This window comes from Balaenoptera ricei, chromosome 9 (assembly GCF_028023285.1).
Source record: "Balaenoptera ricei isolate mBalRic1 chromosome 9, mBalRic1.hap2, whole genome shotgun sequence".
In the NCBI taxonomy this organism is placed as follows: Eukaryota; Metazoa; Chordata; class Mammalia; order Artiodactyla; family Balaenopteridae; genus Balaenoptera; species Balaenoptera ricei.
The window spans coordinates 79,569,000-79,857,357 of NC_082647.1; the positions used below are offsets into that span (position 1 = coordinate 79,569,000).

Consider the following 288,358-nt stretch of genomic DNA (forward strand, 5'->3'; position numbering starts at 1 on the left):
GCTGTGGAGAAACTAAGCCCGTGCGCCACAACTACTGAGCTGGCGAGCCACAACTACTGAAGCCCTCACGCCGAGAGCCCGTGCTCCACAACAAGAGAAGCCAACGCAATGAGAAGCCCGCGCACCGAAACGAAGAGTAGCCCCCGCTTGTTGCAACTAGAGAAAGCCCGTGCACAGCAATGAAGACCCAATGCAGCCAATAAATTAATAAATTAATTAATAAAACAGATATACACTACCATATATAAAATAGAGAAACAACAAGGTCCTACTGTATAGCACAGGTAACCATATTCAATACCTTGTAATAACCTATAATAGAAAAGAATCTGAAAAAGAATATATATATTCTTTATATATGTATATATATAACTTTATATATGTATATAACTGAATTGCTCTGTTGTACATCAGAAACTAACACAATATTGTAAATCAACTAAACTTCAATGAAAATAAGAAGAGAATTTCCACAAGCTCACAACAAATCTTCTGCCCATTAACCTGCTTCTCAGTATACATAACTCTTCCCTGTCTCATTTCACCACAAACTCCCCTTGCTCTTATTAACAGTAACTTCTTACCGTGGGTACTAGACTTCATTCTCTGCCAGGATCTCATGCCAGGATATCATTCCAAAGGTCTCTCCTAATTCTTGCTATCTATACTATATAATTTCAATTGGTATAAAACCATAATATAATTGTTTTTATGAAAAAAAGGAAAACCTTCTGGGTTTCTGTAGAATAATGACAACCACCTACACTGGAATCTTTCCTCACAGTCTCTAAAAAACCCATATAGAACAAGACGGAACGCACATGAAACCACCCTAAACGCATTCCTAGATGTTAACTAGGAGACAGAAAATACCACAATCCTTAATTTACATAGAAGTAAGGAAACAAACATCCAAAAATGAGTAGGGCCAGATCTGGAAGCCAAGAGTGAGGAGGAGACTGAACAGAAACAAGGAGAAAGTGGTGGGGGCCAAGCAATGGCAGAAAACGTAAAAGGACCCTTAAGAGAGAGAGTTCTACACTTAGATACTGAGAAGAGGTCACAGCATGGACATAACAGGAGCCCTGAGAGAGAGAGTTCTACACTTAGATACTGAGAAGAGGTCACAGCATGGACATAACAGGACCCCTGAGAGAGAGAGTTCTACACTTAAATACTGAGAAGAGGTCACAGCATGGACTGCTGGGGAATTATAAAGAAAGGACTTAAAAATGCAGGATCAAAAGTAGCAATTTTAGAAAGGCAAGGCATAGCTTCTGGGAGAAAGGGAGGCATTCCTTGGGGCATTGGTGCTGGTGGGAAAGAACAAACAAGTGGTGGAAACTAAGCATTCTATGGAAAGAGAATTAAAAATCAGAAGACTTACCAACCCTTCTCTTCCCCTGAATTGAAAGGAGCCATCTATGAATAAAACTGCCTTTAATTGTACCAAAAGAATTTAGAAACTAAGAAACTTAAGAATCCACACCCAAACTCCTCATAGAGAATTACCTGTTTTTTGTTGGTCTAGGAAAATTTGTTCTTTCAGAAGGAACAGACATTAGCAAAAAACATCCATATATAACTTAGTGAAAAAAAAGCAGAAAATGAGAATCAAAAACATTTCAGCTGATGAAAATTACTCTCATTTAAAATAAAAATATCAAAAAGAAAAAAAAAATGAAGGGCAAAACAAAGCTAGACAATATAAAGAAAAAAACTACAAATATGTAACATTATATATATATATATAGCACATGACACACAAAGTAGAGTTTTGTCAAAATAAATTAATCATATTAAATATAATGAACTTAATCCACCTATTAAAAGATAAACATTTTCAAACTGACTTACAAAGTAAAAGTCAACTATATGCTGAATTAAGGAAATAAACCTAAAATGATGTTATTCAGAAAGCTAAAAGTGAAAGGATGCACTAAGATGTATCAGGAAATATAAATAATAAGAAAGCATGGGTTGTAATCCTGGTAAACAAGGTAGAATAGGTAAAAAAGCATTAAAGGAGACAGTTTATAATTCTAAAGACCACAATACACGATGGAGATGTTATGGTTATCTGTGGACCAAATATCAGAGTAACTAACTTTATAAAGTAGAAACTACAGGTGAGGCAGAAGAAATAGACAGAAAACCACTAAAAGTAAGCGATTACCACCCTCAGTGCAACAGAAATCAACTGGATGAAAAAAAAATTAAGGCTAAAGAAGAATTAAGCAACATCATGTAGAGGATAGACCATATGAAAATATATAGAATAACAGAGAAAGTGCCTTCAACTCAAGTGCACAAAAAACAGTCACGAAAACTGACCATATATTTGGTCCCTCAAATGCCCCAAATTTCTGTAAAGTATAAATATTATAAACAACGTTATCTTACATGGATATGATAGTTTTAGAAAATAACACAATTTAAAACTAAGCAAGGGGTTTCCCTGGTGGCGCAGTGGTTGAGAATCCGCCTGCCAATGCAGGGGACACGGGTTCGAGCCCTGGTCTGGGAAGATCCCACATGCCGCGGAGCAGCTGGGCCCGTGAGCCACAACTACTGAGCCTGCGCGTCTGGAGCCTGTGCTCCGCAACAAGAGAGGCCGCGACAGTGAGAGGCCCGCGCACCGCGATGAAGAGGGGCCCCCGCTCGCCGCAACTAGAGAAAGCCCTCGCACAGAAACGAAGACCCAACACAGCCAAAAATAAATAAATAAATTAATTAATTAATTTAAAAAAAAACTAAGCAAGAACAACAATAACAATATCTCTTTATCCTAGAATTAAAAAAAAAACTCTATTAATTCATTGGAGAAAGAGGAAATAGGAAATTAAATTGAAGAATTTCTGAAAAATAATAATTCAACACTGCATATCAGACACTCTTGGCTCTAATTAAAGTGATAATCAAAGGAAAATGTATAGCTTTATGTATTTATATTAATAAAAATCAAAGAATGAGAACCACCATAGAAGATGGCGGAGTAGAAGGACGTGCTCTCACTCCCTCTTGCGAGAGCACCAGAATCACAACTGGCTGCTGGACAATCATTGACAGGAAGACCCTGGACTTCACCAAGGAGGATACCCCACGTCCAAGGACAGAGGAGAAGCCACAGTGAGACGGTAGGAGGGGCGCAATCAGAGTAAAATCAAACCCCATAACTGCTGGGTGGGTGACTCACAGACTGGCGAACACTTATACCACAGAAGTCCACCCACTGGAGTAAAGGTTCTGAGCCCCACGTCAGGCTTCCCAACCTGGGGGTCAGGCAACGGGAGGAGGAATTCCTAGAGAATCAGACTTTGAAGCCTAGTGGGAATTGGATTGCAGGACTTTGACGGGACTGGGGGAAACAGAGACCCCACTCTTGGAGGGCACACACAAAGTAATGTGTGCATCGGGACCCAGGGGAAGGAGCAGTGAGCCTGGGGGAGACTGAACCAGACATACCTGCTGGTGTTGGGGGTCTCCTGCAGAGGCGAGTGGTGGCTCTGTTTCACCGTGGGGATAAGGACACTGGCAGCAGAGGTTCTGGGAAGTTCTCCTTGGCGTGAGCCCTCCCAGAGTCTGCCATTAACCCCACCAAAGAGCACGGGTAGGCTCCAGTGTTGGGTTGCCTCAGGCAAAACAGCCAACAGGGAGGGAACCCAGCCCCACCCATCAACAGTCAAGTGGATTAAGGTTTTACTGAGCTCTGACCGCCACAGCAACAGGGAGGGAACCCAGCCCCACCCATCAACAGTCAAGTGGATTAAGGTTTTACTGAGCTCTGACCGCCACAGCAACAGTCAGCTCTACCCACCACCAGAGCCTCCCATCAAGCCTCTTAGATAGCCTCAACCACCAGAGGGCAGACAACAGAAGCAAGAAAAACTATAATCCTGCAGCCTGTGGACCAAAAACCACAGTTACAGAAAGATAGAGAAGATGAAAAGGCAGAGGGCTATGTACCAGATGAAGGAACAAGAAAAAACCCCAGAAAAACAACTAAATGAAGTGGAGATAGGCAACCTTCCAGAAAAAGAATTCAGAATGATGATAGTGAAGATGATCCAGGACCTTGGAATAAGAATGGAGGCAAAGATTGAGAAGATGCAAGAAATGATTAACAAAGACCTAGAAGAATTAAAGAACAAACAAACAGAGATGACCAATACAATAACTGAAATGAAAACTACACTAGAAGGAATCAATAGCAGAATAACTGAGGCAGAAGAACGGATAAGTGACCTGGAAGACAGAATGGTGGAATTCACTGCTGCGGAACAGACTACAGAAAAAAGAATGAAAAGAAATGAAGACAGCCTAAGAGACCTCTGGGACAACATTAAACGCAACAACATTCGCATTATAGGGGTCCCAGAAGGAGAAGAGAGAGAGAAAGGACCAGAGAAAATATTTGAAGAGATTATAGTCGAAAACTTCCCTAACATGGGAAAGGAAATAGCCACCCAAGTCCAGGAAGCGCAGAGAGTCCCATACAGGATAAACCCAAGGAGAAACACGCCGAGACACATAGTAATCAAAGTGGCAAAAATTAAAGACAAAGAAAAATTATTGAAAGCAGCAAGGGAAAAACGACAAATAACATACAAGGGAACTCCCATAAGGTTAACAGCTGATTTCTCAGCAGAAACTCTGCAAGCCAGAAGGGAGTGGCATGATATACTTAAAGTGATGAAAGGGAAGAACCTACAACCAAGATTACTCTACCCGGCAAGGATCTCATTTAGATTTGATGGAGAAATCAAAAGCTTTACAGACAAGCAAAAGCTAAGAGAATTCAGCACCACCAAACCAGCTCTACAACAAATGCTAAAGGAACTTCTCTAAGTGGGAAACACAAGAGAAGAAAAGGACCTACAAAAACAAACCCAAAACAATTAAGAAAATGGTCATAGGAACATACATATCGATTATTACCTTAAACGTGAATGGATTAAATGCCCCAACCAAAAGACATAGACTGGCTGAATGGATACAAAAACAAGACCCATATATATGCTGTCTACAAGAGACCCACTTTAGACCTAGGGACACATACAGACTGAAAGTGAGGGGATGGAAAAAGATATTCCATGCAAATGGAAATCAAAAGAAAGCTGGAGTAGCTATACTCATATCAGATAAAATAGACTTTAAAATAAAGAATGTTACAAGAGACAAGGAAGGACACTACATAATGATCCAGGGATCAATCCAAGAAGAAGATATAACAATTATAAATATATATGCACCCAACATAGGAGCACCTCAATACATAAGGCAACTGCTAACAGCTATAAAAGAGGAAATCGACAGTAACACAATAATAGTGGGGGACTTTAACACCTCACTTACACCAAGGGACAGATCATCCACACAGAAAATTAATAAGGAAACACAGCTTTAAATGACACAACACACCAGTTAGATTTCATGGATATTTAAAGGACATTCCATCCAAAAACAGCAGATTACACTTTCTTCTCAAGTGCACGTGGAACATTCTCCAGGATAGATCACAACTTGGGTCACAAATCAAGCCTCAGTTAATTTAAGAAAACTGAAATCATATCAAGCATCTTTTCTGACCACAACGCTATGAGATTAGAAATGAATTACAGGGAAAAAAACGTAAAAAGGACAAACACATGGAGGCTAAACAATACGTTACTAAATAACCAAGAGATCACTGAAGAAATCAAAGAGGAAATCAAAAAATACCTAGAGACAAATGACAATGAAAACACGACGACCCAAAACCTATGGGCTGCAGCAAAAGCAGTTCTAAGAGGGAAGTTTATAGCTATACAAGCCTACCTAAAGAAACAAGAAAAAGCTCAAGTAAACAATCTAACCTTACACCTAAAGAAACTAGAGAAAGAAGAACAAACAAAACCCAAAGTTAGCAGAAGGAAAGAAATCATAAAGATCAGAGCAGAAATAAATGAAATAGAAACAAAGAAAACAATAGCAAAGATCAATAAAACTAAAAGTTGGTTCTTTGAGAAGATAAACAAAATTGATAAGCCATTAGCCAGACTCATCAAGAAAAAGAGGGAGAGGACTCAAATCAATAAAATCAGAAATGAAAAAGGAGAAGTTACAACAGACACTGCAGAAATATAAAGCATCCTAAGAGACTACTACAAGCAACTCTATGCCAATAAAATGGACAACCTGGAAGAAATGGACAAATTCTTAGAAAGGTATAACCTTCCAAGACTGAACCAGGAAGAAATAGAAAATATGAACAGACCAATCACAAGTAATGAAATTGAAACTGTGATTAAAAATCTTCCAACAAACAAAAGTCCAGGACCAGATGGCTTCACAGGTGAATTCTATCAAACATTTAGAGAAGAGCTAACACCCATCCTTCTCAAACTCTTCCAAAAAATTGCAGAGGAAGGAACACTCCCAAACTCATTCTATGAGGCCACCATCACCCTGATACCAAAACCAGACAAAGACACTACAAAAAAAGAAAATTACAGACCAATATCACTGATGAATATAGATGCAAAAATCCTCAACAAAATACTAGCAAACAGAATCCAACAACACATTAAAAGGATCATACACCACGATCAAGTGGGATTTATCCCAGGGATGCAAGGATTCTTCAATATACGCAAATCAATCAATGTGATACACCATATTAACAAATTGAAGAAGAAAAACCATATGATCATCTCAATAGATGCAGAAAAAGCTTTTGACAAAATTCAACACCCATTTCTGATAAAAACTCTCCAGAAAGTGGGCATAGAGGGAACCTACCTCAACATAATAAAGGCCATATATGACAAACCCACAGCAAACATCATACTCAATGGTGAAAAACTGAAAGCATTTCCTCTAAGATCAGGAACGAGACAAGGATGTCCACTCTCACCACTATTATTCAACATAGTTCTGGAAGTCCTAGCCACGGCAATCAGAGAAGAAAAAGAAATAAAAGGAATACAAATTGGAAAAGAAGAAGTAAAACTGTCACTGTTTGCGGATGACATGATACTATACATAGAGAATCCTAAAACTGCCACCAGAAAACTGCTAGAGCTAATCAATGAATATGGTAAAGTTGCAGGATACAAAATTAATGCACAGAAATCTCTTGCATTCCTATACACTAATGATGAAAAATCTGAAAGAGAAATTAAGGAAACACTCCCATTTACCATTGCAACAAAATGAATAAAATACCTAGGAATAAACCTACCTAGGGAGACAAAAGACCTGTATGCAGAAAACTATAAGACACTGATGAAAGAAATCAAAGATGATACCAACAGATGGAGAGATATACCATGTTCTTGGATTGGAAGAATCAACATTGTGAAAATGACTATACTACCCAAAGCAATCTACAGATTCAATGCAATCCCTATCAAATTACCAATGGCATTTTTTACGGAGCTAGAACAAATCATCTTAAAATTTGTATGGAGACACAAAAGACCCCGAATAGCCAAAGCAGTCTTGAGGCAAAAAAATGGAGCTGGAGGAATCAGACTCCCTGACTTCAGACTATACTACAAAGCTACAGTAATCAAGACAATATGGTACTGGCACAAAAACAGAAACATAGATCAATGGAACAAGATAGAAAGCCCAGAGATTAACCCACGCACCTATGGTCAACTAATCTATGACAAAGGAGGCAAAGATATACAATGGAGAAAAGACAGTCTCTTCAATAAGTGGTGCTGGGAAAACTGGACAGCTACATGTAAAAGAATGAAATTAGAATACTCCCTAACACCATACACAAAAATAAACTCAAAATGGATTAGAGACCTAAATATAAGACTGGACACTATAAAACTCTTAGAGGAAAACATAGGAAGAACACTCTTTGACATAAATCACAGCAAGATCTTTTTTGATCCACCTCCTAGAGTAATGGAAATAAAAACAAAAATAAACAAGTGGGACCTAATGAAACTTCAAAGCTTTTGCACAGCAAAGGAAACCATAAACAAGACGAAAAGACAACCCTCAGAATGGGAGAAAATATTTGCAAACAAATCAACGGACAAAGGATTAATCTCCAAAATATATAAACAACTCATGCAGCTCAATATCAAAGAAACAAACACCCCAATCCAAAAATGGGCAGAAGACCTAAATAGACATTTCTCCAAAGAAGACATACAGACGGCCACGAAGCACATGAAAAGATGCTCAACATCACTAATTATTAGAGAAATGCAAATCAAAACTACAATGAGGTATCACCTCACTCCTGTTAGAATGGGCATCATCAGAAAATCTACAAACAACAAATGCTGGAGAGGGTGTGGTGAAAAGGGAACCCTCTTGCACTGTTGGTGGGAATGTAAATTGATACAGCCACTATGGAGAACAATATGGAGGTTCCTTAAAAAACTAAAAATAGAATTACCATATGACCCAGCAATCCCACTACTGGGCATATACCCAGAGAAAACCGTAATTCAAAAAGACACATGCACCCGAATGTTCATTGCAGCACTATTTACAATAGCCAGGTCATGGAAGCAACCTAAATGCCCATCAACAGACGAATGGATAAAGAAGATGTGGTACATATATACAATGGAATATTACTCAGCCATAAAAAGGAACGAAATTGAGTCATTTGTTGAGACGTGGATGGATCTAGAGACTGTCATATAGAGTGAAGTAAGTCAGAAAGAGAAAAACAAATATCGTATATTAATGCATGTATGCGGAACCTAGAAAAATGGTACAGATGAGCCAGTTTGCAGGGCAGAAGTTGAGACACAGATGTAGAGAATGGACATATGGACACCAAGGGGGGAAAACTGCGGTGGGGTGGGGATGGTGGTGTGCTGAATTGGGCGATTGGGATTGACATGTATACACTGATGTGTATAAAACTGATGCCTAATAAGAACCTGCAGTATAAAAAAACAAACAAAACAACTAATACTAAACTTTCATTGGGTTATTTGTATGGAAATATGTTAATATAAATGTTTCAGACATTACATGAAATTTCTAAAAATCATATTTGTATTTGTATGGAAATATGTATGGAAATATGTTAATATAAATGTTTCAGACATTACATGAAATTTCTAAAAATCTTATATTTGTACTTGTATGGAAATATGTATGGAAATATGTTAATATAAATGTTTCAGACATTACATGAAATTTCTAAAAATCTTATATGTTCTGGTATAATGTTATAAGTAATAATCCTAGTTATTACTTTAAAATGTATATCTCAGAAATAACTAATTTTCTTGTCAACTGCATTATTATGAACTGTCATCAAATCTTTAACCGTGGTCATTTTTAAGTCTTTTGTCATTTACAGACAGTTCTGGGTGTACTCTGATGATTTTGCAAATATGTTCCTATAAAAGGGTTTCATCTTCAAGAAATACATGGAAAAGACTCTGACAAGTACAGGTTTCTGGTAACTGACTGTACTGCTGAACTGAATGAATAAGCATTTTCAGAACTCTAATGAAAAACTGATGAACTCATAAAAGTGCTAACAAAAGATCAAGATGAAAAAAAAAATTAATTACATGGGACTGAGTGAACTGATGAGGATGAGTATAATTTTTGTGACTTTCTGTCTGAATTAAAAAAAAAAAAAAAAAATTCCACAAGGACTCAGAGGCAAAGAATATACAAATCAATTTTCACTGCAAAGTAAAGGAGCTGTTACAGTGGAGGATTACTGGACTGAATGTCAATATTATGACATAGTATGAGTGTGTTTCATGTTTCGTAATTGCAATCATTGTTGCTTTTGTTGTGGTCATCCATGTACAATGCTTGGTGTCAGTCTACTTATCTCTTGTAAAAATAAAATACAGTGTGTGTGTGTGAAAAAAAAAAAAAAAATCAAAGAATGAAAATAATTTAATTAAATTCTCAAAGCAAAAGTTAAAAAAAAGGAAACCCTAAAAAAACAACAGGAAGCAAATAATTAATGCATGGCAAAAATTAATGAATTTAAAAATAGAAAACAGTACAACCAATTAATAAAGGAAAAAAGTTGTTTTTTTGACAAAAATGAAGATAATTACTAGCCCACTTAATCAAAACATAAAAGAAAGAAAGCATAAACACAACAATAAATTATAACTGGTAAAAATCATTGAAACAAAAAAAAATTAAAAACTAAGTGACTATTTGCCTAACTCTATGCAGATAAATTTGTAAACTTAAATGAAATAGATAACATTCTAGGAAAATACAATTTACCTATATTTAACCCAGTAGAGATAGAAAGGTTAAATTTCTATAGAAGAAAAATGTCATTACAGATATCCACCAAACCTTCATAGATCAGATATTAAGAATTATATGATAGTATTCATGAATAATCTGAGATAACCCATGAAGAAAATTAAGGAAACAATAAAAAATTCAGAAAATTAGCAAAATATAAAATTAACACAGAGAGCAAAAGTTTCTACATATATTAACAATACCCAGTTAAAAGATATAATGAAAGGGAAACCTAATTTACAATATCAGCAATAATATAAAATATTTAAGAGTAACATTAAGGAATGTACTTGGCAGTTCCCTGGCAGCCCATTGGTTAGGACTTGGCACTTTCACTGCCCTGGGTTCAATCCCTGGTTGGAGAAATAAGATCCTGCAAGCCGCGCGTGAGGCCAAAAACAAAAAAAAAAAAAAAGAAAAAGAAAGAAATGTACAAAAACATTATGAGAAAAACTGTAAAACATTATGGAAAGACAGAGAAGTAAACCTGAACCGATAAAATGATGTTGTTTGTTATTGGTTTGCAAGAGTAAAGATCATAGTCAATTCTCCTCATCTTGCATGATTATTTTCTATATGAATCTTAAAATCAACTTGTTTAACTCCATGAAAAAAAGATTAACTATGAATCATACTATGTGTGTCTGTCTTCTTTCACTAATTATTGATTTTCTGAAGTTAATGTACATTGCTGCTATAGTTGTAGTTTATTTTTATTGCTGTATAGCCTTCCTTTGTGTGAATTGTCCACAGTATATTATCCATCCTATTGTTGAGGATAGTTTGCATGCTTTCCAATGTAAGACATTAATTCAAATAGTTTTGCCATGAACATTATTGTACATTTACTTTGATTAACATATTTATACATTTTTCTTGGGCTCAGTCTATGCATAGAATTGCTGGTCATAGAGTATGCATACATTTAGTGTTTGGTAGATAATGCTAAAGAGTTTTCCAATGTGGTTGTAAAAATTTACACTTCCACCCACAGTGTATGAGAGTTCTGTTCCTTCCATCCTTAGCAACTATTGGCATTTTGTCCTTTCATTTTGGTCATTCTGGTAGGTACGCAGTGGAATCACATTGTGGTTTTAATTTGCATTTCCCTCATAGCTACAGAAGTTATTGGTCCTCTTTTATGAAAAGTCTGCTCAAGTCGTTAGACCATTTTATACTACTTTGCCATCTGGCCCTTGGTTAGATTTAGTCAAGACAAAAATTTGCAGAAGATCAATAGCCGAGAAACAGAAATGCTTTATGTTTCTGCATCTCAAAAGGAAGCAGGTCCTGGTAGTTTCTGGTAGTTGCAGGTGAAAAATAACAGGATCAAAGTGTTTCTAACTCCACCTTTGCAGAGATAACACCTTTCAGCAGCCGGGTCCTGGTCAAGGCAGCACATCTTAGCAAATCTAATATGTACCAGAAGATCACGCCCAAAAGAGATTGCAACTTTGGAGCATTAGTATCTAATCTCTGATTATCATTCTTCTTTTCCTTTTATTCTTCCAGACCCTCTCCTTCTCTCTTTTGTTGCTCCTTCCAACATTTTTCATCCATTTCCCTATATTCCAGTTCCCTATCTTAAATGCCTTTGGCTTGACAATTAAATGCTTGGATTGGTTTCTGTGTTCATAACTGGCTCATAAAGGGCCTGAGAAACAGAAAAATAAAGTGACATATTCAAGCATGTTCATGAAGCATTGTTTGTAGTAGTAAAATACTAGAAAAAACTCAACTGGCTATCAATATGAGAATGGATAACTCATGATGTATTCACACAATATAATTCAAAGCAACGAAAATGAACAAAGCAACAGCATACATAATAGGGAAGATGAATCTTAGATACTGCTAAGTAAAGAAAGTCACAGAAAATTACTATTTTTAGGAAGCTGTTACTATTTATATAAAGTTAGTAAGAACAATACATCATATTATATGTTGTTTAGAGCTACATACATAAGTGCAGCAAAAAGACAGAAAATAAGCTCTAAATTTAGAATATTGTTCATTTCTTCATGGTAGGCAAGGGGATGGAATCAGGGAGGAACACAAAGAAAACTTCAAAGATAGCTGTAATTTTCTAATTCTTAGGTTGGGTGGCATATTCTTCAATGTGAGTTCCATTTTATTGTGTCTACGTGTGTATGCTATTTGTTTTGTATTTCAAGTGCCACAAAACAAAAGTAATTTTTAGAAAAGAAGGCATTTATTGTCCACTCAAGTTTGGAGCCAGACAACAAAATTCTCATTATATACATAATTATATAACTAAGTGTATTTTCTGGACTTCTAATTTGTTTTATTTATTTGTTTATCTGTTCTCTAATACCTCACTATTTTAATATCATAAGTTTACAATGTTTTAATAGCTAATATTTGCAGGTCACCATTTTTAATGTTAGATATGCTATCAATCATATCATACTTACAATAATGACTTTCATTATTGTGGACCACTTGTCTTTTATTCTTAACTAGTGAAATACTAATTTCTTGATACATTTTTAAATGGTCATGTTTTTGTCTTTTAAAATTAGCTCCATTCTTAGAACTGGAAATTTTAAATATAGTAAAACTAGAGATAATTTTTAAAATACACATATTATCATAGACTTTCAATGTATTGATAGACTCTTGGCAAACACATGAATAAACTTTGGAAAGTAAAACTTTGCTTGACATAGGGAAAGATAATTTTACTGAAATGTCAAGTATAAGAGAATGCGATTTGTTAATAATATTATAGTGGTTCATTATTATTCACTAAATAGACAAAATTTAAAACCTTCAACTATTTTATGAATGGTCCTTGCAACTGACAGTTCCAGTAAAGTATATCTGTGCTTCAAGGGTCAGAATGATCATTGAACTAGATAAACTTAAAGCTACAGGATTCTGTTTTAAGCTTGTAATTTAGAAAAACAATAGCTCCATGTTAAACTGGGCATTGTGGAAAGCTGTATTTATTCCTTCTGGTAAGTGAGATACAGTTCAGTCTATTTCAGCAGCAACTTGCTAAAGTAAGGGTGCAGATTAGGAAACGGCCCACCGGCCCACTTAATACACAAGCAGATCCAGTCAAATGGAAAATGTGTGATTTAAGTCATTTTTTTGTATATAAAATAATAACAGTGTTAATCATAATTATTAATATTATTATTATAAGGTTGGACTAAGGATTTAGCATTCTGGCCTGTTTTAAACCTTTGACATTCACTTAGTTACTAAGTTATTTAAATGACAGTTACATGAAAGTCACTGTCTTGATCAGCAGAGGTCATTTCCCACTAAGCCCATCTCCACTCTGTTGTTTTAGGACAATGTGGTGGGCATTTTTTTTTTTTTGTAGTGAAATTAATTATATCTGTAAATCATAGGATGTAACACATTTGTTATATTTTTATTTCTGAAGAAACAAAAGCAGAGAAAAAATATGCAGAGAATGAAAATCAGGATTCTCTTAACTGCTTTATTATACATTTTACTTTTTTAATGGAAAAATAAGCATCATCCTACAGCTAAAGAAATCTTAGAGGCATAAATACAGTAGGAAAGGAAATCATGAATTTTCTCCTATTTGTGGAAACTGATGGTTTAAGTTTGTCCAACGTAAACCTCACTATTTAGGAAAGAAATTCTATCTAATGCATTTATTTGGAAGATATTTTTATAATATCTGTAAGAACCTGTGGGTTATTTTGGAAAATCTTCCCCCGTTTTTAGGGATACTGATTTCGTTGTGGCTAAGCTGTTGCTTATGACCTTGAACAAAGCAGAAGTCTTGGAATGCCTTCCTACTGTCTGCACAGACCTGTTCTCTCTAGTTACTGCACAAAGGAATAGTTTAATTCCACTTGGAATATAGGTATGTTTGAGTTTCAGGAAATAATGGAGCACTGTTGATTAGTTGTGAACTAGAACAAATAAGCCACAAGAGGGCATATTTTTCTTGGTTTCATCACCCTTAAATAAATAAAGCTTGCCTCAGTTAGGGACCATAGGAATCCCTCCCCCTCTCCCATTTTCTTAGAAGAATACACTGTGTCTAAAGCATGTTCTAAGGGTGGCCTGGTGGTGCGAGGTATTAAGAAAAGCAAATTTAAAGATTTTTTCTCTTATATGATGTATAGAAAAGTTGTTTATTTTTCCTTAAAATCTTTCCTTGGGGATGGTTTGTTGCTATAAGAACATTGTTAAAAATAAAAAACAAAGAGTCATCTATTTGATTTTAAACTCCCCCATTCTGCAATAACTCTGTGGAGTCCTGTATCAGACACAGAAAGCCTTTCCAGCCTCTAGTGAATGTTCATAGTCAAGGAGGTGTTCTCTTCTGAGGTCTCAGGACTTGGGCCAAAGGGGTTGGGCTATGTTTTTATTTTTATTTTGAAGTGCATTCCTGTTGAATTTAATTATTCACCACACCCCAACCCAGCTAAGTAAATATAACCTTAAGATTCTGGCTTGGAAAGGTTTTGAAAAATAGGTGATTTTTTTTTTTTTTTCAAAAAAAGGCTCTATAGCAGGGTGGTATTTTGCAGAGGGCATTGAGGCAGGAGTCAGAAGGAGCTAGGTGATCACTCCACCTTCGTGGCCTTCTTTTCCTCATGTATAACATGAGGGCTAGAAGGGCTTTGAGGTCTCTCCTAACTCTGAAAGTTTACGATTATTTATGATGTTATAAGAGTTTAAAACACAAAGGCATTACAATTTCACATTCCGATTAACTAACCATAAACTATCTTCTGTCTTTATTTGATGATGAGAAACAGGGATCCATTTACTTCTGAGAGTTCTATGCATGTATAATTAATACTGCATTAAAGATAAAAGTCAGGCATGTTCTTTTCCACTACTAAACATGATATAATGATCTTAATATGTAACTAGCTAGTGATCAAGTGACGAGTGAATTGTCATGATCAAATGAATCAGATGGGAGAAAAAATCTGCAGTTTATAAGGGGAAAGTATCTGATAGAAGAGTAGGAGGTGGGTGACCTGCTTTCAACTCATGCCATCACTTGTTTCAATCAGACATAAACTAACATATATCCCAGTTTTCTCATATGAGTATAACAACATTTTTGTTGGTACTGATATGTGGGAAAACATTCATAAGGTAGTATTTATTATAAGGCAGAGAGGTTTTATGTCTGACCAAGGTATGATTAGTTTTATAGAAGTGAACACTGAACAGCTTGGGTTTCATCTCCATTTTCTTGTCTCTGCACAGAACTTTGCGATCTCTTTTATGTCTTTTTTTCTTTTTTTCCTTTTAAATTCACCAAATTTCCATATGCTTTGTGAATGGAAGACTGCACAGAAAAGCACCTTTTGCTGAAAGTGTAGTCAAATCCTCTGAGATCCTGCTAGATTTAAATTCTGGACCCAGTAATTATCTTTCTCCTGTCTTCTGGGCAGAGGTAGCTATATGTGGAGTTGGAAAAGCCTAGAATATAACTATTCTACTCTTTCCCATCCGTGCTACCTTCCTTTATGGCTCCCAACATAGATTGATGATTCTTGAAATTCTACAGTTAGAACTTTATTCCTTGGCTTCACTCAGTATAACAATGTAATCCTTTGAGAAACAGTGTATTTCATATTATCTAACATAAATCTACTACCGTACAGTAAGAATGACTTACATTCAACCTGTGAGCCCTAATGAAGATGAGTGAGGGGTGGTATGCCACAGAGGAAGAACCTGGACCCTCAAGACAAGTTTACTTATTCAACAATGTTTCCAAGCACCTGGAAAGTATTTTGTGTTTCCTTTTTTTTCTTTCTTTTTTACCCCTCAGACTAGAACAGGCATAGCAGCAACAATTAGGTAGTTCTAACTGATGATACACACATCTCTTTCAGTGTAATTAAGGATCGTTTACTGAATCTTGAATAGTCACCCCTGAAGATAAGCTAAACTTGTATAATACACATTACACTTTAACAAAACTTAAAGTAAAATAGACTTTTCCTACTGGGTGTTATTTCAAGGATTCAGATAGGGTATTAAGCAACACTATAGGACACATTACCAAATTGCTTTTGGTAACAGTAAATTTCAAACTCTTAAAAAGGGTTCTAAAACCAGCCTGGTGGGATCCTGTAGAGTTAGTAGAAATTTCAGAAATAAATTCAGTGACTAATTATTGTCATCACATCCACTGTTCTCATTAACTCATTTAACCCCCAAATATTTGTTAAACACCCACCATATGCAAGACACTCAGAGAAGGATTGTGAGGATTGCAAAGCCCTGGACACAGCTGAGGCCATTCATCACCGCTGAGCTGTGTGGCTGACTCTGCCTGCTGCGTGCTCAGAGTAATTAAAAGGAAAGAAAGCACAGAACCCAGTTTCCAGATGTTCTTCTCATGGTATGGTCAGGATGCCCTAGTAAATCCAGTCTAAATTTGAAGTCAGGGTACTTCAAACCAAATCAGTTCAATACAAATTCATAGGCACTGTTTTAGGAGCTGGGGAAACAAGAACACAAAACAGGCAATACGCCTGTATGGGATGCAGACAAACGTGTAATTTATTATGATATAACATGAAAGGGACTTATTTAGTAGTGAAATCAAAGTACTTTGGAAAAACAGGAGGGAGTGATTAATCCTGCAGGGGCTTTGTGGAAAAGGCTGAGACAGTAGCAAAAGGGAGATGTCATTTGCCTTGAGTATATTAAGCTAGGATTTTAGACAGGAGGGAAAAAGAGGAAATCCAGAGTTAACCACAACTCTAATTAAATACAATATTCTGGCCAATAAACTGACAAAATTATTAGAAAATTAATAAATAGAGTAAAAATCTAAAAGTACTTATCATGAACCCACCATGTGCAAAACCCTAAGCTATGCTCTGGGAGACAAAAGAGGTATTTTGTCCTCACAATGAGCTTGCAATTTGGACTGGGGGCAATGGCATAAACAAATAAAAGTAATATAAAAATATTTTAAAATGCAACAAACACATCAAGTGTGTGGTTAATTATAAAATGAGTGGTATAACACTGAATATAAAGCATTCAGAAAAAATGTGGCTATAGGTTGGAAGAGTCTGTAGGGCTTTAAATTGTCCTGTACCAAAGAGGAAAATTACGGGGTTGGTTGGTTGACAGTCAAAACCAAGGTTACAGTGATGGGGCAGTATGAGACACAGGAAAGAAACTTGGTCAGAGTTAGGAAACTTGAGTCCCTCCTGAGCTGGCTCTGCCACCAACCATCTGTAACTTAAAATGACTCATGTAGCTTTGGTGGCCCTCAGCTCTCTGCTGCAGAGGGAAGGCTCAATGAAGAGTCTCCTCCCCCAGACCAGTTCTTCCATTGTTGCCATTGTCTGCTCACTGCCCCCAAACCAAAACCCCCCTTGTCATTTGCCAAGGGAACTCTGGGACCTTACGAGCTGTGTTCTTAAGTCAACCTGACAAATGCAGGACCCCGTGGCTGCTTTTTTCTATGGCTCCACCCCAAGTTAGTTTTATGTTTGGGACTAATAGGTGCAAGGTGTGTGACCACAGACCTAGAGTTCCAATCATAGAAGGATTTACCATGTAGCCAATAAGGCCCCAGTTCAGGACTCATCCCTTGCAGAGGCCCTTTCCATGTCCCTGTGGTCAGCCAGACCATGAGTTCATATGTCATATGTTTTTCTAAAATCTGTAGAATTAAGCTATTTCTGTATTAGTTTTCTTCAAGAGGATCCCACCTCCAAATAGTGTGAGTTCCAGGCTCCACAAAATGTGGACCCACCCTGGTCCCCATACACTTCCAAGTTTTCTATTGCGTGACCAAGGTGTGTACAAATCTACAAGGAAATCTAACACAGGAGTAAGTGACATAACCCTGCTGGCCTGGTATGAGGTAGAGAGGAAAAAAGACTTACATCTTTGTGTGTGTGTGTGTGTTTGTTTTTTGTCTGCCTCCTGCTTGGTCCTTCCTCGGTGCCAGCCCCATAGTGGAGGGCTGATCTGGGTCGCTCATCCTCCACACCTGCTCTTTCGAGGCCAGTAACAGTGGATCGGGCGGGGTTTTACATACTGGAACACAGCTCCTCTTTTTGAGGCTTAGAGTTTTTGAGACAGTGTTTGTCCTGTTTCTTCGGCAGGGAGTCCTTGGAGACGTTATGGTATAGAATAAACACGCCCAAAAGCCACCCGGGCGCGGGCTCAAACGTCAGAAATTCCTTTACATACAGAGTGCCCTGTCCGGAAAAACATCCCCCAGCGCGGCCGGAGCTACACTTAATCCACGCCGCTGACAGCCTGCGCGCCGACTGGGATGGACTTTTGCACGCTGGGGAGGGCTGGCGTGCGCACAGGGAAGGGGGGCCGAGGGCTGGGGGAGGAGATCGGAAGGGGAGAGGTAATCCCCGGCGTTCTGAGCATCCCCTTTTTAGAAAGACTGAGTCTCTCCCGGGACAGCTGCTGCGGTCACACCACAAACTTAAAAGCCGCCCTCCCGCTCCGAGCGTGCCTTTCCTCGCCACCCTCGCCTCCCCACAGCTCCAGCTGGTGCCTGGCTCCGCGCCGCTCCCGGCAGGGCGCTAGGGGGGCAGCAGCGCCCCCTGCCTCCAGGCCTGGCCTCTGCGGCCGCAGCCTCCACGCTCCGCCAGGGCCGCCGGCGGCTCCGCGGCTCAGCCAGGGCTGCCGCTCAGAGGAGGTCGCGCCGGTGTCCCGGGTCGCCGCCTCGCACGCCCACCGCCTGCACCCCCTTCCTCTCTCCCGGAAAAGACAGCGGGCACAAGAGAGAGGGCGAGAAGAGTTCGCGGCAGGTAAGGCTGGTTTCGGGTCACCTGCTGCTCCGGTGGGAGGACCGCGGTGGCCAGTAGGGGTGACTGGATTTGGGGGTGGTCGTGGGTCCGAAGTGAGGATGCCGAGCGGCCGCGAGATAAGACAACGTTCTGGGGGCGGAAAGAGCGCTCCGGAGCTGACGGGAGTGGGCGCGCGGTTGCGGGAGGGGGCGCAGACGGGGAACGGGGCGCCGAGGCGCTGACGGTCCGGGCGCGCGGCGCGGGGACAGCGTGGCGGCGGGCGCAGTCTCCGCTCGCCGCCGCCGCTTCCTCAGCCCGAGCTTTCCGCACCGCGCAAAGTTTTCCTCCCGAGACGCGCCCGGGAACTTCGCTCTCTCTCTCGCCCCCTCCAGGGCCCCGGCGGCCGCGAGCGCGTCTGAACGTGCCCCGTGGCTCCTCTGGCTGCAGGTTCATTCGCAGACGCGGCGGTGGGGACAGTCTGACGAGGATTTGACCAAAGGCGTCTGCGCCCTCACTCGCTGCTTTTCCCGACGGGCTGGGGGGAGGGGACGGGGAGACCGTGGCGGCTGTTTGTGTTGTGGTGCTTTTGGGGAGGGATGGGCAACGCCTTTTTCCCTGTGAGGGAACCGCGACGCTCCGTCTGACGGGAGCGTGCATCCTCCCCGACTCTGAGGGCAAAGTTGGAAGCTGACACCAGCCTCAGAGCTGGCTGACTGGGAAAGGCGGCTCCTGCAAAACGTACTCTTGTGGGAGCCGGGCATCCCTCGGTAGCCTCGGCTTGGCTCGCTCCGAAAAGGGCCGGATTTGACTCCTGCTGGGAATTTAACCGGGTGGGTTTAACCCGGCCGGTCTTTTCCCCCCCTGCTCCCTCATCACGCGCCTGGAGTTGACGCGTTAATGGGCCGCCCTGGCAGCGCCCGGGCCGTTTTCGGCACCGGCTCATTTTCCTTCCCTCACGACTTGAGTTCAACCTCGTGGACTGAGTTGCTTTGCTTCCGTCCCAGCGCGCGGTGGGTACTTGACAGGAGGAGGAGGCGCCGCGCTCCCGCCACCAGACTGGACTCGAGGGGACTGGACGGGAGCTGTGCAGCCAGCAGCCGGGGCTGCTGAGGTCCCCAGTTCCGAGTTACGGAGATGGGAATTAAATAGGCGAACTTTTTGCCGTTTAGCCCCGAGCGAAGCCGTAATGAAAGGCAAATGTCTCTACCGACAGCTCTTCTTTCCCCACCAAAGCCCCTCCCATCCTCCCTTAGCTTGTCAGTGCCGTCTGCAAGAGAAGAAGAGGGGGCGGGAACTGAAAGTCTCAGATTTAGCCGAAAAGGTTCTCTTCCCCTGCGGGGGCGGGCGGGGGGGCGTGCTCACTAAAGGATGGAAAGGGTTGAGGGGAGGTAGAGGAGACGGGATGAGACCCATCCTGGGTCTGGTGCTGCTGTTGTGTAACCATGGCAACCGCCAGGGCAAGAGCGGTCAGAGCCTTCCGGGTTCTGCACGTGGAAAGAAAAATGTGAAGGGTGGGGAAGGGAGAGACTCACATGTCATCACTCCAGTGTTGCCGTCGCTTCTCCCCCTGTTCTGAGGCCAGAGAGCCAAGAGGATGAGCAGGAAGGGTCTGGGTTGGATGTGAGCAGCCCCAGACAGGAGTTGCTTTAACTCTGTCCCGCCTCAGAGTCACTGAGGCTCAACCGAGTAGCTAAAGCTGGCCAGAGGGACATCGTTGATAGGCTACAAAGTGATGGTTCAGGTCAGGAAGATGGGAAAAGGCCTTGGCCTTTGAAAGAGAAAAGGCCAGGAAATACAGGAAGGTGATGTGGGAAGAGATATGAATAGCGTCAAGAGGTAGCTGAGAGACAGTAAAATGGTACTGATATGGACTGCCAACATTTCAAATGGAATTTGCCCATTATGAAATGAAAAATTGGTGAAGGGAAGGGACATTTATCAAATACTTATTGCATCCTAGGTACTTTGTACATTATCACGATTAATATTCTCAACAACACTATATGAAGTTTCATTATTTTTTTTTGTTTTTTAGATTGAAAACAATAAGCAGAGACACACAGAGAGTTAGAAATGTGTGTTGTCCCATTTTGGCTTTTGCAATTTTAAGAAAAATCATAGTTCTTAAAAGTGGTATAGGTGGTTACGGGAGTAGACAAAGCAATTATTCTCATTTTAGAGGTGAGAATAATGAGATGTAAAGGTGTTAGCTGATGTGTTCAAATATAAGCTAGTAAGGGGCAGAGCTGAGACTGGAACTGTTTTACCTGGATTCAGGTCACCTTTTAAGGACTTCAGGCAGCTTTCCATGACCCCACTTAAAGGGAGGACCTTTCTAAGGTCAGTTGATGCATTATCTGTATATTATAATTTATAGGGTAAGAACCCCGAGAATTTCAGTGGGATCCAGGGTTGAAGATGGGTATGGGTCACATCAAGTCTGTAGGTCAAGGATCTTATGTACGTGATATTAGTAATCTATATTTATAAAGGTCTTATTGTACCTATAGGAATTATTAGTGGCTTTAATAATGTTTATAAAGGAAAAATGAAAACAAAAGGAACATTTTTCAAATAGTAACTCCATGGCTGCATTGAGAAAATTTCCTGAGATTAATGAAGTTTTCCTTAGTCTACTTATTGCCTTCATGACCTGAATATCTACAAAGTTACTTCATATTTTGGCACCACTATTTCATCTTTGTAAGAGTCTGTGGCCCATTCACTTGGGAGGAGTAATAATTTGACTCCTGTTACCCTCCTGCCGACTCTCTGAGAGGGGAGGTCAAGGAAAAAATGTCTGGCAGTGCAAAGTGTTTTGGAATTATCAGGAAACTATAACCAACACTAACAGAAACTAAGGGAAAAGGTAAAGAAATAATTATGTATCTTTTCTTTTGCCTTTTTGCAGAATTTGCCTTTATAGTTACATCTTAGTTAATGAATTTGCTTTATAATTTTGCATGGGAAAAATGCACAAAGATAAACTGTATTTTTAATCTCTTTTGTGTGTGTGTGGGGAAGGGCTGGTAAGGGTGGGAGTGTGAATTATTTTTGGTGTCAGGGAAGGTCAGGAATATAAACAATTACAAAGGCAGAGGAAGCACATGTACTGTTTCCAGTGACAGGGTAACAGATCAAATATAGGTTTGAACTTGAGTCACCAAGCTGAATTACTCTCACATCTTTTCTTTTCCAAAGCTAGGAAATATATTGTTTGGGGTTGGAGTTAAATTAAGACAGGATGTTTCGTGGTGCTTAGTTCTTATTCCTCATACTGTGTTCTCGTTCCATTGGATGGGTATTTGTTAACTATCAAAAGGTTTATCACAGACCTGAAAGTGTCTCTGAAGGTGTCCTGTGGAATTGGTAGGTGTCTCTGTGGCCCAGTGTTTGTTTTCTGCTTAGACAGAGTACTGGGTGAAGTCATCCCCATTTTTATTAGGTATTTGGAATATCAACTTCTCAGTCTCAAGGGGAAAACATTCCAGTTGGTGCTGATTTAATGAATATTAGTATGTCTTCAGATTGTTTGTTATAGCTTCATTATTTTAGAAAAAAAAAAACGTGACTGAACTTTACTGTTCTGTCTGGGAGATGTAATGCTTTGATGACATATGTTCTTTGGGGAACATTCTTATCAATTAATAAATGATTTATTTAATAAACATGAGTAACCATAGCTCTGTTTGAAAAGTTATTCTTTCTGTATATGCCTGGAGCTATATAGATAACCTAGGTAAAGTAGTAAATATTTCGACTCAATAACCTAGTCCTTAAAGGAAAAAGAAACATTCGCGTTTGTGAAATAAGTAGTAATAACAACAATAACAGTGACTGACCATGGGCAACATTTGTTAATCACATAACTTGCTACCTCAAAACTTAGTTAAAAAATACTTTCTTACTCTAGGAAATCTTGACCAAAATTCCTTTCTATTTTTATATCTTCATCCTGCCTTTCAAGCTAATATTCTAAGTTTTCAGTCATTTGCTTTCTTATGTTGTTGTTTATGATTCCTAACTAGATCGTAAGAACCTTGAAGGAAGGACTTGTCTTCTCTAACTTTTGACACCTTCAGGTTAGTACAGTGCTAAACATATTTAGATGCCTAACAAATATTGAGGTCTAATTACTTACCAAGCAGTTAAGAGAGTGATTTTGAATCTCTTTGTTGCCTCTCAAAGATCAGCTTAAAGACCTTTGGTTTTATACTTTACTTTCTCTGAGATTTTAGAAAGGAGAGTTTTTTCTTTTATATGAGTTTTACCCTTTCATAGAAAAAAATGTTGAGAAACTGACTGGTTTATCATGATGCATAACATAGAGCAATGTAATGATCATGCAAAATAGGGTTTATAAGAATACATAGTAAAAAGAGGCATATTATAAAAAGTTACATTTTATTTTTGAATTTCTTGTATTTTTTAGAAGGATCTAAATTAAGAAATGAGAATCTGCAGCATCTGTGTCTGCATTATTTCACCTTAACTTTAAGTACCTAAATAATAATTAGAAAGAAGCGTAAAGCTAAATTAAATTCACTGCAAACAAGAAATACACTGAGAAGAAACTGTAACACCTTGAAATTATTTTGAAATTTAAGTAATAATAATGAGGTGTACTTAAATTATTAGACATTTACAAATATAAATTATTAAAGACAAATAGTTAAGTGCTTGAAAAAGTTGCAATATGTAATAAGATATACTGTTTAGATTTTAAATGATTTTGGTGACTTTTAATCTATCATCATTAATATTTGATCATTTATTTCCATGTTAATGATGATATTTAATAATTTCTAATAGTCATGAACCAGGATATCTTTAACTAGCCTGCTAACCTTTTGCTGGTAAATTTCGACAGTTTGCTCATTCTTTTGCCATACTCAGTAAGCCACAAATATTACCCTCCCATAAAAATGTATAAAATAAATAGAATTAAGTTGCCAAGTGTTCACAGAAGAGTTTGTGTCTCTCTGAATCTGTTATCCTTTTAAATATATTGTGTCTTCTGCTTCAGAAATTAGAAATGACATACTTTATGCCCCTTGTTTCTTCTATAGGGCATTTAACAATATAACTTAAACATTTCATGTTTTTAAGTATGTTCTACTAGAAAATCACAGGAAAAATGGGAACATTTGCTGTATTTTTCTAATTAAATAGAATCAAGCATTATTAAATGGGACTATAACTACAAAGAACAAAGTCAAATAAAAAAAGCAAAAAAGTCTAGATTATTGAGCATCTTAAAAGAAATACAGTATTATTACTTTCATGGAAAATAAATAAAATTGGATAGATATATAGATGTGACATTATTAATCTACCATTAGGTAAATGTCCAATTTATTTTTCCTATACTAATTATGCATTTTACTTGGCCTTTTGTATATCTTAAACTGCTTTTAAGTATTTATTGTTATATTTGGTCCTGAAATGAGCCTATATAGCTGGTATCTAATAGCTGAGTTAAATATACAGAGTTTTAACCACACTATATTAGCAGAAATTAGACTAATAAAATTGCTCAGTAAAGATATTGTCTGGATTTACGTTAGTGAAGAGACAGAGAAGTAGTATAGTCTATGCATTTAATATCAGCATGTATGAACTGCTTAAAAACAATGTCCACAAAGTACCCTCTTAAGTTGCTTACATAGTCCCATAGAAGCCTTTTTAAAAACATGTTATATTGACTGCTGAAGCCATGCCTAATGATGTCATAATCTCAAGTTATGTCTAAATAATCTGTTGGCTTTTTTTTTTTTTTTGATAGAATGTATAAAATCAGTGTTAGGCTTTTACTCCTCCTTTTTTTGTTTTTTATCCTTCTCATAAAGAGCAGTCCATACATATGCCATTCAGGCGTTTCTTGTGTTTTGGTATTTGCTGTTGTTGCTTTCAGATAAATCTTTGGTTTTTACATCTGAAATGGTTGTTCTATGAAAGAAAGAAGTGTTTTCTAAGGTAAAAAATGAATACCATTTTTACTTGGAGGAACACTTTCAATTTTGAAACATAACACTTCATTTCAAAGATAACTATTTGGAACTCTCAGAATTCTCAGTTTACTTGTAATACTAAATACGAGGTCAGTAGAAGTTGATACCATTGGGTGGGCCAAAAGGTTTGTTCGTCCTTTTTCCATAAGGTGGCTCTAGTAGCACTTAGTTGTCTTTAACTTCATTCAAAACAATTTTGTTAGATTGTATGTGACAGCTGTCATATCAGCTTGCATTTAGAAAAAGACTTATCAAAATTGGCGAATTTTGTGTAGGCCATTTTAATATTGAAGACGGAAGAAGAAAAGCAACATTTTTGGCATATTATTCTTTACCATTTCAAGAAAGGTAAAAATGCAACTGAAACACACAAAAAGATTTGTGCAGTGTATGGAGAAGGTGCTGTGACTGATCGTGTCAAAAGTGGCTTGCGAAGTTGTGTGCTGGAGATTTCTTGCTGGACAATGCTCCATGGTCGGGTAGCCCAGTTGAAGTTAATAGTGATCAAATCGAAACAATAATTGAGAACAATCAACGTTATACCACGCTGGAGATAGCCGACATGCTCAAAACATCCAAATCAAGCACTGAAAATCATTTGCACCAGATTGGTTATGTGAATCTCTTTGATGTCTGGGTTCCACATAAGTTGAGCGAAAAAAACCTTCTTGACCATATTTTTGCATGCGATTCTCTACTGAAACGTAATGAAAACATTCCGTTTTTAAAACAAATTGTGACGGGTGATGGAAGGTAGATACTGTACAACAATGTGGAATGGAAGAGATCATGGGGCAAGAGAAATGAACCACCACCAACTACACCAAAGGCTGGTCTTCATCCAAAGAAGGCAATGTTGTGTATATGGTGGGATTGGAAGGGAGTCCTCTATTGTGAGCTCCTTCCGGAAAACCAAATGATTAATTCCAACAAGTACTGCTCCCAATTAGACCAACTGAAAGCGGCACTCGGCGAAAAGCATCCAGAATTAGCCAAGAGAAAACGCATAATCTTGCATCAGGAGAATGCAAGATCGCATGTTTTTTTTATGACCAGACAAAAACCGTTACAGCTTGTCTGGGAAGTTCTGATTCATCTGCCATATTCACCAGACATTGCACCTTCAGATTTCCATTTATTTAGGTCTTTACAAAATTTTCTTAATGGAAAAAATTTCAATTCCATGGAAGACTGTAAAAGGAACCTGAAACAGTTCTTTGCTCAAAAAGATAAAAAGTTTTGGGAAGATGGAATTATGAAGTTGCCTGAAAAATGTCAGAAGGTAGTGGAACAAAAGGGTGAATACGTTGTTCAATAAAGTTCTTGGTGAAAATGAAAAATGTGTCTTTTATTTTTACTTAAAAAACCGAAAGCACTTTTTGGCCTACCCAATAATGTGCATTTTCTTGTTGAAATGGGGTGTACATTCTTTTAGAGCTTTTATTTTTATAGTAATGATTTTCATTACAGATGTAATTCGTGATCATTGCTGAAAAACTAGTAAACACAGATAAGCATAGAGTAAGGCTTAATAAGAATTTATCCATAAATGTACTACACACAAATATATATATTTTTTATATATTTATATAAATATATTTTTATATATAATAATATATATATTAATATATTTTATATATAATATAATATATATAATTATATATAATTTTTATATAATTATATATATAAATTTATATATATTTATATTAAACATGAAATTTATTTTAAAAATAAATTTTGTATGTGACAGCTAGTGCCTAGATCTCATTTTCTAACATGATTCTCCAGTGAAAGGAACCAGGATCCTCAGAGAAATGGCTGATTCTAGGACTGGGGCAGGAAATGTATGTGAGCCTGGATCATCTTGTGCCAAAAAATAAACAAGTGTTCCAAACACCCACATACAGTCACCACACCACATACGCACAATGACAGAGGTATGTCAAAGGGACATAGGAGCCAATTGAAAAAGCTCCCAATGGCCAAAACTGGAATAATTTGAGCAAAAAAAATAAAGTATATTGATTATAACCCAAGGTATAAAATAAATATCCACGAGACCATGCTGATATAAATAAATGATGAATAAATTAATAAACGAAGGAGAAGAGACAAGTCTCCCATCCAGTAGAATTTCAAACAATTTATGTAGATACTCTGCCCTGAAGAAAGGGGAACATAAAACTCCTTACTTCTGAAATGAGTTGAGCATGGTCACTTCCTCCAAAGACTACTCAGTATGGTAAGGAGGGAGAGACTTCTTTACAGTGAATAAACCTAGCAGAGACTGTCTCAGCCAGGTGATCAGGGTCAACCTCAGTAGTCCTAAAGCATGTTGATAATATGTGCCCTTGATATGAGGGATGAAAAGAACACTCTCCCTCTCAATCCCTCTCCCAAAAACTTATAACCCCAATAAAACCATGTGAAAAACATCAGACAAATTCCAGTAGAGGGACAGTCTACAATATGCTTGACCAGTACTCCTCAAACCTATCAAGATCATCAAAACCAAAGTGAGTCTGAGAAACTGTTGGAAGCAAGAAGAAGCCAGAGAGACACGAACTAAATGTAATGTGGTGTCCTGGATGGGATCCGTGAAAAGAAAAAGAACATTAGATAAACACTAAGGAAATCAGAATAAATTATGGAGTTTAGTTAATAATAAGATGTCAATATTGGTTTATTCATTGTAACAAATGCCCATACTAATGTAAGATGTAAAAATAATAGGGGAAACTGGTGTGGGTTCTCGGGGAACTCTTTGTACTATCTTCTCAATGTTTTTGAAAATCTAAAACTGTTCTGAAAAATAAAGTCTATTTTTAAAAATTATATTTGAAAGCATATAGATTAACCATGGTGAGAAACTATATAAAAGGTGAACCATTCTCTGGTCAGAAAGGTTAATGTCATTCAATTTATTCTCCTAGTTCAAGGTGCAACTATTTTACTTTTTTTTTTTTTCTGTTGATACTAAATATAATAGTTCTCATTATAATAAACACATATTTTGAATTAGTTCTCATAATTACTTATTTTTCAAAATAAAATGTATTACTTGGATTAATAAAAAAATTTTAGATCACCATTGTGGTAGGTTCTCATGCAAAGAAAGCTATGTATCAGTCATGTCTTATAAATCAATCTTAAATATTAAAAGAGAAGGCACACTTTTTTTCTACTTCAGTCTTTGCTATTTTATTGATATTGACAAGATCCATCCTCTGTGCCAGATGTCTTCAGTTCTACATGATGACTGTGCTTTCAAAATTCTTGCCAAAATGGCTCAATGACTATGTATTCTTGTTTCTCCTCTTTGAATCCCAAGGACATCTACTACATTAAGTATGTTAAAGATTATTCGCTATCAAATGTTATATGTATAATACACTTATCATTGCTATTTTGAAAATTAAAAATATACCTAGGAAGCTTCTACATCCCCTCAAATTCCTAGAAGTTGAGACTTAGATGTGTTCTAGAAATGTAGATATGGGCTGCCATTTCCCTTTCTACGTGTGTGTGTGTGTGTGTGCGTGTGTGTGTGTGTGTGTTTTCAACGCTTTCCCTCACTTTATGTATATACTTTCTCTCTATATATAAAAATCACATATTATTCCTTCTATTCCCTGTGTTACAAATCGTTGCATATTTTTTTTAAATCTGAGTTTTATTCTCTTTTAGTAATAAGCTCTCTTGCTTAAAGTTGGACCAAAAGTCCTGTCATTTCACCTTTCTTATTGAAGCTTTTATACATGCTGATGTCATTTTTTTACTGTTATCTCATACTGTTATCTCATATTTATAATTATTTAACAATTACCTGACTCTGTGCTTTACACTTAACTGCTTTTTGTTGAATTTGTGCTCTACTGTGGCAGTTGTTGAAAAGTTTAAACTTGCTTTTTTTTTCCCCCCTGTTTTTAGTTTGTGAATCATAGCACACAAAAAACACATTTCAACAACTTGTTCGGGAAAAGTCATGGAATTCAATCCCAGAATATGTGACTAAAGGGCCTCTTTTTTGGTGATACCCCATTGAACTTCCTGAAATAATAAGTATAATAATAATAATAATAATAAGTATCTGAAAAAGACTCAGATCAATACAACTAATATGCTCTGGGCTGTCATTGGAATCTTAGATACAAGGTTTTCATTTTCATTACACAGGAGAATTGAGTACAATTTTGAAAAGAGAGATCCTGCCTGTGATAATTTAACTCATTCAAAAAAAGAAATGAAGAAATATAAAATTCTGACCAAAACCTTTAGAAATGCACATACCTAATTTGTATAGTAGAGCTATGTGTGATTTACATTTTTGCATAGAGTACCATTGTCTCCTTTTTCACTTCATATCAACATATTTTCAAGTAATTGATGACTTATGAATACATAATTATAACTAGAGTATTATTTTTAAAAAATCGTTTCAAATGAAAATAATCATCTCAAATCTCATCAATTTTGATGTTTGACTCTCCTTATCAGAAGACAAGTTTTTTAAATAGTAGTGAAATTGTATACCTATTAACTTTACCCTTGACATATGTTCTGATTCAAAATTCATTCTTTTGGCCACACTAGCTTCTGTCTTGTAGCTTCAGATATTTCCATATCAAAATCAAATTAGGGTGTTACAAGTTGCTTTCCGAGCAGGTTGGTAGAAGGTTAAAGTAGCCAGATTATTCTGTCTGCAAAAGTATTTGCATGATGAAATAGTGTAAGATGAGTTATGTATAATTTTAAAATGGAAAATTGATATAAATCAAGAAATTATTGTATCAACTTATGAAGACTTTTATCACCTGTAAAGTAGCTGTTCAAAAGCATTTGTACTGGATACACAGATGAGAGAATAACATTTCCCTTTCTTTGGCTTGATTCACATTTCACAGAGCCCTGGGGATTGTTGTCTGAGACTACACTGTAATGAGGTTTGGCAGAGAGTGTTCATTGTTCAGGTTTTAAAAAGGGCAAGTTTTTGGCAGAAGTAACTTACATAGAAGAGGAATGCTATGCTTACACATGTGCACTCAATAAACCCTTCAAAGAGCTTGGGCTGAGATACTAGGATTCCTCACTTGACCTTACCCCAGTCTCTGGGTGTTGATTGTTTGGAGCCCTTCTTTTGTTGTGCCATTATCACATAGACCTTTTCATATTCCGGAAAATGGTACTTTTGATCCATATATCAAAAGTTATTAGAGTACAGTGAATAGTCATTCATATCCTGTGCACTTTCACTTGAGACTTATTAAGAACAAGAATTGCATTCAGATCTGCTTTCCCCTAGTATTTACCGAACACATAACCATCATCTTCATGATAGCCATCAATCATTTTTTTATATATTTGTAACCCTTGGCTATTTCTGTTCATCAGAAATGACAATTTAGACTTTCCCTTTTTTCCTTTATTGTGTACAAGTGGTGTTAAAAGGTGTGCTTTAAGTGGATAATGTATTAGGATGAGCCGAAGCTAAGTCTCGTAAATTCCCTAAATTAATAACAGGACAAACTGGCATCAACCACATGGGCCTACCATTTCTGTACTCGTTCCTCATGGGGCTTTGCAGTGATCTCTCCTTTCACTTGGATAATTTTGTCTTTTACTGCCATCACTTCTCCTGGCCCCCAACCAATGTCCACTCCCCTAGCCACCCTCACATATGTCCACTAAATCTTGCTTGCAAAAGTGTTTTTCACTCAAATTCTGCCCTCCTCTTTGTAAGATCTTTTTCAGTTTCAATAACTATTACTCTCTCTCTCTTAGTTGGACTAAGTTTCTCAAGAATAAGGATCAAATGGTTGCTACCTTGACAGCTTTCTTCATACTTCCATGCATACCACCTTATCTTGTATATAATAAGTACACCGTCTCTAATACATGAATATAAATTAATCTATTCAGTATCCCTTACCTGTTTTTTCCTCTTGTAACTACTTAAGATGTGTAATTCATCATAAAGTTTATTTCGCATGTGCATTCCTTTTTTGTAAAGGTTATTTCACACATATTCATCTCATTCTTGATGCCTTCCTATCTTGAGTTCCCTTTTCATCTTTTCTTTAATTCACGAAGTATTTGTTGAGTGCCTTTCATGTACTGGGCACTCTAAGAGTCACTGACGAAATACAGATGAGAAACCTTGGCTGCAATCATGAAGTAGATGATTGTAAAGGAACTCATTATCATCCTGGGTCAAATCAAATCTCTTTATGATATTAAAAACCAAAAACAAAGGGTCCTATTCAGAGACTTGGCCTTTTCTCTCTGCAGCCTTTTCGTTATGTCATCTTCTTCCCTAACCTCTACTTTTATCTATGTGGAGATTATGCTTAGAGTATTGTCTCCATCTCTGACTTCTCTCTTGGGTCCCAGGTGTGTCACCACACCACTACAACACCTGTGGGCTAGTGTTCATTGCTCAACACTGTATACTTATAAAGGAGGTCACTCTGGTAACTGAAAGAATCTTTGATTACTGTAACTTTAAACTGAGGCTTTCAAGTGTGGGGGGAAATGTGGTGCAACGGTTAAGACTATGACATACACACACTACTATATATAAAATAGATAACTAATAAGGACCTACTATATAGCACAGGAACTCTACTCAATACTCTGTAATGACCTATATAGGAAAAGAATCTAAAAAAGAGTGGATATATGTATATGTGTAACTGATTCACTTTGCTGTACACCTGAAACTAACAACATTGTAAATCAAGTATACTCAAATCAAAATTAATGAAAAAAAAAAAGACTATGCCCTATGAAAGCAGACAGCTTGGATTCAGATCCTAGCTCTGTCACCTCTGAGCTGTGTGGTTTAGACAAGTTACTTGACCTTTCTATATCTGTCTTCCATCTCTTAACTGGGGGTTCATGAAGGCACTAACCTCATAGGGTTATTGTGAGAAATAAATAGGTTATTATAGGTTAACAATCAAAATCTGTGTGGCGCATTACACTATCTATGTGTTATCTTTCTGTTATCCTTACACAGATGATGCAAATTACACATAGGTCAGATTCTCACACCACCTACCCACTATTCTACTGCCTTCTTGTTCTTTATCTGCTGAGTTACATTCACCTCATTCAAAAAAAGTCCTTTGGTGACCTCCTTCAGGTATATTCCTGGATAAGAGAATGACATTTTAGGATTGGCTCTTACCACCTTTTAAAGGGACATCATTTGGGGGCGCAGTGCAACAGACCATGCTATAGGGATGTGAGGGAGAATCCAGGGCAAAGGAACCCTTCAGTACCAGCTGTCTCAGAAGCAGCAGCTACTTGTAGAGGCTAAACAGCAAGTAATAAAATCCTTTGAGGCCCCATCTAAATTTCCAGGTTTATTTTGTAGCATCCCACCGTTCCTTAGCTATCTACTACTGGATTTATAACATTGCATATTTCCTTAATGAAGTGCTCCATCCCCAAATAAACAATACAGATATGTTCAACAGCTTGCACATCCCCCTGCCCCTGACTTTTTTCACCCAATGCACAGATACTTCTCTAGCCCTCCAGTGTGGGCCCACTGTCATTCTAATCCCCTTGCCAGCAGATTACTTCCACTCTTTGATCACCACCTTGTCCCTGTACCTCTGCTAACCAGTTATTGCTCTTGAAACCTCTTATTAAATGCTCTCACTATTGTGTGGTTTCAGAATATTCTATGTTGGTCCCATTTATAAGGAGTGAAGGGAAACACAGTGACCTGATTTGCTATCCATCCACTAGAGGATGTGGAAATTGGCCCCGTGACAGTCTCTTGTAGTGCAGTCTCATGCCCAGGGACTAGACTTTTTCTAGACTCTATACCAGTGCTGAACTTGGTGCCCTCATCCAGCTACTAAGAGGTCCCTGGATTTTTGCTCCCTAAATGTTGGACTTCAGGGGACCTTGCAGGATACCTGCAGTACAGCACTTATGGAATCAAGTTCCCTAAGTGAGGCATCTCTCAAGGAGGAAGTTTCGGAAGACCCCAGAGATAAATGGGTAGCTCCTGCATCTAGATATAAGCAATCTAATACACAAAGAACACCTTTGTCCCATGCTGCCTCACCTTCTCGGCAGTTCTCTGCAATATAACTAGTGGCAGCAGAAAGTATGTTAATCAGTGATATTTTCCAGAAATTGAACTTAAAGGTCACTTCAGCTTCTGAGCAAGTGGAAGTGAAACTGAATAATGTTCTAGTTATTTTATGGGAAAATACTTTTCTAATGCGCTTCTTGGTATTGTTTCAGATTAGTCTGTTCCCGTAATCGCCACTTTTGCTTATGAATGTTCATCAATATACTTTATATGAATAATAATTTATAAATTGTTTTATATATCTTAAATTAATTATGTATGTTATATATATCATATTAATAACAATATGTAAGACCCTATGTCTATTTCACAGAAAGTGAAATGTTTCAGAGACAGGATAAATAAGATTTACTTGAAATAATTTCTAAATATTTTCTAAATAATTATAAAGCCTCTCACAGTGCTCATCCCAGGAATATTAAATATTTTCCTATGGTTGCAAATAGATTGATGTAAATGGATGTAAAATGTTTCATCTCTACCTATCTGTCTATATAGATAGATAGATAGATCTTTAGTATGTGGCATTTTCAATTCCATGAGTTCTTAAGGATTATTTTATTAGAGCAAATTAAGAGAAGGAAACAATTTCAAAAACAAGAACCCAGAGTCAATTTAGTTTGTTTGTTTTGCTTTTGTCAATTCACTCTTACTCTTGTCGGTTTTTTATTTCTTTCCTGAGTATTTATAAATCTCCTGGCTTGTCTCTTGATGAGATTTTAAGTAAGGGAGATTATTTATATTACTTTTCTAAATAAGTATTTTGCTGGGGCAGGGGAGTTTTTTTTTTACAAATGATTACTTTTAAGTGTCATTTATGGGGACCAGCCAGGCTAATAGTGGTTTTCTGGGTAGATCCAAGGTCATTAAAAAAGTGTGACCTGGGCCAAGGTAGCACCTCCTGTTCCAGGTCCGTAGCTCAGGACTGAAGACAGGGAAGGTGGAACAGTCCTGAGGTTCTCATGCATGTTCTTCTTTGGGGGCCCCTATAATTCCTGGGTTGTATCTGATGGCTTGCTTCTTCTCTAGCTCTGTCACTGGTTCCCCTTTCTCTTCCTCCCACTAATTGCAGTTTGCCCACAGTTCTGTTCTTTTCTGTCTACAGACTTTCCTCCCTGATCCATTCCCTGTCCTCATTTTCATTATTATTTAGATGAGAAAGACACATAAATTATTAATCCTGACCTCTCTCATGGTCTTGGTCCCTCTGCCAGTGCTTTTTCCAGTAAACCCCAGTCTAAGGCAATTGATCATCCACTTCACAAGCAGTTTAAATTCTTATTATGATCTCATCATGTACTTTCTTCTATTATGGTTGTGATATTGTACACACAAGTGTTTACACTATCTCGTGGTGGGAAGGGAGCACACTTTGGAGTCACAATTTATTATTTGGGAAAATTCACTGTTATTTAACTCTATCAGCTTTGGTATACTCATATATTGAAGTGGGGTAAATGACAGCTGTGTATTCAAAACACATGTGAGTACTAAATGAGAAAATGTAAATAAAGAATCTCTCCCAGTGCCTGACACCATTGTTATTTAATAAATCAACACTAATAGTTTTATTTCTTCTCACCAATATTCATTGAGCGTGTTTTACTGTTTACAAAAGCCTTGAAATGCCAAGATACAGACTTTGGATTTTACTCTGCAGGCAATTGGGAGCCACTAAAAGTTTTTGAACCATGAAATAACCCAAGAATTAGTATTTTAGGAAGATGAACCTAGGAATAATTTTCAGGGAGACCAGCTAAGAGACTCTTTATAGATAAAATAAGGTCTGGACTAACACGCTGGTGATGAGAATAGAAAATAAGGGTACTAGAGAAATACAAGGCTATCATATCAGACTTTTACTGTCTGTTATTTATGTATTTCACGATTTTGCCCTGTATAGTCAAAGCATTATTATTATGATGGGAACTTTGCTCTCAGCCTGACTCAGAACTGTTTTATATTCCTCTCAGAGCATTGATGTATTAGCATTAAAACTTTCTCATTGATGTTATGCTTTTTGAAACCAATGTATATTGTTTCCAGAATTCACAATATCTTCCCACGTATAAGGTCTGAGGTCACGCTTGATCTCAGCAGGATATAAAATATCTCATGAATTTTTTCCTGCTAAAGGAAGTTTTAAATATTTCAGGTTGCAGACAGCAACTTTCAGGCAGATATCACAGCACTGGAAATATAAGCCAATGACTATCTTAACTAAATATTTAGCTTGTGAAATAAAATAGTGAATCCTTATTTTGTTGTCATGTATATTTAACATTTAGCATCCGGTATTTCTCATGCTGTTCATCCTTTTGTCTTTCTTTTTTAAATCTTTTGGTATCCTGTCTATTTTTCAAAAGCTAATGCAAATCTCACGTTCTTCATCAGAATAACAATTCATGAAACATAAATCAGTTCGGTAACTTATTTTCCCTGTCACACATATTCACATTTTATAATAAATTATTTTAATTTAAAATACATTTTATACCTCTAGCAAACCATCTACTCCTAGGGTGGAGATGTATGTCCACATCTGGTTCATTCTCCTTGACACCTAGCATAGCAATCAGTCTTTGTTTATTTGTAATTATAAGTGAAAAAAAAATAAAATCAAAGTAGACCTGTGAGAGTCAAAAGTAAGATCCTAAGTCAGATGTAGCATCAGCAAACTATTATTTTGTATAAATAAATAATGAAATAGATACTTCAGCTATTCTTTTTATTTTTAGAAAGAATCTGAAAATCATAGAATGATTATTCTTCTCTTAATCAAAGGCATCTAAAATAAGTCTCATAGATAGCAGTAGTTATTTAATTAAAAAAAATATGTTAGGTAGTAGTTGAACTTTGTGTACCATTTAGTTAATAAGCTATGGAAATGGTTTAAGTACTCTATTTTGCCTCCTTACTATCAGTTTATTTTGGCTTTAGATTACCTGCATTTGAAAGACTGTTAAGAACAAAAATTACTATGTGAAAGTAGCAGACAACCTGTTAGTTTAGGAAATAGTGCTCCTAAAGTTCAGTTTTACACTCTAAGTATATTGAATTTGTGCATATCCAATACGGAATTTTGGAATTTCTGCAACATGGGTGTATTTTGTTAAAATTTATTTAAGAGAACTAGTACCTGAGGGCTTTTGTTTGTTTGTGTGTTTGTTTGTTTTAATTCCAGCCTGGGAAATAGAGGGTAAGCCTGATAAATTGTCAGTCTCAGGATACCTATTTTGAAATGCCTGTAATTAAAAAAATGATAAATAGTAAAATGATTTTTTGTCTCATAGACTTGTGATATTTCAGAATTAAAAAAACAACTGGAGAGAATGTCTAGTCCAACTGTTTAATTTTACAGAGAGGACTGAGGATGAAGTAATGTGAGTTCTTCCTTCCCTCCCTCTCTCCCTTACTTCCTTCCTTACATGAAAGAACAACTTCTATATTCAAAATTGGTGCTGAATGTTTGGAGAGGAATGGCCCCAGGCTTGAGTAATTCATGATCCACATCTATAAGACACTGGTTGTAGTGTGTTCAGAGGCACACAACTGAGTCATCACAAAGCTGAGTTTATAGCTGACGTCTCTTCACTCCTAGAGGGGCAGACATCCTACTTTTTACGGATGTCGACAGATAATTTAGAAAATAAATTTAATGCGTTCTGCGAGAATTGTCGACACTTAGATCCAGGCAAGGTGATGACTGCTGGTCACATAATGATGACCATTTCTGAAAGAATATATTAATTTTCTTATCTGATAATCAAAAGCTCTGTTCTGGTTATGATCACCAATGCTATAGAGCTGCTCTTGACCTGATCTCTATCTACTTTCATTATTTAAAAAAGGGTACATTTATCAATGTATGCCTTATATTAGCACTATAGAATTTTTAATCTATATATTCATGTATACACACTCTTATATATACATATATATGCATATATCTGAAGGGGAGCAAATATGTCGCCCTCTGAAACTGCCTCTTTGGCATAAGGCTTATCTTGCCCTGGTTCTTTTTAAGAGACAACAGGTGTAGGAGAAGCTCTGAAAATCTAGTAGAAGTTACCCTTTTGTAAGAGGAATTTACATTTATAAAGGAAATATCCATTTGTAAGGGTGTCTTCCACTCCCTATCAGGAAGAGAAGGATAACCGAATCTTAAACTCTTTTTGCTGGAGAAGGCCACAGACTTACATCTGCATAACAACCACGCCCTTGTTTGTTAAGGACTGGTGTCTAACTGCACATATCCCCCCCACCAAAATGCTAAGTAATAGGTAGATTATGCTGGCAGAGATGGGTCTTTTCCACATTTTTAAAATATGAAACTCTGGTACAAAATTCTGTCAAGCCATTCAACTGTAGTGTAGACTTTAATCCAAAATAAATGTCCTTATCAAAAGTATTCATGTTAATAGTATCCTCTGCAGTTACTGGTTTGTTGTTTATAGTTCTTTGTCTGTAGGAGGTAGCCTTATGTAAAATGTTGCCACTTTCCAATCATCATTTGGGTGTGAAGGAAGAAAAAGAGATAACATTTTTACACAATATCATGCTTTCTGGATGTGGTCACCTTTAATAATAGAAACCAAAAGAAACATTTCCCAATGTATTCATCAAAGTTCTACCAGGAAGCAGATGTGCAGTCTTATTTTTCTCTTAATCATGTATTTATTTATTGCATTACATCTTTCAGTTGTGGATATTTTCCTGTAGAGGGAAATTCCATCCTTCCTGGAATAATAATTCCCCAAGTTTTATATGTATTTTTTTCAACTGATGAGTCGATGTGAAAATACAGTCTCCCTTCTTAAATGTATTTGTCTTTTGATCATATCTCTATATAGGGAGAGCTTGAGTGCTTATATCTCTTCCTGAGGATATTTCTGTTGTATCAAAAAAAAAAAAATTCAGGGAATTTTAGGGGAAAGTAATCATATTTCTACAAAAATTCAAACAAATGGATCTCCAACAATAGAAGCAGTTTCATGGAAAATTTTAGTAACATCTAAAGGTCAAAATTTATAGTAACTCAACCTCCTGTCATTCTAGCTTTTTCATTTCTTTTCTTCACTCCTGCTGAAATGATTTGTCTCCATCAGAACATCCCAGCCTTGGCTGTCCTCCATCTTTCCAGAATCTCTTGGTTTCACTTATCTATGTATCCAGCCTAGATCTCCAGATCAGGCATTTCAAACAAAAATTTTCAGCCTACTGTAACGTCTCATATGCTGATGTAGTTGATGTAGTTTCCTACATAATGATGCATATACTTGTCTGAGCTCTTTGATCTTCACATAGGTTTCTATTCGTCTGGGTCTAATGAATTACCTGCTGGTTCACCAGCCCATCCTTACTGGTGGATATTACTCTGGACCAAATAATTTGTGTTGATCTCAGAACAATGTTCAGACAACTTTTGACAAATTTGATAATTTATACTCACCTTCGCAACACCTATACACCATCATTCAGACTATGGTATGATCACTTGTTTTGGCCACAGTCTTTTACATGTTACACCCTCGTGTACAAAACCTCCAACTCATGTTTCTTTATATCTTCCTGGCCTTCAAACATAAAATGTGTAAAATAAAACAGGATTTTATTTTCTTAACCTCTTTATTTCTTTTGTCATGATTCAACTAGTAATCTGAATTTAATTAACAATCATCCCTAATGCAGTGTAGAGCATGTGTTTTGGGCTTAGTCTACCTGGGTTCCCATCCTGACTCTGTCACTTATTGAATTGTAGGTTTGGACATCTAATTTTATCTTTCTGTTTTAGTTTCCAGAACTGTAAAATGGAGTAATAAGAATATTTAACAGGTTAATGTGGGGATTAAATAAATCAATGAGTTCTCAACTTAGAATAGTGTCTGTTCTTTAGTTATCCCTGCATAAATGTTAGCTGCTGTTATTATCACTTTCCTTTGCTCTTTATTTCCAGTTAGTTCAGCAAGTTTTGTTAAAATTTCCCTTCTTTTTATTCTCACTGCCTACACCATGATTCAAACTTTCATGGTCTTTTGCCTGTATTATTTTAATAGTCTCCTAATTCATATTCCTGTTCTCATTTAATCATAAGCTCTAACTTAGAATGTTGCATTCCGAAACCTTTATCTTGGTTAGGAACATTGTATTTGGCAAGATAAAGGTTTTATAGAAAAACACATAATCTAAGCAAAACTAAAAATGGCATTAAGTATCATGAGTGTGTATATACATGTATGTGTATGTGTAAGAAACCTGGTACTAAATAAAAGTGAAAGCAACCTCATTCTAACCAAATTAGATACTCATGGTTATTAAACCTCCTTGTGTTGCTAATCATCTTGTTGGTACCTTCCTTGTTGATTAAAAAACTACTAAAGCATGTGATATGCTTGGGTATATATTTATATAATTTTCTGTTAGGGAGACCATATACCTTTTAAAATTTGTGAAGCAGTTTGCATTTTCCCTTGATTTATATATCTATTTTCTCTACCACATCTTCTCTCCATAAAATGGGACTCCTTATAATACACTTATTCCTGTTTTATATGAGAGAGATCAGGAATAGTTGATGCTCTTTTGTTTAAAGGGAATGACCAGAAGTGGACTTAAATGTGAATTTTAAAAAATTGTTGTACATATGCATCAAGTTACTGAAAAATCACAAGTAATGAAACCATTGTGGGTAAGGCACAATTTTCTCCTGGTAATCGTAATCTTCATCATCAACTGTACTCTAATGCCACTGTTGTCATCCATTCCCTGTCCAGAGTGATGGCAGAATCCAGTTTAACTGCTTTAAATTGGTATGACCTGGGTTTAATCTAACTTTGCAGCTTAGATCACACTTATTTTACCCACACGAAATTATAACATCACTTTTCTCATACCATATCTTATGTGTCTCTTGAAATATTACCCACTCTCAAATTCCAGCTTAAATGCTATCCTGACTATGAAATTTCCACTCCATTCCCCTCCCATCTCAGTCAAGAAATAATTTTTAACAATTTAGTTCATATTTTATACCTCTTTTATAGCACTTACATTCTGTCTAAATTATAGCTGTTTGTATACATTTTTTTTTAAGTACACTGTTATCTCCTTTAGTAAAGGACCACATTTTGTTGACCAACTACAAACAGAGTACAGTGGAGTTGAATCTTATACAGGTTCTAAGTTCAATATTTAAAGTTAAAATTTTGTCTTTTCAATATTATCCTGAAAAGTCACTAAAGTAATACATAAAATGTATTATACAGCATTTGTGTGCCAGGTTAGGAGCTGGCATTCAGTCTCTCAAAAATACATAACACTGAAAATTTTCCTTCTACATTGAATCAAGTCACTGTCTTTTTACTTCAGCACAGATGAAGTAATTGGCTTGTATTTAGAGGCTGTGTTGTATGAAAAAAAATCCATGCCTCTTTAAACATGAAAATCAAATACAGCTTGAGGAGATGTTTAGACTATGAGAACTGAGAATGACTAAAGGGATTTCTTTTTTTTTCCCCCTCAAAATTATTTTTAAATAGCTAAGTGGTCTAAAAATTCTTTCTATCTTCTTGGTTTTCATGAAATTTGGTTGCCTACTTTCACAAGGGTTTGGATAGGTAAGTAGGTAGATATACCGACAGATAGACGGATAGAGAGGTAGAGGTTTGGATAAATATATACTAGTTTGGAGGACTATATCAAATTTTAAAACTTCTGTGCATCAGAACAAACAACAGAGTGAAAAGGCAACCTATGACATAGAAGAAATAATTGCAAATCATATATCTGAAAAGGGTTAATATCCAGAATATATAAAGGACTCCTACAACTCAATAACGGCAACAACAACAAAAAACTGATTGAAAAATGAGCAAAGGATTAAATAGATATTTATTCAAAGAACATTTAGAAATAGCCAATAAGCATATGAAAAGATGCTCAATATCACTAATCATTAGAGAAATGCAAATCAAAACCACCATGAGTTATCACTTCACATCTATTAAGATGGCTACTGTCCAAACAACAGAAAATAACAAGGGTTGGTGAGGATATAGAGAAATTGGAATCCTTGTGCACTGTTAGTGGGAATGTAGAACGATCCACCTGCTTAGGAAAACAGTCCAGAGTTTCCATTAAAAAATTGAAAATATAATTACCACATGATCCAGCAATGCCACTTCTGGGTATATATCCCAAAGACTTGAAAGCAGGGTATCAAAGAAATATTTGCACACCCAAATTTATTGTGGCATTATTCATACTAGCCACGAGGTGGAAACAACCAAAATGTCCATCAGTGGATGGACAAACAAAATATGGTGGAAAATGGACAAACAAAATATGGTGTGTATATACAGTGGAAAGTGATTCAGCCTTAAAAAAGAAAGAAATCCTGTCACATGCCACAACATGGATAAACCTTGAAGACATTATGTTAAGTGAAATAATACAGTCACAAAAAAACACATGGTGTATGATTCCACTTCTATGAAGTGTTTAAGTAGCCAAACTCATAGAAATAAGAAATTAGAATGGTGGTTTCAGGGACTGAGGGGAGGGAGAAATGGGGGATTATTCAATGAGTGTAGAGTTTCAGTTTTGTAAGATGAAACAGTTCTGGAGATCTGTTGCACAACAATCTGAATATACACAACAATACAAAGTTGCACACTTAAAAATGGTTAAGATGATAAATTTCATGTTACATGGGTTTTTGTTTACCAAAATTAAAAATGATTTAAGAACACTGGTTGAGAGCTTCCCTGGTGGTGCAGTGGTTAAGAATCCGCCTGCCAATGCAGGGGACATGGGTTTGAGCCCTGGTCTGGGAAGATCCCACATGCCGCGGAGCAACTAAGCCCGTGCGCCACAACTACTGAGGTCATGTGCCACAACTGCTGAAGCCCGTGTACCTACAGCCCATGCTCCGCAGCAAGAGAAGCCACAGCAGTGAGAAGCACGAGCACCTCAAGGAAGAGTAGCCCCTGCTTGCCGCAACTAGAGAAAGCCCGCGTGCAGCAATGAAGACCCAACACAGCCAAAATTAAATAAATTAAATAAATTAAAAAGAAAAAAAAAGAATACTAGTTTAAATAACTAGTTTAAATCTAGGATGCATGGCATTATACGATGTAGTTGCTCAGTTCAAATTATTATTCAAGAACGGCTTTGCAATAGAAACATTGTTAAAAGAGCAAACTTTTACTCAGACCTTCGTTCAAATCCATGCTCTGCTACTGACTGACTATATGACCTGCAACACTAGTTTAACTTCTCTGAGCATCAGTTTCATCACAAGCTAATTTGGATTAAAAATATCTACCTGCAGCAGCTTGAAATGAAAATCATTGAGTTTAGCACATAGTAAGCATTCAAAAAAGGTTGTTTATTATCATTATTATTGATGGTTCCATTTAAAAAACGTTTATAACTTACGGTGTAAGTTCAAGCCTTCTTTGCTAGAACAGGCATCTGTGACTTTACTCATTTCAATTTATATTTGGAAGATAGGCAGGACTTACTTTTTTTTCCCTACTGTTTTGAAAGGGCATTCAGACATGAAATGCTTGATTATTTACTTGAATCAGGATTGAAACACTTGGCCAGTTGAAGGCAATTCTGGGAATTAGAAAAAGGGCCCCTCTCTGAATGACTGAAGCTGGATTTCTGAATTGGGTCTTTCAAAAATAATAGGGTCCTTTGCCCATTTTCCATGAATTTACATTTTTCATAGAACATTGCTTTGGATCAGATAAAATTTAAGTAACATCTCTCATTTTTTTCATTACTTTAAAAAATGCAGCCTTAATCTTAATCGTTCTCACTCTCCTTACATCCTTTCTGTTGGACACTGGACTCTTTCTTTCCTTATTTATTTTCCTATCATGTGTACTCTCTTTATATAGCCTTTGTTTTTTTCAGATTCCAGTTCTTATTTTTCAAGTGTGATAAATATACTCTCATGAATTTTTAGAAATTTAGCTTTATTTTACTGTTCACTTTCTCACAAGCACTATGTTCTTTGCTTTGCAAGAATTTTCTTACTAAATTATGATTCTGTTGTGTGGTGAGTGATATTATTTTCTACTTTACACAGATGAGGAAACTGAGGCACAGAGAGATTACATAACTTGCCCAAGTTCCCGCCTACTAAGTGTGAAGAATGGGATGTGGACCCAGGAGGTTTGATTCCAAGGCTAAGGCTCTCCAGTGCTACACAAATATTACCTCATTTTCTTGGAGAGGCACTTTCTAAGACTGCCTTTTTTTTTTCCTTTCCTTTACTCTCTCTATGTTTTACATTCCTACTAATTTCTTTTAGGAATTTCCCCCTTCCCTTCAAAATGTAGATTAACATTTTAGAATATACTGCTTTCCCTCTCCTGTTCCTGCCTTTCTTACCGCATCTTTGTCCTTCCGGGTCACTAGCTCACTGCTGGAGATGTCCTTGGCCTCTGAACCTTTGCCCTGTGACATTCATTTGCTGACTCAGTTCCTTTACTTCTGTCTTCCAAGGAGTCTGAGCATTTTAAATGTTACTTTCCTCTCAGTCAGTTCCAAGATGATGTTTGCCTCTGCTAAGTGTATTTCCTCTAAGCTACTGGGAACTTCCGTTCTGCAGATTGCTTTTTGGTGCATTTGGAATGAAGTTGCCAAGTTTCTTTTTGTGCATATGCTCGCTTTTCAGTTCCTGGAACCTTGACAGAGTTTCCACTCTTTTTCTACATTGTTCTCTCTTCACTCTGCTAGTATACCTCTGCCATATTGTTTTCTCTCCACCCCAGTTCCCTTCAGAATCCCTTGTCCTGAATGCTTCAATCTACCAGAACCTTCCACTGTCTTTTTTATTGTGGCAGGAGTTGTATTTTAATTAACTACAATATGTCATTTTGTAAAAACAAATGGCTATACATTCTGGAAACTTCAGCAACTAAGTTTTGTTATTATTTTTTTACCTGATCTACTCCATCTGCTTCTTTCATTTCTCTTATAAGAACTGTGCTTTAATGATTTCCAAGAAACTCATAATGAGGATGTGGCTTTACACAGTAATCACTGTATGTGAACTATGAGTGCTTATTGGTGCTGTGATTGAGGACACAAATCATGCAAGAAATCCAGGGCAGTGGAAAGATCACCAGGCATGCAGTCAGAAGATTCCAGCCCTTGCTGTTGGTGGTTCTTAATATCAACTTTATTTTAGCTTCTACAGTATTTCCTCTTATTCTCAGCTTTGTTATTTGTAAAATGGAGGATTAATAATACCTAACTCCAAAGGTGAGGGTCAAATGAGACAAAAAGCACATGTGTTTTACAGTTTGGAAATAGCTATACAACAGGTACAGATTATTATTAGATTGCCTCTCAAAGCACAGAGATGAAAGTTTGTCAAGCACATAAAAATGTAAATGAAAACGAGTGGAAAATATGACCAGAACTGTATAAGAATTTCATTTATTTAGTTTTCTATCGAGTATCAGGAGTTTTCTTAAAATACTGACATCTGCTCTTTGGGCTTTATTTAATGGAAGAAAACTTCAACATAGCCCTATAAATATTTGAGTGTGTGAGGGTGATGGTGACATGTTTTGCTGACCCAAATATCGTAATCCAAAAATAATACTATGTGGGTAGTTCACAGTTTCTTCACATGATAGGGTGGCTATTCCAGTGTGATTCATAGGGAGAACACAGATGGCCTACAAAGACATGGAGTAGCATGTGTTATTATGGATGAAGTTCCACCTGGGAATCCTTTGCTTCCTTCTGTGACGAGTCATGTCCCTCCCACAAGAATGGTGATTTCAAGGTTTTCTATCTCCCCGCATGTCTAATTATATAAGTAATTCATTTACATTTTAATCTTTAAAAATACCATATTGCAAGTGAACACATAGAATCACTGGAAGCCACATGAAAAGGATTTACTATCCCATTTTATTCCCTTCTGAAAACTGCTGAATTACTATACCATTTCAAGCCATTAATTAATGAAGACCTTTGTATGAACAGAATATGGAGGATAAAGCTAAATTTTTCAGTTCTTTTGAAAATTGAGCTTGAACTGTTAACATGATTCCAATTTTTTTTATTCTGTTGATTGCTTTGTCCTCTAGAATCGTGGTAACCATCTGAGTGGTCAAGTTGCTTGTATCTTATGCATACAGACTGATATAAGCTGTTTCCCAGGACGTGCCTCGCTCCATACCAGGTGAACAGATTTTTCACTTGTATGTTTATACTTCCCTTCCTAATTCTAGGGCTGCCTTCTTTTCTGCCTTATTGCAATTATTCTCTATAAACCTCTCCCCTTGGTACCGGGTTAAATAATGTTTTTCCTCTAGATTACTTATGTCCTTTGCCTGTTTGTAGATAGCTACTTTGCCCATCCACTTGTTGCTCTGCCAAGATGTGCTCGTTTAGTGCTTTAATCTTTTATCATCAGTCATTTTTCTCTGCATCTTAATCATTGTTCCGTCGTGTCCCTGAACTCCTTACGGCTTCTCTGCACCTTTTGGATAATGAGGTGCCTGGATCTGAGCACCAGGTATGGTCTCATCAGTCCTGTCTAGGAGGGTCCCATTGCCTCCAGGCTGCTGTGATGCCTTCTTGTTCCCTGAGGTGCTCATTAGAGAGATGATGCCTGTCTCTACAGGCAGAGTCAAGCATGGCTTCACCGCCCCCGTTCTCCTGTAGCTCCCTTCTGGCTAATCCTTTTTCCAGAGTGGCAATTCCAATTTCTCTCCTCTCCCCTCATTTTCTTGCTCTCTAGCTCTCACTGTAAGTTTGTCCCTGTTGCCCTTTACTGCTTTTATTTTACTTATCCTGCCTGACTCATGATCTAATTCATCTGTTTATCTCCCCATTTCTCTCTTTTTCTTGTTCTAACGCAACATCTTCCCAGTTCCACCGTTTTCTACTTGGTGCTGATAACAATCTCTGCCACTCTGATTGTACACGCATCTATCTCTTAACCAAATCGACTTCTTTCACTCCTCCATGGGAAAAGATACTCTTATTCCCTTACGTTTATCTAATATCTTACCTTGTCATTTTTTAACGAAACAATAAGTAGTTTGGCATTATTCTGTTAGGCTTGAAAATTTAGTTTTATCGCAGTTCCTCAGAGAATTGAGCTATACATTATGTTTAATACTACTGTTTGCAACTTAATAAAATGACATTTAGTTCAGTTTTTAATCCATAAATTATATATTTTGGGGAAAGATATGATAGGTATAATGTCTCTGAAATAGTTACAATGTAAATCATGGTTTGTGCTTCTTAAATACTTGTTAATCCTTTCTTCTTTCACTCCATTCTTCCCTGTCTTTCCTGCTTCCTTCCTCCCATCACATAATGGTCCTGAAATCCTGGCATCTGCAGGATAGTGTGAGGGAGAGAATGCAGCATCTGTGATTCTAGACCCTGCTCTAAAAGTGATGAACTGTGCAGCCACATGAATCACTTATTTCATCACTTGTGTTCTCATAAATAACAAGAGCTGGCTTCAAAAAAGTGATGATTAAGTGAGAATAAGACAGCATTTTATTCACAATTTATAGGAATATGAGCGATAACTCCTAAATAAGTTTTGGGTCAAATTAAGGAGGACCTTGACAACTGGAAAAGTTTTATGTGAAACAACAGAAGGCTTCCCATTGCTTGTCAAATGAATTTTATCAAAACCTTCAAGAGTATGAATGTGGTTTGTGTAAAAATGGAGAATTGAAGTGAGGGAGACTGGAAAAGTTGCTAGGAAAATGTTATAACAGTTCAGGAATTAGGTAGTAAAGACAGATAAAGATTAGAGCTTGGAGGAAAAGTTCAATCTAGTATTATGGATTTGGGAACCAACTTTAAAATCAGTGGCTGGTCAAAAGTGGTTGGATTGAGTCTTACCACCTGGAGTGTTATTTATTTATTTATTTATTTCTTCTTCTTATTATTATTTTTAACATCTTTATTGGAGTATAATTGATTAACAATGGTGTGTTAGTTTCTGCTTTATAACAAAGTGAATCCGCTATACATATATCCCCATATCTCCTCCCTCTTGCTTCTCCCTCCTACCCTCCCTATGCCACCCCTCTAGGTGGTCACAAAGCACCGAGCTGATCTCCCTGTGCTATGCGGCTGCTTCCCACTAGCTATCTATTTTACATTTGGTAGTGTATACATGTCCATGCCACTCTCTCACTTCGTCCCAGCTTCCCCTTCCCCCTCCCCGTGTCCTCAAGTCCATTCTCTAAGTCTGCCTCTTTATTCCTGTCCTGCCCCTAGGTTCTTAAGAACCATTTTTTTTTTTTTTTTTTTTTAGATTCCATATATATGTGTTAGCATATGGTATTTGTTTTTTTCTTTCTGACTTTCTTCACTCTGTATGACAGACTCTAGGTCCATCCACCTCACTACAAATAACTCAGTTTTGTTTCTTTTTATGGCTGAGTAATATTCCATTGTATATATGTGCCACATCTTCTTTATCCATTCATCTGTCGATGGACACTTAGGTTGCTTCCATGTCCTGGCTATTGTAAATAGAGCTGCAGTGAACACTGTGGTACATGACTCTTTTTGACTTATGGTTTTCTCAGGGTATATGCCCAGTAGTGGGATTGCTGGGTCATATGGTAGTTCTATTTTTAGTTTTTTAAGGAACCTCCATACTGTTCTCCATAGTGGCTGTATCAATTTACATTCCCACCAACAGTGCAAGAGGGTTCCCTTTTCTCCACACCCTCTCCAGCACTTATTGTTTGTAGGTTTTTTGATGATGGCCATTCTGACTGGTGTGAGGTGATACCTCACTGTAGTTTTTTTTGTTTTTTGTTTTTTAACATCTTTATTGGAGTATAATTGCTTTACAATGGTATGTTAGTTTCTGCTTTATAACAAAGTGTATCAGCTATACATATACATATATCACCATATCTCTTCCCTCTGGGTCTCCCTCCCTCCCAGCCTCCCTATCCCACCCCTCTAGGTGGTCACAAAGCACCGAGCTGATCTCCCTGTGCTATGCGGCTGCTTCCCACCAGCTATCTATTTTACATTTGGTAGTGTATATATGTCCATGCCACTCTCTCACTTTGTCCCAGCTTACACTTCCCCTTCCCGGTGTCCTCAAGTCCATTCTCTAGTAGGTCTGCATCTTTATTCCCATCTTGCCCCTAGGTTCTTCGTGACCATTTTTTTTTTTTTTTCCGATACCATATATATGTGTTAGCATACGGTATTTGTTTTTCTCTTTCTGATTTACTTCACTCTGCAGGACAGACTCTAGGTCGATCCACCTCACTACAAATAACTCAATTTCATTTCTTTTTGTGGCTGAGTAATATTCCATTGTATATGTGTGCCACATCTTCTTTATCCATTCATCTGTTGATGGACACTTAGGTTGCTTCCATGTCCTGGCTATTGTAAATAGAGCTGCAATGAACATTGTGGTACATGTCTCTTTTTTTTTTTTTTAAACATCTTTATTGAAGTATAATTGCTTTACAATGGTGTGTTAGTTTCTGCTTTATAACAAAGTGAATCAGTTATACATATACATATGTTCCCATATCTCTTCCCTCTTGCATCTCCCTCCCTCCCACCCTCCCCATCCCACCCCTCTAGGTGGTCACAAAGCACTGAGCTGATCTCCCTGTGCTATGCGGCTGCTTCCCACTAGCTATCTATTTTACATTTGGTAGTGTATATAAGTCCATGACACTCTCTCACCCTGTCACATCTCACCCCTCCCCCTCCCCATATCCTCAAGTCCATCCTCTAGTAGGTCTGTGTCTTTATTCCCGTCTTGCCACTAGGTTCTTCATGGCCTTCTTTTTTTTTTTTTCCCTTAGATTCCGTATATATGTGTTAGCATACTGTATTTGTTTTTCTCTTTCTGACTTACTTCACTCTGTATGACAGACTCTAACTCCATCCACCTCATTACAAATACCTCCATTTCATTTCTTTTTATGGCTGAGTAATATTCCATTGTATATATGTGCCACATCTTCTTTATCCATTCATCCGATGTTGGACACTTAGGTTGCTTCCATGTTCTGGCTATTGTAAATAGAGCTGCAATGAACATTTTGGTACATGACTCTTTTTGAACTATGGTTTTCTCAGGGTATATGCCCAGTAGTGTGATTGCTGGGTCATATGGTAACTCTATCTTTAGTTTTTTAAGGAACCCCCATACTGTTCTCCATAGTGGCTGTATCAATTTACATTCCCACTAACAGTGCAAGAGGGATCCCTTTTCTCCACACCCTCTCCAGCATTTATTGTTTGTAGATTTTTTGATAATGGCCTTCTGACTGGTGTGAATGATATATCATTGTAGTTTTGATTTGCATTTCTCTAATGATTAATGATGTTGAGCATTCTTTCATGTGTTTGTTGGCAATCTGTATATCTTCTTTGGAGAAATGTCTATTTAGGTCTTCTGCCCATTTTTGGATTGGGTTGTTTGTTTTTTTGATATTGAGCTGCATGAGCTGCTTGTAAATTTTGGAGATTAATCCTTTGTCAGTTGCTTCACTGGCAAATATTTTCTCCCATTCTTAGGGTTGTCTTTTCATCTTGTTTATGGTTCCCTTTGCTGTGCAAAAGATTTTAAGTTTCATTAGGTCCCATTTTTTTATTTTTGTTTTTATTTCCATTTCTCTAGGAGGTGGGTCAAAAAGGATCTTGCTGTGATTTATGTCATAGACTGTTCTGCTTATGTTTTCCTCTAAGAGTTTTATAGTGGCTGGTCTTACATTTAGGTCTTTAATCCATTTTGAGTTTATTTTTGTGTATGGTGTTAGGGAGTGTTCTAATTTCATTCTTTTACATGTAGCTGTCCAGTTTTCCCAGCACCGCTTATTGAAGAGGCTGTCTTTTCTCCATTGTATATTCTTGCCTCCTTTATCAAAGATAAGGTGACCATATGTGTGTGGGTTTATCTCTGAGCTTTCTATCCTGTTCCATCACCTGGAGTGTATTCATGGCTAATCCAGACTCTGGAATACACCTCTGTGACTTGCTGAAATGGAGTATTTGGAGATGGTGGCATGGAAACTGTAATTGTTACAAGCCCCTCAGTTACTTCATATGCTCATAACTGGTTACAGAATTTTCAGGGGAAAGAGTTGTCATTGTCACAATAAGTTAATTTTAGGGTCTAGTGTGATGAGGAAAAGAAGGAGTAACTAAAGGGGGTTAATGGACCAAGAGACTAGAATCATGGAGGGAAAAACCTGGGCCTGCGATGAGGGAATGGTGTGGTTAACCAAGCAGGTAGACACAATAGGCACGGTTGGTGGGAATGGGTGAAGAAGTTCAAGTGAGGAATTTGTGAGACACCTAGGAATTCTGAGCTTTTGTTCTTGGTAGAATAGAAAAACTTCCAAATGGTATTGCAAATCAGTGTGCTTTAGGTAACTAAAGTGAAAAGTTGAGAACAGAATATTGTTGGGGAACAGAACTACACCTCTGGCCAGTAGAGATTTGGTTGTTTTGTGCTCTTTTGTTTTCCCCAAATAGAGGTGATGCATGTGAAGCTATAAATTAATGCTTTTCATTTACTTATATGTATTGGGAAAGCAAAATAAAAAAGTAAATGGCTGATCAACTTCGGGAGCAGTGCATAGGACCCAGACATCAGAGTGTTAGTGTGAGCACTTAAGATAAAACGTATAGGGTTTAGGAAAGGGTCAAATAGTGGAGAAAAGATGCATAAATTGTACAGTGAGGGCCTGTTTAGGGATACCAAATTGTTAACTTCTTTGTAGAAGCATTTTTTAGGAACTTAGTCTCACTTGGGAAAATGAATAAAAAAAATCTTTCTGTTAATATTTTGAAAATAACCAGTCTTTTATTCAAGTTATTTTCATTTAGTATACTACACCAGTATTTCAACATTAACATCAAAATTATTACCTTGTTTGAGATTAGTGTTCTTTATTTACTGCCACGTTTTTAGTACTGACTTTCTTTAGCCATCGAAGCAAATAAGAATGAATCTTTATTTCATAAAATGAAGAAAGAGAATCAAAACACAGATCTTTAAAAAAAAAAAAATCTGACTTAAAAAAGTAGGCTTGTGTTGGGGATAGTAAGACTTTCTGTATCTCAAAGTGGCATTTATTTCTGAAGCATGTCAGCCTCCCTGCACAGTGACTTACTGTGTTTATCTATAAAGAGAAAAATGAACTATTATGCAAACTCACTTCCATTTGGAAACTGTAGTGCCAAGTGTTAATGGCATCATTATTTCAAACAAAATCTGTTAGAACCATTACTTTTTGTCATAGGTTTCATGTGGGAATTTTCATGAAGAGTTTGTAGTCTATAAGACATTCACATGGCATAACTATTTTCTTCTTACTATCTATTATGCTAATGATTTTCTGGGTAGACAGATTGGTCCTTTTATTTAAAAAAAAAGTCAATTTCTTAACCTTTGCTAGCTGTCTTTCTGAATGTATCCCTTATACCAATTGAATATGGGTGATATGTTGGTGATATCTTTGGAGGGAAATGTAAACAACACATGAGGGGATGGAGTTTGCCCATAAGTTGGTAAGCATCTTAAAAATTTTCAGTATTGAGTTAAAATGTCATCAAGACCATAAGAATTAAAGAGAGACTTGTTTTTCTCAAGAGAGAATTTTGGAACTTTGTTAACTCTTGAAAGTACACTTGTTCTTTCAGGTTGGTAGAATCAAGCTCTAGCATTCTATGAAATACATAAAAGTTGAAGACTGCTTTGTTATATTAAGAATTACTTATCTTATGGCATAATATAAGATATAAATATAGTAACACCTTATTTTGTCTACATGTAGCACTTCTAAGCTAATATATATAAAATATACATGTCAGAAGTTGGTGATTAAAAACTACCAATCTTCAGAAGAAAAATCAACATAATTGAATAAATCCAGATAAATTTGGACTTAAAAGCATATCAGGTAAAATAAAGGAAATTGTATACATGTGATGAGTCATATTGTTTATTCATGATTTCAACAGCTCAGTGTTAAATTGTTGTTGATTAAGATACCTCAGTTTTTTAATGAGAAATCAAAGACTGTTTACTTGTTGTTCTATGATAGGTGCAAAGTCCACTATGGTAATATAAGATGCTTTAATAATTTGCATTCTATTAAAGAGCTAACCTTCATTAGAAATAAATATCTAAAATAAAATAAGGCATTCATATCTGTAAATGTGATACACCTAGAAGGTAAAAAAAGCTATAATTATATGATTATGCTTTTTCAAATAATAAATGTTTCACAGTCACTAAATATATAAATGAATCATTTACAAAGTGTCTTTAATAAACACCATCACTAGGGGCTGCTCACTGATTTGTCTATAATTAAGGATTCATGTACTCTTGCATATTACCTCCTTGTTGAAAACACATTAAGTTTCGGTATGACCAGGTGTTACCAGAGATTTAATATGTACCCATGGAAAAGAAATAACTAGTTGACCCATCAGGGAGATTAAAACTAACGCCATTGCCTCATGAGTACTAAGCTCTAATGGACAAGTTAACTAGCCTCCTAGTGATTTAGTGCACAGTAAGAAATGTATTGTATTAATGTATTGTATTGTATTGTATTGTAATGTAATGTATTGTATTGTATTAAGTATTACTCTTAGCAACATTTTTTAAATTACAAGAGAAAATAAAAATATTTATATCATGCTTAAGTGTTTAGAGGTGAAGTGTATTGATAGCTTCATCTCACATTTAAAAATATTTAAAAAAAATATTTTTTAAAGAAATCAGATAGATTGGCAGGATGTATAGATAAAGCGAATTTAGAAAACTGTTAATCATTGAATCGGGTGTGAGTATATGGATGTTTGCTGTATACTTTATGTTTTATAAATATTAAAAATATTAAAATATTTAAAAAAATTTATAATAAAAGTTTGGAAAAACATTTGCAACATAGACTATTACATCATTTTTGAAAGCAATCAATGTGATAAAATATGAAGGGAGCTGCCAATAATAACATGATATAATTCCTTATAAGTAGAAAGACAAGCTATGCTATATTTTAAAATATGAAGTATATTTTTAAAGTAAATTTGAACTTTAGCTAAATTCTTTTCAGATGTATGTATTTTTTGAAAACAGATTTTACTCTTTTCTCTTTAGATTATGTGTTTAAACCTAATTATTTTTTATGGTTGTTTATTATTCAGGGATAACCTAAAGTTTTCACCTTGTGTTGTATTTTCATCAATGGGCTTATTCAGTTTTATGGTTCTCTCTGGTACATTTACAAAGTGCACTTTATACTGCACTTCTACTTTCCTATAAACAAGGAAACAATCTGTACTACTGTATTTCAAATCATTGCCATCCCAGCCATTACTTCATTTGCAGTGAAAAGCACAAATAAACTGGGCAAGTACATTTCATACATGTTCATTTCTAAAGTGTTAATAAGTAAATGCCTGTCAGCCTTTGCACAGAGGAAGTGGCACACCCCCCGCCCCACATGGTGGGATTTGTGTACTTCTCTGTCCATTCCCCTCACATCTATTAGTCCTTCTGGGTTTTGTTCCATCTTTTTTTAAAATAAAATATTTAAGCAGTCTATTAAAAGGTACGTGTTATCAGCCCCTATGAGTTACTGATATCTGAGCTTTAATTGCTGTGTGTCCTAGACAGTCCTAAGAAAATGGGGCATAGGGAGAGTTTGGAACTTAGACGTTCTCTGATGTCAGTAACATCTGAACGTTTCTCAGTTTAGCAGGCACGGGAGTAGGAGGCCAGGCAGGCAGGAGCAAGCTAAGGCACTGTGTGCTGGAGAAGAGGGGCAAGATAGGGCCTCTTTGGGCTGAGCTGAAGGAGGGAGAGGAGACAGTCTGCGTGATGGTTTGCCAGGGCTAGCAGTCTTTGGATAATCTATGTCCATACCACATGCAATGTTCTTTATAGATATGATCAGTACAAAAAGACCATGGATTACTAATGATGATTGAATCTCTGGCATATAATTTTACTGATATTTTTCATTGAAACAAATACAGTGTAAAGTCATTATGATGCCTCCGGTCCTACTAGTCATTTACTTTTGAATGTCGTCAAGATTAGAAATTACCTGTCAATAGTTATTTATCTCTCTCAGAATCAGGGTCACAGGTTTCTGTTAATTGCCAGTACGAACAAGTGCAAGTGTCCCAGTTTCTAGGCTACTTGCATTTGATATTCATGGGTGCCAAGAGCAAAAGACTGACAACTATGCTAGGGCTTTCAACTATCTTATTAGATTTACAGAATAACAAAATTTACCATATGGGTGACAAGCAGTTGTTCAATTTCTCATCTGGATCAATATTTGTATTTGTTTTCTAAAATATACTTTTTATAGAAATTATTTTGATAATGAGGTTATCAATATGTATTTGAAGGCATATCACTAGTACGTAATCTTAGCAATGCTCTTTTGTTATTAAATTATTACTAACTCTGTTAATGCTCTTATTGTTCCACTGTTTTTCAAGCATTATCAATACCTCTGTTTTCTTTTACTATAAGATGTTACTAACCTTTTACACCCTTGTTCAGTCTGAGGTCGTTTTCATCCTTACCAACTTCTCTTCTCCACAACCCACCGTAGGTTTATGTTGTCCTCTTATTGCGATACTACTCCTTTTTAGGTAAGAATACAGATGTCTTTGGGCTACCAAATCATTTAATTTGTTCATCTGAGATCAAATTTAGTTGTAAATGTTGATAGCTCTTTCACTTGCTTATGATTAACAATGATCCTTCCATATGCAGCTTTGGCTTAGCTTAATAATCAGCAAGAGGTCGATCCAGTCATTACTTACTTGCACATTTCAGTGAAGTTTGTCCAGCAGGTGTTTGAAATAATCAAAACCTATGATCAAAAAGCATCCTCTCTGTGTAAACAAATACTTTTCTGCAAGTAAGTGTAGGTGTAAAATAAAACATTAAATTGTAACAAGGAAGAGTTCAAGGTGAGAGAAGCAGGAAATTTTACAGTGATGATATTTTCCTATATTTTATTATCAGGCCATAGCAAACATACAATAATGAACATTTGATATAAGTAGAAAGTAAATAAAACCATTCTGGACATATAACACATCTGTAACAGATTTTCTTTGCAAATTAGTTTTCTGGACGTTTTCGTTGTTTTAATCCAAGTGGGTTTAGAAAACTTGATTCTTTTTAGAGAGGATCTATAATTTGTGAATTTATAATATGAATTACAAGTTATTTAATATCTTTTAGGAAAAGGCTAACATAAAACCTCAAGATGGCCTAGAACCTTCAGTTCAATATAAGCGAATATGAAATACTAATGCAAAAAGCATGTGAGATGCTTTGAGGATGTAGAAAGAATGGTATTCCAATAAACTATAATAATTAAAAACTGCATGTTTGAATGATCATCACACATACACACAAATCCATAGTAAAGCTCAATTTTAACCAATATTGAAATATATTCTAGTCTGATTATTAAATCTTCTGATGAACTACATACTTTCTGGAGTTGATTTTGAAAATAATCTATTACTGTTTGTTAAGAACATCACACTGTTTTGTTTGCTTGTATGTTTGCTTTGTTCAGTTTTGCTTTTGTTTGGGATTGGAAAATTTCCAGAAATTGTTTATATGTGTGTAAACGTAGAGAAGTTTACCTAGTTTTATTGAAGATTTCTGAAGTGAAGAATGAAGGAAGGAAAGAAGACAGACTGTTCAGAACTAAGAGAAGGAAGGAGAAAATGAACAAACTTCATAAATAATAATTTATTTTCTGTATTCAGTTTTTGCATAGGTTTTCTGTGGCAAATCCCTTATGTTGCTTTACTTGCCTTTTAGTCTCAGTAATATCAGATAACTTCTAATTTCCTGGGGGGGGTGTGTGTGTATATTTCTTTGTGTGCAGGTAACAGTGCTATTTATTTATTTTTTTAATTTTTATTTTATATTGGAGTGTAGTTGGTTAATAATGTATTAGTTTCAGGTGTAGAGCAAAGTGATTCAGTTTTATACATATATAAAGAATATATATATTCCTTTTCAAATTCTTTTCCTGTTTAGGTTATTACAGAATATTAAGCAGAGTTCCCTGTGCTATACAGTAGGTCCTATATCTATTTTAAATATAGCAGTGTGTACATGTCAATTCCAAACTCCCAGTCTATTCCCCTGGTAACCATAAATTTGTTCTCTAAGTCTGTGAATCTGTTTCTGTTTTGTAAATCAGTTCATTTGTATCATTTCTTTTTAGATTCCACATGTAAGCGATATCATATGGTATTTGTCTTTCTCTGTCTGACTTCACTTGTATGATAATCTCCAGGTCCATCCATGTTGCTGCAAGTGGCGTCATTTCATTCTTTTTAATGGCTAGTAATATTGCATTGTATACATGTACCACATCTTCTTTATCCATTCATCTGTCGATGGACATTTAGGTTGCTTCCACGTCTTGGCTATTGTAAACAGTGCTGCAATGGAGGTTTCTTAAAAAACTAAAAATAGAGATACCATATGATCCAGCAATCCCACTCCTTGGCATGTATCTGGAGAAAAACATGGTTCGAAAGGACACGTGCACCCCAATGTTCATTGCTGCAGTGCTATTTATTTTTTAAAATATTTATTTATTTATTTGGCTGCACCTGGTCTTAGTTGTGGCATGAGGGATCTTTGTTGCCGCGTGCGGGATCTTCGTTGTGGCATGTGGGCTCCTTTAGTTGCAGCATGCGGGATCTAGTTCCCAGACCAGGGATCGAACCCAGGCCCCCTGCATTGGGAGCATGGAGTCTTAACCACTGGACCACCAGCCAAGTCCCAACAGTGCTATTTAAACATTTATATTGCTTAGCATTTGAAGAAAGTTCAAGGTGATATTAAGCATTTAAATATTATAACTGGGTTAAATTATTTTTAAAACTCTAGAAACTTGTAAAGCAATTATACTCCTATAAAGATGTTTAAGAAAAAAACACAAAACTCTAGAAACACTGTTTTGAAATATTATTTTGTTTTCCCCACATTTACAATGAAAGAAACTCACAGGAAACAAAAAAATAACACCATCACCACATAGGGAAGTCAGTGTGAAGAAAGTCAGCTTTGGACTGTCTCTAGCGGGGCTTGATTTTGGTATCACAGTGAAGATGTTGTTATACCAGGCTTCTACCTACTTGGTGAACTTAGACATGAACTCGGAAAACAGAAACATAGAAAAGCTTCAGTGACTGTAATCTTCTGGCTATAAATCCGGAAGAGCTGGAAAAGACAGAAGAGTGAAGGAGATATTAAAATGAAGCTTGAAGAGTCAAGCAGTAAATTGATTAGTATGTTGCATTAGCAAATTCTCCTGCAGATGTGATTTGGTGGGTGATACTACTTGCAGTGATACATTTTTAAATTTCCTAGAAAAGCACTTAGAATGGAAATTTCCAAAGCTTTTCAGTACCTTAGCTCAGTAACATTTCCATGCTACCACTAGGCCAACAAATAAACGAAAACCAAGAATTCTGTTTAATAAATAGTTGTAGCCAAACAGCTTATTAGTTCCAGCCAAACAACTTAATAAGTATTTATGTCCTGACATCCTAAATTGAAAGAAAAAATAAAATTAATATTTTTGTTTTATTCTTAAATAACCGCAATTACTTCTTGATGGGTGTGTGAGTGTACGTTGGGCACTGCACAACTTCTCAAACCTTCGCAACAGATTGAACAGTCATCTTTATTACCTGTTCCACATGGATTTTCAGGAGGTACTTGCTTTTTATCTCATGACCTGCTGAAAACCCAGCTTTGCATAGCTATGATGCCATTGAAAGGAATGTTGCACTCTCTAATGTTGAAACTGTGAAAAACCTTGACTAGTAATTTGTAACGATACAACATCTGTGTCTGACAGATGTTGAATACAGTTGTGTTTACCTTGACATTTTAAAATATCCCACAGCATGCCCTGTGAGTTCACTTAGCACTCCAGGGTGCCTTGGCACATGGTCTTGGAATCATGTAAACTATTAGATGCTAAAGTGAATCATAGGCCCTGAATCTTAAAACTGAGAAGTCAAAAAGCCTCTGCCAGAGTGAAAGTAAATGGAAAGCACTGTAAAGCAAGTATTCTTTATTCTTTAACATGTCTTATTCTTTAATCTCAGTGTTTTCTAGTTTTCTCAGTCTAGTTATTGCAAATATTTATCAGGATTCATAGTATAATTTTCTGTGGCTTTGGAAATTTGATGTTAGCATACACAATGGTTGTTTGATGCAAATGTTACTTGTATATTTTAAGAAAATAATATTATCGGTGTCTATTAGGACATTTTCAATTTTGACATGGCATTTTAAGAGTTGGACTGTTTTTCAAAGTTTCCAACTATACGTTTTTCCAACTACCTTTTTTCAACAGTTCATGAGATGTACGAGAGGAGACTTTCTATCTCTCATGTGTATATCCTAACTGCAAATAAACCCTGGGGTGCTGTAAGTCAGGGGATTTGAACTAATTTTCCATTTTATCTAATTTTTGCATTTCAGTAACCCAGTTAACTCTATAAACATTGTTTCCTTTTAAAAACAAATATATTATAGAAATGTGTATTTACTCTCAGCTAAGGAACTCAGTGGATCTTATCTGGATTATTAGAAGAAACCAAATATGAGAATTTTTAAACTAGATGATGTTATTCATTTTCTGAACAATAAACTATGAGAACCATCAGTGTCCCCAACTGAAGGCTCAGAACCAAAAACTAAAGCAAGTTATGTTAAAGTGAATCATTAAGAATATAAATCAATTTTTAAGTGAAAAGTAAAACAGAAAATATAATAATGTAGAGCTCTTCTTACATATTTCAGGCAGGGCTAAGTAATATTGATCATTCGTGGGGATACCTCATTTCTGTCACTGACATTCTTATGATTTTGAATTAAAATTTTGAGTCATGTATTTTTTTCCCATCTGTTCATTTTTAATCCTAATTTCCCTACCACCTACTTTGCTAATAAAGTTTCCGTACCTTTAAATAGATAAAGTCATCATAATCTCTGGCTGTGGTAACAAATTAGCTGACTTTCATAACAGGGATAACTGGTTTAAATTTTACTCACTGATTGAAATCATTTCTCATCTACTAGACAACCGGTTTTTGAAGGAATGAAACCCAGAACTGGTGCTGGGCAGGCTGGTTGGTCTGGGATCTTGTGAATTCTCTCAGCTAAAAAACTCTTAAAAATCTAAAGGGAGAAGTAGCAGGGAGTTGGTCATATGAATGAAGGCTGTATGGAGGTAACGGGAAGGGCTTTTCACCTATGTTGTATGTGCAAGATTGACTCTGGTTGTTTCATATCCAACTACAAGAGCAGAAAGCAATAACTTAGCCTATGTTGTGATGTGCAATATGTAGTAAGTGAAATATTAGGAGAAAATAATAATATGTAAATAATATGGTACTACAAGAAAAATAATTTGATATTTTTAACTTCATAAAATCCTATCACCTAAATGTTAGAAATATAAGTGTGTATATGTATACGTACATACACATACGTGTGTGTGTGTGTGTGTGTGTGTGCGCATGTGTGTTTCTGGATGTTGCCTGTAAATGGATTGTGGTGTTATATTTTTCATGATTGGTATTGAATTGCTTTCTAGCTAGGTAGCTAGTCGCAGGTCTGTAGATAGAGGCATATTTACAGGTAGTTAGAAATAAGGATGATTAGAAAGATGGACAGAAACTCTACCCCTGTGCCTACTACTGTGAGTGAATAATGTTAAAATTGTGGCACGCAACATAATAAACCCCTTCCCTGAAGGAATGAAAATGTTTGCCTGGTTCACTCACTTCCTCCTAATTGCTATACCAGAGTGCCTTCTTCTGGACTTTCCATTCCTGAGGCTCTTTCCTTGCAGCGTGCATGTTAAATTTGCTACTCCTCTGAGCACCCACACTGATTTGCAGCATACTTTTTTAGCCTGCTTCAAAAGCCTGCTTCAAAAGTATCTGGAGATTTTGCTCTGCATATATATATGTATATACACACATATATATTATATATATTTATATGTACACGTACACAAACATACAACATGTGAAGAGATTGGTTCTTGCCACTCCTCCATTTCTTTTATCTATGAAATCTGCCACTATGCTATTTTTTCTTTTGAAAATATGACTAATTTCTTTTTATAAATACAATGACATGCTATCTTAAATGCAAAATTAAGTAAAGAATTTAAAAATAGTATGTGTGAAATGGGATGTCTTGTGTGTGTACATATATATATTGCAAAATGATAAATACTATACAAATATAAGGTGTATTGAATTATCCTTTTATACCAACTAGTTTTTCTTTATGTGTATATGTTTTGAGTCTCTCTTTAAGTTTTGTATTTGAGTCATCGAAAGTAAGTTTTTTTTAATTGGAGTATAGTTGCTTCACAATGTTGTGTTAGTTTCTGCTGTACAACGAAGTGAATCAGCTATATGTATACATATATCCCCTCCCTCTTGGACCTCCCTCCCACCCCTCCCCATCCCACCCATCTAGGTCATCACAGAGCACCGAGCTGAGCTCCCTGTGCTATATGGCAGGTTCCCACTATCTATTTTACTCATGGCAGTGTATATATGTCAATCCTAATCTCCCAATTCGTCCCACCCTCCCCATCCCCCCCCATCCCCCCACCGTGTCCACATGTCCATTCTCTATGTCTACGTTTTTATTCCTGCCCAGAGACAGATTCATCTGTACCATTTTTCTACATTCCACATATATGCGTTAATATATGATATTTGTTTTTCTCTTCCTGACTTACTTCACTCTGTATGACAGACTCTAGGTCCATCCACATCTCTACAAATGACCCAATTTCATTCCTTTTTATGGCTCAGTAATATTCCATTGTACATATGTACCACATCTTCTTTATCCATTCATCTGTCGTTGAATATTTAGGTTGTTTCCATGTCCTGGCTATTGTAAATACTGCTGCAATGAACATTGGGGTACATATGTTATTTTGAATTATGGTTTTCTCAGTGTATATGCCCAGTAGTGGGATTGCTGGGTCATATGGTAGTTCTATTTTTAGTTTTTTAAGGAACCTCCATACTGATCTCCACAGTGGCTGTATCAATTTTCATTCTCACCAACAGTGCAAGAGGGTTCCCTTTTCTCCACACCCTCTCCAGCATTTACTGTAGATTTTTTAATGGTGGCCATTCTGACTGGTGTGAGGTGATACCTCATTGTAGTTATGATTTGCATTTCTCTAATAATTAGTGATGTTGAGCATCTTTTCTTGTGCCTCTTGGCCATCTGTATGTCTCCTTTGGAGAAATGTCTATTAAAGTCTTCCACCTATTTTTTTATTGGGTTGTTTGTTTTTTTGATATTTAGCTCCATGAGCTGTCTGTATATTTTGGAGATTAATCCTTTGTCTGTTGCTTCATTTGCAAATATTTTCTCCCATTCTGAGGGTTGTCTTTTCCTCTTATTTATGGTGTTCCTTTGCTGTGCAAAAGCTTTTAAGTTTCATTAGGTCCCATTTGTTTATTTTTGTTTTTATTTTCATTACTCTAGGAGGTGGGTCAAAAAAAGATCTTGCTGTGGTTTATGTCAAAGAGTGTTTTTCCTCTAAGAGTTTGATAGTGTCTGCCCTTACATTTTGGTCTTTAAACCATTTTGAGTTTATTTTTGTGTATGGTGTTAGGGAGTGTTCTAATTTCACTCTTTTACATGTAGCTGTCCACTTTTCCCAGTACCTCTTATTGAAGAGACTATCTTTTCTCCACTGTATAGTCTTACCTCCTTTGTCATATATTAGGTGACCATAGGTACATGGGTTTATCTCTGGGCTTTCTATCCTGTACCATTGATCTATATTCTGTTTTTGTGCCAGTACCATACTGTCTTGATTAATGTAGCTTTGTAGTATAGTCTCCCCAGTATAGGTCCTTCTCTCTACCAGATATTTTATGATTTTTTGTTATTAAACACACTGTATTATCTTGCTTAGTGAGAAGGTTGAGTCATGATAATTTCCTGTTCCTTTTATTCAAGTTCTTTCCTATGAGTTGTATTTTCAGTACTCCAAGTGTCCAGCAAGGTAGCCAAGGTAGTTTTTGCAATGCCAAGTTTCTCTGATATTTTGGATAGATTGAGTTTAAAAGTGTCTGTAAAATGGTGGGGGAGAAATGCAGTTTCTTAATTTGTCATTCAGTTCTTAAATACCTTTAGAACTAAAAATTAAATAACAACAATAGCATAAAATATATCAATATCTTCTGATTATATTATTGTTTGATTTAAGAAATGTACTTTTGTCTATCCCCTCCAAAAGCAATAATATGTTGTTCAGATCATCACATCTATGTCAATACTTCACAATTTATATTTGGTTTCATCATTCACTTACTCATGGTTTCTTTCATTCTCCATAATAAGTTGAACATGTGTTATATACCAAGCATTATGCCAGAATAAAATAAAGGATAAAAAGTAGAAGTCTCTATCCTCATAATTCCTATACTTGAATGGAACCATTCCAGGAAGAGGTTAAAAATTCAGAAGATAGATTAGAGCGATGCTGTCATTTATATTCAACAATTCAGAGTCTTGAAGACTCCTAATGAGGTTTCAAGGATTATATTTTTCCTCCTTGCCTTATAAACAAATAAACCAAACTAAACACTAATAAAAGCCAAGCTAGAAATGTGTATATTATCCAGCTGCTCCAGGATTTCCCTCCAAAACTGATTTGTTCTCCTTAGTTAAGTACAGTGGCCACCAAAGCCAGATTGATTTGTAATGACAATTTTGCCGTCTTTGGGATGTTAATCAACGGATTGGCATTAAAGTAAGAATCCATGGTAAATCCTAAGCAAATTCTGTGAGGTATTAATATCTGCTTTATATTAATCAGATGTTTCAAAGTAGTGGTGAAGGGCATAAGGAAGATAAGAACAAGCTTATTTTGGGCTTTAGACTCACTTTAAAGTGTTGGATATTGCAGACTAGCTCTTAAAAAAAAAGTCTCTGTATAAATGCTTGGAAATCTTGCTAAAGATCCTCACAGAAATTCTGGTGTTTCTGTAAATTGTGTTCATTTTTCTGTCACGTCAAGTCTGAGGCGAAAAATATTATCTCCACGCCGGGAATCCCTTCCCCTCTGTCTCACAGCAAAGTATGATGTTTTCTACCTCTGGGGACAAGAATAAAATTTTCGGATTTCTGCATCTTACAGAAGTTTCAAAGCTAGTTTTAATTTCACCTTTTATTTTGTTTAATTTTAATTAATCTAAATTTTAAAAGTGGTACTCGATACAGTTATTGGAAAACTTTTAAGTTTGTCTGAAACATCTATGGTACATTCAATCTCCTTTTGCAATTGTAAATTTTATGAAATCTGAATACAGACCAAGCATTTTGAATGAAAATCTAACATTCAAATAGAGAAATGCTGAAAGTGTAAATTGCGCAGCTGATTTAGAAGACTTAGAATGAAAAACATAAAGCGTCTGATTAGTACTTTATCTATTGATTAAATGTTAAAATGATGATATTTTAATATATTGGATTAAATAGATTATAAAAATTGGTTTCACCTGTTACTTTCTACTTACATGGCTACAAAAATTTTTTAAAGTGTGTGTCTTGTATTATATTTCTATTGGACAGAACTAGTATATATTTTAGAAGTGATATTAAATATAATATTACATATAATAACATACTTTTATGTTATTTTTATCTCTGATCATCATCTCTGATCATTAAAATTATGAACATTTACCTTAGACCTTATATGTCAGGTACTCTGGTAATCATTTTACTTCTCTAGCTAACTGTATATGAGTGTGCCATGTCATCTCATTTCCATATCTAATTACATGTAGCATCATGATTGGTATGTAGTGCGTATCCATTATCATTCTTGTGAGTAAGATTTAAGATGCTCTTCTTGGAAGTAATTTTTGCCTCATGGCTAAAGGTATGAGAGGCAGGGTTATTGAAGAGAGAAGAAAAGTTTTAGCAAACTGTTTGAGGTAGACTTCCTCTTAATGTTACTTTTCCTAATTAAGGTGGCAATGTCTTAGCATCTGGAATTCCCAGAGAAGATCTTTTCACTTCATGGCTCAAGAGAGAGATATTCAGGAAAAAAATGTATAAGATGGGTTTTATTTATTTTGAGAAACTATCACTCAGCCAAAAAGAGAAAAGGTTATTACATTCACATCATATTGCTTGTCTGGGAATCCTTCTAGTGAGAAAATGAACGGAGCCATAAAATTAAAGAAAATATTGACAGGGTTTTCAGACACTAGGAAATGGCAGCCCCTCTTTCCTTTCTTATGAAAAATCTCTTTCTGGGATCTCTGAAACCAAACAAATATCAAAGGGCTTTATTCTTCTTTCTAAAAGTTGTCTACATCCTGTTCTCTGAGGTCCATGACGAATGCAAATTGGGAAAATGCTGTATTACCATGGAGAACGATTAAATAAAAATAGGACCACCATGAGACAGTTAGATTCCTTATTTCCCTGATGTAGTCTGTGTCTTTTATAAATAAATTACGACATCTTCAGAAAGTTTTTATTGTGGAGTTTTAAATAAGGTTGTAATTTCATGTCTTGAAATAAATTTTGACTTTTAAAGTAATAAAATTCATATGGAAGTAACTCTAGCTGATACTGAAGTTGTAGATGAAACTAACCACTTTCTCAACATTTTACTAGGCATTTTTGGCTCAGAAATCTGTTATGTTGGTAAAGAAATGACTCCTTAAGCTTTAAGTAAACCATTGAATAATTTAAAAATTGGGGGAGAAACACCCAGCAAATTGTGTTTTTTAGTGATGTTGATATCTCATTGCTTAGAAATTCTTATACACCCAAACCAACTAAAATTCATTGCCAGCTTCCATATAATTCACAGAAACACATTGTTTTTCTTTTCTTTCTTTTGGGGGAGTGGGTGTTAAATTTAAATAGTACATTAATGTATTAAAGCTCTGTTTAAATGCATTTTTAAACTCTTTTCCTATTCTCTGTTTTTGAGTGCAAAGTGCATTGCACACATCATAAATTAATACTGAGAAACCCAGATTTACCCCAATAGGGTCTCTCAGTGACGACTTTATAAACTAGGCCCTTGTTTATTCTGTGTGTGGCCACTTTGGTTATTAGTAGGAGTTACACTGACTGCCTTTTTGCAGATTTATGAGACTTGGCAAAAACCTTGAGAAAACAGAGCCCTGCTTCTCTCAATAGAAAACATTATTAGATACTAAATAAACATTAATTTAGGTAAACTGGTACTACTCAGTCCAACAGGAATACAGTCTTAGTTGGATTTCATTGTGATGGGTGAAAGTATACAGGAGGGGAAATTGCTCTATAGAGATGGCAAAGAAGGGACATTTATTTAAGTGATAGCTAAGACTTTGTTCTTAGAACACCTTCATGCTCATTCATGAGGGCCAGTGCTCCTCTGTCCAGGAGGCATGCATCATGCCCTGCTCCCACTGGAGAAGGGTCAGGAGAACACTCAGTCTTTTTAAAATTAGCTCAGAATCCCTGATAGTACAATGATTAATTTTCTCTGAATTCCAACAAAAGCTTTGGGAAGTAGGCATCCTGTGCAGTTAGTTAACACATGGTTTTCAAATAATAACTCTTGAAAACACTGAAGTTTTTGAAGAGGGTAAAGCATTTTTAAAAGGATAACTTGAACCTATCTCTTATCTCTTGTCAATAAGTTAATGTCATGAAAAAAAGGGATGATTTGTATGCTAGATTAAAAATGAGAGCAACACAGCTAGGTACAGTGTGTCACACTGAATTGGATCCTGAGTTGGACAAACCAATTGTAAAGAACAACTTGGGGACAATCGTGAAAAATTTAATATGGACTGGATATTAAATAAAATGAAAATTTATTGACATGCAAAATAGAGGTAATTAACTTATACAAAATAGAGTATTTGATATGATCTTGTGATAAGAAAATATATATGGAAGAATATGGAAAGATAAGCAAGATTTTAACAGTGGTAATCTCTGAGTGGAGTGTGAATAGAAATATGATGTCTTTATTTTCTTCTTTTTGCTTGTCTGTGGTTTAACTGTGTAGAGTGCAAATATACTACTTCTGTGATAATTACAATCTATTATTAATAAAATAATTAACCAGTGGTAAAATTTACCTTGACGTTTACACTAAAATATTGTGTATTGTGAAAGAATGTAAAGAACCCCTAGACTTTAGTCAGTGCATTGGGTTATGTCTTTGTTTTGTGGTGTAGAATCCCATAGGTTGTTTTAATGATATTAAATTTGTTTTTCTTGATAATAAACTAGTTGGTACAAAAACAGCACTGGAACTTTGCTAAGAAATATCAAGTCTCTCTACAATAAGAAGATTAAAGCAGATTTTTCTTCTTTTGAGAATTCTAAATGCATTTTGAAGTTTTAGGGTAACAAAACAGAGAATATTGCTCTAATAAAAGAGTTTTTCCAACTCCTTTCACTCCCATCACTTGTCATGTTATGCATTCATTCATTCAGCATGAGGCCATTCCCTCACAAAAACTTCTGGAAACTTGGATTAAGTAGATCTGGCTCTTAATAAGGACTCTGTGGTAATCAGAAACTGTTAATAATGTGTTCATGTCTTGCAAGTTGCAGACTATAGATTATACCGAGTAAATGACATATGACAGAGTCAGGAAATAATAAATAAGAAGAACTCTGTTGTAACAGGTAGGACCGAATTGTGTGTGCTGATGTTTGGAATAACATCATGATGAAGAATGTCTCAACTTTTTTCTTATAATGTAAGTGATCTTGTACACATTAGAACAGTAAGACGCCTTAAAGACCATCTTCACTAATCCCTTCATTTAAAGATGAGGAAACCGCAATTCACAAAGCTAGAATAAGTTGCCAACAGTCACACTGAGATTTATTGGCAGAGCTGAAACCAGAACTTAACTTATGTGATTTCTAATATTGTGCATTTTTACTCTGTTATATGAAAAAGTTTTCCCTATTTGAGGAAGGGGAGAAAATGCAGAAGTCGTATTTAATAAATTAATATGCATTATAGAAAATCATATTGAACTTAAAAATGAAAGCTTGATGTTAAGCTGATTTCTCTTAGATGACCAAATATCTCCCTCTAAAATTTAAGAACAGTAATCTTAAACACATTGGTTCATTTCCATTGATTCTATGTGTTTATTTCAGCCCAATATATAATATATAGTATCATATAATATCATTCAATTTAATTAGTTCTTATGTTCAGAGAACATGTAACTATGGTAAGAATTACAAGTCCAAGAAGTCACGTATTACTCATCTCAAGATTGATTGAATATGAGTAGGCTGATTATATTTTTACTCTGATTTGGATTTCAAAAAGAAGCAATTCTGTTATGTTCTTCAAAAACTTGTTTTGAGCATCTCTTTTCAGTTTTCATGTCAACTGAGATGTTAACAGTTTGTAACCACATCATGAAAATACATTTGGACATTTTTACCTTCGTACCTGGTATATCTAGAGAGGAAGAATACCAGGTAAAAAAGAGGGGTCAGAGGCTATTTCTTTACACTTCAAAAAGAAAATCATTCTCCTTCTAGTTAAGGTGGAGGAAACAAGACATTTTTCTAACCCTCTGCCCAGTAAGTACAAAGCTCCAAATGAGAATTGTCATTGCTTTGAATGCAGTAACTGTTTAAAGAGTAGAAATGTTTTAAATGTTCACAGTAAGCATACTTAATGTCACTTACGTAAGTTGTCCTATTTAGATGGCAGCTTCCCCATTCCACCTTTTAATCTTGTCCGTTTTATTCCATAGCAGTTTCCACATTCTGACACATTATATTTCCTTTGTGTTTGGTTTCTGTTCCTTTTTCTAAAATACAAGCTGCTTGAAAAGATTCTTTTTTCTGTGTTCACTCAGTATGTGCAGTGCCTGGAAAGGTGCTTGACACTTTGACACTTAGAAGGTGCTCAGTAAATATTCTCTTGAATGAATAAATTAATAGTTATCCACAGTTGTGGTTCAGTTATTATCTTAAATCAGATAAAATAGAATATTTGTCTCCTTATGTTAACAAATATTATATTTTAGAAATGTCATCTCATAAATCATCTTACAAATTTAATTTTACTAATATATCAGTAAATATTTTTCATATATATACATTAAAAATTATAGGACACATTAATAGTAGCATGTAGTAATATTTTAACTGCTCAATAATTTCAGCATGCACAGAGAGTTTAACTCTGTGGCTTTGACCTTTACCCTGGGAGGAAAAAAAGGTAGTGATTAAGTGTGTTTGTTGTTATTATTCCGTTGTGGGAATAATTGCTTATTCTGCAAAAGTACTATAAGTTACAGTGTTTACTGCCTTATTTTTTGATAAAGAAATAGAATGTGTGTCTTAGTCTAGCCACAAAAAGGGGATGATTCTGTAGCATTTCATGAATTCAAAGATGAGTATTTTTTCCTGTTTTAACATCTGTGAAAATAGGATGGATCTTACAAACAATGGTATATCATAGTTTGGCAACATTTTTTTCGTGGTGAGACCTAACATGAGGATGTACAGGATAATATATTAGCATCTTAGGTTAGATTAAATAAGGTATAATAAATAATATTAACTCACTTTCTTAGAAATGTTTTCACAATATACTTAAAAGCTTTATTCTTAAAAAACAGCATTCATCTATAGACTCTGTGAGAAATTTCGGCAGAGATATTGTCTTGTTACATTGATTTCAGGTTGCTTTAAGCCTTAGATGTAAAGCATTTGCTGAGGTAAAAATGATATTTTCATTGTTAAAAGCATATAAATAGATATCTGTTTGGATTACAGTTGATATTTTTATGTGTTGCCTAACTCTTAGTACCATTTACATCTAATAGTTAATTCTCAGATCTCACTTGTTGACATATTTAACACAGTGGCTCTCTTGATCACTTCATCTTCCTCTAAGGATCACACGCGGATCCAGAGCCCCACACACTTTGCTTTTCCTCCCCTCTCACTAGGAGCTTTTTCCTAGTCTTAGTTGCTGATTCTGCCTCATCTCCCTGACTTTGGAACATGGAACATGCCTGGGATCAGTGCGTGCACATGTTCTTTCCTCTACCTGCACTCCCTCCCTTGGCAATCTCACCTCTCATAAATGCCATCTACATGCTGGAGACTATCAAAGGTGTACTTGTACCCCTGACTGCTCCCTTCTACTTCTGACTTTAATTCGCTCTTGTCTTCTCAGTGTTGCCAGGTGGATGTCCAGTAGGCAAATTTAACGTGTTCAACACCCAAATCTGGGTCTCCCAGCAAGCCTCCTCTTGAGCACCCTCACATTCCGTATCTAGCCTCTCAGTTAATGGTGTTAGCTCCGTTTTCAGGTCGCATGCAGAATCCGACCATCACTTTTTGCCACCTCCACAGCTAAAATTCTGCGTGTTTCATTCACCGAATTTTGACCTTTTCCAGATCTTTGCTTCAGTTTAACTTTTCTTTGAGGGCTTCTGTAAGCATCCTCTTTAAAACTGCAAACCTCAACCAGGGGCATTCTCCATTCTTCTCTTTTTCATATTTTTTTTTCTGTAGCCCTTGTCATGGCCTGTGTGATATGTGTATTGACTACTCTCTGTCTCTCTGTACCCATCCTCAATAGAATGTAAGCTCCATTGGGAGCAGGAACATATCTATTTGTTTCTATGTTTTATCCCCAACACCTAGAAGAGCGTCTGTCACATTGCAGATGCTCTATAAGTAGTAACTGAATGAATTTAAAACTATCAGCATTACCACCATAGGAAATACTCCTTCATTCTGGCTCTCCTTCCCTCCCTCCCTCCCTTCCTCCCTCTCTCCCTTTCAGGAAAACATATCACTTGACCTATGTTTCATACCTATGACTCATAGAGCATATACTTTAGTTAGCTGTGCATCCAAACTTAGGACAACTCTTTATAAAAAACAATTTTTGAATTCTCTTTGCTCATATTATAGTTCAGCAGTTTTTCCACAAGTATGAATTATTATATAGAAAATTATTGTATATTATGTTGAATACTTTTTAAAGTAATTTAATATGTTATTTATACAAATCAATTAAATGACAATGGCTACAAAGTAGTTCTTTAATAATGTAAAAATATCCCCTTAAGAAAAAATATTTAAACCTAAATTTCCTTTAATTCTTGAAATTCTAAAGCTTCCAAAGAAATTCTGCACTTTCAGAGAAAGTGGAGATTTGCAATAACTATTAATTATATAACAAAAAGCTTGTAAAATAGTTGCTCATCTGAACTTAAGTAAATTTAATTAATGCTGAAATTTTTATACATATTTTGCATTGTCTAAGCCCTTCTTGATTTTCCTCTTCCTTATGTTTCGCCGAATAAGCTATGGTGAAAACATTAATGTGTATAATGTTATTACTATATTGCTATTTATGATAATATCAGAATATTATTTACTTATAACAGTATAATTGATAAATACTGTGAACAAATATAATCCATTTTTAAAATATAGTCTTGATCATTTTGCTAGTGGTTTCTCAGATAGACAAAAATGATAAATCTAGTGTTAGATATTATGTCTAACTTTTTAAGGAATGAAACTCCAATTACTTAGATTAATAATTTTCTTTCTCTTATTCATTTCACAATTGCTTAATGTCCTCTAACAGAAATATACCACGTTTGAGCATATCATTTTCTGGTAACTAGATTTTCTAATAACTGACACTGCTGTATTACTAAATTCTATTGTTCATTTCACTTACAAGTTTATGTTGTGACATTTAATAATATCAAACAAATAAATATATTCCCTTGCCATAAATAAATTTATTACAAATTTCTCTAACATTCTTGTTTATATTTATGGTACGTTTCAACCAAAGCAGCCTAGCTATTTCAAGATGCCCCTTCATCTTCTTTTCTACAAATGTCCAACCATTTCATATGATTAGAGATTATGCTGACAATAGTAATTATAAAAATGAATCACTATATTTTGACTTTGCATCCTATAGTCTTTTTTTGTGAGAAAAACAAAAATATTTTCAAAATGCATGTAGTATAGATATCTTGTTATATCAGTGTCATGTTGCTGTAGCTTTAAGTTTAAAGCATTTGGTGAAGTAAAATGTTTTCATTTTTTAAAATTTTAAAGAAAAGCAGTTAACTTGAATAGCAGTTTTTCAAATTTTATACATCTGTATTGAAACTTTTCATGGGGCTTTGTTTCTACCTGTCTTGGAATTCTGGAATGATTATGTCTGTGATACTCTTGGTTTGTCTTGAGTAAACCTGATTGTTTAAATCACTCTGAATCATTTTTGCAAAATCAAACTCAATACTATACTTAGTATATGTTATGGATATGGGGATAAAATCTAAAAATAAAGGTTAGCACTCTTATTGCTAATATTATACTTAGAAAAGACCTTAAAGTTGCAGTAGTTCCAGCTTTCGTGTTTTAAAGGAAAGAACAGTAAAACCTAGAGAGGTCTTGAACTGCTATAACAAAATGCTACCAACTGGGTAACGATAAATAACAGAAATTTATTGCTCGCCATTTTGGAGGCTTGAAGTCCAGGATCAAGGCGTCAGCATGGTTGTCTTCTGGTGAGAGCCTTCTTCCTGGTTCGTAGCTAGTGCCTTCTTCTTGTGTCCCTACATGGCGGAAAGAGCTAGGGGGTGTCTCTGGAGCCTCTTTTTATAAGGCGCTAATCCCATTCATGATGGTTCACGCTCATGACTTAACCATCTATCAAAGGCTCCATCTACGAATGCCATCATCTTTGGACGTTAAGATTTCAACATATGAATTTTAGGTGGGGGGGGGGGCGGAAACATTCAGACCATAGCAAAGCCACATAAATTATCTGAGGCAAAAAAGCTTGTTGGTGGCAGAAGCTGGCCTCAAATTATTATCGGGAATCCATGATGATACTGCTTTCTTCCAAATGGTAGTCAAATATTTGTTTATATCATGATGTTTTCCATTAAAGACCAATCCATTATTACAAGAAGATGTTGCTCAGTTATGGTTGCTGTTAAAAAGAATGAAAAATTCTAGGAGGGTGAAAATGAAGTATCTTGGTTTTGCCCTTTGTATGAGGACTGTGTTGATTACACTAAGTATAATTTAAAGTAATGGAGTCATTCAAAGAATGTTACCATATAGTTTGATATTAGCTTCCCATATATTTCAGTGTTAAATGCTTTATACATCAGTTTATGTATTTACTCCATATGCTTTACATATTACATAGGTCTTCTAACCTGATATCATCTGTATAAATAAGTGAACACAAAATGAAAATACTATAACTGCTGTGATATCCTGTATTTTTAAGAACATGAGTATTGTTATCTCAGGTTAACTCATAAAATAACTCCATGATGTACTTTTCTTGTGCCTGAGTAGAGTTACACTGCATTTGTCGTGTTTACAGATACGTTGTCTGTCAGCCATGAAATGCAATCATGTTTTATGTTGGCCCATTCTTTCTTTTTTAACTTCTAATCAATTCCATGTTGATTATCATTATAAGACTTTTGATCCACCTTTGTTAACAGCTTATTAACTAGTACTTAAGGAGTAACGTTATGTTTCTTCATCTACACCTCAATATTTTCTTTTATTCATAAAGCATAACCTATCTACCTTTTTTTTTTAATTATTTATTTATTTATTTATTTATTTATTTATTTTTGGCTGTGTTGGGTCTTCATTGCTGTGCGAGGGCTTTCTCTAGTTGCGGCGAGCAGGGGCCACTCTTCATCGCGGTGCGCGGGCCTCTCACTGCCGCGGCCTCTCCTGCTGCGGAGCACAAGCTCCAGATGCGCAGGCTCAGTAGTTGTGGCGCACGGGCTCAGTTGTTCCGCGGCATGTGGGATCTTCCCAGACCAGGGCTCGAACCCTTGTCCCCTGCATTGGCAGGCAGATTCTCAACGACTGCGCCACCAGGGAAGCCCCTATCTACCTTTCTAATTCCTTATAGTACTGGGCTGGCCAAAAGTTCGTTCGGGTTTTTGGTAAGATGGTATGGGAAAACCCGAACGAACTTTTTGGCCAACCCAATACTTAGGTTCTCTATCACAAATTTACATGTGATTTTCAGGTTATTAAAGAATCTCGTTTATTTCTCTTAGAAAATTTATAGAACGTTGTATTGCCCAAATTCATTTAGTGTTTAATAAGTCAGAAGAACAGATTTTTTTTTTTTTATGTTTTCCCTTTCATTTGTTCATTTCTTACCTATCTAAAAAACATTTATTAGACTTCTACTTTGAGCCTAGTCAGCTTCTATGGGCTATTTAAGGGAGATTTAAAAGAATATACGTTTTCTGTGTTTAATCACCTTCCAGTATTTTTGGAGAGACAGGAGGCGTGTACAGTTCAGGCAGTATACAAGATAATTTGACTGTAAGTTAGTGTGGTAGAAAAAAAATGTGATCGTGATAGAGAGTGAGTATTTTGACTTGGAATTTATCCATAAATGCTTTTTGGATGCGATTGGATCTGGGAGAGCAGGATATCATGCACAGGGAGAAGGAAATGAACATGATTTGGATGGCATGTGTTAGTTGACCATCTTGACTGGAACAGGGAGTACACATTGAGGAATAGAGAGAGAAAGTAATTTGTGTGAGGAAGGAACTGGCATACCAAGCAAGGGAGTTTATATTGTAAATTAGAGATGGCATTATGAAAGCAAACACTTTATGAAAACAAACACATCTGGAAACATCAGGCATTCCCAAGATTGTAGTCTACAGCTGGAGTCCAGAATACCAATTGTACTAACCCAGGCGTATAGTAACAGCCAACCAAGGCTCCCTTAGTGACCTTGAAAATGGAGTAAAAAAATTAATCCTAGACATAAAGTAACATGTATGTTACTAAATGACATGACTGACACAGATGACAGCCTTGTTTAGTAGTTAAAGAATAGATACCGCCTTTTCTTCCCATACATATGTTACTTCTCTATTTGATAAAGAGAAGTAAGAATAGATCTGAAAGCAGGCTTTCTGATAACTGACTCTACACTAGATACGATCCAATAACACTGATCCTTTAGAAAGCAAGATTGAAGTAAGTTGAAAAAATTAACCTCTTTAAATAAATAGGTTTATGTATGTTGCCTATTAATTATTTTCAGAATATTTATGTGCACTTTACTAGAACTACATAATATCCCTGTTAGGTTGATGACATATTAACATACTAAATTTACATAAAAGAACTCTAACACTCTGAGTGGTTAATTAAATTCCTGAAGATAAGATGTCCTGTAGGAGGCAAAGCCAGGACTTCCATCAGGCCTTAGGGCTTTATTGCTCTTTCCGCTACAACATGATTCTTCCCTGTTCATATTTCTCTGTGTCCTTTATAAAATAATCGCTGGAGAAGTTGACATATATTAAAAAGTCAGATTTTAATAGTAGAAGTTATATGACAGAAATCTACAAATAGCAAAATATCAAAAATGTTTCCCCCAGTTGAAAATCTTCTCCCAGTTGATGCACATTCATTTTTAGCAACAAGGCATAATTTATCTTCCAATGGTAATTATTTTAATCCTTTTTACAGATTGAAGTTAAAAACATGATTATAGACAGTTGTATAATTTAATTGCTTTAAACCTTATCATAAAATACCATTTATAGAATATAATAATTTTTCTTAAAATAGATGAACTTACAAATTTTCCCTAGGTGGGTGGATGATACACGTGCCTGTTTCAAATGGTTCAAATGCAGTATTTGAGAAATCACAGTTGTGTGCCTACTTCACACTGATGCTTATCACAGTTCCTGGCAGTCATCCCTTTTTGAGTGAGTAAGTAAAATAGTACTTACTCACTTAAACTTAAAATAGTAAGTTACATAGTAACGTTCAAAAAGAGAACTCTTTATTAGAGTAATGCAATACAAGAATTTTATTGAAGAGTGCCTGAAAAACTGATATTTTTGAAGTGCCAAGGATAGGAAGATATCTTTTTCTCTCATCATTTTATAATCAAGAATTTTTTCCTGTTCTTTGACATTCCAAAAGATGCATGCATGTACTATTACAATTGAACTTCACATTCTTTCTTGGCCAAGACAGCAATAACCTCTACATTTCTACTTTTCTCTAAGTGGCTTGCCTATTTTACCACGTAGACACTGCTCTCCTACCCCGTTTGAATCTGGGTATGTATTTACTTAGGAAAACATTTGTGCTGTGAATGTTTTAGGACTATGGTGGTTGTAAAGACAGGATGAGTATTTAAATATGTGCTTAACACAAAAATGATAAGAAAAAAGAAATAGATAAACTGGACTTCATCAAAATTAAAAATCTCTGTGTTTCAAATAACCCAGTAAAAAAATGGGCAAGGGATTTGAATAGTCATTTATCCAAATAAGATATACAAATGGCCAACAAGCTCATGAAAGGATGCTCAATATCATTAGTCATTAGGGAAATGCAAATCAAAACCACAATGAAATAACACTTCACACACACTAGGATGGCTCTAATAAGAAAAGCAGACAATAAAGATGGTGGGCATTGTTCGTACGAATGTAAAAAATAAATAAATAAATAAATAAATAAATAAATAAATAAATAAATATGTGCTTAATTTCTGCTAAGTGCAATTTTGTGCTTTGTCTTCTAGATAAAAGTCAACAATTAACAGAAGGAGACAAAGGGGAAGTATAAAGGTGATGGTAAAGAAAGAATCACATTAAAATATTTTCTTATTATAAAACTTTCTCCACTGAGACCAATGGGGATATAGGGAGAGTGAAACTTAACAAAATTTCCCAAATTACTGATGGGCATTCGCTCAGTTCCCAATAGGTACCAACAGGATTCGTTGGCAGACGGCACCCAGTTGGGGGAACGGAACTATCTTAATCTGTATTAAGGAATAATCATCGTAATGGCTAATGTTTATTTTACACATACTATGTGGAGAGGGAATTTAATGTGTACTATTTCAAATCAAATAACATATCAAAGTTGCCATTTTTCCTAAATTTTGAAGAAATTCTTGTCTAGAAAGTGGTAAAACTAGAACTCATGCCCAAGCCCACCTGACTCCAGATTTCAAACTTTTTACGATTTCATGGCCCGTCTACATACAGGGGTTTTCTGCAACATTCTCAAGTGAGGTGAGAAAAATGTGATTCTGAAAACTCTTGGAAGAAGATACCCAGAAATACCAAGAAAGTTCCTGACCCACTCAGTCATTCCTCCTATTTTCCGTGGATATGAATCTTTGTAGCAGACATGGGTCATTCTATTTTGATCCAAAGTTTCCCTATGTTTCTGGTACTCTTTTTTTTTTTTAAAGGGACCGCTATTTATTTATTTATTTATTTATTTATTTATTTATTTATTTATTTATTTTGGCTGTGTTGTCTGGTACTCTTAAGGCTACACAGGCTTTTAAAGTCTTCATGATAGCACACAGAGGTGACATATGGAGATTTTTGGCTGCTTCATCACCATACATCATATAAGTGGGCTGGTGAAGGAAAAAGGAAGAGATCAACTGCTTCTTTCATTTATTTAACACATATATGCTCATCTCCTACTCCATGCCAGACACTGTGCTAGACTTTGGGGATACAGTGGTGAATGTGATTCATGTCTTTGCTTTCATGTGGTTTAAAAGAAGTACATGTGTCTGCAGATGGAGATTACACTTGTTCTGGAAGGTACAAATGCAAATCTTATGAGATGTAGGGAATGGCCTAAATATTATTTGGAAACATTTTTTAAACTGTGATTTTACCATACTATAACAATTTACTCTTTTGAATACTTCGAAAAAGTACAGCAGTTATAATTTAAAGCTACAGTTCTTTATGTGTATAAACTCTTTTGGGTCTTACAATATCCAAATAAGCTTTCAGAAGTAACTTTAGGTTGGCTTACCCTCAGAACTGTTTCTAAATATTAATCTCAGTTCCAAGACTTTTGTCAAACAAATTTAGTAACCCCAAATTGAATATTCTAATATAAAAAGCATTTATTTTTCACTTGGCCTTTATTATTATTTTCTAACAATTTCCATGTCCAGTAAAGCAAGTGTGTTCTTTTGGTTAGGATTTCATTTTGGCAGCTCATGTCGCCAGTGCTCAACAAACTGGAAATTCAGAGAAAATAACGTATTATTATTCCTGCAGCATGAGATCTTATCTTATCTGCTTGTGCATGGAAAAAACTTACATTGTGGGATGAAAGTTGGGAACTTTAATGCCAAATTACACAAACACATTTGCAAGCATGATAGGAGAACATGGGAGTTTCCAGGTTTCCTTTTAAGTTTCATACCCACTTAATATCTTTGGAAAAATAGTTGCTATCATAGTTCATGGAAAAATGGCGGAACTTTAAGTTAACATTTTTTGAGAGCTACCTATATGCCACACAAGGTCGTAAGTGCTTTCCATGAATTATCTCATTTTATTCTTGTAACAACCATATTTAATAAGAACTGAGAATCCTGTTTTACAGATGAGGAAACTGGACTTAGAGAAATTAAGTGAATTCTTTCAGGTTGTAAAGCTGATAAGTAGCAAAACGGGGATTACAGCCCAAACCATCGCAGAGCCAGGGCCTAAGCCCTTAAGGCTGTGTTACCCCTGGGAGATTCAAGAGTTTTATAATAGTTGCTATAACACATGGTAAAAATAAATGAGGTTAATTATTGAGGATTTTGAGAGATTACCTAAAGTGAATTCTGTATTTTAAAATCCAGACCACAGTGCTAGTTTCACTTATGAGTTAACTTCAGAGGTTATATCGTAGGAGGTGATATGATATTTTCTCTAAGAGAGAAATATGTAAAAAATAAAAATGAGCACATATCTGTAGCTGTGTGCTCAACTCAGGAATCTCCTGCTTATTCTAATTTGAGGCAGAAGATTTGGGATGGTCATTTATTTTTTATCTCTTTACTTATTTATTTATTTACAGTCAGCAGTCTTTTATTTGTGTACAAGGTGCTCTGCCACTAATTTCTGTGAGATCTCAGGGAATCGCCACGCTTGGTTGCTTAAGCTTAAAAATGAATGGGTTGCAAATGAGGAACATTCTACAAAATAAGGAATCAGTACAATTAAAAAATATCAGCATCGTGAAGGACAAAGAAACTGAGGAACTGCCCCCAATTAAAGAAGGTTTAAGAAACAAGGAGACAAAAGATGTGATCCTGGATTGGATCCTAAACCAGGAAAAAGACATGAGTGGATCAATTGGCAAAATTTAAATAAGGTCTATAAATCAGTTGACAGTATGATATCGCATTTAATTTTCTGGGATGGTCATTTAAATCCACTTTTTCAGGTACAGCTGGTAAGGATGGGATTAAACACAGCCCAGAAACTGATATTAAATTTACACAATGTTATATGTCAATTATATCTCAGTAAAAAAGAAAAAGAAAAATGAAACTGATACTGGTAGATAGGGAACTAGATAAGCATGGCAAGGAGGGTGGAAGGGAAAATTGGATAGCCAAATATTCAGCACACGACTTTAACAGAACAATTATCCAAAAAAAAAAAAAAAAAAGCAAAATATATTTATATAAGAAAGACAAGAAAGGTGTTTAGAAATAACAGGCTACCTGATATAGAAGTTGAAATTTCTGGTACCTTATCAGTCTCACTTCATAAGACAGCAGCCAAATCCATTCTTCACACAGCCATATGGCTCATGCCCTGGGCAATTGCAAGTTACTTTTAAAATACAAATGTGTTAGTCTAGGACCTACTCTCTTATATGTATTAAGAGAATGTAGGTAAAAGGGATGAATTCACCTTTACCCATGAGCTTGTTAACAAGGTCCACACTATGCTTCCATATTGCATATCTGGTATAACTAATAGTGTTTCTGAAAGAAAGTGTTATAGAGTCATACTCGAAAATATGATATCTTTATATGAAGGTATATATAAAGTTTAAAACTTGTGTTAATTATAAAACAATATTCTATCATTTTACAATAATGCTATTTGGTCTATACATTATATTTATTTTTAGTTTTATTAGTGTCTGATCCACATGAATTGAAATATGCATTTTGAAGACAGTAAAGCTTATGTTATACAAACATTAAATGCTTATGCAAATATGTATTTGAATAATAATTGAATATGGAAGGAATTTTTTAATATATGCTTTTAATATTCCATCTTAGGGCTAGTAGATATATGAAGATGTTCTAACATGCACGATAGCTCTTTGAATATGTGGGAGAGACAACCTCAAATCTGGTATGCTGTAAATACAGCAATTTTGTAAGCTGTTATAAATAATACTTGGCATGTTTGCAGATCTGGAATGGTTTAAATGTAATTGATTTTTTAACTTTTTAACTTACCTAAACCTAATTCAGTATTAACATAAGGTCTAATTTTGTTCTGCTTTCAGTCAGGAGATATTGCTTTCCTATTTTCTGGGTTATTATAGTCAATAAACTAAAAATTATTTTTGAGCTCCTGCTATATATCAATGTTTTACTGTGTTATGATAATCATAGGATGTTAATAATGAAGTTAGATCAACCACATTTTGTAAGCTGTTATGAATTTCAAAATATACTTTATAATAAATAACAATTTTAAGGTTAGTAAAAAACTGTAAAAAATTGATCTTGGATAAAATATAACTTTTTAAACATTATTTTTTCATGCAAGAAAATTCTTTTAATTAACTCTTTAATACTTTACATATGTCAAAGGATGTCAGCAACTTATAAAATATAAAGTATGTAAACTTCTTAAGTAGCATCATAACTGGAAAGGGTAATTTTTTAAAGAAAGTGAAACGTAAAGAACACTGATAAGAGTTTGTGAAAGGTCTTTTTACCCATTTTAAAAATAAAGGTGAGGGGTAGGAATGGAAAACAGTACACTGAATTAAATAGGATAGATGCAAAAAAATTAAAATGTGTATGTAATGTACTACGATCCAATATAAAGGATATATTGAATTGTAGCATATGTCATTACTATATTTTGAATACACCATTGAGTATAGTATATCCTTCAATTCTACATAGCCCGCAAGGTTATTTAAAATTCCCTATTTTCCCCTTTGAAGCTAGTATCCTTTCTGGAAAAGACACCAAAAGAAGCCTAATCCTTTTAATCTTTTAATACAAGTGAAAATCTTAAAGTCAAGCATTATACATATTCACCAGTGTTTATTCTATTTTGATTCTATTTGTTATATGTAGTTATTATTTGATTGGATATTTAGTTATTTTCTCTTTCTTAAAGAACTACATCATTTAATTTATTTTTTCATTGAAGTATAGTTGATTTACAATGTTGTGTTAATTACTGCTGTACAGCAAAGTGATTCACTTATACATATATATATATATACATTTAAAAACATATTCTTATCCATTATGATTTATCATAGGATATTGAATATAATTATCTGTGCTATACAGTAGGATCTTGTTGTTTATCCACTCTATATATAATAGCTTACATCTGCTGACCCCAACCTCCCACTTCATCCCTCCCAAATCCCCTCCCCGTTGGCAACCACCAGTCTATTCTCTATGTCTGTGATTCTGTTTCTGTTTCATAGGTTCATTTGTGTCATATTTTAGATTCCACATATAAATGATATAATATGGTATTTATCTTTCTATTTCAGACTTACTTCACTTAGTATGATAATCTCTAGTTGCATCCATGTTGCTGCAAATGACATTATTTCAGTCTTTTTCTTATGGCTGAGTAGTATTCCATTGTATATGTATACCACATCTTCTTCATCCGTTCATCTGTTGATGGACATTTAGGTTGTTTCCATGTCTTGGCTATTGTGAATAGTGCTGCTATGAACATAGGGGCACATGTATCTTTTTGAATTACAGTTTTGTCCAGTTATATGCCCAGGAGTGGGATTGTTGGATCATATGGTAATTCTATTTTTAGTTTTGTGCGGAACCTCCATACTGTTTTCCATAGTGGCTGCACCAACTTACATTCCTACCAACAGTGTAGGAGGGTTCCCTTTTCTCCACACCCTCTCCAGCATTTGTTATTTGTAGACTTTTTAATGATGGCCATTCTGACTGGTGTGAGGTGGTACCTCACTGTAGTTTTGTACATCATTTAATTTAAATGAGTGGCACTGGAAGCACTCCAGATACAATTGTATCTTATCCTTCATGACAAAATTCAGACCATCACTGATTGTCCCCGCTTAAGCCATAGAAATGGAGTTTGTTTATTTACTTTCATGGTCATTTTTTGTCTTGGTGGTAACCTGTGATTATTTTCTTCATTTATCTTCATACTTTTGGAAATTATATAATTGTTCCCTGAGAACTCTTTATTTTACGGCCCTTATAAACTCTAGGCATATGTTCAGGTCATTATTAAATGTCTTTAAAACCATAATTTGCTTTTGTACTTAAAGAGAATCTGAATAGAAAATTAAATCAAATGCAATAATTTAAAAATGGCTAATACACATTGATCACTTACTATGTACTGGGCATGGTGTAGTGCTTTGCATCATGGTTTATAATCCTTACAACAAATGAGTTAAATACTGGTATAATCTACTATTTCAGATGTGATAAGTCAGACACAGTTAAGTTAAGTAACTTTCCCATGAATAAACAGGAGGCCAGCGGCAGACCTGGGCTTTGCGCCTGCGTGCTCAAGCACCATGCCACTCTACTTCTGACATGTCCTGGAGGAGTTATGGAAGGTATAACTGGGCATGTTTAGAACTATAGGTAGAAGAAATTTAACAATGCGATCATATAAGTGTACAAAAATAAAAATTATAGTATTAGTTTATGTATAATAGTTACAACTTTATTTTCAAATTATTTTTAGTGTTTTAATAGCAGAACTAAACCAAATGTGAGAGTATGGACTGGGTCATAGTCTTGGGAACTTTTGAATTTCTGGTAATAGCTGGTAGACCATCTATGGCAAAATTCAGAGTTCTATTACAGATAACTGTCTTCAGAGATCCAGCCCTTTTCTGGGCTAGCAGCCCCTACAAAGAGCACGTGCAAACTTATCTTGTAATATTTGTCTAAGAAAGACACAATAGTCATCAGTTGTTGAATTCAATTTGCTAAAGATAAATTTTAAAATATTAATGACTTTCACATTTAATTACATTAAAATCGTTATTTTATTTATTTATCTATTTATCTATCTATTTACTTATCTATTTAATTTATAGCAGAGTAGGGTCAATTATCATGAAATTCAAATCTGATGTGAAGACTGAGTTTCTAAATTCTGCATATGACACTTAGTTCCCTTCACATGCTGCCTATTTTTATTCCCAGATAGTTTTATGTTTATGAAGTGAATTATTTAAACTCTTCTTGCTATGCATATGGAATCCTTACATTGCTAGAAATGTTTATTTCCCTTAGGCATTTCATTAAATAGTGAAGAAAGAAATAAATTGTGTTCATGTGTTTAGCACATCCTTTTGCTTTTTAAAAAAAGTCATTTAACTTATCATAAGTGTTTTGGTCTCAGAAGTACCTGCATTCCTGGAGAATTTATGGGAATATGAAGTTCAGGGTCACATTTTTTCTGCTCTGTACTGTTTTTAAGATTAAGAAGTTTGCTTTTAGATACTGGAGTTGCTGGTAATTTGACTGGATTTCTTGGTCTGTTTATTTAAAAGTGTTAGGAGTTTTAAAGAGAATCCTTATAATTGTTCTATATCACATGCCTTAAAAACGTAATTTAATTAGTTCATTATTATTTACTAGTTTCCAATAGTTACAACCTTTAGATCCTAAATTAAATATAGTGTGAACCCATGTTATAATTTAGTTTTACTATAGGGACTTACTTTACTATTTCCTATACATAAGTAGTTTTATATAATAGGTTGATATCATTTTTACAGCTTGGCAACTAATAACCTCTGTATATTGTTTTTGAGGATATGATGAATCTCTTGTCTCACAGTCCTGTAAAGTATCCACTAAGCAATAAAAAAAAAAACTTTGTTTCCTTCTTGTAGCATAACTAATCTTTTCAATAAATATTTTTAATTGGAAAATATAACATACGCGTGAGAATTGTGAAAAACAGCACCACCACACAGGTCAGGAAATAAAAAGAAATTCTTAACTGTACATGTTTGTCTGTCATTCCTATGCTGGTGCTGTGCTCCTCTCTTTGCGTGTCTTTGCACTGCTCCGTCCTTGTTGTAAGCTCTGCTGAAGTAAAAGCACCATGAGAATATTTTTAAGTGTAATAAGATACCTACGTTGCTTTGAAAGACAAGCTACATGAGGTGCACAATTATTTCTGCTGATACAGAGACCATGGGGCCAATAAATTAATTTCCATATAGAAAATTTGTGTATTCGATCATTGAAGAGTCAATTTTTTAAAAGATTTAAATCCATTTATTGCCCACATAGCAGAAATAGTAGACCAGTATTATAAAGTCTAGGAAAATTTTTATTGGGCATATAACTCAATGTCTAAATTAATAGCTAAACATGTGTTTTAGGAAAGAAAGTTAAAACTTTTGGATATTTACCAGAACATGATTCTGTTTTGATGCTAATGATATTCCTAAAAGATAAAAGGAATAAAATAGAGAAACTTCTCAATAACAGACACATGGTTAACTCTTTTTATTTCAAGAAACTATGATCGTTTTGCCTTCTTAATTACAGTAATTCCTAATCTGCTTTATTCAATATTTCATTTACTTAAAAATCTCTTTTTAAACTGCAGAGGGCATGTATCAGAATATTTGAGGTGTAGGATGTTAAGTTTTAAAAAACAATCAGTTTAAATAATATACATTTGTATTTTGAATACAAAAGGCAGACATTAAAATTTGACAAGATATCCTATAATTCTCAAAAAGTATATCAGAATTCCAAAGCGTGAGGGGTAAGGTTATCTTGGTCATGAAAAGATGCATGGATCAAAATGCTCTCTAGAAAATGAGAATTTGGAAAGAAAAATCTTAAACCTTTGAATTGTGGATTAATCAAATTTAAAGAGAAACAAACTATGATTATGCTGTTGTTGCTTTCTCTGACCCAACAAATTGATAACCATTAGTGATCTGCTTTGAGTAGCCAATTAATATGAGATATAGGCTAAAGAAGATGGCTAGCAAAGTCATTTATAGTCATGTCTTATTAATTTTTTCTAACTGTGTTAATTATTTGAGCAGTTTGGGCTTCGGAGGCACTTGATTTCTTTAGGACTTCTTTACAATGTAAGCATGGTTTTGCTGTTACTGTCATGTTCAGGAAAAAAATGTAACCCATAATATTAAATCTAACATGTTACACATGTATGTTCTAAAATCTCATTATTCTATTATTTTTTATTGAGCTGGATTCATTAGAGGTAAGATCATGGAGAATTTGATCTGGCTCTAAGTACAAGGCTATAAGTCTTCCAAACTCAAGTAACATGTAACAGTGGTGCTTTGGTGAGCAGGGATTTATACAACAATATACTTTCATTGTATTTTAGAAATACAAACATTGTGTTTAAACCACTGCAAAATAAAAATGGAATTACTGTAATTTATTCTTACTGACATAGAGTGTAGCATGTAAGTCTCTTTTTTCATGATCTCTGAAAAATCAGATGGTCTGACAGACTACTTTGGAATATATCAATTGATGAAGAATTCATGACATCTGAAGGCAATGAAGTCTATTAATGGACAGTTAAAATTCATCAACCAAAAGTTCCTACACTATAAATTCCATCCATTGGTAATAATACTGTACAACTTGAGCAGTGATTGCATACCCTCGACGGTACTAAAGTAGTAGAATATCATGTATATTAGAAAACACAGCAAGAGAAATTGGAAAAGGATGACATAAAATAAATGTAAATGACAATTTTAGCATTCCAAGCACCATTCCAGTGAGCCTTCATTCATCCCACTTGCATTCTGCTTTGATGTCACTGCACTTGATCAATGGAATATAAGATATCTCTCTGCAAACATAAAGTTTCTCCTTGTTTGCCTATGTTGTCTCTTTGTTGTTCAAGTTTATTCTATAATTTCTGTTTGGTTCTTTGTCACTATGTTCCATGTCCCTGCCAGGAAGTAATGTTACCAAATTGATTAGTCTACGTACTCTATAGGAAAACCATCTGATCAAACAATAACTCAAAAATATGAGTTACAGTTGGGCTAAAGTGAGTTTATACTGGTAGTACCTTTAATTTGGGGATGGTCATAGCTCTTTGTGTCTCGTGAGTTAGATAAAAAATTCTCAAGTGACCTCATGTGCACCACAAAGGTATAAAGAACAAATAGCTCTTTATAAATTAAGAAATCAAGGATTCTTTTTCTCCCTTCTCCAACCTACACACACACACACACACACAAGCACACACATACCTGAGAAATGATCCTACGTCTAAGTTCAAGGTTTTCAGGTGTGAAGACTTATCATGTATTTTCTTTTCCTATGCATATAGTCTATTTTTTCACTATAATTATACGTTCTTGCAACAAATAGATATAAATAAATAAGAGAAATCAATGAAGTATGCAAAATTTTATATTCCTTGCTCCTCAAATAATATTTTTGACGATTTACCATCCATCTAATAAGTTCTGGACTCTTTGTATTCCTTTGGGAAATGGCATAAGGCCTTCCTGAGTGTGAGACTATGCATTTGGAGCTCTGATTTAGTGGAACAGTGTGTAAAAATCTCTCATAATCACAACACTCCCTATTGGCTCCACATCTGAAGATCCCCAAGAGTGCTGTTTGTCCCAGTGAACATCTGGAACAGATTATGTGTAGTTAATTGGCTCCAGGTCGAGCTTGTTACAGACAGTAGCATGCAGTATAACCTATGCAATTCACCAAATCCACCCACTTTAGGTTAAATCACACCTACTTCTCTCTATAATTCGTCCCAGATGCGGGACACACACACGTGTAGGTACAAAAAACACACACAGACACACACACACACACTGACATGCACTGGAAGATAGCAAAATATCAATAGATTATTGGAGAGGTTGTTGGCAATACATTTAACCCATAAATTATCTCAATTAAAAGATTAACTATTGAATTCAAAGGATTGTTGGGAGGAAATACAAAGAATCAGGAGCAGCAGGTTATAGAGTGATTGTTTTATAGGAGAAAAATATATAAAGTTTTAAAAAAACATTCCAGGAGTTTCAGAATTTTTGTTTTATTTTGTTCCTCACCCTTAACAAATGGTTCAGCACGTGTGGGCACTTATTGGAATGTCATACTAGCAAGGAAAGCAGTGCTTTGATTTTTAAGTTATTTAACAATATTAATGAGTTAGGTAACAAGGAACAGTGTGACTACTGTTCATTGGAAACCAAAACATCAGTCTTCTTAACTTATAGTGTTGGACCACAGGGCATGTCTTAGCGATTAATGACCAGTTGGAGGAGTAGATATCTCAATACATAGCTAAGGGCCATTAACCTCAACTGGTCATTAATTCACAGGAAACGTCCTGTACTGAGGTCATTATTGCTAATAAAATGCACACACGGAAAGTTTCCTCTCTTTCGCGTGTGTACATAAACATACATTCACATTACATGCATTGTTACATGTCATAAAAAAAAGTAGTATTACATATGTCCAGAAGCTCAGAAAAACTAAACCTAATGAGAAATTTAATATACTTAATCTCTATATTCAACTAACCTTTCACTCTTTTTGGAGGGTATGGGTAGGTGGAAGGATACATGTTTGTGTGGCAAAGCTGTGGATCTGCTGTGATCAGATACCCATTTTCTGCTAACATGTGGACATAGGGAAAAGTAAAAGAAACAGGCAAGTGGGATTAGAGAAGCACTGATGAATATGGATGAAACCAGCACATATGATCTAAGACCAAAGGCAGTGTGGAATAACAGCATCGTTTGAGTCCTAATATTGTATATTAGGTACCAGAACAAGCATGAGGCACATTTAAGCATTAGGCCGAATCCCTCTTTGGTTTCCTCTCTTTCACTCCACTGGATTATGCTACATTGTCTCGCCCTTCTCACGCCTATCATGCTTCCAGCTTTTCAGGAACCCTTAACTAGGTATCATTGTTACCTGGAAATGTCTCTTTTTGCTTTTTATTCTCCTTTCTCTGTCCTCTATGAAACTATCCTTGTCTTACTTAAACCTATATGATACTCCTTTGAGCTGCCTTCCATAGCATCTTATAAATATCTCGATTTTAGCAATTATTTCATGATACTTTGTGTATAATCAACTGCTCCTTTCAAATAAGAATCTTATCTTTCTTCTCACTTTAATAAATCATTGGAGATGAGTTATGGTGTTAGTGACCCCATAAGTATATGTGTATTATATATTCTTAAATGCAGATTCTTATTTGCAAAAAAACAGTAAGTTTTTAAGGAGAATCTGTAACTCAAAGAATACATCTGTGTTTTACTGGTGTAAATGTAAAATTGAAAAGTTGCAAACATGCATTTCTTAAGACAGTGAGTAAATTAAAACTCACATAATTTAAAACTAATCCTGATAAATTTCTCTGTAGACCAGTTAAGTGACTCTGTTTTTTGCCAATAGCATATGCGTTTTCCTACTAGTTTTGAAATAATACAACTCTTTATCTTTTGAGTTTGTTTTAAATATGTTATTTACAGAAGGGCTTTATTAGTGTTTTATTTTAAAATATATATTACTGAAATTTTTAAAACTAGAATTTTCATTAAGGACTGCTGATAGTGTAGATCTTTTTGGTCAGACAGACATTCCTGTTTTCTCTTAAATTATGTCATTAGGTGAAATCATCAAGAAATGTCAAGTAAATGTGAATAAAATATGTTATGTGTGGCATACGATATTCTTAAATGAGTATCTAAATCAACTTGATTCTTTTCATTTGTAGTAATCTTCTAAATCAAAGAATTAAATATGCATGGATTACACACAAAGACAGCATAGTTTGGTACTTCCTACGGGTAATTAAAGTAACTGAGAAAATATACTTTATTAAGCATTCATATTCAACGTTTCATGAAGAAACAACATACACTTTGTAGTCTATTCTTAGAATGTTTGTCTTGTATAAAAAATTAATACATCCCTATATTTTATTTTATTTCACATTCCCAGATTGATCTTAACTTCTGAGATTTAAGGTAAGTTTAAGGAACCTTGATTCAAAGTCATTGAGGCATTTTAGTAAAGAGTTGATCTACCATAAGAAAAATACTCTTATTTAGATATTCTCTTAAAACTAAGCCATATAGACATAAAGTATTTATTTTGTTATTAAATAATTACAAAAATACTAAAGTATAATACTTTTTTATTATGGCTAAAGCTGTTACCAAGAAATTATTGGTACTTGAAGCAGGTACCACATCTGGAATCCTCCCAGGAAGTACGCATAGCAAGATCCTTTCTGTGGGCTATTTATTAGAAGATGTCGAGGAGAAGGAAGAGAAGTTGAAGACTGCATCAAGAGTTGAAGGTCACTTGATTCTGCCATAATGAAAAGCACCTAAAGACTTAGGGGCTAAGGAGACTGATTCTAGCTGAAGTCCAGAACAAATGTTTTAATCCATCTCTTATTTGCCACATGACCTTGAGAGAGTTATCAAACCCTGTACCTCAGTTTCCTCATCTGTAAAATGAGGAAAATAATTACCTATCTTTCTTGACTGTCATTAGCATTGATTAAAAAATAAATGGAGGCATATTAAAATTTTTAAGAATTTATTTGAGCAAAAGTCAATTTGAATTGCACAGCACCAAACTGGAAGTGGTTAGGAGCACTCCACTGATAGGATATTAGGGGGAAGACTTACACAAAGAAAACTTCGGAAACAAAGAAAGGAAATTATTTTATTGGCTATAGCTTAAAGCCTAGTTAACTGTTTGGTTGTTCTTAGCGTTCTGAGTTCATAGCTTTGAGGCCTTTACAGGCTTAGATTTTATTTGATTAGGTAGGCTACCATGGCATTAGAGCCACCTCGGTCTAATGACCTACTTGTTTAATTAATTTAACAGCATTAAGTGATTTAATTTATGTAACACACTTCTTAAAAAGTATCTGGTTCATGTAAATACTCAACGAATATTATTTGTAATTATTATTACCAGGCTTAGTTTGAAATATGTGTGTTTTGATTTACTCCATGTCTTAACAAAGACAACCAAGGCAGCTTGTTTACGGCAACCTAGTTAATAACCACCACCTCTTATAAACCCTTTTATTTTACAGTTTGTTTTTATATTCAGTGCTGCCCTGTGTGGAGTAGTATAGGGTGCAGGTAAGATTGCCTTGTCCCAGGCCTAAAATCTATACTGGTGGCCCTGACCTGATCATGTCCAGTTGTCCCAATTTTAGGTGAACTGTTAAAATATTTTTTGTCAGAAACAAAAGAACTCTCTCAAAATGACAGCTTTTATTAAATTTTGCTTGAGGGTCTTTTCCTTTGAGGATGGTATGGGGAAAGTGTAGGCTTCTACCAGTATTCTTATCTGATCAAGAATTCATCAAGTTACAGAAAGAATTGGTCACTCCTATATTTGCATGAAACAAAACAAAACAAAAACTTTAGTAGAAAAATAGTTGCTAATTAACATAAGTAGTTGAATTTTTAGTTCTGTACTCATGTCCTCTGAGTAAAGCCAGACCTGTATTTTATTACTCAGTTCTGATTCGTTTCCCTTGCAACAATTTCTAAGAGCAGAACAAGAGAGAAGGAGCAAGCATTTTTTTAAATCTACATACATTCAGAAAATTATAATTAGTAAGTGTAGGAAAATCTGCAAAGTGCTATATTAATAGTTCTTTTCTTCTTTTTAGATTAAATTAACGCTGTTTGAAACAGAACACTGTTTTCATCATGATTGTTACTAAGGATGAGAGACCAAAGTCCAGAAACCATGATTTGTACCTTTTTCATGCCCTGATGATGCTAAGCATGACCATGCTGTTTCTTCCAGTCACTGGAACGTCTAAGCAAAATATTCCACGACTCAAGCTAACCTACAAAGGTAAATGTGTCCGTGTTTTTCGGGTTGCCTTCGTTTATTTAGAAATGCATACTGACTTCAGTGAAATGTTTGTAGTATTGGCATCAGTTAATAATAAGATTATTATAGAACGCAAAGCCCACTGATTCATTATTCTTGGTGAAGAAAATAGATGCCAAAACTGTTCATGTACGCTTTTCAGCTCATTATTTACAATTTTTAACTACTGATTAGCATAATTAGGAAATTTTGGTCAGCAAGTTGTAGTCAGTTTTTTTTTTTTTTTTGGTTATGCTGCGCGGCATGTGGGATCTTAGCTCCTCTACCACAGATGGAACCCGCGCCCCCTGCATTGGAAGCATAGAGTCTTAACCACTGGACGGCCAGGGAAGTCCCTGTAGTCAGTTTTATATTAAAATAAATCAATACCTATGTATGGTCAGGCCACTCAAGATAGCTGTTCTCTTGCTTTCTGTAAGTCCCCTGTTCAACCAGTGCCTGCTTCACCTATTCCCTACTCACCTGACAGACCTTCCTACATGATTGCCCCATGCCCCAGCTAATGATTGTTCTAATTTTAGCCACCGTGATAGCCTATCAAAGGGGCAGTTAGGGGCGGGCCCCTCTGCTGGTTTCCCTGGTAACTGATGAGCCAAACTGCCGTCAATTTCCCTTATAAGTGGTAACCTCCCCCTGCCCATGGGAGTGAAGCTTGCCCGCTTTGTCGCTTCGCCATGAGCCGCCGCATACATGGTGGGGTGTTGCTCCAGAACCTTGCTTCAGAAGATCTCCCATCCATTAAACCATTGATGTCTCTGTCGCTGGCTCCGGGCTCTTTGGTCTTGAAGCTGGGCAAACACAAGCCTTGTAGGCCTGTGGGGTGCAGCTCAACAACCTAAAAACAGAAAAATCATTAATTCTATACAGCTGCTACTAATTCGTTGATCCTTAGTATTTTTTAAAACAGTAAGATATCTTCAAAAATATTAACAAACTAAAATACCTTGAATATCTCAAGCATATACATATTTTATTGTTTAAAAAATAGTCTGAAAAAAAAAAATAGTCTGTGTGAAAAGCTTAAAATACAGAGATGAGAAAACATTTAAGAAATGAAATCTACTAAGCTAATTGTTTTTAAATGTTTAAATTAGTATGAAAGCAAAGTTTATATGCTAATATGTGTTTATATGTAAGTGTAATATATCAATATATATGAGAGAGAGAGAACGAGCCAAGTTTCACGCTCAAAGATTTTTTTTTTTTTCTGTAATATCCCCTTGGCTTCTTTAATACCTAAGTAACAAGAGGAATGTAGGGGACTCAAACTCCTTTATTCTGAACTTGGCGGGTAAAAATTATGCTGGCAGTTTTAATCTTTAAGACAACTTATTTTCAGCTCAAATTAAATATCAATAATAAAAGCAAATTTGATGTCTAATGTAAGCTTAAGTGGAATTACCTTATTATACTCATTACACATTTCATATGTTGGTATTTGTTTGGAATTTATACCTTATGAATTAAAGAGTTAAGGTAACATTATTTTTGAGTTTTTATATTCTCGAATTTCTAGAACAGAGACACCTAATCTATGGTTAAAAAAATTCAGGACATTGCCTTTGTGCAGTTGAGGGAAGGATTGAATGGAAAGGGATATGAGAGGAAACTTTCTGGGCTTATGGAAATGTTCTCTATCCTGATAGAGATATGGATCACCCAAGTATATAATATGGATTTTTCACAACCCATCATATTACACATGTCAGATTTGTTTGCCTGTTTTCAAAATTTATCTTAAGAACAGAACAGAAAACAAGTATGAAAAGCCAAACAATAAAAAAAAAAAAAAGAGAAAGTGTGAAAATAGACTGAACGGAAAATAAAAGGAAATACTACCTGGTTTCTGTGATAGAGTGAATAACACAAGAGCATTGCATTGATGAGAGTGGAAATACTACCTGGTTTCTGTGATATAGTGAATAACACAAGAGCATTGCATTGATGAGAGTGGACAATGCAAAATAAATTAGACTTGGAAAGAAACTTTAATAATAGTTAATAATTACTCACTGAGGATTCATCATGAGCAAAGCATTGGTATAAGGAATATGTGTGAATTATGTCATTTTATCCTCATCACCACCCTGTGAGGTGGGGATTATTATCATCTGCCTATAAATGAGGTTACTGAGGTACTGAGAAATTAAGAAATTAAGGTCTCAAATTAGTTGGTGGCTCAGCTCCTGAGTCAGCCCCATGCTTTGGAGAGCCTGGGTGCCTAATCATATTTCTCACACCCTAGACAAGAGCAGCAGTTCTTCCCCGAGGCACTTACCTACCGAAGTGAACTTTAAAGTTCACAGAAGCATCATGCTGATATTTGACTAACTGATTATATGATTTCAGTTGTCAAAATTAAATGGAGTTGAAGAAGACCACACGCTCTTGGTAGCCAAAAGAGATTTACAGACTTTGATAATCTTATGGGAAAAAGGGAGATTGTCATTGTGCTAATTTGTGTTCATAATCAAAATTTTATACGAGTGACTGTAAAATATTAACTCAAATGTGGTAACTTGATCATTAGAAAATAACAAATCAGTTCCTAAAAATAAAAAAATTAAAAAACATTAATTTTATGTAGCTGCTGCTAATTAGTTTATCCCTAGTTAGAGGGTTTTTTTTTTGGTATGAATCTATGTTTTTGTATTAATACTTGGAATCAACCATATAAGAGTTCAAAATCCTGTTTTATTTATCTCTCTATAGATTTTCACTCTTTCTAGCACCTAGTACTTATATAAAAGGAGAACTGGTATAAATGTTGGATTAAATGCAATAGGAACTATTCGTTGGATGGTTCTTATATTTAGTATACTTTCCAAATGTTATATTTTTTAGATATTTATCTACATGTAGATTATCTATTGATACATGTCAAAAGCAATAGCAAAGACTGAATGCAGGGAAGGAATTTAAAAAATCTCTCAACTCACCCTCAGTACACACACACACACACACACACACACACACACACACACTCACTACCCCCTCACCCCCTCTCCCCCTTGTCCCCCCTTTCTCCTCTCCCCCCTCCCCCTCCCTCTTTCCTATAGCGCCCTGTGGCTGCTGTTAACCATTCATTGCCAGATTGTATGCTAATAATAGAGTAATGATCTTGGCTAGGAGAATTACTGACAATGCTTACAGAATATGCCTCTTTCCACCTATAAGAATTTGGGGACTTTTCTTCGGAAATCATCAGTTCAGCACTATGAAGTAAGTATGCATTAACCATACGCTTGGGAGAATTTCAACAGTTTCCCTAACCACCTCTTCTCTGCCTATCTGAGAGTGTAAAAGGAAAGTAGTTCAAATCCTGATATAATAGTTTTTAAAAGTAGCCTATTCCTGAATAAACAAAGTTATGACATAAAAATCACCGCTAACTTGGGGTTATGATGAGGAAAATTCCTGCCTCTGAGATAATAATCACAACTCTCCTTTGGCATTTTCTCTTTCTCTTATGACTGACTAATGAGTGAAGATCAGCTAGTATCACCCATTGCTTAGTTTTGAGGGAGTCTAAAACTTCGTGCTTGGCATTAAAATACTGCCAGAATGTGAGGTTAGAAAAATCAGTCAAAATGAAAAATTAACTGTATTTTCAAAAATAATTCATTTTTATGAGCACAAAATCAGCTTTGCTTTCCATAACTCAAGCTTCCTTAGGTGCAGACCAGAGACACAGCCAGTATCAGTAGAGTTAGCTACTTTAAACAGCTGCAAGATTATTTTGAGGGATTTCTTAAAGGCCAACAGAAATAAAATAACCATTTTATCCAAAGAATGCTCTTTGATAAAGACTTAGCTTTGAACCTCTGAATCCACAGGAGCTTGTTTGGTTCTATTGTTGTGTAAAGAGATTTCCCCTCAGTTGCATATTTTGAATTCTTGCGCATTTATGCATACTAAATCAGTTTCTTGAGTAACAAGTAAGGAAACTTAGAGGTCAGGATGTTCTGTATTTCTGGGTTTTGTGTTATAAGGGTAATATATATATATATATATGGCCTTACAAGGTGAGCTTCTCACAGTGACTTGTATACTTTATACTGCAGATGTAGTAAATATAATTTTTGAAAAATGACCAACTTCAGTCTTGCAATTACTGTAAACATTTTTTGTATTATAAATCATCATGAAGGAACTCATGCGGGTTAAGGATATTTATACCCAGGAATCATTAGTATCTGCAATGGTATTTGTTTGGAAAACTCCTAAAGATGAGATAGGTAATATAGCTAAAGAGGGAATGGGCAAAAACTTTGAAAAAGGAAGAGAAAAGTCACTGTCCCTCTTGAATTTCTTTACCAGATAGGGAGGCAAACAATAAACAGGTAAACAAACAGATGAAGGTTATTTCAAATAGTGGGAAGTTCTGTCAGGAACATCAAACAGGAGACTGCATCCAGGACCCTACTTAGACTTTAGGACACTATGAAGAACCATCATTTTTATACCCATTTTATAGATAAGAAACATGAGGTCAGAACCTGAAGGCCTTGCCCCAAAGCAAGAAGCTGTTAAGTGGCAGAACTAACTTGTGTGTTTTCATCTCTCTAGTTCCAGGCCCATGTTCTTGCCACCTTGTGCCCTTGAGGGAGACATTGCATGTTCAGGAACACAAATATCAAGATATAAAAAAAAAAAAAAATACAAGGTTTCATTATTACATCTTCGGCAGTATGCTCTTCTCAGTAACTACCAATAGTACTAATTATTTTTTGCTCCTCCAAAACTTATGTCTTTTCATAGAAAAGAAAACTGGAAATCATCTTTAAAATTTTTATCTGCTATTGTATAACTAAACATTAGTGCATTTAATAGAATATTTCTTTATCTTGTTTGAGTCTTCTGAGGAATGAGTGGATAAGTCTATATATTTTTCATTATTTACAAATGACTCTATTTAGCTGTGAAATGTGGTGTGCCTCAAGTAGAGATTCATGGCTATTTGACTCATCTAACTTGTTTGATTTGACTAGTTTTGTATCAGTTCTGTTATCTCGATTGAGTATAGCAGTGAAGAAGGCGGGTTCTGAAGCCAAACTGCTTATTAGGTCTTAACTGCTGTTACTAGTTGTGGGATATATGGATGTTTATTTTATGTACTGCAGTTTCCAAGTGCATTAATTTATTTAATTCTAATGAGGTAGTGTGAAGGTGTCTTGATCCATGTAAAGCACGTAAAACAGTGTTTGGCATAGTAAACATTTAATAAATGCTGTCAATTATTAATTTTTGTGAAACACTATTATCTTGCTAGATATTAATGGTTGTTCCCAGACCAGAGTTTTCCCTATATAAACAAGTTTGAAAAATATTACATAGTTTCCTCCTGGGGATTTACAGCATATATTAAAATTGCTTCTGTTTACTCTCAAACATTTTCTACTAGGGTTAGTTTCCCTCAGTCCAGTACCACCCATAGATTGTGAATTTATTGAAGGTACTTTCCAGTATTTTTATCTTCATGGTCTTCTAGTAGTTAACAAGCCGTTAGGTCATTATTGACTTTGATAAGAGTAGTGTCTTTGAGTGGTTGGTAGCCTTCAGGGTGGGTTAAAAGGAATCATAAAATCATTCAGGAGTTCCTTTCTAAAGTGGACATTTTTGTTGTCAAATCAATGAGAAAGGAAGATGACTTGCTCTGAATATCTCTCCTTAAGTACATAGTAAAGAAACATTATCAATCTTATAGTAAGAATTCCCATATATTTTCTTCTATAGAGCAAGTCATTGATGGTTTAATTTTTAATGGACTCACTTGTTTTCCCAGATGTATTTTCTCTAAACTGAGGCTGTGTGTGGGACTGGGCTTTCGTAGATTTAAGAGATCAAGGATAATATTATTGTGTATTTGATATTCAGCTCTCAGTGGTTAATAACAATAGTTTCTGATGCCCACTGTTTCCAGCCCCATGCTGGCAACAAGGGGATATATTAGCAAGTAGAAGAGGCAAAACTCCCTGGCATCATGTAGTTTATATTCTGATACAGAAAGGTAGACCATACATAAGTACATTACACAGCAAGATGGAAGATGATAAGTGCTATGGAGAAAAATGAATCAGGAAAGTTGATTGGTGGGGGTGTAGTAGTCAAATATGGTGCTCAAGAAAGAGCTCACCCAGAGAGTGATGTTTTCACAGATACTTCAAGAAATTATTGTTGCAAGTCATGCAGATACTCAGGAAAGGAATATTTTTGGCAAAAGGAACAGCAAGTGCAAAAGTCCTGAGGTGAAAAGGTGTCTGGCATGTTCAAGGATCTTAAAGAAGACAGTATGGCAAAAAAACCAGTGGAATGGGAGAAAGAAGAAAATTGATTAAATCAGAGAGTTAATAGGAAGGAAGAAGGATGAGATCCTTTCACTGCTGCCATTGTTAAAACGTTGGTTTTTAGTCTGAGTGTTACGGGAATCCATTGGAGAATTTTGAGCACAGAGGTGACATGGTCTGACTTTCATTATTATAGGATCACTCTGGTTTCTGTACTGTGTGTGCACTGAAAGGGAGAGATCAGGGAAATAGGGAGCCAAGTCTGAGAGGACTGTAATAATCCAGGTGAGAAATGATGGTCTATGAGCCAGACTAGTTGCAGTGGAGGTAGGAGAAGAAGATATGAAGGTAGAGCCAACAGGATTTGTTGATGGATTGGATATGAAGTAAGAGAGAAATCAAATCTGACTCCGTGGTTTTTTTGTTTGTTTGTTTTTGATCTAAGGATGGGGTTACTATTAACTGAGATGGCAGAGACTGTGAAAGAATGTTGTGTGGGAAGATCAAGTGGACATATTCGTTTGAGAAGGCTATTAGATATCTAAGTAAGATGCCTAGAAAGCACTTGAGTATATCATTTTTGGAGTTTATAGGCGATGTCAATTGGAGATTTGGCAGTTAGCATAGAGAAAATTTTAAATCCATGAAACTCTGTGAGATGACTAAGGGATATAGAAAATTTAGAGGATTGAGTTCTGGGATACTCTTAAGTCAGGAAATTAGTGAAAGGAAGACTGAGCATCTAAGTGAACTAAAAGAAGTGCCCAGGTATGTAGGAGAAAAACCAGAAGTTGTGGTGTAGAGAAAGTTAAATGAAGAAAGTAAGAAAAGGGATTATCAGCAGTGTCACATTCAGCTAATGTGTCACGAAAGATAAGTAAAAATTAACATTAAATTTAACAACAGAAGTCTGTTGTCTACCTTGATAAGAGCAGTGTCTTTAAGTGTGGGAGCCAGTGCACAACTCGGATGGATTCTGAAGAGCATGGGCTCGGGAACTGGAGGCAAGTGTAGATGATTCGTTCAAGGAGTTTTCCCATAATAGAGACATGGGCAGTAGTAGCTGGAAGGACAATGAGATCAAGAGACTTGTTTTTTTCATGAGCTAAACAACAGCATATTTATTTGTTAATTGAAATAAGCTAGGAGAGGAATAATTAATGATTCAGGAGAAATGTGGGATAATTCATACCCTATTGAAGAAAATAATGATTTTTTTTTCCTCTAAAATCAGGCTTCTTTTAGAATATATGTTAATAAAACTGGCTTATTTTGCATAGTAAGCTATTGTCTGGTTCATTATCAGTGTCAACTGTTGTGTAGGTGGAAAGAGAGGTTAAACAGATATAAAAATATATTCAGTTTGATATATTGATATAGGTTGTAAGTACTACATATGTTTAGAAAATTGTTATGTAAGGATTTAGAAATAAAACTTCAGAAAGATTAAATAATAACCTCAGAGTCACATAAGTAGATAATTAAAAAGCTGATCCAAGCCTTCTGCATTTCAGTTCAATAGTGTTTGTACTACAACTTGCCTGTATCCAACACTGTGATTTAGTAATGATTAAAATCTATTTAACACTATGTAGAGCATTCTTCTAAACATGATTGATCTGTAGAGGTTCACAGAGTGGTAGAAGTTACCTAATAATATACGGTAACATATGATGTAATATTGCCATACAAAAGTATCATATAAAAAGTGTTCCTGGAATTAGGAGCATACATAAAAATCACTGAGGCCTATGTGGTCAGCAGTGTCCTCCTGGCAGGGTAAAGGAGAGCTACATCATGAGACACTTGAATTGCATCCTTGTTATGCATAAATATGGAAGGAACTTATAAGGGCATAATTTAAGTAAAGGCAAATTTTTCTGGGATTAAACCCAGTCCACTATTTTTTGGTTAAAATAGGTTTCTTTGAATAGATCGTATACTGTATATAGTTGGTTTACTATTCTGTAAATTACTGAGAAGATAAAATTTTTTATATACGATTTCTTGATATATGACTTCACTTACCTAAAATTTGGCTCTAATTTCTTGGGTCTTATTAAAGGAATTTTTACAGTGAGATTCTTTCAGTATAAATGTAAAAATATAAGTTTACAGGTATTTTTTAAATGAATGTCATTGGGTCTTTTTAACAGAAAATTTAGCAAATGCCTCTCTCTTTCTTAAGAACTTGTAATATACATTTTGCATTTTTCTGAGTCCTTTCAACATGCTGTTTTAACCCTATTAATACAAAAGAGGCATAAATTAAAGCTAAAGTGCTTTTTACTTAGAAAGAAAGATACTCATAAAGAGGTTTATTTCACTAAAGCCAAAGTGAGCCAGACACAGTCTAGAAAATAAGATAAATATTTCAGTAATCCCAATGGAATGGTAAAGTGGAGGAAGCAATAGAAGTGAACTTGTCTGTGGGTATGTTCCATAAAAACAGTAAGTAGAATTGTTTTGAAAAAGAACCTTGCTTTTCTAAGTAATGATAAATCTTAAAATATAAAATATAGCTGTAATGGGTGATAGGGCTTAGAGTTAGAAGACCTCGATAGGTCTTAGCTTTCTCTAAGAAAAAAGAGAAAATTTCTAGGTTTTAGCTTTCTCTGCCATGTACTGTTCTTGTACCATTAGAACAGTTGTTTGCTCTTTCTGAATCTACGTTTTCTCATCTGGAAATTAGTGATCATCCTTTGGTTAAGGATCAAATGAAATAATAGAGGAAAACTCCTTGGAAGTTATAAAGCACAAATGGATATTATGATAGGCTTCAAAGAGAGACCAGACATAATATATTACTGAATTAATTAAAGTAAAATGTGAAGAAAATTCAAGGTCTTTAAAAATATATTTAGGCATCTTGGATACAATTTCTCCTGCCACACATAATAGGACATTTACTTGAAAGTCAATTAATAAATCATAACTTGTCATCTTTACATTTTCCTTCCAGGTTAATGCATATTAAATGAATGTACTTCTCTTCTTTGTATGAGAAAATGGAGGGGAAAAAGTTTTATATGTCATTGGTTGAAACTAAGTAGGTTATTTATCACTTATAGCAATTAAGTTAGTTATAAGTTAATCACATTGGTCACATCTGTACATCTCTTATTCTAACAATGTAGTATTGTAGAGGAAAAATAATAATAATTTGGCTATTTTGCATAAATAAACACATCATCATATAAGGGTTTGAGAGAAACTGTAGTGTGGAGAAGAAAGAGAGTCCAGCACTTCAAGGCAATTGGGGCCACAGTGTTCTTTAGCTTTTCTACTCCAGCTGTGGTTCAAGGACCAGTAGCGCCAGCATAATTTTAGAGCTTGTTAGAAATGCAGAATCTCAGGCCCCCTCCCAGACTTCTCAGTGAGAGTCCATTTTTTAGCAAGAATCCCAGCTGATCGGAATGCATGTTAATCCTGAGAAGCACTGCTTTTAGAGTGTTTTATTTCCAACTCCCTCCTCTTCCCACCTCCCTCTCCTCCATCCTCCCACCCTCAAAACACACAGGAGCATTTGGATATCACAACAGGAATCTCTTATGATTGCAAAGCATTAGAGCCACAATTGGGTCTCCAAATGGCACATTAACCTCTCTGAATTATTAATAATCCTGTAATAAATCCTGGTTTAGATGGAAGGTAGATAAACTAACATAAACAAGAATCACTAGTTTGAAAAATCATCAGTTAAATGTTTGTTAGACTTCTTATGTGAAAGAAGAGGTGATGAATTGCAGCAATGATTTAGACATTATTCTTATCTGCTAGGGCTTCTAGTCTTTTTAAGGGACAAAATAACTGCAAAAAGATTGATGCCATAGGATTAGGGTAAATAAAACCAAACATTTCAAAGAATTTCGGAGGAGGTTGGGTGAGAAATTGAACTTTGAACATTGGAAGAAATTTAGAGTTTATTGAATGAAGTATATGTTGGCATTGGAGGATTTTGATCATGAAATTCTAACTTAATTCTAATTTAAGGGAAAAAAACAGAATAGACAGCATCATGTGGGAGAGATTGGAGAGGGAGGGGGGCAAGGAACAAGGTTGTTTAGGAGCCTGTTATAGTAATTTTGAGAAGCAGTAATATGGCTCTTAGCCTGGCTGATGATAAGAATAAGTGTTTAGGAAGAAGAATAGATAATTTGCATGAGGAAATCTGTAAGGCTTTAAATTTACCTGGAAGCTGATGTGAGGGAAATGCAATATACTTACAGGTAGCAATTATTTAAATAGGGGAATAAAAGAGTAAGGGAATAAGGAAGAGTAACTAAAAACGATTCTGTTATCTTGAGCCTGGGAACTAGGTCATGTCATTAAAGTCATTATAGTCAGTAGGACCAGGTGGTTGGGGGAGAAATGACAGTACCAAGCAGGCTACTGGAAATTCTGATCTGTGACTTAGGAGAGGCAGTGGGGTTTTAGGTGTCTATTTTGAAGTCATCAGCAGAGAACTAACAATTTATGGGAAACTATAAATGGAAAACATGATCTCATTGTTTATGCCCTGTAATACTGCCTGAAATTAGGGAAGACATTATTCTGTGACTGTATCTTGAATCTCCCTCTTGGAAGTCCATAAGCATATTCTGATGCAAATTCTGTGCACACCTGTACAGAATTATCTTCCTTGGGTAAGCTAGAGGACCCTTTCTGGAGAAAACCTAGAGAAAAGTTGCACAGATAACTGACATCTGTTTGTTCTGAATGAAAAGCCAAAAGGAAATTTTCCTGAATCAGTGGAAATTAATTTTCAGATCAGATGTCACACTGAATGCCCAGCATGATAAGTGAAAAACAAAACAAGACATATTCAGGCCAATTATTTTAAGTTTTATAATAGCAAGAGTGAGGAGGTGAAAGGAAAAACACAAGACATTCAAAAGCTTGGGACACTGATGGCATGAGACTTCTAAACCATAACTTTGGAAGCCGGAGGATAGTATATAAATGCCTCAGCTCTCTCAGGGTGAAAGCTATTCAGCCCAGGATTCTATAGTTAGCCCAATTATCAACAAAGGTAAATTAAAGACATTTTCACACATGGAAAATTTCAAAAATATAAGTCACAGTCACTCTTTTTTAGGAAACTTCTGGAGATGTCCTCACCCAAATAAGAAAATAAATCAAAGAGGAAAGACATGGGATCCAGGAAAAATGAGTTTCATACTAGGAGAGTGGTAGAAGGAAGTTTGAGCAAGTTATTCCTGAGGCCAGAGAATAGACAGTCCAGATTGGAGCAGGAGGAAGAAAGGGCCAAAAGGGGATGTTTCCTGGAGGAAAACAAAAAACAATCTGACAGAGTTTCATTTGAAAATTTTATGGAGGCATTTTTCAGAAGGTGTGGAAAGTTTTGATCATGATATTAAGGAAGTCTAAGCAAATGTCACAATTGGGAAATTATTAACAAAAGCAACATTTTTTTTTTTTCAAGAAAGAAAGTATAATCAGAGAACACTATTTTTTTTTTAACATCTTTATTGGAGTATAATTGCTTTACCATGGTGTGTGAGTTTCTGCTTTATAGCAAAGTGAATCAGCTATACATATACATATATCCCCATATCTCTTCCCTCTTGCGTCTCCCTCCCTCCAACCCTCCCTATCCCACCCCTCTAGGTGGTCACAAAGCACCGAGCTGATCTCCCTGTGCTATGTGGCTGCTTCCCACTAGCTATCTATTTTACATTTGGTAGTGTATATAAATCCATGCCACTCTCTCACTTCATCCCAGCTTACCCTTCCCCCTCCCCGTGTCCTCAAGTCCATTCTCTAAGTCTGCCTCTTTATTCCTGTCCTGCCCCTAGGTTCTTAAGAACCATTTTTTTTTTTTTGTAGATTCCATATATATGTGTTAGCATATGGTATTTGTTTTTCTCTTTCTGGCTTACTTCACTCTGTATGACAGATTCTAGGTCCATCCACCTCACTACAAATAACTCAATTTTGTTTCTTTTTATGGCTGAGTAATATTCCATTGTATATATGTGCCACATCTTCTTTATCCATTCATCTGTTGATGGACACTTAGGTTGCTTCCATGTCCTGGCTATTGTAAATAGAGCTGCAATGAACATTGTGGTACATGTCTCTTTTTGACTTATGGTTTTCTCTGGGTATATGCCCAGAGGTGGGATTGCTGGGTCATATGGTAGTTCTATTTTTAGTTTTTTCAGGAACCTCCATACTATTCTCCATAGTGGCTGTATCAATTTACATTCCCACCAACAGTGCAAGAGGGTTCCCTTTTCTCCACACCCTCTCCAGCATTTATTGTTTGTAGATTTTCTAATGATGGCTATTCTGACTGGTGTGAGATGATATCTCATTGTAGTTTTGATTTGCATTTCTCTAATGATTAACGATGTTGAGCATTCTTTCATGTGTTTGTTGGCAATGTGTGTATCTTCTTTGGAGAAATGTCTATTTAGGTCTTCTGCCCAGTTTTGGATTAGGTTGTTTGTTTTTTTGATATTGAGCTGCATGAGCTGCTTGTAAATTTTGAAGATTAATCCTTTGTCAGTTGCTTCATTTGCAAATATTTTCTCCCATTCTGAGGGTTGTCTTTTCGTCTTGTTTATTGCTTCCTTTGCTGTGCAAAAGCTTTTAAGTTTCATTAGGACCCATTTGTTTATTTTTGTTTTTATTTCCATTTCTCTAGGAGCTGGGTCAAAAAGGATCTTGCTGTGATTTGTGCCATGGAGTGTTCTGCCTATATTTTCCTCTAAGAGTTCAATAGTGTCTAGCCTTACATTTGGATCTTTAATCCATTTTGAGTTTATTTTTGTGTATGGTGTTAGGGAGTGTTCTAATTTCATTCTTTCGCATGTAGCTGTACAGTTTTCCCAGCACACTTATCGAAAAGGCTGTCTTCTCTCCATTGTATATTCTTGCCTCCTTTATCAAAGATAAAGTGACCATATGTGCATGGGTTTATCTCTGGGCTTTCTATCCTGTTCCATTGATCTATATTTCTGTTTTTGTGCCAGTACCATACTGTCTTGATTACTGTAGCTTTGTAGTATAGTCTGAAGTCAGGGAGCCTGATTCCTCCAGCTCCGTTTTTCTTTCTCAGGATTGCTTTGGCTATTCTGGGTCTTCTTTGTTTCCACACAAATTGTGAAAATTTTGTTCTAGTTCTGTGAAAAATGCCAGTGGTAGTTTGATAGGGATTGCATTGAATCTATAGATTGCTTTGGGTAGTATAGTCATTTTCACAATGTTGATTCTTCCAATCCAAGAACATGGTATATCTCTCCATCTGTTGGTATCATCTTTAATTTCTTTCATCAGTGTCTTATAGTTTCTGCATACAGGTCTTTTGTCTCCTTAGGTAGGTTTATTCCTAAGTATTTTGTTCTTTTTGTTGCAATTGTAAATGAGAGTGTTTCCTTAATTTCATTTTCAGATTTTTCATCATTAGTGTATAGGAATGCCAGAGATTTCTGTGCATTAATTTTGTATCCTGCTATTTACCAAATTCATTGATTAGCTCTAGCAGCTTTCTGGTAGCATCTTTAGGATTCTCTATGTATAGTGTCATGTCATCTGCAAACAGTGACAGTTTTACTTCTTTTCCGATTTGGATTCCTTTTATTTCTTTTTCTTCTCTGATTCCTGTGGCTAAAACTTCCAAAACAATGTTGAATAATAGTGGTGAGAGTGGGCAATCTTGTCTTGTTCCTGATCTTAGTGGAAATGGTTTCAGTTTTTCACCATTGAGAATGATGTTGGCTGTGGGTTTGTCATATATGGCCTTTATTGTGTTGAGGTAGGTTCCCTCTATGCCTACTTTCTGGAGGGTTTTTATCATAAATGGGTGTTGAATTTTGTCAAAAGCTTTTTCTGCATCTATTGAGATGATCATATGGTTTTTCTCCTTCAATTTGTTGATATGGTGTATCACATTGATTGATTTGCATATATGGAAGAATCCTTGTATTCCTTGGATAAACCCCAGTTGATCATGGTGTATAATACTTTTAATATGCTGTTGGGTTCTATTTGCTAGTATTTTGTTGAGGATTTTTGAATTTATATTCATCAGTGATATTGGCCTGTAGTTTTCTTTCTTTGTGACATCTTTGTCTGGTTTTGGTATCAGGGTGATGGTGGCTTCGTAGAATGAGTTTGGGAGTGTTCCTCCCTCTGCTATATTTTGGAAGAGTTTGAGAAGGATAGGTGTTAGCTCTTCTTTAAATGTTTGATAGAATTCGCCTGTGAAGCCATCTGATCCTGGGCTTTTGTTTGTTGGAAGATTTTTAATCACAGTCTCAATTTCAGTGCTTGTGATTGGTCTGTTTATATTTTCTATTTCTTCCCGGTTCAGAAGGTTGTGCTTTTCTAAGAATTTGTCCATTTCTTCCAGGTTGTCCATTTTATTGGCATAGAGTTGCTTATAGTAATCTCTCATGATCCTTTGTATTTCTGCAGTGTCAGTTGTTACTTCTCCTTTTTCATTTCTAATTCTATTGATTTGAGTCTTCTTTTTTTTTCTTGATGAATCTGGCTAATGGTTTATCAATTTTGTTTATCTTCTCATAGAACCAGGTTTTAGTTTGATTGATCTTTGCTCTCATTTCCTTCATTTCTTTTTCATTTATTTCTGATCTGATCTTTATGATTTCTTTCCTTCTGCTAACTTTGGGGTTTTTTTGTTCTTCTTTCTCTAATTGCTGTAGGTGTAAGGCTAGGTGGTTTATTTGAGATGTTTCTTGTTTCTTAAGGTAGGATTTTATTGCTATAAACTTCCCTCTTAGAACTGCTTTTGCTGCCTCCCATAGGTTTTGGGTTGTCATGTTTTCATTGTCATTTGTTTCTAGGTATTTTTTGATTTCCTCTTTGATTTCTTCAGTGATCTCTTGGTAATTAAGTAGTTTATTTTCATTTATTTATTTATTTTTTATTTATTTATTTTTTAATTTTTGTCTGCGTTGGGTCTTTGTTGCTGTGCGCGGGCTTTCTCTAGTTGTGGCGAGAGGGGGCTACTCTTCGTTGCGGTGTGCAGGCTTCTCATTGCGGTGGCTTCACTTGTTACGAAGCAGGGGCTCTAGGCAGGCGGGCTTCAGTAGTTGTGGCACACAGTCTCAGTAGTTGTGGCTCACGGGCTCTAGAGCACAGGCTCAGCAGTTGTGGTGCACGGACTTAGTTGCTCTGTGGCATGTGGGATCTTCCTGGACCAGGGCTCAAACCCGTGTCCCCTGCATTGGCAGGTGGATTCTTAACCACTGCGCCACCAGGGAAGCCCTATTAAGTAGTTTATTGTTTAGCCTTCCTGTGTTTGTAGTTTTTACAGATGTTTTCCTGTAATCGATGTCTAATCTCATAGCGTTGTGGTCGGAAAAGATACTTGATACGATTTCAATTTTCTTAAATTTACCAAGGCTTGATTTGTGACCCAAGATATGATCTATCCTGGAGAATGTTCCATGAGCACTTGAGAAGAAATTGTATTCTGCTGTTTTTGGATGGAATGTCCTATAAATATCAATTAAATCCATCTTCTTTAATGTATCATTTAAAGCTTGTACTTCCTTATTTATTTTCATTTTGGATGATCTGTCCATTGCTGAAAGTGGGGTGTTAAAGTCCCCTACTATGATTGTGTTATCGTCGATTTCCCCTTTTGTGGCTGTTAGTATTTGCTTTATGTATTGAGGTGCTCCTATATTGGATGCATAAATATTTACAATGGTTATAACTTCTTCTTGGATTGATCCCTTGATCATTATGTAGTGTCCTTCTTTGTTTCTTGTAATAGTCTTTTTTAGAGAACACTACTTTTCAAAGTAGGGAAGAATATTTACCTTGCGATAGTAATGGAATGATTAAATATACCTTTTATAAGAATGGACATACCGTAATGTTAGGAGCTTGGTTGGAGGGAATGAGTTGGCATAAGAAAGCTAGAACTCTCAACTTCTATAAACAGGAATTCAGTGGAAATGTCTGAAAATGATGTTTTAAAAGGTAGTAGTACATACATATTATTTGTATATATGAAAATAAATAGAAAATAAACTACTAAATGTGTTAATATGGGTTCTAGATTAGAGGTGGACAGAGGTGGGAGAAGAGACAGATGGGCTTATATACGCCTTTTTACTTTACTTTTTGATATGTGTATACTTAACTTCGATTAATATAATTAATTTAAAAAGTAATATTGTTATAAAAGATTGTTATATTTTAAGTTATTCTCACAACTCTTTGCTCTGTACATTAACTTGTGGTGATCTTAGCTTGCGGAATTATTTGCTCTTGTGATATTTGTCTTGCTATTTAGAATCAGTAATAGATGGTGTATTAAGGTATGACTTTTCTAAGTTTTTTAAAAATTAAATACACATACTAGATTGAAAACAAACTCATATTCACTTGTGACATGGTGTTTTGATTTTAAATATACCTTGAAATTTGAAAAGGGAGAAATTCTCAATACTTTGAAGGGAATTGAGAAAATAATTGTCAAAGTAGAATCTGTCTTTCCCAGAATTATCCTCTCAACTAGTTCTGAGGCAGTTTATTCTATTATTGAATTGTTCTTCTGGAAATGCATCAGTTATTTAGAGACTAATTTTCATTTTGGGATGAGCAGTTTGCTCCCTTTACTCAATTCCGGACCCAAACTGAGAACAGGCTTTGGGGGTTGGGGGATGGTAAGGGTGTTTTGGTAGCCAAAACATTTATGGGAACTATGGGACGAAGGAGTTCCATAGAAAGAATCTTGGGAGACTAACGGTTGGCATGGAAGCCCAGGGAATTCAGAGATCAAGGGGGAGAAGCTGAATTTATGGGGAAGGCAGGAAAAAAAACGCCTTTCCTTCTTTATTTAGACAGTTTTGCAGAGAACACACTGGAGATGTGACTGTATTCAAGAACCCTCAGAACAGCCCTACTGATATAATGGCTATTTCCTTGAGGAAAAAGAGGGAGTAGGTGTGGCAAGAATTTGTGCTTTTGTGCTGAATATCCTGAGATGGTAGGGAAAGGTGACAGGGTATTTTTTGGGGGGTTGTTTTTTGTTTGTTTGTTTCTTTTGCTTTGTTTTTTTTTTTTTTGGCAAGTGCCGAGTCCTAACCACTGGACCACCAGGGAATCCCCAAGTTGACAGGGTTTTGATCTGGATTCATTGTTGGCTGTAAGCTTTCTCTGCTGAGAAATTCTACTGGAAATTGACTTTTCTCAAAGGTGATTTTATTTTTACCCCATGAAATTCTGCCTTTAATAACTTTGATTTTCTTCTTTAAAAAAAGATCTTCCTGTGAAGTGTTCTTTAAAGGATATGGGAAGCCATTTTTTAGCTATGTAGTCTTTTCGTGAGATTGTCAACTCCACCCAGTATAGAATTTCTGGCAATAAATGCAGGAATTCAAGGGTTTGGGATTTTATTCATTTCACAGTGAATCATTGAGGAAGTCTGTGCTGCTTAATCCTAAATTTATTAGATTCAGCGTGACTGACCACTCCTTTCCTCTCTGGGATAGCGAGGAAGACTGTAGAGCATCAGGTCAAATGTTTCTTCAGGCTGAATGAACAATTATATGAAGGGACACTAAAAGCGAGATACAAAGAATTCTTTTCAGAACAAGCATTTATTTCAAATAGGAGCAGGGACTGTGGGATCTTCGGCCTTGCCCTCACATGGAGGGGCATGTGGCTGTAGGTGAGGGGATTCAGTGCTGCTGTATTTTGCCACGAAGAGAAAACTGGTTTTGTGAAGCCCGCTTAACCATTCTGGACCTCACTGAATTGGTAACAGAGGAGTCCAACAGGTTTATTGAGAAGATCTCCCTTTAGCTCTAATTGCCATATACCGTATTTCTGTTCTTCCCAAAGGTTAGAGGCTACCTGCTCGAAAGAACAGAGCAATGGCCTGGAGTAAATAGATGAATGACAGTTTGTTACTTGATACGTTGTCCGTTTTAACAAAGTTCAATATTAGGTTCTAATGCCCTAGAACTCCAGGGTTGGAAGGTGATCAGAGACCGTTTAGTTTCTCTACCCACTGTATTGGCGAGAATTGTGTTATTTGGCTTTTGCTAATGGAGACACAGAGAGGAAGTTCTTTCTATTTTACTATTAAAAATATTTAACAGTCTACTACTTTAAGTACTGTTGTCCTTTGTCACAAGTATATTCTTGGGACTTCCCTGGTGGTCCAGTGGTTAAGACTCCGTGCTCCCAATGCACGGAGTTAACCCCAGGGCATGGGTTTGATCCCTGGTCGGGGAACTAAGGTCCTGCGTCCCACATGCCACAAGGTGTGGCCTAAATGAATAAATAACTAGATAAATAAAGTCTCCAGCCACTGGAAAAAAAAAAGTATATTCTCATTTTTGTTGTGGATGAGCATTTTCTCTCCACTAGGCTGTGAGGTCCATAAGAATGGAACTTGTTATCAGTCGTTGGAGCATGTGCACAGTACCTGTGCGATCTTAGATGAGTCAGTTGTTTGCTTTCAAAAATCTAGTTTTATGAGGGTAGAGACTTACTTTGTTGTGTTAGAAATGAGAAATTATTCTAAATATGTTATTAACTGTGTGTGGGAGACATACAATTTACCTGTGACTTCTGGTAAGATATCAGCAGATGTTGATGAACTCTGGACATACTCTTCAGCAATGCACACATACATACAAATATAGGAAAATACCATGCTGTTTATAGGAGTTTTGAACCTCAGAACCAATCCTGTTGCTCTGCAGTGGTTTATTGATCATGGATTATGAACATCTGCTCTGTGTCATCATTCAATTAAAATCCATCATGTGCATGATTTCCATAGTTAAACTAGTGGAGTAAACGATGAATCATAACTTTGCTGCGTTTATTTCAGAAATAGTCAGCTGTAGATTTTTCAAGAATGTATTGAGAACAAGAGTGGGAATTTGAGGGCCTGGGTGATTGAGTGAGATTACAAACTGAGAACAAGGTGATAGGACAATGAATTGCTAAAAGAACGGCTAGAAGGAGTGATTATGGTAGTTTCGGTCAAAGGTTTAGGTAGATGGAACAAAGAATGCATTTAGGACCTAGAAGTCTGAGAAAAGGTTGTATTTGTTAAGTAAGTACAGAGCAGGCCCTATCTGAATGGCATTTGTGAAGCCATTCACCCCACCACCAAAGGGGGAAAAAAAACAAGATGGAGTTTCTGTTCAAAAGGATTATAAACTGTGGACAGTCTTAAAAATCAGGTGAGACTTGCCAGTTTAAGAAAAGAAAAAATAAAGCTTTGCAATATATTGCCAAATTATTAGTCTTTAACTTGCATGAGTTTGCAGCCTGCACAGCTCACATCCATATCTGATTCCTGAAACCCTGGGAGTGTATCAGCTTTAGGTGTTAAGATTCAGACTCCGGATTTAACTTTTTTTTTCTAGGCTTTTGTTGATGATCCCGTGGAAACAAAAATGACTTTGCTTGGTTTGGCAGAAATGCAAGAAAGATAAACTGTTTGGGGAAGAGGGAACCTGTTCCAATCCCTGTCCCAAGGTCTTTTCAAAATGTGTGCATCAGCCTGAGAAATTTTCATATGTAATGCCTAAGTCCAGTTATTTAGTTTGGCTACGAAGCATCAAGCATCAGGGAAGCATGCTTTAATCGTTTTGATGCTAACATTGTTACAAGGCAACGTTAAATCATTTTAAAGTGTTAATGCTTCAGGTTAGTCACTATTTTTGCAGCTGTTTTTCCTTGTGAAATTTGTTTGAAACTAAAACCAATAGAATTAGTTATGGTAAAAGAAAATAAAGCAAATGATGACCTCGACTTTATTTTTCTCACTGTTTGCGTAGAGACGGAAAATGAGACTCAAGATTCTTAAACGTCTTCCTCTTCCCGTTAGCACTGCCATAATTCAGGGACTCACCACGTTTCAGAAACTTCTGGGGAGCCTCTCTGCCCCCATCTTTCCTGATTCTCATCCATCCTGAACACTGCAGCCAGACTTATTTTTGTAATACTCAGCTCTAGTCTCTGTCACTTTTCCTGCACAAAATACGTTAGTGGCTTTCAGTTACGTACACAGTACCCGACCTCCGCAGCCTGCCGTCTTATGCCCTAATTACCTGGAGGCATCCTCACTTCTCACTGCCCCTGCCTCTTCTCTCTGTTGCAGCCTACTGAACTACTACAATTCCCCAAATTTATTAAAGTGCTTAATTTGTCTCAGACTCTGAGATACGTGCTGGGGTTTCCAAGATAAGTAAGGCCTGGTCTTGGCCCTGAAGGAACTCATACCCCATAGTAGGAGATAACATTAAACATGCAGTACGTAAGTGTAATATACGATGGTGTATACCCTTGTACATTCTCGTACTCTTCTGCTTGGAATAAACTTTTCTTTATGTTTTTCCTGTTAAGCTTCTGTCTGTCCTTCAAGACTGTTCACAAGTATCACCTCCTTTTGTAAGGTGATGCACAATTAATTACTTGAAAGATTTGTTAGCATTTTGTATACACTTGTATTATAATTTATTGTGCTTATGTTGTATTGTCTATGCATATCTATTTGCACAGGGATCTGTGAGCTCCTTGACGGTAGGACTCAGCCATTCCACAACCTTAAGCAGCATGTTCAATGCTTAACACGTACTAGAAGCTTATAAATATTTGTGGACAGAGTAGCTTTTTAATGTTATTCCAATATTATTTTAAAAAACATAGAGCTGTTCTAATCTTCATTAGTCAGATTTAATGGAAGGTGAGATAATACTCTTTAATAGAACTCATTTGGCCCAAACCAGAGTTTAATATTCAAAGTAACAGGTAATGTTTTTTGAACTTTTCCTATTTTCAAGGCATTGTTCTAAGAACTTTATATAAATTACCTCCTTTAATCATCATGAGGATTATGAGTTGGAAAATATGACTTCTTTTTATAGATTTTATATAGAGTTTTAAAAATACATCATTATTATAATAGCTGATAGTTACATAGCACTTCCTGTGTGCTAGGCACTATTCTAATGCCTATGTTTACTCATTATTCCTCACATCTACGTGATTTATTACATAGTTTCTATTAATTATTATCCCCATTTTATAGATGAGAAGGCACAGAGAGTTTAAATTTGTTGTCCTCGATCACACAGCCAGAGTTGCAAAACTAGGATATGATGCAACTGATCTGGGCCTAAAGCTCACACTCTTGCTTATTAGGCTAAGCCATGTTTCATTTTGTAATTAACATTGCAATGCGTAGTTCAAAATAGTTGATTATAATCCATGGACACTTGAAATAGTATGGATTTATAACCTAAAACCTACTTTCCTCTATTAATTAGGTCAAGATATCCTCTTGGAAATCCCCTTACATACTTTCCATTTTGCCGGTTTCATTCTTAGTTAAACAAGGGGAAATCCCATGGGAGATACAGAATTGCGTGATTGAATGAAGGTTTGTGTGAAATGTTTTCTCTTGTTAAGGCTTTAGATCGTTATCTGTCTTGTCTGTTCTCTTGGTTCCATTCTTTCCCTTCTGTTCTACTTTGCAATTAATATGGAATATTTACTGGATATCAGCCCTGCAAAAATAGGCTTATTACTACATTTGAAGATGCTAAAATATATTATCCCATTTTGTCTCTGGTCTGAAAAACGATTAATGTTTTATTTAACTTTAGTAGAAAAATAATTCGTGTAGAGTTAAGACTTCGATCCAGGGTGCACAAAGCATGATTCATAAATATTAATAAGACATTTATGTTTGGTAAAGCCACACTCACTTGAGAATTCAAGTAGTATCGTATCTTCTTCAGCATATGACCTTTTAGTTTGTCAAAACTAAGACAAAAAAATCTATCTTAGTGACTAAAAGAAGTAACATTTAACCATTGTAAATTAGAAAAGTAGAGTGACAGGAATTCTCAAAAACATGAAATAGTAATAAAGCCCACAGTTTATGGACGGAATATATAGGCTTTAAATTTAAGGGACTCAAATATCCATTTTACAGAGATTGAAAACTGCCATTACACATTTTAGAAGCATCTTGATGCCTGTTTCTAAGACATCGTCTCTTTTTACTTTTCTCATCAATTGATAATGAATTGCTTGAACATAATGATTTAGTCTTAAAGTCCAGTAACATATAATGGACTTTAATAAAAGTGATGAGTGATATTATTATCTTATTGGTAATTAATAGTCTAGGGTTTTACAAAATGAGAGGGTATGTTTTGTACTTGGGGTGAAACATATTGAAAAGATTTGGGCTCCTGTAAACTCAGACCTAAATTTATTTATTTAGTTAGTTTGGTTTTTTTTCGCTTTTTGGTTTTTTTGGCCATGCCACATGGCTTGCGGGATCTTAGTTCCTTGACCAGAGATTGAACCTGGGCCCTCAGCAGTGAGAGCATGGAGTCCTAACCACTAACCCTCAGACCTAAATTTAAATAGGAATCTGTTCATATCACAATTATAACTGAAACAAAGAATTAGGCCCAGTAACAAACCAAAGAAAAATGGAGACTGGGACTGAGGTTATATTATCAGCTTTGCCACCCTAGTTTTGTGACTTTAGGGCATGTGGCTTCATCTTGATGGAATCAAACACCTCCATTTATAAAATCATGAATTTGCATTAATTGATTTTTAAGGTCCCTTCTTGCTTTATAATTCTAATTCCATCACTGGTTCAGGATCACATCTCCCTCAGAATCCATTGCTTCTTTGTTTACATCTTGCTGTATATGTGAAATAGGCACTGTAATCTTCCAGACATGGGGTCAATCTGAACACTATCAAAAGTAGAAGGGAAAAAAAATGCCTGAGATTTATCACACACTTAGTTTGCTGCTTACTTTGCATATATTGGTAATTTGATCAGTTTGCAAATCTTACTGTAGGTAGATGCTTTAATTTATAACTTAAGAAGGCAGGGACTTCCCTGGTGGCGCAGTGGTTAAGACTCCGCCTGCCAATGCAGGAGACACAGGTTCAAGCCCTGGTCCGGAAAGATCCCACGTTCCATGGAGCAACTAAGCCCGTGCGCCACAACTACCTGGACATCGCAATGAAGAGTAGCCCCCGCTCGCCTGCCGCAACTAGAGAAAGCCCATGTGCAGCAACAAAGACCCAATGCAGCCAAAAATAGATAAATAGATTTATTTTTTAAAAAGGTATTTAAAAAAAAGGTAAACAGCATTGTGAGAAATTTTGCATTTATTGCTTTTGTGTTAACATGTTTTATATTCATTTTTGATAATAAGATAAACATTGTGTCAATAAAATCAAATATAATAAGTTGCATCTATTGCTAAATGAGTATGTGCTAAAAACTGTATATTGTTTTCATATATCTAAATTGGAGCTTTCATGCTGTGTATCTGCATTTACAAAGTGGAACAGTGTGTGTATGGAGGCAAATAAAGATTTTGCTTATTCAGAATTTTTTCTTTCTTTTTATCCTTCTTTTACTTGCCCGTAGACTTGCTGCTTTCAAATAGCTGTATTCCCTTTTTGGGCTCATCAGAAGGACTGGATTTCCAAACCATTCTGTTAGATGAGGAGAGGGGCAGGCTGCTGCTGGGAGCCAAGGACCACATCTTCCTGCTCAGTCTGGTTGACTTAAACAAAAATTTTAAGAAGGTCAGTTTATTTCTATATAGTTGACTGGATGCATTTATTTTCATCTATGCCCTTTTCCTTCTCTTTTGTTTTGTTTTAAGTGATTCAGTGTCAAATGCAGTAGGTCATTTACATGTCAAAAAAGAACATGTTAAAAGAACTTATTGCCTCTGATACATGTTTTTGGATTTTTATGGATTTAAGTAGAAGAGTGAGTGTAATACTAAAACCTTTGAAAATCTGAATGAAAGGCATGAAAAGTTAGTAAATGGATACTACTGCAAAGTTTTGGATTTAAAAGCTGGAAAATGAGTTATTCATGAAATATTAATATTTATATCTGTAGCAATTACTGTAAAATTAAATTTTTATTAATTTTCAATGAACAAATAAGCATACTTAATGATAGTGTGACTCTGGTAGCATTTTAGCACTACACTGGTTTCTCCACACTCTCCTTTTATATCTGAGCAAGTTTCTTCTATGGCCCAGTCACATTCAGATAGTGAAGATGAATAATGCCTCACTTGTGGGCTCATTAAGAACAATCTTAGCACTTAAAAGAAATATATACTAGTTATTCAAAACCCATAAAGCAATTGCTGTTGTATCCTACATTTTCAACTAGCACTGTGATACCCAAAGAAAAGACTGTCACACTGTTTTATCAATTATTGTTAGCCAGTAATTTAGTAAATATCAATATCTATGCAAACAAAAATGGATACAAAGACTACAAGAGTTGAATGACTGATGAGAAGACATAATATTTGACCTATTCTGCATCTATGAGGTAACTTTGTTTTTTCTTTCTCTTCTTTGCCAGAAGAAATACTACTGCAAAAGAAATACTAGGAGCCATTTCAAGCTTTCAGGTCAATAGTTCCCAACACTGAGTTAATAGAGACTTCTTCCCATTCAGAGTTTTTTGTAGGTCATTCTTGGACTTTGAAGCTTCATATGGCTTTCACCTACAATGACCACTTTAACTTAATCCTCTAATTTTGAGTTATTAAAATAACTAAATATCGGTTCAGTTATTTGAGTATTATCAGCGCTCAGGTCTTCAGTCTACATAGGCAAAATATTTGTCACCATATGTGTTACTATCACTTAATGAACACATGCATTAGAAACAATGTTTTTGCTCCTCTAATCATTTAATTTTTAAGTAGTTGTTCCACACATTTTTGAGGTCCACCAAAGGAAAAGGAATAATTTTTTATGAATGCTCAGGTATGATAAAGAAATAATCTTTGAATGCAAATGTATACGCATGCATTCCATGTAATATGGGTTTCTAGAAGAATAATGAGGGCTAAAATATTTCCAGTAGTTGTTCTTGACTTGTGTTAGTCCAAACACACAAACTCATAAGGTTATCTTATTTTTTTTGGAATTATTATTATTCTGCAGCCTAGATATTGTTTACAGTAAGGTGGAATAAACAGCTGATTATGTGCTAGAATTTGAAACACTTGTCCTTTTATTCTGCCATTATAGCTCCATTCCATTTATTCTTTTTTTTTTTAACATCTTTATTGGAGTATAATTGCTTTTGCTTTACAATGGTGTGTTAGTTTCTGCTTTATAACAAAGTGAATCAGTTATACCTATACATATGTTCCCATATCTCTTCCCTCTTGCGTCTCCCTCCCTCCCACCCTCCCTATCCCACCCCTCTAGGTGGTCACAAAGCACCGAGCTGATCTCCCTGTGCTATGCGGCTGCTTCCCACTAGCTATCTATTTTACGTTTGGTAGTGTATATATGTCCATGCCACTGTCTCACTTTGTCCCAGCTTACCCTTCCCCCTCCCCATATCCTCAAGTCCATTCTCTAGTAGGTCTGTGTCTTCATTCCCGTTTTGCCCCTAGGTTCTTCATGACCTTTGTTTTTTTTCTTAGATTCCATATATATGTGTTAGCATATGGTATTTGTTTTTCTCTTTCTGACTTACTTCACTCTATATGACAGACTCTAGGTCGATCCACCTCACTACAAATAACTCAATTTCATTTCTTTTTATGGCTGAGTAATATTCCATTGTACATATGTGCCACATCTTCTTTATCCATTCATCTGTTGATGGACATTTAGGTTGCTTCCATGTCCTGGCTATTGTAAATAGAGCTGCAATGAACATTTTGGTACATGACTGTTTTTGAATTATGGTTTTCTCAGGGTATATGCCCAGTAGTGGGATTGCTGGGTTGTATGGTAGTTCTATGTATAGTTTTTTAAGGAACTTCCATACTGTTCTCCATAGTGGCTGTATCAATTTACATTCCCACCAACAGTGCAAGAGGGACCCCTTTTCTCCACACCCTCTCCAGCATTTATTGTTTGTAGATTTTTTGATGATGGCCATTCTGACTGGTGTGAGATGATATCTCATTGTAGTTTTGATTTGCATTTCTCTAATGATTAATGATGTTGAGCATTCTTTCATGTGTTTGTTGGCAATCTGTATATCTTCTTTGGAGAAAACTCTATTTAGGTCTTCTGCCCATTTTTGGATTGGGTTGTTTGTTTTTTAGATATTGAGCTGCATGAGCTGCTTGTAAATTTTGGAGATTAATCCTTTATCAGTTGCTTCATTTGCAAATATTTTCTCCCATTCTGAGGGTTGTCTTTTGGTCTTGTTTATTGTTTCCTTTGCTGTTCAAAAGCTTTTAAGTTTCATTAGGTCCCATTTGTTTATTTTTGATTTTATTTCCATTTCTCTAGGAGGTGGGTCAAAAAGGATCTTGCTGTGATTCATGTCATAGAGTGTTCTGCCTATGTTTTCCTCTAAGAGTTTGATAGTGTGTGGCCTTACATTTAGGTCTTTAATCCATTTTGAGTTTATTTTTGTGTATGGTGTTAGGGAGTGTTCTAATTTCAGTCTTTTACATGCAGCTGTCCAGTTTTCCCAGCACCACTTATTGAAGAGGCTGTCTTTTCTCCACTGTATATTCTTGCCTCCTTTATCAAAGATAAGGTGACCATATGTGCATGGGTTTATCTCTGGGCTTTCTGTCCTGTTCCATTGATCTATATTTCTGTTTTTTGTGCCAGTACCATACTGTCTTGATTACTGCAGGTTTGTAGTATAGTCTGAAGTCAGGGAGCCTGATTCCTCCAGCTCCGTTTTTCGTTCTCAAGATTGCTTTGGCTATTCGGGGTCTTTTGTGTTTCCATATAAATTGTGAAATTTTTTGTTCTAGTTCTGTGAAAAATGCCAGTGGTAGTTTGATAGGGATTGCATTGAATCTGTAGATTGCTTTGGGTAGTACAGTCATTTTCACAATGTTGATTCTTCCAATCCAAGAACATGGTATATCTCTCCATCTATTTGTATCATCTTTAATTTCTTTCATGAGTGTCTTATAATTTTCTGCATACTGGTCTTTTGTCTCCTTAGGTAGGTTTATTCCTAGATATTTTATTCTTTTTGTTGCAATGGTAAATGGGAATGTTTTCTTAATTTCACTTTCAGATTTTTCATCATTAGTGTATAGGAATGCCAGAGATTTCTGTGCATTAATTTTGTATCCTGCTACTTTACCAAATTCATTGATTAGCTCTAGTAGTTTTCTGGTAGCCTCTTTAGGATTCTCTATGTATAGTATCATGACATCTGCAAACAGTGACAGCGCTTTACTTCTTCTTTTCCGATTTGGATTCCTTTTATTTCTTTTTCTTCTCTGATTGCCGTGGCTAAAACTTCCAAAACTATGTTGAATAATAGTGGTGAGAGTGGGCAACCTTGTCTTGTTCCTGATCTTAGAGGAAATGGTTTCAGTTTTTCACCATTGAGGACAATGTTGGCTGTGGGTTTGTCACATATGGCCTTTATCATGTTGAGGAAAGTTCCCTCTATGCCTACTTTCTGCAGGGTTTTTATCATAAATGAGTGTTGAATTTTGTCGCGAGCTTTTTCTGCATCTTTTGAGATTATCATATGGTTTTTATCCTTCAATTTGTTAATATGGTTTATCACATTGATTGATTTGCATATATTGAAGAATCCTTGCTTTCCTGGGATAAACCCCACTTGATCATGGTGTATGATCCTTTTAATGTGCTGTTGGATTCTGTTTGCTAGTATTTTGTTGAGGATTTTTGTATCTATATACATCAGTGATATTGGCCTGTACTTTTCTTTCTTTGTGACATCTTTGTCTGGTTTTGGTGTCAGGGTAATGGTGGCCTCGTAGAATGAGTTTGGGAGTGTTCCTCCCTCCACTATATTTTGGAAGAGTTTGAGAAGGAGAGGTGTTAGCTCTTCTCTAAATGTTTGATAGAATTCACCTGTGAAGCCATCTGGTCCTGGGCTTTTGTTTGTTAGAAGATTTTTAATCACAGTTTCAATTTCAGTGCTTGTGATTGGTCTGTTCATATTTTCTATTTCTTTCTGGTTCAGTCTCGGAAGGTTGTGCATTTCTAAGAATTTGTCCATTTCTTCCAGGTTGTCCATTTTATTGGCATATAGTTGCTTGTAGTAATCTCTCATGATCCTTTGTATTTCTGCAGTGTCAGTTGTTACTTCTCCTTTTTCATTTCTAATTCTATTGATTTGAGTCTTCTTTTTTTTTCTTGATGAGTCTGGCTAATGGTTTATCAATTTTATTTATCTTCTCATAAAACCAGGTTTTAGTTTGATTGATCTTTGCTATCGTTTCCTTCATTTCTTTTTCATTTATTTCTGATCTGATCTTTATGATTTCTTTCCTTCTGCTAACTTTGGGGTTTTTTTTGTTCTTCTTTCTCTAATTGCTTTAGGTGTAAGGTTAGGTTGTTTATTTGAGATATTTCTTGTTTCTTAATGTAGGATTGTATTGCTATAAACTTCCCTCTTAGAACTGCTTTTGCTGCATCCCATAGGTTTTGAGTCGTCCTGTTTTCATTGTCATTTGTTTCTAGGTATTTTTTTATTTCCTCTTTGATTTCTTCAGTGATCTCTTGGTTATTAAGTAGTGTATTGTTTAGCCTCCATGTGTTTGTATATTTTACAGATTTTTTCCTGTAATTGATATCTAGTCTCATAGTGTTGTGGTCGGAAAAGATACTTGATACGATTTCAATTTTCTTAAATTTACCAACGCTTGATTTGTGACCCAAGATATGATCTATCCTGGAGAATGTTCCATGAGCACTTGAGAAGAATGTGTATTCTGTTGTTTTGGGATGGAATGTCCTATAAATATCAATTAAGTCCATCTTGTTTAATGTATCATTTAAAGCTTGTTTCCTTATTTATTTTCATTTTGGATGATCTGTGCATTGGTGAAAGTGGGGTGTTAAAGTCCCCTACTATGATTGTGTTACTGTCGATTTCCCCTTTTATGGCTGTTAGTATTTGCCTTATATATTGAAGTTCTCCTGTGTTGGGTGCATGAATATTTACAATTGTTATATCTTCTTCTTGGATCGATCCCTTGATCACTATGTAGTGTCCTTCTGTGTCTCTTGTAATAGTCTTTATTTTAAAGTCTATTTTGTCTGATATGAGAATTGGCTACTCCAGCTTTCTTTTCATTTCCATTTGCATGGAATATCTTTTTCCATCCCCTCACTTGCAGTCTGTATGTGTCCCTAGGTCTGAAGTGGGTCTCTTGTAGACAGCATATATACGGGATTGATACCTTGATCATTATGTAGTGTCCTTCTGTGTCTCTTGTAATAGTCTTTATTTTAAAGTCTATTTTGTCTGATATGAGAATTGGCTACTCCAGCTTTCTTTTCATTTCCATTTGCATGGAATATCTTTTTCCATCCCCTCACTTGCAGTCTGTATGTGTCCCTAGGTCTGAAGTGGGTCTCTTGTAGACAGCATATATACGGGTCTCGTTTTTGTATCCATTCAGCCAGTCTATGTCTTATGGTTGGAGCATTTAATCCATTTACATTTAAGGTAATTATCGATATGTATGTTCCTATTCCCATTTTCTTAAGTGTTTTGGGTTTGTTATTGTAGGTCTTTTCCTTCTCTTGTGTTTCCTGCCTAGAGAAGTTCCTTTAGTATTTGTTGTAAAGCTGGTTTGGTGGTGCTGAATTCTCTTAGCTTTTGCTTGTCTGTAAAGGTTTTAATTTCTCCATCAAATCTGAATGAGATCCTTGCTGGGTAGAGTAATCTTGGTTGTAAGTTTTTCTCCTTCATCACTTTAAATATGTCCTGCCACTCCCTTCTGGCTTGCAGAGTTTCTGCTGAAAGATCAGCTGTTAACCTTATGGGGATTCACATGTGTGTTATTTGTTGTTTTTCCCTTGCTGCTTTTAATATGTTTTCTTTGTATTTAATTTTTGATAGTTTGATTAATATGTGTCTTGGCGTGTTTCTCCTTGGATTTATCCTGTATGGGACTCTCTGCGCTTCCTGTACTTGATTAACTATTTCCTTTCCCATATTAGGGAAGTTTTCAACTATAATCTCTTCAATATTTTCTCAGTCCCTTTCTTTCTCTCTTCTTCTTCTGGGACCCCTGTAATTCGAATGTTGGTGCGTTTAATGTTGTCCCAGAGGTCTCTGAGACTGTCCTCAGTTCTTTTCATTCTTTTTTCTTTATTCTGCTCTGCGGTAGTTATTTCTACTATTTTGTCTTCCAGGTCACTTATCTGTTCTTTTGCCTCAGTTATTCTGCTATTGATCCCTTCTAGAGAATTTTTAATTTCATTTATTGTGTTGTTCATCATTGTTTGTTTGCTCTTTAGCTCTTCTAGGTCCTTGTTAAACGTTTCTTGTATTTTCTCTATTCTATTTCCAAGATTTTGGATCATCTTTACTATCATTATTCTGAATTCTTTTTCAGGTAGACTGCCTATTTCCTCTTCATTTGTTAGGTCTGGTGGGTTTTTACCTTGCTCCTTCATCTGCTGTTTGTTTTTCTGTCTTCTCATTTTGCTTAACTTACTGTGTTTGGGGTCTCCTTTTCGCAGGCTGCAGGTTCATAGTTCTTGTTGTTTTTGGTGTCTGTCCCCAGTGGCTACGGTTGGTTCAGTGGGTTGTGTAGGCTTCTTGGTGGAGGGGACTAGTGCCTGTGTTCTGGTGGATGAAGCTGGATATTGTCTTTCTGGTGGGCAGGTCCACGTCTGGTGGTGTGTTTTGGGTTGTCTGTGGCCGTATTATGATTTTAGGCAGCCTCTGTGCTAATGGATGGGGTTGTGTTCCTGTCTTGCTAGTTGTTTGGCATAGGGTGTCCAGCACTGTAGCTTGCTGGTCATTGAGTGAAGCTGGGTCTTGGTGTTGAGATGGAGATCTCTGGGAGATTTTCACCGTTTGATATTACGTGGAGCTGGGAGGTCTCTTGTGGACCAGTGTCCTGAAGTTGGATCTCCCACCTCAGAGGCACAGCACTGACTCCTGTCTGCAGCACCAAGAGCCTTTCTTCCACACAGTGCAGAATAAAAGGGAGAAAAAATAGAAAGAAAGAAAGAAGATAAAATAAAATAAAGTTATTAAAATAAAAAATAATTATTAAGAAAAAATTTTAAAAAGTAAAAAAAAAACGAAAAACAAAAAAAGAAACGGATGGACAGAACCTAGGACTAATGGTAAAAGCAAAGCTATACAGACAAAATCACACACAGAAGCATAGACATACACACTCACAAAAAGAGAAAAAGGGGAAAAAATATATATATATCTTTGCTCCCAAAGTCCACCTCCTCAATTTGGGATGATTCGTTGTCTCTTCAGGTCTTCCACAGATGCAGGGTACATCAAGTTGATTGTGGAGATTTAATCCACTGCTCCTGAGGCTGCTGGGAGAGATTCCTCTTTCTCTTCTTTGTTCACACAGCTCCTGGGGTTCATCTTTGGATTTGGACCCGCCTCTGCGTGTAGGTCACCTGTGGGCGTCTGTTCTTCACTCAGACAGGACGGGGTTAAAGGAGCAGCTGATTTGCGGGCTCTGGCTCACTCAGGCCGGGGGGAGGGAGGGGTACGGATGCAGGGCGAGCCTGCAGCGGCAGAGGCCAGCGTGACATTGCACCAGCCTGAGGCGCAACGTTCGTTCTCCTGGGGAAGTTTTCCCTGGATCACAGGACCCTGGCAGTGGCGGGCTGCACAGGCTCCCCGGAGGGGAGGTGTGGAGAGTGACCTGTGCTTGCACACAGGCTTCTTGGTGGCTGCAGCAGCAGCCTTAACATCTCATGCCCGTCTCTGGGGTCTGCGCTGATAGCCGCGGCTCGCGCCCGTCTCTGGAGTTCCTTTAAGCGGTGCTCTGAATCCCCTCTCCTTGTGCACCAGGAAACAAAGAGGCAAGAAAAAGTCTCTTGCCTCTTCGGCAGGTCCAGACTTTTTCCCGGACTCCCTCCCGGCTAGCCGTGGCGCACTAGCCCCCTTCAGGCTGTGTTCACGCCGCCAACCCCAGTCCTCTCCCTGGGATCTGACCTCCGAAGCCCGAGCCTCAGCTCCCAGCCCCTGCCCGCCCCGGCGGGTGAGCAGACAAGCCTCTCGGGCTGGTGAGTGCTGGTCGGCACCGCTCCTCTGTGCGGGAGTCTCTCCGCTTTGCCCTCCGCACCCCTGTTGCTGCGCTCTCCTCCGTGGCTCCGAAGCTCCCCTCCCGCCACCCCCCTGTCTCCCCAGTGAAGGGGCTTCCTAGTGTGTGGAAACCTTTCCTTCTTCACAGCTCCCTCCCAGAGGTGCAGGTCCCATCCCTATTCTTTTGTCGCTGTTTTTTCTTTTTTCTTTTGCCCTACTCAGGTACGTGGGCAGTTTCTTGCCTTTTGGGAGGTCTGAGGTCTTCTGCCAGCGTTCAGTAGGTGTTCTATAGGAGCAGTTCCACGTGTAGATGTATTTCTGATGTATCTGTGGGGAGGAAGGTGATCTCCGTGTCTTACTCTTCCGCCATCTTGAAGCTCCTCCCCATTTATTCTTAAGGGTGTATTTTTTCCTTAGGAATTTTTTTTAAGTACTCATACTCCTAGTAGAGCCTATAGATGGTATCAACTAATATCTTAATCATCAGTAAATATCTTAGTAGGGGATGACTCTTTTTATGAAAGAGGCCAAAGAAAATCCTATTCAACTTTGAAGTTTTGCTTTAAAAGACACTACATAGCTAACAAAGCATTTTTCCAAATATGTCTCCGTCTTAGGAAATAGCAAAAATCAATTCATACTTTTAAGGGAATTTGTTCTTGTGCTGTTCTCTGCCTTCAGGGATTGGAAGAAAAAGTCCATTTATCTGAACTGAGTGTATTAGATCATTGCTTAAAATAAATTCTGATAGCTAACTTCCTTCTGTGGCTATTTTAAGCAAATCTCTCTTTGGCCATATTCCATGCTTGAAATGTGCTAATACTTAATAAAATAAATGTTTGTGAAATATTGCTTTCCCATATGATGTTATTGAAATAAATGGTCATTTGAACACATTATAAAATTAGGGTCTGTACTAGAGATTTTCTGCCTAACTGATTTTTCTTTATCTTTGTAAAATGAACCATTCATAAAGGGATTATGCATGTAAAGGTAAGAATTTATGTTTATGTAGGTATCCACCTTTAAACTTGATATAAATCACACCAGTGCTAAAAGGTACTTACTCCACAGTAGCAAGTAAGTGTCAAGATATAGTAGTTTAGCAGTGTTTAGACCTACGTGGTTTGCGTTGGCTCAGTGCCCCTCCGCAAAAATCCAGACTCCTCTGTGGAAGAAACCACACATGTTGGGACTCTGGGGCTGAAGGATGTCCATTGTATTCTTTAGAGTTAAAGCAATCTACAACACATAATTGAGTTATGAGTGACTGGTTGGGAATTTTTTCCTCTGGGAAATTAAAAAAAAATTCTGTAGAGAGTATTTGAAGTATCAAAATTTAGGATATATGTTTATTTGAAGTGCCTATTGAAAAATAGCCATTGTCATTTCATAATTGTCACAAGCCTTTAGAGTGGAATCACCAGAAGTAATAGCAAAATCGTTTACAAAAGTAATTTCATAATAAATATTTAATAATATCCTTGTTATTATCTTTACTCTTTTCAGACTAGATTTTGAGTCTTCTGCAATGAATGGGGCAGGTATATGATCAATAAACTTTGATGAGTAAATGGCTGTAGAAGGAGAAAGTCAAAATTAGACCTTTCAGGGCATTTCTTCCATCTAGAAAGTAAAGATTAAGTAGACTGAGTTTCTTTTTTAACTCCCTGACATTTTGGTAAGAGAGATAAGATTCTGATCTTTTTTAAAAAATTATTTCTACAGGGACTTAATAGACCTAAGGGCAAGTATAAGCATCACCAGGGATGTGATGCCTCAGTATTTAAGTAGGCTTTTTCTAGAGTTGCTCCCTAAGGCCTCTCTTTAGTTCAGGTACCCTGTGGATTCCTCTCTGGGACAGGTTTGGGACAGATAATGCACATTGATTCAACATTCCCTTCCCCCAACACTAGGACAAAATGGAGTAATCAGATCCAGACATAAGTGATCCCATTCCAAGGACAAAGATCTGGAACTGTATTTAACCACTCCCAACAGTTTTGTTGTAGGTTGAGTTCCCACAGACGCCAACTATGATATGAAGATTAGCTTATAGGATATTTGTAAGGGAGTGTTCTTGGGATCAACACTTGTGAGGGCATCACTAAGGAAGTAGCATTAGACAAGGGGAGAACCAAGCTGTGACGCAGTACCAACAAAAGCCTCAGCCGATAGGCCACGCTGAGAAGGTGGCAAGCGCTTCAATATTTTTCTCTAGTATAAGTGATAATACCGTTATTCATCTGGGTTTATCTTGTGAAAGAGAATCTCCGTTTTCTCCCCATCTCATCCATTCACCATGACCATCGTATTATCTCTTAAAAAACAAAAATCTGACCATATTTCTTCCCTGTTTACATGCTTCTGGGAGTTCTTGATTTCCAAGGAATTTGAATAAACTTCAAGGCCCTTCCCACCCATTTCTGCTCTGTTTCCAGTCTATTGACTTCTAAGGCCCTTCCCACCCATTTCTGCTCTGTTTCCAGTCTCATTTTTATCCACTCTTCCTCGTTCCCTCACTAGTACTTTACTTTCTGCTTTCCTCTTTCTCTCTTTCTTTTACTCTAACTGCCATGTTACAAAATGAATAACTTTCAAGTTTTGTGCTTTTGCTACAACTCTTTGAAATTGACATTCACTTTCTTGCTCATCTCACTCTTTGTTTTTGAAGGCACTTACCTAATACTGCTCTTTTACCGCCTCTTGCTCCCCAAGGCTTCCTTATCCTCAGGAGACATAACTCTTTTTTGTGTTTACTAGAGCATTTTATATATTTGTACCAGTGTCAGATGTCCTATCTGATAGAACTATTATTATCCATTTGTGTAAATATATGACCCTCTTAATTATATACTCCTTGAATAGGGGAACTATTTTTTCTGCACTTCTGATTCTCCTTTAGTACATAGTACAGTGTCTTACACATAAAGGATACTAAATAATGTTCATTTTGTTTTTTGAGTTGGTAATTTTGTTATCTTTTCCTCTCTTGAGTGTGCGACCAATATACTACTCTTTAATCAATTAGTGTGCTGTCAGCTTAAAAGACATCTTACTTGGGCTGGTAAAAAATAAGGAAATTTGTTATATTATAGAATAAGAATAATGTACAGAGTTTGAGTGGCTATGTAAATGGTAATATCATCTACTTAACAATGTTGTAAATGATCCAGTTCTTTCTGTCTCTTCTGTCTGCCATTGTTGGTGTTGGCATTATCCTTAGGTTGGTAGCAAAGTGGCTATAACAGTTTCATGGGTCACATCCAGACAAGGAAATGTAAAGTAATAAAAGACCATTACTCACTATGTCTTATCCTTAGGAGCAAGGAAACCTTTTAAAGAACTCTCCTTCACATCTCATTGGCCAGAAACATGTCAATTCCAATTCTTATACTTACTTGAAAGAGTGCTGGGGAAGCTGTGATTTACTTATATCAATCAACTGCTTTAGGTGGAAGAAGTGTTCAGGAATCAATCACGTTGATCACTACACTTAAAGAGAGGGAGTAGAAAACAAGTTCTCTGAAAAAAATAATTTGCTTAGGGGACTTTTTTTTCTAATTAACGTAGATTTCCTGAGGCAAACATAAAAGTTTTCTCAGACAATCAAAAAAAGAGTGTATATTTTCTCTTCAGAGAAAATTATAAAGATTAGCTAGTTCTACAAGGAAATTATCTGGAAGGATTTATTTTTCTTTCAGGAGATATCTTGGAAAGTATTCATTGCAAGTAAAAATCCTTGAAATAATTTTTCTCCACACTGCATTGTAAAGATTGAAAAATCTGCTAACATGTACAAATACTTCTCTTGCTTATGTAAGAGTTCATTTGCCTCTATAAAACTTCTCTATGATTCTTTATTTAATCTAAGCTTTGTAAAATCTAATCTGCTGCAGATTTCTTCACATTTGCTGATACTCTGTCAGTTTTCTCCCTTCAGTATTGTTAACTGTTGTTGAGGGTGACATCGTCAGGAGGGAATACATTACAACTTAACTCAGAGAATTAAAGACTACATCATTATTCTGTAGTACTAGTTTTTAGCATTATCCACTAAATATTTAATGTACAGAGAACATATTTTTAAAAAATCAAATAACTAAGTATGACTTAAGCATCGTTGAAAGTATTTCCTAGCAGAATTATGTCTAAAATAATGCTGCTTTGATTTGGTTTTGTCAGTCTCTGGGATTGAAACTTATTGTATGTGTTTGTAGAAGTAAAACTTGGAATACTTTTTAGTAACTGAACTTTGAATAATTTTCTTTATTTTGTCCTACTTTAGTCAGGGTTTTTTGTTTATTTTTTTCATAGAAAAATTTGAGTATCTACTCTTGGTGCTAAGAACGTCTAACAGAATATAAAACTCAGGTCTTGTCATTGCTCATGCCCTACTTAGGAAGATAAGACATAACACAGTTAAAATAAGACAAGTCAGAAAATTTTTAAATGTCCAAAATAATGAGACAGATCACATAGTAGGAATTCAGGGAGGGGGAAAAAAGATCACATGTTGTGCATGGGATTTGAATTAGTCCAAAATGGATGAGTAAATGTAAATTATTGTTAACAATTTAATTAAATAGTTTGTATTTGGATTTGGACCATAAGGTTTATTATTTCCTTGTCCAGCTAGGATGGGGGAAAACATGTTGGAGAAACAGAGTAGAAGAGAGTCATTTCTCCCCTCCATGTGTAAATTTCTCATAGTTCAAGTTAAAGAAACTAGGTTTCCCTGCCCTTAACCTACCCCATCTCTAGAGTCAGAGGAATTTTAATAGTCCTTGAAAAATGTGGTCAGCTGTAGACATTTATATCCATTTATCATTAATTTATAAGTGATGCATGAGAAACCTGTTCAGTGTAGACATCATAATAATGAAAGTGTTTGACACTTGTACAATATGGTTTAAGGACCTATGGTTTCTAAACAAATTATCCTGAACTACATGGCATCTGTCACTGACTACAAGCGAACATTCTCCACCTCAGCTGGCCTTAAGTAGTCCTAGCAATAATTCACGTAAAATCCAGAGCCCTCTCTATGTAAACTTTAGGAGTAATATATACAAGCTGAAAATCTCTCCCTCTCTCCTCCTCTCTCTTTTTTTTAATGGAGTCACGATTGACAGTAAAAAAAAAATGTCCAATCCTCTCTGGTTATGCTACTTAGTTGGCTTCTTGAGTTAATGAATTGTTGGGATCCTTCCATCTGAAAATGTTACTCATTTTGGAAGCAGTTCAAACCATGCTTAGGTGGAGTGAGTCTCTAAACCAGGATGTAAGCAAACAGGTCACAAAGGGAATGATTTATTAAGCTAAGTACTGCTTTTGTATCTATTAATGAAGCATTTGTTTCTTGGTTTTCTTTCTTTTGTCTTCTCTCGTTTTTCAGGTGGGTTATAGAGGCAGATGAGTAGACCAATGAGAAATAAACTTATTCTGAGACTACAGTTGTTATTTGTTTTACCTACTAATCCAGCAGCAACCGTTATGTCAACTCATGGAGTATAATAATAAACAACTTTATTTTACCTCCCACAGTCCCTTTCAATCTGCTCTGTGGGACTGGGTCTTCTCCCTGGACCTGTTTGATGACTCCAGCAGACCCCATGGCTTTCAAGGTCACTCTTAGAGAGTACAGACAGTTGTTTTCCAGCAATTAAAAGGTCCAGTCTAATGTAACAGAGTGTCCAACCTCATTTAAAATTGAACCTTCCCTCGCTCTACCTGTCCCCATTTGGGCACGCCATGGGAGGGAGGGCGGGTTCCTGAGTAGGGAGACGTTCAGAGGCTTCTTCTCTCCTGACCCTGACTGCGCTCCTCTTCTTCTCTAAGCTGCTACAGTCAGTGTCTGACCCTATGGTGTCGTATCAGGAGAAGAGAAGAGGAGAGGGGTTCAGGAAAATGTCTTTTGCCATTGTCAGAGGGACCTCATTTCTCAACTTTCTGATCTTGTCAGACGTTTAAAGAAGGGTGACTTTTCTTTCATTGGCCCCTCTGTGAGTTTCTGGAATTTCCTCTTTCTGGAGTTCTTTCCCTTGCAATTTTCTGGATAAGAGTGGCTGCATTTCTCCTCTGACTGGTGTGTCCTCATTCTTTATCTGAGACAGGTTGCAGTTCCACCAGGTGTTAACTTCTGAAGTCTTTTCACTCAGCCTTCTTGAACAGGACCTCAGGTGACCTCATGCCATCGCATTTTTGCATGACCATGTCTCCCATCTGTTCCATAGGAAGCTGTCTTGTGTATTTTCCTGGACACACTCTAGAAGTTCAGGGTGATATCAGTATAGCCACTGAGCCTGGCCTCTGCGTCCACTGAAACCTGTCAGTCTCTCTCACCCTTTAGACATTTGTCCACAATGTCCCACAAATGGCATGTTCAACAGTAAGTGCTTCTTGAGGTCCCATCAAAGCCCCTTCCCTGGCACCTGCTTCTTACCCTGGGGCTTGTAAGACACATGACACAACTGTCTCAGACAAAATATCCTTTTCAAGGGAAAGGAAAAAACTTTGTAAGTTCCAGTGTCCAACTATTGTATAGCTTGAACATAGGTGAAATCATCTAAATGATTCTTGGCCACCAACTTTGAAGAGTTTTGCATCCTCAGCTAGCATCTCATTTAAAATTTTTTCTCAGCTAAAATTTCTTTTTTTAACATCTTGCTCTAATATCTAAGCCATAAAATGAGCTCTCAAAAGAATGTTGCTTTACCTCCAAATATAACAGGCAAGCTCATTGTATATCATTCCTGATGTATACACTCTAGAATCATAGGAGTAACCAAATGGGGAATGTCAGTATCCTTATTAGTGTTATTTGCATTTTGGATATTAATAGCCTTATTCAAAACATTTGCTGTTTTACATCTTGTTTCCCATGTTTTTTAATAGTATTTCTGTTGGGTTCTAGCAAAGCTAAGCCATAACCGAGAATCTAATAAACGAGCGTGTAAGACATGCAATGATCCACTTTAAAATAATCTAACACTTAGTCTTCAAATAGTTTACTTTCATTTTGAGACAATACTTAATTATCTTTTTTCTTTTTAATTAAAAATATTTTCTCTTGAAACTGATATGTGTCAAAATTAAATGTTTTACATAAAATGTTCAAAGAATTGCCATGTTAGCTAAACAAAGGTGAAGATCATTAACCGGGCCCCAACAAAAACCTATTAGCTAAATTTACAGTGTTGAAGGCAAAAGCAGTATATTACTTAAAATTTTTATGTTTAATGTAATTGATGTTTGTTTTTAAGGTAAAAAGCACTAAATATGTTTCTGGCAGAAAACAAGGAAGTTTTCCTATGGGTTTTAAAATGAGAAAGCAATGTATCAAAGCAATATAAATTTATAACCTACCTAAAAGAGAACTCCATATTTTTATGGAATAACTTGAGACAATTTCATTTCACCTTGCTAATAAAATTTAGGTCCCCACATTTAAGAACTTTATTTTGTTTATTAACCAAAAAACAATCAGAACTATTTAAAAGGAAACATTGGTAAACTTAAAACACTTAAAAGCTAGAACTCAGACACTCTTAAGAAGATTGACTTTCTTTTTGAGCAGACTGTCACATTTATAAACATGGAATGACTCTATTAACGTTTTTTTTTTCTTCTTCCCAGCAATTGTAATGTAATTTTGTATTATTTTTCTCCTTATTTAACTGAAAATGAGGTATGTAATTATAAAAATTAGTCAGTTTACTTGAAATTCATCAAAATATTCTCCTATTTTAATCATTGTTATTAGAAAAATCACTAATCGAAATGAGTTTATAATTTTAACTATAATAATTTTCAGTGGCATATTTAAACACCCTTTTTTTGTGTAGTATGAAAAGGACTTTGTTATTTCCCTTTCCTTAAGGAAGTCTAAAACAAGAGGGTTTTCATACACAGGGATCCTGTACTAGCTTGCTTTATATTGAGTATAAGCAGAAATGCTTTTATAAATCAGAATGACCTTCTGACTCTAGTTCATTAACTCATTTCATGGCTGCATAAGACGTTCTCATCTAACGTGTGACCCTGGAAGTCTATTATTTAGGCGAAAAGACTGAGAATAAATAACTTCTCATTTGAAATCAAGTTATTGATAAAAGAAAATTGCCACTCTTTATTCTTAGTTAATACTTGAAATAAAGAAAATATAAACCCTTGGAAACCCTGTGGACTCCCCAATAAATTAAGTTTTGGTATAAGACACCCTGCTTAGTTTCACGGTGATTAATCTGCTCCTATTGCCTGCGGAGCACATGCTGTCTGGTAATCACAGAGGTGAAACAATTGCCTCGTTCATGGATGGGCGGGCTCCCCCGCCCGGGTGCTGATGTGCAGGTCCCATCTGGTCACTGTAATGGGCTGTCAGGATGTTGTCAGACTGCTCAGACTTCTGCCGGAACTCGACAAGGACTCTTTCTCTGTCTCCAGTTTTAAAGGAAACTTTGCAGATCACTTTTCAATAATTTCCGAGTACTTTTTATGTATGCGGGCTGTGCCAGGTGCTAAAGAGGGTAGGAAGAAAACACAATGTCCCTTGTCACTTAGTATCAGTGGCCACTCAACTTTAATGAGTCATATACTTCCTGTAAGAAGAGAAGGGAGACTGTGACTTGTATTCCTCACAAAATTTTGAAATCTATCCACAAGTGTAATTGCACCACAAGTTCAAAATCACCAACCCATTTGTGGATTTCTTAAATTTCCTTTTAATTTGTATGATACAGTAGCATTTCTCTCATTTTCATGCAGTTTATTTATTGAGCTCCTGCCATTCCAGGTAGAACAAGCTCATTCTGCGGATAATGCTAAGATGATATTTGGCAGTGCAGCATTCGCTGCTAACAAGTGGTGCAGCAGAGACTCGAACCCACATCTTCCAATTCCACTGCAGTTCATTGCTCTTTATGCCAGGAAAAGGTCCCAAACTAAATCTACTTGCAAAAAGAAGGGGGCAGATGGATGTGGTAGACGCGAGTGTACTGGAATTCGGAGCTGGTTGACGGAAGAAAGCTAAATGTCAAAGAGGCTTTGGGCTGAGTCCTAAAACAGGAAAGGGAGAGACAGTTCTCATCCAAGACTTCATGAACGAAGCTATGTGGGCGATTAGATGCAAACCTTGAGAATTGAAACTTCCCTTCTGTAACACTCTCTACCCCAGCCGCTTTCAGTTTTACGCGCTTTACCGCTGGCTCTCCTGTCCTTTTTTCCCAGTACTTCGGTCTTTGAGCTCAGATCTCCTACCTCTCTCTGCCCTTGGAACTGAGACTCTGGAGTAGACACTCTTCCCTTCGTTGTTCAAATCCTTGTATCATATGGCATTTAGAGCGGCATTTTCCCAGCCTTTTTACAACCAGTCAAAAACTTGAATCCTGTTCGTTGACAGAGATGGCCACTTGCATTTTTAAGGCTGTAAGTTTTTGTCTTTACTTAGGTTTTATGAACAAGTTGTAACTTCCTCTTGTGTATTCCATTCAGTTGTCTTGGCATCTCTGAATTAGGCCAAAGGGCATTTGACTGACCTTGCACTTGCTAACTTGAGTCAATTAAATTGCTTTTCCAAAGATGAAACAAAGAGCAGATATAATTAGAATTTCCTTAGGATGTTGTTATAAGGCCTTATCATTATTTGAATGTTTCTGTAACTTGCCTAAGATTAAATAATTAAAAATAAAGTGCCTGACATTTCACGTTATGAAATGATAACTGTTAATTAATTATATAACTTATAAATGAAACAGTAATTGTTAGAGACATTGCAGCATTTTACTGTGAGTTCCTCCTGCCTATTTGTCTTCAAAGTGAAGTAAATAGGCTTCAAAAAACAAACCATTTTGGATTTTGGATAGAGATAAGCAAATAAAATCAACATAAGATAACTAGATCATAGATTGTATTTTTAAATGCATACATCTCCTGCTATCGTTTCATAAGGAAATTAATATTAAATCTCTTTTGAAAAATGTGCTTAAAATTTAACTTTATAGCATATAAACATATGCAAAGTGACAGTGAAGACAATGTTTATTTCATCAGAATGATCTCTTTTCATACTAGTAATCTACATTCTATAACTCTGAAGGAAACAGATACGTACATACTTTTACTCATTCTTTTTTTTTAAATATGTAACCCTTCATGAATTTGCATGTCATCCTTGTGCAGGGGCCAGGCTAATCTTCTCTATGTCATTCCAATTTTAGTATAGGTGCTGCCAAAGTGAGCACTACATATATATTATTAGAGGTTAGTATTTGATCCTTCCAAGTGTAACAGGCAAAAATTAATTTTTTGGAAATGATCAATTTCAATTATGAAATACTATGAAAACAACATAAACATACTAACATGGTTAGGTCAGTAAATTACTGAATATGGAAACTGACTTATCAGACATACTTGTTTTAAAACTTTAACACATAAATTATCATCTTCAAGTGGAGACATTTTGTAAACTTATTTACTTCTCTTCTTTCGCATGTAGTTTTCTGTTACCAACTTGATCTCTAAGATTAGCACTCAAATTAGAACCAATTTGCAGCCCCTAATTATTTTAGTGGATCAATTAGTGGTTACACAGTAGATAACTATGTTGAGAGAAATTCTTGGGCTTATCAGGATCCACAGAAAGGATCTGTTTGATTTCTGATGTCTGTGCTACATGTGGGTGGAGAGAGCAGCTTTGTACATATTTGAGATCCTTGATGTCTAGGCTCCAAGGTCCTGAAGACTACTCCCACCAAAATGATAGCTTAAAAGCTGTATCTGGTACATCATACAATGTTAAGAACTAGCATTCTGTGGGAATATTTCAGGACAATTAAAATATGGCAATTATGCAAGTAGCACCTCTGCTTCTGGTATGCCTCTCTTTGATAAGTGAAAGAAAAATGTCTGCGGGTAACTTTCTAAAGGAGTAATACAGCTGCATCAACTTTTAGAAATAGTGGTATGTGTTTTGCTTGTCTTGCTTAATGGAACTTTTAATATGGCATGATGCTGAGTGTTCAAAGCACCAAAGTGCAAGAAAATGTGTATGTCATCTTACTTTTAACAAATTCAACAAGCAAAGAGAGTAGTAATAATCACTACCTCAAAACTTTCCCATTACCTAATTAATGATCAAGAGGGCCTTTTATAGATATTGTGGACTTTGTATTTTTAAGTGTGGGGTGTGATTTCTGTCTGAGAGTGAGGCAATCTCAAAGTGTACTACCTGGGCTACTGAAATAATTTCAAGATCTCAGGTACCTCTTGGGCTTTTGTGTAAATGATGCTGAAACTTGATACTATATATGAAGTACTCTATACCCAATCAGATTTAACATCTCTCTCTCCCTCTATATATCTATCTCTCTTTGTTTCTTACTCTTTTCCCCCTCTGTATCCATCTACACACGTACACACGGTTTGACTAGAAATATATGGAAGTGGTGGAATGCTTTTATACAGATAGATAGAGATAGAGATATATATGTCACATTATGTATGTCACTTCAAAAGATTATTGAAAAACAAATATGTTACTTGATGAACATATTTCTGCCAATCCTATGTAAGTATAAGAGTGTGTGGAAATCTTGGTCTTTTTTTGTTTTGCTTTATTTTTAGATTGAGTTATGTGAAATTTTATCTCTTTATATTGTTTACCAAAAGGGATCAAAAGGAATATTTTTTTTAAAAAAAACCCTTATTCTAATGACTAGAATGGGCAAGTAAAAGAAAATCTCACCATAAATCATAATTAAAATGATAGCTTTTAAATATTGGCACAACTACAATGATTTTTTTTTTCCTTTTAAGTAAATGTTTACAGTCTGGAAGACAATCAGATATCTCCCACATTGTTATTATTATAATTCTATTTGTGATTCCTAAATTCTTGACAGCACTGTGTCAAAATAAGCCAGTTTATAACCTCAATAACTTTATTTTTAAGGCTTAAATGTTTCCTTAAGAAGTAAAATTGTCGTTGTGATACTATCTTAGGATTCCTATGCTATAACAATAATGATCCAAGGATAATTTCTGTTTTTAACAGGTTTTAGACTTTATGGGATTGAAGGTGAATGATGAAAAGTGAGATAACATTTTGGGGGAAAAAATCTGCTTTGTAAACAAACATTAGAAGATATATTTAAATTGGTTTTTGGAGTCCAACAAATTCTCAGTGCTTGAATATATTTGTATAACATTTACCCACTAATCAAAAACCCAGTTGTTGGAAGCTTGTCCTTTCAGTTTTATGGCTTCATTTACTAGGATGACACAATATAATTTACAGTTGTATGACTTAAAATTAATAACTGAAAATGTACAACAAAACCATTAAAACATCTTTTAGAAATTTGTATCCCTTTGCAAAGAGAAAAAAGAATCTGCAATTACTATTTTAGTATCAAGTCTTTAAGACAAAACTAGAGTTGAAACTATTAAACTAAGCTAAACTGTTACATTAGAGTTGAAACTATTAAAAGCAAGTAATTTAAAACAATGGCTCAGAAGTCAGGACTGGTAGGGACTTCATTTCCCACTCAGTGCTCCTTAGGGCTCCCTGAGCATAGTGGCTCCATCCTCTTTGCTCTCTTCTTATAGTGTTTATATCTCCTATGGAAATGCACTTACCCTATCTGTTTACAGAACTGTCTTCCTGACTCACGTCTTAGCACCTCAGTGCCACACCTTGCCAGGTATACAGAAGCCCTTTCATAATTATGTGTCTAATGAACAAATGGTTAATGAACAGAAACTACTCTGTGCTAACCTTGGAACTTCCATTTGGGTTTCAAAAATGATAAAGAAGGTTGCTTCCACATTTTGTCAATCTTTAAATAACTCCCTCCGTTTTGAAGCTCCTATAAATACATTCAAAATTAATTTTAGAAACATCATTTGTCTCATAATTTACTTCAACTCAATCACCCAATACACTGGTTAGAGGTAAAAGAATAGAACCCAGTGATGTTCTTTTTCCTTTTTAAGTCACACTTCATGTGAAAGAGTCCTGTATTTCCTTTTCTTTCTTTTTTTTGTATAGTACTAATACCAAAAAAATATTCAGGTCTGAACAAATCTACAAATATTTATTCTAAATTTACTTCTGAAATGTGACTATATCTGACCATCGTATAAAACAGAAAAGAACAAAATCTGACATATTGAAAGGATTCAAAGAAATATTAATCTAGACTAGAGACCAAATAAAATGAACTAGTGATTAAACCAGTTGACACATCATGGACATGCTGTGTACCATTTATTTTCATTCCAATGATACAAAGTTATCCTTTGTAAAATCACTGTAATATTCAAGAATCAGCAAGTACAGAGTTGCAGTTTTGCAAGATGAAAGAATTCTTGAGATTGGTTACACAAAATGAATATACTTAATAATACTGTAATGGCTAAGATGGTACATTTTATGTTATGGATATTTTATCACAATTAAAAATAATAAAAAAAAGAATCAGCAAGAAAAAAGTGAGAGGATACCTTGAGTTCATAAGTTCAAATATGAAGCAAAGTTTTCATAAATTCAGGATGTTATTTTTAAAGGGGCAAAAAAGAACACTCAATTCAGTATTTTTGCTACCAGTGATTAAAAACAAAAACAAACAATAAAAAACAATGTGAAGAAACTGTCAAATTTCCTGACAGCTACAGTGTTTTATTTTTGCTATTCATATATTCATTTATTTAGGACTTCATGATTCCAGATCGATGACCGACTAATGTCAGTTGGCCTATGCATGGCCCATTTTGATTTATTTACTAACTTACATTACTTAGTTGTTCTTAATTATGTAGTAAACACTTGAAAATGCACCATCCAGAACAAAAGCTAAAATCTGTTAAATAACCTGTTTATTACCGCCAGTATAATCTTCTTATCAGTCTTGGGTAACCATCTTTCTGAGTCCTGTATTCATCACTCTGTTGCTTTTCTTTTTACATATTTATTGTATCTACATATATACCTAAAAAGTGTCTTAAAAAAAAAAAAGTGTCTTTTATCTTAGTTGTTTTAAACATTGTTCTACGGAGATCATGCTGTCTGTCATTTTGGGGAATATATTTTTTTCACCTAATAATGAATTGCTAAGGTCCATTCATATTGCTCTTCATTGCTGTAGCCCATTCATGTTTTATTGCTGGCTACTTTTCAAAATTATGTGAAAATATAATTGCAGTGATTTAAACCATTCTGAATAAATAGCATCTTTGGGTCTTCATTGTGAACCACATCCAGGTTAGCTGGTCACCTGAGCCTGCTGTTGGCACTCAACGACCCTATCTATGTACACCCTTTGATTGTAATTTGTAGTTGTTAAAATGTGCTCTAAATGAACAACCTTACTTCATTTAAAAATCTCAGTAATTTAATCGTATTTGTCTGTTCAGAGACTGTAAGTGCTAGTCTATGTTCTTCTTTATTCAGAGACATAAAACCCTAAAATTTCACTATGAGGATAATATCATATAAACATTAGTGACTTCTAAATCATTTGTTCATTCCAGGTTTAACAAGTCTCTTTCAGTGTATTCCCTCAGGATATTTTCCTTTTTCCCCACCTATTAAAATATTTTCGCTAACATTGGTGAGAAACATAATAAAGGTTTGTCAGGAACTCTTGGAACATATAAGCTACTCAGAGCTTGACTTTCTTGTTTCTTCTTGTCTATAGCTTAACAAAGAGCATTTCTTTCTGTAAGCTAATGGAGTAATGCAACTGTTTGGGGCCTTATTTTGAAAAACTTCCTGGAAGAATTTCTAAAATTTGTTAAAAAACAAAACAAACTATTTGTGATAAGTTCAAGACTGATAAAGCATGATTAAAAGTGACCAATCAAGGAGCCTTCTGCCTTTGTCCTTATGCATTTGCCCAAATGATATTTATTATGTAGTGGTTGAGACCCCCCAGTTCAAGGGGCAGACTTTGGGTCATATTTTGGCTCTGTTGCAAACCAGCTTCATGGCCCTTGACTTGTTTAATGACTGTATGAAGAAATTTTCTGACCTGAAAATGGGGAGAGTAAGTACAGCTATCTCATAGGGTCATTGTGAGATTGAAATAAGATAATGCTTATTGTCTTACTTAACGTTTAACTAAATGACAGGTGCATCTCAGCTCTATCTGTGTTAAATATTGTCAACAAGTCCACACTGGTCTTTGACTTGAAGTGATAACTTATGCTTGTGACAAAGAGCTGTTTCTCACACCTCATTGCACATGTTTATAATGCACTACCACTCCGAGAAAACACAGAAAAACAGGGTAAAAAGAATCTCTTACCTAAGCAAATGCTAACCTGAAATTCTGTTGACATCACAATAAGAAGTTATGGCCTACTCAACATGATTTATCTATTATTAAATACATTTAAAAAGAAATTAGAAGATTAACAAGTGGATGATTCTGCCCAGTGTTTTCTTATAATCTTTTTAGGGTGGCTTTGGAAAATATTTAAATCTCAAAATTCCTACATCCTATCTAACAGCATGCTTTTGTCTTGATAGCCACTCTTTAATTTCACACACTCACTTTCCTAATTAGAATTATGTGGTGTTTTAGATATTCAGATTCTAACACACCTTGAAATGTTTTACAGATTTATTGGCCTGCTGCAAAGGAACGGGTGGAATTGTGTAAATTAGCTGGGAAAGATGCCAATGTAAGTATGAGACTTTAAAAAACATCTTTGTTAAACTGGTGCTGATATGATAGCAAATATTTATATTGGGTTTTATTGAATTAATGGCATTAGTATATTATTTTTAAGACTACACTAATATTCTGTGTAAAGATTAATATGGTATAAAATGTTTCTACCTTGCCAAAAGGATTGACATTATTCTCAGAAATTTAGAAATACTACCCTTTCTAAAGTGTTAATTCTGACTGTATTTTCTTCACAAAAAAAATCTCAGAAATACATTTAAAATATTTAAAAATAAACCATCAGAAAATACTGTATTTCTAGGGTTGTGTGTTTTTCATCTAATGCATGTATTTTGTGAATGTACACAAAATCATCAGTGGTTTTAGCATTACAAACACACACTTGACATTTTATTTAATTTGGGGTGAAATTAAACTTACAACATCTACAAGAATTCTTGCAAAATAAACATTATAGAGCTATTAAGAAGGATTGGTTGAAAATGAATAATACAACATTCTGGAATAAGAACTAGAAATAATTTACTCCAAAATTTATGTAAGTGTAACTATAGGAAATAACTTATAAAGGATAAATAGTGGGGTCCTAGTATAAACTTCTAGTTTAAGCTCCCTTAAGGACCAGAGAAAACCCTTTGACAGGTGTAACTGCCCTCATCATCTTTGGGGTGTCTTGTCTGGATTGCTTTTGTACTGTCCAAGCTGTCTTACATGCTTCCCCAAATTGTGTTGCCTTTTTTATCTCCAGCAATGCTGTGGCTCTAACTGCCTCTTCTCATCTGAATGTTCTGATTCAGGCCAGATGCTCTGTGTTCTGCCCTGACTTCTTGCCCTGTAATGATAGGGAGAATTGCTCTTCTTTGGCAAAAGAAATCACTTCCTGAATGTAACTCAAGATGAAAAAGTTCTAACTTTGGGCAAAAGCATGGACATCATGAGGCTTCCTTTGCAGTATCCTGGAATGTTTCCTCTAACCACTATAACCCAGGAGTATTAAACTGAGCAGTGCCCTCATATTTAATAACAGCAAATAGTATGTGTTATATGAAAGCATAATAAGATTTAACAATTCTCACTTTATTATTGTGATAAAGGTAAAGCAACACGACGTATGTTGCCTAATGAATTTAAGGGGAAGCTTAGAAGACTTTATTCACTCATTTGTTCATTCATTTATCCAACAAATACTGATTAAGAGCTTAAATATGTGCATTAATAGTCTATGAAAGTTCTCATGGATCTTTTAATCTAATGAGGGATACAGATATTGCACAAATGATTACTTACACGTAGCCACTGTACAGTTGGCCACAGGTTCTACGTCTATAAATTCAACCAACCGTGCATCAAAAATATTCCAAGAAAAAAATTCCAGAAAGTTCAAAAAGCAAACTTGAATTTATTGCTTACTGGCAACTATTTACATAGTGTTTACATTGTATTTACAATTGTTTACACAGCATTTACATTGTATTAAGTATTATAAGTAATCTAGAGATAAAGTATATATGGGAGGCTGTGTGTTTGCCATTTTATATAAGGGACTTGAGCATCCTCAGATTTTGATATATGTCAAGGTCCTGGAACCAATCCCCCGAGGATACTGAACGATGCCGGTCCTGCAAAACAAAATAATCAAAACGAAGTAAAAGAAAGAAACTTTTGCTTATGCCTCATTCTGTATTCAGTTAGTGTTAAATGTGACTTTTGGGGCACATTTATGTTAGCAGAAATATATCAGAGAGTGTGTGCTTCAAATGCAACAGGAAAAAGTTTTTACATTTATTTTGTTAGAAATGAAAGAGTATAAACTAATGTAGAATATATTCTTCCTGTCATGTCCCTAATCTCTCCACCCTGTTCAATGTCAGATGCCCTGTGAGCAGGTGCCCCAGTCTGCAAAAGCAACAGTACTTTTTTGAACTCATGGGAAAGAAAGATGCTTTGGTTGTGATTTTTCAAAATTACTTTGTTGCATAACAGAAGCATGTCATAAACAGTGTGCACACTTTTGTGTTTCATCGGTATTGAGTGTATGATAAGGAGGCAAGTAGGAAAAGGGTGTTTTAAATTTACTCCAATAGAGTAGTGTCAGTTTTCCCATGGAATAGGTGAGGGATAAGCACTCAAGGTCAATCAGTGAAGTTTTCATTGTGAAAGTGTTCTCATTGCAGTATGTTCACTAATTCCAGTTATAGAGTAACTCAGTTGCCCCTCTTATCAAGCTAAAACAAAGGGTGATAAACTTTCTTGAAGGTGGTATCCTAGAGAGTACATAAGACCCAGTATATGGAACCTATTCTTCCAATTCAATTGTATTTGAGAGCTTGTAGTCACCTCTAACTTTAAGTACACTTTAAAGTACACTGTGTACTTTAAGTACACTGTTAACCTAGGATTAGAGATTTAGGAAGTTTCTCTCTTTTTACTGAAGTCTGTAAAGTTTGCTGTTGAATTATGTAGGTATAATGCAAGTCTTTGTTTCCTTCTTTTCAATTTGCCCCTTTAAAATAATACTGTATTTTAGAGTTACTAAGAATAGCTAACATTTTTATAGCACTTACCATATTCCAGGAACTGCTTTCAAAACTTTATACCTATAATCTCGTTTAATCCTTACAACAATACGGTATGTTAGATTTTATTTTTATTCCTCATTTTCCAGATGAGAAGACTGAGAACAGAACGATTAAATGACTTGCCCAATATTACATACCTAGTAAATACTGAAGCCAGGAATTGAATCCAGAAGGCTTGCCCCACGATCTATATACTCTTATAATACACTATAATCTACACATCAAGGTCTGAGTTCTATGTGTAAGGTCTGCAAACTGTATCCCTCAAATCATTTCTCTCTTCACGATAACCATAATGCAGATCCTCATTTTACAGCATTACATAGATTTTGGCCAACAGAAAACTGAGGCAAGTGTGTGGTTTTATTAACATCTTTTATTGCCTTTGGCATTACCCTCTCTCCTTCCTTCTCTCCAGTAATTTTTACCTACTTCCCAAGAGTGTGTTTAGAATTAACACGTGTTTGGAAAGAGTGTCCCTTTACACAAAGGTACTATATAACTGAAAAATAGTGAATTATTTACCATAATGAAAGTAAGCTAATTGGCGTGGGGAGGGAGTAGAAGGAGAGGAAACAAAAGAGAGCTGTTCCACTTTCTTGAGCACAGTCCCCAGTTTAATCCAAGGAAGGGAAGAGGTGACAGGAAGCTATTTGGTTGCATTTTGTGTCTGCTTCGAATATTATTCAAAAGAAAGTCACTAAAGAAATGTCTGGTCCTGCTATAAAAGAGTGCGGTAAACTGCTCAGTCCAGGCAAAAGAATGCATGGGGTGTGGGCAGGCTTAACTGTAGGGGCGCACAACCTTGTCAATGGAGACATTACATAGGGTTAAAGGGTCTTCCATCTCTAAAGTTTTCTGATTAAATTCTTTTTTTTTTTTTTTTAAGAACATCTAAAGTAAAACAAAGTGTTCATTGTAGAAAGTTTGCAAATTATATAGAGTTCATCTGTAAATAGTTCTTCCCCCATGAACATTACCCAGAGATAGCTGGTGACATTTTGATGTTTATTCTTCTATCTTATCTATTTACTATTTTTCAGAATGAAATCATTGTATACATAGTCCCTTAAAACATTTTTTTTTTCACTTCGCAGACTGCCATGAGCATTTTCCCATGTCATTAAATTCCTTTTTTATAACACTACTTTTAATAGCTGCACTGCATTCCTTTATATATTATTTCATCAATCCCCTATTGTTAGAGTTTTGGTAGATATCCAGTTTTTACTATTGTGAATGATGCTGCACATGAAAAGCCTTATATATAAATATTGTGAACATCTTAGGTTATTGAGTACAATTACTGGTCAAAGGATATAAAATCTTTTATATACATTGTAAAATGGCCCTCCAGAAAGTTTATGCTTCTTATGCTTTATCCAGCAGCGCATGCTCTTAAGAGGCTATATTTCCCCATACCCTTGCTAATGTTGGATACAACATATAGTTAATGTTTAATACTAATACATTAATGAATGAAATAAATAAATATATTTAATTTTTGCCAATAAAAAGAAAATTATTTTTGTTGTTTTAGCTTGACGTTCTTTCATTACTATAAATGCTAAATATTTATATAGTTGTAAAATTAGGATTTATATTCGTATATTATTACTTTCTGATCCACTCACGTAAAAATTATTCTTTCCTAGTTATCCTACTTGATATATAGATTTTTATAGGCATATCTCTCAATTTTTTTCCTTTAAAGTGTTTTTCTTTGCCCTTCTACCACAACTGGTTTTGCTCTGTGGAAATCCTCCTCTGTTAGATGTTTCATTTTTAAGAGAGGAATGGGATATTTGGATTTTCATATACTTGTTTTGAAGCATTGACAACTTATTAAAATATTTTCAACATTGTAAGACCTAAACAGATATCTTTGCAAACTGAACTCTGTCAGAAGTCTGCTAGACAAACGTAAGATGTAGCACAATGATTGGCATGTGGCGAATGATCACAAAATATTTGAGGATCACAATATTCTGCAAAATATGCTAAACACAGAAACAAACCACATTCTTAATCATAAGTGTCTTTTCATATATAACCTAAATAAATTAAAATTAGTGATTATAAGTCAGTTATAAGTCAGAAATACATATAAAGCTGTGTTGGATTTAACTGGACTATATGTAAGGTTAGAGAATTACAAGTAGTTCTGTTTTGCTAATATTTTTCTAGGTATTAGGGGGAAACAAAAATTCTAAGTGTTAATATATAAACTAATATTTACTTGTCTTTTCTCTAAGTATTAATTGTTTCATATTTGTTTTATTTATTTAATTGTATATCTATTTATATATATATAAGGATGTGTACGAGAGGTAAAAATTGAAACAAATAATCTTACTTGAGAGAATTAGAAAGTTGATACTTGTTTTTAGTTCTGTCTGTCTCTCTTTCTTCCAGTGGAGAGTTGGGGAGGTGGGAAGGAGAGTAGCTAGGAAGCGTGGGGAAGGAAGGAGAAATTCAGTTCTTTTCCCAGGTTGAGTACGTTACTGGCTGAATTGAATTGTTTGGTGTCATGCCCCAACCCTTGCCATTGTGGGCAATAGCTGATAAATTAGCCAGCTTTCAGGGAAAGTTAAAACAGCTGCTTCTCGAATTTATCTTTCTTTATGCCTCACAGAATTACACCACCATTAATAGCCATGCCGGTCACTAAGTGAATTAAATCAAGTTAATTATTGCTCATGCTGTTGAAGCAAATCTTGGAACCTTTATAAATTAAAAGAGAAATCATTGTAAAGGCTTTTGCTTTGCTTCCAGTGTTTGGCTGAAATGTCCACCCCAGGCAAAATTTAAAATGAGACCGTCTGTTTTAGAATCTCTGTCCCCGGTTTCGTCCCCTCACTGCCCTGTCATTGCCTCCAGGCTTCCCAGAGAACTGCCCTCCATCAACTTCACCACAGAAAACTTTGAGCAGAACTGACTTTTTTTGTAAACTGTGTCAGATAACTCGGGATACATGGTGCTATTCCATGGCAGCCCAATCTGAGAGAAGAGAGGAATTTCAGAAATAAATCCTTGGTGACATCTCACCAAAGTAAAAACTAGCATAATAGGTTACTTTCCAGGGCTGGCTGCATTTTAATAAAGTAACTCCCAGGGATGTTAAAGGATGGGAAATGTTTTAGGTGTGATTCAGAGCTTTTTCTTTATCATCACTCAAATTATATCTCCTATGTGTGTAAAACTTCACTCTGGGCCTTATTTGCCTTTTTAAACAGTGCTGTGTCTCTCACAGTCCCTAGTCTTTCTGACTTTATAATTTATAATCTGGAAAGGCAGTTGTTTTATTTCTTTATACAAATATTGATTTCAGAATCTTGTAAAATTACTGTGTTACTCGGCTTGGACTACCATAACAAAATACCATAAACTAGGCTGCTTAAACAACAGATATTTATTTCTCACAGTTCTGGAGGCTGGGAAATCCAAGGTGAAAGTGCAGGCCGACTTGGTTTCTGGTGAAAATTCTCTTCTTGGCTTGCAGGTGGCTATCTTCCTGTGATATCTGCACAGGGCAGAGAGAGTGAGAGCACGTGCCCTGGTCTCTTCTTAAAAAGGCACTAATCCTATCATGAGGCTCTCACTCTCCAAACCTCTTCTAAAGCTAATTACCTCCTAATACCATCACCCTGGGAGGTTTAGGGTTTCAACCCGTGAATTTTGGGAGGACACAGATATTCACTCCATAACAATTACTCTCTAAATTCTATGATTCTTTGGTAACACTGAGCTTTTGAAAAAATGGTGAAATCACTGGCAGTGAGTGAATCCCACCTTACTCCAGGCATATAACTCTACTCTTGCCCTCCCTGTGTACTGTTCCATGTGTAGATTTCACCCTGCATAAATCTCTTCATGGGGAAAAGACCAATAAATAAAAGTCCCTTCAGTGAGCATGAGCGAGCAAAATGAAAGCTAGAGAATATTAAAATCTCTTACCCTAGCAGTGAAGCCATCATTACAATTTATCTGCTGATTGCATATATTTTTCCTCTTTTTTTGCCTTGGCTTATTTCATATTACTGTGTCATTTGTTCAAAACTATTAGTAGGGCATATTTACTCTCTGAATTAGGTTTTCATTTGCGATTGTCTAGCATGATGTAAAAGAACATGAAGCTAGTTCTCTATGGTGCCTTTGTGTCAATAGAAAATAAATTCTCTTCATCAAACACCTTGATGGGAGGGTGGAAAACACATATGATTTTGTTAAGCAAGATTATCTGACAGAAAATTGTCTTAATGAATATAAAATTTTCCTTTCTTAGGAGGCTACGTATAATAATTATATGAGAACATATACTAAACATATGAAAATATTCAAGGTAACAAAGATGTCTGCAGTGTGATTTGCACTTCCTCAGATATGACTTTTATTTTTTCACAGCATACAACCTGTGTAACCATATGCAGTGGCCCTTCTGCTGTTAGAAAGTGCCGACTCTTCCTACCTGATAAAGAAACATCCTTCCCTTGCGTGGTTAACTGAGGGATTGGAACTGTCCTTTCATATAGTCTTAAGCAACTGCTTTGTTTATAAGGAAGCAGAGAGCAGAAAACTCAATAAGTTAGTTCTTTATAACATTTTTCTGTAGTAGAATGTGCAGATTTGATTCACTGGGATCTACAAATTCTTGAGACATAAGATTGCCAGGCTAGCTGGACAAAGGAAGAACTAGGTACTAGGAACTCTGTACCACAGATATGGAGACATAGCTATTCATTCTAAAATCAGAACAGCCACTGGGATATTGATTATTTTGTATAGATCAAAATCAGGGTAAGTGATAAACAATTGTTAAATGTTATATTCTTTAATTTAATCCACATAACAATCATAATCCTATCAGCTAAGTTGTTGTCTGCCTTTTAAAAATTTTACTTAATTTAAAAAATCATCCTACCAGTTAGGTCATTATCCTTTTTATTTTTATTTTTTAATATTCTCCTCCTAACAACCCTAAGAACAACAGTGACCTGACAGGTGAAGGACCCGTGGCCACTCAGGCAGAGAGAAAATGGACTTTTTCTCTGAATCTCAGTCGTTTCATAGATTTCCAACCTCCTTAGTAAACACTTGCCCACCTCCTGGGTAGAGTTGATCTAGAATAAAAGTAGACTACTGCCCAGTGTTTTCTCAGGAGTCTTTGGGCCAGGAATCATGAAGCCATGGTTAACAAATTGTTGCCAATAATTATGTAAAGATAAGGGATGACTTACAGGAGATGAATTGAAAATAATATATAATAACAAGAAAGACTACTCTGAAAAACTGAGTCACTATTTACAAGTAATTGGGGGATAGAAAATAATTAAGTTATAAAGATATACATTGGAAAGAAACATTTTTAGGCCTAAGCATTTGCAAAAGAGGCAGAAATATGTCTCTTAAAATTTTGACTTGGTGTAAAAAAATATTTATGGAAAAAACAGAAGAGATTCTTGAAATAAGCAAGAATTAAGCTAAGTCTTAAAGGCTCTGTAACATTGAAAATAAATGGAAATAAAGTAGTAGGCCATTCTGGAAAATAAGAACGGGATAATATATAGGAAGACACATCTGTGTTGAGTGTTTTGTTTAGCGTAGCTGAGACAGTTGAAGTTGCACACAGTAGGTTCTGTATGGGATAGACAATGTGGGAACATCAGAGCATGATGGGTTTGGTTCTGTAGGAAATCCTTGAAAGAAAGTATGGAGACCTCATTCACATGATGTTCATTCTCTAGGCCCCATTGTGTCCCACTATAGAGATGTGCATTCTAGCACTGTGATTAGTTCAAAACCTTAAACCTTCAAAAAGCTTCAGTCACTCATTAAAGCCATAGTTTCTAATTTGTTTTGCCTCCTTTGCTAAGTCAGGTGTTAAACATTTCTCATCAGTCTTTTCTATTTTACTTCTTATTTTTGATAATCTACTTGGGAAACAGGTGGTATGAAAATCTTTCAAATACCTGAATTGTATGCTAATGCTTTTATTTTTTTATGCCCAATAGACAGAATGTGCAAATTTCATCCGGGTACTTCAACCCTATAACAAAACTCATGTTTATGTGTGTGGAACGGGAGCATTTCATCCAATATGTGGATATATTGATCTTGGAATCTACAAGGAGGTAATATAATGAAATAGCACAAAAACAATTTATTATAATAACTTGTTACTTAATGCCTATGACATAAAATAGTTAGATTTGAATATAAAGATTGAATTGTAATCTGTATGAACCGAATAAGAACTTATATTCCCAACCACTTTATGGATTGCCATTTTGATTGTACACTTTATCCACCTAATAAAAATTTCTTCTATTAAAAGCTTTTTAGTGATATGATTAAATTAAATGGTATCCAATGTTGAAAGTGCTTGTTTTCTAGGCTCTATGTACAGCTTTATTTTCTCTTGAGTTTCCTTTATAACTAAATCTATTTAGTATGTTGCTGTTGGTAAAAATTCATTTCCCATAAGACCTTGCAACGGAATGATATCTTATAAATAATTTAATTTTTCCCATCCAACACATTTGACCTGTTACTTATGTTTACAATAGTGGACACTAAATACAGATAATTTTGATGATTTTTCTTAAAATTGTACGGATAGTTGTTATCACACTGGACTTATTATTTCTGCCAGACCAAAGTGACATAGTGGAAATGTGGGATGTATTAATTAGGAGTAATGTATTCCAGCAATCAATGAGCATTTCAATAAATGAGAAACATGCAGATTACAGTAATTTAATCAACAACTAACACGTTAGAGTGCTTTCTTTGTGTCATGGACTGTGCCAGGCACTTTACATGGATTGTTTTTGGAATTTCACAACACTGTTATGAAGTTGGTACCTTAATAACTTCCAGTTTGCAAGTTAGTAAAAACTGAGTCTCAGCAGAATGAAATAACATGCCTAAGTCACCCAACTAATAAATGGTCTAGCAAGGAATTGAACCAAAGTAGTTATCTCTAGAGCAAGCATGCCCAACTGAGCTTCAGAATATGTACTCTAAATCATTCCTTTGTGTGGGCTGATGGGTTATACTGTCATCCTTATGTTTATGTATATACTTCTTGTGAATAACCACACATATTTGCAGGGTAATTGGCTGCGTGTTTGAAAGGAAAGTCTGGGCTCATGGTACAGGTTTCTTTACACTGATTTAACTGATTCAAGCAGAGCTCAAACCCACAACTGTGCTGGATAAATTTTTCTCTCTAACCAACTTGTCTAACCAGCCCAGACTCAATGGTTTGAAAGTAAAGCAACCCTGATAGTTAAATCTCTGAACCACTAGGAGACTTGGCAACTTGAATCCATCATACTTTGTTGCTGGTGTAATGTTCTCTTGCCTAGCTTTGATGAAGGGTAATATATAACAGTGGCTTATAGCATAGGCTGCAATTACATGAGATAGCCCCACATCTTGGATGTGTTTTGAGGCCTGGGGCTAAAGGCCAAACTCACAACCTGCTGAGGGATGCAAATAGTGTTCATTAACTCCTAAAAGTCACAAGTGCTGAAAGGGAGTTTAGAAGGAGCTAATTACTTAGCTTGAGACTGTCAAAAAGCCCCAGGGCCGTCAAATTTACAAGTTCTGTGAATAAGAGAATTATGAGTGAACAGGAATATTGAGCCTTGTGAGTTTTCCACTAGTCAGGAGTACAGGTAATTGTATGGCAGCCCTGCTTGAAGATCGTTCTCTTCTAAAACGAATTATTAGTCCCAGGATTCACTGTCCATTCAGAGGGAAGGCACTTCCGTCTTCAATTAGGTAAGATTGCTTCTCAGGTGGCTGGGAAGAGGGAAGAGCAACAGATAACAGGGATGGAGGAGAGCAGTGTGTGAAGCCCTCTTCCTGGGGACCACTGTTGTGTGCCTGGGGCAACGGGAAGAAAGAGGAAACAGCTAAAATGAATCCCAGATTTCTATCTTTGGCAGTGAGTTGGAGAGGGGTGTTATTTATTGAGATGAGAAGAGTAACAGATTTGTGGGGAAAATGGTGAGTTAGTTTTGTACATTCTGCGTTTGAGAAATGTTCCGTAGGTCATACCAAGTGGGCAGTTGGATCCGGATTTCAGGATAGAAGTCAGGGCTGTTGACAACAACTAAGAGCTAAACGTGGGGAGCCAGAGTTTGAATTATGGCCCGGATCATTTACCATGGCTCCACGGTCTTCTGCATAAACTTTCTAAGCTTCTGTTTATTCAGCAAAATGATGATAATAATAATAGTAACTCAGAGTTATTTTAAGAATAAAATGAGAAAATGATTGTGCATAGGCTTTGGTATAGCCCTTGCTCTATTCCGGTCACTTAATTTGGAGCCGTATTAGGCAACAAGAACACAGAAAGGCAGAGGCAAGTATTTCAAAAGTATGCATATAAACTTTATTTCGAAATAATGTCTGCAGTCTCTATCTATCTATCTATCTATTTATCTATCTACCTGTGTATCTACTCTGCAATACTGGGGGTGCCTGATAGTTGTTTAATAATTAGATTGGAAGTATGTTCTTTCCTCTGGAATCTCCCTTCTGCTGCAAATCTCATATTTAAACGTTAGTAGTATTAATAATATTAATATAATAACATAATTTTTCCTAATGTGATAGTTAAACATTTCCTATTCTTATCTTCTTATGTCTTTACTTCAACAGTATTTCTCTGTGTGCAGTTTAGACAGGTACTTTTTTGCATGATTAATTAGGCTTAAGGAATTTAATGGGAAAAATCTTATAAAATTGAAGTTGTCTCAAAAGTTAAAGTGTCATGTCATTCAGTTTATCTCAGGAAGTCCATTTAATCAGCCATTATTTTTTTACATCATTTTCCTGTTGGTATCCTTGACTCTGGCTCAAGGAAACTTGCTTTCCTGCTGTCTCCTTTCTCCAGGAGATTATAAGGGAGACCTTGTCCTTAGCCTCCGCAAATACCAATTCTATGGGCTTATCTTGAGAATTTAATGAAATGCTGCGTTTTGACAACAGAAGTCTGTACAATTATAAGGGTTTATCTAGGACTTTGCATCAACTATGACATTCTCCCAGATGTTTTCTTGGTTTTTCTTTTTTAGCTTTTCACTATAATCTTCTGGCACACCAGGATTCAGTTTACTTTTTCCCTTTACAACGTCCCATTATAGGCTTTAGAGTCAACAGTTCTGTTTGACCTGTGGAGAATAATGTGCCCTTAATATTTAAACATTCTTAAGAGCTGTGATCTGTAGGTGTTTTTTCCTGACATATCTCTAGCCCCATCCACGGTTGGGAAACATGCCCTAAATGTGCTCTCACTGGACTTTTTTCATGCCTAGGCGCCACTATCACAACTTGTCATTAGCTGAACTGTTCTAACTAAACATACTTGGGCTTGATCATGTTACATGGTCATGGTGAGTCTATAAATTAATTTCAACACATTTTTAAATCCATGAGTTTGAAATCCTGAGACTAGATTAGTTAAGAACATGAACTTTGGAGACAGCCCTGAGTTCAAGCTACTGCTTTGCCTCTTATTCACTATGTGATGCTGAACAAGATACTTACCCCCTTTTATTCTCAATATTCCTCTTGTAAAGCTGGAATTAAAGTAGCTACATCTTTAGGTTAGTGGTGAAGATTCAATGAGACAATGTACATGAAGTTCCTGGCCCATGGTTAGTATGTATTAACTGTTAAGTACCATTACTGTTAGTATTAAAGTGCATTTACTTAAAACTATAAAATGGCAAATGTTAATCATGCTATTTAAATTGGTATTACTATTTTTTAATAAGGCGGTAATTACTGTTGATCCTGTTAATTAGAAAAAGATCTGAAATGACACATCATACAATAATAATAATCCAAATAATCCAATTTCCTCTATCCCTTTTGCTTCTTTACTTGCTTTCTAGATAAGTAGCACTGAATGATCCCTTTTAATTGCATGTGTGCTCTGATATAACTTTGTAGCTATGCCATCTAGAGAGAATATCTGAAATGCTGAATCTCTCTAACTAGTGCATTTGCAGCCTGAGTCATCAGTCTTTTGCTGGATGGTAGTGTTATTGCTATGAAACACTCAAGCTCATGGGGCCATATTCATTATACATTCATATTTTTCTTGGAAAGTTCAACTTAAGATGTTTTTTTACCCTGAATGTTAAAAGTCTGCCAATGCCATTCTGTCTGTGGCCACTATTATAAAAATAGATGTTTCAGCCAAAATAACTATGTGGCTTTAATGTGCATAGTGTTTTCGTAATAGTGAAAATACTACAACAGGATTTTTTTTGCCCACATGTATCAACAGCTCTGAAAATGAACTGCCTGCCTTACAATGCTTTTAAGTCACTAAAATTACAAAATATCACGAAGCTTAAGTAATTTGGTATAGTTGTAGATGCTTAGGTAGGTAGACCATAATAGTTATGAAAGTATAATTATTATAGTAAATTTATTCCTTAGAGGAGGAACTTGGCTCAGTAAATTAGTTATTAGGCTTACGAAATAGGAGTGCTTGATGGTGATTTCGATTATGATAGTGGTCCAGGCTAAATGAATCGATAAGGATATTGCTACTTCCGGCTGAAAAATTCATTCATTATTATCATCACTACTTTGGGCAAATGGAGACCAAAACATGGGAATTGAGTCTTGCCAGAAACAATATTTGTGGAAGAGTTAAGAAGCACAGCATGATGTGCATGCTATATGCTCAGTTTTTGTTGAATTAATGAGTTAGAATTTCGTTCTTATCTCCTACGTTCTTGCTGATTTGAATATTTAAAAAAAAAATCTCACTTGTGTTAAAATTTCTCATAACAGGAAGTTATGTTCAAACTAGACGCACATCATTTGGAGTCTGGCAGACTGAAATGTCCTTTTGATCCTCAGCAGCCTTTTGCTTCAGTAATGACAGGTAAGATCAGTGATGCATAGTTCTAGCTTTTAGGTGTTTTTCTAAAAAGGTGTGTGTAGATTCAACCACATTTTCTTAATGAGTTAAAGATTATTTCGGATTAATCGTCTACTGGCTGTTTGGTTGTAGTTTTTCAGTGTCATGTCTCTCTATACGTAGCTCCTTATCCATAAAGTGAGGCTCCAGTAATCCTTAACGTCAGCACAGTTATATTTTAAATGAACGTCAGGTTGAATTCTTTTTAATACAAATGACACACACGCAATTGTGCTATATTTCTACATGTAGCTGTCCCAGATTTTCTTATATTTAGCTATGCCCCATTTGGTTCACTGTGGCAGTTAAATTTAGCAATTCCTTGAACATAATATGTTACAAAATATGTTGAAGATTTGAGTGGGGGGATTAATAGTAAGACGTAAGTGGATAAATTAATAAAACAAATCAAACTATAGAATACAGATAAAAGAATGGTATAACACCTCTCACCCCAGTTTCACCATAACCTGATTATATTAATGGCAATGTGAAATTTTTGCTAGCACATTCAGTTTTCTCTTGCTTTGTATACATCTAAAATTCTCTTACGGGAGGACCGTCCTGTTTAAAGAAGGCAGTACTGTGTGGTCTGAAGTCTTTTCTGAGGAATGTCGGCACGACCTCTGAATTTCAACCATTATAAGGACTCCTTTTGTCTTGGTTTCGTTCATGACTTCAGTCTCTTTTTATTTAACTTGTCCATCAGATGTTTGAATAGACTATCAGAGTGACGCACCATGACCTTTTAATTTTCACTTAGTGAGAACTAGTGCTCTTCCTTTGAAGTGAAAGTGTGTGTGTTTTTTGAAAATTATGTGACTAATGTTCAGTCATTATCCTCAGAAAATGAGATTGATGATTTGTGATTCTGATCTGTCAAGTGGGGTTGACACAACCTTAATAAAAAACAATAGATTGTAGGTGTTGGTGACCCCTCGTAGGAACCCCTGAGTAATTTAAATACAAAAAAGACAGTTTTAAAGCCTGGATATACAGATCCAACTTTTATGTTGAAATACACCATTTTTTCTGGCAAAATGTTTGAATATTTGTAATTTTATGTTTCAAATTGATGGTGTGTTTCCTTTACTCTTACCAAACTTTTTTCATAATGTCTTTATTGATGTTGTTATTGTTATTCTTCTACTTTTTAAAACTTGCCCCACAATGAAATACTGCCTTCCACCATATGTATTTAAGAGATGGAATCAGTACCATGTCTACATTTACTTTACATAACTGGATTTCTCTCTTTTATATGTATGTGTGTGTTTTTCCCCCTTTTGGAAGTCGACTATTGTCATGAGTATTTAGGTTGGTTGTCTCAAATAGTTCAGGAAAAGTCTTATTTCAGTGGATGTAATTGGAGGATTTTGAAAGTATCTGAATCACTTATGCAAAGGCAGAATTTTCAAGATATGTTTCTGAGGAAAATTGAATTATAGTGATAAAACAGTGTCTGTAGTTGTTCTTCTATTTAGGCATTTAAAAGATCTAAATGCTCTGTAGAGATTAGCTATTTTTAAAATTTTAGTCTATTAAGTGTAACCCCAAGTAGTTGAATATAAAGATTTCTTGAAACAGAGGCTTAGCTCTCAAAGGGGTAATGCATGCAACTGTAGGGACCGTATTCTTCCTGCCTCACCCTGCTCTCCCACTACATGCTAACCAGCATTAGGGAACATGGACCACCATTCCCCTCTTTTCCAACCCCCATGCTTTTCTCCCCCCTCCTCCCACTCCTCTCCCTTCTATCCTTTCTTCCTCTCCTCTCCCTCATCTTCCACTCCTCTCCTTTCCCTTCTTCCTCATTTCTTTCCACCCTCCTTCCCCTTCTCCACCTCTTTCTACCTCTCTCACCCCCTTTCTCCTCTTTTCTTCTCTTCTCTCTCTCTCCTTCTGTCTCTGGTAAACATGGATATTCACTTTACATAAATAACAGGACAGAGAAGTTTGGTATGCAGTAATGGCAACATCTTTCCTTTTTCAGAAATGCCTGTTTATCAGAACTATTAGAGACATGATTAGCTACAAGGAATGCAACATGTTATAATTACAAAGTATGACTTCAGTGCTGAAAGCTCCCTTTCAGCAGAGGTTAGGCAAAGAAAAGTTGTGGTCACTGAGGTTGTGTCGGTTAAGTAAATACTAATTACACAATTCATTCCTCATTATGGCGTTTACTTTCTAAATATTTTTTGTGTTATTACAAAGAGAGACTCCTAATTATGATATGTCCTTGAATTATTTGTGGGGAGAAGGGAAAGAAGAGGAGCTTATTCATAACAGAAGCTAAATGCATGTGCAATTATTAATTCGGAAGACATTGGCCTTTTTATATTCAAGTAGTTAGCCTCGGCTTACCAAAGTTCACTGAGTTATCTTTTCTTCAACTAAGCAGATTTTTCAAAATCTGAAGGGGAAATTTATGAAGCAATATATTCTGAAGTTAAGCAATAAACATCATTGGTTTCATGCTGTGAAATTAGTCTATTGTCAGTAGTGTCTGCTGGTAAACTCTTAGAAGTCCTGTGTATTCGTTTCTCCCTTGCAGATGAGTACCTCTACTCTGGAACAGCTTCTGATTTCCTTGGCAAGGATACTGCATTCACGCGGTCCCTTGGGCCTACTCACGACCACCATTACATCAGAACTGATATTTCGGAGCACCACTGGCTCAATGGTTAGTGATTTTCACACTTTTGATCGTTTTGCCTTTGCTTTTGGGTAGATAAGAAACTCATGATTATTCATTCAGATGTGTTTTGGAAGTGATTTAGCTCAACATATAAAATACATTTGAAATAGTTCCTCAGGGCATTAGACAAATCTCCAGAACCTACTGTGTATATAATAATAATAGTTGGCATTTATTGTGTGTGTGTGCTATTGTCCTTGACATTGTTCCATGCTCTACTTGATTTTTTAAAATATTCACAATGATGTAATATGAGAGATGTGTTATTATTATTATGTGCTTTTTAAAGATGAATAAACTGAGGTAGAGAGAAGTGGAGTAATTTGGTCAAGGTCTTACAACTTGTCAGTTGCAGAGCTGGGATTCAAGCTGGCAATCTTTCTCCTGCAATCTGTTTTTTAATGACTAAGCCAAATACTGTCTGTGAGCATAATAGAAAGGGGTTATTGTAATGCTAACTTCTTTTATTTAAAAAATAATTTCTATTTTGGTTAAAACATGTGCCTCCAAAATTTTAAGCATATTGATATTGACATGAGTTTGTCTGATTACTTTTGTGTTTAGCGGTCATACAGTATTCCGAGTTTTCAACAACAACAAAAAAGACTTCCTAAATGAATTTATTTAATGGAAGGAATAGTGAAAGGCATTTGTTTTTCTTTTGCCCCACTGCCTTACAACAGGTCAGGTTTTATCATGATTTTCTAAAGTTTTCTGATTAACATAGGACTTTATTTCACCGCATGGCACACAGCATTTCTCATTCCCACCATAAATACTGGGTTTTAGTGGAGGAGGCCTGGGTAGAGATTTCCTAGGGGCTATCTCTGTATCTCTCAGTATCATTCAAGCAGTGACAACATAAACAAAAGGGAAAAACACTTTTAAAACATTTCTTTAGTCAAAACCTCCAGATCCATTTGTTTACACAACAATGCGATCTCTATTGACCAAAAGAGAACCCTATTAACAGAGTAAACAAATTTAGAATATCCCCAACTAAGTGATTACTGTTCATTTCTTAACACTTGTGCAAGGCAGGCCGATCTTGTGAATATTGTGAAGGTTTCACGGGAGTTACTTGGTTTGACAGTGACTCCATAGATTTTACCAGTAGAAAAGCTTAGTTATCTGTTTAGGTAACAAGATATTATGGCTTTATTTTATTTATTTATTTTTTAAAGAGTTTGCTGTTTTGAATAATGTTCACTCTTTTTTATTAATTAATTTATTTTTTATTTATTTATTTTGGCTGCATTGGGTCTTCGTTGCTGCGCGCGGGCGTCCTCTCGTTGCGGTGAGCGGGGGCTACTCTTCGTCGTGGTGCACGGGCTTCTCACTGTGGTGGCTTCTTTTGTTGCGAAGCATGGGCTCTAGGTGCACGAACTGCAGTAGTTGTGGCTCACGGGCTCTAGAGTGCAGGCTCAGTAGTTGTGGCGCACGGGCTTAGTTGCTCTGCGGCATGTGGGATCTTCCTGGACCAGCGCTCGAACCTGTGTCCCCTGCGTTGGCAGGCAGATTTTTAGCCACTGTGCCACCAGGGAAGTCCCGATATTATGGCTTTAAAATGAAGTATAGATTGCATTTCCCAGTCTTGGGATGGCAAATATCATCATGTTGCCACTCATTTAAGAGATTAGTCTTATTTTTTCCTTACCTGTGACATGTCCAGAAGAAGTCAACAGTATTGCTAAAACAGTAAATGTGGGAAATATTTATTCACTATTATTTGCCTAACATGCTGTTCTTAGTGCTGTGTGAAGAGAATTACAAAGTAAGAAAACTTTGCGTTGGTTTAGCATTCTCTTAATAAACAACTTTTAAGGGCCTGTGGCATACTGAATGCTCTTCTGTCCACTGGGCCTGCTGAGATTATAGGGGAGGGTCGCTGACCTCATGGATGATAAATGCCTGGAGCATAGGAGGAGAGTGGGTGATGGAGCCAGAAAGCTGTAAATATTTTCCTGAAACTACTGTGAAGTTATCTATTATTTAATTCTTTACTTTTATTTTATTGAAGTATAATTGATTTACAGTGTTGTGTTAACTTCTGCTGTATAGCAAAGTGACTCAGTTATTTTATATATATATATATTCTTTTTCCTATTCTTTTCCATTACACTTTGTCACAGGATATCGAATGTAGTTCCCTGTGCTATATAGTAGGACCTTGTCATTTATCCATCCTATATATACTGGTTTGCATCTGCTGATCCCAAACTCCCAGTCCTTTTCTCCCCCATCCCTCCTCCGTCTTGGCAACCAGGAGTCTGTTCTCTATGTCTTGGAGTCTGTTTCTGTTTCATGGATATGTTCATTTGTGTCATATTTTAGATTCCACATATAAGTGATATCATATGGTATTTGTCTTTCTCCTTCTGACTTACTTCGCTTAGTATGATAATCTCTAAGTCCATCCACCTTGCTGCAAATGACATTATTTCATTCTTTTTTATAGCTAATATTCCATTGTATATATTTACCACATCTTCTTTAGCCATTCATCTGTTAATGTATTTAATTCTTTTTTGTGTGTCTTTTTTTTGTAAGGGATAATTGACATATAACATTATATTAGTTTCAGGTGTACAACATGATTTGATACTTGTATATATTGCAAAATGATCACCACAATAAGTCCAGTTAACTTCCATCACCACATATAGTCATATAATTTTTTTCTTGTGATGAGAACTTTTAAGATCTACTCTTTTAGCAACTTTCAAATATTTAATACACTTATTAATTATAGTCACCATGATGTACATTACATCCCCAGGACTTATTTCTTTTGTAACTTGAAATTTGTACCTTTTGGAGCCCCTTCACCAATTCCCTAATTTTAACCAGAAAATCAGATCTTTGTTGTTTATAGAGGTAACTGATAATAGCAGGAAGGGAAAACTAAAGGAGGAGGAGGACAGAGAGAGAAGGGGCCATTGCACCAAAAACAGGAAAATGAGGGTGGGACAGGAACAAAGGTAGTGGCAGTGGAGGTGGACATGAGAATATACAGCAACAAATAATTGAAATAGAAGATATCTCTTTGGGAATAGAAGAATCCAAGGATATGAGGAAAAATTCAAGAGAAGATTTTGGGTACTGGGAAAACTTTGCAATGAAAGAAGTCAGTAGAAAGGAAGAAACTGAAGGAGGGAGGCAGGATACACAGTAGAAGTCTCAGTGGATTGAATGCAGGCAAATGATTAAGAACTAGGAGACCTACTATTTATGGTTGTAGGACATTTAAGGCAGATTGCTTAGTGGTTAATAACCAGAGGGACCATATAACCTGGTCTGCCTTGGACATTTCCAGTTTACCTTTGCTGTTCTTTAATTCTCTGAAGTGTCCCAATTTAGACAAAAATTACAGCTCTTTTTTGTGGAACTTAATTACCTAAGTTTAAATCCTGACTGTCACTTATTTGTGACCTTGGTCAAACCTTTCTGTGCATTTAAATTCTTTGTCCAGAAACTTGGCGTAATAATAGTATCTGTTCCCAGGGTGTTACAAGAATTAAATTAAATCTTATAGGGAAGTCTGATGGAAGTCAATTGTAAAGGCAATTCAGTGTCAATATTATCATCACCATCATTATCGTTATTCCTGAAGATGAGAGAGGTAGCACGGTGGGACTAAAGCTCCGGATGCTCTGATTCTCTGACATCTACTTAGCATTTTTAAGTATTGACCGCCTTTTCCTTTTCTCTCTCTACATTTCATAATTCTGTGAGCTCATCCATTCTAATAGTTTTCTGTGGTGTTCTGTGTTCTTGTTTCCTAAAACTGTATTTCCAACCTTTTCCTTTAACTAAGTGACCTTAAAAATATTTATTTCTATGTCTTACATTTTCATCTCAGATTAAACAAAAGGAACTAGTTGCTTAATATGGGAGTAAAGATATCTAAGCCTTGGCCTTGATTGTACTACTAAAGTGCTTTGAGATTTATACAAGTTGTCTAGTGATCTTTTGCTTTAGTTTCTTCAAATAGATATATAAAAGACTAATTGGATCTAAAATCTAAAATCCTGTGAGTGTAACTCAAAATTATCTTGTTTCCCCTTTCTAACCTGCCCTTCAATACCTGTTTCCTGATTTTTATCTATCTTAACTTTCTTAACTTCATCCACTCAGTTACCTTGAAGTTATCTTTAATTTCTTCCTCTCCTTTATGTCCCTTTATCTAATCTATCACAAAGAGCCTTTATTTCCTTCAGAGTATATGTTGACCTTGTTCTTTCCATGGCCACCATCTTTCTTTAGGTCTCCATCACCTTGTCTCTGGTTTATTGCTACTATTTTATTGTTTGTTAACTCATTTCCCTATGTCTGGTCTCTTCTGCTTCAAATTTATTTTATATAGCATCCTTCCTAGTCACTGTATTAGGCACTTTTAAAGTATTATCTTATTTAGTGGTATAATTTTGAGAGAATTACTATTTCCATTTAATAGTTGGGGATAGATTAGAAGTCAGATAAATAGTCCGTGGTTAAACAGTTATTGGAAGTGAGATTGAAACTCAGGTATGTCTCTCTAGCTCTACACACTTTGTTCTTCTCATTGTATGATACAGTCCATCAGCCTAAATTCTGTTACTGTGATTACCCATCCTCTGCTCTTGCAGCCTCACTACAAATAGGGTCCACATCACGATGCCATTTTGGGCAACAGCAAACTGAGGATGTGGGTCTGGATATGGAGACCGTGGCAGACAGAGAAAGTGTGGTTAGGCAAGCAGTGTGGAAGACGTAGACAGTCAGCTGTAGTCATTATTGCGAACATTTGCTGAGTGATGGGCTGGCCAGAATCAGAACAGCATGATGCTTCAGGAGACCCAGTCAGTCAGGAGCTTCTTGGTCCATGGAAACTAGGGCAAAGCAAGGGAGAAATAATAGAAACTACATGAGATTGTTATGAGGAAGTACCCAACATGCTAAGGGAAAAGATTGGCTTTTGGGGGGAGCATTTCTGTTCTCCATTCTGAGAAATGGCCATTTTCCAGATATAGTCAGCCTAGGGTCCAAAGACAGAGGTCAAATAGGTCATCTGGCTAGTGTCAGGAATGTGGGGAGACGAAAAGCAGTGATTGCTAAAGGAACTGTGGTGATTTGGGGAATATTAGACATTATCTTATTCGACCTTACATTTCACAAATTGAGACTCAGTATGAAGAAGGGACATGTTCAGGTCTCCTAACTGCCAGACCCATCCTTCCATTACAATACCAAACTTCTGACAAGAGTATCATATCATGTCTCCTGCATCTGGGAGCTTGACTGCCATTTTAGTGGCAATTATGGGGGTAAAGGCTCTGTTTCTTCCTTAAACTGGACCTGACACAGCACAGTAGCTGGTACAGGCTACTTGCTCTAAAGCTGCACTGTCCGATATGGTAGACACTAGCCACATGTGGCTATTTAAATTTAAATTAAGTAAAATTAAATAAACTTAAAATTTGGTTTCTTAGTCACACTAATTATATTTCAAGTGCTCAATAGCCACATGGTCTAGAGGCTACCTTATTGGACAGCACAGATATAAAACATTTCCATCTTCACAGAAATTTCTATTGGACAGCACTGGTCTGAAGTGTACTTTTTATTAATTATGTACAATAGCATAATCACACAGTATAATACATACCACATATCACAGTGCAATCCACAATCACATAATGCAACAGATGTAAATTTTCTTTACTGTAGCATGTAGATGTGAAGCTCACTCCCGGGTTTTGTACAGTTATTGCCAGGTTGAAACAACTGACAGATACTTGATATTTCAAATAATGGGGTCAATGTCTAGTTAGTTTCTCCTATACATATTATTCCATCATTGTATTATTTATTTCTGGTTAGACAGTTTGAGGATTTTTTGCTGTTAAATTTTGCTTTCTGTACTTTGATTTTTAGTTAAAAACCCTACTTTTACATGTCTGTAATAAACTAAACTCCTGTAAATGTAAACAGATATTATGTTTAGATTAAGTGGAATACAAAAATTAAATTAAATTTGCAATTGAGTATTTAACTCTTAAAATGCAGGTTTTAAATAATTAACCTTTTAAAAAATATGATTCTACATGAATCATTTTTATCACTGAAGCGCTTAGGCAGCTTAAAATCTTTGATGCTTGTGTGTATGCCCTATTTTGTTCTTTGCCCTGCCTGGATTTAACCAGTGAGATCAGCTAATCTCTTCAGTTACCAGTCCTAGGATCCTTGTCAGAGTTTCTGTGGGACTTTGTCTAATCCATTGCCAAAAGACATAGAAGTATGAATCTTGATTTCTTCTTTGAGAAATTAACCCACTTATTAAATACCTCACCAGGAGAGACAAAAATTGCAAAGATGAAGTCCGATGGCAGTTTTAGATGAAGACTTAGATAGTTCCACACTTTTCTTTGTCAGCTTAATCGTAGAACATAGCAGGAAATGGAAATACAGATACACGTCAGAGTGGTTACTCAATCACAGTTGAGCTTTTATGAGAATTTGGGGATAAAACTAAGAAGTATGACCATTTGGAAAATGAAAACAAACAATGACGCCTCAGATGCATATGTTTTTGTTTTCTTTCCTGGAGTAGATGAGAACTTTTGTTTCAAATTTTCATTTCTAACATGTGGAGGCAGTTTTCATTTGAAGTTTCTCTTGGAGTACTGTTGTCTATAAATTCTTCTTCCACACAGAAGGATAACATTTTTCAAAAGTGGTAGGAAAAACATATTACAAGAAGAAATAAAGGAAAGTAAGGAACTCACTATGTATTAAGTCATGGTGTAGGTGTGCTCATCTGGGTGAAAAGAGGTTCATAAGGAGAAATGAAAGTGATGTGCGTTTCAGGCCATGAGGATTTATGCCATTTTCATTTGGCAGCGTCTCCTGGTGTCATGCTAAAAGTTCATTTGTGAAAATGCACTATTTCAAACTCCATCCCTATTAAGGCATGTGTTTCAAATGCCACAGGGGAAAAAATGTGCTATAAATAAAGCCCAGGTGTCCCTTGGTATGATTTTAAATTACTTAATTCAACTATGCATGTCATATACTGATGAAATGATATCTATTTTTACACAAACTTGGCAGCAAGTCAAAAAGGAGTTTCTATCATAAAATACTAACAGCAGTGTTCTAAGACACAGGACCACAGTTGAGTCTGGAAGAAAGAAAACTCTCTATTCTTGAAACAAGTATTTATTTTTAACTCAAAATTACTTATTATTTAAATCACAGAATAGAGTACTATTGGATACTCTTTTTTTCATAATTAGATTTCTTCACATAATAAATATTTGGCTTAAACACTTCTACCATTTAATTTTCTTACAGTACTCCAGAATAGTTTCCTTATAGTACTTGAAAAAGAACCAACATTTAAAAAAGAGTCCAGTAAAGCCAACAGTCACTGAATAAACACAAGACCATCTATGTTATGTATTAGTTGAAAGTTAAAAGAAATGTAACTTGGAAAAGTATTCTATTTTGCCCCACTGATATTATAATGAAATTCCTGGAATGAGGACTGGTGTCATACTCTAACTTTTGACCATTTCAAATGGCAGTAGCTGGCAACAACACCTGGATAATGTTTCACGTAGCCAAAGTGGGGCTGTTCTGTGTATTTCTACAACAGACTGTGTATTACCGTACTTATTTATTTAACTTTTAGGCCAAGTACATTCTGCTGTGTTGTAGAGCTATGTTTCTCTTGTCGAACTCTGCAAAAGAGAGACCACCAATCAGTTCACGTAACTGCTTCTCCTATCTGTGTGTCTGAGAAAAGCTTTACAAGCAACTCTCTCCCTCACGCTGGAATCCTTTTTACCTGTAATGATTTTCTGTTTCAAATAACTGAGATCTTATTTTCTCTCTGGGGAGAGAAGACTGCAAATTTTGTACCACTATGTTATTCTTAAAAGTATAAATTCAACTCAATCACGAAGTAGTTCTGATACTACAATTACAAGGGTCATCGTGCTCCGTGGATAACTTCTACTTAAGTTATATTTAAGTGCTGTGATAAATTCTACTTGTGTCATCCCCATTTTAAGCTCATATATTTGTTAAGATAAAACAAGGCAATCATATTCCTGTAATTTCTGTATAGTTTCAGTTTTATCCCTTTTTTGTCCCACCCTAATTATGAAGAATTTGTATTTATCAGTCTTCACTCCTCCTGTCCATCCACACATCTGCATTACTGACCTAGCGTTAATGAGTCTTGTCCTTTTCCCGTATACGAAATGGTAATCTATGGCAGTGACTCTTAAACTCAGCTTCTTGTAAGAATCACCTATAAGGTGTTATTTCTTTATTTTTATTTATATATTTTAAAAATTCACATGCTAGTGCCACTGGAGATTTGCATCCAGGTCAATGGCATTGAATTCAGGCATCTGTAAATTCAAAAAACGTGCTATAGATTATTATTAATGCCTGGTCTGTGTCGGTGGGAACCCACAGTTGTCTTTTTCTCTACTCATTGTTGGCAATCTCCTTTCAAGTCATTGGAAACATCAAGACTGGGCCTTCTTCTTAGCCATATCTTGGCCATATGTTAATATTTTCTTAATGCAGATTGTAACTGGTTTGAAGCGAAGAGGCTGCTCTTATTCACTTTTGTATTCTTTATCCTAGCAGTTTTTCTTGTTCTAAGTGCCTTGAATATAGTAGTAATTAAATATATTCTTTGTTTTCATGAATTTGCTAAAATCCTAATGCTACATTTGTAGGAAATTTTATTTCCACAGAGAGTTTTTTTTTTTTTTTTAAGAAAACATCATATATTTAAGTCAAAAATTAGAAGTGTTAATTTGTGACTACAAAAGAATTTTAACCTTGCTCAGGGATTCAAAACTAAGTGTTTGTGATGTATAAACAATTTAAAAGAGGGGCTGGAGGGGAAAACAAAAACAAAAACAAAAAGCCTTGAGTGGAATTGTTAATGGACCTTGCTAATTTAAGATTAATTAGAAAAGAAAATTTTTTTAAATCCTGTATGATTTTCTAAAATTTAATTTTTATGTAATTTAGGACCATATCAAAATGAGATTATTGAGGGCATAAAAATCCACTGGAGTTCTAAGTTCCAGAGAAAGAACAGGGAAATAATAAAGAACAAAAAGGAAAAAGATCATGCACATATTTCCCCCCCTCTCTTTTCCTCTTAAGGTTTCCCATTTAAGCAGAGAATAGACTGGATGAGAGACCTAGGGTTGACCCAGAGAGGCTAGGCTGATAAAGACTGAACTACTCATCACTTGGAATCAAACATTAACTTTTCTCTATTGAAGAGTCTATTGTGAAGTCTTGTTTACTGGGCTACTGACCAACTGTTCTACATTTGCAGGGGAATAGTAGTCAGTACTCCTGGAGTATCCGGCAATCGGGGCCTTGGTCAAAACTCTAGAGAAGACAATGTTAATTTTTTTTCACCTCCTACTTATTATATTTATTTATTTTGGGGGAAACTTTTTGTCTTCTCTTGTTTCCTGCTTCTGCTTCCTAAAGAGTGCTCTGTGCTTTCTTTCAGGCATCTTGTATTTTCTACTTAATTGAAGTCCTTCATTCCTCGATAACCACTCTTTGTCTTCTTTGCTTTAATCAAAATGATTGTTTCTGAACTAGTATCACCCAATTACAAATCTGTTACCTGATTAACTCCCAGTTATATAAAACCAAGACTTAAAAGGTCCAGTACTTTTTAAACAAGGCATTAGTAACCCAAATTGACTTGTCATTGATGCAATTGATGCAAAAAAGGAGTTAATTGTATTGCCATTATTTTTTCACTTGATTTGTATTGTGGACATCTTCCCATGACAGTACATTTAGAATTACTTCATTTTTAATAACTACATGTTATTGTAACAATTGTATGGATGTGCTCAATTTTCCATCATTCTCTTGTTTGTGGTCCTAATAATAATTATTATCATCCCAGACATCCTTTTAATAATGAATAACATTTATTAAACCCTTATTATGTGTCAGGCACTACCAGATAGTAAGTACATTACATATATCAATTCACTTGATTATCATATCAGTTACCCTACTAGGTAGATGACATTGGTAGCCTCATATTAGGTATGAGAAAATTGAGGCATAGAGAAGATAAACAATTTGCCCAAAGTCACCTTTCCAGTAAGCGGCAGAAACAGGATATCAAGTTGGAAAGAGTGTCTTCCGAGCCAGTGCTGGACTTGACCCAAGCATTACTGGTTGTTTCAATTTTTTTTGGCAGTTACACAAAGTGCAACAAATAACATCATAATATATCTAAATTTGGGATATGTTTATAGTTTTTCCTAAGCTCGTCATAATGGACATTTTGGTTTAGAAGCAGTGACTGCAATCATAAAAAAGGAAAATATAAAATCATAGAATCTCCAGGTTTGAAAGAAGGACTTTTCTATGTAATTTAGTTGAATTGAAACAATTGTGAATCTCAGCCAGTCATGTTCTCACCTGATGTCCAGAGTCCTAAAGAACTTGTTCAGGACCTCTTTGTGCTAATACATGTTCCTGCTTTGTGTCATGTTTACTTGTGTATATGTCTCATTTCCCACATTTCATTCATGTTTTTATTTTTAATTCTGCTGCTAATTGTTTTACATACAAAAGACACCAGTACTATTGTGGCTGAATTATTTCAGTATTTTAATGTATAGCTTCTTTTCTTCCAAACAGGAGCAAAATTTATTGGAACTTTCCCCATCCCAGACACCTATAATCCAGATGATGATAAAATATATTTCTTCTTTCGTGAATCATCTCAAGAAGGGAGTACTTCTGATAAGACCATCCTTTCTCGAGTTGGAAGAGTTTGTAAGGCAAGATATATTTATTCCACTTAAGGCATATGTGTATGTGTATGAATAATTAACCATGTAATGTTGAAGTTAATTCCATTATTCATAAATGGTAGAATAAATTCATATTATCTTACATGTATAATTTTTGAGATCCAAAAGTAAAAAGAAAAAAGAAGGATGCAAAATTTTCCAATATTACAAATTATTTTTTCTAGTCCCTGAGCTATTCCCTAGGTTTGAGTTAGAGCTCTTGGGCAGCTTGCTCCCTTTATTGGTGGGCTATCCCTTTGCCAGTTATTACTGTTCCCAGTAAGATCACTGCATTGTCCTGATCCATGGAAGTTAAAATGTTTTGTATATTAAATAATTTTATTTTGAAATTGAAAGTAACTTAGCATACTCACTAGAGTTCCTTAAACACTAACAGAATCATATCCCATATATTTTTTTAATTAATTAATTTATTTATTTATGGCTGTGTTGGGTCTTCGTTTCTGTGCGAGGGCTTTCTCTAGTTGCGGCAAGCGGGGGCCACTCTTGATCGCGGTGCGCGGGCCTCTCACTATCGCGGCCTCTCTTGTTGTGGAGCACAGGCTCCAGACGCACAGGCTCAGTAGCTGTGGCTCACGGGCCCAGCCGCTCCGCAGCATGTGGGATCTTCCCAGACCAGGACTCGATCCAGTGTCCCCTGCATTGGCAGGCAGACACTCAACCACTGCGCCACCAGGGAAGCCCCATATCCCATGTTTTTATCATAACACATTACATGTAAAATTATGTATCTTTACGTGAATCAAATAAGTTGAAAATGCAGTTATATAGTCTTATTATTAAAATACTTTCTAGAGCATTAACCTAGATTAGGTTCTGAGAGAAGAATGGGATAGGGAGGAAAAAAACAATCCAAAAGGCAAAACATTTATCCTGAAGAACACTGAAATTTGCTTTTTGATATTGCCATTTTGTGTAAATTACAGGAAAACAGCAACTCTATGAAACACTTCCATTTTGTGCCATCAAAGTTCTCATTTGAGTGAATACAAGCTTTATAGAATAAAAATGCTACTGGAATCATACTTTTCAGTATATTCTTTTGTTAGTTGGACTTATCTTCACTGAAATCACTTTTCTTACATGACCAGACACCTTCAGCATTAACTCAGTTATTAAGAGGAAAAGCTGTTAACTTAATAAATACTCTCAGCGGGAAGCTTTCTTTGGTCTTGTACAAACTTTTAATTTTCTTCCATCGGAGCCTATCACTTTTTTTTCTCAATCTGTGCCCTCAGGCTTTTGAACACTTCCAGGGACAGAAATATAAACCATCATTGAACTTAAGAGTGCTAATGATAACATGGCTTTTGAATGAGACCAAACTTGTGAGCGCAGATCATTCTTTACCTAGTGTCCTAGCCAGTAATGCCGTCTCCCACTGATCCCTTCACCCCCAGGGGACAGATTCTCTAAAAAGCATCCTCATTCTTTCAGAGTCTAAGAATTCACAGTCATTTCTCTTGAAGCCTCTCACCGAGAGATGAATGGCCATTGCTTGGAGTAGTCGTAGCGTGTGAGTGTACTGAAGCATGCCTTAGAACAACAGTACCCCAGCCGGAAAGCTGTGCTGTGGATGGACATCATTTGTATAAATGAGCCACGTTAAGTATGTCATAAGAGATTTACAATCAATTAAATGTATCTTAAGAGTCACTTTGTGATGAGCACACGTATAACAAGTGTGGGTTTTGTGAAGCAGTTCAATACTTATTTCTTGATAGGTCAAATCCATTTGATAGAAATTCATTTATAACAAAGTAATGTTTTTACCCTCATACTAAATATATTGAAAGTTAATTTTAGAGGTGGAGAAACGTATTAAGGAAAAATTTAGCTGCCCCATTTATAAATTTGTATCATAAAAATATAATCTAGACTTTAAGTATCAGCCATGGGATATTTTATTTATGAAAAAACTCCTATAGAACTGCAAAGACAGAGAGAATTGTAGTACATAAGTCTTCCCACCACAAAAAACTCTGAGGCCACACAGCAAGATTTTGTCATGCTATTGTGTTTGGATAAAAAGCTAACAAATTGTGATATCAAATAAGGACTTGTGATGGATGAATTTCCTTAGAAGAAAAAGAGAGATAGTAGAGGTTCTTCTTAAATTGATGTATCTCTTTACTCAATCCCTGTCTTCAATTAGCACCCTCTTCAGCATTTCCCACTACACATATGATCCACTGGTTAATGTTTACAATATTTGGTTCTAAATGCATCTTTGTAATTTCTTAATTGCATCCCACCCTGCCCAAGTTACTAACTTTATTTATTAATTTAGGATTAAAGTGCGGTAAAAAGTGAGCACTCATAAGTGGCGATTTCACTGTCGAGATTAAAAATGACTTGAAGTCTTTAAAAAAAAAATGTCCTGCAAAACAATAACAAGTTTAAATTAAAAAAGAGCTTTTCAGCATCATTGTTGCTGTTACACATTATTTTCACATAAAAAATGTTCTTGTGACATTTTGGGGAACATATTTATTCCTCTCTGTTTCATTTTTTTCATCCCATGAGGTTATTATAATATTGTTTTTCTGTTTTCAACAGGTAGTAATGTAATGTACATCTATGCTGTGAAACAAAATTAAGTTCAATAGATATAAACAAAGCTAAGAAGGAAGAGAGCATGCTAGAGAGAGTTGAGAGTAACTGTACACTGTTCTGAATTTACAGAGCTTTTCAGTAACATGAGTCCTTTATACTATTTGTTCCACCAGGATATTTCCACAGTACCTATTTATTTGGAAATATTAAGGTTTTTTTGTTCTTGTTATTATTGTTTGTTTTCATTTTTAGCTGATGACCTTCAGGCCAATGAAAAACTGCTGACAGTTTAAGAGCTCCCTATGTCTTCAGCTACTAAACTAAAGTAAAAGTTGTTTTATTGACCTGTCAAAGACATTACTGTTAGAGTGAGTAGTATATAGTGATTGGTGGGGAGGAGCTTTTGGAAATAAGCAAAAATTACACAAAATGAACAAAGAATTGTTTACAGGATAAGGGTGAATCTCTTCAATTTTGTAACCCATTCCTTCATTATTTTATCATTTAATGATTTCAACAACAAGAAAATATAAGTTCTGTGCAAAGTGCAGACACTGGGAGGTAAGTAAACCCCTGTCCCTTTTCTTTAAAACCTTAGAGTACAGTGAGGGTAATAGAGACATAAACAGATAATCACAATATAATGTGATCGAGGTCAGACTGAGAACTCTGTGCATTCAGTGAAGCTCAAAAATTGAGTCCTACAGGGGTAGGACATTATACTTGTACTTACTGAGTTTATAACCTAGTGCATAATATATGTATTAAACAAGAAAGCACACAGATTAACGTATAACTGGAAGGTGTGATAACTGCTATAATGGAAAAATCACGGGGTCAATTAGGAAGAATAGGTGGGCTTTAGATTGTATATGGAAGGTCTCTCTGAGAAAGTGACTTTTGAATCAGATGATAAAAATGATTAGGAAATTGCAGGGCAAAGGTGACAGGGATGGGGAAGAATATTCCAGGCAGAAGGAAAAGCACATGTGAAATCTCAGAGGTGGGAAAAAGCACTCAAGGAATAAAGAGAGATTTACTGTGACTGGAGCAAAACAAACAACTGGAAAATTAGCAGGATAGTGGTTGTTTCCTTTTAAAACATGCACGAAAGTTCAACAGAAGTCTTCAGAAGTCTTATCTCTCCTGTTCATAATTAGGACTGATTGATAACCGCAGGTATTGATTCCACGATGTACATAAAAGGCTGCAACAACTTCCTGTCCTATTAGATCCTCCATGCATTTTAATTCTCCCTCACTCCTATTCCAAAGACCTTGATACTATGCCTGTAGACAAAAGACTCCTATACTCTTAGTAACTGTGCTTTCCAGAAGATAAGGCAGAAATAAGGAAAATGCACAAAGAGATACATTCTGATATTTAAGAAACACCAAAAAAAGTTTATGGGCATAGATTTAATATTTGAACATATTGAACTTGATGTAGTTCTGGGTTATGCTGTCGTAATAACCAGTTAAAAATATAAACCTGAGACTCAATAGGGTCTAGACTCATGAATGTAGAAATCACCAGTGTATTGGTGGATCTTGAAGTCATGGAAATGTCTGAAATTGCCCAGGAAGATTTGTAGTACAAGATCAAACAGCAAGGACAGAATCCTGAGGTACAATGACGTTTAAGAAAAAGCAGAGGAAAATGTCCACAAAGGCAATTGAGAAGAAATAGTTTGATAGCAGGTAGAGAACTGGACGAGAGTACTGTCACAAGTCAGGGATAAAAACGATTTCAAGAAGAAGGCAGTTATCAGTAATGTCACACACCAAAAGGAAGTCAGGTAAGATTATGACTAAAAGTCACATATTAGTTTTGGCAGTAAGGATATAATCAATAACTTTTGCCCAAATGATATGAATGTTAACCTGAAGTCAAATCTAGACTTACATCTCTGCTTTACTTTTTTTTTTTAACATCTTTATTGGAGTATAATTGCTTTACAATGGTGTGTTAGTTTCTGCTTTATAACAAAGTGAATCAGCTATATGTATACATATATCCCCATATCTCTTCCCTCTCGCGTCTCCCTCCCTCCCACCCTCCCTATCCCACCCCTCTAGGTGGTCACAAAGCACCGAGCTGATCTCCTTGTGCTATGCGGCTGCTTCCCACCAGCTATTTTACATTTGGTAGTATATATGTCCATGCCACTCTCTCACTTTGTCCCAGCTTACCCTTCCCCCTCCCCATATCCTCAAGTCCATTCTCTAGTAGGTCTGCGTCTTTATTCCCGTCCCGCCCCTAGGCTCTTCATAACCATTTTATTTTTTTAGATTCCGTCTATATGTGTTAGCATACAGTATTTGTTTTTCTCTTTCTGACTTACTTCATTCTGTATGACAGACTCTAGGTCCATCCACCTCACTACAAATAACTCAATTTTGTTTCTTTTTATGGCTGAGTAATATTCCATTGTATATATGTGCCACATCTTCTTTATCCATTCATCTGTCGATGGACACTTAGGTTGCTTCCATGTCCTGGCTATTGTAAATAGAGCTGCAATGAACATTGTGGTACATGACTAGGATTAATCTCCAAAATTTACAAGCAGCTCATGCAGCTCAATATCAAAAAAACAAACAACCTAATCCAAAAATGGGCAGAAGTCCTAAATAGACATTTCTCCAAAGAAGATACACAGATTGCCAACAAACACATGAAAGGATGCTCAACATCACTAATCATTAGAGAAATGCAAATCAAAACTACAATGAGGTATCACCTCACACCGGTCAGAAAGGCCATCATCAAAAAGTCTACAAACAATAAATGCTGGAGAGGGTGTGGAGAAGGGGGAACCCTCTTGCACTGTTGGTGGGAATGTAAATTGATAGAGTCACCATGGAGAACAGTATGGAGGTTCCTTAAAAAACTAAAAATACAACTACCATACGACCCAGCAATCCCACTACTGGGCATATACCCTGAGAAAACCATGATTCAAAAAGAGACATGTATCTGCTTTACTTTTTTCTAGCTCAGTTTCTTAACCTAGAAAATGAGGACACCCATCTCTTCCATGACTATTTTACCAGGCAAATGAAAGGCTTAAATGAGATCATATGAATTTGGATGTTGACAGATACAGAGGAAAGTACTGGAAAACAAGGGCTACTTAGATAGATTTCTGTTTTCAAGCAGTTAACCATCTAAGAGATCGACACGTGAATAATGTGAGTACATGATCATACCACCCTAAGTTACATGTCAAAAATCATGTACACACATATACACGTCATACGTACACACTTTTGGAGTCAGCTCAATTAACTGCTTAGGAGTGAAAGAGTGGTAATATGTGTATATTTTGGGAGCTGGGGGGTGGTGAGAGGCAGGTTAGTTACCAAAGTTTACTGAGAAGAGATGGTGTATCATTAGTTTTAAAGGTTAAAATTATTATTATTACTTTGCCCTAATTTTTAGCAATATTTGTACTTTGAGGATAGAACTTATTTCTGGACAGAGTCAGAAGAATTTGGAGACATCTCTGGTGAAAATTATGTGAACAATTTGAACAATGCAAATGTTGGACAAGAGATAGGAACAGAGAGATTCACTAAATAGTAAAGAAACTAACCTAGAAGATAATTGACAGCCTCAGGATAATAAGTACCTTCATCCAAAGAATCTCCTTCAAACTCAGTGTGTTTATCATTACAAATGGGAGAACACATTTACTAATGAATTATTTTTCAGTAGTGTCACTACTTTCCTGTCAAACAACTTCTTCAGTTTTCTCATTTTTAAAATAAGGTGCTTAGCCTAGAATGCTTTCTAAAGTCTTTGTCAGGCTCTATAATTCTTTGATTTGAACAGTCAATATTTTCAAGCACTAAATGGTGCACCTTACACCCTGGACTGCTCTCATAGATGGTAAATTACACAGGTCTTCGTAGAGAGGTAATAAATGCTGACTGAAAGGGTAGGTGAAACAGCATGAAATAAACCCTCTGAAAAGATTTGGGTCTATTTACTTTGCAAGTTAGTCCTTTCTGATACTATTATTTATGATTGTGTGATGTTCATTACCGTGTGTGTGTGTGTGTGTGTGTGTGTGTGTGTGTGTCTGTGTGTATTTCCTTTCAAAACCCACCCTGTAAGTTAGTGTGTATAAATACCAGTCACTTCAGTGGGGCTTGCTTGCAACTTTCTGCCTCAAGTTTGTTTTGCATTATTTTGGGATTCTATTCATTTTTGGAAGCATTGTCCATTCGCTTACTTAGGCTAGTCCGCTCTGGATTACAGCTGCAGGTTATACCAGTTCTCCTTTTGTTCTGCAGTATTTCCTTTTGTCAATGCCAGGAATTCAGTTTGGTTGGATCTTTCACATAACTTGCCTGGGGGTCTAATTAATAGCCCTTTGCTTTGATTCTACTTGCACTGTCTATTTTGATATATGATCCTATTTGGACAATTACTGCCTTTGAAGATTTGTGTTTTTAGGCTGATGACACTTTCCGTATTTATTGATTTCCCCCGAGTTGTGGTTTTTTTGCTTACTTTCAGCTTGTTGCTTACAACCTAAATGAGAGATTTAGAGCCCACGAGTTACAGATGTGCTTTTGCTTCACTTCCATCTGTTTTCCTGTCAGAAATTCCTAGGCAAGGATTAATACTGTTGGCCGTAGCTTTTAAAACTTTTTTTTTAATTTAATGAACTCTGATCCTACCTGAAAAAGACCGCTGAATATGCCTAGATTTGCCTAAATTTAATCTGTTAAATCTTAGACACTGAATTCTTTAGCACAGTGTATTACCCAAGTCCTGCATTTCTAATAATCTTTACAAGTTTTTGAAGTAGTTAGAAAAACATGTTCTCCATTTCGATTCTCCAGTGGCAAATCAAAAACAGTCATGTCTAAACACTAGAGTTCTTTTTAGGAAAAAAAATTTTTTTTGCCTTGAAAGTCTATTCAGAAGTTATCCCTTAAAAACCACTGTGTGCAATACCTGCCATACAAGTTTTTTGTTTGTTTTTTCTTCTCCCCTTTGAGATGTCTGAGTTTGCCTAGTTTTGTTTCTTCTACTGCTAAGGTATTTCCAGATTATTAATAGATAAGTAGAAGACTTGTTATTATTTTCCTTTTATGTTTTTATTTTTAGTGATCATAACTTTTTTTGCATCTCAATGAAAGAATTAAATGAAATATGGTTATGACGTATTGCTGAAGAAGATTCGTAGGCTGAAAAAGAAAGTACAACATAGTTCTCTCATTTGATTCAGTGGGTTTAACTGCACTATCTTTCATGAGTTCATTTAATGTATTAAAATATCCTCACTTAAGCTCTTCCTCTCAGTATAACAGTGTATTTATATATATATATATATATATATATATATATATATATATATATATATATATGACTTTTATTTTAATATATATACATGTCCTTCTAATGAGCCTCCTGGGAATCTTATTCTGGGTTTGACTTTTTGTTTCTACCACATGATGATAATAGTTTCAAGCTTCTAAATAGGCCATCCTGCATTTGGATTATCCTTATCATTATTATTGACTTATACAGCCCATATAGACCATCTGTATTAAGTTTACAGAGTTTCTAAATTCTGTCCCTAGAAATAACTCAGTGAAAATTGAGGCAGCCCAGAGAGAAGTACATTGAACAATTGCTCTGAAATGTCAGTTGCTGTGATCTTACTTCAGAACTTCCTGGTGCACATGGGTCTTTAGGTGATTTGAAGATATAGCTCAACACAAGATTATTTAAAACCTGCAAGGTACAGCAGTTATTCTAAATAACAAATCAGATAAAGAGTACGAATGATGTATTGAAATACAACAGGCATTAAATCAAAGACAGAAAAGTATTTAATTGCCCTAATCTTTTTTTAATTTGTAAAAAAGATCAGTAGAAAGCCTGTGTGTTTGTCTCAATGTGATAGCTTCAGTTATGGAAAAACAAATGTTTTTTGTATTGTGGTATTTGGATCACACTTCACAAGAAAGTGGGTAGTGTTAGTTCAAGATAAAATCTGTGAGATTAAATGTTATTGATGGGTAGAATGTGGGAGAGGGGTGCACAAACATGCAAAGATATGGTTTCTAAAGTGCTTCAGGGAATTCCCTTCTCTTGTCTGCACAAAGATGCAGAAGAGCTCCATTAGGCAAAATAACTAAATTTTAAGCAAAAGAGAATTTGTAGCCTCTGACTTCACCATCGAACCTTTTTTCTTTTTTTAAATGCTTAAGGTGTACTTATTTATTTGAAAAGCCTGGTGTCCTTCAACTTAAACTAATTAATATGGCTACAAATTTCTGAACGCACATCTCTATTTTAATAGAATATACCGTGTTCACAAATGTCTTAGAGGTTTCATTGATTTATAAAATGTTCATGATTTAAGAGCATAGGAGCTAAATGTCAATTATTACACTTTCCAAGAGCTTCTGTTTCTCAATATAAAGGTGAAAATGACAATATTTATAAAGTGCTGAGAGATCCTTGGAGAGGATGGTATATAGAGATAAAATCACATTTAACAGATGAACCCAGCATAGTGACCCAAAGGTCAAAAGATACACTCAATACAAGTTCACGTGTGACAGCTTGTAGCTACTCTACATGTCTGTGTAAGATTTATAAGGACTTGAGTTTGCTATGACAGTAGAAGGAAAATGGAATCACCATTAACCTGCCTCCTGACTGATCGCCCCATTAGGAGATACCAGGATTAGAAGATCACAGTATTTCATAATATGCAGCCATCACCCAATCCAATGATTCAGAGTTAACTATATTTTAAAGCTGCACAAAGATTGTAACTTGTGTTTTGTTTTTCATTTTTAAAATTTTCTGTTTTCATTAATCACTTAAAAATTAAGAAATATTGCAAACATATAAAAAGCTATAAAGAATGGGAAAACAGGCACCCTCTGCACTCACCACCCAGATTGCACACATGTGGTCGGGCTTTTTTACATTTAATTTCTTTGCTACTTTCATCTGCATCTTTGTGTAGAGGATGGAAAGGCTTTTGGCAATCTGACCACAAAGAAGCTGTGATAAATAGAGTGGAGACACACAGAAGTGACCAGTGACTAAAAGCTGCTGATTTTGACATCTCAGTAATAAATCTATAGTGTTAGTGAGACAGCTGTGTTCTTTAGAATTTCACAAAAATAAGCAAGGAGGTGAGAGTTTGGTACAAAAGTGGTTACTTCCCTTTCAGCCCTCTTCTGGGCTTAAAGTTCTCAGGGGGGATTTTGTGGATTTGCAAACAAATCCAGGGACTGAGAGCTGGTCCACAAAGTCAGTCAACTGACACTTCCCTGCAGGAGAAATACAACTCCTTGTGAATTGAACTTTGCCATCCCAGGTCATGCTTCTGGATGTCTGTAAGAGTTACTATCCAGTCATTAAATGCTTATAATCCATTCCTGAGAGCTATTATCCCAGAAACTATACTTGTTTTCCCGTTGACAGCAGGTGGCTTTCATCTTTGACCTGGATTTTTGTGCTTGTTTTTATCTTTTTATTCCTTGAGAGGCCACGCACAGCAGCTAGATGGGTAGGTGAGAGCATTTAAAGATTCTTTTGTTCAAAGGATTGCAATTTCCACTTGTCAGGTTGAAAAAAATATGCAGGTACAGTATAAACCTCTTTTCAGCAAATTTGGAGCTAATAGAGTTTTTTCATGGTTTGTCTTAAATATGGTGATAATTGCAAATAGAAAGAGGGACGGTGTTTGAAAATGAGCCATTTCTTGTCACTTTTATCTAATAATGTGTTGAAAAGAGAATGTGATTGCTCATTTTTATGATGAAGTAGTAATATGTACAATCGTCAAAGGGATGTTACGGAGCAAATATTTGATATTATCTGTTTATTCACTTAGCAAAATAATTTGAATAACTGCTCTGTGCTAGGGGTAAAGCAGTAAACCAAACATGGTCCCTGGTATTATATTCATGATAGTTGATATATTTCTTTATGCATATTGAATCAACACTATTTTTTAGTATTTATTACTGACTCAAAATATACAAATATAAGCAATGAAAATTTTATAAATATTATAAATATGTAAGAAGATGCCTTAAAATAGACTTTAGAGTTCTGCTTAGTACAACTAGGGCTCTGCTAAAATAAAAACATATAGAGGCTAGGTATGAGAATTTAAAAAGATATAAATCAAGGGTCAAGGGAAAGATGAGGAGATAACTTATCTTGTATTTTTAAATTTATTTAAAAATCTCTTTCTTTCTGAATAATGCCAGATAACACATTTTGTCACTGGGATCTTACTGTACATTAACATAGAATTCATTATTACATTAGGAGGAAGCATCAGTATTAACATCTGGATTTATATTTATTAACTGATCTGAGGATATTAGCAGTAGAAATAAAAGTCATGTGTAGAAAAGTCTGCCTTTGCATTTGCAGACACAGGAAATCATTTAATAACTAGCTGAAATATTATTTTTATTATTGAGCAATGATAAATAATAGAGGCACCATATACAAAATATAAATTTAAGAGCAGTTACAGACATGTTTGTTTCTAAAGGGTTATTATATAAAATATATTATATATTCATTTTCTTTCACTTCTTTGCTAATTACTAAATCTTTTATTAATTCTTCATTGTGTACTAAATTACATACAGACACTTTGGCCTGGTATCAAACCCTTCCTTGATCTTACCCCAGTTTACTTTTGTAACATTTTCCTCTATTTCAATTTATCCCAGTCTTCGTCTAAACCAAATTTGTCCTTGTTCTCCATACATGTTCTGAATTGTTTCACCAGTTGTTCCTTCCCCCATTTGTCCAGCATCTAGAATATTTCCTGAACCAATTTCTGCATGTGTGAATCCACCTGTAATTTTAGACAGTATTAAACCTTGTGAGGTCTGTCCTCATTTTCCCAACAAAGAAATTTCAGAGAAGACTCAGTTTACTGGGCATTTATCTATACGTTTATCTATATTTTTCTAAAGGCTTTTGTCAATTTTATTTTGCATTTTTAGCTATTCATTAATTATTAAATATGATCTTAATAAATACCTGACAAGCAGGATGTTAGTGGCATATCTGAAGTAGATGCTGGATAAAAGGAATAAGAGAATGCATTTTCTGCTAAGAATTAAAAACTATTAGAAAACCAACTAGATGTTACTTTGCTTTCTATTATCTCCAAGTGTTAGCAATTAAACAGTATCAGTGACAGAGTACTACTGCCAGAAAAGTCTTTTGTTTATCCAAGTTCTAAACAATTGCTGTGGTTACCATTGTGTTTCTATTATGTATATTTATGTGTACATGTATATGTATAGTCAGTCTTCAACACACATGAACTCAGCTACACATGTTTCAAGGGTAAGTTCACATTGAGTTGGAGTTATTTAAAACTTGCAACACTGAGACATAGTGCAAATTATGAGGTGTGATTATTTTGTTCGTTAAGTGCAAATGTGAGTTCGTGCTAGTTATTGAATTTGAATGTATTTAAATTTTTAATTCTTCTTCTTTTTAAATTGTTTGTTATAAACCTAAAGAACAACTCAAGCAAACAATAATTATTACTCATTTATACAGAGCTATTACTTAAAATACTTCTGTTGTTTAGCAGAGAGGGATGTTAAACACCATTCACTCTGGGTGTCACCGTACCCCCTTGGTGTGAGGTGTTACGGCTATGAAGACAGCTATGGTCTCCATTCTCAATGACCTTGCTTGCCCTCCCTTCTCTCTCCTCCTCCCCATTTCTTTCTTCAAGAAGAGCCACTATTTATGACTTTGAATTCTCCTGTCTGGAGTGGTCAGGTAGATGCTTTTCTTTAATTTAATTTTCAGAGATAAAAGGATCACAGGGAAGCTAGTCCCTAGATATTCGGACCTGAAATTTGACAGCAAACTGTTTATTAACTTTATGGAACACAGACTGCATGAAAGACAAAACTTTTTATAGAATTTAGATTTAAATGGAAATATATTAATGGAAATAGTAGCTTCATAAGTAATTTTTGAAAGTCAAAATTAAGTACTTAATGTATTTATACCATGAAACATCCTTATTTATTTATCATAAGCATAGCAGATCTAGTTGAGTCAAACAGAAAATCATATTAATTTAGTGTTCACAGGGACATATTAAATTAAAAATAAGAAAAATATCTCTTTATGGTGAATTGTTGAACAGCATAACCCTGTTTATTCTACCTAATTGGTATAAATGCTTATGTTTTGCTAAATGTCTAAAGAATATCTTTTTTTCATTTCTTTATTGAGGTATAATGGGCATACAACATTAGTTACAGGTGTACACCATAATGATTTTATATTTGTATATATTGCAAAAGGGTCACCACAATAAGTCTAGTTAATGTCCATTACCATACATAGCTGCAAATTTATTTTTTTACTCTCTTAGCAACTTTCAAATATGCAATACAATATTATTTACTATAGTCACCATGCTGTATGTTACATCTCCATGACTTATTTATTTTATGTATTTTTTTTTTGAATTTTATTTTATTTATTTTTTATACAGCAGGTTCTTATTAGTCATCCATTTTATACACATCAGTGTATACATGTCAATCCCAACCTCCCAATTCATCCCACCACCACCCCCTGCCGCTTTCCCCCCTTGGTGTCCATACGTTTGTTTCTCTACATCTGTGTCTCTATTTCTGCCCTGCAAACTGGTTCCTCTGTACCATATTTCTAGGTTCCACATATATGCGTTAATATACGATATTTGTTTTTCTCTTTCTGACTTACTTCACTCTGTATGACAGTCTCTAGATCCATCCACGTCCCTAAAAACGACCCAATTTCGTTCCTTTTTATGGCTGAGTAATATTCCATTGTATATATGTACCACACCTTCTTTATCCATTCATCTGTCGATGGGCATTTAGGTTGCTTCCATGACCTGGCTATTGTAAATAGTGCTGCAGCGAACACTGGCGTGCCTGTGCATGACTTATTTATTTTATAACTGGAAGTTTGTACCTTTTGACCCCCTTCCCCCATTTCACTAACCTCCCACTAAAGAACATGTTTAAGGAAATATTTCAGAATAAAATAGTGTAGAAAAACATCAATTAGTATTTAAAACAAGATTATTTTTATATGTATGCTATTATGTGTATGTTTATGTTGCCTTGTGTTTAATTAGTAGGGTACTAAATTTGGAAAAGACTGTTTTTAGGTCTATACCAAGGCATATTTCTAAAGTATGCAAATAATTCATCTAAATCATATGCATAATGTACAAATCAGTGGTAACACTTTTTTAACACAAGTTGCCTGGCCTTTGCTAAGCACTTGACAAAAATTTTCCATTTAATAATCAAAATAGCCATATTTCAAGGCATTAATCATATTTTGTCAATGAGAAAACAGAGACTTGAAGAATTAAATAATCTTTTGTAAGTCATAGAGCAAAACTTGGCAGAAACGGGAGTCGATTCCAAGCCTGCCTTATTTACTGTTGGCTTGCACGCATCTGCTCATTCAGCAGAGCTATGGTGTTTACATTGCACATTTAACTGTGAGAAAAGCATTTAATTTTGAAGGACAAAACTGCCTTTTCCCTCCTTCGAAAATTCAAGGACTTAAATATGCAAGCTCTCTGTCTTTGTAAAAGCAGTGACATTAATAAGACACTGCCTATGCTAACCACCAGTTTTAGTTGGTGATAGAATCATGTTGGTAAATCTGTATCTTTATTTTGTTTTCTTTTTTTTTTTCCCAGAATGATGTAGGAGGACAACGCAGCCTGATAAACAAATGGACCACTTTTCTCAAGGCCAGACTGATTTGCTCAATTCCTGGAAGTGATGGGGCAGATACTCATTTTGATGAGCTTCGTAAGTCACGTTTCTTTTTTCTTAAAAAAGTCTTACTAATTAAGTAATTCAGCATTTAATTTATTTTAGCCCCAAATGCCTGATTATAAAGCCCAGGACAGCTTGCAGGAGTGGTGCTTACTAAGTTCTCACACGCAAAGAACTTGGAGGTGCTCTAGGTCTGGGTGTTCATCGTAACGAAGAAGTTCCCCTTTTGTGAGTGTCCTCAAAGTTATGAGGGGAACAAAACTGCAGCAAGAGACAGAAAGATACTAGCTCTGGGACTACAAAGCCCATCCATTCTTCATGTGGTCTTTTATTTGGAAGGAGCCACTGGCTATAGGTAGCAAGAACTTGGGTTCCTTATTCTGTAGATGCCCTCTGCTGGAGAGCCCTGGAGATCTGGTGAACTCTGTCGCTCTGACTTGTTAATGAAAAGGATACTCTGAGAAGCGTTAGATTCTTCTCTTTTGTTTCCCCTTTTTACTCCTTTCAAAAATTCTAGAAGGAATTTTTCAGCTGTAAATAAAGTTAGTATCATTAGCTTTTACTTTTTGAACTTTTTTTTGGTTTTGCCATGCAGTGTAAAAATGATGATATCATTGAATGATTTGTGTCAGTATTGTATTTACAGTATTAAATTATATATTCAGTATTCATGGATGATTTCTTATGCTGTATATAAGCATGCTCACCTGTTAAATGATATTTTAAAGAATATTATTTACATATACTTTAGTATCAGTGTTGCACAAGTAATTACACAATACCACACAAGGAATGAACTAGTCTAGCTATATTCATATTATTACCAAATAGGTAATTGAATTACTAACAAGTTGACACAATTACAGGACAACACTTTTTTAACACTGGAGGGTAAAAATAACCTGTTTTTAGTTTCTGTTCTATATGAAATCACATACTCCTAATTGCAAACAGTCATGGAGATTATCAAGTGAACCATCCCATTTATAGGTGATTGAAGTAAACACCTTTGAGGGTGAATGTTCAATTCAGTGTCACACAGCTAGTGAGAACTTGTCTTTTCCCCTTAATTTCTTATGTCATAGTGTAATGACTTTCACTGTTATCTTAATTTTGTATACTGTTTAGAGTCTCAGGAATATTTCATTATTAAAGAAAAAGCAAACGTGATACTGAAAAATACAAATGTAGATTCATTATTTTTTTCCCATTAATAGAAGACATTTACTTACTCCCCACAAGAGATGAAAGAAATCCTGTAGTATATGGAGTCTTTACCACAACCAGGTAAGTTAAAAAAAAAATGCCTGTAATCCTTCTAGAGAATTGTTGTATCTATGTAAGAAAATACTTATATGTTCTTTTTGTCCCTTCCTTTTGTGTGAAGAAACACACATTTAAAACATTTTACTTTTTCATTTATTGTTTCCTAGAAATCTTTTAATATCAGTACATAAAAATGTCTCTGTTCTCTTTACACCAGCAAAGTATCCCCTATATGGATTAACACAATTTATTTAACTAGTCCTCTCTACCTAGGCATTTGCGTCGTTTCCAGTCCTTTGCTAGTACACATAATGCTTCAATGACTAACCTTGTACATACACTATTGCCTGTAGGAGCAAGTATATCTGTGAGCTAAATTCCTAGACTACAATTACTGGATACAAGGGCACATACATATGTTAATCATAATAAATAGGTTGAGCTGCATGACAGAGAAGTAATACCAACAAAATACATGTCTTAGTCTTTGTCTAGGCTGTAATCATGAGATGACACTCTTGACTTTTAAAATGTCTTCACATGCTCTTATTTGCACTTCCCCATTACTCTGCAAAGATAGGAGTGTGACTGTTATTATCACCATATCATCACTGCTCTACTGACTTAGGCAAAGGAAGTTTGCATTACATGTACTTGTCCAAAGAAGAGTAGCCAATTAGTGGTAATACTGGGATTAGGACTACAAGTATCTTCCTAATTTCTACGCCTGTATTCTTGCCTTCTTTCTGAGTAATACTGTCCTGTACTTGTCACTGAGGCTCTGTGACTTCCTTAAAAGTTGTCCTAGCAGCCACGAAGCTTTCTCAAAGAATATTTGGACCCCCACTTAATCTTATTTAATATTAATTTTATTGAATTCATTAACTTACATTTGACTCTGTTCCAAGTGCACTTTTATTCTTGTTACCTACGACTGCCTGTGTTACATTCTTTGAAATACTTTTCACTTTTTCCATAGCCCTGCTGTCGGTCGTTATCAATGTATACTGCTATCAGTATTGGAGGAATTGGCAGTATTGGCATTAGTATTAGACAAATGGTCTTACTGCCTCCTTTTGAATAAATTATTAAAATATTTTGTGGGAAAATTATAATTTATTTTCTGAGATATTACTGTCATTTAGTTCACAGTACCTTATGGATAAAGTCAAATGTACTATTGGTTCAGAATATATCAAAAACAAAATACTATTTGGTTAATTATAAAATTAGAGTGGAAATATTTAAATATGAGACTAGAGAAAATATCCTAAGAAGCTGCTATTTTGAACTCCATGTTTCTGCTAATTTATATCTGAACTAAAAAGGTGCAGGAAGAGCACGTGCCTGTAGTTACTCAAGTCAAGTATCTCAGCCCTGGTTCTCTTGGCATCTTTCCATTCACAGAATTTTCTTTAAAGTCACTGTGTGTTTCACACACAAGACATAGATGTGTGCCAGAGAAATGTAGCCCCAAGATAGTTCTCTTTTTCTCTTATTGAGTTTTTGCCCACCCAGAGTGTGAAGTTACAAGTCAGCTCTTTGTTCTTGGTGCACTTTGTTATTTTATTTTTCATGCTGCCCTGAAGACTGTGGTAATGTCAGGATGCAAGTCACATCCTTGGTCCAATGAGAAGATGTAATTAATCTGCAATAACACCATGATGCATCGTTCCTTTAAAGTATCATAGGCAGGTCATATGATTTTTATGGGGCCATCATTTCCCTACCTAGCAGCCAGTTTTCTCCCGGCTGCCTATTTAACATCAGCTCCTGATGCTTCGCATTAATGTCATTCCAAGAATGATTAATGATTGAGTTACTTATGTTAGTGAATCCTAAACTCATTTGTGTAGTGCTAAGTCTCTTAGAGTGTAAAGTGTGACCTTGTTTTTAAGAACAGGAATCACTGAAAATTTTAGATTCAGAGAAAATGCCTTTTAATTTCTGGAAATAAACCAAGATGAGGGCTTCCCTGGTGGCACAGTGGTTGAGAATCTGCCTGCCAATGCAGGGGACACGGGTTCGAGCCCTGGTCTGGGAAGATCCCACATGCCGCGGAGCAACTGGGCCCGTGAGCCACAACTACAGAGCCTGCGCGACCGGAGCCTGTGCTCCGCCACAAGAGAGGCCGCGATAGTGAGAGGCCCGCGCACCGCGATGAAGAGTGGCCCCCGCTTGCCGCAACTAGAGAAAGCCCTCGCACAGAAACGAAGACCCAACACAGCCAAAAATAAATAAATAAAATTAAAAAAAAAAAAAAACCAAGATGAAATATCTGATGCTGCTGCTAACAATTTTCATCATTAGTTTGCAAAAATTTGTTGAATTCCCATGGAGCTTTGCTGCCTCTTAATTGGATGTGCCCCCTTCCTGTGTAATCATGATTAATTTTAAGCATCAGATAAGTTATATACATAAACTCAGAAATTCAAAAAGGAGCAAAAAGATTATTTCAGTGTTTTTAAAATTAATAAAAATTATATGAGGAAATCATTAATAGCCAGTATTTATGGACATTCATTCACTTTAAGAAAACAGATAAATATTTATTGTTTACATATCTAAATATTCCTTTTTTTAAAAAGTAGGTAATGTAACTTCTGATTGTGTAAGTTCTTTAGAAGGCATTATGCTATAATAACTTCAAATAAAATTCAAGAGCGTGTGAATAAATATAATACTCTTTCCTGCATATTCCTGTCTATCCTCCAGTTTTTCCAGGTAATTCCTATTTGTCCATCAGGTGTCAATTTAGATGCTACCTACTCCCGGAAAACTTATCAGACAGCCTTGTATTGGGTACCCATCTGTGTGCTTGCTTAGTTTACTATAATTACCTGTAATATAAGTGTTATCAAAACTTATTCAGGATTACTTGGCTGTAAGCTCCTTGAGGACATACACACATTTTGTCTGCCGCACCTGTCAGATAGAATGTCCCGAATAAATGTGTCCACAGCACCTGGTTATAGCATGTGCTCAGAGAATGTCCACTGAATGGACCAGTGAATGACTGAATCATGTTGCTTTCTTTCAGCTCCATCTTCAAAGGCTCTGCTGTGTGTGTGTATAGCATGGCCGACATCAGAGCAGTTTTTAATGGTCCATATGCGCATAAGGAAAGTGCAGATCATCGTTGGGTGCAGTATGATGGAAGAATTCCTTATCCCCGACCTGGTACAGTATGTATCCATGCTTAATAATCCAAGTATTTTAAGTCCATATTCTCTTCCTAATCCTAGTATAATAAACTATGCTAGTCACCACAGCAACATGCACTGTGGTTTTAAAATAACTGTTTATTTACAGTGATGTGTTAGTATGTCTGACCTTCACTGGAACTTAACATTTTTCGTTTGAGTAAGAATTTTAAATACTACAGGAAACGACGGGCTATATCGTAAGGAGCAGACAGACTATGCTGAGAATATAGTGTTTATCCTCAACGTGTCTATAGAATCGTCAAAATGAGTTAGTATCTAGAATGACAAATATTCCAAGTTAGAAGGAAATGCTAGTAAGTATTTATTCATCACATACAGCTCTGCATGTAGTTAAGAGTCATCTAGTCCCCACTTCTACCTTAAAAAGACGACATCAGTTGTTCATTTAAATGATCTGTTCTCTTGTTCTGCATTTATCTTTTCTTTATTATGTTGCACCTTGGAATTATATGCATATTTTAGATGTGGGAAAGACATAGAAAGCTCTGAGTCCAAAATTCTATTCAGATAGCATAAATCATGTTTAGAGCAGAAATGAAACAGGTAAGAAATGTGTTTTAGAGTTTCTGCATCTGTTTTGAAAAAAACTTTGCAATTTAAAATCTGTATGTGCATTATAAATGGAAGGTTTTTGTTCTGTTGATGTGATTAAAACAGTTTGTTATTTAAATATTTTAGAATTAGTTAATTGGCCTAATATAAAGGTAAAATGCCTCTTTTAAAAAATTAGGATTCATTATGAATATTTCTACCAAGAGCTCAAAACAGTCATCAAAATCCCAGAAAAATCACTGATGTAACCCATCTAATTCTACTGAGTTTTATCTTATGTTTGTTCTTGAAGAGAAAACAGCTGGTAGCCAGGCTTTCTGAATTCTCTTTTCATCTTCCTGTTATGTAACCTAATTAAATTGGGGAACCACACTTTACAACCATGTCTATTTTCCCTTTTGTAATTCCTCAATATGTTTCAGGGATGTTTCTGAACTGATTATGGGATAATCTCAACTTTGGTGGAAAAAACTTTCTGCAAGTAATATTATGATTTTCAATATTCACTTTTTAATTTTCTTTGAACATCAAAGCTGTCCTTGCTTGTTCTGTTATTTCTTTAAACAGTAACATAGGGTGTAGGTACTCTTCTAAAGGCTTTATAAATCTTAATGTAATCTTTATAATGATTCTATAAAGCAAATGCTATTATTATTAATGCCATTTTACAGATGAGCTATCTCAGGCACAGGTAAGTGCAGTAACTTGCCCATGGTCACAAAGCTAGTGAGTGATGCAACTGAGTTTTAAACCCAGGTATCTTGTTGGTAGAGTCCAAGCTCTGAGCCCTTGTACTTTGACACTACATTAAAAACTTTTTATGTTGAATTATATCTATTTTTCCCTTCCATGGAAGATCTTTTACTGAATATACATAGTATATGTAATGATTATATATGTGAAGGTTGTTTGAGTTTTTTTTTGTTGTTTTTTGTTTTTTGTTTGAGGAGGATGGTAAAATTTCAGAGGGCTCTCTAGCTGGGGAAATTTTACCATACTAGGATTCTGGGGTTAAATGTCAGAGACTGTCATACTCTGAGTTGTTTCTACATATGTTTATTCTCAAAAATAAAGACTGTGACCATTCAGGCCATTAAAAACAAATCTTTAATTATCTGGATGTTACAGGAGAAAGAATTTGGGACTGAAATTACCCACATTCGTTACAGAAAATTATTTCCCTACCTATATACAGCAGTTGATTCTTATAATACTAGGAAGTTGATTATCAAAATGACCACCTGCCGATACATCCAGATCGCATCTGGCAGTGTAGGCTGTAGGTGCTGCAGAGGTGGCAGCTGTCACCACTTCCCTGCTCCTCCCTGAGAGACCTGTGAATGTCATGGGAGCCTAAAGGCAACTCGCACCTTACATGACTCTGCTCAGAAGCACATGGGCACTTCTCTGATATGTGACCCGCGAATAGTAAAACATACATGTCAGTGAGGAGGGTTTTCATCATTGAGGAAAGAAGCACCTCCTTATGTTAAACAGAGCAGCCTTTGCTGTTGGAGTACTCAAAATACAAAGTGTTTACACTGTAGATATTTTCTTGAAGAGTTCAGAATTATCTAGGGAATAAGTTGTATCCAAACTACCAAAAATACTTTTTTTCTTTTTAATAATTTAGATAAAAGGAAAAATATCATCAGGCATAAGGAAGTGCTGTTTAACAAATTTATTCTTTTATCCCTTCTAAACATCATTATTTTCCTATGCTTTTGTAAATGTGTAAACACATTCGCATCTGAAGCTAAGCTTTGCGAATTATGCCTCGTAACTAATCTTTAATCCGTAGCCCATACTCGGGCCACTGTTGGTAACTGAGACAGAAAGACAAAGTCTCCCTTAGGAAGACTCTGTTAGAACACTCTCTTTGATCAGGTACATTATGTTCTTTTATAGAATTTAGGGAAAGAAAAATATATCCTAGTTACTGTCAGGGATTTTAACTTTGGGTTTATTTATTTATTTATGGCTGTGTTGGGTCTTCGTTTCTGTGCGAGGGCTTCCTCTAGTTGCGGCAAGCGGGGGCCACTCTTCATCGCGGTGCGCGGGCCTCTCACTGTCGCGGCCTCTCTTGTTGCGGAGCACAGGCTCCAGACGCGCAGGCTCAGTAGTTGTGGCTCACGGGCCCAGTTGCTCCGCGGCATGTGGGATCTTCCCAGACCAGGGCTCGAACCCGTGTCCCCTGCATTGGCAGGCAGATTCTCAACCACTGCGCCACCAGGGAAGCCCTGTCAGGGATTATTTATCTTGCTTTATAGTTTCAGTTAAAAGCGGCATTCTTTCTTGTTCTGAACTAAACTCAGATTGTGTCTACACTGGTTTTAGATGGGGAGCAACCAGATAAGCCAGTTAAAAAAAATTTATTTATGTAAAATAATATTACTGAGATATTTAAAAATTTTTTTTTATTTACCATCTTTTTCCAATTGATTCTCTGTAAGAATAGTGATAACCACTCCCCCTGAAAGGTTTGCAAGAGTATCGAGAAAGCTACCGTAACTAAAGGGTATCAGTTATTTCGAAGTAACTAGCTACTTTTGTACTCTCTTTGAAATCTGTGACCACGTTTGAAAATGTCTAAAATCGTATGTAAATTTGTAACCTTTTGCTTCCTTAATTCTTTATTTATGTTTTCAGTGATATCTTACCTTTTAGTTGCATACAATGATTAGTCAGATTTTCCACATTATATTTTATATTTGGAGGGCTGGTGCTGAAGTTAGGAATATCATCTATCTGATATGAAAATCTGCTACACAAATAAGCTTTTCATAAACTAAGGTTACCATTTAAATAACTCTGTCATTTAATCATTGAAATTATATTTCATAGTGTATCAAGTAATGACTCTTGTTAAGTTTGAGAATCTAAGAACTGGAATGGATGAGAGACACTGCATAATTCACTCTCACTTTACAGAGGAGGAAACTTATGCCCAGAATAATAATTTTCTCAATATCATATCACCAAACACGGCAGAGTGAATAGGGATGTTGAAGTTTTCTGACCAGTCTTTTTTCCTTTATTCTTTGATATTCTCTAATACTCACCTATCCCCTAAATTCACCTGATTAATATGCTACTGAATGCTCTACCTAAAATTAACTGCATTTATTTTTATACATTCTCCTGACATACTTGCGCATTTGTTTTTTTTTTTTAAGCAGCCTAATTGTAGTAATTTTTGTTTAAGTGAAGCTATGAGTCTTATTTTCTACAAACCTCCAGCTCAGAAATTTTAGTCAAAAACCATTATTCAACCCATCTTATGATCCAGACACAGTAATAAGGGCTCATGTTATCCATACATTCTTACAGACAACTTAATGGTGTAGATATTATTATCCCAATTTTATGGATAAGAAAAAGCCCAATGAACCTAAATGTCCATCAACAGATGAATGGATATAGAAGATGTGGGATTTATGTTATATGTATAGTGGAATATTACTTAGCCATAAAAAATGAAATAATGCCATTTGCAGCAACATGGATGGCTAGAGATTATAATCCTAAGTGAAGTAAATCAGAGAAAGACAAATATCATATGATAACACTTGCATGTGGAATCTAAAAAAATGATACAAATGAACTTATTTACAAAACAGAAATAGACTCACAGGCATAGAAAACAAATTTATAGTTACCAAAAGGGAAAGAGGGGGGAGGAATAAATTAGGAGTTTGGTTTAACACACTACTATATATAAAATAGATAAACAATAAGGTGCTATTGTATAGCATACGGAACTATATTCAATATCTTGTAATAACCTATAATGGATTCTGAAAAAAGAATATATATATATATATATATGTTAATATAAATGAATCTCTTTGCTCCACACCGGAAACAAACACAACATTGTAAATTAACTATTCTTCAATTTAAAAAAATAAATAGAAAAAGCCAATGAGGGTAAGCACATGCTCATGGTCTCATAGTTTTTAAAGTGGTGAGACTAGGATTAAATTTAGAGCCATATAACTCCAAATCAAATGCCATTAACCCCCATGCTATTCTGCCTTCAAAGTGATAAAATCAAACAACCAAACAGAACCTTACATTGTTTCTCCAGAGATCAGTCTGTTCTCTACAAAAATAATAGTGAAGTGTTGAAGCCTTATTGCACTTGTCATTTCTTTTATTGTAATTCAGGGGAACACATCTTACTTTAATCAAAGCATTGCTGAATAATTTGCTTTCTATGAAATGTCAGGATCTTTACTCTAAAAGCCACTTTCCACTTACGTTAAATATTTTAAATAGATTATTTTAAAAACCACCTTTGCACTTACATTTTCTCATCCATGTTGCTATTAAGGTTGAATTCTAAGTTGTTCCTCCAGCAGTGCCTTCTGTTGACATTATCACTCCGGTAAATAAACATTAGAACTTTCTGTGTGCCATAGCTACTTAATTTTTTTAGTTTGACAGACTTCTGTACTTCCTGTGATAAAAAGTCAAACCTAAACTCCTAGCCTTACAATGATATCACTACTCTACAATGTTAATAAGCCTGGAAATTCAAGAATGCACAAGATTCACTTAACAGAATTCCTTCACTTCAAGTGATTCTTCTGCCCTCTGGTGTCCAAACAGAGTCTCTGAACAAATTATATTTCGTTCAGATGGGCCTTACTGAACTGCTGGGTCTTGGTAATAAGTTCCAAGTGAAATGCAGTATGGAAGAATCTACCATACAATGAGTGATAACAGGTCAGATAGAGAAACCAAACTGAGATCAGGCAAAAAAATCTAGGGAAGATTTGTAAAGGCAGAAGATTTTATTTTTGATATTTGATTTATTATTAAAAATTTACTCTGTAGTTTCATTCTGTGTTGATAAGGAGTTTTTATGATTTATGCATAAATGTAAATATTAATACATGTTTACTTGAAAGTGAGCTTCAGTTTTTAAACTATTCTCTTATCAGAAAGGTGAGAAGAAAGGACTTCTTGAAAAAAATTTATTGTGGTAAGGACACTTATCGTGAGATCTACTATCTATCCCTTATTATCTACAGGCTGTAATGTTGTATAGCAGCTCTCTAGAACTTACCCAGTGTAACTGAAATTTTATACCCACTGATTGATGACTTCCCATTTTCCACTCCCCCAAGGCCCTGGCAACCACGGTTCTATTTTCTGCTTCTATGAGTTTGACTGTGTTTTATATATATACACATAAGTGGAATTAAGCAGTTTTTGTCCTTCATGGCTGACTTATTTTACTTAGTGTATTGTCCTCTGGGTTTAACTATGTTGTCACAAGTGGTAGGGTTTCCTTTCTTTCAAGACTGAATAATATTCCACTATATGTATAGACACTTTTTAAAATCCATTCATCAGTCAGTGAACATTTAGGTTGTTTCCACATATGGTATGAAGGGTTGTCAAAAAATTAAAAAGTAGAATTACCATATGATCCAGCAATCCTACCTCTGGATATCTGTCCAAATGGATTGAAATTGGGATCTTGAAGAGAGATTAGCACTCCCATGTTCATTTGCAGCACTATTCACAATGGCCAAAATGTGCAGTTTTTGAAGTTAAAACATTAAAGAAATGTATGTTTCACTGCTCCTGAATCATTTTCCCATAGTTTTTTTTTTTTTTTTTTTTTAATTAATTATTTTTTTTTTTATTTTTGGCTGTGTTGGGTCTTTGTTTCCGTGCGAGGGCTTTCTCTAGTTGTGGCAAGCGGGGGCCACTCTTCATCGCGGTGCGCGGGCCTCTCACTATCGCGGCCTCTCTTGTTGCGGAGCACAGGCTCCAGACGCGCAGGCTCAGTAATTGTGGCTCACGGGCCCAGTCGCTCCGCGGCATGTGGGATCTTCCCAGACCAGGGCTCGAACCCGTGTCCCCTGCATTGGCAGGCAGACTCTCAACCACTGCGCCACCAGGGAAGCCCTTCCCATAGTTTTTAAACAATTTCTAAACCTCTAATTTTGTAAAAATAACAATTCATTTTTAAATTCCATTTCCTCCCAAATAGTTACTGCTTTTACTGTTAAATGTGTCACCTTTACTTTTAAAGATCCAAACTTACACATGAATTTCCCAACTAAGCCTTCATTTTTTGGTAGGGAGCAAAAAGAGGTAGTTATCGGTACTGCTTTTTAATTTCATAACTTGTTTTTACTATGTATATACTGGTGAATGATAAATGCATTAAAATTCCCATTAATAGCTTAAACAACAGCAAAACACATTCTTTTTGTGTGTATAGGTATTAGAAAGAGGTGATGCAAATGGTGACTCTGAGAATACCTGAGAATGGTGACTCTGAGAATTCCTTGGTTCAAACATTTGAAGCAAAGCAAATAGTTCAAGGAACACCATAATATGGTGAAAAGCATCCTTGACTGTATACTAAAGACATGATCTCTTACCCCAGCTCTGCCTCTTACACTGTCTGACACTGGACACATTGAATACATATGCTCATTTTCAGCTAGAACTTCCTAATTGTTTTTGTTGTTGTTGCTTTTCTTTTGTTTCCTGTTAAGTCACATAAACTACCAAAACCACTAAGCTAGCCTCCTTCTTCATGTTTATTGACCTTCTATGATGTATATCTGAGTATAGATAATATGCTCTTGTCCTTTTAGTGAGAAAAAGAGAAAAATACTGAAATGTCCTGTGAAAACTAAGAGTTGTTTAATCTCAAGTAATCCCTGAAAAAACATCTCCCCTCTCCAATTCTATTTTAGGAATTCAGATCTTTAGAAAAAATTAAAATCCTTTTTCTGAAGTCACATTCATATATTAATCAGATCCTTGATTTAACTGACCCACTACAAAGACAATGTTAAGTGATTTTTCAGCTACCATTATATGTAAAGTAATGAAATCTCATCCTTTCTATAACATTTCAAGTCTTCGTCTAAACAAGAAGCCCCACCGTGTACAATTCCTCACATGGGTTTTTCCTCTAGAGTAAATGAAAAATAAAGGTAAATAGATTCCCCTCTTTGCAATAGAGGCTTTACGGTCCCTTCTCTGCTCTGAGATAAAATCTCCCAAACTGTGATGTGGATGAGGTTATGCCTAACAGTCCTTATTTATTTCCCACCAAATTATTAAACTTTCTAACACGTAAAAGACAGTTAAAAATAATGACAAAATTCTTTTCCAGGGCCACTGGAAACTTCATCCTACCAAAAATTCTGTCATGGACCAGCTGTGGGTCCTGGCATATCCACCTGTTCCAGAAAAGCGTTTTTTCCTCTGACATATCTAAGCATCACAGCCTTCATTGCGATTGACTTATGATTTTGCTACAAAAAAAGAGCAAATCCTGGAGATATTGTATCATATCATAGGATAATAATACATAATGACAATAACTCAATTCTTATAGCAGACTGGATATATGCAATGGTACTTCACTTCAAACTAGAATGACTGCTGAGAAATTCCAACTTTTACCTTGGCCCAGGTCCTCAACAGCAGGGGTTTGAAATAAAACATGAAATTCATGAGTTCCAAAACTCTTCGGACACCCTGTTTTCTCTTCCTGATCTACCTAAAATATTTGGCTTGAGTAATGACATATTCCTGTAACACACTTTTTATAGAGCTGATGATTCTTAGAATTGTATGTCTTCATGAATCCCCTAAATTAGATCTGAGTTGTAACCTAGACTGGCCCCATTAAGTAAGGATTTTCTTGATTATATTTCTAGAAAAAAAGACGTTTTAAGATTGATTCAAAGATAAGGGTGCAAAAAGAAAGAGAGTCCAAAAGTCGTATCCTAAACTTCCTTTTGATTTGTATAGTGTTAGACTGTGAGAGATCCAAATGGGATGGAAAAAAATAATGGAAGAATTCCCTCACAGTGTCACACTGTCTTCTTATTTATGCATCTGAAGAATATGTCTAAAATTTCATTGGTGTTTCTTTTGTTTCAACTAAAGTTCCTAATTAATTTAAAGTATATGGAAATCTTTGGGAAAATCTCATTTTACATATTACTAGCTCATAGATGCCTCTCTATCATATTAAATTTACGGGTTTTTTTTTCCCCCAACATTTGTTCACTGCATGGCTTTCCACTTATTGGATAGGATATCTTTAATTCTAACCCTTCTAGGTTTTTCTTTTTCATTCTAGAAAGGAGAAGCAGAGGCAAGACTAGAATCTGGGCCTCCTGACTCCAAGTTCCTAAGGGTGTATGACAAAACATCTCTACCATTTTCCTTTAACTGTATATAGGCTATGTTTCTCGGAAATGGTGAAAGGCAGCTGATTCAAATAACAAATCAATCTCTTCAACTGGCTTTCAGCTTTCTTTTCCATAGGGCCAACATGCACTTTTAAAATGAGGTTCTCCAAATCCCAGGCTACTTACTCCAATTCAATCATGTTTTCATTTTTCTGGTATAGAAATTCTTCTAAAAAAAGGAGAAGCTTCAAAAAAAGATAGATTTACCTGTATATTATATCTCTGGCCCTTCTATCTCATATTGAATATAGCATCTTTCTTTGCCCATATATGTTATAAACTGGCTCTTAGAGGAATAAGGGGGATAGGATGGCACCTATTAAATTTGCATGTTTTACTTTATAAATAAAAATGAGACTTCTTTACACATTTAGCTTATTTTTCCCATTTTGCTAAAAATGAAAGCCCGGTTCAGTTGTTCCTCATGCCATGTCTTCCCTCGCACTGATCGTCCCTCTGATTTGTTTAAAATGAAACTGCAACCTGTAGAGAATAGCCCGAAGCAGCAGGGGGAGAAAACTTTTAACAGCTGTCTGGGACCTTGCCAAGGGGCAAAGTTCTCTCATTGGATAAAACCCATTTTTCTCCTCTTATCCATTGCTTCCCACTGCACGACTGAAGGCCCTCTGCAAACACGCAGATGTGCCAAGCATAACATGATCACACCTAGTCAGGGTGGCAGCCAGCCCTGGGAGATAGGCATGCAACCAGGGCTTATTGCCGCTGGGTTTACCCTTTCATCTCAGAGCTGCCTAGGCAGGTCCTTTTCTCTTCTGCTCTTGTGCTGGTATTGTTTCCAGCAAGATACGGACATTTTAGAGTTTTGGTAATAGCTTGCTCTTTTTCTTTTTCTCCTTCATATTTTAAACTGTCTTAGAGTTTTTTGAAACAGTAGGTGGAGACACAGGTAAGTTCCCTGATTTATTTCTTACAGTCACAGGAGATAAAGTGATGGAAGTCAGACAAATGTTAGAAAGCTGGAAGCAGAAATAAATTGCCCTCTACAGTATATGCAGATGGACTGACTCAGCAGGTAGAACTTAAAGTACATACATACAGAGAAAAATTCATTAGATTTTTAATACCTGTGATGTATAGCTGCAATAGGAAAGTTTTCTAGGATTTGTGTAAGGAAAATAATTGAATATGGTTATTTAGATATAGCATTTCCCCACGCTTTCTCTTTTTCCTTTATGTAATTTTTTTCTCCTACTTTCCATTTACCTGCATAAGATACTTGGCATCCCAAGTTATTTTTAGACCTGTGTGAGATGCAGCTATGATATCAAAGGAAAAATTCCACTGGTTTTTAATATTTGGTTCAAACTGTACTATCTTAAACCTCAGGGAGTATCTCTACCAAATCACTTTCATTTGTGAAAGCAGAGTGGAGACGCGGACCAGAGAGATCACACACAGCAACCTAGAGGATAAAGATCTTATCCAAACACTGGCAGCATGCCATGAGGAAAAGCTGCCATATGAAAAAAAAAACATTTTCAAAGATCATTTTATAATAGTCAATAGAAGCCAGGTTTCCCTTCTCTTCTTTCTTTGTTAGATTTTATTACACTTAAACTTCTTTGTCAGAGGTGAACAATGAGGAAAATTATCATGTTTGTTTCTTTGATGAATGTTCCTAGCTTCATTCACCTATCCTTTCTCACATTAAAATTTCTTATGGTTTGAAAATTTGATATAAAAAACTGACTTGAATGGCACGATGTTATTTCCTTTGAAATATTGGCTACTGCATGATTATATCTACAAAGTCAAAAGAGATGTTTTTCTTAAGTTCGAGGGCTGTTTCAAAAATGTAATGCAGGCAGAAATCTTGCATTTGCTTTGATTTTAATAATAGGCCCACCAGATAGTACCACAGGCATTATAAGCTATAAGCCCACTATGAATGGCCTTTGACTGAGTCTCAAACACGCAGCCTGTAATTGGGCAAGAGCTTTGTATCATTTGAGCTCCGTATCCATTTTGAGTTACAGCTTAATCTACTTAATATAGAAACAATGACTGAAGATACAGACTTAGATCTTTAGACCAACATCCAGCTAGGAATATGATCAGTAAGTACCAAACGGCTAACATTCTAGGACATTTCTAACCTTTTTGGTGCAGACCTGGGACAAGTCAATAAAACTGATCAAGAAAAGATCAGTTTCTTTTAAAAACATGCAAAGATTCTTATGAAAGATAAATATATTCTCAAGCTATTTATAGAAAATTATTAACAGATTCTTTTTAAAAGTACAACTTCTTTGCTATTTCTTGTAATTTAGTGAGCTATTATGATTTTATTGCTGTAAATTTGAGGTCAGGGTCATTTATTGTGACTAACTCCAGTATCTTTAGTTCCTTAAGAATGACGCTCATGAATGCTTTGAGAAGTACAATTTCGAGCCTTGACAAGATTCTAATTAGTGTTGGGTATAAGTGGCTCAGTTCAGTGGAGGTTATGTTTCAACTTGTCTAAAAACTAAAACAGGGAGAAAGCAGCACTTTCTTATAAACTTTCCTTAACATTACTCATTTTCTTTTCTATGCCTGCATCATACAGCTAAACTTTTCCATTCCAAAAGAATGTATTAGCCAGTTAAGAATTCAAATGTGGTAACAGCATTGTTCTCTCTGAGATAACTTACTAAATTACAATATAATAAAATCATAAAATAGATTTAGTACGTGGGAGGGGAGATATTTGAAGTAATATTTTGAAGGGATTTATGAAGTAATTCCCTTTTCATGTTTTTGGATAGAGGCACATTGAATTCATACCAGTGTGAATTTTTTACTTTTACCACCAGGGGGCAGGGTATGCTAACTATTGAATCAGTGGATGTCAAAAGGCGCACAAGAAGCGATTTTAAGACAGAAGTGAAAAATTCCCTGAGGGTTTCCCCACAGATCCTTTAGGGGAAGAGTTGTTGACTTGCTCACAGTAAATTTTCACGCCAGTTATGAAAAACTAGATAATTATGATATCAAACTATTAAAGCTCTTTTACAAGTAACTTTATGACATGTTGATTTGTTCCATTTTATTAACAATCATGGTTTTAATTTAAAACTGAAATTTTACATTAATTAAAGGAAATTGAAAATAATAATGTTTATAGATCACTTTCTTAATTATTTCAACTCAAATTTCATGTACCTTTGTAAGAAAAGAGCTCACTTTGGAAACTTTAGAAAATACAGGTAAATGGATATAATTTAGAAATCTTTTTGGAGAAACATTGAGAAGCTTTAATAAGCATGATAATTTGTTTCATAAGGTTCTCTTTGATGATCATTAGCCATTCCATCTGCCAACAAGCAAAGGCAGTTGTCTTTTGAGATCTGAGGCTAATTCAAGAAGAGAATAGTTCAAAAGACAATAGAAATATCTAGCATGGGGGTTTTGTATTTGGTTTTCTGAAGTCATACTTCTTGGAAGAAAAGATATGGATTGGAATTATCAATTTTTACTTGTGCTTATGCAACTGAAAAGTATTTCAAAAGCAAGAGCCCAACTGGACATTGATAAAAGATTTAAAATATGTGCACAATTAATGTTTTATTGAGGTATCAATGACATATAACATTAGTTTCAGGTGTACAACATAATTCGCTATTTGTATATATTGAAAAATGATCACCACAATAAGTCCAGTTAACATCAGTCACCATACATAGTTACAATTTTTTTTTTTTCTTGTGTTGAGAACTTTTAAGATCTACTCTTAGCAACTTTCAAATACGCAATACAGTGTTAGTAACTATAGCCACCATACTGTACATTACATCCTCAGGATTTATAACTGGAAGTTTGTACCCTCTGACCCATTTTGCCCATCCTGCACCCTCTACATCTGGCAACCACCAATCTGTTCTCTGTATCTTTGAGCTCTTTTGTTTGATTCCACACATAAGTGAGATCATACAGTATTTGTCTTTCTCTGTCTGACTTACTTCACTTAGCATAATGCCCTCAAGGTCCATCCATGTTGCAAATAGTAAGATTTCATTTTTTGTGGGGCTGAATAATATTTCATTGTAATAATTAAGAATATTTTTGAAAGCAAAAACTGGATTTATATACACTCCAGGTAAGCCACATTTATTTACATCTGTCAATACATGTGATTTCATATTGATCCTGTTGACCACTCCTTTAATATTATCAATGATAAGCCTTAAAAACTTTATTAGACGTGAAAATTTCTCAGATGTGTGAACAATGCCTTTACTCCCCTCCTCATTTCTTTTCAGTGTCCAAGCAAAACCTATGACCCACTGATTAAATCCACCCGAGATTTTCCAGACGATGTCATCAGTTTCATAAAGCGGCACCCTGTGATGTATAAATCAGTATATCCAGTTGTGGGAGGACCAACATTCAAGCGCATCAATGTGGATTACAGACTGACACAGATTGTGGTGGATCACGTTGTCGCAGAAGATGGCCAGTACGATGTGATGTTTCTTGGAACAGGTATGCTAGAGCCAGGTTATACCTTCTTTCACATGAATTTTTCATTATTAGACAAACAAAACAAAAACTTCAGAAAAGTTTACCAGCCAAAATCAAAATGAGTAACTACTAGCTAATACCCAGTCAGTGTTTTTTTTAACTTGCATAACATGTGCTTTTGATCGACGATCATACATATCTCCCAGCCTCCATTAGTGTTATGTGAGATTTCAAAATATACTACTATATTACGACTGCAATGTGCCTGCTACAGATGAGGTGCTCAATACATATTTGTTGAATGACTATGGACTAAAACAAGTAGGTAAAGCAAAGCTTCTCTATTTTCAAACTTCACATTTCCCTTTTTCTACAGAGATATTTGATAATCTTACCCCAAAGGATCCCTTCACCCAGTTTTGAGAATCACTGACTTAGTTGGCTTATGGTGGTTTCAAAAAAGTTAATCATTAATTTGTAAAGAACTTAAAGTAGAAACTACTTGATTATTTTTCCTGTCCTTGAATTTTGTGGATTAAGTACCACTTTTCATTATTAGAGCCCATTTTATTTATTTTTCTGACTGCCAACTCAGTAATTATAAAATGATTACCTTTTTTATCAAGGGAAAGAAATATTGCTTATTTGGTGCATCTCAAAAAAAAAAAAGTAATATCTAATAATGTCCTGTGAATTGTATTGGCAGTAAAGATAACATGTATCATTAAAACAAAAGCACTACATCCTAGATAATGTTATGTAATTTGATGGATCACGCATTGCATAAAGAAACAGAAATTTGATGAGTTATTAAGAAATGGACATTTTTATTGAAATGTTTTTAGGACTATAAAACAATTTTAGAATAATTTTATTTTTTAAAATATATTGGTTTTACAAAAGTTAGGTTTATTAGGAAGCGTCTGTGTGACAGACTCAGAGGACTTTCACGAACACCAGTTGTCAAACATGATTATGTTGCAGATGGCAGTACCAAGGCCCAGGGAAAAAAAGTAATACTTTCAAGACTACAGAGATTACTACTGAAGCGTCAAAACATTAAATAATTAGTTTGTCATTAATTCTAATGAGCTTGCCCCTTAATTGCACTGCCCACCCAAAGCTCATTTCTAGTTCTTCAACATTTCAGGGTCAGAAAAGCCATTTAGCCACTAGGTGGTACTACCTAACTTTTACTTAGAAAATTATGAGGATACTAAGATAGATTGATTTTCAATTATGACATTCAGAAAATATATATTTAATATTTTTCAAAGATCCTAGAGTCATTTAAAAACAAATAATCCAGACTATTTTGTACAAATAGGATATTACCATACATGTTAACCTACTTCAACCTCTGTGCTCAGAAGTTTAAAAGCAACTATTTTAAATTTATTTTTATGTGTAAGTCAGTCTCTCCATTAATTTCCAAATGGGATTTTTTTCTAAAATGTTCTTTTGATCGTCTTTCTGTAATAACATGCCACCTTGTGGACTGCAATATATGATTAATCTTGTGATAATAGTTTAGTTCTTTTAAATTGAACTAAAATAATTTTAGACAAAATTTTATTTTCTAGCCCATTAATTATATTTCTGTAAGTAAAATACATTTTATGAGTGAGCTACTACTTCCCCCATGTAGATAGATTCAATGATTTCTCTTCCATTTGTTAAGATTATTAAAAATATATATATTTATCTTTCATGGTGAACTGGATAAGTACTGAATAAATATTTCTTACATTGAGAGAAAAAATTTGTTAATATATTTTAACCTTTTAAATTAAGTTCCAAAAATGTTGTTCCTCTTTTGTTACCCTTTCAACTAATTTTTAAAGGAGACATCTCTATTCCTTGTGTTAGGAATACACTCTGAATGTGTGTCTTTTAATATTTTCTTTATAAATGTGTTTTATGAGCCGAAAGCTATAGTATTTCAAAAGGGGGGAATCATATACATTAAGCTTCACTTCTCGCATCGTTTGTTTAACCTGATTGCTTGAAAGGCATTGAAAAAAAATGAGGGGAACCATGTGAAGGTTGCTAGGAAAATGCTTAACTAAACATTGAAGTAGAAACAACAGGATCATGGGTAATGTATTTTTTCAGACATTGGAACAGTCCTAAAAGTTGTCAGCATTTCAAAGGAGAAGTGGAAAATGGAAGAGGTAGTACTGGAGGAGTTACACATATTCAAGGTAAGACTTAGGCCAGAGTTCCGGGAGAAGCGATGGCGAAGTTGAGCAGTTCTTATATAGGACATGTTCGTATCAGTACGTCACCACTCTTTCTGAAGAAGTCTTTGCAATTAGCTTCTTTATTTTTCTTTTCCTTAAGCGAAGGAAAAAGTTTTAAAAGCAACTAAGAATGGGACTCATTTTCCCCTGCAGAAATATCACTGAACTTGGGGCTCCTGGGTTGCCCCTCATGACTGAGTTCTATAAGCATATGTTCAGACAAATCGCCATGGTAGATGAAAGCCTAGGGTCTCTTTTACTATCCAGATGCTTTTCTACTTTATAAATTTTACTTTTCAATTTTTCTTCAGTTGAATTTAAGGAAACTGGAAGAGTGTATAAATCATGTGTTCCTGCATTTCTGTAAGGAATTTTTTTTTTAAAGTTGCTTGATAGTAAGTCTTTATGTGTGCTAAATTCCCCTCAACCACCAAAAGAGTTAGTAGATCTAAAATAAGAGTTCTCCAGATTTGGGGAATGTCCTTAGACTTTTAACAGTAGTAAATTTGAATTGTGGCATTCTTTGTAGATCTTCAATGAAATTCAATTTAGAGTTATTTTCTAAAATGAAATTAGAAATAAAATTGCATTTCTTAGAAGAGCTTTTAAAAAATATGCTGTCTTTTATACCATTTTTGTTGAGACAGTTTATTAAAATAGACTGTTTCCATGTAAACTTCTATTGCCTTAAAAGAGAGTAGAGCTCTCTGCTTTGAGGGGCTCAAGTTAATTAACAGGCTGGGTTCCGCAGGATCCTGTTTACATTGTGATGATAATAGTGGTCCAGGAGTTAACAAGAACAAGACCTGCTCTCTGGAATCTACCAGAAACAAAGTCGTGGGTAGTTCCTGAGGGAAAAGCCAATGTCAAATATAAGTGTGAACCCAGAGGGCAAAAATAAAGCCCCCATAATACACAGAGGCACATTAGACTAAGTCTATTCAGCGGTTATTACTGACCAAGAAGAATTGTTTGGATTCCACTGTTAAGATTAAATAATGACCCTGTTCGCTTAATTCATAGAAAAAGTTATTGGATAGAACTTTCTCATTTAACATTTCTTTTCATTTTTTTCATATATTTTCTTAAAGTTTTAATATCTGCTTGTGTTTATTGCTTAGTAAATATTGGCTGATGAGAAAAGAATAGTCATATATATAGAGAGAGACATAGACGATAGATAAAAAAATGTTTAAACATTCCATCCTTTTTAGTTTGGTAGCTTTTGTGTTCATGTTTTAAATTTTGTATTTTACGCATAGAGGCATGTTTTCTACAAATAAAACTTTCATGTCGTGAAACCATGTGCATCGTATCTTGCAGTGTTTTATAAAGAATATGCTCATCCACAAGAAGCACTATAACTTTTTAGAATTTTACTACTTGAACAAGTTTTTGAACTACTGATCTAAGTAAGAGCAGAAAGAGGCAATAAATAATTATGGAGATGTTCTTGTCAACACTAGTTTGAATTATATGGAAGCAGTTAAGATAAGCAGAGTCAGAAGAGGGAGAAACCTTGTGGGTAACCGGGACCAATTTTCAATGCAGAGTGTCTCCTCATACATTTAGGTAATTTTTCTTTAATAGGATTTAAAAATAACTATTTTGATAATTTTTATTAAGGTTGAATCACTACACATGGGAAGGAAATAGCAAACTTAAGATCTTTTTCTCTTCTATGTAACAGAGCCTTGAAGTTTACTCCAGTTATCCTTGGTAAAAGATAAAACAAAATATTGGCTACTCTAAAAGATTGTTCATGATTATCTTTATTAATAGTTAAATTCTATTTTCAGCATTCATCAATCATCTTGAACATGGAGTTGTCTCTGAAGCAGGTACTTTCTAATTTTTGTGTAAAAACTTAGCCACAAAAGAAAGATTATTTGAATCAAAGTTTATTTTAGGGAAAATCCATTGGAACTGGAAGTTAAATTATAAATAGTGTAAAAAGCTTTAGATTATTTGTTTCTTTTATAACTGATTATAGGGTATTGTTTCAGCCTTGCCTTAGGAGACAGGGGACCCAATTTCATTAATTGAATAATACATTCTCCCCTTCCTTTGGCTCTTGAAAATTGAGCTCACTTTCCTAGTCTCATGAGAATGTCATTCTGTCAAGGCTGTAAAGTAATTCATGTAGAATCCTAGCCCTAAACATTATAGATGGTTTTTAATCAGCGAGTCTAGGAGTTAGACTACGGACTGCAGTGGCAAACAGCCCAACAGTCACCTGGAGCTGGAAGGCAAAGGAGCGTGCTAACAAAGTAGAGCAATAATGGAGCCGTGTTCTAGGGAGACGGACAGGAGAGGAGCTGGTGTACAAGGGAGCCAGGGGAGCACGGAGAGACAGGCAGCTCGAGCCATGAAGGATGCTGCAGGCAACCAGATAAATAAAAAGAAGGATGGGATGGGGAAGCATATGCCGAGTAGAAGAGGGGACCATTTGAAAAGGCGTGAAGAGTGAAAGACTAGAACTCACTCTAGTAAGTTTGTGTACAACTGGAGCAGAGAGCATACCTGCACTCAAGGGGCAAGGAGGCTAGAAAGGAATCTGGGGAGGTAAGACAGAAGAAGAGTAGACACATCCTTGCATGGATGCCCTCCTGAGAAGTTTAACAAGTTTATCCAAGACAATGAAAACCTTTAAAGATTTTAAGCAGGAGAGTGTCATGATAAGATTTTCCTCTTAGAGAGAGCAGCCTGGTGTGGCAGTGTGGAAGAGGGATTGAGTCCTGGGGTGGAGGTGAGGGTTGCCGGAAAACAAGGGTGAAGCCAGCTGAAACAGTAAGGACACTTACAGGTCATCCAGGAAGGAGATGATAAGGACTGAGACAAAGGCAGGGGCAGTGGAGAGGGAGGAGGAAATGGATTTGAGAGTGCTGTGTAAGAGAACGGAGAGATAAGGTGGCAGACCGAGTGAGGGTGAAAGAAGATTCAAAGACAACTCCCAGATTCGTGATGTGGGTGACTGGGATGGTGTCTCTTGGTCAAGGTAGGGTAGGAAGACTAGATTTAGGGGAATCAGTGTGTGCGTGTTTATGTTGTTTTCAAAATCACTCTGAGTCTTTGTACAGGAAGAAGAGTAAAGATGAGAATCGCAAAGAGGGAAACCCAATGTTCAATGCAAAGAAAGGAATCATCCAAGGAAACAGAAGTCTTAGGCAGAAATAAAGAGGGAGAACAGGAGAAAGGGAAGAGACTTTCAAGGAGGCTTTAGTCTTACTGGTATCAAATGCTATGGAGAATTATATAGTAAAATAGTAAACAAAGTCCACATTTAGCCTCCAGGAGGTCTTAAGTGGGTGGTAGGGGTATAAGACAGATTTCTATAGGTGGAGTTCATGTATGTTATTTGTGCCAATATCTATTTCTCAGATTTTTTTTTCCTCCATTTAAAGTTTGGCATGTCCACTAGACTTGACCGTAAGTTACTTGAAGGCACAGACTATGGCTTATTCACTTGTTATCATCGCTCCCTCTGCCTCCACCACATACCCTCAAGTGAATACATGTAGGGAGCAGGGCATTACTTTCAAAATGTGATTGTATTTGCTGACTTTGTCAGTATCCTGCAGGCTTCCACGTGTGATACAGCATCCCACAAACCTCCTAAATACTTTCTTCACAGTGATACCGAACACCTTCTCTCTCACTTATCACTCAACTTCCTTCAGGGATCCGTACTTCATTAACAAATGAAATGGTTAGTTAAAACCACAGGAAAGTTTTTTATACACCTCTTTTCAGTCAACTCTTATATAAGAAGCCATGGCAGGAGAAGACCATCAGTGTTGCCTATAGCATCTGTGCTTGATATAATCTACCAGAGTGTATTTTCAACTACTAACAAAGAATCTGACATCTTAATTCCTCAGTCTAGCAGCTGGTTTTTGACCTTCTTAAATTACTGCCAAGGTTACTCTAGCTCTCTAGAATGCTGTCCAATTCTGTGTCATCATCTTCAAACCACCATCCAACCAGGGACAGAAGACTGACTTATCTTACTCTTCCTTATGTTTCTGTGCAAGTGTTTATAACGGGCAGGGCACCTGAGGAGACAGATTTAGGTCTGTGATGTGGTATTCAAGAAAGGGAAGTTCTTAAGACTCGTCTGAAAGATGCTTCTAATGCATTTGTTTTGCCTGATTTGCAGCAACAGTTGTACATTGGTTCCCGAGATGGACTGGCTCAGCTCTCCTTGCACAGATGTGACACTTATGGGAAAGCTTGTGCAGACTGTTGTCTTGCCAGAGACCCCTACTGTGCCTGGGATGGAAATGCATGCTCTCGCTATGCACCCACTTCAAAAAGGTGAGAGGCACATCAAATTAAGATGAAGCCTTGCTTTTCACACAATGAGTATCTCACACGAATACCTTCTCTTGTAGTTTAAAGAGAAAACATATAGAGAACATGGTCTGTGGTAGGAATATTACAATCTAAATGTTTTATTAGAGTTTTTCATACAGCTAAATTTTGAAGGAGGATAAAACAGAATGTTCTGAAATCCGGCAATGTGGAGTCTTACCAAACTAGTTTTGTTTGATGCACAGCAAGCCAAACGTGGAGATGCCAAGATGTGCAGCAGGGAACGGGTTTATTCACAAAGCAGTCAAGCGGGGAGATGGGGAAAACAAGTCTCAAATTCCCCTCCCCACAGGCGAGGGACTGAGGATACTTATGGGAGAAAGCTGAGGCGTGGGGAGCCTGGGGAAGGTTAATTGGAGATAAGAAAAAGGTGAGGTAATCATCGTTCTGCGCAGATGCAACTAAGCTACAAGCTTCTTCCTGGGATGCCTGCCCTGAGGGTGGAGTTTTTGGCCTCTGATGTCAAAAGGTCACTGGACACTCCCACATGCCCAGAGGGAGGGTCAGTGGTCCTAACCAGTCTTAACCGGCTAGAGCTCAAACTGAACATAGCTGACTCCCAAGTTTCTAAACAACTTGGGCAAACATCCTGTTTAGGTTACCGGAGGCTTGGAGGACACACACGTTTTTATAGCAACAATTAAAGCAAGCTTGATTAATGAAGGCAGGTTACAGGTTTCATGGATTTAACTGATGATAACCCTCGGTTTCAGAGCTTTAAAAAATTCTGATAAATTGTTTATATCCTTTCTCTTCATCTTTGTCAAAAAGCATGAAAAGTTTGCTTTCTTTACTACTCTACCCTTTGTACATTCTTCCCTTATTTATAAATATGTATATACTCGTAATTACTGTTTTACAAATAATGTATAAATACATGTTTTTGTAACAGTGTAGATGATATACAGCCCACAGCACATCCCAGTGATTCTGTATAGTTTTGCTTTTACTCCAACTTGACCAATTTCTGCCACCCAGATATGCTTAAATATCCAACTACATCCTGCTGTTTGTAGTTTATTGCTTTATGTGCTCTTAAAAATAATGCTATTCTGGGCCAACAGTACCCAGCTAGGAATTTATTTTACACACACGGGCAAAAAAGTACCACAGATTATATGTTTGATGTTCATTTCAGCACAGTTTTCAATAGCATAATTATTGGAAACACCCTGAATGCTCATTAATATGACTGATGGTGGCTGAGTATATTAAAATATTATTATTTTAAAGTGTGGTTTATAGTAACACTATTTTCTAAAGTATTGCCCAAAGTATATTTTATTCTAGGTGAAATGTCAGCAAATTGTATATGGTATTTTTTTTTCATCTTTAGGTCTTAACAAAATAAGATAACAGGTGAGCATATGTTAGTCCCGCTACTACATATGCACTTTTATTTTTTTGAAAGTTTACTGATTTGTCAAATTGCAAATCTAGTGATCACAGATTGAATGTATAGTACAAAAACAGATACTATTCCAAGACCTTTTTATATTCCCTGAAATCTCTGAATTAAATGTAAGTGGGGAGATACCATTATTTCAAGTTTAAAGTAAAAAGTCACAACATTTTTGTTACAGTTTTTGACAAAGAATATACTCATCCTAGTTAGTCTTTGGGGAGTGCTTTTCTTTTCAAGAACCTGAAAAACAAGAATGCTCATTAGTTGGTAATGAACCTTCAGTTTGATGAATTGATCCTGTTCCTTAAGAAGCCAAGATTTAAAAACATGCTTGACCTTATGTACCTTATACCATCATAATTTTTTCTTCTTGTATTTCTCAAGACTGTATCTCTGATCTTGCAGACAAGCCACTGTGATGTTCTCCCTTACCTAACACTGTCCATGGGAGCCAAAAAATGTGTATGATAAATGAATCTTCCACAGGGCTGTCATCTGGTCAGCATTCCCCTTAAGGAACACCCTACATATCACAGAATGTTTACTGTGACATCTAGGATCTCTGATGTGGCAACATAAACTAGCCAAAGCAAATGAAACTGTACTCCGAGTGTAAGACTTATTTAACTTAGATGTGGCAGATTTTTTCTTTTTTTTATGCAGTAGTTACTATTTCCTCTTAAGGAAAATATGTGACAATAATGTACAAGGCCATTATTTTATTATTATTATCATTATCACTACTCTCAGAGAAACAATGTGAACTATGTGTCAGTAGATAGAAATAACATCTAGCCATTCATGCCATATCAAACTTGTACTTCTGTTTCAAATGATATTTATCTCGTTGTTTAATCACATCAATATAATAATGAATCTTCATATGATAAGGCATTTTGTATTTGTGTGTACTTTCTTACCCACTAACTAAAGCTCTTTTATATCTTACTTTTCCGTTGGCTGACTGAAAAAAAGAAGATACAAATAGTTACCCCCATAGGAAGTATATAATAACTGGATTGTATTTATATTCAACCTATTCTGTTGAATAATTTGTCAAAAGTCAGAGAAAAAGAAAACTGTGGTAGTTAAATAAAATTCAGATCATCTTATTACCAAAACAGGATTTATTCTGGAATAAAATTCAGATCATCTTATTACCAAAACAGGATTTATTCTGTTAGGACTCTACCACTAGTATTATTTGAATTGATGTTAGAGTGATTGGAATATTGACCTGCATTTAAGTTGAGCAGTAAAGCATAATTCTGCTTCTGCTACTGTTATGAGTGTTAGATGTAGACTTTGTATATCTCAGATATCATGCTTGAAGTTCTATTTAATCCCTTTTGCATAGGCGAGCTAGACGCCAAGATGTGAAGTATGGGGACCCAATCACCCAGTGCTGGGACATAGAAGACAGTAAGTATAGGTTTAATATGCTTTCCTCTCACTGAAAATTTTAAGCCTGGTCTTTGTGTGTCTTTTTTATTATACGAGTTAAAACACCTACTCATTTTGTGTAATGCTTGTGTTCTGGAAAAGCAATAGGAGGTTTTATAAATCAACCCCCTGTTCACGTGCCTAAGTGGTAATTCTTTGTTATATTGTTATTTGCTTCATATGGCTTTTAAAATTCCTATACCTTTTTTTTTTTTTTCTTTTTTAATGCCTTATCCATCCTTGTAAAGTCTGAAACTGCTATTAGAGATAAAGCAGACTATAGTCCAAACCATATGGATATTCAGAGTAAACTCAAAGAGACCTTCCCAGAAAAGTTTGATAAAAGTGTTGGACTTAATAGAAAGAAATTTTAGGTAGCCTGTGCATTATTTGTATTACTTATTAATTTGTGTATCCATTCAATCAGTAAATATTTATTAAGTGACTTCCATGTGCATGTAATTGTCCCGGGTCTACTTTGAGAGAAAGAGCTCCTTAGAGAACTTACAATTCTTTGGGGAAATGTCATAAGGCACAATTAGTGATGTGGGAGTTTAGCAAAAACAGAGGTCACCAGAGGCTGTATTGTTCAGAGAAAATGTCATAGAATGGAAGATCTTGAAAGTCTGAGTGTGAGAAGGGCAGAGTGGAGAATTGAGAGGAAGTCTGTTGAGTGACTCTGATAACAGAGAAAAAAATCTGTAGAAGTATATATTCCAGAGCTTTAGTTACTTTCCACTCTCAAGCTCTGCCTTCAGATAGAAAATACACACACACACACACACACACACACACACACACACAACTAGAAGAAGAAATGAACTGCCTTTCCATCATCATATTGTTAGTAACCACCTACCATTGAATAAACAACCCAGATTTCATAGTCTGTAACTGGTGGTCTGGCAGAGTTTTCTTTTTTAAAAACAAAACAATTATTTCTAATTTATAATATCATTCTTCTGAAAAATAAGCTCTAGTCCAGAATAGTACGTTTGTCTTCTTGTTCTAATGTGTAGATGACTCACTGTTATGTACGGTGTTTTATTTAGCAATCATTACTGTATGCTATGCACAGAGTTTTTCACATGTGCACATGAGATTAGGAGGGACTATTTTAGGTATTGAGGATATACTAATGAACATAAAAGAAAACAATCTGTGCATTCATGGATCTTACATTTAAATGTGTGTTAGGGGAGGGAGCAGGCAACAAACATGAAAACAAGTAAAATATATGCCATGTCATATAATGATAAATGTTATAAGGACTTATAAAACACCATTGTTTACTAAGGCACTCACAATTACTGTGTCCACTTCATCACAGCCCATTCTTGTTATAGCCCATTGCACATCTCCTTTTCATCATCACCACTCTAACCCAATATATTTTTTGTCAAGATCACCAGCAGTTTCCTCCTTGCCAAATCCAATGGCCACTTTTCCGTTCCCATTTTTACTTACTCTCTAGCGCCCTCCTCCGTGGAACACTTTCTTCCCTTGGTTCCATGCAGTGATGTGCTGGAGCCAGCTCTTATGGCCCCTGAGAGCTGACTGTGTATTACGTAGGAATTTTGTGAGCTGGGTTTTAAACCATTGGTAGCTTGAATCAGCCATGGCATGAGTGTTTACACCAGGCAAATCGGCAAGCACTACAAATAAGGGCTTTTTGTTTTCAGAGATGGTCTCCCCAGCACCCCTCTGCTTCATGGCACCACAGGGAAAACTTCTGGTTTTTCTCTTACCTTACAGGTTTCTCCTTCTGAGTGTTCTTAACTTTCCTTTTCATCCTACCATCTAAACATCCAGTCTCTGTATATTCACTCCTTAACGCCATCTATTTCAATACTATCAGAGGCAATTTTTTCTTTTTTAGTTTTTTTTTTTTAATTGAAGTACAATGTTGATTTACAATGTTGTGTTACTTTCTGCTGTACAGCAAAGTGATTCAGTTATACATACATATTTATTCTTTTTCATATTCTTTTCCATTATGGTTTATTACAGGATATTGAATATAGTTCCCTGTGCTATACAATAGGACCTTGCTGTTTATCCATTCTATATATCATCATTTGCATCTGCTAATCCCAAACTCTCAATCCATCCCTTTGCCATCCCCCTCCCCCTTAGCAACCCCAAGTCTGTTCTCTGTGTCTGTCTGTTTCTGTTTCATAGATAAGTTCATTTCTGTCATATTTTAAATTCTACATATAAGTGATATCATATGGTATTTGTCTTTCTCTTTCTGACTGACTTTGCTTAGTATGATAATCTCTAGGTCCATCCATGTAGCTGCCAATGGCATTATTTCATTCCTTTTTATGGCTGAGTACTATTCCATTATATATATACACCACATCTTCTTTATCCATTCATCTGTCGATGGACATTTAGGTTGCTTCCATGTCTTGGCTATTGTAAATAGTGCTGCTGTGAACATTGGGGTGCGTGTATCTTTTCAAATTATAGTTTCGTCCAGATATATGCCCAGGAGTGGGACTGTAGGATCATATGCCAACTCTATTTTTAGTTTTTTGAGGAACCTCCATTCTGTTCTCCATAGAGGCTGTACCAATTTACATTCCCACCAACAGTGCAGGAGGGTGCCCTTTTTCTACATCCTCTCCCTCATTTGTTATTTGTAGACTTTTTAATGATGGCCATCATGACGGCTGTTAGGCGGTACCTCACTGTAGTTTCAATTTGAATTTCTCTAACAATTAGCAATGTTGAGCATCATTTCATGTGCCTATTGGCCATCTGTACGTCTTCTTTGGAGAAATGTCTATTTAGATCTTCTGCACATTTTTTGATTGGGTTTTTATTTTTGGTTTGTTTTTGTTATTGAGTTGTATGGGCTGTTTGTATATTTTGGAAATTAAGCTCTTGTTGGTCGCATCATTTGCAAATACCTTCTCCCAGTCCGTAGGTTGTCTTTTTGTTTTGTTTATGGTTTTCTTTGCTGTGTAAAAGCTTGTAAGTTTGATTAGGTCCCATTTGTTTATTTTTGCTTTTATTCCTATTGGCTTGGTAGACTGACCTAAGAAAATATTGGTACAATTTATATCAGAGAAATATTTTGCCTACATTCTCTTCTAGGAGTTTTATGGTTTCATGTCTTATACATAAGTCTTTAAGCCATTTTGAGCTTATTTTTGTGTATGGTGTGAGGGTGTGTTCTAACTTCACTGATTTACAAGTGGCTGTCCAACATTCCCAGCAACACTTGCTGAAGAGACTGTCTTTTCTCCAGTGTATATTCTTGCCTCCTTTGTCAAAGATTAATTGACCATACCTGTGTGGGTTTATTTCTAGGCTCTCTATTCTGTTCCATTGATCCATATGTCTGCTTTTATGACAATACCATGAGGTTTTGATTACTGTAGCTTTGCAGTATTGTCTGAAGTCTGGGAGGGTTATGCCTCCTGCTTTGTTCTTTTTCCTCAGGATTGCTTTGGCAATTCTGGGTCTTTTAAGGTTCCATATAAATTTTAGGATTATTGGTTCTAGTTCTGTGAAAAATGTCAGGGGTAACTTAAAAGGGATCTCATTAAATCTGTAGATTGCCTTGTGTAATATGGCCATTTTAACAATATTAATTCTTCCAATCCAAGAGCATGGAATGTTTTTCCATTTCTTTAAATCGTCTTCAGTTTCCTTTATCAGTGTTTTATAGTTCTCAGTGTATATGTCTTTCACCTCCTCGGTCAGGTTTATTCCTAAGTATTTTATTTTTTTTGATGAGATTTTAAAAGGGATTTTTTTTTCTTTTTCTTTTTTTAACTTTCTCTTTTTGATGCAACCAATTTCTGTATGTTGATCTTGTATACTGCTACCTGGCTGAATGTGTTTATCAATTCTAGTAGTTTTTGTGTGAAGTCTTTAGGGTTTTCTATATATAGTATCATGTCATCTGCATACAATGACAATTTTACCTCTTCTCTTCCAACTTGGATACCTTTTCTTTCTTTTTCTTGTCTGCTTGCTGTGGCTAGGACTTCCAGTGCTATGTTGAACGGGAGTGGTGAGAGTGGGCATCCTTGTCTGGTCTGGATTTCAGCAAGAAGGCTTTCAGCTTTTCACTGTTGAGTGTTGTGTTGGCTGTTGGTTTGTCATAAATAGCTTTTGTTATGTTGAGGTATGTTCCCTCTAAACTCACTTTGATAAGAGTTTTTATCATGAATGGATGTTGAATTTTATCAAATGCTTTTTCTGCATCTGCTGAGATGATCATGTGGTTTTTGTCTTGCTTTTGTGGATTTGGTGTGTCACATTGATTTGCCTATGTTGAACCATCCTTGTGACCCTGGGATGAATCCAGTTTGGTCATGGTGTATGATCTTTTTCACATGCTGTTGGATTTGCTTTGCTAATATTTTGTTGGGAATTTTTGCATCTATATTCATCAAAGATACTGGCCTGTAATTTTCTCTTTTGGTAGTGTCTTTGTCTCGTTTTGGTGTCAGGGTAATGGTGGCTTCATAGAATGACTTTGGGAGTGTTCCCTCCTCCTCAATCTTTTGGAAGAGTTTGAGAAGGATTGGTATAGTTTCTTCTCTTATTGTTTGGTAGAATTCCCCAGTGAAGCCTTCTGGTCCTGGACTTCTGTTTGCAGGGAGTTATATTATTTCAGATTCTATTTCACTTCTAGTGATCAGTCTGTTCAAATTGCCTGCTTCCTTTTGATTCAGTTTTGGTAGGCTGTATGTTTCTAGAAACATGTCCATTTCTTCTGGGTTGTCCAGTTTGCTGGCATATAATTGTTCACAGTATTCTCTATCAGAGGCAATTTGACTCCCAGATTCATTGTCCAGTTCTGAACTCTCGCCTGTGTGCAAGACTTGTATGCTCTGTGCCTGCTCAAGAACCCCTCTCATATGCCTAATAAGAATCTCAAATTATACCTGAGAAAGAATTCTTGTCATTTTCTCTAAAACTTATTTGTTCTGCAGACTTCCCCATATTAATAAATAGCACCACCACTCACCCAACTGCTTTGTCAAAAAGCAGCTAGGAGTCATCTTTTTATGCTTCTCTTTCTTTTACATCTTATCACCAGCCTCTCAGTACAGCCCTTTGGCTCAGTGGTCACAACTGCTACTTCTCATCACCTCCACAGATGCCATCCTAACCAGACCCACCAGAACTCTTCAGTAGCTGCTAAACTGGTCTCCCTGCTTCCATGCTTGCCTCCCTTCAGTCTAGATCCCACTCAGTAGCCAGAGTAACCTCTTTATAAACTTCAGTCAGGGGGCTTCCCTGGTGGCTCAGTGCTTAAGAATCTGCCTGCCAGTGCAGGGGACACGGGTTTGATCCCTGGTCCAGGAAGATCCCACATGCCACGGAGCAACTGAGGCCGTGCACCACAACTACTGAGCCTGCACTCTTGAGCCCACGTGCCACAACTACTGAAGCCCGCGTGCCTAGAGCCCGTGCTCTGCAACAAGAGAAGCCACTGCAATGAGAAGCCCACGCACCACAGCTCAGAGTAGCCCCTGCTCGCCACAACTAGAGAAAGCCCGTGCGCAGCAATGAAGACCCAACACAGTCAAAAAAAACACACACTTTAATCAGATCTTGTCACTCCCTTACTCAGAATCTTTCACTAGCATCTTAGAGCAATTAGTAAAAACTCCACAGCCTTTACCATGGCCTGCAAGATTCTACCTGATCTGGTTCCTAACACCTTGTCTGATCCTCACAGCACTGTGGCATAGCTTGCTCACAGGCTTTCTCTTTTTCAAAAGCACCAGTCTGGTTCCTACCTCAGCCCTGTTGGCATTTGTTTCCTCTGTACCTGAAGAACTCTTCACTTCAGGTGTCCACGTGGCTCCATCTTCACATCATTTAATCCCATGATTGAAATGTTAATTTCTCAGAGACACCCTTCCTGACTAACCTACCTGAAATACCTTTCTTTCCTTCTAACCCTAATTATTCCCTAATCTGCTTTATTTTTACTTGTAATGCGTAACACAGCCAGATACTATATTCTTTATTTATTCATTCACTTGATAATTTTGTCTCTGTCACTGGAATATAAAGGTGGTGAATTTGCCTGTCATAGTCATCAGTATATTTCCTGCACTGAAAGCAATGCCAGTATGGTAGTCATGCAAGAATATTTGCATAATGCATAGGTAAAAGGAAGGATACCCAGATGGAGAGCACTTGAGCTGTGCCTTAAGGAAACAATCAAATTTTACTAAGTAGATGAAGTAACAATTATTAAAATCAGAAAGAATTCACATAGGTTTTGTTAAGTTTGTGATGATCCCTCTGTTATTGTCTAGAGTTTACTCTATAGGTGCTAAGGAGCTATTTCATATTACTAAGAAAAGTTGTTTTGTTTTTAAAAATAAAAGTAATTTATACCTGTTTGGTGACTGACTGGAATAGGAGAAGCCAGAGACAGAGAATCAATTGTGAGAATTAAAGTAGAGATTATGAGGGTATTTACAAACTAAGCATTTTCGATCTTAGGGGAGAGAAAGGGTCACATCTGAACACCTGTCTCTGGTAAAGAAGAAAGGAGATGACTTGCTTATAACCCACCATAAATATGTGTTGCACTGACTTGGTCAAGTCTTGAATAACTGGCAAATAGCTGTTTCGTTTCTTCCTTCCTTCCTTTGTTCATTAATTGTTATATACTGTGATACTGCATGATTATTAATGATATAAAGTCAGTAATTCATGTAGATGAACTGTGTTTAACAATGTTAAACACATATAATCTTGCTGCAGTGACTTCAGTGACATGTCATATGTGTATTCTAAAGAAATATTCCAGATATTTCTCTATGAAAAAAAATTTTTGCCTGCAATCTGGAAGATTAAAATATTATCTTTAAAATTATTTTATACTTAATGAGAAGATATTCTGCTATTTAAAAACATTATTGTATACAGCTTTTGCACTTTTAAAAATGGATAGTAACAGAACATTATATATAGTATGTATGTATATATGTGTGTATGTGTATATATATACATACATACATATAGGTTTAAATTTAAAAATAGAAAATTTTAAACTCAGAGATAAAACAAACATTATTGGAAGAAACAATAAATTAATTTCCAGTCAAACTGATGTAGGGATGACTTTGTTTCAAAGGGTCACTGTTTCTACTGAGTTGAAGATGGATTTCTTATAATCAGCTCACTATTTCACTTTTCCAGTTGATTTCACTAATTTATCTTTCACTGAATTGACTAATTCTTTGGTTGAATCCGTCTAATTGAGTTTCTCCCGAGCCCTTGCCCCATCACCTAAACAATCAGCCTGCATCCTCCCTGCTTTGTTCATGAACTCCCTTTGCTCAGGAAAATGGTATCTGTTACTATGAAGTGATGCGTGTCTTTCTCTTCCGTGATCGGCACTGGTGATCTTCCTGTGCATTAGGAATTTATTAGCTGTGAAAATCGTGGCTATAACCTGTTAAATTGCCAGAAGAGAGTGGATAGATTACAGATTTCAAGTGGAATCCACACATTTTGAAGGTTAGGTAAGGTTAATTCATAATGGGGTCAGCATGTTTGACTTAATCACTGCTGGTAAGACACAAATAAGTTCAAAAGAAGTTTCTTGAAAAGAAGCCTAACTATTGGATGCACGTGCATTCATGCCATTTGCTGATAATTCTGCGTGCTTAGGTTTAGGATTCACTTAGGCCCCTTAAGCCTCACTCTGGTTTATGCCTAAAATGCTAGGTAGGCCCATCTGCAGAATTGAGACATCTGAATATACGATGAAAAAGTGCATGTTTGGGCCAGGCTGAGAAGCCGTCATTTTTTATTTGATCAAATCTGAGCTACAGATCTTAGATCACACATGGGACACAGCCTTTGGCTACTCTGGAAGGAATGTATTTCAGATGGTGCAGTTGATTTATGAGAATAAGGTGTCTGAGACACTGATACTTTAGCCTCCCATTAACTATCTTATAGCAAATGCATGTTGGGCTAAAATATCCCTCTTTGAATAAAAGAGAACATTTTTTGGTAGATAATACAGATAAGGTCCTGATTCTGAGTATTAGAGCATCTAACTTATTAGCATCATCATAGAGTTTCATTAAGTATAGAGCACTGCACTTACTTTTCTGACATCAAAATGTCATATGGTCATAACATATGGTTATATGTTATATGGTCAGCTCTGTGGACCAAATTATAATAGAATTTCTCTTTAGAGGTAAGATAAATTTCTCTTTAGAAATATTTGCAGAATTAGTTATATTTTATATAAATTAAAAGGCATTAAAGCATTAAAAGATGTTGAAGTTTATTCAGTTCAGCTCAGAGAGGCTCAGTGTTTAAATTTGGATCTTGTGAATTCTTATTTTAAAAAAGAAATTGCAAAAAGTTAATATATTGATGAAAGAGTAAAAATTGCAGTGCAGGGATAGAGTTTTAAAAATCAATCTATTAGATAGTATTTTACTCTCAGGTTACAACATTATAACATGAATTTCCTTTCTCTTTAATAATGTGTATGAATCTTTCCTCCATGGCATCTGTTCTAAATCAGTCTATTTTCCCATTGCTTTTAAAATCGTGTCAAGGTTAATCTCCTATTCCATGTTTGCTTTCCAGGCATTAGTCATGAAGCTGCTGATGAAAAGGTGATTTTTGGCATTGAATTTAATTCAACCTTTCTGGAATGTATACCTAAATCACAACAAGCATCTATTAAGTGGTATATCCAGCGGTCAGGAGATGAATATCGAGAGGAGGTAAGTTATAGTCATCAAAGAATGCTCACCTTGAGGGAAACAGTGTAAAACTTAAATCAAGTTTAGGTTGTGAGAGGAGATGTTCAACTTTTAGTGCCAAGTGGAGCTCTTATCACTACTTGATAACAAGGAAAATAAAATTTTATACTCTAGCACCCAAGGTAACAATGCCTTTGAGATATGAATAGGCCAATTTAATGCAAATGTGTTAATAAATACATTTAAAAGCATATTGAATTTAAAAAATTTACAGGATTCTTCTTCTACTTTTTATTTTTCATTGATGGTCTATATTTTAGAATAATTCCCTGATCAAGAACAAGACTTTCCCCCCACAATAGCACAATGACTAAATTCTAACTCTCATTGGGTTCAGTTTAGATCATAAAATAAAACATGTCAAGTTTGTACAGAAATGGAAATATCTATCTTATCATATCATAGGAGCAAGTTGGATAAGTATCTGGACATCTGTACCTTTTCACTCTAGTGTATTAAAATTAAATCAACAGAGGGAAAAGTAATATGGATGCTCTACTCATTTTTTGACTTTTTTCTGTTTCAGTTTTTTTCTAACACATACATGTGATTAAAACATATCACAAAGATTTTGTGAGATATGTACGTTATATATGTTACTGAATTTAATGAGATGAATTTGGGTAGTCTGAGAAATCCTGTATTATTATTATTCAAATGTCATGCAACAAAGGTTAAATGACAGAATTTTTATATTTCTATTCTAATGCTTATGAGAAACCAGTGATACTCAATCTAGAGTTCTAAAAGTCCCAATATTAAACTAAGGACACTGTAATGGTAATGGAGTGAACACAGGCTCAGAATTAGATGCATTGAGTAATGATTCTTTGGTAATATTACTGAGGACTGTGGGCCGGAATTTTCTAAGGTAAATAAAATCAGTGCAAAAGTTACTGTCAAAATTAAATGAGAAAACACATACGAGAATGTGAATTTCAAAGCAGAGGATTACTCACAAGTGTAAAGTATGCATATAAAATTGCAGACACACTCTACTGGGAGGACGTGTGAAATACGAAACAGCACTGATGATGTGTGTTCACCCTGACTACTGAGGGTTCGTGAGCAGGTGGTGACTTCTCTAGCACTCAGTTTCTCTGCCATATAAGCAGGTGGACCAGATGTTCTCTAAAATATCAGCCTCCTTGTGAAGTCTATAAACATTTAAATAGTATATGTACTCGGTCAAACATTACTGTGTAGTAGTGGTTCTCAACTTCAGGTAGTTTTGCTCCCAAGGTAGTCACATTTAGCAATACCTGGAGACATTTTTGGTTGTCACGACTGGGTGGATGGAGGATGCTCCTGGCATCCAGTGGGTCGAGGTCAAGGCTGATGCTCACCGTCCTGCAGTGCACAGTACCTCACAGTAAACAACCATCCATCTCACCCGAATGCCAGTTGTGCTAAGGTTGAGAAGACTTGGAGTCAAAGAACCAAATTTTATGATAAGTGATTAATGTCAAGATATGTTCCACTGTTACATTAAGAAATTATCATTCTCTTCGTCTGAGAATAATTTCTCTTAGCAAAATATTGACATATTACTTCACATACTTAATACTAAGGGAATAACTTCCTTCTTTATGTCAGATTTCTCTGGTAAAACTTGATTCTTCATTGTTCCTGACATCCATAAGTTCTAAGAATATGGCATATCCATATTTATACTAAATGTTTAAGAGTCTCACTGTTTACCAATACATTTTGAAGTTTTATCTGACATAGAGGTGATTTAATTTCAAGATATAAAGCATTTATTATTTATCCATGAAATATTGCAAGGACATTATCTGAATTTTTGTAACATGCAGATTTTCTTTTAGATATATTGCAGTATTTTACTTTTGAATACCCCAAATGACTATTTTTAATTTTATAGTTAATAAAGTTTGATAATTTCTTTTCATTTAAATATCATTTTTTAACGATTTTTTTTCTCCATGACAAATTTAATCTGACTTTTAAAAAATGTGGAACTCTGCTTGGGGTACTCTCCCAGTTATAGATACGTACGTTTGCCTATGCATGTTTGCATTCACATCCTTCATGTTTCCTGAAAATGCTATGCATTACTTTCATGTACGTTTTAGGTATATCAGACAGTCATGGTGGTAGCATGCTCCATAAATTTCAATGGAGCAGAAACAGTGTATTTATTGATTTATACTTTAAAATATTTTAGCTGTAATGTTTCAACTGGTATTTTCATCTATCTTTGTAAACAGTTATACATTGTCCAGGATATGCAGTACTGCTTCCTGAACTGAGGAAAGGGGCAAAATCCAGACTAGATTTGAAGCATTTTTCCCAGCAGGATACCCTCTGCTCTTTACCAAGAAGGTCACAGTTTGAAATCTTTCCTCCACTCAAAAAAAGAAAAAAAAAAAAAAAGCCTGAGGGAAGGCCCAGGATCTCCTGTGACACAGAGGCTGTCACCAGGTTATTCTCTGCCAGGAGGAGAACATTTCCTTACTGAGTTGTTTCACAGTTGGGTGCTGTTGGGGAGGTCATGAGTCAGTTATTCACTGACTTTCTTATAAAGCTGTTCTTGAAATTGATGATGTCGGTGCTGTAACTAGCAAGTTAATCGTCAGTCCCCAAGCTTCTGTTGAACTTTTGAGATCTGAATAAATAAAAGAGGCAGTACCTTATACCATTTGTGATAGTAATTTTTCTGTGGCTTTTTAAAGTATTTTAAAAACATCTTCAAATATTTGTATTTTTCTATCTGTAGGCCTTCGTTTTATTTTTGTTACTCTTATTATAAAAGCAATATAAATGGTTTTGAAAATAAACAACTATGAGAACACTAAGTGTAGATAAGCACAAATACTATTCTGATATCTATTCCAGCTTTTTTTTTCCTACTTCCCATTACACTATAAGCATTTTCCCCTGCCATTCAATTTTAATACCATGTTTCCTGTCCCACATCCCTGCCATCCTGATGACACAGTCATCCACAGATGTTCCATGTTTTATTAAGTTCACGTAACCTCTTAAAAAAGTAATCAACTTTCCTTTAGCTAAATCTTTCTCTACTTGTCTATTTTCTTAGGACAAATTCTTAAATGTAAAATAAGTGAGTTAAAGACTTTAATTATCTTACAGCTTTGGATAAACAACTGCATATTGCTAATTTCTCATCAAAATCACCATACTGGTAAATTGCCTTACCTATCATTTGCTTGGTTTATGTTGGTATATTCATTTAAAAATTATTTTAACAAACCCTTTTATATTATAGATATTAACATTTTAATGTTATGCATATTATATGTAACTTTTTATTGTTTTCTATCTCTAAAAATTTTTGTGTGTCCCTAACACACACGTTTTATGTTTTATATAGACAAATCTATTGATTTATATCTATATGATTTCTCACTTGTGCTTAGAAGTTCCTTCCCCAATGAAACAGCAAATATATATATTCTAGTCATTTTATGATTTTATTTTTACAATTACAGTTTACATTTTATATTTACACTTACTTAAAGATATTAAATTAATCAAGGAGTGAGTTATGTATTCATTCGATTTTTTTTTTCTTTTAAATAATGAGCCAGTTGCCTCGGCACTATTTTTAAATAAGTCGTCTCCTATGTTTGTTGAAGAAGGGAGATATTCTTGAATCCCTAGTCACTTCCAAGACACGTGCAGTGCTTTAGCTATGAAAGACCTGACAGGTGAATTATCTGCAAAGGAATTACCATTAGGCTGCTATTATCAGAGAAGGAAGTCACTGACCTTTACCTGCTGCTTAGTACCTAACTGTCCTTTGTCACTTACCATGTTTCTCTTTTCATTTTAAATGAATTGCCCTTCACTGAAGATCTACATTGAATAATGCCAAATATATTATCCTTGTTCACATTAAGCAAATGGATAGTTGACCGTGGTTCAAGCATGGTTTTGATATGTAAGGCTGAGCAGTTTTTACTTATCACTTCTAAAGTGAAGAAAATTCCATGAGTTTAAATCACTGGCCAGAGATTACATTATCTCTTTGTAGAGGAGCTGAATTTTCTAAATTGACTCTGCTGACATTTCACTGTCGAGATGCAGTCTGCATAATGCATCCTATTCCAGCATGGAATGAAAGCACTACAGAGAATGGGAATGTAAAGTAGGCAAATGTTAATCAACCACTTAATTTCTGGGTCACAGATTTCTATCTCTAGATGGCAAAAATCCTATGAAAATACATCAATTCAAAATGTGTTTTATTAGAGATACCATGTCATGAAAGGCATATTTTTGAAATTTTAGGAACCGAAAAAAATCACTTAAATGATCTAATAGACATTAGATAAATCCAGAAAGAAATTCATTAAAGCAAACTTTTTATCTGTAGGTCAAAAACCAAAAGAAAAAGTAAGCATTCCATCAAAGAAAGGAAAGGTGAAGGACCACGATGGAGTAATGAAATGTCAGGTGTTTATGAAACCCTGAGTCCTGTAGGGACAGAAGTAGGCTGGAAAGGAGGGAAGGGGGCCAGACTTCAGAGTAAAATAACGTAAATGGGACACAAAAAGAGAATAGCAAAAATAATGATGAAGTGTTGCATAATATGTGTGAAATCACAAAGTCATCATTCCTTCCTGTCAGAAGCTTAAAAAGAACAATAAAAAATAGTGACTCAGAGCTGTGACAGTCTCTGAAAGCCACATTAAATGCAGTTTAAACATTAGCAAGAATACCAGCTGGGAAAGAATATACAGAGATGAACTGGAACTGAAGTCACGCACTTTGGTCGTCATGCTAGTAACCACAGGCCATTTTCCATTAAAGAATTACAGAAGTAAAGGCTTCAGAACATCACCTCTCCAGCAATAAGGCAGTAGTCTATGATGTTGCTAATAATACTTCACACTTAACCTTCAAAGAGCTTTACTTTTAACACCGCACATACACCGTATGCTGTGTCACCAACTTGATAAATGGGACACCAATCGGGGAAGATAAATGAGTAGTCATAGGAAGCAGAGCAGATAGGGACCAGAACCTAGGCTGTGGAGTCAGAGTTTCAATTTCATGTTCTAAGATATATTTAAATGAAAAAACAATAATTCCTACAATAAAATTATTTAAAGGAAGATATATAGTATGTGTTAAATTTGAGATTGATATTATTTTTTAATACTGATCCTTTAGAGCTCTACCAATTCAAATTCCCTTTTATTTTTGGCAGCAGATTCCTATAGTTTCTGAGAATGTAAGTTACTTCAACATTAGTTTGTATTACAGTAGCATTTAAAAATATCTGGGCCTTTAGATAAATCCATTAGAAAAAAAAAAAAAAACTACTACACACCAATTCACCAAATGGGCAAAGTAAGGGAAACAAACAGACCCCTGATGGTGTGGATTCATTGTAGAGCAAAGGCAGGGCTGGAGACATTTCAGCCTCATTAACCAGGGATCTGAGCTGTGACCTGTCTTTGGCCTTGTGTGGTACCCCGCCAGCTGCACTTCTCTGGCATAGAAGGTGGTTGGCCATATATTTGTTAGTTAACTGGGCTGGTAGCCAGAGATGTTTCTTTGCCTTTTCTCATATTTCCAGAATTGGAGGGATTTTTCCTACATATTTTTCACATAAAGATGCAAAGTATAGTCCACCCACTGTGAATAAATTTAATTTAGCCGTCTTTATGCCTCCTTGATTTCCATCAACTCTAAGTCTACAATACAGGGGCAGATGTGTAAACTGGGAAATCTTCCAGACTTCTTTGTTGTTGTTCTACTTAATGCTGAGCCGCTCAACAATACTCCACATTAAACAGGGCTCTTGTGTCGGTAAACATGCCTGTAGTTTATTGAAGATAGGTTCTCTATTCACACCAGATTGGAGGCTAGGCAAGCTTAAATGTTTGAATTGTCTTTCAGTACTATTGCTTCAAAGGGCAAAGAGCGTCACATTTCAGTGGAGGTTCTTTTTGTTCATTGAGCTTTCTCACACTTGAAATCACATTACCATGTTATAGTATACTGAGGTATGGCAAATATCTCCACAAATGACATAGTCTAAAGTATCATATAGACGTAAAGTATCAAAATTCAATCCATAGTAAAAAGAGAAATTCAGCTTTAAATGTTGCTAAACTTCTGACTCTATGGTCCTATTCAGTACAGCTCTAACATCCAAAAGGCTGTATCTTCCATGCCTTTCCACTTGACTTTTAACAAGTCACCACTTACAGTTTCCATAAGCTACTCAGATCATTTATTTGGCAATATCTAGCAAACATTAAATTCCTTTTGGAATAATTGCTCTCTTCTACATTACAGGTAGTAGTGTGCACTAAAGCTCTTTTTCTACACAATGACTGTCAGAGTCACATTCTAGCTCTGAAATTCAGAAACAAATTGGTGTTCTTAGTACACCAATTAGTGTCTGAAATCTTTGTAAAGATGGTCAATTGACAGTTTCCAGGTTTACTTCATTAATTTTCACAGCTTTTTATTCCTATCTGTAGACTGGGAGAAAAACTAACTATATTCCAAAGGCTCAGTTAGATGTAATAAGATGCAACCATACATCTTTGGGGGCTGTTACTTTAGTTGAAAGAGAGTTTAGTCACTCTCTTCGACTATGGCTGACAATACTATGCTTAATGACAGAGAGACAGGGATTGTATCTCTTAGGTTCATCTGAGTAAAACTATGTAGCCTCTTTGCATTTGCTCATAGCCCTCTCTGTTTCTCATTTATTGCCTACATTTTTCCAATTCTGCAGTTGAAACCCGATGAAAGGATCATCAAAACAGAATACGGGCTACTGATTCGAAGTCTGCAGAAGAAGGACTCTGGGATGTATTACTGCAAAGCACAGGAGCACACTTTTATCCACACCATAGTGAAGCTGACTTTGAATGTCATTGAGAATGAACAGATGGAAAATACCCAGAGGGCAGAGCACGAAGAGGGGCGGGTCAAGGATCTGTTGGCTGAGTCACGGTTGAGATACAAAGACTATATCCAAATCCTTAGCAGCCCAAACTTCAGCCTCGACCAGTACTGCGAACAGATGTGGCACAGGGAGAAGCGGAGACAGCGAAACAAGGGCGGCCCAAAGTGGAAGCACATGCAGGAAATGAAGAAGAAGCGAAATCGAAGACATCACAGAGACCTAGAAGAGCTTCCTAGAGCTGTGGCTACATAGTTTTCTATTTAATTTAAAGAAAAAATTCTTCACCTGCAAAAATACTGTCTTCTCTTTTATTCATCCTTATATTAACTCATAAGAGCTTTCCATGGAGTTCTGCTAAAGCACAAGAACAGTGATCTGAATAAGACTGTATCTGGTGGATATGGCATTAGTAAGGGCAAACCATTCATCTGAACCAATTTTCCAAGAACTAAACTTATACCTGCAAAGTATCAGAATTATCTCAAAAGAGGGGCTTTACATTTGTAAATGTTTTACACTCTGAGTTTTTGAATTTGTTATGTTACGTAAATAACTGAGCTAAGAAAGCGTCAAATTTGACATTGTAATAAGGTGCTTTATTTCCCTTGCATGGTCTTTAAGCATGGAGTTTACCATGCAGTTGTGCTATATGTTCTTATGAACAGATACATCATTCCACTCTAGAACTGGCTACCTGGTGGTAGGATTGGAGGGAAGACATAAGATACAGCTCACATTATCAACAAGAACTTTCCCAGTGAGCCATTCACTCTTGGTGCATGGTTTAGGAATCTGGAGAGGTGCATTACTCCTTTCAGACTCCAGGGGTTACATTTAGTGTCCTGGAGCGTTGATTTACTGAAGGGCATAAATGTTCCTCCCAGGATTCCTTATGACTTGTCAGGATAACAGGTTCACAGAGAGATGTTGGTGCTCAGTTATGTGTCTTTAGAATATATGCTGAGCTTTACAGGGACAGAATGCTTAATAAATATTTTAATAGGATATGGGAAAGCATTTTAATAAAATAAAGGAAACATCATGATGTATACTGCATCCTAATGGGAAAGCACGCAGCTGGGATTTGTTAAGAGAAAGAAAGAAAGACAGCCATAAATTCTGGCTTTGGGGAAAACTCACATCCCCATAAAAAGGAAGAACAATCACAAATACAGTGCGTGAAATGTACTGTAGCTTTACTCACTGGAATATAAGTAGCTGCCAATTTGTAATCCATCTGTTAAAAAAAAACTCTAGATTATAACAAACTGCTAGCAAAAGTCTGAGGAAAAGTAAATTTTCTAAAGAATCATGGGAAAAATGAATACAAATTTATTTACAACCAATGGGATTTCAGTATGTACTTCCTCTCTTTTTTCTAGAAATGCATCATGCTCTATAAATTATTTCTATTTACTGCCTTTATGCTCTCCCAAATATTGGATTATTAGATTTTATTTGAGTGAATAGGAAAAAGCAATATATACATATATAGAGAGAATTAGGTAGACAACAGTGGTGGGGAGCGGGAATACTATATATTTGTTGAATAACAGAACAAATGCAAAAATTTTGACAACGGAAAGGGTTAAATTAACTCTTTGACATCTTTTCTTCACACAATCTTTTTGCATTTCTGAGATTATATGCTGTAATTCAAGTAGCATTGTTTTAGTAATTTAATAATAAATAAGCCTACTGCATGTAAAGAAAACAAACTCACAACATTAACATAAACATTTTTTCACATTTTGTTAGCACTTTCAAATGTTTCCAATTTGTTCTTTCCTCTGAATATGTATGGTATGTTTCCTGCCTGTTTAAGAAGGACTCACCTTTCCTTCGTATAACACAAAACCCTCAGCCTTCTTCTGTTTTGCCTTTTCACGCCGTTTTTAGTGTGAAATGAAAAATTAGTCACTTCCTCACATGGAAGGCAGCTTTTCAGAAAACTAAATAGCAGACATAGCTCGTTTCTCATGCATTCTATGTGTCTTGAAAATAAAAGCCTGTGAGAACCCTGTGATTATAGGGCAACTTATTACAGAGTTCAGTATCATGTCTGTGACTGGCTTTATGCTCAAAACGTTCTATCTTACATTCATTGTATTTGCATTGCTTACCTACTCAAAGTAGTCACACTGATCTATGAGGTTAAGTCGCCTTTTGATATGATACTCAAATATTTGTAGATGTTTTACTGTAAGGAAAACTTAAGGAAGATAGTTTTGTTTTTTTTTTTAAGTGAACCAGAACAAATCACTCTATTAAAAAGTAATTCATAAGAATAGTTGTAGCAAGATCAGACTGCTAACAAGAGTGTTTGTAACTTAATTTGCTGGCTCAAAATGTTCCAGGAACTCATAGTAAGCTCAAAGCATATAAGTAGGAGCATGTTTTTTAAAAGATTTCCAAATATTTGTATATCAGACAGTAATGATCAAATTATGGATGGCTTTGGGAAAATTCCATGAAGCTCAAATGTTAGGATTGACTTGTGAAAATAAATTTGGTTTTCATCAAAATATGAATGTCCAAGCCATTTTTTAATTAATTCTTTCTAATCTTAGTTATTCAGAAAAAATTGGGGGGGACATTTTAATTTACAGCTAATATTCTGGCTGCTTTGGATCTAAAACTATTAATTTATGATAATTAAAATATATTTGAAATATTGTTAGTAAAATAAAAAGTCATATAATAAATAAACCATATGGGCAAAGATTTATGTGTATTTATAAAGACAGAAGACATCTAAGCTACTATGTTTAATTTTTGAATCTTTTAATTGCCTAGAACGCTTAGAAGAACAGTGTGAATATATTAAATCTAGAGATGAGATACAATATATACTTCCTCACCACTGAAAGTTTTTACCAAATTTTCTTTGAAATAATGAAAAATGAAATTATAGTTAATAGTTTCAAATACATTTGCTAAGAAATCAGCTCTTGGTGGAGAGGTCTTAAAATGTCTATGTTTATTCTTGGTTTTATATTTTTTCCCCTGTTTTGAATACATATGGCTCTGACTTGCATATTCTCATCTGCATTTCATTCCAGCTATTTATGCTGCTAAATGGAATCCTGACTGTCTGCATTCATTTACATTCAATGTATTGGGAATTTTAAGAGTTTGTTTAGAAATAGATAGTCTAAATAATTAATTTATATATAAACTGTTTCTTCCCCAAAGAGCTCAAAACAGTACATTCACATTATTGAATAAACATTTTTGAAAACCAACCAAATTATTTAAGAAATGGAAAACTGCCACAGAGAAATTTAGAAATTTGCAAAAGCCACAACAGTAGTGAAAAAATTATAATTCACACAATACCTCATCCATCCGTTGACTAAATAACGCTTATTTACAACATGCTGCCTGCAAAATGGTCTTACTCTTGAATTTCTCCTTTGGTCTATGTTTCGGTTCTTTATATGCTATTAATTTTTGTTTCTGCTGAATTGTGTAGACTCAACTAAAAAATAAGTTTACAGTTGTCGGTGCCTGTTTTTCCACATTACATTGAAAATTAAATTTTCTAGGACAGTTTGGTAGCATCCACATGTCTACGAAATACTAAATTGAACAAGAGCATTAATTAAACACTGATATTTTAAATTTAAATATGATATTTCATATATATCATAAATGAAAGTGGAAATCAAAACTGAAATAGCTTCCCTTTAGAATTTGTCTTGGACAACATGTTGGAACTCATTAGCCTTATTGGGAATGGATAGTTTAGAAAAAAGAGATATTGGAAATGTTTTTATAGAAAGAAATATTTTTTTCTCACAGTAAATGACAATATTTAAATAATTTAATTTGCATGTGAGATTAAAAAATGAGATCTAAAATTCCAACATTGTACACATTGACAGTGCAAAGACAGGAACATGCACATGACTTATACCTCTCATTTAAATATTTAGTCCTATAAAGTATTTATGGTAAGTTTGATATAGGTGATTTGGGGGTGAAGGGCAAAAATCTGTCAGTTAATTGTGTAATTTAATTCTTAATAATTGTAAGTGGTTAGCAATCTATTTTGAATTTGTAGTTTTGCTATTTTAAAAGAAATGTAGTCTTGTAATCTAAAATAATGGAAAGTTGTTAAATGTATATTTTGGTTGTATTATAATAAAATACAAACATTAGTGTTCTATGGTTATAAACAGAATGTTGGTTTGTGTGCAATTTTGTTTTCAAACCCTAAACATGGTAACCAGATTTTATACATAGAATCGCACTAAATCAAATACCAAGGAAAATATTTCCTGACAATTTTTAGTAGATATAGTTTGCACTGTAAGTATGCAGTAATTTCCCTTATGAAAGAAAAGAATAAGTTTCTCTCCCCAGTTAATACAAGTATTACAGTTAAGCTTTACTGTGATTTAAATTTAGACTTTGGTAGACTGAATTAATATTACTACTCCAAGTAACTACTTTTAAGATTTCCAATTACCATTCTATAAGTGAAATTTAAAAATACTCGTCTATATATTTAGTACTGTATGAGCATAATTTTTTAAAGGCATAAGCTGAGGTTTTTGTTTTTGCTTTATAAAGACCTTTCTTGAATTTCTTTTAGAGAAAATTATATTTCTTGTTAATTTGGTACACACATAAAGGATATTTTATGTTTACAAATAGATATTACGATATCCCCTCCAACCTGGTAATGAAATAAATTGTAGGGATGTTGTATAGAGAAATGTCAAGTTTTCTGAGTGCTCTGACAAGCTTCGAACATGAGAATTTATAGTAGTGTATATACCTAACATTTTTAAAAGAAAAAAATGTATATAGGGCACTCTTAGGTGGATCATGTCCAAGCTGTTACTATAAATAAAATACAACAGAAGATTAATAACTGAAAAAATTCCAGTTGTATTTGTTTGAATATAGAAAGACACGTGAGTGATTCTCAAGACAAAAGAAACAAATTTTAGCATTTGAGAATCAAAAGCATTTATAACCACACAACTTATCTGCTTTAACATGATTTGCTAGTCCAGGAAACTCTTGCCTAGGAAGATGAAGCTGCGAATAACTTTATTGTTTGTTTCAGAAGCTCATATACTTTTCATTTGTGTATATACTGGTACAAACACATCTTGGAGAGGGATTTGGCAATATCCAATGAAGTATAAAATGCACATACTCCAAGAACCAGCTTTTCGCAATTAAGTATATACCCTTGAGAACCCTCTTCACGTGTGCAGTAATAGACATTTTAAAAAACATTTATTGTAAGATTAATTATAATAGAAAAAAGAGAACAATCTATATGTTCTACAAAAGGAGAACGGATAAATTGAAGTATAGTCACTAAATGGATACAGAAGTTTAAATGGGAAAAAACAAGAGCTACATGTATCAACATAGAAAAATCTCAGAAACAATGTTAAAGGAATAGAACCAAGGAGTACAGGAAAGCAAAAGGAATTATACTAGGTATATCAAGTTGAAAGAAGCAAACAATACTGCTTATGGATACATACATTCATATGTAAGCAGTAAACATATAAAAAAATTTCTGGAAAAGTTAAGCACCATATTCAGAATATGTTTTTCTCTAAGAAATAAGAGAATGAGGACACAGGGAGCTATGACTGTTTCAATAATTTTTTTTTAATCTAAACTCAATATTATATTTATATTACATATATTTGTAGGAACTAGTATATTTAAGTGTTAATATTTCACAAAGTTGGGCATTGGATTATAATTTAAATATATTACTCTCAACATAATTCTGTGTGCTTAAAATATTTCATAATAAAAAGCAGATGAAAGCTCTAAATTTCAATAAGAGAACAAGTTAGCAGTAAAATCTAAAAAGAGAAAGAAAAAGAGAGGGAAAGAGAGAAAAGAATAACATATAGAAATATTAGATATGCAGCCATCATAACAGATGCAACCTTCCAGTTCCCCTGACTCTTACATTATGGACTTTCTTGGACACCCTGATTATTTTAAAAACGTGACAGCTAGGACCTTGTTTGGCCTCAGGGACCCTGGAATGATGCCTATTTTTCAAAGCAACGCCTTATTGTTATGGAAATGCCTAAGGCATCTAGGATATGGAACTATGTGCTTAACATGCCATAGGGCTCCAAATAGCTGAGTTGACCTTTCTTGGATTGAACAGTGTTCAAGATTGATATTTCAAATAGAGAGTTTCTTCTTTCTGGCTTACATATCAAATTGATAAGCCAACTTATGCTCTTTAGGTAAGCTGAAGAGGGAAGAGAAATATTTATATCTTGCAAAATGTCTTTAAATGATCCCATGAATCATTATTTTCTATTGGAAAGATTTTATATAAATATAATTCACATTTTTCATTTACTGTGGATGTTTTGCTCATGTGTAGAGATGGGTCAAAATTTAGCCCAACATTTTTGCATTTTGCAAATTCTCAATTTTATTGGGTCCTGTTAATGAGGGGCTAGTACATTTAAATACACATTGTATGAGTAGAAGGGGGCATATTCAGAGAGTATTAATTTAAAGTAATAAACTTGGATAAGAAGAAAATGAAACCAACTTACCAGATAGGAAGTTATCATTTAGAGTCAGGAAAGGGGTTGTTTAATGGGCCATATCCCTCTAAGCTTTTAATATATTGAAAAAAATTACTATCAGGTAATTATCTCCAATTATCGAATTGTGTTATAATTGCAGCCCTTTCCTACAGGTCATTTTTACTATTGAAAAACAAATAAAACCTTAAAATCTCCTGTGGTAATTTGTGTTGTTACAGTTAGTCTTTATAGACATTTGGAAGTAGTCTTAGGTTTCAGTACCCACAGGCAAAGTTAAGTGTGAGAATAACCATATCTTACTCAGGTGTGGAAATCATAGAAAGCTGGCCAAGAAGGCAAGGGTCTGATTGTTAGGAACTTTATGATTCAGACTAGACAGAGATTTAATCCTGCAGACAGGGGGAGACATTTTGGTATTTTTAAGCAGAGACATGATATCATGAGATTTTCATCAAATTTGCATTTGAGAAATAAACATAAAGTAAAAAATGACCCCTTAATTTCTATGTTTTGCAACTGGATGGATAACAGTTTAAAAAAAAAAAAACAGGAATTACAGTGGGGAAAAAAGGAGGTTAGGGTGGGAAGATCATAGTTTCTTTGGGATGATTTGAGGAGTTTGGGATGATTTGAGGAGAGTCTGGTAGACGGTTTGACATACGGGTGTGATACGCAGGAGAAATGAAAGCTGGAATTATTTTGTGGTCACTGGTATAAAGGACAGAAGTAACGTAGTAGGGGGTGCAGTGAATACAAGCAAGTTGGGTGGTCACTTTAGCCTAAATTAGTGTGTCTCCTGATGTGGGTTATCATTCATTTCTCTGCACCTCAATGAGATGTCTCTAAGGTACCAAACAACTTAAAAATTTATGAATTTTTCTTATATCTTCCACCAGAAACTAAATTTCTGGAAGACAAAATCTCTATTCTTAATATCTAGTGCAGTCTCTGGCAACTAGAAACCAGTTAAACCTGTGTTGTAAAACGACAAGTTTTCCTCAAAACTGTTATGATTCATTACTTATGGAACTAGTAAGAAAAAATTCCCCCAAATGGAAGCATTTTCTAAAATTCCTACCCCATGTTCTGCTTTTTAAATCAAATTGGTAAATTGATGAAGGTCTATTTTCATTTTGAATGTTCATCTGTTTTAAACAAAACAGTTACAAACTGGTGTTGTTTTTTTTTTTTCCTTTGATTCAGGTGGTCTCAGTGCCGTAATCTACAAGGTTTAAACTGGTAGAAAGAAGGTCCATATCATTTGTAATGGATGGTTTGTTGAAACACAGGGACTTTGAAGAGGTCTTTGAAGAAAACTTTAAACATTTAAATTCATAGCACAGTCAAGAATATGGATTTCTCTAATAGATATTCTTTGGTTAATAATATTTTAAATTATTTTATTTGTGCCATAGCATTTCCCTGTTCAATTTACATTAAAGAGCACATAACTCTTAAATGGCATCTTCTTGGAAAAACATTCTACTAGAGCTTTAAAGTCCAGTGCTAAATGAGAGTAAACCAAAGTTATAACCCTGTTTATCCATTTTCAACCCTGTTTATGTTGTCTCAAAAATGCAGTTGAATTAGGCATATTGGTTACATTTACACATTTTATCAATCAAATAGCAAAAGTTAATTTCTCTCACTGACTTAGAACTATTAAGATGTATTACTTAAGATGCATCATATATTTTAAAAAGGGAAATATTGACATATGAGAGTTTCCATTTTTACTTAAACTCAGGATGATATATGTAACTAGAGCAGAAATCAGCTTTTCAAGGTCCTGCTCCTGAAAAACAAACATTCCTAGCCATTGGCAAAGCTTAGAACTACCTGCTTTCTTTGTTATTATATAACAAACAACAATCCTTTCTTTTGGACACTTAATATTCATTAAAGCTACTCATAAATGCATTTATATAGCAGTGTTTTACATTTCTAGTGAACAAATTTAATTAACAAAAAATGATAATTCTTTTTGAGTATATGGAGAGTTGTCTGAAATATATATGATGCAGATGTATATCTGGGGAATCTCAGTAGGAACTCCACACCAAACACATTTAGAAACTCTCCTTTGTTTTCCACTTTATCTCACCAAGGGAGTGACTAATATGAAGTGGTTTGCTGCATCTCATGAAAAGATGGCAAATTGGATAAGGTTCCATTCATGCTTCTCAATGTCAATATTATGGTGTGAGGGATGATGGGGACCAAAGGGAAATAAAAGTGTGCTCAATTCTTGTATTACTGCTAGGAAATAAAGATTTTGATAAATATAAGGAGTCAGTAACAGTGAATTAATTGGAGTATATGGCTTAAGGACAACCTCCATAAATATTAAAAAAAAAAAAAAAAAGAACGGGGCTCCATTCCAAGTCAACATAAACAAGTGGGGATTTATAGCTAAGAAACAGAGTTGAGGTCAGTGGATGGAAAATACTAAGACAAAAACATCAGTGGTAAGGAGAGTCTCTGCCTAAACTGACTTGACAGGATTCTTGCTAAAACTGGGTGATGCAGGCCCAACAAAGATGGACACTGAGGTCCAAGATCAAATTAGTTGAGAAGAGGCCTTAAAGAAGCCTAAGGTTTGGTCAAGGAAAGAGTCTTTGTCAGTGTGGCATCCCCAAGCCCAGGACGGGGGCGGTAGTGGAGGAAGCTGGAATACACATGTGTAGCCTGGGGTATTCACATGCATCTGCTTGAGGCCCCTTGAAGTTCAGGAAGCAGAGAGAGTCATGGGCCTGAGGCCTCCCGTTTATACTCTTGCCCCAGCCCTGCAAATATAATGGGCTAGCCTAGATATGGGGATAAAATAAACAAGCAAATAAGCAAAGAAAAAGGATTTGCATGATCCGATGATAACAATGTGTGATGAACTGTGGACTATAATCTACTCAAACCTCTGTCGCTGAGGTTACCAGGGGAGAGAAAGAGTGTTGCATTTGGGCAGACCAACAGGAGAGGACAGTTACTTAACTACTGGTCCATGGAACATCTACCACTTCATGGACAAAAACATCCCACCATGAATGTGACTGCAAGAAGAGGGCTCCCTCCTGTGAAGGTAGCCATAGTCCAGATTTCCTCAGTGGGTACTTAAGATTGCTATGGTCTCATTGGAATATTGCTTTCATTTTAGTTAATCTTTGAGTGAAATATTTTTACCTAGACTTTTCCAAGATACTGGCCACAATCTGAAATATAGGTTCTCGGGGAAAATGTGATTTGAGTTTCAAACCGTGGAACCCAACAAACACAAAAGTTGCTAACACCCACCAATTATTGAATGCATACTAGGTGCCAGCTACTTTACAGACATGGTCCCAATTAATGCTCACAACAACACTTAGACGTAGGGATTATTATCCACGTTTTTCAAAAGAAGAAGCTGAGACTGGCAGAGAATAAAATTGTGACCTGATGTCATTACAGGTATTACAAAGCTGCTAAGTGGAAGAACAAAAATTTATATCCAGTCTGTCTGATCCTAAATTCCAAGGTGTTAACAGTAACGGTGTTGTCTCTCGGCCCATTTCTAAATTGAAAGTGTCTATAATAAGTATTCTCATTACTGCTATATGGAGATTTAATTTTGTTTCTATTTATTAATAGCTAATAATTATAAAAACTAATATTTATGTAATGAAATCTGCATTAAATTCTCTTAACAATCTAATAAAGTAAATACTATTTTAATTTATATTTATTGACAAAAAAACTCAATATTCCAGAGATTAAATACATGTTCCAATGATATTTATTTTATACATACTAATATAGACATAGTTGGTGCCAGTTCTAAGGTCTTTAGAAATACTGATTTGTTTCCCACAACCTCGAGTGAACTAGGACTATTTTCATCTAGATTTTACAGATAAGGAAATTTAAGGCACAGAGAGGTGAAATAACTTGCCCAAGGCCACATGAGGGGCAGAGATAGGGTTTAAAGCTAAAGGGGTTGGGTCTGAATCATTCTGTGTTGCCTTACATCTGCAAATTGATAAAAGCAAGCAAGCAATGACACTCAAGCCCAACCCTTAAACTCTGCTCTATGAACATCTATATTACATTATTAGAGCGAAGAAATTATATGTAGGATAATTTAGGTGACAAAAATTGTATAGTCATACTAATTTTCCATGTTGCAACATAAGACTTCTTATTAACTGAATTTGTTCTTTTTCTTCTGAGATGATGTCCATCCTTCTCATTCTCTGAATTAATATATTCCCATAGATTTGGAAAATGCCATCAAAGAATTAGGAAATGGCACTGAATTAACTGGGTAGTAGTTGAGGCACAGGTTAAAATATATGCTCATAAATTCAGTTAGTAGCATTATAGTTATTTATTCGTACTTGCAAAATTCAAGACTTTTTATAAACATTTAGTTACTTTGTATTTTAACATTACCCTTTCAGCTAAGATCAACTGTGGTTTCTAGGGTGAGTATCAAATAAGGCTCTTTGTTACCTCTGTTGGTCAAAAGTTACTGCTCTTCTGCTTAGAAGTAGGGTGATAGTGTCTGTAGAACTTAAGTGAATTATGGCTCCATTTTAGGAGGCATATTAGACAGAAAACCTCCTCTGGAAGCTCAGAGGACTTAATTCCATTTTTCCTTTTGGCACAGATTGCTTTTTCTCCAGGGAGCCAAGTTTGTAATCGGGACATATGTCAGGTAATACTATCAGTAGGAGCAAGCTGTGCTTTTCTGCAGAACAGCATTTGTATATATTCTGTGCTAACCAAGGTGCAGGACTGGTTACACCCAAATGATTGCACACAGAAGAGTGGAGTGGATTCCAAAAGAAAGTTGCAGTCAATTACTACAATGGATATTTATAAAAACAATGAGCTAGAGAGAACACCTTGTCCTAAGACTTTGAGTGACTAGGAACAAAATACAGAAAAAAATAAAAGATAAGGGAGAGGTGATTAATAATGTTCTAAATTGTAAGATTCTGGTGGGTGGAGGCCTGGCGATTTTCCACCAATATTTTATTTTTTATTTCAAATTGTCCCCTGTCAATTTTTTTTTAATTTAAGGAGGGTTTATTATGTGAACACACTGTGAATTAATATGTACTACATAATCATCCAATATTACAGAGAGAGTGAAGCAACACAGGTTTATTAAACTGTATCTTTACTTCCCCCTTGGACCTCATTTTGAACTGGAGATATCCCTAAAGCAATGGGATTAGGCATATTTCATCAGAACAATAATCTCTTCAGAAGCAGAATCTAAGCTCTTCAGATTTGGGGTGTGTGTGTGTGTGTGTGTGAAATTTTTGCTCATCATTCTGACTTCTTTTGCTCTGAAGATATGTGAGGTAAGAAATGAATCTGGCCAGGGAATAGAAAGCAAAAAGTGCGTGAAAAAGTCAATGTTTTTCTAAGAGGATCTTAGTATGCTAGGAGGTTAACAGAGGCTTATCTCTTCCCCTTCCTGAAATCATCTCCCATACGATTTCCATAGTCTTTTCTAGCCAAGTAAAACTCTACAATATCCTTCCTGGCTATTTGTCCACAGTTTAGCCAGTCACACATGTTCAACCACATACTTCTTTGACTTAATACACGCCCTTCTTAAGTAGACATAAAGACATGTACTGAGTAGTAGGTGTTAAGTATATGTTTAGTTGCACATTACACCCATTTATATACACATACAACACGCCCACATCTAACAGATGTTATGAGATTCTGATACAACAAGAATTAGAAGAAGTGAAGTGAAGGCTAGTGACCAGAAGAAGGGCATTGGGATAAGATAAAAAAGGAAGATGGAAATGGTGAGACAAATAGTAGTAGAAAATTAACAGGGACTAAAACCTGGATGAGAAGCCAAGTGTAAGGCCTAAAAGAGGCTCATAAGGTGGCCCTCAAGTTCTGAGATTGATTTGGAAGTGATATAAGCATCAGAATCTGGGGGTTTAGATGCAAAATAGGGAGAATTACATGAACTATAGTGGAGTTATAGTGAGCAAAGCCTTCTACTCCAGGGGAAAAAAAAATAATCCTCAGCTGGAAGGATCCCAGGGATGAAAGACAATATGTAAATTAAATGATGGTATTTCTTACATCCAGGGAACAGGGCTGGGGTGATTGTGTTGAAGGCAAGAAGGAAGGAAGGATGGGGCTACAGCCACGTAGATGACGGAGACCCTCATTTCTCCCCTTCATCACTGTTAGATTAAGACTCAGCTTTTCTAGGAAAACCAATTGAAACAACCCTAGAAACTTCCCTACCACAGATTTTTTTTTTTTTTTTTTCTGCAAAAGAACTTAAGCTGTAATCAAGTTTCTACTCATTTCCAGGTGAAGTTGACAGTCTCCTTGACAGTGTGATATGGAGTTGTTAAGTAAATATATTTTATTTTTTACTTCTCAAAGCAAAGAGACTCCATCAGTTGCAAATTTCTTCAACTTCCCCTTATCTATATTACACCTGTACATATTCTTATCCACTTAAAACTGTATCTTAGAATTTGAAGCTCACCTGTCCACTTATGCTCTTGACCTCATCTACTTCTGTCTTCACCAAGAATTTATTGCATCAATTATTTTTTTCTATTTTCAACATTACTTCTTCCTTGGCTATACTCTCTGGTTACATCTCTTCAACTCTCCTTTCTTTTACAGTCATGGTTCAAGATGATGTTGCTACCATTACTGCATATATTTCCTCTCTTTCCTCATATCCTCAAATCACTGAGTTTTGCTAAGATAACCAGTGATCTAGGAGGTGACAATTCCAACATGCACTTATTATTCTTTTTTCTTATTTGATCTCTCTACCAATTCTGACGCTGATGATTAACAGTGAATTCCTCTTGAATTAATTTCATCTTTGAATTCTATTGCATAAGTCTCTTATTTTTTTAGAGAAGATTTAGGTTTATAGTAAGATTGAAAGGAAGGTATAGAGATTTCGCATATACCTCCTGCCCCCCCACATGCATAGCCTCCCCCGTTATTAACATCACTCACCGGAATGGCACATTTTCCACCAAGGATGAAGCTATTTAATACATCAACACATTATAATCACCCGAAGTCCATAGTGTACCTTAGGGTTTACTCTTGGTGCTGCACATTCTATGAGTTTGGGCAAATATATAATGACATAGATATTACTGTATTATACAGAATATTTTCACTGCCCAAACGTTCTGTGTTCTGCCTATTCTTTTCTCCTCCCCACAACTGGCAACTGTTGACCATTTTATTGGCGTCAGAGTTTTGCTGTTTCCAGAATGTCGTATAGTTGGAATCATACGGTATTTAGCCTTCTCAGACTGGTTTTCTTTCACTTAGTAATATGCATTTAAGGTTCCTCCATGTTTTCTCATGGCTTCATAACTCACTTCTTTTAGTGTTGAATAATATTCCACTGCCTGGATGTATTATTCTCTAGTTTATTTATCCATTCACCTACTGAAGGACATCCTGGTTGCTTCTACATTTTAGCAATCATGAATAAAGCTGCTATAAATATCTGTGTGCAGGTTTTTGTGTGGACCTAAGTTTTAAACTCCTTTGCATGAATACCAAGGAGTGTAATTGCTGGATCATACAGTAAAAGTATGTTTCGTTTTGTAAGAAATTGCCAAACTGTCTTCCAAAGTGTCTGCACCATTTTGTATTCCCACCAGCAATGAATGAGATTTCCTGCTGCTTCACATCTTTAGCAGCATTTGGTGTCTGTGTTCCACATTTTGGCCATTCTAATCAGTGTGTAGTGACCTCATTGTTGGGTTCTTCACAGGGCTGAATAACCAAAGACTGATTCCAGAGAAGAGGAATATGTAAAGGCTAGAGCTAGTTTTATGTTGTACTTAGGTGGGACTTAGGTGGGAACTTGAAGAAAGAAAGATCTTGACAATATAAAAAGGAGAAACATGCTAAAGAGTAACATACATAGGGAAAGATGGAAGAAAGCTTCTGTTTCTTTATACTGAATGTTATCAGGTTTTCTGAGGACCCAGAAATCCATGCTTGTGAATCACAGGCAAGAAAAGTAAATAGGTTTCTTTTATGTACAGCTAACTATTCACTAGAATTTGATAATTTTTTTCTAGAATAAGTGTTTGTGATACTAAAATCAAAAATTCTTTTTTTTTTGTAATAAATAGTCATGAATGCATTCCTTGTGAAAGCACTATAACAATGCAATTGCACTAGATGGTTAAATTAATCCAAATTTTATCTTGGTTTAAAAATAATAATTCTTACTAATGGCAATAATCAGATTTTTCTGGTATATTTTACTTTCTGAGTTATCTCCAGTTTGGTAAAATTATACTTATGATTCAATGTACCACATAGTTTAAAAGACCTCAGAGGAAAGTTCCAAAAGACCTTTGCATAAAAACTCTATTATTTTTTCCCCTGACTCAATCTTTAACAGTTACAATTCCACCTACTTTTGTTTACTGAGCTAAGTGCTCCCATAATAGTTTTACCACCAATACTTTTCTCCAAGATAATAATATATTTTGTATATTATTGAAATGTTTAACTTGATTAATAGCATAACTGCTTATTTACAAAAGGGGCTTCAATCAATGCTTTATTCTGACTATGCAGTAGATATATAAACATTGGATTCAGATTAAATTTGCAATTGCAGCAATGAAGAGAAACATATTATAGGCTAACTTGAGCTATGTGACTATATTTTGCTGACTGTAGTCAAAGATTTAAACAAAATCATCCAACTTATATTGATTCCTATCACTCTGTATCATTTGGTTTATACTAAAAGTATATGTATTTGGCAAGAGAGTCAAATACAAACAAAGAATAAAACACAGCAGCTTTGGCAGTTTTGGATTATTTACTTGATTAGAAGTTCATTAGACAATGAAACAACTCTTTAATGTATTCTAAAATAGCAAAGATACAATATAATTTTATACAGATAAGTGTGTTCAACAATGATTATCCAGTGTTGATATGCATACACCTTTGAAGTGTGTGATGTAGTTGGGAAATGAGTCTGGAAATCATGATCCTGGGTGCTATCCTGGGAATTGACACTAATAGATGAACTCTGCCAGGTTTCTTTCATAAAAATGAGAAAGCTTGGATAAATGTGAGCTTTCCAAACAGTGCTTTTTGAAATATTCTTCCAGAAAATATTAACTGGTATGAAACTGAAAGAGGGTGATTGATCACGTAAGTTTGGGAAATACTGTATTTTATATCCTGTCTTGAAAATTCACAGTGTATATTTATAAATGAGACTCTAAATAAAGGCTGCAATTTAACTTTCACGGGGACATGTGTTTAACGAGGTTAGTTGAAAATGGAACACATTTTTTATGCTATTTTTAGACCCATTTATAAGCCAGATGACTTCCACAGTTTTTCTCAGTTTTCAAAGTCCATGATTATATTTCTGAAAGCATTTAAATAACATGCCAGTTAAAAAGAAATCAATCTTTATCAATGGTATCCAAATCTGTGAGCAATGACAGAAATAAAAATGATTTTAAGGTATATTGCTTTTATCAGGCACTGATGGATGCAGAAATTGCAGACTCCCTATTTTACTTGTAAACCATGTTTTTCTGAGTACATTACCAAAACGCCTACATTCCTGTACTATGCAGCCACTGGGATCAAGGATCAGTGATTAGAGTTTTCTGGGTGAGAGGAGGGAGGCAGTTTGAAGTGTAACATTAGATTAATTTCTATTGATAAAATTCTTCCTTAAGAACAGGTCATCAGGTTTGTCAGTCGGCTAAATGGTCATCTCTTAGCTATGTGTATGTCTGAAATGCTGGGCTACATGGCGAAGGACACCTGAGGCTTCCCTAAGGGAACTGAGAGCAGCCTTAAGTCTATTTACTACAATCGGTTTCTCTCTCATGTGGAAAGGGACATTTTGCCTGAGAAGTCTGGGTGATGAAATTTTGCAGCAACTACAACCATTTGCAGGTAAAAAAAAAAAACTATTCATGGAAAACATACCTTTTCTCTTTCAGTCTTTAGAAATCACATACATTTCTCCAGATAGGAGAGCGAAATGACTACCTCACAAAGCAATTACTCTTCTCTCTTCCCATTAGCACCCATGGAAATTACCAACAGAATATAAAAATAAGGAAAAGCTACATCAGTACAGAAAACTAAAGAAATCTATTACTGAAGCCCTCCCAGAAATTTCAGAAGGTTTGTTATATCTAGACAGATGGCATAAGTTTAAGGGAGAGCATGGAAAAAACACTTGGGATTTTCCCTATATTACCGCATCTTGGACGTAATTCTGACGAAACCCCACTAATATCCCACACACAAAATGGAAACGACAAAGACAAGTTAAAGTGTGTAGGATCATCAATCCAAAAATAAGATACTTGGGGAATATCCTTGACTTGTGTGGCCAAGCCAGGCGGAGTACAGACACCTACAAGGCTCATTTATGCCACAGGACGCCTTCACAGGAGTGAAACTTCATGCTGTGACTTCTCTGACTCTTGACTCTGTCTTTATTCTCCAGCTGAGAGCTTTGATACTACAAAGTAAATTCACAGTAGCTCTGTTTTCCTTCTCTCTTTTTATAGACCTGAAGATTTCAGGAAGAGACCCATATCAGTATCTGACAGGATTTTCCCATCTTCCAGCTTGATTGTGAATCCTTAGTCTAAGTAGAAAAGATTTAAAGGGAGGGTGCAAGCAAATAAAGAACAATAACTATGTGAATAAAAAGATTCTGCATTGAAAAAGTTGGAGGTCTGGCAGTCCAGAGCTAGTAGCTAGGCCTAATATTTCCAACTGAACATAAAAAATGCTTGCAGAATACTGGCATACCTCGTTTTATCATGCTTCACTTTATTGCATTTAGCAGATATTGCATTTTTTACAAATTGAAGTTTTGTGACAATGAAGCAAGTCTACTGGTGCCACGTTTCTAACAACATTTGCTCACTTTGTGTCTCTATGTCACATTTTGGTAATCTTCACCATATTTCAGACTTTTTCAATGTTATTATATTTGTTATGGTGATCTGTGATCAGTGATCTTTGACATTACTAGTGTGACTTGCTAAAGGCTCGGATGATGGTTAGCAATAAAGTATTTTTTAATTAAGGTACATACATTGTTTTTTAAGACATAATGTTATTGCACACTTCATAGACTACAGTATTGTGCAAACAGCTTTTATATTCACTGGGAAATTAAAAAAGGCATGTGACTCATTTTATTGCGGTATTCACTTTGTTGCAGTGGTCTGGAAAGGAACCTGAAATATCTCTCCCAGGTATGTCTGTATAAGCAATACCCAAACCTGGCCATCTGGTGATGATGGTGGACAAAACTGATGAGTCCACACTGTGATTATGCCTGAAACAAGACAGAGACAAAGATACTCTACAACTACAAAAATAACAGCCCTTCTGCTGATTACCACAAGGGACAACTGCTTCTTTATCAATGACAACTTTAGCTTGACTTTAATCCTTTCTCTTCCCAGATAAAAATAACTGAGACAACCAGTCACTGAAGTGCCCCTGCTTCCTGACAGCACTCAATCCAAAATGGACCTTCATTTTCTCCATCCCTTTGTGGAATCACATAGTCCAAAGCCAAATACTTCAATAAACACCCCCCAAAAACTTCTCCAGAAAACCCACATGTTGACAGCAAGGCACATAAACCAACAAGTGTGTTTTTGGAAGTCATGGCTGGTGGGCCTCGACCTCAGCTTGAATCATCAGAGGCTGTGATTCAGTATAAATTAGTTTGGCAAAAAACAAATCAAAACAAAAACGACAACACAAAAGATAATGGGGAGAGAAAATTTTAGATTTCTGTTTTCTTCTCCTTTTCAAGTAGATTCAAGAGAATATAGAAATGTGAAACTTGAGCAGATAGGTTAAGAGAAATTTGAGCGAACGGAAGATTTCACGAAGGCAAGAAGCAGAACTGATAAATTTAAAAGTATAAGGTGGTCAGTGACCACTAGATTAGAGATTGCATAAAATTAGCTGAGTGAAAGAGGACAGTAGCATGCTGAGTGGACATAATGATATAAAACACACAGTGGATGAGTGAGCAGGGGTTGAATCCAGCCCGTGTAACTTGTGCCGAGCAGTAGGTTTTATGAAGCTGAATCCACCTAAAGGAAAGGAAGCATTTTTACCCCCCAAAAGCACCATCTGTCTAGAATACACACAAAGGTTAGAGTATGCTGATAACAGACCTGAAGAAAAGCATATTTCAAGTATATTTCATAGTCTAGGTTAGTGCTTCTCATGCCCTGGACCACAACACATGCAGGTGCTCAGAAACTCCATTGCTCATCCTCGGGGCATCCCATAAGACCTGGAGTAGGCAGGAACCCTGGAAGTCAATCCTCTCCAGCTGCAAGAAAACACTCCTGTTTACCCCTATTTACCATACATTTTCTAAGCCTGCTGCGACATGGAAAAGATGTGGAAGCATTGGCCTTGAACAATTCACTTACCCAGTCAACCAGTATTTACCAAGGTGTGCTTAGTTCTGGAGGACATCTGAACAAAGCGCTGAGGACTCTGCAAGCTTCCTACATTTCTCTACATTACCGTATCTTTTGCAATGTCCTTCTAATTTTATTGTCTCTCCTACTACCACACAACTCTTGTCTTTTATCTTTTTCTCCCTCCCTCCTCTTAAGGACTCTTGTTAGGTACTGAACCTGGACTCTTTACTTAGCAGCCTTCACTTTGAATACTTAAAAGGACTGTATTAAGACACATGGATCAACAGCCCACAAAATTTCTAAAATTGTTACTGGCAAACCAGCATCAGCTCATGGCAGCAAAGAAGAGAAACACTGTGGATAACTTCAGCAAAAAGGGAGTGAGTGAATTGTAAGCACATTTGGATTGATAAAGCTTAGTAAATTGCCTTGAAGTAGGAGAAGGGCTGTTTGTCTCCACTTAAATTTTTATAGTTGGATGTAGAGCTCTACTGTGCCCTATTTAGGGATTTTCTGAAATAAGAGTTATGTTCGGATGTTTTTAGCAAATCCTAGATATAAATTCATTATTTCAATGCTGCTCTCCCCTTTCTGTTCTAGCTCCTTTTCATGGGGTGCTACTGCTATTGTTCAGTTTTCCTATTCATTTATGATATGCCCAGCACAGTGTTTGACACATAATAGATGATAAATTAAGGTGTTTCACTTTTCTTAAATTTTCTGCTTGAGTACATCTCTTTTCCCCAAGGTTCCTCTCTCCTACCTAGTCTACCAAAACTTTTCCCATACTTTTTCTCACACTTCATTCTGTATATAATCTGGGCTGACACTGTTCACAATTCTGGACTTCATCATATTTGTAATCTAACAGCAATGCCAAACTCCAACTATGCTTTTAAAATACTAAAGGCCAGTGATTACATTTCAAAACAAACATGTTAGGCCCATTGTTTGGAAAAGCTATCAAATCCATAGTTCTTTTTCTGGGTATGATGTTACTCTAATATTCACCCCTCATGGGAGATGTGCCAACTAATTAGACCCAGAGTGTTTTCCTCTCACACATCTCTTCCCTTATCCACTTGTCCAAATTCTATATTAGGAAAGAAGACAAAGGGAAGAGGCAAAAGCCCATTTCTAATCTTTTAAACTTTTCCCCCCGAGTTCCCTTGAGAACTAGGGCTTAAAACCATATAGATGCTGTTCCCTTTAAGATAAAAGAAGATACTGTTACCCCACATGGTGAATAAATCATAATAAATCTAAGACTCAGAACAAGATGAGCATTAGCAAGAGACCAGAGAGCATGTTTGGAGAATCTGAGGATTAGCCAATTGCTCCCTAATGTCAAACCAAGATCCAGTAGAAATAATCATTCTGACATCTGACAGAAGAAGTCAAAGGTCAGGACTTAATGTCGCCATAGTCTGATTTCCCAACTTCATTGAGCAGGTGCTTAATAAGGCATGATTATTTGTTATGTTTAAAGAGCTCAGAGCAAAGTAAGATGTAGAATCACAAAAGAGAATGATTCCTGGCTCTATTATTCTGGTGAGAACACTGTAACCTTTTTGTTAACGACAATTATGTTGAGGTCATTACTTTGTCAGAGTTGATTTCTTTGCCTAAGAAAAATATGGATTGCAAACATATTATATTACATGGAACTACTAATGTCACTGATGAGTCTTCAGTGATTACAAAGGATAAGAAACAGTTAAGGTCAGCAGAAAGAGCCCTGGGTGATTAGATAAAAATGCATTTTACTGAAACTTTTAAGTGAAAAGGTAGTATAAAGCTGGCAGAAATTTCCACACGACCATCACATTTATCCATAAAAAGAGAGAATGAGAGAAAGTATGAGATAGAGGAGAGAGAAAGAGAAAGTGTCAGATCTTTTCACAGCAAATGTAATTAATGCTCACTGTAAGTTTCAATAAATGAGAACTTCTTTAAGCATAACATCAGGGATTTAAAATATTGCTTAGTAGGACTGTTTCCTTCTTTTAATTTTTGTCCTTAGAAGTTGTTTACATCAACAAATTTAACATGGAAAAAATTAACAAAAAGGACAGGGGCTCAGGCATCAGAACTGCCTGGGTTTGAATCCCAGGTTCCCCACTTACTGAGGCATCCTTGCTTCAGCATGTTTCTTAACTTTTGTATCTCTGTTACTTTGAAGTAACAGTACACAATTATGAGAATTAACAGTGACAATCCTCGTGAAATAAATACTTGTTGAAAACTGAACCAACACTCAAGAACACTAATCTCCATGTCTCTTTGTATTTATGCCCTTGTGTATTTCCCTTCCATCTTGGATCCGCTGGCTCCATGACTCACTTTAAACAATAGCAATCTTTAAACAACAATATTTAAACAGCACAGAAGTGACACTGTGCCGAATCTTAGATCTAATCCTTAAGAAGTCCTGGAAGTTTCTACTTTTGAGCTCTGGGGAGCCCTGAACCACAGATGGATTAAGTCTGACCACCCAGCTGGAGAGACCACAAGGAGAGGGCATATGTCAAGGGAGAGGCCCTGAGGCTACAGGGCAGGAGAGAGAGGCCCAGCTCAGCCCAGCCTTCCAGCTCTCCTAGCCAAGGAGCCAGACTTGTGATAAGGTCATTCTGGAAGTTCCAGCCCCAGTGATTCTCTAACACCATCAGCATGAGAGACATAAAGCAAGACCAGAAAACGATTACAAGGTCAACTCAAAGCATTATGATATATAATAAATTATTGTTATTTTAAGGCACTAATTTGGGGGGAGAGGGTAGTTGGTTATAGGGTAGATAATGGAAACCAGCAACAAGGAAAACATTTGGGGCTATGCAGTTCAGTGAGGCTGAGCACTTGAAATGTGGCTACCATGCCTGAGAAACTGAATTTTGAATTTTATGTAATCTAATTAATTTGAACTTAAAAGCTGAAGCAATGTAAACTTTTTTTTTTTTTTCGTTAAACACAACTTTGTTTTGTTAGGATGACGTTTCACTCTTTGATTACTTGCAGTGTTGTTACTGGATTGTAGTTCTGTCAGGACCTGTGCCATTTCTAGAATTACACATAACACACTACCAAGAAAAGACTGTGATATATGTTGCTAATAATTTTTATATCAATTACTTATTGAAATGATATTATTTTGGATATATCAGGCTACATAAAGTGAAATGTATTAATATTAATTTCACCTATTTCTTTTTACTTTTTGAAATGTGACTTCTAGAAAACTTAAAATCACATATGTAGTTTGCATTATATTTCTATCTGACGGAACTGTTATAAAGGATTAAACAGAGTTGTTTTAAAGTAGACTTTGAGCTTTAGAACAGTTTAGATTCCATACGCCCCACAGCCAATTTTATTATTAACATCTTGCATTAGTATGGTTCATCTGTTACAATGGATAAACCAATATTGATATATTATTATTAACTAAAGTCGTTCTTTATTCAGATTTCCTTAGTTATTGCCTAGTGTCCTTTGTCTATTCCAGGATCCCATGCAGGATACCATATTACATTTAGTCATCATGTCTGCTTAGGCTCTTCTTGGCTGTCACAGTTTTTCAGACATTCTTTGTCATTAAAATGACTGTAGTGGGTTGAATGGTGGCCCTCAAAAAGATATTTCCATGTTTTCATCCCTGAAAACTGTGAATGTGACTTTATCTGGAAAAGTAACCTTTTGTATGTAATTAAGTTAAAGGTCTCCAGATGAGATCTTCCTGAATTATCTGAGTGGGCCTTCAATCCAATTATGAGTGTCCTTATATGAGGCAAACAAAGGAGAGACATAGAGAGAGAAGAGGAAGAAGCAATGTGATCACAGAAGCAGAGATTAGAGTGATTCAACCACCAGCACAGGAATGCAGAAGCTGAAAGAGTCAAGGGACTGAATCTCTCCTAGAACCTCCTATTGGAATTTGGCTGATGTTTTTCCCATGGTTAGAATGGGGATATGCATTCTTGGGAGGAAAACCACAGAGATAAAGTACACATTGAATCAAATGCACATACTATCAACATGATTTATCACCATTGATGTTGACCTTGATCATCTGGTTCAGGTAGTATTTCTCCACTATTAAGTTACTCTTTTTTTCCATATTGTACTCTTTGGAAGGGATCTTGACAAATCAAATAAAACTTATAGTCAAACGGGAAGGAAGAGATAGCCATGAGAGGTTCTGATAGGGAGGAGTAGATACTGAGTGACTACTGCTCATGGGGAAAAATAGATCAATAATAACCACAGTGTAAAACTGGTGGGACCACATTTGAAAAGGAGGGGAGACCGCTACACCTCTGAAACAATAAGAACAAATAAAAGAGAGGTAAAGAGATAGAGATATTGAATAGGTAATACAAAGAAAGTTTAAAGACCTTATAGATAAAGCCCTCTTCTCAAGAAAGTAAAATTCAACTCAACAGGCACTGAGGCTTACTATATATCAGACACTGAATTTGGACCCTGAAGAATCCAAATTTAGCTAGCACATTTAGTTTCTGTCTTAAGATATTTATCACTTGAAAGTGAAGGATTTCATGTGAATACGGTATAAAAATAAATATAGCAATATAGGGATATTTTAAAAGGGCAGTAGAAAAGTAGTATTCACATCCCTCTGAAACTGAGGAAAGTTTCCAAAGATTAGCTGGTATTTGAGAGAAAAACCACTAACCACAAAAAGTGACATGGTAGTATGACCTAAAAATAATTGTCAAAATAGTTTTCAACTTTGCAGTTTCTGAAATGCTATTTGTCACTGACCCAGAATTGATTAGACTTGGGGATAGAATTCAAGCCAAGAAAAATCATAAAAATATAAACCAGAATGAAAAGTATTAATTATATTGAGAACTAAAACTGTCAGACAAGCTCTGTATGGAAAAGTTATATGAAAAATTGAAATATTAAAACATTGCTTGATAAGCTCTGAATGGGAGAATGGGGTATTTGTTTTTTACAAAGGTTCAATGTGTAAAGGCATTAACCTGGCAAGCTTCAGTTGCACGGTCTGTGAAAAATGAGAATAGAAATAGTTCTTACATGAAAGGATCAAATGAAGTAAGGCACGCTCAGCAAAGGCTCTGGAATGTAATAAACTCCCAGGAATTATTATCATTACTATGACCATTATTATTTGTTTAGTCATCAATTTCCTTCCCCATCCCAGTTTCCTTCAAGATGGCAGCCATATCGTACTCATTTATGCCCCTCAAGTGGCCAACAAAGAGCTTGTCACCAGGAAGAAATGAAATAATCAGCTTTTTCCACTTAATTAAAGAGGAGTTGATTATGTCAAAGAACAAGGAATAGAAATAATTTAGAGGTTGATAGAAACAATGTGCTTCAAACTGATCTGCTCCTTTAAAAAAAAGGAAAACATAAAAGATATTCAGCCATTTGAAAAAATGTCTTATTAAAAGCAATTTTAATGCTCTTAAATGTATACATAAGAAATGTATACATGAAAAAGTTGTAATTCCCTTTGCAGCAGGACTATGTCCTGTTCTTGATTAAATGGAAAGAATTAAAGACAGGCATGAGGGATTGGGGGCTGGGGTAGCTGTGGTTTGGAGACTTGGTTCCTATTTATAAGTAAAGAATGGAAGAGAAGGTGTCATGAAGTTAAACCAGGGAGGTCCAGTACTAACTAAATCACAGGCTTGTCTCTATGGGCTGAGTTAAGCCCCTTAACAACTTCTCTGTTTTATTCTCTCCATCTGCTTTACCAGACTATTGGGAGGATTATTTAGTTAATGTTGAAGACTATATTTATCAATTCCACAAAATTTCTGTTATTTAATGATGAGAGAGCTCTAAACGGTGCCATGGGAGTATCACAGGGGCCAGCAACAGTGTTATTGTCAGTTGAGTCCTTCAGAGACCCACAGGACAAAATATGATATGCAGTTCTCAGAGCGTTTGGAATTGTGTTTCAATAATTATTTCTCCCTCTTACTCCTCCAAGGCAATTGAGTTTTCTACTTTGTGGACTTGACGAGCAATTTGTTTTTTATGATGGTGGAAATTTTGAGAAGTCTCAACATTATCCTGAAAATGATTCTTCTAAACAGAAATTATAGTGACACAATGCACTACAAGGTGATAACCTTTCTTTCTACAGATCCAGGAACATTAATGCTTCATTTGAAATCCTTATCCAAGATCTTTCTCTTTTCCTTTAGTAAAAGAAACAGTCTAATTTTTAGTAACTTGATCCTAAACTACAGACTGGGAAGCCCTTAATATATCACATTTAATTGCATTTATTTTCTATAGGATATACAATACAGAGAAACTCAGAATTTGAAATAACAACATATGTTGAATATGTCAAGGAGAAAAGAATTTCCTTTGTGATTCAGGGTTTTAAACAGTCTGCATTTTAATAATTCAGTAATAGGTATCATTCTGATTCAGTGCAGATGAAAACACAGCCCAATATGCTTCAGCATACCTCTGATTTCCAGTTCTAGAATATTAACTCAGCACCTTGTAATCTGCAACTAAATATGAAACTTCTTACTTCAAAAAAGGACCATAGGGAAGAAAAATATTCCAACACACTCTTAATCAGCATACAATATGTCGGTCTTACAATGAGGCCTGGTAAACAAAATCTCCTCTAAAATGAAACTTCCATATGAGGTAAATCAGTTTTTTCAGGTCAGAAGGGTACCATTTGGTAAATTACCTCTGTTCCTTTCTACCACGAGAGATTGATATTCCCTCACTTATGTGGGCTAGTAATGCTCACCATGCATTAGACTCTTCTGAATTGCTCCAAGGATCATGCCCGGTTTGAATAAGACTGAAAATATTATTAATGGATAATTTAGACTTTAGGCCTGAGGCTAGATTCATGCTGTTACTCGGTCAGGATATTGGCACTTTCTCTTTTTTAATTTATGTTTGCACAACAGTGACATGAGCTAAGGTTGAATATCCTTCCAGAAATCTGGCCCAAATCCCTCTTTGTGTGGGTTTAATTTGCACCCTTCGTAGGATTTCTGTGTATTATAGTTGCTTTCATACCAGGTTGAATGGAATTTCAGACATGACTGAAAGGAGTTCTATTTTCATAATTCAAAATTAATCATGCCCCAGCTACGTGAATGGAGCTCTCTGGGTGGTAATCCTGCAGTTAATCCTCTCACTTGAAAATGAAAACACTTATTTGTGATTTTTATTGAAGGTTATCATGTCTACAGAGCATGGTGTTTGGCATGACTTCAGAGCATGGTTCCAGTAATTTCTACTGTCCTGCATGTTAATCATGTCAGTGCAGGGGCTCAGTTTCATGTCAGAACCATAAACAGAGTCTTGATGCTTTCCAATGTGGAGAAGGGTGATTGTAACTGAGCTGTCCAGGAAGGGTCAGCAGGGGCCCGGAGGCAGCTTCATAGAAAGTGGAGGTTAAGAGACAGATTCCCTTCCCCGACTGCTAAATATTTATTGTCTTCTTTTCTCCTATGTACAACTGGAGGGGCTTGCAGTGGACAAACACTTATCTGAATTGGCAGTTACTTCTGGAAAAATTAGGATGCTTGACCTATGTGTTCCAACATAAATTTCACTATTCATCGTCCTCCATTCCTGTTATCTTGTCCGGTCAACTCAGTTCTTCTTCCTACTCCTCTTACTCTCACCATGCAGATCTTGCCCCTTGTGCAACCACCCCCAAAAAACTGCTATAAATTCTAGCACATTACTTGGTTCTGGATCATCATTCATATGTCAGTGATTATGTGAATTTAAATTAATCATTTGATACATACTGTGTGTGTGTGGGGGGGTGGGGTGAGGAGAGGGAGAGTTTTTCCCTTATCTGCTGCATATCATTCTCTTTTTCCAGTGTTCTATTGCACTTTCTTGGTCTTCCTCCCTCCTCCTCTTTCTCTAACTCTCTTGGTCTCTGAATCTCTCTCTCTGTCTTTCTCTTTTTTTTCCCTCTGTCTCTTTGGCTTTCTGTCCTTTTCATTTGCACTCTTTTCCTTTCTCTCTCTCATTTTCTCTCTCTCTTTCTCCCTCTAATTCTCCCTTTGTCTCTGCTTCCTCCTCTCCATCTCTCCTTAAATTTGCATTTCTCTAGATTTATTTTCCTTGCAATTAAATAGGACGATGATGTTTTTAAGCATCTTGTAAGACCAGTGAGCAATCCAAGTTTATTTTTAAGTGATTATGTTGTTTGGGGGGATTTCCTTTGTGCCCCACAAATCACACCATTTTACCTAAGTGTATGTAGGAACAGCATTTGTGGTAATGCCTTTTAAACACTGGATATTAAAGGCTCTGCTGGCCTATTTAGAAAAATGGCATGAACCGTTAGCAGAGCTATGATCTATTTTCAGACGTGAGAATGGAGACTGTGAACTCTGAGAAGGCTGATGGTATTACTGCTAAATCATTTGTATACCGTTAAATGATATAGTGATGGGGGCGCCAGTTCCTTCAACAGTATTCCCTTTATATTTGCAACTCTCCAAGACTTTTCACAATTGCCTCCTCTGAAACTGTTGAGTAGAAGGGGACATAAAATACAGAAATTTGGAATTAAATCCTTTATTTGGGAATTCACTAAATAGAAGGGAGTGTGTGCTCTTCCAGCTATTTTAAGGTCTGAGGACAATATAGGAGGAGTGAAACCTCACATTCTGTATGATGTTGTAGCTTCACATGTGGTCATTTTAATGAGACTTAATTATCACCTGCCTAAAAAAGTAATTGGTTTAAATAACCTAAGGTTATTTCCTTATCTTTACCCAAATTAAATACTGTTATGTTATTTTTCCTGGATTAAACTTTATCTCAAAAGTATGCACTGATTTGAACAAGAGTTTATACAGTTACATCTACATGTTAAACTGTAATAAGAAAAGCAACCTCATGTACTTACCAACCAATTTAAGAAATAGAACACTCGACTATAACATAAGCCCCTCTGTAACCCTGGTATAAATTTTAGTCTTTTTCAACCCATTTTGTTCTTTTGGCTCCCCGTGACACACATCCCCCTCATATTTCCCTACTTAAGATACCCGACAAAAGAGACTATAAGTAAAAGACAGTATTCATCCTTGCCTTGTTCTTATCTTATTGCTTTCAGTGTTTTACCACTAAGTGTGATCTTTAAGTTTTTTGTTGATACCTTTTTATCAGAGTGAGAAAGTTCCCTTAAATTCCTGGTTTACTGAAAGCTTTTGTCAGGAATGGAGAATTGAGTATTGTCAAGTAAATTTTTTCTACATCTACTAAATGAGCAAACAATTTTTTCTTTTATTCTACATCAGACACTGACTATAAATTCTAATTTCTGACCCAAAATTCTCATGAGAGAGCATCTGATTGGTCCAGTGCCAGGAGTGAATGTGGGTCCAGCCAATTATAACCCAGGGGAGGAGACAGGTTAGGTCCATGTAGATCATTGCCCGTTCAATAGAGGCTATGGCTAAAGATCTATGATCAAGATGGGGCATGTGTTATAGCATACGTGAGGTGGGGGTAATGAGAAGACGATTGCTACCTCTCATATGCCTTCTTTCTTGATATCTTAATTTTACTATATTTATCTGGTAGTCTTTCCTCCAGCTAAAGGCAATTGTTAATAAAAGATACATGCAAAATGTCATCACCATTCACTAAATGTTTTTTATAAGTCACAAAAGCACACAACTAGTTTGTTATGTCACAAAAAACCCTCCAAAAATAGAATCAATAGGGCTTCCCTGGTGGCGCAGTGGTTGAGAATCTGCCTGCCAATGCAGGGGACACAGGTTCGAGCCCTGGTCTGTGAAGATCACACATGCCACAGGGCAACTAGCCCCGTGAGCCACAATTACTGAGCTTGCGCGTCTGGAGCCTGTGCTCCGCAACGAGGGAGGCCCGCGCACCGCGATGAAGAGGGGCCCCCGCTTGCCGCAACTAGAGAAAGCCCTCGCACAGAAACGAAGACCCAACACAGCCAAAAATTAATTAATTAATTAATTAATAGAATCAATAAACCATCAGAAAGCTGTCATTTAAAAAATTTCTTTCTGCACATTATACTATTGAAAGTGTGTATGAATCTTCTTGCTAGATTAAGGACAAACTGTTAAACTAATTTATATTTAATTTAATATACTCAGCATACTTAGGAGATTATCATAAACTGACAGTATTTTATTTCTCATTATATATCTTGGCACAATGCCAAGTATGACATTCATTGACAGTTATTCTGACTTCAAAAAATCAACAATTAAAAAATAAAACGTCTTCAGTGACAAAGTAATAAGCCTATGCATCTCTGCATTGATGATAAACACATTATTGATGTAGTCTGCAGAAAATGAAGAGGCATGATGCAGGTTTTTGCCAGGTGGAATGACAAGGAATAATGAAAAAAAGCACAACAAAATTTGAAAGCCAGTGATTTGAACTCCTGCACAGGCCTGAAGGGTTGGAATAATCTTCTATCAATCAAACATTTCCAAAATAAAACCGTCTATCAATTATCAACTTAAAACCCTAAGGATGTTTCACTTAATGCAGTAACTTACTGGGAACTTTGCTTTAACAATCAATAATATTTGAATTGTGTATGGCTGAATCACTTTGCTGTGCACCTGAAACTATCACAAATTTGTTAATCTGCTATACTCCAATATAAAACAAAAGATTAAAAAAATTTTTGAATTGTTATTAGCCTCGCATTTATTTTAGTTTACGAAGCCACTTTCTAATAAGACTGCATTATGGAAAGGTGGGAGGTGGTAATCTCTCTGCAATGTGCAATGTTTTGTGTGCATAATTCACCTGCTTAGTGGTATACAATATGGAGGAAAGTAATATTTTGGCCAAATTGTTACTGAACAAACCTGTAACTATTTTTATATCAAGAAAGTGGATATACAAATGGATAGTGGCCAGATCGTATATAACAACAGAACCCTTTCTCATAATCTGAGTGATCAGCAGGAAAGGCAAACAGACAGGACTCGGCCAATGACTGCCAGCTTCCCAGTTTATGCCCCTGCTTCCAAGTCATGATCACCCAGGGAAAGTCAAATGTGCTCCTCAACCAACCAACCTTGGTATACTGTAGAGGAAGGCATGTAAAAGCTCACAGAGACTGCAATCCTGGAGTAGATTTATCATTTAAGGTCTGCTCAACCATCCTCTTAATATAACCCCTGGGAGAGTCTAGAGGACACTCTCTCTACAAAGCTTTTTAGGAATGCATTGTTGAGGAGAGTCCTGGCATCCTAGAAGAATTCTGTGGAGGTCGTTCTCCACTGGCTGGGAATACATTCAGAATGCCATTGAACTGGACCCCTTGAATTCAATGTGGACGATGTGTACCTGGGATAGCAGAAGCCAACTAGTGGTGCTTAATCACCAAGAAAAGGTGACTGTGGTTCCTGTAATGGGCATCACAGTCAAGGCAGTCATTAAAATGGTTTTACCAGCTAAGGCTTTTACCTTTGGCTAATTGGCCCTGGTTTCCCTCAAACTGAAATAGATGGCATTCTACAAAAATCTTATTTCATTTACCTACTTAAAAGGGTTCTAAATCTGGTTAATGTTAATAGAGGTCTGACTTGAATTACCAAAATAGAGAGTTTTAATCCCTCCACCAGTTCCTATACTTGACCCAGTTCACAGACTCAGAACTCCTAGAGTGTGTGGGAGGGCAAGACCCCCCGGGGAAGGACCCTGCTACACTGCCAAAAATATACCATAAATCTTCCTCCTTCTTCAAAGAACTTGTGGCCACTTTTCAGAGTGACTCTGAATTTGGGAAGGGGGACTACACAAACTATTCACGGATTACTGAGCACTGACTCTGAACTGACCCTAATTCCTGGAGACACCAAACACCAACTCTGGCCCAGTAGTGTGAGTAGGGCTTTTATGGAATTTAGATGATCAATGGAGGTTTGCCTCAGGTCCATCTCAGAGTGGGTCCAGTGGGTCCATAAACCCACCCCACGTGGTTTTTTTTTTTTTTTAATTCAGTCCTGGAACTCTTTGTTGGAATAAATACACTTAGCAACTGGCAGAATCCTCACATGTGTTCCTTGACCCATGGACTAGGTGAAAGTTGGCAAACTTCAGCAGCCAACATTCACGGCCAGTGGGGGATGGGTGTTCTGGCCAGTGAAGGGGATTTGCAAGGGACACCAAGAACATCTACCACTGCACATATTTCTGGGAGGGGGGGTATGGGAATAGACCCTGACATTTTAAATTTTCACTTACATTTTATTTTCATTGCATTCCCTTTAAATTCTCTTATCATTCCTTTTCGTGTTTGAATTTTATTTCCATAGGATATTTTATACCAATTGTAAACAATTCAAAGAAATTAAATTCTACTTTTGAAGTTTCCCTTAAAAAGTTAATAAAGCAATGGTTTTAAAGCACCTATTTCACATATTCCTACAGTAAAAACTGGGGATGCCAACCATTCAACCCAACACATAAAGGCCTCATTCTTCAGAAAATTGGGAGTAACTGATACCAGTTGGCTTCAAAATGTCCTAGATTTATTAAAATTCTCATTATTTCTCCATGTTTCTGTTGACATTTGTATTGTGTGATGATAGCAAAAAGGTCTTTGCAGATATAAACTAGACCCATCATGTTAACGCTGAGGAACTCAGAAACCACTTGGCTCAACCCCCTTACTTCAGAGATAATATTGTGGACACACAAAGGAGGAAAATGAGTTGACTGAATTGGCAGACACTTAGAAAAACTAGGACTCACAACCACTGTGTTCCAGTCCCCCATTAACGTACTTTTCACATATTTACGAAGTCCTAATTCTTAGACTGAAGAAGTTTGTTTATTGGGCTTTTCTTTTCTGATCATCTGTTAAGTCCTTACATATCAGGGAAGAGAGAAAACCAAAGTAGACTCATTTTGTTGAAATGAATATTCACTATTAGTTGAGTATAAAAATATGATGGAATGATTTATTTACCAAAGTTTTCCTTAGAATAGATTTTTTATTCCAGGGAAGGGGAAAGAAGATCGTGGGAAATATTAGGAGAGGAATGAAAAACTCCTAATGTGCATATCAGAAGAGGAGGCAAGGTAGGAGCTTGCCTGACCCAGAGATAGCCCGTAAGGCTAACTATCCTATGAACAAGTGGTCAGTTCCAAGGAGGTTGAATAAAGAGAGAGAAAACATACTGAATAATAATTCTAATAATAAGTGCGTGCAGAAATGTGTTAGGCATACTATGCAGCACCATGTATAAAAGTAAATAATACTTTTATATTTACCTGCATATATGCAAAACACCTCTGGAAGGATACAGAAGGAAATGATCATATGAGTTTCTCCTGACAGGGAACCAATTGATTGGAAAGAGGGAGGAAAGAAGAGTCTCCAATGTATATTCTTTGTTAATTTCATTTTAAAACCATTTAAATGTGTTGCCTACTATAATTTTGAATTATGAAGTGAAGGTAGAGCTCCAAATTTAAAAAAATGATGATGACAAAAATATTTAAAACCTTACATTTGTTAACCACACACATGTGCCAGGTATTTTACATGCATCACCTGATTTAATCTTTACCTCAATCCCATTTCTCAGATTTGGGGAAACTGAAGTTTGGTGAGGTTGTCTTTGTAAGTTTTCTATAGGTTTGACCCTGTGTGAAAGATAGCTAGTGCACTAAACACTTGCCTTCAATATGAGACTGAGAATTAAATATCCAGATAAACCTTGCTGTATCAATTAACATTACAATTTCCCCAACTGTTTGTTGGTGAACATTGCATGTTAGCAAAACTATGTTTTAAAAGTTGATTGAAATTGACTAAAATAGAAACAATATTCAGTACCTAAGGCATCAGAAAGACTGAATTGTGGATCCAGAATCTTGTTGACTACAAGCGCAGAGTATGAATATCCTTTCCTGCAGCCACAGTGCTGCCGGCAGATGTGGACCTAAAATCACTCTGCCCTTGGTGTCTTCCCTCTCTGCCACTGAGAATGATCTTCAAAGCAGAGAACTAGATTGTGGCATGTTGAAAGCCATGTGGAAAGCATTTTCCTCACTGACTGTTGAGACTGAGTGTGAGCTTAAGTTCACCTTTTGAAAAATCCTTATATCATTTAGCAGATTGTCCAATATTACACTTGGCACACAGAGATGCTCATACAAATTCTACACATAATTCAAACATCTTATGTTTATAAGAGAAGCAAACCAACAAACTATGTGGGCTCAAACTAGACTCAAACTAGTTTTACACTTCTAGAATCCTGCTTTATATTTTGTTGAATATTTGAAAGAAGATATTCTTCAAAGAAACTTCAAAGATTGTAAATAATTCCTAAAATATCAAAATGTGTAATATCTCCACACATGTAACATGTTCATGAATCTCTGAGTGCTTCATATTTTTGTGCTGGATATTAGTAAGTTTATCTCAATTATTCCACACAGGTTTGAAAAGAAGTACTCTTATGTACATGAACATTACATTTATCATTTTAACTTCCTGTCCTCAACCTATAATTTTAGAATTGATCCCATTATCCTATGCTAATTACCAATTAGTTTAGTAAAAAATATTTCTTGCATTGGCTCTTTTTTGTGTATTTAGATCATATTTGCTTCAACAACATCTGTTTATTCCCCTTTAAAGAATTTCAAATAATTCCTGTGTTCTAATATATATACCTTCTTTTACAGTATGTACTCAATAAACTGCATTCCATAAATTATTTTTAGTAACTTAGTATGACTCTGAAGCAATTCAAATTCATAATTATGCATTTCACATGCCAATAATGTTAGTACAAAAACTATAGCCTTCTAAAATTGGATTTCATCTCATAGAAGTAATTTTATTTTTAAAAGAAACTATAATTTTCAAGAGCAAACTTAAATGTCCCTCATACTGAATTTCATTTGAAACACTATATTCTGTGGAATGATGTGGAATGAATCCTCTGTGTTATCAGATTTTAATTTTTATTTATTTTTATTTTTCTAACAAGAGAACAGTTGACTTCTAAATTCCACTTACACACCACTCATTTCACGAAAACTCCGTAACACCTGAAAATAATCTAGCACAGGGCTACATACATCTCACCAAGCCCAAAGGAGATGGAAACATTTAAGTATCTCTTTAGAGGGAAGGAAATGCTATCTTTAGTGTGCCTCTCTATATGTGTCAACTTCATAGCTAAATTATCCTATGAACTCACACCAAGCCCTACTCTTGGTCACACCTCTTATCCCTTTATAAACCTTTAGGTTTTTATGATCTGTTAGGCATAGATAGATATACATCTGTTCCACAGACCAAAATTTTACGTAGGCACCTGCCTAAGTAGTTCAAAGGCTACTAGTAAAAATACCTTGAGCGTACAAATAGTGCCCAGCTTCACTTTAAGATGAACATATTTTCTATGCGCCACAATCCTCATGGCCTTGCTTTCAGCAACTCACATGGTTGACACCTGTGGCTAGTTGGTTCTACAGCTCAGGAATAACAATAACGTCTCAGGTTCAAAGCATGTTGCATCATTTAACAGGAGGAGGGTACAAATCAACCATGGGACCATATAATAAAAATTCATTAAAAAATAGTTGTACCCAATGGGAAATTGAATTTGAATGAAATTTTCTGGGTCCAGATGATATTATAGGAATCTCAAGATTTTCAAAGCAATATTAAAGCATTTAAAAATACCTTGATTTTGTCCCATTTATTTCAGTCTTATCTAAAAGAAGTTGATTAATTAGTACAAGCTGTATATTCTATCATTTAAGTATTTTTTCATTAAAATTTTCTAGTTTTTTCCTCAAATACTCCAACAAATTTTAATGTATGTTAAAAAATAAGGAATGCACTCAATAATTAATAAATCTGGGTTGAATTAAAGACAGCAGAGGTAACAGAAGTTCACTCTTAACTGGAAAAATTCAGTATGTCTATCAAATGGTACATGGAAATAAGAAATAAAGCTATAGTTAAGATTAATTATTTTTTTTTTACTATGGCAAGCTACTGGATTTAGAAACAGTAGTAAACAAGAATATAATATTAATCATATAATTGATGAGACCATATTATTATATAATGGAGAGAAACAGTATTAAAAATTACACCATGAAGCTGAACTGGGTTATACTTAAAGAAAATATGGCCAAACAGCTATATGCTAAGCTTACGATTGTGTTGCATTTGGGAAAAATGTAGTCCAGATAGCCTTTGTTAACGTTTTGGCAACCTTATAAGAGGTACCGAAAAAGACACTGGGGATTCAATTTGAATAAGGGAAAGAAAAATATAAATAGGAGTAGCACTGTCCATTGCTACTATAATATGTTCTTTTGCTGAAATCTTAATAGGTTATTCTAAGGGGAGTTTTATTTGTAGGCCTGAAGTTTAGAAATTAGAAAAATAAAAGTTTTCATAAAATACCATTGATTTTAGTTACAGGAGTTTCATGCTATCCTGAATAATAAATGATAGAAATTTGGTTTGAAAATGCATTGTTAGTTATTCCTATGCAAATAGAGAGCCCTTTCCAATTCCTCTTTTTTTTTTTTTTTTTTTTTCCATCCTGGAGGAAGGATTCCATTAGAAAAATCTGCTAAAGTAGATTCGTTATTAGGAGCTGACTCCATCATTAAGTGCCTGCAGAATCTGAGCAGATTTTGAGTATAGCTGCAGTTACCAGCAAAATATTTGTTCAATGAACACATTATAGGCAATTTTTAATATTTTTAATTTACAGTGGCTTTTGTGGTCTATTTTTCCATGAATTCAAGAGAAGAAGTTGGATACATGTGAAATCTATTGGTCATAAGCAATTTAACATTCATCATATTGTGTGTATTTACAGTAAAAATAACATAAGATTTGTGGCTAAGTTACCTAAAGAATAGATGATTTCTATTGCATTGTATGTCCTATGTCTTTGGCAGCTTAAATTTTATTTCACTGTTTTTATAACGATACTAGTGAAAATAGTAACACAGTAAATGGTTTTAAAAGAAGATGGAGGCAAAAGATATATTAGCTACTGTACATTTTCGTTGGCTACTACACCTTTCTCTAAAAAGATTATTATATATACCATTACAGATGAAAAACATGGACACATACAGACACAGATGTCTTCATGATTCTTTCTTTTTGGTTTCACTGGGTGTTCTCCAGTACTGTGATTAAAATATCAGCAAGTAAGATACAATTATGTTGTCAAGGACTCAACACCAAACATAAGATTTGCTACTGCTTCATTACTTCTCATAATTCTTACTGGCTAGCCTTTTAAGACAGGTGTTGCAGTTATCACTGAGAGAATCTCTCAGCTTTATTCATCTTTCAATCAACTTTCACTGACTTGTTGATGCAAGGAGTGCATTTGCCTCCAGCAGTCGGCCTAAAAGCACTTGCAATTCAGAGAGGAACATTTTATGTTCTCTCTGTTAAAACATTACAATTATAACTTTCTGCCAGATTTACAGATGGAGAGAAGAATCAATTTACGGATCCCAGGTGGAAATTACTGGTGTCATGAGAGAATGGAACCGGTAATTCTGCACTTACCAACAGTTTCAGTAAGGTTCATTTCCATTCTCGTTTACCCCTCCATTTGAAATTTGAAGGTATTGTACGACTGATGACAACTCTCATACAAGTTAGAATGTGAACAGCTTGTGTAACTGGTATTTCTTTAGACCACACGAGGCTAAGTACTCAGCAGTGTCACAATCATAATGAAAAAAGTTCAAGCCCAACTGCAGAACTGTGAGAATTACAAATTCCTTCAGATCCTACCCAACTTCCTGTTAGGAAGGGGGTCTCATAACGCTCCCAAGAATAACTGTCTTGGATTCTATAAAATGTATAGTTACACTTCCTCTTCTGCCAAGACTCAGATACAAGTCAATGGGAGCTGAATTTAGGAATCATTTTAGTGACACAGTATTCAGGAGCTAATATTTCTCTCTCACTTCCACACTTTACAGATGTTTTCTCTCTCCCTCCTCAGGAAGGTGTTCTTCTTTCAAAGTCCCTCAGTTCCACATATGCTGGTTCACATTACTGGCCCTTTAGATTTGCTGTTGCAGGCCTCCTGATATTTAAAAATATTTTTTATTGTGGTAAAATGTACATAAAACCTACCATTTAAACCATTTTTAAGTGTACAGTTCAATGGTATTAACTACATTCACATTGTTGTGCAGTCATCACTACAATCCATTTTTAGAATTTTTTCAACATCCCAAAGTGCAACTCTGTACCCATTAAACCATAACTCCCCATTCTCTCTGCCTCCCAGCCCCTGAAAAACACCCTTCTACTTTCTGTCTCTAGGAATCTGACTACTCTAGGTATCTTATAAAAGTAGAATCGTACAATATTTGTCCTAGTGTGTCTGGCTATTTCACTTAGCATAACATCTTCAAGGTTCATCCATGTTGTTACATATATCTTTTTAACAGTGAATAATATTCCATTGTATGTGTATGCCACCTTTGGTTTATTCATCTGTCAATGGACATTTGGGTTGTTTCCACCTTTCAGCTATTGTGAATAACTCTGTTATGAACACTGGTACACAAATATCTGTTCAAGACCCTGCTTTCTATTCTTCTGGGTATATATCCAGTAGTGGAATTGCTGGATCATGCAAAAAGTTTAACTTTTTGAGGAATTGCCATACTCTTTTCCATAGTGGCTGTATCATGTTACATTCCCACTATCAAAGAACAAGTGTTCTAGTTTATCCACATCCTCACCAACTCCTGTTATTTTCTGGTTTTTGATAATAGGTATGAAGTGGCATCTCATTGTGGTTTTGATTTGCATTTCTCTAGTGATTAGTGATAAGCATTTTTTTCATGTGCTTATTTGGCTTTCTGATATTTTAAGGTCATTCTACCACATTTAAATTTAGAATTGTTCTATGTTAGAGCGTGTAAAGAAAGCAGTAGATTTAGCCACTGGACTGAAGGCCAAGATAAGTTCCTGGTTCTTAAATTGAAATTCATTTCTAACAAATTAAGGGAATCTTTTCAGGTACCTCATGCCTAACTTATACTGAAATTGGTATCTTGAAGAAGGTCTCAAACTAAACAAAAACTAATGGGCTCAGTGGTCAAGTTGCAAATGTCAAAACAAAACAAAACAAAAAACGTATCCTAGGTTGGAAAACTGAAGATCCACCATTTGCAAGGAAAAAGTTTTCCGTAGAGCTCAGAAGAAACAAGCAGATTTTGAGCCCACTGAGAATAACCCTCCATAAACTGTTTTCTTTGAAAAAAGAAACCAATGCTGTTAAAACACAGCTTCAAAACAAACACCAAATCAAGGGTGTAACCATTAAGACAAAGCCCCAGGGCATGATCTACTCAAGGATGTGGCTGGTACAACCTCTGTTAGCACTATGAAAGGATTAAGGTAGTACCCTGTAGATGCTATGAGTTAGAACAAAGCAATCAATCCTAAAAAGATTGAGCACATGGTGTGCAGAAGCCAGATATGTCCAAAGCCTTAGTAAATAAGTCTAGAGGAAAACGTACTGATCAAAAAGACTTACTGGTTATGAATCATAAATACGGAATACCTATAGAATTTGTGAGCTCCACTGGCAACAAAATACTTTAAAATTCAAGATATAAGAATACCTTTAGAACTGTAACTTTATGTAAGCACGAAGTGAACTCAGGGAGCTACTCAGCCACCAAGATTTTGTTCTTCAATGCCCTTTTCAGATATGACCAAGGGGAATGACATCAAAGAAGGACATGCCATGTGGTAAAGCCACAATCCTGGAGAAAACTGGACTGAGGAACTACCACAGGAGGTAGATAAGGGCCTGATGAAGGGATATACCCTACCCACAAGTTACGTGAACCTTGCAACATTTGGCCTCCAGAATTTCAGAACTGCTGTGGAATGATAGCTACTATATGGCTCTCATTCCACACCCACCCCCGCCCCCCCCCCAACCTTTTACATGGGAGTGTTTATTACAGTACTTTCTTGTGCCAGTGGTGTGTAGAGGACAGTTTAGTTGTCTTTTTAGTTCATAGGTCTCCTGATCAAGAGGATCCTCATCTGGATCTGAGGTAAATCATTAGATCCTGGACTTCAAGCCTGATGTTTTGACTGGATGAGAATCTGGGAGTTGGGACAGGGAGAGTGAATTTTGCAGTGGTAGATTGGATTCTCCCCCCAGTTCTCCACTCCCCTTCTGCCATAGGATCTTTCATGTCTTTACAATAAAGGGATATATGTTCTCATACCACTAATATTGAACATGGCCACATAACCAGCTTTGGCTAAAGAAATTTTACTAGAATGTGATGCAAGCAAGGATCTTTAAAGTGTTTGCGTGGCATGGCTTTGCCTCTTGTATTCCATTGATATATCATGATATGAACATACCCTGGAGAACTGCACGGAAGGAGCATCTAGAGACCTGTGGGCTGAAAGAAAACTAGCGTGAAGCCTGGACTCAACCTGAGCTGATACATTACTTGATGCGGGGCCACCCTATTCAAATTGCAAACCTGTGAGTGGGAAAAATAAATGCTCTTCCTGCAAGCTACTGAGATTTTGCAGAGGTTTGTTTCACATCCTTATTGTGGCGACACTTGACTAATAAAGAGGTAATTAAAATAAATTTCTAATCTGCAAGGGATTTCTCCTTTTCAATTTCCTCTCAAAATTACTAATAATGAAGAGCAAATCACTGAGGACAATCTAACTGTACTGCTTTTGGTATCTTGGTTATATTCTTCTTAAAAAACAATTTTCCACTTCTCCACCCATTTCAGACACCTATTTTAATGTATTAAATGAACATTCTTGCAATCTGCTCTCTACATGTTTATTTAGAGTTTTTGTAACGTATAAACTGTATTGTATCATATATGTTTACTTTGCATAAATTATACATGTGTTTCTTACTTTTTTCATGGAAAATATTATATTTTGACATCTGCAATGTTGATGTACACAAGTCACATTCCTTGACTCTGAATTTCGCAGTGGTATTCAGGCATATGTATATAACAATCTTGATTCTCCTATTCCCCTGGTCATAGCAACCCAGATGGTCCTTTTCTTCTACAAACACCAGTAGGATAAGCATCCTTGTCTATGTTTCTGTACAGACCTGCGTGAAAGTTTCTCTATGTTACATCTAAAGGTGAACATGTTTGGATACTCTGAATTCTGGCAAATTTTTCCTTTTTTTTTTCTACTACATTTTTTTTATTAGTTATCTATTTTATACATATTGGTACATATATGTCAATCACAATCTCCCAATTCATCCCACCCCCACCACCACCACCGCCCCGCCCGCCCGTTTTCCCGCCTTGGTGTCCATACGTTTGTTCTCTACATCTGTGTCTCTATTTCTGACTTGCAAACCAGTTCATGTGTACCATTTTTCTAGATCCCACAGATATGCGTTAATATATGATATCTGTTTTTCTCTTTCTGACTTACTTCACTCTGTATGACAGTCTCTAGGTCCATCCACGTCTCTACAAATTACTCGTTCCTTTTTATGGCTGAGTAATATTCCATTGTATATATGTACCACCTCTTCTTTATCCATTCGTCTGTCGATGGGCATTTAGGTGTCTTCCATGACCTGGCTATTGTAAATAGTGCTGCAGTGAACACTGGGGTGCATGTGTCTTTTTGAATTATGGTTTTCTCTGGGTATATGCCCAGTAGTGGGATTGCTGGGTCATATGGTAATTCTATTTTTAGTTTTTTAAGGAAACTCCATGCTGTTCTCCATAGTGGCTGTATCAATTTACATTCCCACCAATAGTGCAGGAGGATTCCCTTTTCTCCACACCCTCTCCAGCATTTGTTGTTAGTAGATTTTCTGATGATGCCCATTCTAACTAGTGTGAAGTGATACCTCACTGTAGTTTTGATTTGCATTTCTCTAATAATTAGTGATGTTGAGCAGCTTTTCATGTGCCTCTTGGCAATCTGTATGTCTTCTTTGGAGAAATGTCTCTTTAGGTCTTCTGCCCATTTTTGGATTGGGTTGTTTGTTTTTTTGCTATTAAGCTGCATGAGCTGTTTATATACTTTGGAGATTAATCCTTTGTCTGTTTATTCATTTGCAAATATTTTCTCCCATCCTGAGGGTTGTCTTTTCATCTTGTTTATAGTTTCCTTTGCTGTGAAAAAGCTTTTAAGTTTCATTAGGTCAATTTGTTTATTTTTCTTTTATTTCCATTACTCTAGGAGGTGGGTCAAAAAAGATCTTGCTGTGCTTTATGTCAAACAGTGTTCTTCTTATGTTTTCCTCTAAGAGTTTTATAGTGTCTGGTCTTACACTTAGGTCTTTAATCCATTTTGAGTTTTTTTTTGTGTATGGTGTTGGGGAGTGTTCGCATTTCATTCTTTTACATGTAGCTGTCCAGTTTTCCCAGCACCACTTATTGAAGAGACTGTCTTTTCTCCATTGTATATCCTTGCCTCCTTTGTCATAAATTAGTTGACTATAAGTGCATCGGTATATCTCTGGGCTTTCTATCCTGTTCCATTGATCTATATTTCTGTTTTTGTGCCAGTACCATATTGTCTTCATTACTGTAGCTTTTTAGTATTGTCTGAAGTCAGGGAGTCTGATTCCTCCAGCTCTGTTTTCTTCCCTCAAGATTGCTTTGGCTATTCGGGGTCTTTTGTGTCTCCATACAAATTTTAAGATTTTTTGTTCTAGTTCTGTAAAAAATGCCATTGGTAATTAGATAGGGATTGCATTGAATCTGTAGATTGCTTTGGGTAGTATCGTCATTTTTACAATATTGATTCTTCCAATCCAAGAACATGGTCTATCTCTCCATCTGTTTGTGTCATCTTTGACTTCTTTCATCTGCACCTTATAGTTTTCTGAGTACAGCTCTTTTACCTCCTTAGGTAGGTTTATTCCTAGGTATTTTATTCTTTTTGTTGCAATGGTGAATGGGATTGTTTCCTTAATTTCTCCTTCTGATCTTTCATTGTTAGTGTATAAGAATGCAAGAGATTTCTGTGCATGAGTTTTGTATCCTGCAACTTTACCAAATTCATTGATTAGCTCTAGTAGTTTTCTGGTGGCATCTTTAGGATTCTCTATGTATAGTATCATGTCATCTGCAAACAGTGACTGTTTTACTTCTTCTTTTCCAATTTGTATTCCTTTTATTTCTTTTTCTTCTCTGATTGCCGTGGCTAGGACTTCCAGAACTATGTTGAATAATAGTGGTGACAGTGGACATCTTTGTCTTTTTTCTGATCTTAGAGGAAATGCTTTCAGTTTTTTCAGTCATCATTGAGAATGATGTTTGCTGTGGGTTTGTTGTATATGGCCTTTATTATGTTGAGGTAGATTCCCTCTATGCCCACTTTCTGGAGAGATTTTGTCATAAATGGGTATTGAATTTTGTCAAAAGCTTTTTCTGCATCTATTGAGATTATCATATGGTTTTTATTCTTCAATTTGTTAAAATGGTGTATCACATTGATTGATTTGCATATATTGAAGAATCCTTGCATCCCTGGGATAAATCCCACTTGATCATGGTGTATGATCCCCTTAACGTGTTGTTGGATTCTGTTTGCTAGTATTTTACTGAGGATTTTTGCATCTATATTCATCAGTGATATTGGTCTGTAATTTTCTTTTTCTGTAGTGTCTTTGTCAGGTTTTGGTATCAGGGTGATGGTGGCCTCGTAGAATGAGTTTGGGAGTGTTCCTTCCTCTGCAATTTTTTGGAAGAGTTTGAGAAGGATGTGTGTTAGCTCTTCTCTAAATGTTTGATAGAATTCACCTGTGTAGGCATCTGTTCCTGGACTTTTGGTTGTTGGAAGATTTTTAATCACAGTTTCAATTTCATTACTTGTGATTGGTCTGTTCATATTTTCTATTTCTGGTTCAGTCTTGGAAGGTTATCCCTTTCTAAGAATTTGTCTATTTCTTCCAGGTTGTCCAATCTATTGGCATAGAGTTGCTTTCAGTAGTCTCTTAGGACACTTTGTATTTCTGCGGTGTCTGTTGTAACTTCTCCTTTTTCATTTCTAATTTTATTGATTTGAGTCCTCTCCCTCTTTTTCTTGATGGGTCTGGCTAAAGGTTTATCAATTTTGTTTATCTTCTCAAAGAACCAGCTTATAGTTTTATTGCTCTTTGCTACTATTTTCTTTGTTTCTATTTATTTCTGCTCTGTTCTTTATGATTTCTTTCCTTCTACTAACTTTGGGTTTTGTTTGTTCTTCTTTCTCTAGTTCCTTTAGGTGTAAGGTTAGATTGTTTATTTGAGATTTTTCTTGTTTCTTGAGGTAGCATTGTATTGCTATAAACGTCCCTCTTAGAACTGCTTTTGCTGCATCCCATAGGTTTTGGATCATCATATTTTTGTTGTCATTTGTCTCTAGGTATTTTTTGATTTCCTCTTTGATTTTTTCAGGGATCTCTTGGTTATTTAGTAATGTATTGTTTAGCCCCCATGTGTTTGTGTTTTTTACGTTTTTTCCCTGTAATTTATTTCTAACCTCATAGCATTGTGGTCAGAAAAGATGCTTGATATGATTTCAATTTTCTTAAATTTACAGAGGCTTGGTTTGTGACCCAAGGTGTGATCTATCCTGGAGAATGTTCCATGCGCACTTGAGAAGAAAGTGTAATCTGCTGTTTTGGGATGGAATGTCCTATAAATATCAATTAAATCTATCTGGTCTATTGTGTCATTTAAAGCTTGTGTTTCCTTATTAATTTTCTGTCTGAATGATCTGTCCATTGGTGTAAGTGTGGTGTTAACATCCCCTACTATTATTGTGCTACTGTTGATTTCCTCTTTTATAGCTGTTAGCATTTGCCTTATGTATTGAGGTGCTCCTATGTTGGGTGCATATATATTTATAACTGTTATATCTTCTTCTTGGATTGATCCCTTGATCATTATGTAGTGTCCTTCCTTGTCTCTTACAACAGTCTTTATTTTAAAGTCTATTTTATCTGATATGAGCATTGCTACTCCAGCTTTCTTTTGATTTCCATTTGCATGGAATATCTTTTTCCATCCCCTCACTTTCAGTCTGTATGTGTCCCTAGGTCTGAAGTGGGTCTCTTGTAGATAGCATATATATGGGTCCTGTTTTTGTATCCATTCAGCGAGCCTGTTTCTTTTGGTTGGAGCATTTAATCCATTCACATTTAAGGTAATTATCAGTATGTATGTCCCTATTACCATTTTCTTAATTGTTTTGAGTTTGTTTTTTAGGTCCTTTTCTTCTCTTGTGTTTCCCACTTACAGAAATTCCTTTAGCATTTGTTGTAGAGCTGGTTTGGTGGTGCTGAATTCTCTTAGCTTTTGCTTGTCTCTAAAGCTTTTGATTTCTCCATCAAATCTGAATGTGATCCTTGCTGGGTAGAGTAATCGTTCTCTCCTTTCATCACTTTAAATATATCATGCCACTCCCTTCTGGCTTGTAGAGTTTCTGCTGAGAAATCAGCTGTTAACCTTATGGGAGTTCCCTTGTATGTTATTTGTTGTTTTCCCCTTGTTGCTTTTAATAATTTATCTTTAATTGTTGTCAATATGATTACTATGTGTCTCGGCGTGTTTCTCCTTGGGTTTATCCTGTATGGGACTCTCTGCGCTTCCTGGACTTGGGTGGCTATTTCCTTTCCCATGTTAGGGAAGTTTTCGACTATAATCTCTTCAAATATTTTCTCGGGTCCTTTCTCTCTCTCTCTTCTCCTTCTGGAACCCCTATAATGCAAATGTTGGTGTGTTAATGTTGTCCCAGAGGTCTCTTAGGCTGTTTTCATTTCTTTCCATTCTTTTTTCTTTATTCTGTTCTGCGGCAGTGATTTCCACCATTCTGTCTTCCCGGTCACTTATCCATTCTTCTGCCTCAGTTATTCTGCTATTGATTCCTTCTAGTGTATTTTTTATTTCAGTTACTGTATTGTTCATCTCTGTTTGTTTGTTCTTTAATTATTCTAGGTCTTTGTTAAACATTTCTTGCATCTTGTTGATCTTTGCCTCCATTCTCTTTCCGAGGTCCTGGATCATCTTCACTATCATTATTCTGAATTCATTTTCTGGAAGGTTGCCTATCTCCACTTCATTTAGTTGTTGTTCTGGTGTTTTATCTTGTTCCTTCATCTGGTACATAGTCCTCTGCCTTTTCATTTTGTCTATATTTCTGTGAATGTGGTTTTCGTTCCACAGGCTGCAGGATTGTAGTTCTTTTTGCTTCTGCCCTGGCAAATTTTTCTACTCTGAGTTTACAGTAATATCTTTGTTATTTTAACTTACACATATATGATTACTTTTGAATTTATATCACTTTTCCTTTTTTCTTTCATATTGGATTTAAAGTATGTTTCTACTCTTCCCAGGGCAAATTAGGAATAGATAAAAGGAAATAAAAAAGCACTTGTGTCTGAAACCCTGTTCCCCTTTACTGTTGGCTGAAGGTCCTCCCATACCACATCCAAAGTACCTTTGGTCACCCTAATGGTTTTCCCCAGTGCTGAAGGGTGTTGTTAAGCATGGCACTGAGATCCACTAACCTTCCTAATCTCTCTATGGCATCTTCAAGCTTGGGATTCATGCTGTTTTGTCCCAAACCCAAAATCTCCAAAATGTTTTAACTTTTATCAGCTTGTTATGTTGGTACTTTTCAATATTCCAATAACAAATAATTTAGAAAAAGAGAACATTTAAAATCAAGTAATATCTTTCGACTCTGTTATGCACTGAATATTTATGTCCTCCAAAATTCTTATGTTAAAGCCCTAACTCCCAATGTGATGGTATTTGTAGGTACAACATTTTGGAGGTAATTAAGTTTAGATTTGCTTATGAGGGTAAGGCCCCCATGATGGGATTAGCGTCCTTATAAGAAGAGGAAGAGATGGGACTGTAAACTGGTATAGCCACTAAGGAAAACAGTATAGAGGTTCCTCAAGAAATTAAAACTGGAAATATTATATGCTCCAGCAGTCCCAATTCTGGTTATATATCCAAAGGAAATGAAAACAGGATATATTCCCATGTTCAATGCAGCAGTATTCATAATAGCCAAAATATGGAAACAACCAAAGCATCTGTCAATGAATGAACAGATTAAAACGTGTGAGATTAATACATATAATTATATGACTACATAAAGTCAATCATATTATATATCATGGGATATTAATCAGTCTTACAAAAGAAGGAAATCCTGCCATTTGTGACAACATGGATAGACCTAGAGGGCATTATGCTAAGTAAAATAAGTTTAGACAGAGAAAGACAAGTACTCTATGATATTATTTACATGTGGAATCTAAAAAAGCCAAACTCGTAGAAAGAGAGACTAGTGTGGTAGTTACCAGGGACTGGGGATAGGGAGGAGGAGGGTAGAGGATATGTTGGTCAAAGAACACAAACTCCCAGTATAAGATGAATAAGTTTTAGGGGTTTAATATACAGCATAGTAATTATAGTTAATAATGCTATATTATATATTTGAAAGTTGCTAAGAGAGTAAGTCTTAAATTTTTTTTTACCAGAAAAGAAATGGTAATTATGTGATGTGATGTAGGTATTAGCTAAAGCTATGGTGGTAATCATTTTGCAATATGTTGTACACATGTGTTAAACTTAAACAATGTTTTATATCAATTACATCTCAATAAATCTGGAAAAAAGAAAAAAAGAAGAGGAAGAGAGACTAGAGCTGTTGCTCTCTTTCATGTGAGGACTTAGTGAGAAGACAGCTGCCTGCAAGCCAGGAACAAAGCTGTCACCAGGAACCAAATTAGCAGGCACCTTGATCTTGGACTTCCCAGCCTCCAGAATGGTGAGAAATAAATTTCTGTTAAGTCACCCAATCTATGGTATTTTGTTATGATGGCTTGAGCTGACTAACACAAACCTCCTTCTATGAGAAGGTTTTCATGCATAAAAAATTATCTAATGGAATATTTTGCTATTTTTCTTCAAATCATATCAGTGTTACTCTATAGGAAGATGATTTGTAACTCTTTCTAGTACAGTTGTTGAATTATTGCTGGTATTCCTCCACAATCCCAAGCACATTAGTGCAGGAGTATTCTTACTTCATTCTGGTGTATTACAGACGAACAGCTATATTTTTGCCTTATAGCACTGTCTTTGCCATTTTATACCATAATGAAAAAACTGTAAACTAAAAGATCTTACTTAAGTACAAATTCTAAAATTTAAGAATATTACTTGTCAGTGTTGTGTATTATTGCCATATAGAAATACAGTTTTTCAGACCATTCAGTCTCCTTTGATATTCTAAACAATTTGAAAAGTAAATTTTATAACTCAACGTGCTTAATTCTAAATTTATAGACAATTAAATGCAGTAAATGAGCAAGTGATTACATTAAGTCTTACCAACAAATTATTTCTTTCTATATATACTCACATAAACAGAGAATATGAATTACATTCGAATCAGAAAGAAAACAAAAGTAACTTCTTTAAAAGGGGAGGGGGTGTTTTCCCATCTATTTTCTATTTGAAAATTCAATCCAGTGGAAGATTCATAATTATAGACTATAAACATTGTTAGCAAGTCCAAATGACAAATGCAAGACCACACAACCAGAGAAGATAGTTCTTTTCAAGGGTTATCATAGTTGTCAATTATTCTTTCACTGGCATGTACGCAGTGTCAATTGGTCCAGGCTCTATTGATAACCATTGGAGATAAATCACATCAATAGTTGGGTAAACATTAAACATTCCCAAATTGAGACTAAAACATCTCTCTAATCATTTTTAAGGAAAATATTGCAGATGGTGTGTTTTCAACCCCAGGACCAATAAGATAGTTTAACAGGGGATGCACATTTCTCTACATATTCCAATGAAAAAAACTGTATGAATTTGAATGAAATAATACAGATGGCAGATTTTTTTTCATCTTGCAACACATTTCAAAGCATTATTAAAAAAATTTTTAAAGCATATGACTTATCAGAAAAGATTACATTGAAAATAAGAAATTATAAGACCATATATATTTTTCCCTTCTGTTGATACCATTTCCTCTCTAATCATTTAAAAGATTTCCATTTCTTTTTACTATAACTTAGTTTTTAAGCACAAAATTTCAACAACCTTTATTGAAGCTTACTTGCCTGAGGTTCAAATGTATTTATTCCAAGGAGAGAATGATAAAATAATATGTCACTAGCTACTCAGTATTAACAATATTTATAGAAGTATTCTCATTTTGTTAATTACTGATATGTATTCTCTACTTAGTGAAGTAAGACCCAAATGTAGTGTCCTTCTATGGAGCAAAAGGTACTTTACACTTAGCACTTTATTATCAGCATAGCAATTCACATCCCCTTTGCCTGATATGAAAACATTCGAGGAAGGAATCTCAAAGTTATCCAAAGAAATGACTTTCCTTTTTTTTTAAATGTCAGTCACCCAGTCGTGTGTATGGGCACAGAATAGGACACTTAGACCCCCACTCCTCCCCCCACACAAAACAAATAAAAGTTAAAATGAGATTTCATGGACTTTTAATTCCCACAGTATTTAGCGAGCACTGAAATTAATCAGCATTATAAAACAGTCTATGTAAATGTCTAGGACACTGAGAAAGAAAGGGTAAGATTTTATTTAAGGTAGAGGGAATCAATGTAGTTGAATACAGTTTGAAAAAAACTGGACTTCATTCAAATCAATTTTCTCCAGGCTAACATGAAAACACCCTTTTCTCTTATGGACTATTATGCAAAATTCTTTGACTTTTATATCTGTCGTGAGACTATTTTTGACATAAGTAGATACAAAAACAATATCATTTGAATCTATTTAGTGTAACAAAAAAAGCCATAGAAATTCTAAAAGAAAAAAGCTATTGAGATACAAATTAGTATGTAAGAAAACATCAAAAAAAGACAATTAACATTCTGTTGAATACCTTGTCTTTAAGTCTCTGTATAATAATCAATAAATTAAACTACTTTTTTAAAAGAATTATAAATGAAGTCTATTAACTTTTTATTTCAAAGCCATCTATGAATATTTGAGTCAGTCTTTCTTACTAGCAAACCCAAGTTAATTCTGAAACAAGGAAATATAAATATTTTATATATTTATTCCAATAACAAAATCTGTTCAAATGATAATACCTGTAGATTCTAGAAGGCTATTAGATAAAGAAATCTTGTATCTTCCTCAGGAATAAAGGTTTACTTAGACTTTCTACTTAGTAAATAACATTGTTTTCCTTTACATGCTTACTTTAAATTAGACTGAAAATTATAGATATGTGAGAAATGTAATTAAACATAGAGAGCTTGACATGAATAAAATTTTTTTTGTAGCATTTGAAAGTCCCTATCTCCTTATCTTACCCACAGTTTACAGTATTAGTTTTGAAGATAGGGCATATATAAGTGACTATTACTCAGATGTTGAAGAATATAGAAAATAATCAGTTACACTGTGATTTTGCTCTTGTTGGTAGTGGGGAAAAGGACTTGGATAAAATACAGATTTTGCTCTCAGGGATTAATTCCATTTGTCCATCGTTTTCCATGACTGCTGTTCATTTTCTAGGAGATTCTTCCTTTCTTACTGTTCTTCATGGGAACACCTGAAGTGGGTTTGGAAAGTATTCCTTCTTGGGTACTGTAAAATTTCACAGCAGGAATCCTGATTCCTTAAATTTGGGCACCCAATGTTTGTTTTAAATTTCAAATAATCAAACGACTTTGAAATCCAAGCTTGTGGTTTCTTTGGAATACCCTTTATTCAAAAATTCCTTAGGCTTCTGTTCTGTTTCGCATGAGTAACCATGCCAGAAGTTCTTCCTTAGAACTAGTTCTCACGAATAAGCTCTTTCTTTGCTTCCTCTCTTCCATGACTCTCTCAGCTTAATGCTGTCTACTCTATAGCTATCTGGAAAAGTAGGCTCCTTGGAAAGGGGGATTCCCATAGTACCTTTAAATTCTGCTTGCAAACTGGCCAGTTTTTTTCTGAGCTCATCTCTTTTGTGGTAACATATCATATACATGCAGCTAGCAAAACCCACTCATGATATCAACATTCTGCCTCACAACTTGCCCAGTACCAGAAGTTCTTTGGGTACATTTTCTGACTTCCAGGTTATCACAGATGACAGATTTACCAAATATTTTGCTACGATAAAAGGTGTGTTATCATGTTCTCAGTCCCCTATAACAGTTTCTTCAACACTCACTGCCCAATTGTGAAGTTTGCTATTGGCACATATTTTGGGGTTTTGTTGATGGCACCATTCTACTTCTGATACCATTTTTTATTGGTCCGCTAACACAGAAATAATGTTTCACAGCAAAACCCTCCAAAATTTGATGGCTTATAATAACAAGCTTTTAATTTTTGCTCATGGTTCTGCAGACCAGCTACAGGCTAGGTTCCAGCTTGAGGCTGCAGGTTGGGTTCAGGCATGCTTCATGTGTTTCTACATATTTTTGGACAAGCAGCTACTCAGGCTAAGCCACTTGAGCCAAACCATTCAAGCTTGTTTAAGACCTCTGTTTAAGTCATGCCCCTTAATATTCTGTTTATCAAACTAAGTCCCATGGGCAAAGCCCAACATCAATGAAATGGAAAATTATACTCCACTCATTTTAGTGCACTGCAAAGACATCTAGCTGAATAAGGCAGGTGAAGACTGAAGAAAAAGAATTCAATCTACATCTGTATATCTATCATCTATTACCACCTATCATGTTTTATCTTTTTTCCTATGTAAAAAGCAGAAGTAGAACTACAACTTAACCTAAAGTGAGATAATGTAATCTATAACTTAAACACCAATCTATCGGTCTTTTTTTTTTTTTAATAAATTTATTTATTTATGGCTGTGTTGGGTCTTCGTTTCTGTGCGAGGGCTTTCTCTAGTTGTGGCGAGTGGGGGCCACTCTTCGTCGCGGTGTGCGGGCCTCTCACTGTTGCGGCCTCTCTTGTTGCGGAGCACAGGCTCCAGACGCGCAGGCTCAGTAGTTGTGGCTCACGGGGCTAGTTGCTCTGTGGCATGTGGGATCTTCCCAGACCAGGGCTTGAACCCGTGTCCCCTGCATTGGCAGGCAGATTCTCAACCACTGCGCCACCAGGGAAGCCCCTATCCGTCTTTTTTAGTAAACTTCTATCCTCCTCTTTACATGACAATATAAAGGGAAAAGATGTATATCTATATATACATACATATATGTATATATATAAATGAACACATATATTTTATATATAATATATAATATCTATTTTAATCTATAATTTAATATATATTTTATATATAACAAATATATACCTGTTCTATATATAAATAAAATACATATTTTATTTGTAGACTTTTTAATGATGGCCATTCTGACTGGTGTGAGGTGATACCTTATTGTGGATTTAATTTTCATTTCTCTAATAATTAGCAGTCTTGAGCATCTTTTCATGTGCCTGTTGGTCATATGTATATCTTCTTTGGAGAAGTGTCTATTTAGGTCTCCTGCCCATTTTTTGATTGGGTTGTTTGTTTTCTTGATATTAAGTTATATGTACTGTCTGTATATTTTAGAAACTAGTCCCTTGTCAGTAGCATTGTTTGCAAATATTTTCTTCCAGTCCGTAGGTTGTCTTTTCATTTTGTTTACGGTTCCCTTTGCTCTGCAAAAGGTTTTAAGTTTAATTAGGTCCCATTTGTTTATTTTTGTTTTTATTTCCATTACTCTAGGAGATGAATCCAAAAAAATATTGCTGCAATTTATGTCAAAGAGTGTTCTGCCTATGTTTTCCTCTAAAAGATTTATAGTATCTGGCCTTACATTTAGGTCTTTAATCCATTTTGAGTTTATTTTTGTACATGGTGTCAGAGAATGTTCAAATTTCATTCTTTTACATGTAGCTGTCCAGTTTTCCTGGCACCACTTATTGAAGTGACTGTCTTTTCTCCATTGTATATTCTTGTCTCCTTTGTTGTAGATTAATTGACCATAAGTGTGTGGGTTTACTTCTGGGCTCTCTATTCTGTTCCATTGATCTATGTGTCTGTTTTTGTGCCAGTATCATACTGTTTTGATTACTGTAGTTATAATATAGTCTGAAGTCAGGGAGCTTGACTTCTCCAGCTCCATTCTTCTTTATCAAGATTGTTTTGGCTATTCTGGGTCTTTTGTGTTTCCATACAAATTTTACATTGTTTTGTTCTAGTTCTGTGAAAAATGCTATTGGCATTTTGATAGGGATTGCACTGAATCTGTAGATTGCCTTGGGTAGTATGATCATCTTAACAGGATTGATTCTTCTGATCCAAGAACACGGTATACCTTTCCATCTGTTTGTGTTGTCTTCAATTTCTTGCATCAGTATCTTATAGTTTTCAGGGTATAGGTCTTTTGCCTCCTTACATAGGTTTTTTTCCCAGGTATTTTATTCTTTTTGATGTGATGGTAATTGGTATTGTTTTCTTAATTTCTCTGCTATTTCGTTGTTAGTGTATAGAAATGCAACAGACTTCTGTGTATTAATTTTGTATCCAGCTACTTTACTGAATTCATTGATGAGCTCTAGTCTACAAATAATAAATGCTGGAGAGTGTGTGAAGAAAAAGGAACCCTCCTACACTGTTGGTGGGAATGTAAATCAGTACAGCCACTATGGAGAACAGTATGGAGGTTATTTAAAAACTACAAACAGAGTCATCATATGCCACTCCTGGGCATATATCCAGAGAAAGCACCAATTCAAAAAGATACATGCACCCCAATATTCATAGCAGCACTATTTACAATAGCAAAGACATGGAAGCAACTTAAAGGTCCATCAACAGATGAATGTATAAAGAAGATGTGGTATACGTATTTACTATGGAATATTACTCAGCCATAAAAAAGAATGAAATAATGTCATTTGCAGCAACATGGATGGACCTAGAAATTATCATACTAAGTGAAGTAAGTCAGGCAGAGAAAGACAAATATATGATATCACTTATATATGGAATCTAAAAATTATACAAATGAACTTATTTACCCAATAGAAATAGACTCACAGACATAGAAAACAAACTTACAGTTACCAAAGGGACAGTGCAGGAGGGGGAGAGAAGACATAAATTAGGAGTTTGGAATTAACATATACATACTACTATATGTAAAATAGGTAAACAACAAAGACCTACTGTATAGCACAAGGAACTATACTCAATAACTTTAAAAATACAGATTTTACATATTATATATAAGCATATGTAAATATATAATCTTTATGCAATCTCTTTACTGGTAATTTACAGAAAAAGTGAAGTTTTTAATTGAAATCTTTGGACAACTGCCTGAATAGTCATTTATTCACCTATCTCTTCATAAAACATTTAATAATCTTGCTATATGCTGGGCACTGTGATAGTAACTAGAGGTTCATAATCATCTTCCATTTTTCTTTTGGCCTTATTTATTTATTTTTAGGGATTCTGTATATAGAGTAGAAATTACCTCTTTGTTTATGATGTGTTGCAAGTAACTTTTTCACTTAGTTTATCATATATGTTTGCTTGGGTGTGTGTTTGATTTACATATAGTTGAATTTATTAATTGTTTGATATATATTTAATTGGATTCATCAATCATGATTTATCAATTATGGATTCTGAAATTTAGTCATAGGAGAGAACCTGAATAAATATACATCTAAAAAACTTAATGGGAAATCTTGGATATATTATTTAATGAGTCTGTAAGGAAGATGACCATTCATGCCATAAAAGCAAAATAAAACAAAACAAACAAAAGCAGAAACGAATATACCCTTTAGAATTTGTGACTTATAGAAGCAAAGAAGAAAAAAATAAGGTAAACAGGAAACTATAATATAATTAGTTGCTTTTATACCTGAAGCATCACTATTCTATAGAAATGTAAGGCCAGAAGTATGTTTCTCATTTAATTTTTAATCATAGACAATTTTACAAAGTGAGCAGATTATTCTTTAACTGTCAATTGTGAAAAAGGCTAGGTTTTTATAAATACAGTGGGATACATAGTCATCTACTTTCACAGAACATATAGAAAACCTTTTCTTGAATATGATTTGCCATGGTAAAGCAATTTTGAAGCCTGAATCTATTACAGTAATCACAGCTTTGCCTGATACGGCATCAAGCTTTATCAGGCACAATATAAAGCAGTTGACAAGCTGAAGATAACCAGAAGATTAGTAGAAGTCAAAAATGTGGTTTCTAGCCAAAATATAAGAGTAGAGTCCATGTAAATGGCAACCTAAGACACCAGGGGTGGGTAGTCAAAATGAACAGTCACCATTGCAGTGTTCTATAGTGACAGATAATGTTTGCTTTTGATTAGTGTTTGAGTGTGAGTGTGTGTGTGTGTGTGTGTGTGTGTGTGTGCGCGCACGTGCATGCACAAACTTATGCGTGGGGAGTGGGGATCCTAATGTATTTAAATAAGAAGAAATACATCATTTTTATCTAAAGTTTTTTGCTGAAAATACAACACTTGTACAAGCACATTTCTGTTCTTGACAGTAGCTTGCTTTGCTACATTCAATGCACATTCCTTCTATTCACTGGGACGCCATAAATAGATCAGTTTATATAAATAAAGAATAACACAAAGTTATTTTACTTCAAACATTTTTGAAAAATATTTACTTTAATTTTCTCCCTGGGCTTGCTGTTGTGATGAAGGTGTTTGAAGATTCAGTGTTAATGTAGAAAAGAATCTGTGCCAGTTAGGCCATTAAGATATTCAAGACACTGCACTGTAAAATAATTGGATAGTAGAGAGCCTGGGGAATTTGGAAAAATCGTTTGGGTAACCAAACATTTATGATTTTACAGTGGAGAAGCTAAAGATTGTTTAATGTCAAGAAATGCAAGACAGGACATCTGAGCAAGATCAGGCATATTATTATTGAATTCCACTCCTGAATCATATTATTAAACTCTTCAGATCACTTTAATCTTATAAATCATTAAATCACTTCCAGTCCATCCCTCTCTGCCCTTTCCAAACATTTCTAAACACACTTATGGTTTCCTATCTATCATTTGCATGCCTGTTGAGAAACACAATGTCAGTTTTTCTTGTATCCAGTATGTTCATGTTGTTGCTATTTAGGCGACAAGATGATAAAAAAAGTAAAAGGAAAAATCTCTTTGACATTCTGGTAATTTCTCATGGATTGAAAAAAAAAAAAAATCACACTTTCATGCTACCACACATTTAAGAGCTAAAGTACAGTGTTATGGTATGTTTCAAATTCAGAAACAGTAGAACTTTTATTTTTTTTAACTTCTTAACATGACTGAACATCTCATTGATTCAGATATAACCCTCATAAAATTGGGCTGCTCTTTCCCCAATTAAAATGGAATAAATACATTTTATACACAAAGCAGTATATTACTGGCCTCCAAGATTTAGATATGAGTCCTGCTGCACAGTCCCTGAATTTGTTATGAAACCGTACCATTAGACTATTATTGAAAAATTGTGAACGTTTCACACAATTTTTGAATTGTTTGAATTGTCTTGTACCAAATGAGTAGGGGTTACAGTTAAGAAAATTTATTATTTGTATTTGCTTTACTAGTATTGATAATCATTTTTAAATGAAAAAATTATAGTAAAATAATATGGGGATTAGAATTTTATCTGACTACAGTTTAAAAAAGCCAAAAATTTATTTATGTTACTCTCTCTTTTCCTGACAATTTTGTGATAATCTATTAGGAAGATAATGTAAGTCAAGTATGGTTTACATATTTATACATCTTATAGATATTTTTAAGGTCATATTTTCTAAAAATTCATAATAAATAGTTCAAATAAACACACTTTCCACAGAAACTAAGGAGGCTATGTATGTTCAGTTTCCAGAAAAGCAAAGAGATAACTGGGGTAGAGAGTAGCATCCCTTTAAATGTGATATGACCGTACAGTGAGCTTGATCACATAGACTTAACTGTAATTATTTGAAATAATATCTCTAAATCTGGTGTTAACACTCTCGGGAGTCTCTTTCTTTATCTAATAATACCTGTAATTACTAAATAATATACTATTCCTTGGGTAGTGTTCAAATAAAATATAAGAAATTACTGTAACTATATTCAGTTCAATGGTCACTTTGTGAAAGACATGGCAGCTCAAAAAAGATATTTTTTGGCTATTCTGTCTAATGTATGCAAAGATTAATTGGTGAAATATAAAGCCTTCATTTATCTGAAGCAGATTATCATTTTGATTTTTTTTTTTTAAAAAAGAAACCCACTGTATGCTAAATGTAAACACTACAATTTTGTTACATGAGAATATTATTTTTGCCGAAAAGGACAACTACACATATTTTTTGGTATACCAATCGTACCTGTGGGCAATGTTTTTGAAACAGAAAGTCAATAATTTGTCTTTTTTCCACTTTGGCCACAAAATGGCATTTTTCCAACACCAACCACTTATTCAGGTCCAAATGTTACTTTAGGGGAAAAGGTGATACCAAATCTCATGGCTTAAATGGAAATAGTTATTGGGGACAAACAAAAAAAATCCATTAATTATTGCATATTAATATTTCAAATTCTTATTCTAACATAGCTATTGGTTTAGGAGAGACTTGGGGTCACTTAGTCCCCAAAGCTACTGGCCCTCTAAATGGACTCTTACCTTTTTGATTCTTAGGCTGGTTACTTAAATCCATATTACTCTGCCCAAAGCTGTTGTTCCAGCAATATATGAGCAATGTATGGAGAAACCAGATGACTAAATATTTGTGCTCACTGTTATGGGCCAATAGAACAAGTAAGATACAGTCTCTGTATTGACAGAATTCATATTCTAATAGAGGAGAATAATATGATTCTAAGTAATTATATCAAAGTGCCATCAAGTCATAAGTGTAATTCATTCTGATGACAATTGGAGAAAACTTCACGGAGAAAGTGACATTTGAACTAACCTTGGAGAATCAATAGAGTTTGACAGATGATGGTAGGTGGCGAATGGTGGAAAACATTCTGAGAAAAGAAAAGGATGCAAGAAAAGTCCACGAGGTTTATCAGTGTGAACCTGCCATGTGTATGAATTTGAAATTATAGCAGAGCTTTGCTGTAATATTTTTCTTGTGGTATATGTCACAATTTATCTTTATGGAGCAAAAAGTAAAATTTTACTAGTTTACCTTTTCAGTAAAGTAATGATCTAGTGGGAAAATTAAGATAGTTTTAGTTTAAAATAAATGTCATGCATTATCTTTTATTATTTGAGTAGCAATGTTTTACTCTTTGTTTTAAAAAGTGATATTGGAAAAGTTTGAATGCTCAACATTTAGTGAATATTATATTAACAAGCAAGAGTAAGCATTTTTTGTACTATATTTGATCTTTATTATGAGGCTTTCAGAATTTCATTTAACATTAACATTCCTAGTTTCTAAAAACCAACTTTTTTTCTTTTACATTATCAGGAGAATCAAACTGACAAATATGGAGTAACAGAAAAAAAATAATATAATGAGCTTCTAAAACACATATAGTTTGAATACTATATGCTGAAAAAAAGTGATGATGATCAAAGTCTGATTGTGAAAAGACAATGATAGCTAGTAGATTATATATGAAGAGAAAAATCAGTTCCTCATATAATGACATGTTTATTCAGTCTATGAATTCATGAGAGGTGGGTGACAATCTACTTTTGAAAGCAGGGTAAGGCCATGTGTAAACTACTGAGTTCTATTCTTATTGGTGTTGACAAATTGTGAAGGACATGTACAGGAGCCATGGAAATGATTAAGAGGCCGATGATTCAATTCATGATAAAATATCACAATGTAATTTGGAGAGATTAAGTAAACAATGTAACTGCCTATGCAAATATCAATGACATAATACTGGTAAAGAAGTGAATTTACTTGGCTAGCCTAAGAGCAAATTGTTAGAAATAATTAACTATGGTCAGATGATGCATTTTTGTCTTAATTTTTACGTAAACTGTTAGATTGAAATTAATATTGTGCATTTGCTATGTCTATTGACGTGTGATAGAGTTTGAAGTGATAAATATGAGCTCATTCTAAACCCCTAGTTCCTTGTTGAAGGTATTTTGAAAATGATCACACTAACACTTGATGTTTCTGGAGCTACAGAAAGATGCCATAATCAATTAGAAAGAAGCAATGTGGGTGATTTAAAATTAAATACATGTGCTTGGGTTATTTTTCTTAACCCTTCAAATATATAAGTATTTTTCTTAATATATCTTTTCTTGCGGACACATTATTAGAATACTAATCCTGACTGATACTATTTAATTTCTGTTGATTAATTTTACCTTCAAGTGGAAGTTTTCTTAAGGGGAGGGTAATGTGTAAACAATATTCAGAATCATTGTCACTTTGTGATTGTGACTTGATTTTGTGAAATAATTAATATTTTGGACACACTTGCTTTTCTCTGTGTTAGAATAAATGTAACTACCATAGAACATTCACTGATAATTGTCCCAAAAGCATTATAATATTACAGTCATTAAAAACAGTTCCTTAGGAGAACAAAGTGATATTTGAACATTCTTCTGTCCTTTGTCTTTTTAAGTTGTGTTCTGAAATAAATGAGAAGGTAGAAAATGCAATTACTACCTAGCTACTTTCAATCCTTTATTGATCAGGAACTTCTCTGAGAGTTCATTAACTTGGACTTGAGTTGTTTCATCATGTGTCTGATACAGTTGGGTGTCTGATATGTATAGGAGATATAGAATGAGAATAGATTAAGTTAGGTAGCAGAAGGAAGAGGTGAATTAAAAAATGAGAAATGAATAAAAACATAATTATGGGAAAAATAGAGTGAATAAAAGAGAAGGGAAGACATATGATGAGTCAGTTATCTTTTTCCTCCATTCATTATTCATACAGCAGCTTGAATTTCTAAATTACAATTTTAGTATTATAACATTTTTAGACCTTTAAAGCAACTTCTAATCCACCTTCCTAATTTTGGGCACTACACGAAGACAATGTGAATTTTATCAAATCTCTCAAACATTCTGGTTTTAAAATGGGAAGGGTAAATAATCTTAAATCAGGGAAACTTGATCCTTTTGAAGATCATTTATACGAAGTAGATTATTGCTCATCATGTATGAAACTATTTAGCCTGAAGTCTTTGAGTAGAACAGGGAGGAGATGCTGATGCTGATGGCCAGGGCTTGCAAGATACCCCTGAATGATGGGATGCAGGTGCATTGCAATTACAAGCCTGCACTGAGTGTAAGCCTATATAACAGTATTGCCTCTTCCAACTCTCAGATTTTGTGACAATTTAGTAATTTCCAATTAAAGTCTTTGTACTGGAATGGACAGAAAACTAAAAAAATGAATATAAAACATTTACTTGGACTCAAAGCATACATAAATTAAGTTGAGCATTTTATAACAAACATACCTATGATCAGTACACTGTTACTCTTCCTAATTCAATCTTGGATCACAGGAAAGTGATATTGGAAGTCACTAGTTCTGATTTAGGTCAGTATTAAAGAGAAACTTGATTTGTTTTGCATTTTATATAATGCAAATCTTTTTCCACTTCAAGAAAGAGCTCAGAGGTTTTCATCATGAAGTCTATAACCCCAAATGCTCAATAAATATTTAAGGAGAACTAGCTAATGCCATATAATAAAGTTTTTCTATTCATAAAACCAACAGTCTTGGCTTGCAAACTGAACTATCAAATGTATTTCAGGTATTTATAAACTATCAGAGTTGTTTATGAGTATCTTCAAAATAAGCATGATTTGAAGAAAAGAAAGAGCCTGGATTTTAAAGACTAGGAAAATAAAATCTTATAATGTATACCAGGGATATCTTTAATCTGTGTTAGGATACACTGTGCTCTAAGATTGGTTCCATTTGAAAAATAAATTTACTGTATAAAAATTTACCAAAACATTCAATTGTCTTTGCACTTAAAATTTCATGTATAATCAAGCTAACATGACTTTAATTCTGTTAGCACATAACGTCCTATATTGACTCTACTTGTATACAGACTGGCAGTTTTGCCTTTACCTATTCTTTTCTCAAGTTTTTAAGGTAAATTTAATTACTAGATCAAGAAAATATACAGGCTAAAATTCTCAACTCAAATTCCAAAAACTTCAATTCATGGTGAAATTAAAATAGATTATATGAAAAGAAAAATTTGAAATATATGTGCCAAAATGAGAGATTTTGATGCTCTCCAACTTTAGAGATCATATGGCTGATATTATTTTGGATTAGCTCATTTGATATGAGTAGCTATGATCTTTTGGAATGATGTAAATTACTTACAGCTATGTTATAAAGTAACTTTTTTTTTTTAAACAGAGAATCAAAAACAGGGAAGACAAAGATAATCTTAAATGCTACTGCACAATATCCGCCAAGTTAGAAAAGCACATGCAGTGCCATCAAGAGGTATGAGTCAGGCAGATAATTTCTGGTGATGACAGGCTGGGTGATTCCTACTTTGAATCGCTCATACAATTAGGTTGCAGCTAGATGGAGACTGCGGCTGGTGACTTCTGAAAACTTTTTCCACTCACCTGTGTGGTACCTGGGCTGGGATGACTGAAATTCCTGGGGTCTTTGTTGGTCATCTCTCTCTCCAGGAAGTCCCTTTTTATTCTGTATTGGCTTTGTGGCTTTTAGTCAAACAGGCAATGCCTGTTTGAATATCATTCTATTAAAAACTCTGAGCTTCCTATTAATAATATTATAATTTACTACAAAAACAAAAGCCACAGCCTCAAATGTCCTTCAGAAAGGTTATTCTCTATCTTGGGCCCTATGTCAGGCTGTTGAGGAACAACTCCCTTAAAATTCTTAGGAGCCCTGTTATTTAACAAAAGATTCAATAAGGTATGTCTTTAAGACCCTTAAGTCTTTTGAAGAGCAGAAATTTTCTATGGGGCATCATTTTTGATCTTAATAAAGAACTTAACCTCCTCAGTTTGGATTTTATCTTTGCCCATTTCTTACTTTGAGAATATTTTGCTGGGGAGAAGAAAGATTTTTATTTTTGAATCCAGCAATTCCTGGTTCCTATATATGTCCTCTAAATTATGTTAAAAAACAGAACTACTTTTTCTTTAAGGCATCTTTCTCTTCCATATTATATACAACTAAAAGAAGCAATGTAGAACTTTCAATATTTGGTGTTGAAATCTCCTTAATTATCCACAAGATCATTATAATCCCTTTCTATTTTTCACATTACCACAGATAACAAGTTCTGCAACTCTTCTGTCAGCATATAATTGGTGCCTTTTCTTCACTGTCCTTCAAGCTCACATCAGCAGACTCCTTGAGTCCTTTCCAGCTTATAATAACCATTTCCTTAATGTCCTTTAGCTTCTGCCCACTGCCTGGTGTGAAAGCTAATGTCATATATTTTATATTTTTTTTCATGCATTTATCCTGAATCTAGGAACCAAACTCTATCCCAGTTATTTACTGCTGCATAATGAATTACCCCAATAATTCATGGTATACAATGACAACCATTAAATTTGATTGAAATTCTGTGGGTTAGGAATTCAGGTAGGCCATAGCAGGGGTGGCTCATCAGTGGGGCCCTACCTAGGGTAGGTCAAATGGCTGGAGATGGCTGGGACAGCTTAAGTAGGGCCATACATTTGCAGCTTTAGTTGCTGTTTTTCCCTTTGAGACCTGCTAGAGCTGGAATATGCAAGATGATTCCTTTACGCACATGTCTGACAGCTGGGCTGACGTGGCTATGGCCATCTCCATATGGCCTCTTTATCTGGCTAACCTGAGTATTCTCATAGCACGGTGGTCTTAGTTTGTTAGACTTTATACATGGCTATTGTGATAAGTGAGTATTCACTATCATTTAAGATAGTATTTAAGAGTTTTAAGTACATGTATTTAAATACATGTATTTAAATGTATTTAAGGGTTTCAGGGCTTGAAAGCTAGTCTTGAACTCATGCATCATTATTTATGCCACAATCTTTTGGTTACATAGGGTTCGAGCAGATTCAGCGTAGGAGGGGCCTACCCAACGGTATGAATATCAGGAGGCACGATTCATTAGGGGGATATTTTGTAGATTTAATTAACACATTGCCTATTGTCTAAGTACAAGAAATGGCTGGAGGCCAAGCAGAGCACAGAAAATTAAAAGAGCAGTCCTAGAGACTATCATACTAAGTGAAGTCGGACAAAGACAAATATCATATGATATCACTTATAAGTGGAATCTAAAAAAATGATATAAATGAACTTATTTACCAAACAGAAACAGACTCACAGACTACAAAAACAAACTCAGAGGGGAGGGATAAATTAGGAATTTGGGACTAACATATACACGTTACTATATATATAAAATAGATAATCAACAAGGACTTACTGTATAGCACAGGGAATTCTACTCAATATCCTGTAATAACCTAAATGGGAAAGGGATCTGAAGAAGAATAGATATATGTACATGTATAACTGAATCACTTTGCTATACATCTGAAACTAACACAACATTGTAAATCAACTGTAAGCTAATATAAAATAAAAATTTTAAGAAAAGAGCATTTCTGGTAAGCTAGAATTTAAAATTGTGGTAGAATTTATGAATCTTAATTTACTTCCACTATTGGTAATTTTCATATTCCTTCCTTCAGATTTCAACATACCAACATTCATTCTATTGGGATTTTTGTAAAGCCTTCATAAAAATCTATGGCAATCTTATATACACTTCAGTAGATATCAAGCTCAGATAATGCTAGATTTTTTTCCCTCTGAGGCTGTCTTACAATCTTTTCTGATTGTTGTTACAAAAATTAATGACTTGTACCACTAAAAGAATTTTCATTCAATCCCAAGACTTAATTATGATAATTTCTTTCTTTCTTCAAATTTTTATATTATGTCAGTCCATGGATGACATTCATGATTAAAACTGAATCAGCTTGAAATAATATATTAAAAAATTCTAGCTTATTTAAAGATGTTTCATTGTTAACGTCAAGCTTTAAAAAATTGGCTTTTTCTATTTGTTAACCCTGCAAAACTGTCAGTTGACCAAAATACATTTTGGGAATTCTAAAGAGGTAAATGTTGTCTGTATGTTAAGACTTAAGCTTCAGAATGAGGAGAATCACAAGGGACAAACTGTGTGGGATACTGATACTTTGTTAGTAAAATAGAGATTCAAAATTCTCTTTGAGTATGTCATTATCAGCTGAGACATTCTGGGCACAGCATGGAACACATACTGTGACTAATGAACCTAAGGATGAGAAGTGTGGAACAGAGCATAAAATGGTATTTGAATACAGAAACCTTATGTTGCCCATCAAATTTGAGCAGGAATATTGTGTCTAGGAACATGAAACAGACCACCCGTTCATAGGGTCAGGGAACCGGAAAAAAGAAGATAAGATAATGAATTAAGAGGGGGAAAAGGAGGCAAAACACATAGCACAGATGGCAAATGAAGTATGAGATAAGGGGGAAAAGGGTGGCAGTGATGCTCTAGTTACATGGTTTTGTTTTGCACATTTTTAAGTGAGTAAACTTGGATAGATTATTTTAATAGCCTGGTCTTAGTTTATTTTCTTCTCCTTCTTTCCCTCTGTGTACATCGGTTCAAATTATTTCCATATTGGAATAAATGGCACTGACATAGATACAGGTGGGGGAAATGGTCCTCTGCTAGTTTTTCTATTAATTCAAAACAGAAACAATCCTTCTCTATCCACCTTCTTTTTTTCTTCTTTGGGTTCTTTAATATCTCCTTCCAGCTTTCCCCAGATTGTTGCAGCTACAGCTGCAAAACACACACTGAATAGAGCACAACCATAGGAAAATGGAGAGAGAAGTTAGAGGGGGCTTTGGTTTAGTGAGTGGTCTGCAGTGTTTGTTCTTTGTAATATCTGTGGACAATTATCATGTGATCTGATTGTGAATCCTTTTATTTCAGTAGAGAGAAAGTGCATTTTTTCTTTCTTTTCTTTTTTTTCTGGTGAGTTTATTTTTTATTCTTGGCTACTACTGGAGTACATTTTGGGGAGGCATGAGGAAACACCCACTATGCCCCATCAATGTTTTCACAAGGAGATTTCTGTTTCAATAAGATTACATTTAACAAATGAAAATAATCCTGGTAATTCTGTTCTATCAATTTTATTTCCATTAGGATCGAAGCTTAAAATTGAGTCTTGTAATCTGTTTATTCTTAGTTTGGAGCAGAAGTCATGATTAAAGAGAATTTCCTTTTGATCCTGAATGTTTGACAGATAGTGAGTGGTCAAGACCACACAAGATTAGCTGAAGTTGTCGGAAGTAAACTTTTAGAAGGGAAATGATTAAACTACTTTCTTATAAATATGAATTTTTGGAGCTGTTTCCTGAAAAGAGTTCTACACACCTCTACAGTATTCTTTTAATAACACTACACCTGGAAAAGTGTGTGTTTTGCTCAAGGCATTTTGCTAGAGAAGTATTTGAAAGGTATCAGAGAGATAAATGAAACCACCTGGAGACTGTCACTCCAGTTGCAATCACTGGTCTTCCCTGGGATGGAGTTATGTTCGCTTTACTGCAGCTGTCAGCCTCCTACTCTGCTCTTCACAGCTCCTCTCCAAACCATATCCATCAAAAGGTGTCAATTAGCTTTTATAGGTGGCAGCAGCTCCACTTTCCTGAAGGGCCGTTATTAAATATATGTGAATAATACTGATAATGCCTATTTAAATATTTATGAGGGCAAACTATATGACCCAAGTCCTGGAAGAAAATAAAACTGCTCACAAAATCACGAAGTCCAGGAAAGCAGGACAAAGTACTTCAAAGGAGTCTAAAATAATCATTTCTTCACCCTAAAATATTAAAGTCTGAGAGACAACCCAGAAGAAGAATAATCAATAGGATAATAGAATCAAAAAAGCTTGAGCAGCTCTGCTGAAATTGTCATTATACAGATGGAAAGTCAACTCTCCCATAAAATGTGCTTAGTGTTTTGAATCTACTTTTATATTTGCTCTTCTTCTGATTTCAAGAACTTATAAAGAACATACACCTGGGCATATATACAGAGAAAACCATAATTCAAAAAATACACACACCCCAATGTTCATTGCAGCACTATTTACAATAGCCAAGACATGAAAGCAACCTAAATGTCCATCGACAGAGCAATGGATAAAGAAAGTGTGGTGTGTGTGTGTGTGTGTGTGTGTGTATAATGAAATATTATTCAGCCATAAAAAAGAATGAAATAATGCCATTTGCAGCAACATGGATGGACCTAGAGATTATCATACTAAGTAAAGTAAGTCAGACAAAGACAAATGTCATATGATATTACTTATATGTGGAATCTTTAAAAAAATGATACAAATTAACTTATTTATAAAACAGACTCACAGACTACAAAAACAAACTTACGGT

At 35.5% G+C, this 288,358-nt stretch overlaps 1 protein-coding gene and 1 non-coding gene across 5 annotated transcripts; one reads left to right on the top strand and one right to left on the bottom strand.

Moving 5' to 3' along the window:
- Window positions 1–18,694: 18,694 nt before the first annotated feature.
- Window positions 18,695–225,317, top strand: SEMA3D (semaphorin 3D). Of its 4 annotated transcripts, XM_059934032.1 has the most exons (20): window positions 18,695–19,040; window positions 45,263–45,357; window positions 88,406–88,431; window positions 90,108–90,298; window positions 114,068–114,228; window positions 138,299–138,361; window positions 146,960–147,079; window positions 151,773–151,866; window positions 154,460–154,588; window positions 165,302–165,444; window positions 179,789–179,903; window positions 181,088–181,157; window positions 184,177–184,321; window positions 197,421–197,643; window positions 199,738–199,826; window positions 201,665–201,706; window positions 204,025–204,182; window positions 207,002–207,066; window positions 215,695–215,834; window positions 222,619–225,317. In XM_059934032.1, the coding sequence occupies exons 4-20, from the start codon at window positions 90,148–90,150 to the stop codon at window positions 223,042–223,044; spliced, it is 2,334 nt and encodes a 777-aa protein (XP_059790015.1). In that variant the 5' UTR covers window positions 18,695–19,040; window positions 45,263–45,357; window positions 88,406–88,431; window positions 90,108–90,147; the 3' UTR covers window positions 223,045–225,317. The 4 variants fall into 4 exon arrangements, with proteins under 4 accessions (XP_059790015.1, XP_059790014.1, XP_059790017.1 ...); XM_059934031.1 differs by lacking the exon at window positions 88,406–88,431; XM_059934034.1 differs by lacking the exons at window positions 45,263–45,357; window positions 88,406–88,431.
- Window positions 132,809–132,915, bottom strand: LOC132372299 (U6 spliceosomal RNA). Its single transcript, XR_009505167.1, has one exon. It is a non-coding gene; the product is annotated as a U6 spliceosomal RNA (small nuclear RNA).
- Window positions 225,318–288,358: the final 63,041 nt, after the last annotated feature.

What these genes read in the sequence shown, in the direction of transcription:
- SEMA3D (XM_059934032.1), top strand. Translation starts at nt 90,148, where the DNA reads ATGATTGTTACTAAGGATGAGAGACCAAAGTCCAGAAACCATGATTTG. An exon ending in GGAGTCTTTACCACAACCAG is followed by an intron (nt 181,158 to 184,176) that starts GTAAGTTAAAAA and finishes GCTTTCTTTCAG; the next exon opens with CTCCATCTTCAAAGGCTCTG. An exon ending in CTTATCCCCGACCTGGTACA is followed by an intron (nt 184,322 to 197,420) that starts GTATGTATCCAT and finishes ATTTCTTTTCAG; the next exon opens with TGTCCAAGCAAAACCTATGA.